Source organism: Homo sapiens, chromosome 5, assembly GCF_000001405.40.
Source record: "Homo sapiens chromosome 5, GRCh38.p14 Primary Assembly".
NCBI lineage: Eukaryota > Metazoa > Chordata > Mammalia > Primates > Hominidae > Homo > Homo sapiens.
The window spans coordinates 97,492,440-97,780,797 of NC_000005.10; the positions used below are offsets into that span (position 1 = coordinate 97,492,440).

The following is a 288,358-nucleotide window of genomic DNA, read 5'->3' on the forward strand; positions in this document are numbered from 1 at the left end:
AAAAGACATGGTTTTGAGATAAGTCAGCTGCTATCTGGAAAAATAATAAAATTGATTCCATACTTCATACCAGAATAAATCATAAATAGATTAAATATTTACATTAAAATATGATACTCTAAAAATGCATGAAGAAATCATGAAGTAAATATGTTTTACTTATTGTAGGAAATTATAGGAAAGGTTATTGTAGGAAAAGTTTCTCTAACAATGTAAAACTCAGAATACCAAAAGAAAATATTGACAAATTCTATCATATACAAATCAAAAATGTCATATGGCAAATCTGACATAAGAAAATGCAAAATACAAATAAGTGTAATACATTATTTGCAAGTCATACTATGAGAAAAGGATTAATTTTCTTAATATTAACAGCCTGAGAAAAATAGATAAGGAAAAACTAATCACTCAACATAAAATTGTACAAAGGGTATGCACTCATAGTTCACAGAAGAAATATAAATGTCTCTTAAAATATAAAAAAAAAATTACCTTATTGCTGATAAGATCAAGGCAATCTAACAAGACTAAAAATAACAGCCTTTCACTTATAAGAAAAGCAAAGGCACAAAATTTGGTAACATACTATGTTGTCAAGGACATGTGAGGAAACAAGTGTTATCACCCATTGCTGTGATAAAACAAAATCGTGTACCTCTCATAGCAGTTTGACATATTTACCAAAATTACTAGTGCATATACCATTTAGTCTAACAGTTTAACATCTGGGAATTGATCTTATACTTCTCCTCTTATATATCTGGAATGATGTACACATAAGTCTATTTATTGTGATAATGAAAGATTATACACAATCTAAATGTTCATCAGTTGTGGATAAGTTTTATAAATCATGATATATATATATATGGAGAGAGAGAGAGAGAGAGAGAGAGACAGAGAGACAGAGAGACAGAGAGAGAGAGTAAAATGCTATGTAGTAATAAAAATAATAAAGTAGCTCTTTGTGTACTATTATGGAAAGACCACTAAGACATAGTAACTAAAAACAGCAAAGGGAAGAACAGTACTATAGTATATTGCCATTTTAGTAATAAAAGGAAAATGTGTGTTTGTATGTGTGTGTCCATGTGTATAAATGCATAAGCTCTCTTACAGAATATTCCTAGTAAAAACCTAAATATACTGTTGCTTGTGAGGATAGGAACTGAACAGATTGGAGATCGAAAGAAATTTTATACTTCATAAATTTTGAACTGTAAAATATGTTTTTTACAAAAACATTAAATTGAAGACACATACACCACAGGCACACTCTCAGACATATAGAAATTCAGTTCATTCAACTTTTAAGACTCTTAACTTTGAATCTAATTCCATATTTATAGCAGATTAGTATTAAGCTTTACATGACTAGGAGATTTACAAAATCCTGTAAAGATAGTTAATCTCTCATTAGAAATAAACATAGAGAATGTATCTGAACAAATCTTTTTACATTCCTACATATGCTAAAACATTTCTAATAAATACCACTGTATTCACTAAACACCAAATTTAAGGACAAGTTTCTTCACTAAGAGAAAGATAAGGGGGATTTTAGTAAAGAAGTTGGAATAAAGAGCTGGACAATAAGGTCAAAGATAACACTTGGAGGAGGGTTACATGTTCAGGTATATCCCAGACCCCCCATGAGTGAGGTAGATTAGGATTCACAAGAGAAGAATTCCATTTCTGGCTTTGCCTTTAACTAACTATCTAATCTTGGGTATTTTGTTTCACCTTTTTAGATCTCAATTTGAAGAAAGGAATATTAGAGATGATCTTAAAGATCCTCTCAATAATTTAATATTTGGTTATTTTTATGTAAATAATTGAAAGTTTTATCACTTTATACAATGCAAGCATTATGCATCTTATATTTTGGTAAGTTTTATAAGATATGATCAATGCCATTAAAAACTATCTTTGTATTAACCTTCCTAATGGAGCATATAATTAACTAATGACAGCCTAATAGTGATACTTTAAAAAAAATATTAAAATAGAAGACATTTGTTTAACATGTAAATGCTATGTGTGTGGCCTAGTGTTTGGCATGTATAGTAACTTCTATGGGTTATAAAGGACATGAATACTAGTTGCTTTAATTTTCTGTCTGAGAGAAGCTTAAATCTGATCTTCCGGGATTTGTTAAAGAGGACGTCAGAGAAATGGTGACACGTGGGTTTTGCAGCATACATAGAAGCATTAAAGAAAGAATTAGAGGCAAGTTTTAAGTAGGCATGGCCAGCAATGTTAAAGAGGCATTGAAAGATCAAACATATGGGGACATGCAGTTAATTTGGAATTTATGAAATATTAAGTGTGACCAAGGAGTGGTAGGAAATGAAACTGGAAAAGTTAAGTAAGGTCAGATAACAAAGAGCATGATTTGCATTCTAACAGGCTTGGATTTATTCTTTTGGCAATGAAAAGCCATTGAAGTTTTTAAAGTAGGTGACTAATAGGTGTTTTAGATAGATTATTCTGAGTATTATTGAGTAATGACTTAGAAAATAGGAGACTGGAGGCACCTGGACAGATTAAGACATTTGGCAATAGTGGGTAGACAAAGGATGATAAATGTTTGAACGAAAATAAAATCAGAATCTTGAAACTGCATGTGAGGGTGTGTGGTTGTTCTGGTGGTGTGAGCTTATTTTATCTAAATTCTGGAGATTAGAGAGAATCCAATGACATCTCAGAAACAATAGCACTTTATTTCATTCTTTCTCGCTCTCTTTTGCACTCTGCCAAAAGTTAAAGCCCTTATTCAAGTATTCCTTTCTGTTTTTATTATTTCCCTTAAAACGTTTCTCAGTATGATTGTCTATACTATTTTAAAAAATTTTACTTTCTGCTAATTATCTAAGAGAAAAATTTAATTTTTCATGTTCTATAGTCTCTAAAACTAGTTGTAGACAGTGTTCTCTTTAACAAATGCAGTTGAAAAAACAAAGTATGGGGAGCAGAACAAGCTGAAGAAGTGGCTGTGGAGATTAGACCTCAGGGTTAAATGGAAGAGTACATTTATTTAGCCTTTAGGAGCCCCATGTGGCTGACCTGGGCACCAGTATTATTCTCCCTGCTTTCTCTTGCCTTGATGACATACAGGAGTAATGCTGATTCCAAAGAAGGAAGAAGGGGTGCTTCTGACCCATATTAAAATGAAAAATTTTAAGCAACATTTTGAATTCTTTTATCAGAACTCTATTTTGTAGGCTTTTTCTTTTTCCAAAAAAATTTCCATCTTAACGAGAATCTGTTAGCTCAGCAACCAGAATGTTAAACAAACTATTTGTCTAAACCTCTAAAACCTATGCAATGGAATTGTGTTGAAATGTTTTCCCAATTAGAAGTTGGTTCTTTAGCTTAATTTCAGGTGCGAGAATCTTTCTCACAGTAAGTGGGACTACAAAAACAGTTTAAGCATTTAAAGTTATTTTAATCAATTCTGGCTTCTAGTACATATTCAACACATTATTTCTTTTTAAGGGAGTTATTAAGTTGGGCTATAAATCTGAAATTTAACTAAGCTTTTTTTTTTTTTTTTCTGCACTTGGTGCCAGAAAAAGTGTTTCTGAATCTTCTTTCTTTGTGCTCCTTCCAGCTACTTGTAAAGGGTCACTGTGTTCCTAAGTTGAATATTTCCTTCCCAATGTTGATGCTCCCCTAAGAGAAAGAACAACAATGTTTGAACTTCAGAGATGGTTTTGCTTCTTGTTTCCCACCCTCTCTTCCCCATCTGTGTAATGTGGTACTTTTTGCTTGATTGACATTAAACAAAAACACACATGATTAACGATCTTTCTCTGTTGCTCATCCTTTGATATTTTGAGTCAGTCAGCAGCATGTTCTTAGTGCATGAAGGTGGCTCATTTGCCCACTGGGATCTTTAGTCAACTGGCACCAATAGAGCTAAACATTTGCATTGAATATCAGCATTATTTTCTCTCAATACCAACGACCACTCATTTAAAAATTAAATTGTTGACCTTATGGGTTAAAAAATAGAATCCAACAAATTACATTCTACAAAAAATTAATTCACCTTGGTTATTTGAGGATTTGTTATACTTCAGGGTCACTGTGGATATCGTTTATACTATTGCTAGATTAGTTATGGGAGACAGCATTGACTTAGCCTATAAGGAAATAGTTATTGTTTTTTAATAGCCTCTGTGGTTGATATATCGTTCATAATTGAGAGTGAAGGTAAGCAAGAACTGCAACTCAAACATGTTTAAAAGTAAGGATTTTAAAAATTTCACTGATAGTCCATTAGTTGAGAAGTTTCTAGATGTGGTGTTATTAGTACTTAAATTATGTCATTTCTAGGTTAATTTTCCTTCTGTGCTGCCCTCAAGGTCAATGTCATATGAGGGTGGGGTCCCTCCTTATAGTGGCAGGATGGCTACCAGTGGTCATTGAGTTTAAATGGTTCCTTGTTAATGTCTAGCAGGAGACATTTCTTTTTCCTAGGAGACTGCAAAACTCTTCACATGTATGCCATTGGCCAAAATTGGTTTAGGACTCTTCATCTCTGAGTCAGAATAATTGATACTGGAAAGTCATCCATTGATTACTTTAGTGGTAGAATCTTCACATAGGAAGGGTAGCTGTGACATCTAAACAGGTGCTCACTACAAGTCTAGGAATAACAAGGAGAACATATATATACAATTAGATGTTTTAGTGTTATAATTTTCTTTAATTACTTTTAGCTTGGCACAGCCTGGAAGAATTCTTCCCTAAATGGTTCCCACTTCTGCCATCATATACAAGAAAATTTATATATTCTGAATAAAATTAAACCCGTATCCTTTGGGATCGGAATATGTAACCTCAGCAGACAACAGCTTAAACTACAAGATCTAGCTGCCCCTCCTCATGTGGTATCGGACTTGATTTCTTTAAGGAAGCCAACAAGTATCTTTACAAAGTCCTGGAATTTCTGGACACTGGTGTGTATGTGTGCACATGTGCATACACACAATACTAATTGAGGGAGAGGGATGTCATTGGCTTCCTGTAATTTTTTATTTGTCACTCTGACATTGACATGTATGTTTTGGGTTTCATATGGTATAATTTCATAACTCTAAAAATATCAGAGTATATTGGACATAATAAGTATGGTTCCAGCTTATTTATCACAATAAACCCATGATAAAATTGATTATGTATAGTTTTTTCCACTGAGTAGAAATCTAAGATTGATTCAGACATGAAATACAGCATTTGTTTATCCAAATAAGCAGGCAATGATTGAGGTCCGATGAAAGAGAGTCCTGTAGGAAAAACTGCATACACATTTCAAATTACTTGATGGAAAAGCCATGTAAAAAAATCACAAAAATAATTTTAATTACTGGAGAACTAGAGAGCATGAATATACTTAAAATTAGATGCTGTGATGATCCTATTTGAACACTGCTATCATCCAAATAAAAATATAACTTTATTATCAGTAATTCCTTTTAGAAATACAAAAACATCTAGTCAAAAAGATGAGCCATTAAGTGTCATGAGCCATTCATACATTTCAAAATCTTAAAATAAATATATGCTAAATGCTTTATTTAACTCATTAAAAATATTCTCCCCCATCTCCATTTCACCTTTGTATAAAGTCCTCCAGAATGGAACGATTCAGTGGTTACTATATATAAAGATTTCAGAGAAATAAATGCAATGCTTAGGAATATTCTTCTGGTGAGATACATAAGGCATACATGAAGAAATAAAATGATTTTGGTAATTATGATTAAAAGTAAATATTTTTTCAAAAAAGTCATACAGATAACAGATTTTATTCAATTAAGGAAGAGCTTAAAAATTTGTTTTAATAGCATGAATTTCATGTTAAGTGTTCATACACACACACAGAAAAAGGATACAAGGAAACTGTTGGAGGTGATGGATATGTTTATTACCTTAAATGTGGTGATGATATCATGGCTATATACATATGTCCAAACCCATTAAATTGTATACATTAACTATGTGCAGTTTTCTCTAAATCAATTATACTTAAAACTGTAAAAAAATACTTTTAAAAAGTGATTTTATATTTATATTTGTGCCAGGCACTATTTTTGGTCCAAAGATAGGACAGATAATGTTCCTCTTATTATGAAGGTAAAATTGTAGTTGGAGGGAGGGACACAGATAATATAACTGTTTATTAAATGGCCAAGATAATTTCATATAGTGATAAATGTAATAAAGCTGAGAACAACCCCCAACTGAAAGCCAGCAAGAAAATGTGGACCTCTGCCTTAAAATTGCAAGAAATTGAATTCTGCCACCATGGTCCTTGAAGCTTGTTCTTTTCCACAGCCTACAGATATGAGCCCAGACTAGCTGACACCTTGACTTTGGCCCTGTATAACCCTATGCAGAGAACGCAGTTCTGGCACACTGGGCCCAGACTTCTGACATAAGGAAACTGTGAGACAATAAATGGATATTGTTTTAAGCTGCTGAGTTTGTGGTAATTTGTTATGACAATGATAGAATATCCTTCAGTGCTAACCAGCTATGAATGCTTTCTGTCTCCTGGGTCAGCCTGCCATATAGGCAAGGACTTCTGCTTTGGTCTTAATAATATATTCTATTCCTATCTGAGTTATCGAAATATTTACCATCCAGGTTGCTGCAGCCACAGCATTGTCACTTCAGAAAAATATTCCCTGATAAACTAAACACTTGAAAATTTAACCATTTCACTCTTTGTAACACTTGCTAGCATGTAGCATTAGCTAGCACCTAGCATTAGCTAGCACCAGTCTATCTCTTCCTATTACATGACAGTGTAATACAAATGCAAGTCAAACTGATCGTCTGGTAAAATGTCAAATCTTGCAAAAAACAAAGATTGAATAAAGTTGGTGGAAGTGATATTGGAGACTTGTCAAATAACAATCTTGCAGAATCAGACCATTTACTAATGAAGAAGGAAGAAATTGGCCAGGATGGTTGTGGGATAGTGTATACACTCTAAGTGACCTTCCCCGCTGCTACTAATGGCTAAACATATGCAGTTAACCAACATTTTCTGTAGTGTGCTTGAATCCTCTGATTCATATGCTAGTATTTTTGCATCCTTTTTGGATTCTATTTTTTTATTTGTGCCCCATCCAATCATCACATCTTCCTAGGAACGGGATTCCGTGAAGCCTAGTCCTTTGGATTCCTGTTTCCACTTTGGCTCAGTAGTGTCTCCACTAATATATTCTGTCAGTTACAGAAGGAAGTTCCTGTTGCCGAATTGGACATCCTTGTAGCAAACATTGCCTGAATCAGGCATGATCTTGCCACACCCCTTAGACAACGCGGCAGTCTCCACTGGCTCTCCTTGTCTGGCCAGCTTCTGTTGCTGGGAAAATTGCCCACGTGTCTTCCCTAGCAAGCCCTGGGCAGCTGAGCTGCACTCAGTTCCAGCTTCCTCTCCCCTTCCCAACTATTCCTGTTACCAAGGTCCTAAGATAGCTTACTAGAAACCAAGACTAAGTGATTATCAATGTGATCTTTTGGAAATGCTTTTAATTTTTCCAGGCCAGATAATTTTTGCTTTGATGTACTTGGAATGTTTTCCAGAGATGCAGGCATTTCCTTTTGTGGCAAAAGCTGAGAGTTGTGTCCTATCTCTTCTATCCTCCCCCTACCCCATCCCCTGCATGAAATAGAGCTACCCCACCCTCAGTAGCACTAGGACATGCGGCCACCCAAAATACATATGTCTAGTCTCCTTTCAGCTTGGTTTGATGATGTGACTAAATTCTAGCCAATAGGAAATAAGGATCTGTTTCACCTTGGAGAAAATGTCCTTAATAGGATAGAGCATGCTCCTATGTCTATTTCTTTTTCTCACTGATTAAAATATAGACATGACAATTGGATCTGGGTCAGCCATCTTGGATCACAAGAGAGAAACAATAGGACAAAAGGAGCTTGGAGTTCCTGATGATTTTGGAACTACTAAAATAGCCCTGGACTTCTTAAGTTTTTATAAGACAGAAATAAATGTCTGTTTTGCTTACACCATGGATATTTTGGGTTTTCTGTCACTCAGTCAAATCTAATCCTAAGTAATATATTCTGTACTGCAAATTCACTTAAGATTTTAGCAAATAAAATGAATAACAAATACAATATATTAACATTTATATTTTAAGAGGAAAAAAGAAACCCATAATGTTGTCATTCTAATAGCTCTATTTTCCAAAAATACCATTGTTGTTTTACTCAGGTATGTATCTTTCTTGGATTCAAGTTTTTTTTAGAAAATTTTATTCTAGCTTTGTAACTAGAAAGGCTATTGTGCATTATTCTATAACTGATTTAGAGCTCCCAAATCCTACTTTCTCTTTGATTTACCTATAGATATCTCTCTCCCTCCCTGCCTCCCTCTCTTCCTTATTTTCTTTTTTTCTTTGTTGGTGCTGCTGCTTTCCTCCTCCTTCTCTTGCTCATTTTACTCCTCTACCTTCTCCTTCTTCTTCATATATTGAGAGAAATGTTTTGGGTCACTTTTAAGATAATCTGTTTTAAAAAAGGAAAATAAACCAGTTTGTGGGTTAATATCTGTGGGACTCAATTTCAGCATTCTTGTACAGTGCTTTAAAGACCCCTTCTCTGCCTTGGCAGAGATCCTGGTCCAAGCATACAATGCATAGCTATTTATAAGTGAAGGGTTGTTGTTACCCTTTCACTCTTTTGAAGGATTAAGTCCTAAGAACCTTAACGGATACTCCCTTTGGGTACAATTATGTTGTTTACTAAACACTTCTTTTTTGTTTCAGCTATACTAGATGGACCTTGAAGAAAGATCTCTGCCATGTGTATTTCTGAGCACCTCAAAGAATAGTTTATTTGTTATTCAAGAAGGCAGATAGGCAAGAGAAGTAGCTTCTGAGCATGGGCCAAACTCTGCTCTGTTGTATATCCTCATCCTTCAACTGCCAAGGCCTAGGGAAGGGATGGCACCACATGGCAGACAGTGTGCTCAGGTCATTTTTAGCACCTTGTCTGAGACTTCAGGGACTGCCAAGAGTAGCATGACTAATACCTCTGTTGGAACAGTGTATTACATAGTGTGTCTATGTGTTTGACGTTGTACTAAAAACACCAGTCAATACAATAGAAAATGTTTTCAACAGTAACTGTAAAAATCACAAAGTGTTCTTCACTTAGATGGTTACTTCTGATATGAACATTTGGTAAATAAAATGAAGACAAAACATTTAATCTAATTCAAAGAAAGACTTTCCACGGAGAAACTTAACTTTGTGAGGCATAGGCTTGTAACTCTCTGATTAATTTCCTTAATCCTGGAAAAGAATTTAGAATACCTTGTTCAGCTATGGTTTGTATGCGTCATAGTACACTCACTCTCACTTATTTTTGCTAGCTCTTTTAGGACAAGTTAAAAGCTTAGTTGATATAGTGAAACAAGTGCATTTTGTGTAGCTGTATGGTTTGGCTGCCAGACAGATGGATGAAAACTTACAATAGATGAGAAAGTTGTTCAATGGGACTAAAACATTACTGTCACAAAGTACAGAAATTCAGATTCAGCTGTCTGCTAGTCTGCCCCCACCTTCAGCCCTGGTTTCTAGTAGAGGGAATAGAAGAAGCGAGGTGAGACTAGTGATTCTGGGTAATCTTTTATCCCTTAAATTCTACGCTGCATGACTCATCAGATAAAATTGCTCCCAAGTATTCCTCCAAAGGTTTACTCAACCCTATTTTCTTCTGAAAGTAGCAAGCTATGGTGGGAAGAGATCGTTGTAGATTTTTTTTTCTCTCACTTTCTTCAAACTTATCAGTGCTGCCACCTGAACCTATAAACCTTGTTCTATAGGAGAGAAATGATATTAAATGCATTTTGGGAACAGATTTAACAATACCCTCATCCTTCTCAGACAAACAGAAAAATTATTGTGTCCCTCTACTTTCTCCAGGAGACTTAAGCTGAGTAAGGGTCTTCAGAACTAAAGAATCTCAGTCCTACTTGAGAGGCTTCATCAAGAAATGGTCATGTACATGTGGGAATAAGCAAGCATCAGAAATAACCAAAGTTAGAAGGTTTCAATGTTTCTTCTCTTCCACTTTGAAGGGTATTCAGTGGTTCTGTGGCTCCAGAAGGACTCAGTTGTGATTTCAGTGGTCATGATGGTGGCAGGCATGAACTAGTATCATGCCATCTGGGAAAATTGTCCTGACTATGTGTTTATATAATTGATGCCCACCTGCCACCAAAACTGTGAGTTCCCAGCAGTCAAGGATAGTGTCTGTCGTATTCACATTGGTAGCTTCAACACCTAGCACTGTCCTGGCACGTAGTAGGATCTGAATGGATTTTTTTGAATGAATGATTTTAATAGCAAACTGCAGGAGGTTCCTTGAACTCCACAGAATAGCCATTTCTAATACAGCTTCAGACAGGAATGTTGAAATAAATGACAACCATAGGATATAGGCAGTTGCACTTTGTCATGAAAATTTTTTTCCACTTGTTTAGGCATAAATTAGATTTTTTTCCTATAAGAAATGATCAGCCAAGGGAAATCACATTAGCAATATTTAGAAAAATAAGACATACTAGACATGGATGGATTCTTTTTAACTTTAAGTATTAAGAATTGCCATTTAACTCAAACATCTGGTAAGATATATCACTATAAATCATTTTTTGAATAACCAAAATCTTGTTTACTTATATTGCCGTTTACTTTAAGGCAGCTATTCCTCTCTATGGGCCCCATAAAGAGCATCAGAATTTTATGGAATTTATGGTCATTGTAAATACTATCATGTAGCTACTACACATCTTAGCTATACTAGTCTTTTTTAAACTAGTAAAAGAAATAAAAGAGGAGAAAACAAAGCAAAATCTGCCTTTCCTGGCATATTCATCTAAAAGAAACCTCAAACTATTATGAATACTTAACAACAGTGTCTGTGTCTGAAACAGCACAAATATTGCTCTCTGATTTTCGAACTCCCTTTGCTGAACAATCTCTAATTTTCTTCCCATCTCTCACAGCTTGCCTAAGAAGTATTTTTGCCTATAATATCATAATCATGCATTAAACAATTCTATGATTGTTGGCAATTAATATGCATGGTCCCCTCCCCCCCCCTTGCCTTCTCTTCCTTCTATTTTTGATACAGAGTCTCGCTCTGTCACCCAGGCTGGAGTGCAATGGTGCGATCTCGCCTCACTGCAACCTCCACCTCCCGGGTTCAAGCGATTCTCCTGCCTCAGCCTCCTGAGTAGCTGAGACTACAGCTGCGTGCCACCATGCCCAACTAATTTTTGTATTTTTAGTAGAGATGGGGTTTCACCATGTTGGTCAGGCTGGTCTTGAACTCCTGACCTCGTGATCTGCCCGCCTCAGCCTCCCAAAGTGCTGGGATTACAGGCGTGAGCCCCTGCACCCAGACTGCATGGTTTATTTTTCAAGAGTGAGAAACCTTCCCTTTTTTTAATCATGTTTTTTTCTTATTCACACATTTTATAAATAAATATTCAAAGACTTCTACATAAAACTTTAAAAAATATAATTGTACCGTACAGTAGTTTCATCTTTAGTGTTATTAATGAAAATCAATATTGGAATATTGGGATCAGAGCAACACAAATGCTTCCTCCATTAGTGACCCGCAATCACTAAAGATTTGATCATCAAAAAGAGGGAAATCCAGGATATCTCTAGAGATGTTTCCTCTTACAATGAGTACTGCTTCATCTCTTCAGTTGTAATTCTATTTAGACTAAACTTAATAAGGCCTTGATGGTACATGTGAAAGATGAAATTATGTAAATACCTTTGTTAGGCCTAGCTGCTCAAGAAAAGCCTTCCAGCTGAGAAATGGGAGGCATACTCTTCCTTTTCCTTAGTGCTCATGGCAAGTCTAAACCAAGTCCAAACCAAAGCTGAAACAGTGGCAACTTGTAGTTTGCATGATTGTTTATTTGTTTTCTAAGTAAGTAGAAGAAATAAGGTATTTTATAATTCAAAAATTTTAAATTTAGTAGGTTTTGAGAAGGAAAACAGTACAATAAAAAAGATAGGGGAAACAAAATATCATAATATCTGTCCTTGGATGCTTAATCGGACCCACAATCCTTTGTGTGGTATTTCTGAAGGAGCCACTAGCAAGCTTATCAGAACACCAAGTTCTGACAAAATGACAGGATCTTGTCACATGTTCCTGATAAGTGTGTGATCTTGGTCTTATTCTCAAGCTGCTGCAGAACTCGACTGCCATTGAAATGTGCAAAAGAAAAATTTCCTGGCATCTTAAAAAAAATGTCGAAGTCAGTTACTCCACAAGTAAGTCTTACCTCATTTATGAAACAACAACAAAAAAATCTAAATTCTGTTGGTTAGCTGTGAGTAGCTTTTTAGGGCTTATTTATTCAGTACATTCATTTCATTGCTTTCACATGTTAATAGCTATTCATTCACTGTTCCCTCTGAATTGCATCTTAACAAGATTATGCTCCTTTTTCTAATTTATTGAACTAGCATGGAATATATTTATATAAAAATTAGCTGCTTAAATACTTCCTTGATGAAAAACATAGCTGTTTTAATTTTATTATGAATTTTAATCAGGAAAAAAATGACCTTTGAAATTTTCTTCTACCTCATTTTATATTTGTGTGTGCTTGTGCTTCTCTCTCTTTATGTAATTAGACATCTTTATAATTTAATTAAATTTTATATAAAAAACATGTGACTGGACAGTAAAAGTTTGTTTTGAAAGAAAAATCTTAAGGAAACAGTTAATAAATTAATATGACTAACAGAAGACGGCTTGTTTTCTTTGAAAATACTAATTCTTCCAGTGCAGTGCATCTATTTCACAATAAAACATATTCTGGTTTTCTTTTGATTTAGAAAAAAAAATCCTCTGAAGCTAATCCAAAAATGCCCTGTTCTCAGTTTCTTTTGATGCAAAGTTCCAAGCCTTTTGGGGATCTACTGTAATTGTTGCCAGTCTAACAAGTGCCTCTTCATACCATACCCAAAATACCAACTCACAAAAATGGTTCTCTGATAAGAGAAACCAAATTTTTGTCTCCTGTTTGAAGATTACAAAAACCTGTATGACTGGAATGAAGCTTTAAATAAACTGGTGGTCCTTAAAGACTTTAATGTATAAAAGAATGTACCACAGAGTATTGTTAAATGTCTATTTTCAAACCCCAGCTTCAAAGAGGCTGATCCAATAGGTGTGAATTAGGGTTTAGGAATAATTTGTAATGAGTAACCTCAAGTGATTATCATGCTGGCTGTCCCAGGACCACACTGAGAATGCAGAGAATACTTATCAAGTTACTAATGCAATTATTCTTTTCAATGTTAAGATGAAAACCAATTAAGGTCATGTCAACTTTATGAAAGAAATTTGCAGGTTAGTGTGTTTGGTTGTGATTTTTCACACTTACTGCTGGCAGTGAGTTGAAGTTAAAAGATAAACTTTTTTTCTTTTGCTTTTTTTTTTTTTTTCTCACTCTGTTGTCCAAGCTGGAGTGCAGTGGCATGATCTCAGCTCACTGCAACCTCTGCCTCCCAGATTCAAGCGATTCTCCTGCCTCAGCCTTCCCAGTAGCTGGGATTACAGACATGCTCCATCATTCCCTGCTAATTTTTGTATTTTCAGTAGAGACAAGGTTTCACCATGTTGGCCAAGCTGGTCTCAAACTCCTGGCCTCAAGTGATCCACCCCACTCGGCCTCCCAAAATGTTGGGATTATAAGTGTGAGCCGGGCCAGGCACAGTGGCTCACGCCTGTAATCCCACACTTTGGGAGGTCGAGGTGGGTGGATCACGAGGTCAGGAGATCGAGACCTTCCTGGCGAGACCTTCCTGGCTTCCCACCTCTATTAAAAATACAAATAATTAGCTGGGGTATGGTGGCGGGCGCCTGTGGTCCCAGCTACTCGGGAGGCTGAGGCAGGAGAATTGCTTGAACCCGGGAGGCAGAGCTTGCAGTGAGCCGAGATCGCGCCACTGTCTCAAAAAATAAAAAATAAAACAAAATAAAATAAGTGTGAGCCACCACGCCCAGCCAAAAGATAAATTTTGGCCCATTTGTAAATTGAATCATTTGTTTTTTTTTTTTTTTTTTGCTATGGAATTGTTTGAGTTTCTTATACGTTCTGGTAGCTAATCACTTGTCAGGTGGACAATTTGCAAATATTTTCTCCCATTCTGTGTATTATCTCTTCACTTTGTTGATTGCTTACTTTTCTGTGCAGAATTGTTTAACTTGATGTAATTCCATTTGTCTATTTTTGCTTTTGTTGCCTGTGCTTTTGATGTCTTATACAAAACAAAAAAAGTCCATAGGGTTTTCCCAATGTTTTCTTCTAGTAGTTTATAGTTTTACATCTTAGATTTAAGTTTTTAACCCATTTTGAATTGATTCTTCTGTATGGTGAGTGATGGGGTCTAGTTTCATTCTTGTACATATAGTCATCTGGTTTTCCCAGCACATTTTATGAAGAAACTATCCTTTCCCCATTGTATGTTCTTTGCCTTTGCTGAAGATGAGCTGGCTGCAAATGCATGGATTTATATCTGGATTCTCCATTCTGTTCCATTGTTCTATATGTCTATTTTTGTGCCAGTACCATGCTGATTTGATTACTATAGCTTTGTAGTGAATTTCGAAATCAGGTAGTTTGATGCCTCCAGTTCTGTTCTTTTTGCTCAGGATTATTTTGGCTTTTTTTGTGGTTTAATACAAACTTTAGTTTATTTTTCTATTTCTGTGAAGAATGTTATTGATATGTTGATAGGGATTGTATTTAATCTGTAAACTACTTTTGACAGTACTACCATTTTAACAATGTTAATTCTTCCAATCCATGAGCATGGAATATCTTTCCATTTTTTGGTGTCCTCTTCTATTACTTTCATCAGTGTTTTATAGTTTTCCTTGTATAGATCTTTCACTTCTTTGGTTAAATTGATTCTCAGGTATTTTGTATCCTTGGTGGCTATTGCAAATGGGATTGCTTTCTTTATTTCTTCTTTAGATTGCCCACTGTTGGCATATATAAATGCTACTGGTTTGGTATGTTGATATTGTATCCTGCAACTTTACTGAATTTATTTTTGGTGACGTCTTTAGGTTTTTCTAAGTATAAGATCATGTTATGTGTGAATCTGAATAGACATTTCTTAAAAGAAGACATACAAATGGCCATTAGGTAAATGGAAAAAATGCTTAACATCAGTAACCAAATGCAAATCAGAATTACAATGAGATATCATCTCACTCCTGTTAAAATGGCCTTTATGAAAACAAAAAAGAAACAAAAAATCTCAGGCAATAACAGACACTGGTGAGGATGTAAAAAAAGAAGAATACTTGTACACTGTTGGTGGGAATCTAAATTAGTACAGCCCCTATGGAGAACAGCATAGAGGTTCCTCAGAAATTGAAAGATAGAACTACCATAAGATCCAGCAATTCCACTACTGGTCATATTGCTTACAAAAGGGAAATCCAGTATATTGAAAAGATATCTGCACTCCATGTTTATTTGAGCACTAACCATAATAGCCAAAAGGTGGAATAAACCTAAGTGCCCATCAGGGAATGAATGGATAAAGAAAATATGGTCTATACATACAATAGAATATTGTTAATCCATTAAAAAAGCATGAAATCCTGTCATATGTTAGCAACATGGATGGAACTGGAGGTCATTATATTAAATGACATAAGTGAAATGCACAAAGTCAAATATTCCATATTCTTATTCATATGTGTGTGTTTAAACTTGTTTCTCATAAACATAGATAATCAATTTGTGGTTGCCAGAGGCCAAGAAGGTAAGGGGGAGGAGGATTTGAAGAAAAGGTGATTAGTGGGTACAAATATGTGGTTTGATGGAAGAAATAAGAATTAGTGTTAGATAGATCAGTAGAGTAACTATAGTTCACAATAATGTATTTACATTTTGAAAGAGCTAAAAGAGAATAATTCAAATGGTTCTAGTATTAAAAAAAAGAAAACTATTTAAGTGGGTAGATATCCCAGGTACACTATTTTGATGTTTACACTTTATATCAATATATTACATTTTCACATGTACTCCCAAACCATGTACATCTATTATGCATCAGTAAACATTTTTTGAAAAAAGATAAGAAAGACAGAAAACATAAATGTGGTCATCTTAAAATGGAGATGCTTGGCTGTGTGTGTGTGTGTGTGTGTGTGTGTGTGTGTCTGTGTGAGTCTAGTAATGGAAACTTCCCTTGGCTTAACTGGTACTCATAAGACAAAGTAATCCATTTTGTTGCTGTTGTTGATTTATCAGAAAATGTAACATCACAGGGATTATGTTTGAAAATTATAGGTAATTTAAGAAACTAATTGGTAACAAACATTTTCCAATTTGCACCACTTTATCATGCAACTATTCTCCTTAACCCCGAAGATAACTTTTCACTTTTCAATGTTTTTACTTTCAGTGAGTTTTTAATGCCTATTCATCACATCATGACCACAGGGTAGAATTACAAGTCATTTTCCAAGAGAAAGAACCATTGGACCTTAGAACAAAAAGGAAACAAAGCATTTAGTTTAATGGCCATGTTTAACATAAGAATCTGATTTGTTAGAGTCCTTAAGTGTCTGTCTAACTTCCCCAGAAAGCTTAGAGCCTGAAGCAAATGTTTATGTGATATTAATTTATTAAGGAGTACAATCTCAGGGAAGCAGGATGTGGGGGAAGGAGAGAGAAGGAGGGAATGTGTTACCCAGCTGCCTACCACTTGGTACAGATTCAGACGATTAGTTGATTTTGCAGGACCATATTCTGAGAGGGCATATGAACAAATGTTTCTCAAATAAGCCTGTCCACAGGTAGGAGAAGAGATGAATTTCTCCACTGCTTTCTACCTCCCATTGGTCATAGTTTTGCTCCACGGATGTCAATTCTCTTGTATTTCCAGGCTACAAACTTCATCACTGACAGAATTCCTGGGGCAATAAGTCAGAGTTCTGTAGTGCAGTCAGGAGACTAACAACTTTGTGCCCTATGAGGTTAGTAGCTCAGTGGAGCTGGATGGAGCTCATGCAGAGTTTTTGGCCATGGCAATGCCTCAGATAAAACAAGTGGCCAAGGGCCTCAGAGATAAGCAAGGCTCTTAGGAGGCAGAAAGGAGGGAGGTTTGATCCAATTAAGTTTCCTGTGGGTATGGCAGAATCAAGGGTAAAACATGCTTATGTGAAATGCATTTTTAAAAATTCTGATCATAATTTTTTAACCATGGCAAACAAGAAAAAGGAAAGCAGATGACTTTTGCATTGATGTTGTTTCCTTCAGAAAAATGTATTTTATGTTCTTAAGAAAAAGAAGCAACTGGCATATGTTTCTGACAATATGGCAGATTAGAATTGAAAAATCTTCTTTGCATAACATACTAGATAAAAAGGTAGCCAACATACCTTTAAATTTGTAGTGAAACAAGTGAAAAAGTAAGGACATTGAACTATATTAAGAATAGGAACTTCTGTTGATCAAAAGGCATTATTAAGAGATTGAAAGTGCAAGATAGAAGGGAAGAAAATCATAAATAACAAAAACTGTTTATATTCAAAGTATATAAAAGGCTCCTGTAAAACAATATACATTTCCAAAAAGTTTAGATGAACCCACTAGTAAAATGGCTTGATTTTTTTCCCCAAAGGTTATTTATGTTCAAATGTTCAATGAGGATGTGAAAATGTTCTCTGCACTAACAGGGACATGTAAATTAAAACTGCAAGGAGATACCAGCACACACTCACCAGACTACCTAAACTTAAAAAGACTGGGAATGGTAAGGATGCTGATGGGTTTAAGGACACTCTACTCCAAATATGGCCCCATGGCATATTGAATATTTTAATCTGAGGAAGTTAGAGAAATGACAAGTGCAGGAAGGAGTTTCTAGTCTTCTCCTGAAGCAGGTCATAAGCCCCTCATGTGAAGGAGTCCCCCACTTTTCCTGCAAAAGCAGCATCCTTATCTCTGAAGACAGATGGATGCCAAGAAGAATCTGAGTGACAAGGTCTTGCTAAGTTTCCCCCAGTCAACTACCCTCAGCTTGTATCCCTTTTTGTCCTATCTCATTTGCCTACAACTCTCTGCTTTTCATTAAACTCAGTATAAAAACACTGAGGTTTAATTGTTTCTTCAGGTCTTCCTTTCATTATGAAAGCTCCCGTGTTGTAAAACATAGATTAAATACATTTTTGTGCTTTTCTCTTGTTAATTTTTTTGTTGTTGTTATAGAGCCCTCAGCAGAGAAATTAGAAGGGTAGAAGAGAATCCTTACCATGTGAAATAACTGGAATTCTACAATTTGCTGGTGGTATATATCAGCACAACTATTATGGAAAACTGTTTGGTAGTATTACCAATGAAGAGGTTCAAAATATGCCACCTCAAAATATATCATTTTGGAAAATGGAATGTTTTGAGCTAAAGGCAATTGAGAACTAGCAGGCCCAGAAAAAGCTTTTAATTTCCTCCTTAACCACTTATAATAGTGTATAAATTTCCACTTTTGTAAAAGAAATTTTCATCAGTAAAAATATCTGTATTAGGAAGACAGTTACTCTCAGAGACAATTTTTATCACCTGAGAGACTCTTCAAGGCATAGCAAGGCAACTTTTATTAACTATACTTTTCCTCCTCTCACACTCCCATAATTTACCTCCTCCCCCATACCCAGAAGCCCCAAATCGCTGTTTCTTTGCATAGCCCAGGACAATATATGTCTCAGTGGAGTCTCAGCAGTCTTAGGCTACTTCAAGTCTCATATATTTTTGTGAAACTTCCATGCATACTTATATTTGTGATAATTTTTTTTCCTTCTGTTATCCTGTGTTATGTCAAATTAACTCTTAAGGCAGCCAGAGAACCTAGAAGGGTAGAAGAAAGCTTTTTTTGTTCCCTACACTGGCCTTAAGAATATGTGTATCCTATGATCCAGAAATTCCATTTCTAGCATACACCTGTGAAAGAAAAATAACTTGGGCCCCTTCAAGCTAGAAACTGCTCAGGGCAAATCTGCCTCCCATTCTATTCAAAGTCATCCCTCTACCCACAGAGACAGATGCATATTCTGATTGCCTCCTTTGGAATGACTTACCAGAAACTCAAAATAATGCAACCATTTCTCTCTCACCTACCTATGGCCTGGAAGTCCCCAGGGGAAGACTTGCTTTGAGTTGTCTCCACCTTTCTGGATGGAAGTACTGTACTTCTTACATATATTGATTGATGTCTCATGTCTCCCTAAAATGTATAAAACCAAGCTATGCCCCGACCACCTTAGGCACATGTTGTCAGCACTTCCTGAGGCTATGTCATGAGCATGTCCTCAACCTTGGTGACCATTAATGTCCTCTAGCTCAGGATTCAGTTCTTTGTGATCTACATTCACTCAAACTGGGAGAGTTCCATTGTCTCCTCAGGTTCACAGTTTTAGCAAAGTCTCTTTCAGATAGCCTCAAGTCAGCTTTACTTTTTATCCACTGTGATGGCTTCCAATTACAACTAGTCTCTCTCTTTTTGGTAGCAGTATTTAAAAACCCTGAAACAGTTTTTTGAACAGAGATTTCCTTCAAAATATGAAAGGCATTAATCTTCTATTTGTTACAACAGTGAAAAATTTTTTCTTTCCAGAAAGGTGTACCTAAAATAACAGATAACAGTCATGATACATCAAGAGATGTATTTCCCCCAAGAGAATGGAAAATACATTCTTAAAAGCATGGTGAATATTAAGGGGGCTTTCATTTTACAAAGGAGAATTTAAATGGTCAAAGGTCTTCTGGGACACATATCTGCCTCATGGGGTTGTTAATATTAGAAATAAGAACAGTGAAGTTCCTGGTGCATAGTGGGTGCTAAGTCATTTATTATTAATTTCAGATTCCTTCCTCCAGGGAACTTTTGTACCAGCTTCTAAAATTATACTTTGGAAGGCAATTAATTTTAGTTTCTTATTTGATTCAGCCTTTAATTCACATTCATTCAATTTTCTTAGTTGTGAAAGCAGTGGAGTAGAAATACCAAATAATTGACTAAAGGAAGACTATTTCTTACATTAGATATATTACTGTACTACATTAGCTCCTGAATTTCTCCATGATTCTGACATTTCACTGAGTTTGGACTGGGAGTTTCACCATGTGGTAAAACTCTCTTCAGAGAGTTCTGGCTTGCGATATTGAAATTTCTGTATGCCCCTCATCTCATGATAAGATCTCTATATAAATGATGGCTTTGTTTAAAACAAAAGTACAACTTCGCTCAAGGTAAGCAGCCCTTGACTCAATTAGAAAAAGATTGAATTGAAAAGCAAAAATGTATTGCTTTTCTTGCCCCTCGTTCCTCCAGCAAAGAAAATCAGAGTTGGGAAATGCTCTAAACTGATTCTGCCTGATGGCTGAGCATGGAGTTTACCTTTGTGAAAAGGGAGAAATCAATAGAGATGACAAGGAAAGTTATACTTTTTAATAGCACTCTGGGGAATGAGAGGTGAGTTTGTGACCATTGGCATCACAGATTTGTGTGACAACCTGATGTTCTGTTTCACGCTTAGAGACCCACCACACAGCCACATTCTCTACACAAACATCCTTCGAAAAAAAATTGTAGAAATATACAGCTAAGAACATGCATATGGTATAGAGCTTAGACCATACTTTAGGATCAATCTGACTTGGCTTTGAATCCTGACTTTGCTACTTCCTAACTGAAGGTGATAAACAGTGATTAGCATTTTCAAAAGCTTGGTGGTGGAAGCCAAGCAAAACTTAAGGTTGAGGAAGAGTTATGGGAGGAAGATTAATATAACAGAGCTTGAGCATGTTTATAACCTGAAGACCAGGAGAATTTAAAGAGGGTGTAGAGGGAGTATTTACTTAAGTTAATGTTTCCTTGTGTGAAAAACCGGCGTAACACAGATCTATTCAAGGTTGATACTGGAATTAAATTATTTTGTATGTATCATATATATGTATACATATTATTTTAATCTGTTTTGTGATACTATAACAAAATACCACAGAGTGGGTAATTTACAAAGAGCAGAAATTTATTTCTGACAGTTCTGGAGGTTTGGAAGTCCAAGATCAAGGTGCTGGCATCTGGTGTCTGTTAAGAGCTGGGTCTCTACTCCCAAGATGGTGTCTTGAATGCCATATCCTCCAGAGCAGGTGAAAACTGTTCCTACATGGCAGAAGAGCAGAAGAGGAGAAACCCACTTCTGCAAGCCCTTCTTATAGTGGCACTCATCCATTAATGAGGGCTCTCCTCATGACATAAACACCTCCCATTAGACTCCACCTCCCAACACTGTTGCTTTGGGGATTAACTTTCTTTTTTTTTTTTTTGATTTATTTATTTATTTATTTATTTATTTATTTATTTATTTATTTTAATTATACTTTAAGTTTTAGGGTACATGTGCACATTGTGCAGGTTAGTTACATATGTATACATGTGCCATGCTGGTGCGCTGCACCCACTAACTCGTCATCTAGCATTAGGTATATCTCCCAGTGCTATCCCTCCCCCCTCCCACCTCCCCACCACAGTCCCCAGAGTGTGATATTCCCCTTCCTGTGTCCATGTGATCTCATTGTTCAATTCCCACCTATGAGTGAGAATATGCGGTGTTTGGTTTTTTGTTCTTGCGATAGTTTACTGAGAATGATGGTTTCCAATTTCATGCATGTCCCTACAAAGGACATGAACTCATCATTTTTTATGGCTGCATAATATTCCATGGTGTATATGTGCCACATTTTCTTAATCCAGTCTATCATTGTTGGACATTTGGGTTGGTTCCAAGTCTTTGCTATTGTGAATAATGCCGCAATAAACATACGTATGCATGTGTCTTTATAGCAGCATGATTTATAGTCATTTGGGTATATACCCAGTAATGGGATGGCTGGGTCAAATGGTATTTCTAGTTCTAGATCCCTGAGGAATCGCCACACTGACTTCCACAATGGTTGAACTAGTTTACAGTCCCACCAACAGTGTAAAAGTATTCCTATTTCTCCACATCCTCTCCAGCACCTGTTGTTTCCTGACTTTTGAATGATTGCCATTCTAACTGGTGTGAGATGATATCTCATAGTGGTTTTGATTTGCATTTCTCTGATGGCCAGTGATGATGAGCATTTTTTCATGTGTTTTTTGGCTGCATAAATGTCTTCTTTTGAGAAGTGTCTGTTCATGTCTTTTGCCCAATTTTGATGGGGTTGTTTGCTCTTTTCTTGTAAATTTGTTTGAGTTCATTGTAGATTCTGGATATTAGCCCTTTGTCAGATGAGTAGGTTGCAAAAATTTTCTCCCATTTTGTAGGTTGCCTGTTCACTCTGATGGTAGTTTCTTTTGCTGTGCAGAAGCTCTTTAGTTTAATTAGATCCCATTTGTCAATTTTGGCTTTTGTTGCCATTGCTTTTGGTGTTTTGGACATGAAGTCCTTGCCCACGCCTATGTCCTGAATGGTAATGCCTAGGTTTTCTTCTAGGGTTTTTATGGTTTTAGGTCTAACGTTTAAGTCTTTAATCCATCTTGAATTGATTTTTGTATAAGTTGTAAGGAAGGGATCCAGTGTCAGCTTTCTACATATGGCTAGCCAGTTTTCCCAGCACCATTTATTAAATAGGGAATCCTTTCCCCATTGCTTGTTTTTCTCAGGTTTGTCAAAGATCAGATAGTTGTAGGTAAGCGGCGTTATTTCTGAGGGCTCTTTTCTGTTCCATTGATCTATATCTCTGTTTTGGTACCAGTACCATGCTGTTTTGGTTACTGTAGCCTTGTAGTATAGTTTGAAGTCAGGTAGTGTGATGCCTCCAGCTTTGTTCTTTTGGCTTAGGATTGGCTTGGTGATGTGGGCTCTTTTTTGGTTCCATATGAACTTTAAAGTAGTTTTTTCCAATTCTGTGAAGAAAGTCATTGGTAGCTTGATGGGGGTGGCACTGAATCTGTAAATTACCTTGGGCAGTATGGCCATTTTCACGATATTGATTCGTCCTACCCATGAGCATGGAATGTTCTTCCATTTGTTTGTATCCTCTTTTATTTCCTTGAGCAGTGGCTTGTAGTTCTCCTTAAAGAGGTCCTTCACATCCCTTGTAAGTTGGATTCCTAGGTATTTTATTCTCTTTGGAGCAATTGTGAATGGGAGTTCACTCATGATTTGGCTCTCTGTTTGTCTGTTGTTGGTGTATAGGAATGCTTGTGATTTTTGTACATTGATTTTGTATCCTGAGACTTTGCTGAAGTTGCTTATCAGCTTCAGGAGATTTTGGGCTGAGACGATGGGGTTTTCTAGATAAACAATCATGTCGTCTGCAAACAGGGACAATTTGACTTCCTCTTTTCCTAATTGAATACCCTTTATTTCCTTCTCCTGCCTGATTGCCCTGGCCAGAACTTCCAACACTATGTTGAATAGGAGCGGTGAGAGAGGGCATCCCTGTCTTGTGCCAGTTTTCAAAGGGAATGCTTCCAGTTTTTGCCCATTCAGTATGATATTGGCTGTGGGTTTGTCATAGATAGCTCTTATTATTTTGAGATATGTCCCATCAATACCTAATTTATTGAGAGTTTTTAGCATGAAGGGTTGTTGAATTTTGTCAAAAGCTTTTTCTGCATCTATTGAGATAATCATGTGGTTTTTGTCTTTGGCTCTGTTTATATGCTGGATTACATTTATTGATTTGCGTATATTGAACCAGCCTTGCATCCCAGGGATGAAGCCCACTTGATCATGGTGGATAAGCTTTTTGATGTGCTGCTGGATTCATTTTGCCAGTATTTTATTGAGGATTTTTGCATCAATGTTCATCAAGGATATTGGTCTAAAATTCTCTTTTTTGGTTGTGTCTCTGCCAGGCTTTGGTATCAGAATGATGCTGGCCTCATAAAATGAGTTAGGGAGGATTCCCTCTTTTTCTATTGATTGGAATAGTTTCAGAAGGAATGGTACCAGTTCCTCCTTGTACCTCTGGTAGAATTCGGCTGTGAATCCATCTGGTCCTGGAGTCTTTTTGGTTGGTAAACTACTGATTATTGCCACAATTTCAGCTCCTGTTATTGGTCTATTCAGAGATTCAACTTCTTCCTGGTTTAGTCTTGGGAGAGTGTATGTGTCCAGGAATTTATCCATTTCTTCTAGATTTTCTAGTTTATTTGCATAGAGGTGTTTGTAGTATTCTCTGATGGTAGTTTGTATTTCTGTGGGATCGGTGGTGATATCCCCTTTATCATTTTTTATTGTGTCTATTTGATTCTTCTCTCTTTTTTTCTTTATTAGTCTTGCTAGCGGTCTATCAATTTTGTTGATCCTTCCAAAAAACCAGCTCCTGGATTCATTGATTTTTTGAAGGGTTTTTTGTGTCTCTATTTCCTTCAGTTCTGCTCTGATTTTAGTTATTTCTTGCCTTGTGCTAGCTTTTGAATGTGTTTGCTCTTGCTTTTCTAGTTCTGTTAATTGTGATGTTAGGGTGTCAATTTTGGATCTTTCCTGCTTTCTCTTGTGGGCATTTAGTGCTATAAATTTCCCTCTACACACTGCTTTGAATGCGTCCCAGAGATTCTGGTATGTTGTGTCTTTGTTCTCGTTGGTTTCAAAGAACATCTTTATTTCTGCCTTCATTTCGTTATGTACCCAGTAGTCATTCAGGAGCAGGTTGTTCAGTTTCCAGGTAGTTGAGCGGCTTTGAGTGAGATTCTTAATCCTGAGTTCTAGTTTGATTGTACTGTGGTCTGAGAGTTAGTTTGTTATAATTTCTGTTCTTTTACATTTGCTGAAGAGAGCTTTACTTCCAACTGTGTGGTCAATTTTGGAATAGGTGTGGTGTGGTGCTGAAAAAAATGTGTATTCTGTTGATTTGGGGTGGAGAGTTCTGTAGATGTCTATTAGGTCCGCTTGGTGAAGAGCTGAGTTCAATTCCTGGGTATCCTTGTTGACTTTCTGTGTCGTTGATCTGTCTAATGTTGACAGTGGGGTGTTAAAGTCTCCCATTATTAATGTGTGGGAGTCTAAGTCTCTTTGTAGGTCACTCAGGACTTGCTTTATGAATCTGGGTGCTCCTGTATTGGGTCCATATATATTTAGGATAGTTAGCTCCTCTTGTTGAATTGATCCCTTTACCATTATGTAATGGCCTTCTTTGTCTCTTCTGATCTTTGTTGGTTTAAAGTCTGTTTTATCAGAGACTAGGATTGCAACCCCTGCCTTTTTTTGTTTTCCATTTGCTTGGTAGATCTTCCTCCATCCTTTTATTTTGAGCCTATGTGTGTCTCTGCACGTGAGATGGGTTTCCTGAATACAGCACACTGATGGGTCTTGACTCTTTATCCAACTTGCCAGTCTGTGTCTTTTAATTGGAGCATTTAGTCCATTTACATTTAAAGTTAATATTGTTTTGTGTGAATTTGATCCTGTCATTATGATGTTAGCTGGTGATTTTGCTCGTTAGTTGATGCAGTTTCTTCCTAGTCTCGATGGTCTTTACATTTTGGCATGATTTTGCAGCAGCTGGTACCGGTTGTTCCTTTCCATGTTTAGCGCTTCCTTCAGGAGCTCTTTTAGGGCAGGCCTGGTGGTGACAAAATCTCTCAGCATTTGCTTGTCTGTAAAGTATTTTATTTCTCCTTCACTTATGAAGCTTAGTTTGGCTGGATATGAAATTCTGGGTTGAAAATTCTTTTCTTTAAGAATGTTGAATATTGGCCCCCACTCTCTTCTGGCTTGTAGGGTTTCTGCCGAGAGATCCGCTGTTAGTCTGATGGGCTTCCCTTTGAGGGTAACCCGACCTTTCTCTCTGGCTGCCCTTAACATTTTTTCCTTCATTTCAACTTTGGTGAATCTGACAATTATGTGTCTTGGAGTTGCTCTTCTCGAGGAGTATCTTTGTGGCGTTCTCTGTATTTCCTGAATCTGAATGTTGGCCTGCCTTGCTAGATTGGGGAAGTTCTCCTGGATAATATCCTGCAGAGTGTTTTCCAACTTGGTTCCATTCTCCGCATCACTTTCAGGTACACCAATCAGATGTAGATTTGGTCTTTTCACATAGTCCCATATTTCTTGGAGGCTTTGCTCATTTCTTTTTATTCTTTTTTCTCTAAACTTCCCTTCTCACTTCATTTCATTCATTTCATCTTCCATCACTGATACCCTTTCTTCCAGTTGATCGCATCGGCTCCTGAGGCTTCTGCATTCTTCACATAGTTCTCGAGCCTTGGTTTTCAGCTCCATCAGCTCCTTTAAGCACTTCTCTGTATTGGTTATTCTAGTTATACATTCTTCTAAATTTTTTTCAAAGTTTCCAACTTCTTTGCCTTTGGTTTGAATGTCCTCCCGTAGCTCAGGGTAATTTGATTGTCTGAAGCCTTCTTCTCTCAGCTCGTCAAAGTCATTCTCCATCCAGCTTTGTTCCGTTGCTGGTGAGGAACTGCGTTCCTTTGGAGGAGGAGAGGCACTCTGCTTTTTAGAGTTTCCAGTTTTTCTGTTCTGTTTTTTCCCCATCTTTGTGGTTTTATCTACTTTTGGTCTTTGATGATGGTGATGTACAGATGGGTTTTTCGTGTGGATGTCCTTTCTGTTTGTTAGTTTTCCTTCTAACAGACAGGACCCTCAGCTGCAGGTCTGTTGGAATACCCTGCCGTGTGAGGTGTCAGTGTGCCCCTGCTGGGGGGTGCCTCCCAGTTAGGCTGCCCAGGGGTCAGGGGTCAGGGACCCACTTGAGTAGGCAGTCTGCCCGTTCTCAGATCTCCAGCTGCGTGCTGGGAGAACCACTGCTCTCTTCAAAGCTGTCAGACAGGGACATTTAAGTCTGCAGAGGTTACTGCTGTCTTTTTGTTTGTCTGTGCCCTGCCCCCAGAGGTGGAGCCTACAGAGGCAGGCAGGCCTCCTTGAGCTGTGGTGGGCTCCACCCAGTTGGAGCTTTCCGGCTGCTTTGTTTACCTAATCAAGCCTGGGCAATGGCGGGCGCCCCTCCCCCAGCCTCGCTGCAGCCTTGCAGTTTGATCTCAGACTGCTGTGCTAGCAATCAAGGAGACTCCGTGGGGGTAGGACCCTCCGAGCCAGGTGTGGGATATAATCTCGTGGTGCGCCGTTTTTTAAGCCGGTCGGAAAAGCGCAGTATTCGGGTGTGAGTGACCCGATTTTCCAGGTGCCGTCTGTCACCCCTTTCTTTGACTCAGAAAGGGAACTCCCTGACCCCTTGCGCTTCCCAAGTGAGGCAATGCCTCACCCTGCTTCGGCTGGTGCACGGTGCACGCACCCACTGACCTGCGCCCACTTTCTGGCACTCCCTAGTGAGATGAACCCGGTACCTCAGATGGAAATGCAGAAATCATCCGTCTTCTGTGTCGCTCACGCTGGGAGCTGTAGACGGGAGCTGTTCCTATTCGGCCATCTTGGCTCCTCCCCACTCATACTTTCTTTCTAATCTGTGCCTCTAATCGGAGAATATTGGCGATATGACATGCCACAGTTATTTGTGACAAGAAGCCATGGATCCTTTCATTCTCTGCCCCTCCACCCATATCTATTGATCTATCTATCTATTGATCTGTCATCTATCTATTCATCCATTCATCTATATTCTTGTTATTATCTTACAGACAGGAGCCTTAAAGAAACGACTTGATCATTATTCCAGGTTAAAAAAATGAGCCACAATTCCCCTGGTCATGAAGTTATAATTCTAGCCTCTTCTCTATTAAATTGCTCTCAGGTAATAATTTAGAGAGTAATTGGCACAAACCTTACAAATAGTTTTCTATTTTTAACTCTATCCCCCTTGTGGTACCTGGGTAGACTTTGTGCTCATTAGTCTTTGGCTCCTACTGATCTTGTGCTGTGTTGGCAGTCATGTGATAGACCTCTGCACACGATGCTGGGGGGAAATCTAGCCTTTATTTCTGCAGCCTAATGACAGTGAGAGCCAAGAGATGAGTACATTTGAGGAGTCAAAATGCTTCTGTGTCAGAACTTTATGGCAAGAGAAAGAAAGTTGGGACACTGGTTATTTTCTGGGACATCAGCTACTGATTTATGAACTTGATGGGACCTCCCTACTTATTACTTTACAATGAAATGAAGGTTATTTTAAATGTTGATTGTTAGGTTGTAATGTCCCTCCCCCCACCCCGTTTTCATTAGAAATGTCATTTACAGATTGTTACTTGACACACAGTAAAATGTGTGGAGTTTTTGAGCAGTTAAAAAAGAGGATTGCACCACAGGGGCCACTGTAAGATTTGTAACAGAGCTCTGCCGAAGGTATTTTACTCCTTGATTTCAGCAATGATAAACCTAGGTTTATTTTTGTTTGTTTGTTTTTTTAGAAGAATAAATCATGAAAAAAAGGAAAAGGAGTAGTACTGGTGTGACCTTAAGTCAACTAAAAGTAAGCTACTGGTATCAGGAAGAAAGAGAAAAGATGTAGGAAAGCCTAATGAACTGCTGATGTGAGACCTGAAGAGTCAAAAAACAGGTCTAAGGCTAATGATGTGGTGAGGATGGAGAGATTAGGAACCCTGAGCAGGTCTCAGGACACATGATGGATCCAAGGAAAGTGTTTATTTGCCAACCTGTGGGAAAGGTATGGAAGCCATTTAAAGATTGGTATTTTCTGAAATAAATTTCTACTAGCAGTCTGCAGATGAAAAGACCTATTATATTGTCGTCAACCCATTAAATTTTATCCTAGGCCCTGTTTGTAAGAGTCCTTGAAAAGAGAAGCATCAGTTTTCCAATATGAAGTAAATGGAGGTAAGATGAACTTACCTACCCTCTTCCTTACTCTCCAAACAGTCGTCAAGCTCATGCAGTAAGTATCTGGATGGAGGTTACAACTACGACAGCATCTCAAAGAGAAAGCATTGTGCAGTGGTAGGTTATGGGTTTGGATTTGGTGTAAACTGGAGCCAGGTTTGAATTCTGGGTCTGTAACTTGCAAACTGCTCTTTGAGCTTCAGATTCCTTATGGCTGAAATGGGGTTAACAATATTGACCTCACATTATTGTGAAGATTAAATATTAAATGAACTCATGCATTTAAAACATTGAGTAAAATGCTAAATCTAGAGAAGGTACTCAGAGGTTGCATTTACTGTTATTTACTTCATCAGTGTCAAGTCATGTGTTCAACAATCAGAAGCGTAACTCAGAATCTCCTGGAAAGTGGAACAGACATTTATATTTTGATTCTAGAGATTCTGATGCACGCAAGGGCTAAGAACATTGGCCTTGGGGTCTGTGACTTGCTGCAATTTCCTTGGACCTGGGCTATACCCAACTGTGGAAACACAAGGTGATAGGAAGCCCTTGGGATGCTGCATTGGGTGATGGGGAGCTCCCTGATGCCTCTCTGCATGGCTGGTGTGAAGTCATGAAGATAACAGAAAAATCTATGTTCTCCCCTCTAAAAAATTTACCCCTCAAATGCAGAATAATACTGCTTTTTGGGTATCTATTTCTAAAGATTTCCCCTAATATTTGCCTTAAAGTTGTATCTTCTCTAAGAGTATTGTTGCCCTGGGCCCCTATGTCATCTCTGTCTTTGTCCCAATACAGAATTTTTTTTTTTTTTTTTTTTTTTTTTTAGATGGAGTTTTGCTCTTGTCACCCAGGCTGGAGTGCAATGACGTGATCTCGGCTCACTGCAACCTCCACCTCCTGGGTTCAAGTGATTCTCCTGCCTCAGCCTCCCGAGTAGCTGGGATTACAGGCACCCACCATCATGCCCAGCTAATTTTTGTATTTTTAGTAGAGACAGGGTTTTGCCATGTTGGCCAGGCTGGTCTCGAACTCCTGACCTCAAGTTATCCACCCACCTCGGCCTCCTAAAGTGCTGGGATTACAGGCATGAGCCACTGCTTGGAACTCTGAGGGTTAACCTATTAAGCCAGTTCAGGACAGTAACTGAATCTAAAATTTCAAAAAAAGCTCTTAGAATTTCATGCCTCTTCTATCAAAGGCATCGAATATTATATGATTTATGCCCATGAGTGATGGTTTGTGTTTTCATTTACAAACTGCCAACATAACCACCCATCTCCAAAGCTTTTGTCTGTTTTAAGCTGACAGAAATAAATTAAGATTGCCGAAGTGGCAGTGGGAATGGAAAGGAGAGGATGGATTCATGACCTATTTAGAGGGTACAATTGACAGGTTTTACTGGAAAGGAGAGTGAGTATTGAGCTTAACACTCAAATTTCAAAATTGTGCAACTAGATGGATAATGGTCATAATTCACTAAAATAGGACACAGGGCCAGGAGCAGATTTTGGGTTGCATTATTTAAATTCAGATAAGTTTTGTTAAGTATAAAGTGCCAAATGGGATGACTGGTAATAATTGTACACATGGTTTGGGGCTAAAAAATCAAGCCTAGATTCATGGTCTAGAAAACTTGGATTAATCATATCAAGAGGATTTGGCAATGTGCAATTAATTGTATATATTTAACTGCTAGAACATGTTGTTATAATATTAGATACATTGTGTGTATTTTTTCTTAATTTTTTAAAAAATTTAATTTTTAATTGTTATGGTACATAGTAGGTATATATACTTATGAGTACATGAGGTATTTTGATAAAGGCATACACTATATAATAATCACATCAGGGTAAATGGGGTATACATCTCCTCAAGCATTAACCATTTTGTTGTGTTACAAATATTTAAATTTTACTCTTAGCTATTATAAATATACAATACATTATTGTTGACTATAATCACCCTATTGTGCTATCAAGTATTAGATCTTATTTGTTCTATCTAAATATACTTTCATACCTATCATCCCCATTTTTCCCCTCCCCCTACACACCACTCTTTCCAGCCTCTGATAACTATCATTGTTCTCTCTATCTCCATCTGTACATTTTAAAACACTTTTAGCTCCCACAAATGTGAGAACATGCAAAGTTTATCTTTATTTTTTGCCTGAAAGCTCCAATTTTATTTATTTATTTTTTAATGTGTAATGTATTTTATTTTTTTTAATTTTTATTTTTATTATTTTTATTTTTTTATTTTATTTATTATTATTATACTTTAAGTTTTAGGGTACATGTGCACAATGTGAAGGTTAGTTACATATGTATACATGTGCCATGCTGGTGCGCTGCACCCACTAACTCGTCATCTAGCATTAGGTATATCTCCCAATGCTATCCCTCCCTCCTCCCCCCACCCCACAACAGTCCCCAGAGTGTGATGTTCCCCTTCCTGTGTCCACGTGTTCTCATTGTTCAATTCCCACCTGTGAGTGAGAATATGCGGTGTTTGGTTTTTTGTTCTTGCGATAGTTTACTGAGAATGATGATTTCCAATTTCATCCATGTCCCTACAAAGGACATGAACTCATCATTTTTTATGGCTGCATAGTATTCCATGGTGCATATGTGCCACATTTTCTTAATCCAGTCTATCATTGTTGGACATTTGGGTTGGTTCCAAGTCTTTGCTGTAGTGAATAATGCCTCAATAAACATACCTGTGCATGTGTCTTTATAGCAGCATGATTTATAGTCCTTTGGGTATATACCCAGTAATGGGATGGCTGGGTCAAATGGTATTTCTAGTTCTAGATCCCTGAGGAATCGCCACACTGACTTCCACAATGGTTGAACTAGTTTACAGTCCCACCAACAGTGTAAAAGTGTTCCTATTTCTCCACATCCTCTCCAGCACCTGTTGTTTCCTGACTTTTGAATGATTGCCATTCTAACTGGTGTGAGATGGTATCTCATTGTGGTTTTGATTTGCATTTCTCTGATGGCCTGTAATGGTGAGCATTTTTTCATGTGTTTTTTGGCTGCATAAATGTCTTCTTTTGAGAAGTGTCTGTTCATGTCCTTCACCCACTTTTTGATGGGGTTGTTTGTTTTTTTCTTGTAAATTTGTTTGAGTTCATTGTAGATTCTGGATATTAGCCCTTTGTCAGATGAGTAGGTTGCAAAAATTTTCTCCCATTTCGTAGGTTGCCTGTTCACTCTGATGGTAGTTTCTTTTGCTGTGCAGAAGCTCTTGAGTTTAATTAGATCCCATTTGTCAATTTTGGCTTTTGTTGCCATTGCTTTTGGTGTTTTAGACATGAAGTCCTTGCCCATGCCTATGTCCTGAATGGTAATGCGTAGGTTTTCTTCTAGGGTTTTTATGGTTTTAGGTCTAACGTTTAAGTCTTTAATCCATCTTGAATTAATTTTTGTATAAGGTGTAAGGAAGGGATCCAGTTTCAGCTTTCTACATATGGCTAGCCAGTTTTCCCAGCACCATTTATTAAATAGGGAATCCTTTCCCCATTGCTTGTTTTTCTCAGGTTTGTCAAAGATCAGATAGTTGTAGATATGCGGCATTATTTCTGAGGGCTCTGTTCTGTTCCATTGATCTATATCTGTGTTTTGATACCAGTACCATGCTGTTTTGGTTACTGTAGCCTTGTAGTATAGTTTGAAGTCAGGTAGTGTGATGCCTCCAGCTTTGTTCTTTTGGCTTAGGATTGGCTTGGTGATGTGGGCTCTTTTTTGGTTCCATATGAACTTTAAAGTAGTTTTTTCCAATTCTGTGAAGAAAGTCATTGGTAGCTTGATGGGGATGGCACTGAATCTGTAAATTACCTTGGGCAGTATGGCCATTTTCACGACATTGATTCTTCCTACCCATGAGCATGGAATGTTCTTCCATTTGTTTGTATCCTCTTTTATTTCCTTGAGCAGTGGTTTGTGTTGTCCTTGAAGAGGTCCTTCATGTCCCTTGTAATTTGGATTCCTAGGTATTTTATTCTCTTTGAAGCAATTGTGAATGGGAGTTCACTCATGATTTGGCTCTCTGTTTGTCTGTTGTTGGTGTATAAGAATGCTTGTGATTTTTGCACATTAATTTTATATCCTGAGACTTTGCTGAAGTTGCTTATCAGCTTAAGGAGATTTTGGGCTGAGACAGTGGGGTTTTCTAGATATACAATCATGTCGAAAAAGACAGTTTTCTATTAAGAAAAGCTGGTTTATGAATTCTGTATCTCTGTACTGACCTAACTTCAACTAAACCACAAAATAGCATTTGAGTTTTTATTCCCACTCTGTTACAGTGGCAAAACAAAGCATGAATTTTTAGAAAACTGCACAAGCATGAAATCTAGAAATAGAGCACACATTTATCATACCTTGGTAGAAAATATATTTTCTAAAGTGTGTTTAAATAATATCATACTCTCCCAAATCTCTGATCTTTATACTTTTCCTTTAACTCCTTTGTCCTCCAGAATACAGCTCATGGAAGGTCAGAATGTATAAGAATGTGTTTATTGGATACCTTCAAAGTCACTAAGGTACCTTCTTTTGTCCCTAACAAATGCTAATGGTATTGACATTCAGTTTTCTTAGTGTTATCTTCTTCCTTAGGCAATTTGCTGTGTCATCTCATTATATTCATGGCTTGAAAGAGGAACCTAGTTCTAAAGCTTGAAGTGGTTTATTGACCCTAAAAGATGAGGTAATTCACTGTGCAACATAATTCAAGCCTTTAAGATCAACTACTCATTTCTCACGCAATAATCAGGAAGAGAAGTCTCAAAATTCAAAATATCGTTGCTTAAGCATGGTCACAATCATTTATTCAGATCAAAATCCAATCCTTAAAATTTACTCTGAGTCACTCTCATGATATATCTCCTTAAGTAACAGTAAGATTCCTCCATTTGTATAACATTAGTAATTATTACTAATTGTCCTAATAATGCTATCTACATCTGGTTAATTCCTATCATTGTACCTCCTACAATGTGATTAATGTCAGGAGTGGGGAATTTTATGTATTAAATTTCTTCTTAAAGGTTACACCCTGGAAATGTGAGGGAAAGTATTTGTGGCAATGGGATGTCACCCAACTATAAGGTTAACAAAGAATGACCAAACAATAAAATTAATCATACGTTTTCTAAATCACCAAGAGTAAACCAAATTATAATTCTGTTTTAGAAACATGAGAATGAATATTTATGGTACAGACAGGCAGCTCTTAGATGGAATATTGAATCTTTTTCTTAAAGCTATTTGGAGGAGATCGTCAGAAAACGTGTGATTACTTTTTCTTTATATGATCTTGGCCCACAAATAGTCTTTCCACAAATATTTTTTGGGATAGAGACAGTTTTGTGCTTCAGAAGCTAATAAAAATAACTTTGTTATTTTTTTTACTACCTGACGGTCACCATTTTAGGAAATTTACTAGTATTATCTTATTTTGTTCTTATAGCAGATACTATTTACTATCCACATTTTATTGATAAGGAAACTGACAAAGAGCTTAAATAAGTTGCTCAACATCATGCAGGTAAGAAGTGATAGAGCTGGGATTTGGTTTCCGTGTCTTACTCTATTCTAAACCATGCCATTTAATACAGATCATTATTTGTAGATGTGTATTTTTAAAAAGGCCACTGTTAGCTTGAACAGCCCATTCACTGTACATTTTTAAAACAATAGCTGTACACCATTAGAGCTGTGCAATTCTAATTCATTAATTTTACAGATGAGAAAGTTGATACTCGTAAGGGTAAGGTATGTATGCAAATGTCCAACATCAGGCCACCCGTTGGTGTAAAAGGTGGCTTAAAATCTAGTATTCTCACTCCTGACTGGGTCCTCTTCCCACTGACCACACTGTCACCAATATACCCTCTTCAAGTAAATCTTTATTAAGATAAAGATTGCAAGTTTGTAGTACTTATTAATAATATATATCTTTTGTATAAAAATCATCTCCAAGCATAATGTCACCTAATGTCTTATAGCATATTTTATAATGCAACACACACACACACACACACACACACACACACACACACGGGTTTTTTTTTTCCCCTGATTTTTAGTTTTTCTCAGTAGAACATAAGAAAAATCCTTCTTATGTCCTTCAGGAGTGAAGGCAATAATCACTCTTGTTCAAAAGGTCATATTTATATTATTTTAGATATCATTGCATCTTTTTTATAATGTTAGCATGTTTCAGTTTTTGAAGCCTTGAAGCCAGTGTGTGTGTGTGCGTGCGCGCGTATGTTGCATTATTGGGGATTGGGACACATGGTACAGTGAAAAATATAGCCACAGAAATAACTGGCTTGGAGAGCTCCTGTATCAACCTTTAGGTTAAAACTACCTGGGTAATGTCCGGGTGCAGTAGCTCACGCCTGTAATCCCAGCACTTTGGGAGGCCTAGGCGGGTGGATCACGAAGTCAGGAGATGGAGACCATCCTAGCTAACACAGTGAAACCCTGTCTCTATTAAAAATACAAAAAATTAGCCGGGCGTGGCGGTGTGTGTTTGTAGCCCCAGCCACTCTGGAGGCTGAGGCAGGAGAGTGGCCTGAACCCGGGAGGCGGAGCTTGCAGTGAGCCGAGATGGCGCCACTGCATTCCAGCCTGGGCGACAGAGCAAGACTCCATCTCAAAAAAAAAAACAAAAACAAAAACAAACAAACAAACCTACCCGCGTAAGAAAGGGCCACTTACATCACAAAGCATTCTTCAAAGAAAATGTTAATACGTAAAATCCTGATATGAGGTGAATTTTCATTAAATTGTTTTAATTTTTAATCCAATCGAATTCACAATGATGGTACTTTATGGTGCATATACAATACTTACGTGCCATCTTTTATTCATGCAGTACTAAGTATTATGTTCAGGGAGTTATTTAAAACAAGAGAGAAAATAGAAGATTCAGCCTTTTTCCTATGGGTTATAATCTAGTAGAGAGTTAGACAAGACAAAACTAGTGGAACTAGAGAATGGTTCAATGCTTTAAGGGAAAAAATGCAAAAACAAATTCCTGTAGCAGTTGACAGGAAGGAATGGCATTTGCTAAAATATATTAAGTGCTTACAGTGTGCTTGGGTCTTCAAGAGGGTCCACTGAATCCTGCCCTGATCCTACCCTGAGCTCAGACTAGATTCAGAAATAGAAAAGAGTAGCAGATGCCTGCCAAAATAGCATTGCTTTAAATGACAAAGACTAAATTGTGGAAGTTATCCTAACATGAGAGGGGTCTTCTACTCTCCTCCAGCTAAAACCCAACTCCCAAGAAGAAAAGCAGAGGAGGTGAGTTGTGCTGTTTGTTCTTCCTAAATTCACCAATGAGATTAAAGCACTCTCTTCTGGTAAAAAAAAGAAAAAAGAGAGAGAGAGAATATGAATTACATAAAGCAAAATACTAATCCCGGTTCTGTAATAAAATGGGCATGGAAAGCTAAAGCAATTAAAGGGCATCATCAGCAGCAGCATTATCATTAACATCAGCATCATCATCTTGGAACTCTTAGACAATAAAGCCTATTCTAGGGTGGCATGCATGACATGGGCTTTTGTTTAGTTAAAAAAAGATGTCACACAATCTTCAGCATATATCCCTTTTCAAGTTCCTGTATTGGTCATCCTGGCTCCCCAACATTTGATCTCTTGTTTATTGTTCTGACTGAACACCCTAAGTCCTCCCTCTGAAACATAATATTTTTTTCTATCTGGGAGAGGACACTTAAAAGAATAAGTCAGTGCCTTACTGTGCTCATACTAACAGATGTTAGAAAGTAGCTCAAGCTGGGAGAACGAGCCCCTAACCAGCTGTTTCATAGCCTGTAATTACAGCCTTAATAAATGAATCATTTCCTTCAGCTGGCACTAGTTGGGATCTACGCGTAACATTTTGTGTGTTAGCTGTTCTGGAAGCATTTCACTGCTTGCTGATGCTTTAGCACGGAGGTCTGTGAAATCAGGTATCTAACAAAAATCACCCTGATAGTATATAAAGTATAGGCAAATTTAGTGACTGGTGGTGGGCTCATATGAGAAAGAGAACTTATCAAGTCCTTGGTAATGTAATTGGCTTAACTTATTAGACTGTAGGTTAGAATATAAAAATCAAACTATAAAATTAATCTGCTGTACAGTGTGCTAATTAACCAGCTGGGTCAGCTTTGATAGTCTTAATTTTACAGATTTCCTTGAGGACATAATCTAGTTTGGTGACTCAGAGCTGTATCTCCCTCCTGCTAGGACTTAATAGTAATGGCTCCTGTTTTTTTTTTCCTCAGGATGTCAGAGACTTCATCTTTATTTCTTTTGTTAGATTATATCCTTTTCACATCGAAATCGCACTGGGGACATTGATATTAGACATTGCATTATAAAAGTCCAGATTTTCCTATGTCTGTCTGCACAGTTTTTTCTCTGGGGTGATTAATGGTCATATTTCAGAACAATGAATCGTATTTCAGAACAATCATCCCAGAGTGAAATAGAGGAGACAGAAATAAAATAGCAACAAGGGGTAGATTGAAGGTAAGAATGTGGGCTTGGTGCAAAGACAAAGATGAAGTGGGAAATCAATCAGCTGCGAGCTTCTTCAAAATAAAGCAATGTGGGATGTGAAGAAGGGGAATGAGCAATAAAAATCAGTTCTCTTCCAAGCCTTAAGCTTACAAAGCAATCCAGCTAGGGAGACAAATAAAACAATACAAGCAAAAACATGTCTTAGAATAACATTTTTGAGGATGAAGATAATATATGCTTGATATGGGGCATTCATAAAATATAAAGAAAAAAATTACCTGGAGATCACCATTGTGAATATTTCTATGTATTTTCTTACAGCTTTTATTCTTCTCTAAATTTTCTTTTCTACTCATCTGCAATCATTTTTTGTGTGTAATTTTGTATTCTCCTTTTTCAGCATTATGTCATAAACATTTTCTGAAGTCAACATTCCGAAAACATAGGTATGACTTTTATTGCTGTTTTTTTATCAACAAAATTTACACACATAGAAAAATTTAGAAAATAAAGAAAATAAAAGCTACTGATGCTATTGATGATATAAATGCACATACATTTATGTGAATTCTGTAATCTATGTATAACATGTATGTGATCACATTATCTTTATTATTTTGTGATATGCTTTTTGATACTTAGCAATATAGTGTGGATATCTATCATTTATCTGCCCCGTCTTTCAAATGTATATACAAGCATTATTTTTAATAAATACATAGTGGTATTCTATAATTGATTTAATCTATCATATAATATTGACTTTCATATTGCTTCCAAATTTTACTTTTACATGTAATTATGCAATTAGTCTATACAAATATTTTGCCATTTTTTACTGATTTTTTAAAAAATACATTTTTAGAATCCATAAATTCATACCAATTAACAGACTTCCTGCTAATCCTTGTTGCATATAATAGTAATGGGTAATTCCCTTAATCATATTCAATTTACTAGGCAGATGATATCTTTAATGTTTATTTTTATTAATATTGATATTTAAAATTTTTATTTTTAATATAGTTTGATTTAATATCTTTGATTTTATTATAGTTATTACATATTTGTATATTAATATTTCTTTTGTAAATGGCCTAATTTTTAATTTCTCACTTGTATACAAGGAGATAATTCACATTTTTATTATTTATAATTGTTATTTTGTTGACTGCATGATATCATATATATTTAGCATGATGAATATAAAAGAGACTTTTTCTGTTGCATCTATATTTTGGCTACAGCTTCAAAGCTGAGAATGATATGGATACGTATCCTCACGATTTTAATGGAGGAACTAGACACAGCCTATACACCCTTCAGGATCTGAGTGTTTCAGAGACCCATTCATCACCATTAACAACACCCAGAGATTCATTTTTGATTTACTAAGATGGAATACTTAGAGAGGAATTTGCAAAGAGAAAACTGTTATTTCTCCTTCTCTTCCAATCCTCAAGCAAAATGAAGGCAATTCCAAGAGTTCTTGACTGCACCTTTGAAGTTGTGGAGCACAGCTAATGGAAAAGGCTGGAGGCAGGAGCAGGCTGGAGCAACCACAGAGGCAGAGCCAAGAGATGGGGCAGTAGGAGAATGTGGTTAATGTGTCTGGAGTGGGGCGAGGTGATTTGGAAGGTTTCTCTAGAGGCAAATGGTAGACAGCCATGTCATCTTGTGTGATCTCCCCATGGTGGCAAGTCAATTTTCCAGTTGTTCACGCCCCAAATCTTGGAGTCACTCTTGACTCCATATCTCTTCTGTAGACTACATCTAATTTTGCTCCCAATCACCTCTTTCGGGGTTGCTATTGTAATCCAAGTCTCCATCATTTCCAGTTCAAACTGAAATTGTTGTATGTTTGCCACTTCCTCCCCTGATTAGTTTCAACATAGCACTCAGAGTAGTTCTTGTAATGTTTAACTTGAATTATATCACAGCTCTGTTCAGAACTCTATTTCCTGTGGCTTCATGTCTTAAAGTAAAAGCAAAAGTCTTAAAATTGGCATATAAGGTTCTATGTTATCTGTCTCCCCATACATATATTTGTTCCTTTCTGAGCTAATTTCCTAGCACTTTTCCTCTTCTCATTTGGCTACACACAGGGCACTGCTCATTCAGCCTTCAGCTTGCCAAATGTGCACACACCCCAGGGCCTTTTCACTTACTATCTCCTCTGCCTGGAACATGTGTCCCCAGATATGCATATACTTACTCCTCTACTATATTCAGGTAGCATCTCTTAGGCCAGCTTTTTAGAAAGTCTTTCCCTTGCCATCCTTGATATTAGCATTTCCTTCAGTCACCTGATATCCCCAAATTCCATTGTATTTTTCTATCAGGCACTTGTCATGTGACATATTTTTATATGCTTATTGCTTTATTGTTTTAGTCTAACGTTAGAATGTGAGCTCTTGGAGAAAAAGGAGTTTGTCCATCTTGTTTTCTTTGTCCTATCACCACAGCCTACTATAGAGCAGATCACAGAGGAAGTATTCAATAGATATGTGTTGAATAAATGATAGATGCTTCTGATTTAGAAGCAATAATTTTTCCTCAAGTATGCTTCTTTTTCTCTTCTTTGTTATGTTAGTTTTATTTAATACTCATGGCTAGGTGCGGTGGCTCATGCCTGTAATCCCAGCACTTTGGGAGGCTGAGGTGGGCAGATCGCCTGAGGTCAGTAGTTTGAGACCAGCCTAGCAATCATGGCTAAACTCCATCTCTACTAAAAATACAAAAATTAGCCGGGCATGGTGACAGGTGCCTGTAATCCTAGCTACTCAGGAGGTTGAGCAGGAGAATCGCTTGAACCCAGGAGGCAGAGGTTGCAGTGAGCATTGCATTCCAGCCTGGGTGACAAGAGCGAGGCTGTCTCAAAAAAAAAAAAAGACTCATAAATTCCCATTTAAAGAAACATACTGATAATAGTTGTTTAGTCTTCTCATGGCTAGACTAACTGGTATATCTGTAGCACTTTGACATATGGGATGTGTGTTTAGTAACCTCCCATTTAATGCTTTAGTTAATACTGTAATACATAATTTTGTACTCTTCTACATTGTACTTTTGTTATTTAAAAAGCTTTCTTGTAAGCAAGTGTCTTCATTTGCTATTGCATCTGTAACAAATTACCATAAATGTAACACACCACAAATTCATTATTGTACAGTATTGGTCAGATGTCTGACACTGGTTTCCATGGGCTGGAGTTACGGTGGTGGCAGGGTTGGTTCCTTCTGGAGGCTCTGGGGTAGAATCTGTTTTCTTGCTTTTCCAACATCTAGTGACCACCTACCTTCCATGGTTCATGGCCCCCTCCTTCATCTTCAGATCTGGCAGTGTGGCACCTGTGACCTAGCCAGAAAAAGTTACCCACTTTTAAGGATTTCATATGATTAGACTGGGTTCACCTGGATTATCTCTCCATCTCAAGTTCCTGAAGCCTAATCACATCTGCAAAGTCCCTTTTGCTATGCAAGGTAAGATATTCACATATTCTGAGGCCCAGGGTGTGACTGTCTTGGGGATTAGGGACCTTAATTGGCCTGCTACAGAAGAAAAGAAAACATTGCTATCTCTCATGCTTGTTCCTGCTGACCTCTAAGACTAATATCTTATTTCTCTCTTTTTCAGAACAGCTTTCTTAAAAAAAAGATCACTATCTGTTCCCTCCATTATTCATTTCACTCTCACTTTTTGATCTCTTGTAGTTAATATAACTTCAAATTCCACAAACATTTTGAAAATATTCTCTCCAAGCCTGACACTGACCTCCTAATCACCAAAATGTGCTGATCTTTTGCCTCTGTGTATTAAAATAGGTCTGAGAAACTAGTAGGCAGCTACACAGTTCCCATAACAACTGGGAACGATGGAGCCTGATGGCTCAGGCCAGCCTACAGAACCCAGATGCCACTCCCTGTCGTGTAGAACTTGCCCCCTGGCCCAGTAATGACCCACTCTTGCCCTCATGTAGAAATGTGGCTCGCTTTTCAGCTCATTCATTTCTCTTCCATGTGTTTCCATTTCTCTTCCATGGAACATTGTTCCATGTGTTCTCTTCCATTCATTTCTCTTCCATAAAACTCTCTAGCTTTACACTCTTTCTCCAGAAGTTTAGCTTTTCTTGTCATGTTCTTTTTGTAACACCCACCCGTCTTTCTCACTGCATTAACATAAAAATCTCAGCTCCTTGGTCTTTCTGTTTTCTAAACAAGGTTTTTGATGTCTAAACCAGGTGCCCCTTTTCTGTGGGGAATAATTCTGAGAAAAACAGCCTTTTCTAAAGTAACTTAAGTGCCTCCCTTGTTACTTGGTCACTCTCTTTATTCAATCTTGCCCTCCTTGAGGGCAGCACTGAACAGAACCATAGCTTTAGGGCACTGCTCTGAAAAGACTTGTTATTGGGCCCTGAGTGAGGGTGACCTCTGGTGGACACAACTGATTCTTTTTTCTCATCATGTGTTATTGCTGCTATTGCTATGTTTGTTTAAATTGTGGTTAACCATTTTTAAGTGTACAGCTCAGAAGTGTACAGTCACATTGTTGTGCAATCAATCTCCATAACTCATTTCATTTTGCTAAAGTAAAACTATAATCCAGTAGTAACTGTCCATCTCCCCCAGGCCCTGGCAACTTCCATTTTACTTTCTGTCTTTATGAAACTGACTATGCTAGGAACTGCATGTAAGTGGATCACATGGTGTTTATCCTTTTGTGACCAGCTTATTTCACTTAGCTTAATGTCTTCAACATTCATCCATACTGTAGCATGTGTCATAATTTACTTTCTTTTAAAGGCTGAATGGTATTCCATTGTATGCAGAATACCATATTTTGCTAATCTATTCATCTGTTGATGGACTCACGTTGCTCTCACATTTTGGTTATTGTGAATAATATTGCTGTAAACATGGATGTACAAATAGCTCTGGACACTCTGCTTTCAATTCTTTTTACTATAGACCCAGAAGTGGAATTGCTGGATCATCTGGTAATTCTATTTTTTAAAAACTTTTTTTACTGATACACAATGAATATACATATTTTCATGGTACATGTCATAATTTGATACATTAATATAATGTATAAAGATCAAATCAGGGTAATCGAGATAATAATCACCTTAAATATTTATGTCTGTGGTGGGAACATTTGAGTTATTCTCTTCCAGCTGTTTTGAAAGGTACAATAGATTAATGTTAATTAATGTTAACGAGTCACCCTACTCATGTCTCAAATACTAGGTCTTATTTCTTCTAACTGTATCTTCTAACTGTATATTGGTTCCCATTAATCAATCTCTCTTTATCTGACCCTCTGCCTTTCCCACCTTTCTGGTTTTCTAGTAACCACCAATCTACTCTCTGTCTTCGTGAGAAGTCCTAACCACAGATAATTCTATGTTTATTTTTGGGAGGACTGCCGTACTGTTTTCCACAGCAGCTACACCATCTTACATTGGCATCAACAGTGCACAGGAGTTTTGATTTCTTTAACACTTATTTTCTGTTTTTATTTTAATACACCTAATAAGTTTGAGGTGGTATCTCATAGTTTTGTTGTTGCTGTGTTTTTCCCACTGTTTATTAATCATACACCATGTGTCAAGAGCTTTTAACACTCTTGGCAATCCTATGAAGTAGGCATTACTTTTCCAACTCACTGTTGAGGAAATGAAGGCTCAAAGAAATGAAGTGAGGTATTAAGTAGTAGAACTGGGTCAAATCTAGGTCTGTTTATCTGAGGTGCATACTTTGAAAGGTGATGCTCCCTCATATTCAGTGTACCTGGTTTGTTTTAGGTTTCTATCATACTCAATTGTAAAATTTTTGAAATAATCTTTTTTTCTCTTCCCGTCACTAGGAACTCTATCTATTGCTCGCAGAGCTAGAAAAATGATAAGGAGATTAACTGCCCAGCATTTTGTGGACCAACATCTCTGGGCTTTATTGTTCCTCTTCTTCACTAGTTGAGCACATATTTCTTGAGTGTCTATGTAACATACTATATTTGGCCCTGAGAACACAGCAGAATAGGCAAGCTAGATCTCTCTCAAAGCACATAGGGGCTTTTAATCTTGATGATGACTTGTTGATCTATCTCATGATGCCGTGCAAAGAAGTCATTTGGTCAGAAACCACTGAGGATTCTTTAATAGGGATCTTTGAATGCCATAGCGGGATGGGTGAAAAGCAGGGTGTTGTACAGGTTGAAGGTAGTTGGCAACATCTGAGGCTCATTAGAGGAACAACTTCCAGATCCCTATGTCCTACTGCCCACTTGGCCACCTTTTAAATTCTACATTCTTTTTCCTCTAGGGTCTCCTTATTTTCAAGATTCCAGTAATCACCTTTGTGCATGAGTCTTTACCTCCACCTCTCTTTGATATCTCCTCCATTCCTGGGGGCCTGTACACATGTTACCCACGTGACATTTTCTCTTGAATGTCATGTTGTACCTTCAAATTTTGCATTCAATTTTCAAATTCAATTTCAAATGTCCCTTCAAGTTGCAAATGGGCTCATACTTCTGATATCTCTTTTCTATTAGTGTTACTTTATATTCACTTGGGCTTCAAACTTTAAAGTCATTTCTAATCTGTCTTAAGTCAACCAACTACTCAGTATTAGTAATTTGTCCTTGTTGACATTCTTTTCGTATTGAACCCAACTAACCAAAGAGCAGAAGGAACACACCTGTTGTCAATAAAACTAGAATTATTTAACTTGCTGTGGCAAAGAACATACTTTAGGAAAATCTCACAAGTGTTTCAGTGAGGTAATTTGGGATGGTCTTCTAACTGGGTTTGAGTTTGTATGGATGATTTTGAGGAAGGCTTAGGGAAGTGAAGGCTATTTTTTGAATCAGGGACATTCAGTGATTGAAGGTCAATAATTTTTATCTAAAAGGTGAGAGAATTAAAAAATGCTGGAGTTATTGATAAAACAAACAAACAAACAAAAACTCCAGGAAACACTCAGAGAAAGATGATATGAATCAGAGAAAGGTAAATTTAGCATTTTGTGGTCAGACAGTGGCCTTGCCTATGTCTTTCTCTGAACATGGTAATGGAGTAGACTGAGAATTTTCTATTTCCGATTATGAACATCACAATCTGGTTTCATTTTCCCAACAGGGATTTACTTTTCTTTCTTCCCTCACCTTCCATCCACATCTGAACTTATCCCCTCCTGTTTGAACAATTGGAGGAGCCATTTTACTTTCCTGTGCCTCTCTCGCTCTGCCCACTCTACTCTGTTCTTCACATCATTGCTGAGTCAAAAAACATGACTTTAAGCTTGTTACTCTTCTGCACAAAAGACTTCTTTGGGTTTCTATTGCTTATAGAAAAAGTCCACAGTCATTATTTTGATACTCAAGGAAGTACACACTCTATTTCCAATCACCCTTTTCAGAACTCCTTCTCAGGCCTCCCTTACTTTTTAGTCTAATTTGAATATAATATTTGCTTTCTAGTTTTTATGCCAGTGAATGCTTGATGTGCTGTTAATATATATATATATTTTATATTACATATATAATACATTATTATATAAAAAATACGGATTTTTTGGGGGGGTCTAGAACAGACTTGCTGAATGTGAACCTTCAAGTGGGAGTGTAGGTAACAGAGATTTTATTTTCATTTTGTTTCTCTCTCTCTCTTTATTTATTTATTTATTTATTTATATTTTTTGAGATAGGGTCTCACTCTGTTGCCCAGGATAGAGTGCATTGGGGTGATCAGGGCTCACAGCTGCTTTGACCTCTCAGGTTCAAGTGATCCTCCCACCTCAGCCTCCTCAGTAGCTGGGACTACAGTCACATGCCACCATGCCTGGCTAATTTTTTATTTTTATTTTTATTTTTTGTTGAGACAGGGTTTCCCTATGTTGTTCAGGCTGCTCTTGAACTCCTGTTCTCAAGCAGTACTCCTGCTTTGGCCTCGCAAATTGTTGGGAATAATAGGCATGAGCCATTGAACCGGCTGCGATTTCATTTTCTTAAGGTGATTGTGCTGCAGATTGCTTATGCACCACATTTTGGAGTGCATTATTTTATGGCATTATTCATGCTGTTCCCTCTCTCTGGAAGATGCTTCAATTACTTGAGTTGTCCACCCTTTAAGTCCAGTTGAGAAATCTGTCCCTAACTGCCTAAGCTTAGAGTCCCTCTGAATCTGACCTGTTATAGTATTCATTACATGTATCATGTTACTCCTTTGCTATCTTACCCATTAGAGCTTCTAAGTGCTTTGAAGGCAAGAGCCTTGCCTGTATTTCTTTCTAACTCTCATTGTCCAAGGGCAGTCTTTTATAAACAGTAGGTGTTCAGTAAATAACCACAAAAAATAGCAACATGGTTCACTGATACTCATTAAATTTGAATATAAAAAATAATTTCAATCAGCGGAATGGATGTTCCCTAATACTGATCTCCACTGCAAATTAATAATTTCTATATAATGTTTAGTCAATTATTAAGGTCCTAATTTTAATTTTAAAAATTGAGCCACATTGAGAATTTTAAAAAATCATTTTGTAGTAATTTTTTTTGAGACTTCTTATATTTGCGTTTTAATATACATGTTTTCAGACAGAGAGAGGGAGAGAGAGAAAGAGCTTACCTTTAATCTGTGTGCATTTTTATTATAAAAATTGAAACTCAGGAGATAAGGAACCTCATTTTATTGGAAAGGTATGCAAAATTTACAAACTTTTCACACAGCTTCTCCAAGAAATCTTATTATGTTTTGGGATTTCAGCCTGGTTGATTTAAAGAGTGGTGTTTCTAAAGATTCTTATCACACTCCTTACACTCTCAGTTCAATCTTAGCAACTTGGATATAGAAAAATGGTTTTCCTTTCCCCTGGAAGGAGTGGTCTCTAAACACAACTGACTTTGAGGCAATTATTTCCTTTTCCTTGAAGTGTAGATATAGTCTCTGCTACTACACAGAGTAAAGTGTAAAAATTTAATCACCCACAAGCCTTCTTTCTTATTTCCATGCCTATGAATCTATATAACAAAAAATACCTTACAGAAAACACATAAAACTTTCACTGTGGTCATGAATTGCTCCAAACTGCTCCTCAGTCTGTGAATCTCAATGAGGCTGTAGAATTGGGTCTCTTGAAGGAGTACAAGCAGTTCAGTTGGTTACTCTTCAGTCTTGAGCGCCATCTGCACTGTTGGAGGCTTTGTGTTCACGACCTTATTCACAGGCATCACTTAGACTCTATTGTCTAAGGCATGGAGGGCTGACAGGGTGTGATGCAGCCATTTCCTGATTTGCACATTTAGACTGAGTGTTCAAAGCCACAGAGCATTGTCTTTGTTGATACACTCAGCCCTACATTCTGTTAGGTGTTTTTGCTGGTTTTGAGAAGAGAGTTCTTCAACATGCTCTTTTCTATCAGAGAGTAAATAGACTGCATGTTACCTGTGGCCACAAGGTGCAGAGACTGGGGTTAGAGTTCAGTGGTAGAGCATTTGACTGCTTACGGTGCAGAGAGACAAGCAGTCCCCAGCACGTATGAAGTGCTGGAGCGTCCTCACTCTGCTGTCTCATGACTGTGTGCTCGCACAAGCCAGCACATCTAGTGGCACCTGGTTATTGCCCTAAGACCTCCTTTCCTCTCTTCATTGATTATCTGTAAAACATGTAATAGATGAATGAAAAAATAAACACTTGGATATAAAAGATATGTTTGTTTCCATGATCAAATAGTTTGTGTATAATTCAATCAGTGACTTTTTGACCCCCCAATTAAACAACATGTAGTACAAGAAAATAAAGGAACCCTTTCATGTTGAAGGTGAACTTGTGAAAAGAGAAGAAAAAGAGGAGGTATTGATAAAGCACAAAGACCATGAAGGGCATTAGTGTCCTTACTCAACCTTAACAGGGACTAAGGTCTGAGAAAAGTCAAACACAGATGTTCCATCCTATAAGGGACATTACAGATATCTAGTCTGATTCTCAACCCTGGTTGCATATTAAAATTGTGTAAGAAATGTGGGTATTAACTGGTTATTGAAATACAACAGGTACACACCATGAGTGTACGGCTCAATCATTGTATTAGTCTGTTCTCACACTGCTAATAACAATATACCCAAGACTGGGTAATTTATAAAGGAAAGAGGTTTAATGGACTCACAGTTCCACATGGCTGGAGAGGCCTCACAGCCATGGTAGAAGGCAAAGGAGGAGCGAAGTCACATCTTGCATGCCGGCAGGCAAGAGAGAGCATATACAGGGGAGCTCCTCTTTATAAAACCATCAGATCTCATGAGATTTATTCACTATCATGAGAATAGCACAGGAAAGACCTGGCTCCGTGATTCGGTTACCTTGTGGGTGCCTCCCACAACACATGGGAATTATGGGAGCTACAATTCAGGATGAGATTTGGGTGGGGACACAGCCAAACCATATCAATTATTAAAAACCACAATTTCTTTTGCACCAACTTAATAATTTTCACGAGGTAAATATGCCCCTGTAACTACCATCAGATTGAGAAATAGAACATTTCTAGCCACAGAAGCCCCCATATTTTTCCTCGTCATTATCTTCCCCACAGAAGTAACTGTTGTCCTGACTAAATACTATAAATTATTTTTGCTTATTTTTGAAATTTATATACATGGAATAATAGAGTATTATGTTCTTCTGTGTCAGGCCTTTTTCCTTTTCTGCCCAAAACAATGTTTGTGAAATTCTGCAAATATCAATAGTTCATTCCTGGAAAACATTCTCATTGTTGTCCACTACCTAATTTATGAATATGCCACCATTTATTTACCTATTCTACTGTTAATGGACATGTGTTGACTGCAGTTTGGGACTACTGCAAACAGGGCTGCCATCAATATTACTTTATAAATATTTTGGTGAATATATGTAAATATTTTGTGGGGCGTATACTCAGGAATAGAATCATTGGACCATGATATATGTGTATGTTCAGTTTGGTGTGCACGGCTACTTATTTTCCAAAGCGATCATACCAATCTACACTCAAATTCTAATTGCTACATATTCTTACCTACCTAGAAACTTTAAAAAATACCCAAACTCAAGCTCCATTCAGGCTCTACCCCAGAACAATTAAATAATAATTTTTGGGGGAAGTGTGTCCGGAATTGGTCGGTTCTTGGTCTCACTGACTTCAAGAATGAAGCCACGGACCCTCGTGGTGAGTGCTACAGTTCTTAAAGGCAGCGTGTCTGGAGTTTGTTTCTTCTGATGTTCCAATGTGTTCGGAGTTTCTTCCTTCTGGTGGGGTCGTGGTCTCGCTGGCTCAGGAGTGAAGCTGCGGACCTTCGCGGTGAGTGTTACAGCTCTTAAGGCAGCGCGTCTGGAGTTGTTCATTCCTCCCGGTGGGTTCGTGGTCTCGTTGGCTTCATGAGTGAAGCTGCAGAGCTTCGCCGTGAGTGTTGCAGCTCATAAAGGCAGTGTGGACCCAAAGAGTGAGCAGCAGCAAGATTGATTGCGAAGAGCAAAAGAACAAAGCTTCCACACTGTGGAAGAGGACCCCAGCGGGTTGCCACTGCTGGCTCCAGCAGCCTGCACTTATTCTCTTATCTGGCCCCACCTACATCCTGCTGATTGGTCCATTTTACAGAGAGCCCGGTGGTCTGTTTTGACAGGGCGCTGATTGGTGCTTACAATCCCTGAGCTAGACACAAAGGTTCTCCACATCCCCACTAGATTAGCTAGATACAGAGTGTGGACACAAAGGTTCTCCAAGTCCCCACCACAGTAGCTAGATACAGAGTGTCGATTGGTGCATTCACAAACCCTGAGCTAGACACAGGATGCTGATTGGTGTGTTTACAAACCTTGAGCTAGATACAGAGTGCTGACTGGTGTATTTACAATCCCCTAGCTAGAGATAAAGGTTCTCCACGTCCCCACCAGACTCAGGAGCCCAGCTGGCTTCACCCAGTGGATCCTGCACCAGGGCCGCAGGTGGAGCTGCCTGCCAGTTCCGCGCCTTGCGCCTGCACTCCTCAGCCCTTGGGTGGTCGATGGGACTGGGCGCCATGGAGCACAGGGTGGTGCTTGTTGGGGAGGCTCCGGCCGCACAGGAGCCCACGGGGTGGGGAGTGTGGGGCTCAGGCATGGCGGGCTGCAGGTCCCAAGCCCTGCCCCCGCGGTGAGGCAGCTAAGGCCTGGGGAGAAATCCAGCGCAGTGCCGGTGGGCCGGCACTGCCGGGGGACCTGGCACACCCTCCACAGCTGCTGGCCTGGGTGCTAAGCCCCTCAGTGCCCAGGGCGGCGGGGCCAGCCGGCTGCTCCGAGTGTGGGGCCACCAAGCCCACATCCACCCGGAACTCCTGCTGGCCCACAAGCGCCATGTGCAGCCCCGGTTCCCACCCATGCCTCTCCCTCCACCCCTCCCCGCAGGCTGAGGGAGCTGGCCCCAGCCTTGGTCATCCCAGGAAGGGGCTCCCACAGTTCAGCAGGGAGCTGAAGGGCTCCTCAAGGGCGGCCAGAGTGGGCGCCAAGGCCGAGGAGGCGCCGAGAGCGAGCGAGGGCTGTGAGGGCTGTCGGGACGCTGTCACCTCTCAGAAGGACCAAGAACTGACATTTAAAAAAACTCCCTACATGGTACTAATGTGCATCGGGGAAGAGAACTGAAAATTGTAATTATTCAGGTGAAGTAACTGGGGTATGAAGAGATGAAATGCTTTGCCCAAGCCAACCCAACAGTGAAAGGACCAAGGCTAGATGCCAAGTCTGACTCCTGCCCCATGGTTTTTCTTCCTAGCTGGTCTGATTTGTATGTACTTCCTTAGTATGCCATGCTCATATAGTGAAAATGAACTTTGGCTTCACCTATACTTTTAGAGCACTTTTTTTTTGTTTACAAAGCAGTTTTTTTTAGGCTTTGAAGGGTAGGTAGAGCAGGTATGCAGGACTGGCTACATCATTTGTGAGATCTAGTGCAAAATGAAAATGCAAGATTCCTTGTTCAAATATGATTAAGAATTTCAAGACCATAACAGCAGACATTAAACCAAGCATGGAGCTCTTCTAAGAGTGGGGTCATGTCTGATTGCACAGGTAGCACGTTCGTAAAACTGTCCCCATAGGTGTTATTACAGTATTTGAAAGTTACAGATGAAGAAGTAAGGTTTGGTGACTTGGTAAGTGGTTCAGTTCAGAGTTGAGACTGGTCCGATAATAACTGCTTTGGCTTTCTGGCATAAATGATGGATATGTTTCTCTTTTCTAGGATTTAAAAAAAAAGAAAAAAAAATGATGTAGATTAATTGCAAAATGCATACAGAGGGAGAAATTTTGAAATAAAAAGGAAGGAGGGATCATTTGGCAAAAGGAGTAAAGAACACATTTTGGGAAAGTGAGATACAACTAACTGCTGTTAAAACTGACACGGGCTCCTTGCCTACTCACTCTTTCTGGACATTTATGTTCTTTTCTCCTGAGACATTTGGCTGATAAACTCCATCCAGATGTTTGGACCCTCCCAGTAGATACCTTCGTAAGCCTAGTGTTGGGAACGGTCAAAAAAACAGATGGAAAAATATACTTCCTGGAGTCAAAATATTTAATAAAACATGGAAACATAATGAAACTCTCAAATAGGCATGAAGTTGGAAACAGAACTGTAAGAAGTAACTCTCAATTGTACGTGTGTGTGACAAAGTAAGAATAATAAAAATCTACCCTAAATATCTCCAATTAATTTGTTTCTCCCCATGCTATCCCCACAATATTCTTACAAGCCTATGACAAACTTCATAAACTAGAGATAGTTTGTAATCAAGGAGCTACATTATCAGATATCTATTTCCATGAGGGGAGGTAATTTCTGATCAATTCTGGTACTTTTGAAGTTTCTTTTTGCCTCTTTTTAGTTGTTTGGGGATATTTGTGAATGGCAAATAGTAATATGTAACTAACACTTCTTTCCTTAACTTGGTCTTTTTTTCTTACGAGTGGCTTCAGTTGAATTAGTTTGTCTTCTGAAGATGTGCAAAGGCATTTCTGACTTTGGCCTCTCTCGTACACCAGACCCTTGTAGCTCTTCCATCCCACGAGAGTGAAGACTCTGGACACAGAACTTAGAACTTGAGCCCAAGCCACCAGATACTTGAGTTAAGGGGTCTGGTGGGCCTTTAAAACAATCACGTACCCTTCTTTGCTTTCATTTTCTTTGTCTATAAAGTGGGGATGTTATGGACTATGTCCTCTCTACCATCCCAAATTCCTATGTTGAAGACCTAATCCCTAGTACCTCACAATGTTGCTGTTTTTGGGGATAGGGGCTTTAAAAATATAATTAAGATTAAGTGGGGTTGTTAAGGTGGGACCTACTCCAATATGACTGGTTTCCTTATATGAAGAGGAGATTAGGACACACATAGTCACAGAGGGAAGACCATGTGAAGACAGAGGAAAAAGACATAAATCTATACACCCAGGAGAAAAACCTCAGAAAAAAGATTAACCCTATTGACACCTTGATCTTGGACTTTCAGCCTTTACAACTGTGAGGAAATACATTTCTGTTGTTTAAGCCACCCAATCTTTGGTACTTTGTTATTGCAGCCAGAGCTGAGACAGAGGGTGATCTAATAACACTCACTTCCAAGATCGTTTCGTGGAATAAATGAAATCAGCATGTTGATTAACTGTCAAGTGTTGAGTAGGCGTTACTTACTGCTATAAACCACTAACTTTTGCTTTTCTTTGTTGTGCACATGGTTTACCTGTCCCTTTATTTTCTTCCTTTTCCCACTCTCCATTTCTGCCTTTAACATACAGCATGTCTCCTTAAGAAAACATAATTTAATTCAAAAAGTGAAAGAGCCACACCACTAAGTGTTTCTCCCTCCGTGTTTATTTGTTTATATTTTAAATCTAAACAAGAAGCCTCATGTGTCCTTTTCTTTGTTGAGAGGTCAAATCCCAAATACACACCCAGATGTAAATGTGCTCCCGCGGTCTAGTGTCTCACCTCTGAGTCGCATCTGTTTTTCCACACTCCCCACTCTCGCCATTCATACTAAACAGAAACAGGAGAAGGAGGACAGATGAATAATTCCAGGGGTAATCCCCCAGCAGCCATTTTCTCTTTTGCTGAAGGACTATTTTTCTTGTTATCTAACTATAAATGCCCACATTTTATCCAATTAACTGTGCTAATATTACCCTGAGAATAGTTAGTATTTATAGAGCAGATCCCCCTAGAAGCTCAAAGTTCTATATAAATATTGTCTCATTAGAAACTCATATATCCCCACAAATTAGGTTGGTGGATACTGTGATTCCTCTGATGTGCAGATGGAGAAACGGAGGGTGGGTGACTTTTACAAATTCAGAGATGCTGGGAGGGAAATATGGAAAAGCAGCACCTTCTCAGATTTAGCGATAAAGCCTCAGGCCAGCTCCCCAGATTTTCACAGGCTGAAAGGCATTCAGTACAAAGCCATCTGACTGTGTTTTGATGAGGACTTAGAACATTATAAACATCATTATCCTTGCTTTTCCCTGGAGACTAGGGCACAGAGTTTTAACTGATGAGGGCTGAAAAGTACCTGTAAAGTCTTGAAAGTAGGATTTAGATGTTTTGTTTTTTTCCTGGTAGCTAGCTGTTGATTACTACTGGTTTCTTCAGCTCACTTTTGATATTCTCACTTCTGAATCAATCTCATCAGTAATCCCTATAGCAGTACCCTACAACAGCAAGGTCCCATCCTATAAGAGTAAGTCTGCCCACAATCTTTCAATATGCTTTTTTTTTTTTTTTTTTTTTTAGTCTAGTCAGCAAACTCCTAATTCAAGAGTGTACTCCCATATCTATCTTTCATTCTTTTAGTGCCTTTGTCTTCCTTTGTCTTTATTTTCTCCTCTGAAAGTCCTGCTTGGGTTAGTTACATGGCTGCAAAAGCTAATAAATAGGCTTATCAAATGACAGATAATTGCTAATAAAAATCACCTAATAAAATATACATTATTAATAACATAGAATGCCAGTGTGACTGTGCCACAAAGCAGTGAAAAATAGAGACCAAGTATAAAGGGGCTGTCAAGGTTAAGATTGCTTCTGCCTCAGCACCTAATTGGTTAATGGAAGCAGCAGAGGAGAGTATGCAAAAGCATCCAAGGCTGAAGATAAGCCAGAGGGGAACTGAGACACTGCAGATGGATTTCCTGCTTATGGGTCAGGGCTGAATTGAAATTGTGACTGCAGGACTGACAGATTTTTATTATAATAGTCATCTCCTTCTAAAATCTGGTGAGCAGCTTCCCTGCCGACTCAATAATGCCTATTGCTGAACATCTGCAGTTACACAAAGGACTATTACTGTTGGCTGAAAGCTTTCTTATAGAGGATACTTCTTTAGAAAAGGAAGTAGCAGTCTTTACCTGCAGTTGGGTGGGGATACACTACAGATATTTAATTCAGCATTTTCATAGCACAGCATATTCATGTGTAACTTGCTTAATTATTTCTTGAATGGCTTTGAGATTTGTATTTCTGAGGTCTTTGTTCTGTAGAACATTCGAACACTTCTCTCTCTGTCTTTCTTATACATGAAGTCATTCTTTTGTCCTATTATCAACTCAAGATTGTAAAAGTGTCATTTCCTTTCAGAAAGTTCTTTTTTACAATCAAGATTATTAACTTCATATATTAATGCTTTTTAAAAAGGATAAAAGTTTTATTTTCTAACAAGTAATACTGCACTTTTTCAAGAGATGTGCTATAAAGAAACTTGTTAGGGAAAGATTGCAAAGAATACACACATTTAAATTGAGCAAATGCTAGCCTTTCACATAATGAGAGAGAGATCCCACCTGCAACTAGCTTTTAAAAGACATAGTGCAGAAACTACACCATTATGATTCCAAGAAAATTTTCATAGGAAAAATAAATATCCATAAATCTCAAAATTTATTTCATAGATTTCATGCTAAAAGCACAATTATAGGTATCTCTAGAGGCTAAAATATTTTAAAGGCTACAAATCCCTAGTTATTCTGTTCTCTGGTGCTTGTTTAATTTTTTCAAAGACATTATCTCCTGTCAGGTAATGAGATCTCTCCTCCTAGTTAATCTTTTTTCTCTTTCCATGGAATAAATTGGTATTTTTGCATGGTTGGCAGGAATAGGGCAGTGGCAGGTTTGAGAAAAATCCAGATAAGAAATCTGATGCCACCAGTGTTACGTGCCTCTTGGTAGATCAACCAAAATAGCCAAGCAGATGAGGCCCTTTGATTGGCCTACCTGGGTGGCATGCCCACCACAGGTTCCAGAGGAACCGGTCCATCTAGTTGGGTTCTGCTGGCAAACCTGTCAGGAGAGAGGGGTCAGAAATTTGGGGCTTGGGGGTGTGAAGGATGTTCAGTGATCATTTGTGACTCTCATGGGTGTTCTGGCCTTCTCAAATGTCAGTGTTCCTATGACCTAACAGCTCATCCTTTTAGGGCCCTTACTATATGCTAAGCGTTGTTCTAAGTACTTCATGTATGTGTTCTCTTTAAATCTAATGATAAGAATGGGTTCTCATTTTTCACTCTCACTATATATACACACACACATAAACACATCTGCATAGGTGTTATGCATATATGTTGTGTCTCTGTGTGTGTTAGCTACTGATTTTTTTTAATCAGTGAGATTTACATCCCATCTTCTTTGGCAGCCCTTTTCTGTGAAACCACACAGTGCTTGCTCTTGAAATGTCATGACATGTTAGGGACTCACCAGGCCATGTCTGTTTACAGTCATGTTACGTTTTGTGCTTGTCACATTACTGCATCTTAAACTATTTGAAGGTGGAGATAATTTCTTACACATTTTGTTGTGTCACATGGTTCACACAGCCTGGCACAGAGCACAGGCTCATCTCTTTGCTGAGGAATTAGAACCCGACTGCAGCTTTGAACAGAGTGGGATTGTGGTTGGCAGAGTTCAATGGATTTATTTATCTTCAAGATCATATTTTATATTTTGCTCTGTCAAATCAGGATATCTTCTCAAGGTGAAAATTCCAATAACAACTGAATATATAAATATGGCTAGAAACTGGAAAATGAGATGTTGTAGATAATTAGACATTTATTCAGGGAGAAAATGGCTGCACTGATTTTTCCCCTGGTAATTGGCTTTACTTTTCTTTATAATTAAAAACTAACATATTGCTTTTGTAAAAATATGACCTATTTCCTTTACTTGTAACTTTAAAAAGTGAATTCTACCAATTTGAGTGTAATCATTACTGACTCATAAATCACTTGAGAAAAACAGACTTTGAACATTTCCTGTTTTGCAAATGAGGAAACTGAAACCCAGGCATGTTAAGTGGTTGGGCCAAAGTCACACATTACATTACTAGCAGAGACACTTTGACTTAGAATATATATTTTATCCAATAAATATTCAGGGTCTAGTAGATACCTTGCTGCTGGTAGGAACCCAATAAATATTGGTTGGGAGAATAGATTATTCTGACTGGGTACTGACCAATCAGAACAGAAGTTGCCCTTAACAACTAGTGTGGCCATAGTGGTGCATATTGACAAAGTGTCGGCCCTTTGGAAAGCCAAAGGAGGCTAACCACTGTGCCTGCACCAAGTAGGCAGATGGTCAGAGCTGAGGGTTCATTTACTTCATCCCTTTGTTTTTCTAGATGTGTCCCAAGCCACACATTCAAATCAAGAAGTGGAAGTCAGCTTGTGGGTTCCTGGTGGATAGTGCTTTCCACCACATCAATTCTAAATGTGTGGATAGAAATGACATGAGGTTATAGTAGAAAGACAGTAATTTGGTTCTTGGTAACTAAATAGTTCTGTAATGAGGCAGGGGCAAGTTAACCCTTAAGGAGAATGATTAGAAGTGTTTAGCTTCATTTAGGAGACAAGAGTGAAGCTGAAACTCAAATGAGAAAGTAAGAAGTCAAGAAACTATAGATATCATGAAAGTCTATGAGTAAAATGCATCATTGAAAGTGATAGATAAGAGAATCATTAAAAGATTTCCTGGAGAAGGTTGCTTGGGGTTCAAGGTAGGAGAAACAGAAGGGAGCAGAAGATTATAGTTGTAATTGACTCACCAACCCATATCTTCAATCATATTCTTTGGTTTCAACATTCTAATACCTCTATAGAATTCCAGTTCACTGATGCCTAAAGTAGCAGTGTCCTTGGCAATGATTTAAAAGACATCCTGTGAAGAAAAGCATGCTACTAGTTTAACTTTTTTTTCTTAGTTTTGAAAAATAGAATGAGGATTGACCACTCCTACTCAATTATGAACCAGGGTAGTGCTTCTAGAGAGTCAGTTTTATCCTCATTTATCATAGCAAAAAGTCAATAAATGATATATGACAGTTAATAAATCTGGAAATAATGCATAAGATTTTCTTTTAAAATTTAAAGATTATCAACATTACAACTGAAACGGGAACAATTAGCAGAATTAAAGCGTTTCTCTTTTGCCAGAACAAATAGGGGACAGAAAAAATGTTACAAATAGTTATTAATTGCTTTTCAAAATAAACCTTTCTGTACTAAGTTGTTTTTCGTTTGTTTGTTTTGAGCCCAGGTACACACTACTTTAATAAACTTTATAATATGAAAAGGAAGATAATTTTTCCAAATTGTTTTCTTTTGGTGAGGGGGAAGCGCAGGGAGGATTCTCTGTTAGGAGCCAGAAACGTGGATGAAACAGAGGGTTTCTTCAAAGGACGAGTCCGTAACCAATCTTTTAAAAATGAATGGCAGGGATTCAATCTATCAAATTAAGATACATTTGGCTACTTTCCCAATGCCTTTTCTTTCCCTCTAGAGCTACTTAGTGAGTCATCCCTACAACAGGTATTTAGTAAACATGATGAGGGAAAAATTCCTTAATGTTCCCCAAAGCCAAATTCAAATCTTTTTCAGTTACAAATTTAGGCTATTTTGCTCCTCTTTTAATTGGTATAAATAATGGCTCAGCTAAATTTTGAGTGTTCTTAATAGTATGTTGAATAAGCACAGTGATATAATGCAAATCTAAAAATCCATTGGATCTTCCTAAGAAAAAAACTGCTACTGATATTTCTTCCTTTTTAAAAATCTACACTATTAGGCACCCTGAGTGTATCTGCCAGTTTGCCTGAGTTGTAAATCATATGAATTTGTGTACCTGTTACCTGTTGACCACCCAGGATACAATAATACTATTGATTATCCACACTTTCACATCTGGCCAATTATTACTGAAATGATCAGATCTGAAATCTGAGTTATATGCCACTAAGTCATAAACCACAGAAACAGCTGAGTGAAAGACCAAAACTACAGCTGAGTGAAAGGTTGGGTGGCTCTGCACAGGAAGATGGGATGCTGGATTTCTTTTGCTCCATCACTCCTGAGAACCTAGAGGAGAAACACCTCTATTGTGAATCCCTTAATTGCCTGTATCCCAAGAAGCCCAGCTGTGGTTTGACATTCACTCTCTGTTAGTGGAAGGCAGTGTGACTCAGACAAAGGATAAAGCTGACAGCCTCACTCTGAAGCATATGAATATTTAAAGCACTGTTAGCATTGCATGTGACTGGTAAATAGTTATTTGTCATACTTACACTGAATGAATTTTGCATTTATTTTGCTTTTGTCTTTTGAACGTCCAAATAAACAAATGAGGCTTCTTTAAACCCACAAGCATGCCATTTCCATGAAAAAACTCTCTGTACCTTGTTTTAGTCAATTGCCACGGATTAATAATTTATACTCAAAAAGGATTGCCTGTGAATTCTTAATTTCTAATGACTTATTATAGTTTCCAGGTGCATGAACTGGATTTATAATTACCAAGTCTTCTATTTCCTAATTGTAGGGCCTTTTACAGGTAACTTACCCTTATTGAATCTTTATTTCCTCAGCTCTAACATGAGGGCTTGAGTCAAATCAGAGTGCGTGTCTTATGTGACTAGCCCTTCATGACCAAGTCAGGACTGAACACCTTATAATAATTAGTTTTTCAATGTTAGACAGCAGGTGATTTTTCCCCATAATAATTCATGTTTTTTATTTTTTCAAAATGAATGATAAAAGATCTAGTGATAGTGGGAGCAATGATCATTTGAAGGCAGGAAGTAGCTGCAGTGTTTAGGTGAGGCTTATGCTCTCTACCTTGCCACAGTCTTGCAGTTTCTATCACGTCCCTAACAATGAGAATGAATGGCAATTGCCATTTATACAGCGCTTGCTCTACTATGCTTTTCTAATCCTGGACTGCTTTGATTGTTTATATTTCTTGTCTGGTCTTTGGGAGCATGTGTTTGCAACCTCTGGACCCTAAATTCTAAAAAGTCTGTGATTCACTATTTTATTTTTAAAGAAATGTCAAGAATAATTTTGCTGTACAGCAAGATATTTTGTTAAGTCTTAAGCTGTTTTTTACATTCCTAAAATATATGTTTGGTGGCCACATATGAAGCAGGCTGGCATTTTGCTGACTGAGAGCTGGAGTCCACCCAGGTCCTATAGGCTGCCCATGGTTCCTTGTTGTATGGATTTCTCCAATACAGCTGTTTAACTCATCATATCAGCAAGGAGAGTCTCTCCCTTCAGACTGTTAAGACAGAGTCTTATAAAATATAAACTACTCATGGGAGTGACATGTCGTCACCTTTGCCATATTCTATTGATTAGGAGCAGGCTGGACACGGTGGCTGATGCCTATAATTCCAGCACTTTGGGAGGCTGAGGCAGGCAGATCACTTGAGGTCAGGAGTTTGAGACCAACCTGGCCAACATGGTGAAACCCTGTCTCTAATAAAAATACAAAAATTAGCTGGGGGTGGTGGCATACGCCTGTAATCCCAGCTACTCTGGAGGCTGAAGCAGGAGAATCACTTGAGCCTGAGAGGTGGCAGTGAGCTGAGATCATGCCACTGCACTCCAGCCTGGGCCACAGAGTGGAACTGAGACTTCGTCTCCAAAAAAGAAAAAAAGAAAACAACAACAAAAAAAGCAACTCGCAGGTCACAGGTCCTATTTGCACTCAGTGGGAGGGGATTGGACACAAAGGTATGAACAAGAGATGGGAATCATTGGAGGTCACTCTAGCGTCTGTTTGCCACATACGGTAAAATATTCTTTACTTCAATAAATATTTATTTAGCAATTACCATATATAGCATTTATTCACTCAATGTAAAGGAAAGAAAACCATAGTGATAAATACTTTCAAAAATGCTAAATTGAGTAAGATGCAATTCCTACCTTCTAGGGGCTTACAGTTTAATGTAAAAGTCTGATACATGAATTTATCATTCCATTTACTCTAAAAGGCATTTAAAATATGTTCAGAATGTGCTTCTGAGAATCTTCAGGTTAAAATGTGTGTATTGGAGTATATTTGCTTAAGACAGTGGACAAGCCAGGTGTGGATGAGTGCCCCTGAGTCCCAGATCTCATTAGCACCCAAAGAGAGTTTGAGATGGGACGCTGAGGCAGGAGGATCACTTGAGTGCAGGGGTTCCAGGCTGTAGTGCACCAGGATCTCACCTGTGAATAGCCACTGCACTCCAGCCTGAGTAACATAAAGAGAGCTCATCTCTAAGAAGAAAAAAGACAGTGGATTAAAATTTGGGCAAATTATTTAAAATATGACTCCTGTGGACGATGGCTGCCACTCTCCACTTAACTTTGCTAGCATAAGTATGACATAAAATTAACAACTTAACTGCCAGGTACAGAACAGGTGATCAATATGTGCTTTTTTTTTTTTAAATCTTTGATTATCTTCTCTTTTATGGGATGGGGTGATTATTAATGGAGAAAGGATAGTACAGATACAGCATCAGATCTGTAAATGCGTTAACATCACACTGAGTTTCTTGTGGTGAATTGTCTATAGAAAAGGTATTAAATCACATATCAAAAATAAGACATGTATTATTATCTTACTGAAGCTCATCATTGCCTAATACACATTTTATCCTGTCCCTATCCCACATCTCTCAGGGAAAAAAAAAATGATTTCACATTCCAAATGCTAACACAAATTTCTACAAATCAGATTTCAATCAATGAATTTATTTGCAACAACCAAAAGATGCAAACACATGAAACACATGGGATTATTGATATAAAGTGTCTGTTTAATGTGAGTGATACCATAACTCTCAGTGGGCACTAATGAGATCTGTGATTACTACAGAGGCAGCATGTGGCCTTTAATTAGGGAGAAAAAGTGATTTTCACTGTTTCATTATGACATTTTTAGCAGGAAGAAAAATAGAGCACTGTTGACATTGTGCTTAAAATTATCCACTGACATTTGTCCTGTAAACTCTCTCTAAAACAAATTCCTATATATTCTATGTTACCCTCAATATGTGTATATGTGTAAATAGTGATATTTACACATACACATATGAGACACTATTCCCTTATTTGTTGAAAACAAAGTTGTAGCATATGCTGTTTTTTGTTTCTCAGAAAGAAAAATGTGACCATGTTTATTTCTTTAAATTCATATTTTGCGAATTAGACATTCCAATTTAAATTATCTGGTCAAATCAACTTTCAACATGCATTCTTGCTAGCCTATTTTTGACATCCAAGGTGCTGCTCATTTTTTATCTGATTCTTGAAATTAAAAAAGAAAAATGTTCAATTTGGCATATTTTTCTCTTTTTTATTGCTGATCAGCAGGATATTTAGACTTGATAACGAAATGGGCTTTATCTCCATTTTACAGGGAAAAACAAGACTTAGGATATTAAAAGTATTGCCTAGTACCTCCTGGTGACTTAGCACTTGGGATGAATAAAAAGAAGAAGCATGAATATAAATGTGTTGATTATGACAGTGAAGGAATCAGAAGTTTCCATTTCATTACATCAGATATTGTATATGTGGATACAGTAGATGGGTACATATTATAGATCCACATCTTGTATTTGCAGCTGGTAGAATGCTGTATGTAAATAAGGCCATGCATATGCAGTGCATTCCAAATCATCTCGGAGCTAACTGCCTGGTTTGTGAATTTCTTCAAGTTCAGATTTTTCCTCTAGTCATTTCATCAGGTATAGGACTCCATCAAGCAATTACTTCATTTGCAAATATCTCTTTATTTAAAATGTCCCATTCATCTTTATTGGACCTACATTGTGAAATAATGTATTGTGAAATAATGTTTGTTCCCAAACTACCTTCTGAATATTTTTGCTTTTGTTAGGCCTCAGTGTCAAATCTATTAATGTGATGAATATGAGTGCATTGTAGGTAGCAGTGTTTTAAGCTAAATTTTAAGGATACAGTAAACTTCTGTGGAGAGTTTTGCATGCTGAGTCATTTTCCTCAAACCCCAAAAGGATTTTGATTGTCAGTTTCTTGCCTGATTTATTTCCTAACATGTTACAGAATCAGATTTTAAAAACTGTTATAAAGTTGTATAGGAATGAGGCAGCAACAACTGGAAGGCAGCATTCATAAACTGTGTGTAAGTGAACAGATGCGCCAGCAGCTTGCAATAGGTAAAGTGTCATTTGGGTCAGGGTGGGTTAATTTTTTAAGTGAAAGTGCACTCAGATTCTCTGTTCCATAAGAGATTTGCTTCTGATTGTAATGTCATAATCTGTTTATTGTACAACTCTACACTTTAATTAAGTGAATTAAATTGAATTGCTGGGTTATCATATGAGACCGTGTGCTATATCTGGTGGGGTAAAAACTAACATACAGCACTTACTCTTGTGAAGTTCGTAGTCTGGTGGGGCTTCTTGTCAGACAGGTAAACCAATAAATACACAAACAATAGAAATCTGTAAAAAGTGCTAATTGAGCACTGAGTGTGGAACCTTCAGATAGCCAAGACCTATTTTTTTTTTAAGTCAACTGAGCCAAGCTTTTAGTCTGTGAAGCTACTAAAAGCTTCAGAGAAGCTTCAGAGAAAGGGTAGATTAACACATGAATTATGATAACTGTCTCGGTTCAGGTCCCAAGAAGCAAAGGAAAGGATTCTTGTATAGGCGATTTATTGAGAGTGCCCTGGGAGGAAACTGTCAGGGAAGCAGCCTAGGACAGGGGAAGAAGCCAAGTAAAAATGGGGTCTCAGCTTCGTCCTCCAGGTAGTTCTAGAGTGTGATTAGGACCACAGAATTTTTACCCTTCAGAGTGAGGCAGGCTTCTGTATTCCATATCAGTTCAAACTGGCTCAGGAGGCAGCATTTCTTGGGTGAGCTTTCTCCCATCCCTTAAGACATTATTTTTGGAGAGGTGCAGCTGTGAGCTTTTTGCAGCTCACTCTCCTAGCAACGGGGGTGGATGAGTGCATTGGCCTAGTACAACGATGACTAGTGTTTATTGCATGCTTACTATGCACCCAGCACTCTTATAAGCATTTTACTTAAATAAGATGATTTAATTCTGTGAGCTAAATCATAACATTGCTCCATGTGAAACTGATGAAAACAGAAGCCCAGACAAATTAGTTGAACTAATCAAGGTCACACAGGAGGGAAGTGGCAGAGGCAAGATTTGGACCTGCTTTCTCTGATTTTGAAGACTATTCTGTGCTGGCTCTCTACTACATGGCTGTAGCAAGCAATATTGCTTAAAGTGGACATATAGCACCAGAACTTGGTCATAATTTGTTTCTCATTTGTTTCCATAGAAACGAATGTCTAAGTTGTGATGAATTTGCCAGTTAGCATACAGGAACCAAAATTTAACTGTGGCTTCCCGGAAAACATCCTCCCATTTCCCAACAGAGGTAGCAGCTCCTAGATTTCTACTCCTTTTCCACTTTCTGGGAAAGACCACACTCTTCACATCTCCTGATGCCCAGTTCTCTCTCCAGGCCAACTGTGCTTCCTCATGCTTTCTGTAGTCCAGCCACATAGTCAATTTGTGAATACATCATGCTCCCCCCGCCCCACCCTGCCACAGGACCTTTGCACATGCTATTCCTTCTGGCTGGAGTGTAATTCCTGCTGGCATCCTCTGTTCCACCACTGTGTGCTTAGTTATCTTTTTATGAACCTCCAGGTCTGATTGATCAGGCTTTACTTATTCTACTTCCTGCCCCCTTGTCTAGGCCAGGGTTTTGTTTTGTTTTGTTTTGTTTTTTGTTTTGGTCACTTAATTAGATCCTTTTCCTTCAGAGATCCTCTCTCATTTCACGTTTATACAAACCTTGGTGGGATTACTTAATTAATGTGTGTTGTTTTTCCTGGACTGCAAATTCCTTGAGGACAGGGACTGTGTTTGTTTTACTCACTACTATACCTAACATAGTGCCTACCATATTATGGATTTGCAATAGATATTTGCAATAGATAGATAAATGGATGAATGATGGAAAGAATTGTTTAGTCCACTCCTAGGTTTCTCACTTCAGCCCCCTGACAGGCTTGCCTCTCCTCCGCTGCTTCTTGTGCCCTGCAGTTGGGTTCTTCAAGGGCCTGTGCCCATCCAGTAGGCATGTCTTGCTCCAGGTCTGGAATCTCTTGGTCTGACCCATCTGTGTCAACTGAGGGCTGAGATGCTCTGGAGATTCCTACCCCTCACCTTTTTTCAATGGTACCATTAAATTTTTAATTAGACACATTTGGGGAATAAAGACCCAGTGCGGGCCATCAGCATAATCTCTTACGGAAAGAGTCTTGTGTGAATACACTTGGGGGTTCACAGGACTCTTTAATTTTTCACAAGGTCCCTCTTTGACAATAGTCAGACCCCCTACAACACATCCATTTAGGAGTAAGAATATTTACAATGGTGTTTTAGTAAAACTCCTTAAAATAAAGAAGACAGGTGTTTTAAGGCCTTTAAATAATGCATTGCAATTACCTCTGAATAATTTGTTCTGTTAGTATGTACTTTTATTAGCAAAAAGCTTAAAATAATTCCAGACAGAATTTGTAATAAGCAACTTTCACTAGGAGTCAAAGAAAAAGAACGAATAATAACCAATAATATCTGCAGTAATATCTGCACCTGGGTTTATCTATTATATTCTGAAATTGATTTTTCTGTTGGGACAGAAGCTTCAAAGTAGAAAAGTTGAGATGGATAATAGCTTCAATCTACATTTTCTACGTTATTTTGCTAGCATAAGGAAGGCATACCTTATTGATTTGAAATACTATTTAGGGAGGTTTTATCATAAAATGGATTTGGCTGTATACATTAGCTTATTCATTAATATTTAATAATTATTTACATCAAATTAATTTATCTTATTGCCTATTAATTAAGCAATGAATACTCTTCTTGGATTGTATCCAGATTTTACAAAAGGCAACCTATTCTTAAAGTTTTTTGCAGTGTTCATTATTCTGAGAACAACCTTGTAAGGTTTGGACTTAATAGCCTGGTAGGTCATTTACATCTCTGCCCTGAGCAACTTAACTAAATTTTGAATTGGGGCCAGCTTTAGTAGGGAACACTCCAACTGCTAAAGTGCAGTGAATCACTGAATATAATTGTGGGATAAAAATATGAAGCTCAGACTGTCAAATTGCAATTGGGGACCTATGTATAATGTAATGTCCTGTTTTGGAATTTAAATATTTCAAGATGGAATGTATCACATTTGATATTTATCCTATCTGGTAATTTTTCCCTAAGCTCAACAAGATGCTGCAAAATTTCAGCGCTTTTATATTTCAATAGATTAGTATTATATCTACAGTCTTCATATATAGGTGGAGAGAAAATAAATATCTAAATTTGGAACCCTAGAATAGACGTCTGTCATGGGGCAGCACACATTTCATGGAGTGACTGCTATGGTCCAAGTGTTTGTGTTCCTTCTCAAATTTATATATTGAAATCCTAGCCTCTAGGGTGATGGTATTAAGAAGTGAGGCTTTTTGGGAGGTGATTAGTTCATGAGGATGGAGCCTTCAGGAATGAGATTGGTGCCCTTATGAGAGAGGCCCAAGGGAGCTCATTTGCCCCTTCTACCATGTGAGGACACAGCTAGCGGGTGCCATCTGTGAACCAGTGAGCAGTTCTTCACTAGACAGCAAATCTGCCAGCATCTTGATCTTGGACTTCTCAGTCTCAGGAGCTGGGAAAAATACATTTCTTTAGTTTATAAGCCACCTAGTTTATGGTATGTTTGTTATAGCATCCTGAATTAACTAAGACAGTAACCCAGAACCAGAACCCAAGAATTCACTTCATGACAAGCAAGGTAATTATGTAATTTGTTGATCAAATTAAAATAATTTTGAGAGCAAAGGGTGTTCTTAAAGATCATACTGAGATGAAAACCTGGGACTATTTCAGGCAAATGTGGATAGTCACACTAGGAGTAAATAAATTTAAATCCTCAGCCACTTCTGATTCTATGGCTGTGATACAACATCTATTGAAGACTATAACGTTTTATTTTAGTTCTTGTTCAGGTAATTTTTAAAAAGTATTTTCTTAATACTAAGTCTTTGGAAATATTATTTATAAACACAGACTACATAAACCCATACACATAGACATATTTATTTCTTCATTCAGCCTTTCATTCATTCAAGAAATATTAATTGAGCACCTTTTATATTCTAGATGGTGTACTAGATTTTGGGGTGGTGATAAGAAAACAAGAGCTGGTATTATTGTCTTTATGATTTATGTTGTCTACTGTATGCAGTGGACATTAAGCACAGTTACACAAAACACTGTCAGAACTGTGTTGTGTTACCAAAGAGGTGCATGTGGGCCTAAGGATAATATAAAACAAAAATTTGACTCTGTCGAATAATTCAGAGGAGCATTTCTCAGCAGGTGATAATTGTGCTGAGATGTAAAGGATGAGAAGAGATAAGTAGTCATGATGAGAATGTAGAACAGAGAGAGCAATTTGCTTAGTACCAGACTGATGCCAGCTCCCTTCCAATCCAGATACACCCAAGGAATATTCGCGGGCAGATCTTGGTAACAGATTGGGTTTACATTTTCTTTTTTGTGGTTAACTTTTGATTTCCGAATGTGGTAGGTGGGCTAATAGCATTTGACTGTATGTTGGAGAAGGAAGAGAAGGCTGGAAAGGCTTAAAGAAGAAATTTGTGATGGAGAAAGAGAAGTAGAACAACTCTCGTAGGGCGGAGAACTGCAGGGTTCAAGCAGACATGCTCAAGAGATGATGTGTGGAAAATGTATGATGTGTGGGGATGACTATTTCTCCATAAACCTGGCTGTAAGTGACATGGCTTTTGAAGATGGATTTGCATTTGAGGGAGGCTGAGACTGGCCAGGTGGAGAACAGTGGTGGCCTGAGAAGGCCCTATTTCCTTTTAGCTTGCCACATATGTTCAAGGGAATTTTTTAGTTTTTGTCATGTGTTGTATTCATATAGCTTTTGTAATTCTTACAGTAATTTATCTGCAGTTTCCAGGAAATAAGCTACAGTAATGAAATGTGAGCTAGTTATCTACCTCATTAGGATTATCTATATAAACTTCCTAGCTTAACCACTTGTACTTTGTGTAATGGATTACATTTTCCCTCCCCAGTAAGAGTTCCAATTTTAGGGAAGTTTAAGTTAAAGGGAGCTACCATTTGACCTGCTCATCTGAAAACAAATATTTTTGATGTTGTGGTTGTGTTATTAGGCAGATAATGTGTGCTTGTGTGTATGTGTGTGTGTGTGTGTCTATGCATGAACACAATACGTGCATGCATGTGCAGGAAACTGAGAGCCTAGTTTGACACCAAGTTTTTAAAAATATACATGGGTACGGTAAGATTGACACATGTAAATGAATTTTTAAATAACATGAATGTTATTCAATGAATGTTACCCAAATGTTGATTTGTCCAGAAGTTAAAAGGGTATATACTAGAGAAAATTAAATGTAAAATAATGACTCACCGGGGGGTGGGGATTTTTATTAGATATATATGCTTATAATTGAATATAAAATCAAGAAAGATACCAACTTATATTTAGGCCCCTGCATTTTTTAAGCCATAGCTATATTTTTGCTCAATTGATCCATGTCCAAAGTTTTATGTATTTTCTCTGTCTCAGCGGTTCCCATGACTTCAAAATGCCCTATATACAGTTGAGCCCAGTGTGGAATGATAGTACAGAAAAGAAAATTAGTGACTTCTATCAGAATAAGCCTTGAACGATAGCTCTGAAGCAGAAAGTGTGAGCCCACATCTGAAAGGGAAAAACAAATGGCTATGAATAATGCAGCTATGTAGAAGCAGAGTGGGAAGGCAAAAAAGTTTTCAGGCTTATTTCTGGTTCAATTCAATGACTATCTTTTTATATATCTGCAGTGAATACAGGATTTTCTCATTGGCTAGACTAAAATGCCACAAAATACTAAATTTCATGTTTTCTTCTTTACATGGAGTTTTCATTGCATTCTTCTTTTCCCTAGGATAATAAAACTCTTTATTTCCTAATTGCTCAATGGGGGATCCACATGGCTAGGATAATAATGAGCTGGCATAAAGCCTCGATTTCTGGAAGGCTCTGTGGATTCAGGGAAGTCACAAGGTTTACTAAAGTGAATTCCTTTTTGCTTGCAATTGATCCCCCAGGTAATGTAGACTAAAGAAGAAAGATACAACTTCAGGCATTAATGAAAAGGCCCCATGATCTGGAAAGGAACTTTGTTCAAGTGAGGGCATGTCAGCCACAGAGCTTTAAAAAAATGAATCACAAGATCTGTATGTTTTAGTGAAGTTCCCTGAAATGTCTTGACATGAGCTGGTTGTATCACAGAAAATCACCTTCCATTGACTTTAAGCCAAATCATTTACATTAGAGATTCAGCTGGAAGCCTGCCTAAATGTTTGAGGGATTATTTTTATAAACTCAGAGTAGATAGTGTGAATACTAATTGTCTTCTTAATGAGAGGATAAGCTGCTCAAAAATGACGGTCTCTGTTGATATCCAAAGATGAGCACTCAACATGGCATGGGACTGGTGGCTCCAGTCTTCATAAGGCTGAGCAGGCATTTTAAGAACTGCTATTCACTAAGGTGTGGATGTGGTCTCCCTTCTGATTCCTTTCCAAGATATGGATCATGCAGTATTTTTAAGGCCATAGCTGCAATGTTTGTCCTCAGTCTTTCATTAGCATTATGATTTTTAAAGCTCTGAGAGCCATCAGTAGAAAAGCACTAGCCCCACTGAAGTCATTATGTGCAGAGGAGTTAAAAGATCAATACTGATTACTGAGTTGGTTCTCTGTTGTGCATTTTAAGGATGATCGTGATACTGAAATACTAAGTAGTAGCTTAGAAAGATATAATACTGCATTTGCTGGTGTTATTTTAACATCCAAAAGGCAATTGGTGATCCCTTAGAGTTTTAACGTTAATGAATTTTTAAAGTTTAGAAAAGTAAAACATAACTTGTAGGCAAAAAATAGGCTTACATGGCATTACACATAATACTTCCTCTAAAGTACCTTTCAGTAACATAATAGTGTTTTTAAACCATAATTCCATTTTACTAGATTATTAGATATTAGATTTTTTTAAATTACTGTGTTCCCAGAACATCTTTTTTATCCATTTTGAATGAGTGTTCTGAATGTTGTAATAGCAGAAGCTTGGACTTAGAACAAGAGAGAGAGGGAATAGTTCTTCCCTCACACACCCTGATTCTGGCCTCTCAATATCCCTTGACTTTGTTAGAACACTTATCACAATAAGAATGATAAAGAAGATAATGAGAATATTTAGTTAGATGAAGAGAAGACTTAGGAAGAACGTGAAGACTGTCTTCAAATATTTTCATGTTCCATGGATTTCTTGAATAGATGGATGGAGGGATAAGTGAAAAAATGAATGAATGAATGAATGGATGAATGAATGAATGCAGCTCTTAGTGGAAGGCATAGGGCAGCAGCAGGCAGTGGTTGAAATGCTCTCTACCTTTAGGGGATGGACACAAATGAAAAGACAATGACTATGTAGGGTGGCAAGTAAAAGAGCGAAGAAACTATTTCTGAGTAGCTTCATATGGCAGAACTAAAATGAGTGTCAATTTTTACTTTAAGTAAATTTTATGTCAAATGATTTCATAGGTCTATTACAAAAATATTATTCAATTTAACATGTTTGTTGAAGACCTACTATTTGCAGTCGCCCCAGATAGATATGAAATATGTGCATGGGTGGAGGGACAAGTAGCATAAGGATGATGAGAACACCGTTAGGAACATGCGCTTTGGTAGCCAGTGAGCTTCCACACCTGCAAATGCATTTAGAAGTGCCCCCAGTATGGCGTAGTGCAGGTGTTAGGTCAGTGTGTTCAATTCATTCAACTAGAATAAATTAAACATTTTTTTCCTAAATAGTTTTGATAACTCTCTGATTTATGTGCATATTCTCACTATATGTTTAACTTTTAGTAAGGGTAAATGGTTTTATGAGATATACACTGGTGTTTACTTCCAACCAAAGAAAAAAGAAACAAACCCCTCTTCTTTATTCATGTATAGGTTTATTAGTAAACTTTTCACTTATTTTAATGTCTTTTATAGAGAAGTTGAAGATGGCCTTGAGGGAAAGCCAGCTCCCAGCAGGATCTGAGGTGTTTGCTGAGGAATGGCCATCCTCAAAGTAATGACCTAGCACTAAGCAGTCTGCTATTGGCAAGGTGATTCTAGAGTTATCTTTAGGAATTAGACTTAGCATTGGCTATTTTTATATTTTGGGATATGGGGTTAATTTATATAGAGGTTAAATTACTTCATGACGATTAACAATTTCATGTTATAGAAAGTGTGAAGCTTGCGTTTCTTAAAATAGAAAGCTAGAAACCTCATGGAGGCTCTTTAGAAGAGTTGTGAGTTCTGAAGGGATCAAAGAGAATGGAATTATTGCAATTAAAAAACTAATAGAGAGTGTCACTGTTTTTCTTACCTCCAAACATTACTACTTTTCCTCCTCTATTAAACAGACACCTATTATCTGCTCTGTATTAGGGAATTAAGCTAGGTTCCTGGAAGATAACATTTTTGTGTGTTCTCTTTAAACAATAGTTTTATTATTACTGTTTTATATGTTTAGTGTAGAAAACTGGAAAATATAGAAAAGCATAAAGAAAATAAAAAAGCACCAGTATTGCCACCCTACTCTCATCTATTATTATTGCATTATTATGTAATTTCCTAGCCCAGATTTTCTTAATGGGCCTTCTCTCTTGGAAGAAAAAGAGAGAGAAGGACAGAGGGAAAAGAAGAAAAGAAGGAAGGAAAAGGGATATGGAGAAGGAAGAAGGAAGGGGGAAAGAGAGAAAGAGAGTGGGAGTGAGAGAGAGAGAGAAAGGAGTCCATTCATGCTTTACTCTCCTGCTCCATCAGCAGGGAGATGTAGTGCAGGTGATTGATGCCCCAGGCTGTACAGTAGCCTTCTATTCAACCTGGTACATATGCAGCTGGGCTGTCCCAGCGGGCTGATTTGTACTCCTCCACAGGGAGAGAATACCAGATTGGTCTTTCAGCAAGAAATTCTACTTAAATCTTTTCTCGTATGGGATTTTTTATTATTATATAACCCATAAAAACAAACACAATATAATGGCACAAAGCACTTGCTTTATTGCCAGAAACTGGAGTCTCTCACAGAGTTGCCCTTCAACTGCTGACATCCCTTCAAGGGTTTTCCCTCACATGCTCAAAGAAGGTTCACTTGGCCTTTGCTTGCTGGTTTTCATATGTGCAATCATGATCCTACCTCAGCTGGGACTGACAGTTGGGTGTCAGCCCCAGGCACAGCCTAGATAGGCACAGCCTGGACAGACACAACCATTCTTTTGGAGATGTCTTCAGAAATATAACTGATCTTGGGGTAGAATCTCTGGCTAGTCTATCCTAAGCATGATATAGGCCTTTTCTCTTAATTTCTAACAATAGGTTGGCATCTACATGGTCTGACTTTTTTAGAAGAGATGCTGGAATTTAGGAAATCTCCTCCTATAAACAAAATAAAACAATGTTAAAAAAGTCCAACCAACCAGCCAAACAACCAAGAAACAAACTAAAGAATTGCCTCATTTCTACTTCTGGCCAAGCTAGAGTAATAGATTCTGGATTAACACTCTTTCCTTAAACAGTTAGAATGCTGACAGTAATATGTAAAAGAAAGGTCTTCAGGGCCAGGCATGGTGGCTCACTTCTGTAATCCCAGAACTTTGGGAGGCTGAGGCAGGTGGATCGCCTGAGGTCAGGAGTTTGAGACCAGCCTGGCCAACATGGTGAAACCCCATCTCTGCTAAAAATACAAAAATTAGCTGGGCATGGTGGTGCACACCTGTAATCTCAGCTGCTCCGGAGGCTGAGGCAGGAGAATTGCTTGAGCATGGGAGGCACAGGTTGTAGCGAGCTGACATTGTGCCACTGCACTCCAGCCTGGGCGACAGAGTGAGACTCTGTCTCAAAAAAAAAAAAAAAGGAAAAAAGAAAGGTCTTCAGACATTGAAAAACAAAGTGCACGGGATGAAGTTCCTTAAGAAAAAGAAAACCAATGAGTTAAAACTTACAATTTCTCCTGCTTACTCCTGGGCATGGTTTTAAAGCTGCAGTACAGATAGCGTGGACCCAAAGACAGCCCGACAGTCTTGCTAAATGGAAGAGACAGAGGCCAGAGTTCAGAGAGGCTATCATGGCTACAGTTTGGTGGGTGATGTACTGGAGTAAGGGGAGGATGGAGAATGAATGAGAGAGAGAGAAAGAGAGAGAGAGGGAGGTAAAAAGAAAGGAGAGGGAGAGATACTTTCACATTTTTTGGCTAAATCTGATCTGAGCATGCATGAGAAGACACTACCAGGGGCCAAGAAAAATGTCACCAGAAGAGATGCATGAAACGCTTTCCAGACTCTTTCCAGAGCTTTTACAAGACTGGAATAGTTTATATTTCCACAAATCACAATCGAAAGCTCACAAAATATTCACAGCATTATAGAATCTTCAGAGTGGTTACTAATGGAAGTAAATTAACTTGACTTAAGAATTCTCTTAGCCTATCATGCAAATTTTAAAAGCAAGATTTTAAAGAATACAATTATTACATAAATTAACTATACTCAGAATCAAAGGAATGCAACAAAATCTAGTAAACAACAACGTAACATTCTGTCACCTAATAAAAAATTATCGGGCAAGCAAAGAGGCAAGAAAATATGACCAACAATCAGGAAAAACTCAAATTTAATACAAACAGACCCAGAAATGACAAAGATGATGAAACTCGTAGACAAGAACATTAAAACAGCTATTATAAACAATTTTAATATGTTCCAGAAGGTAGAAGAAAAGATAAAAATGATGAGAGAATTAGAAATTAAAAGAGCTTACGTTGAACTTCAAAGATAACAAATAAAAGATATGAAATAGAAAATGACTGGAACAGATGAACACATTGGACACTGCAGAAGATAAGATCACCAAACTTGAAGACAAAGACATATAATCTATCCAAATTGAATGATACAAAAATAAAAGCAAAAACAGCACCAGTAACTTCAGTTTTTTAAAAATTTGAATATTTTTCTTGTGTGGGTCAGATTTTCCTGCTTCTTTGCATGCCTAATAATTTTTCATTATATAACTGAATTTCAGAATTTTATGTTGTTGGTTGCTGAATGCTGTTGCAATATCAAGTTTCAGCAAATGTGTAATTAGAGCCTCAGAGGAGAGGATATTGTGGTGAAGTCAGAAAAATATTTGAAAAAAAGTGGCTGAAGATTTTACAAATTTTATGGAAGCCATAATTTATGGATCCAAGAGTCTTAAGGACCCCTAAGCAAAATAAAACTAAATAAAATTATAAGACACATCATAGTCAAATTGCTAAAAACCAGATATAAAGAAAAAATCTTAAAAGCATCCAGGAAAAAGAGACAAATGACATACAAAAGAATAAAGACAAAAATTATAGCAAACTTATCATCAGTAACTATGCAAGCCAGAAGATAGTAGAGAGTCATTTTTAAAGTACAGGCATATATCAACCTGTTCTTCCATTGCTATAAAAAATACCTGAGATTGGGTAACTTGAAAAGAAGTTTAACTCGATCATAGTTCTGCAGGCTGCATAAGAAGCATGATGCTTGCATCTGGTCAGCTTCTGGGGAGGCTTCAGGAAACTTATAATCATGGCAGAAGGTGAAGACTGAGCAGGCACATCATATGGTGAAAGCAAGAGCAAGAAAGAGGCGGGGGAAAGTGCCACACACACTTTTAAATGATCCGATCTCATGAGAACTCATTCAGTATCATGAGGACAGTACCATAGTATGGTACTAAATCATTCATGAGAAAGCTGCCCCCATGATCCAAACACCTCCCACCAGGCCCCACCTCCATCACTGGGGATTATATTTCAACAGGAAATTTGAGTGGGGACAACATCCAAACTATTTCAAGGCATACCTCCTTTTATTGTGCTTTACTTTACTGCATTTTGCAGATAGTGCTTTTTTTTTTTTTTTTTTTTTTTTTTTTTTTTTTTTACAAACTGATGGTTTGTGTGGCAACCCTGTGTCAAGCAAGTCTATTGGTACCATTATTTCAATAACGTATGCTCATTTTGTGTCTTTCACATTTTGGAAATTTCTGCAATATTTTCAAAGTTTTTCATTATTATATTTCCTATGGTGATCTGTGATCAGTGATTGTTGATGTTACTATTGTAATTGTTTTGGGGAGCCACAAACTGTGTCCATATGATGATAACTTTAATCCATAAGTGATTTGTGTGTTCTTACTGCTCCACCAATTGGCCATTCCTCCATCTCTTTCTCTAGCCTGAGGCCTTCCTATTCTTTGAGATACAAAAATATTGAAATTAGTCCAACTAATTACCTTATAATGAACTCTAGGTGTTCAAGTAAAAGGAAGAGTTAACACATCTCCTACTTTATCAAAAGCTAGAAATGATTAATCGTAGGTAGGAAGGCATGTTGAAAGTCAAGACAGGTTGAAAGCAAGAGTTCCTGCACCAGCATTAGCCAAGTTGGAAATTCAAAGGAAAAGTTCTTGAAGAAAATTAAAAGTGTTACTTCAGGGAACACACAAATAATAAAAAAGTGAAACAGCCTTATTGCTGATATGGAGAAAGTTTGAGTGATTTTGATAAATGATCAAGCCAGCCACAACATTCCCTTAAACCAAAGCCTAATCCATAGCAAAACCTAAATTTCTTCAATTCTAGAAAGACTGAGAGATATTAGGAAGCTGCAGCAGAAACGTTTGAAGCAAGCAGAGGCTGGTTAATTAAGATTTAGAAAAAAACTGTCTCCATAACATAAAAAGTGCAAAGTGAAGCAGCACATGCTGGTATAGAAGCTGCAGCAAGTTATCTAGATCTAGCTAAGATAATTTATGAAACTGGTGACACTAAACAAGAGATTTTTAATGTAGACAAAATAGCCTTCTATTGGAAGAAAATGCCATGTAGAATTTTTGTAGCTATAGAGGAGATTTCAATGTCTGGCTTCAAAATTTCAAAGTACCGGCAGACTCTTGTTAGGGGTGAATGGAGCTGGTGAGTTAAGTTGAAGGCAGTGCTCATTCCAAAAATCCTAGGGCCTTTGAGACTGATGCTAAATCTTCTCTGCCAGTGCTCTAGAAATGGAACAACAAAGCCTGAATGACAGCATATCTATTTACTGCATGGTTTACTGAATATTTTAAGCCCACTATTGAGACCTACTGCTCAGAAGAAAAAGAGATTTCTTTCAAAATATTACTGCTCATGGACATTGCAGCAAGTCACCCAAGAGCTCTGACAGAGATGTGCAAGAGATTCATGTTGTTTTCATGCCTGATAACACAATATCCATTCTGTAGCCCATGGATTAAGGAGTAATTTTGACTTTCAAGTCTTATTACTTAGGAAGTACATTTTTCTATAGCTGTCACTGCCATAGGTAGTGATTGCTATAATGGAACTGGGCAAAGTAAATTGAAAGCCTTCTGAAAAGGATTCATCTTTCTAGATCCAATTAAGAATATTTGTAATTCATTGATAAATTATCAATATTAACAGCAGTTTGGAAAAAAAGTTATTTCCAAACATCATAAATGGCTGAAGAGTTCAAGGCTTAAGTGAAAGAAGTAATTGCAGATGTGATGGAAATAGCAAGAGAAATAGAATTAGCAGTGAATTTTGAAGAGGTAACTTATCTGCTGCAATCTCATGACAAAACTTTAATGAAAGAGGAGTTGCTTCTTAAGGATGAAGAAGAAAGTGGTTTCTTGAGATGAAATCTACCCCTAGTAATGATGCTCTGATCATTGTTTAAATGACAAAAGGATTTAGAATAGTACATAAACTTAGTTGATAAAATAGTGGCAAGATTTGAATGGATTTACTCCAATTTTGAAAGAAGTTCTACTGTGGGTAAAATGCTATCATACGGCATCATGTACTACAGAGAAATCTTTTGTAAAAGGAAGAGTCTGCCAATGTGCCTAACTTCATTGTTGTCTTATTTTAAGAAATTGCCACAGTCACCCCAACCTTCAGCAAACACCACTCTGAGCAGTTAGCAGCCATCAACATTATGGCAATACCCTACACTGGCAAAATGATTATGACTCATGGAAAGTTCAGATGATCATTAGCATTTTTGAGTAATCAAGTATTTTTAACTAAAAAATGTATTTTTTAGACATAATGCTATTACATACTTAATAGACTACAGTATAGTATAAACATGACTTTTATATGCACTGGGAAACAAAAAATTTGTGTGACTCATTATTGTAACATTTGCTTTGTTGTGGTGGTCTAGAACCAGACTCACATATCTAGAGATATGCCTGTATTGAAAGAAAAATATTCAACAGGGGTTTCTTTATTCAGAAACAAAATTTAATAAGTGAAGACAAAATTAAGACTTAGACAAGCAAAAACTAAAAGATTTCTCACTAGCTGACTTGGGTTCCAAAAGAAAAAAAAAGTTAAGTGGAGTTTTTTAACCAAAAGCAAAATAATACCAGATAGTAATGTGATTCTAAATAATTGAAAGAATAATGCTAGAATGGTGTAGAGAAACATAAAACATATTTTCCCACTTAAAAATTAAAAAAATTATTTAAAGCAAAAATATAAACATGGCATTCTAGCATATGTGGGAGTAAAACATATGACAATAATACCACAAATTTTGGGAGGTAAATGGAAATATGTTGCTGTTGTACTCTTTAAGTGAAATAGTATAGCATTATTTGAAGACTATAATAAGTTAAAACTGTATTTTATAAAGCTTAGACCAATCACCAAAATAACATAAAACTAAAAGGTATACTTAACAAGCCAAGATGGTGCATTAGTCGATTCTCACACTTTTATAAAGATACTACCTGAGACTGGGTAACTATAAAGAAAAGAGGTTTAATTGACTCACAGTTCCACATGGCTGGGAGATCTCAGGAAACTTACAATCATGGTGGAGGTGAAGGGGAAGCAAGCACCTTCTTCACAAGGCAGAAGGAGAGAGAAGAGCATAGAAGGAGTTACCAAACAGTTATAAAATTATCAGAGCTCAAGAGAACTTTCCCACTATCATGAGAACAGCATGGGAGAATCTGCCTCTGTGATCCAACCACCTCCCTCTCTCAACACAGGGGGATTACAGGTCCCTCCTCAACACGTGAGGATTACAATTTGAGATGAGATTTGGGTGAAAACACAGAGCCAAACCATATCACCTTGCTCCTGGCCCCTCCCAGATCTCATGTCTTTTTACACTTAAAAACCAATCGTACCTTCTCAACAGTCCCCCAAAGTCTTAACTCATTTCAGCATTAACTCAAAAGTCCACAGTCCAAACTCTCATCTGAGACAAAGCAAGTCCCTTCTGCCTATGAGTCTGTAAAATAAAAAACAAGCTTGTTACTTCCTAGATATGATGGAGGTACAGGCATTGAGTAAATGCTCTTGGTCCAAATGGGAGAACTTGGCCAAAACAAAGAGGCTACAGGCCCCATGCATGGCCAAACTCCAGCAGGGATATCATTAAATCTTAAAGCTCCAAAATGATCTCCTTTGACCTCATGTCTCATATCCAGGGTACACTGATGTAAAGAGTGGGCTCCCCTAGACTGGCACAGCTCATTCATGGGCTGGCGTTGAGTGCCTGCAGCTTTTCCAGCTGCACAGTGTAAGCTATCAGTGGATGTACCATTGTGGTGTCTGGAGGATGGTGGCCATCTTCTCATAGCTCCACTAGGCAGTGCCCCAGTAAGGACTCTGTGTGGGGACCCCAACCCAATATTTCCCTTCTGCACTGCCCTAGCAGAGGTTCTCCATGAAAGCTCAGCCCTTGCAGCAGACTTCTACCTGAACATCTAGGCATTTCCATACATCCTCTGAAATCTAGGTAGAGGTTTCCAAACCTCAATTCTTGACTTCTGTGTACCTGCAGGCCCAACATCACATGAAAGCCACCAAGTTGTGGGGCTTGCACCCTCTGAAGCAATAGCCTGAGCTGTATCTTGACACCTTTTAGCCATGGCTAGAGCTGGAGCAGCTGGGATGCAGGGTACCAAGTCCCAAGGCTGCACACAGCAGTGGGGCCCTAGGTCCAGCCCATGAAACCATTTTTTCCTCCTAGGCCTCTGGGCCTGTGATGGAAGGGGCTGCTGCCAAGATCTTTGACATGCCGTGGAGATGTTTTCTCATTGTCTTGGTGATTAACATGCAACTAGTCATTACTTATGCAAATTTCTGCAACCAGCTTGAATTTCTCCCCAGAAAATGGGTTTTTCTTCTCTGTCACATTATCAGGTTGCAAATTTTCAAAATTTGTATGCGCTGCTTCCCTTTTAAACATAAGTTCCAATTTCAGTTCATCTCTTTCAAGTTCAAAGTTCCACAGATCTCTAGGGCAGGAGCACAATGCCACCAGTCTCTTTGCTAAAGCATAGTTAGAGTGACCTTTACTCTAGTTCCCAAGAAGTTTCTCATCTCTATCTGGGAACACCTCAGCCTGGACTTCATTGTCCATATTACTATGAGAATTTTGGTCAAAACCATTCAACAAGCCTCTAGGGAGTTCCAAACTTTCTAACATCTTCCTGTCTTCTTCTGAGCTGTCTAAACTATTCCAACCTCTTCCCATTACCCAGTTCTAAAGTCACTTCCACATTTTCGGGTTATCTTTATAGTAGTACCCAACTCTACTGGTACCAATTTACCATATTAGTCTGTTCTCACACTGCTAAACACATACTACCTGAGACTGGGTAGCTATAAAGACAGGAGTTTTAATTGACTCACAGTTCCGCATGGCTAGGGAGGCCTCTTGAAACTTGAAATCATGGTGGAAGGTGGAAGGGAAGCCAGAACCTTCTTCACAAGGTCACAAGAGAGAGAAGAGTGAAGGAGGAACTTCCAAACACTTAAAAGATTATCAGATCTTGTGAGAACTGACTCACTATCACAAGAACAGCATGGGGGACACCACTGCCAGGACCCACTCACCTCCCTCCTTCCATATGTGGAGATTGCAGGTTTCTTCCCCAACACATGGAGGATTTAATTCGAGATGAGATTTGGGTGGAGACACAGCCAAACCATATCAGCTGGAAATAAATTAATCTAAATGAAGGCAAGAAAATGGGAAAAAGTAACAAAGAGCATATTGGACAAATAGAAAAAATATCAAGAAATTAGAATTACACCCAATTATACTGATAATTACATTAAATATAAATGGCTAATTCTATTTCCTATCTATAAATTCAAGGGAGTTGTACCCCCTTTAACCTTGTTGTTAAACAATTTTTTTCTTCTCTCTTTTCATTCCAGTTTCAACCATCCTAATCTTTGTGAACAAAATGAGAATGCTTCTTACTGATTAAAGAAAGTGTTACATGAAAGAATAATGAAAAAGAAGAAAAATAAAGAAGTAGTATACCTAGTACATAATGGTAGGGAAGTAAAATAAAATGTATAAGGTCTCAGTCCCATCATAATCATCATCCTTGACTGAGTTGCTTCTTTGTTATGCTTCTAGTTTAGCTTTTCATGACAGAGACCAATTTACCACTCTACTTTTCTCTGAGTACCTCCGGCAGCTCTCTGGGTATTTCTGTCTTCTACTGCAAACAAACCCAGGACCCTGAAGAAGGGTAATTATTTTTCTTTAGTCCTTGCCCAATTTAAGGACTGTTATCATATCTTCCTAACTGTGCCAGAATTTACCTCTGCAGGATTATTGACAGAATGTACATTACATTGAGAAGAAATCCATCTCAAGCTATTTCAATTATCTTTTCCTGTCTAATAAACCAACACAAAACCTAGTAACTTAAAACTTGGGAAATATATTATTTTCCACAATTCCTTGTCAGGGTGGTCTTTCTGCTTGCTGTGTCTGGGATCATTCAAGTGGCTTATAATTTGGCTGGATGCTGGGCTCAGCTGAGACAACTGCAGTGGCTGGCATCTCTTTTTGTGTGACCTTTCTTCTTCAACAAGGCTAGACAGGACTTCTTCAGTGGAGACCACAGTGTCTTAAGAGACATTGCATCTCAAAGTCATGTCTTCCCTGGTGGTCTAGTGGCTAGGATTTGGTGCTCTCAAAGCACAATGTTTGTCGTCATCCTGTTGGCCAAAGAAAATAACATGGCCAAATCCAGTGTCAACATGGGACAACAAAACATTGTGGATACTGGGAAGTATCACTCATTGGTGCTATTAGTGTAGCCATCTACCACAGAGTCTTTCCTGGAGCCTAAGATGAAGGACAAAATCTGTCTTAGGGCTTCTCCATTACAGGTCTCAATGTTCTGCAAATAACTTCTCAAAGAAGAAAACCCACCATTGTTTAAGAGCACTAACTAAGAGACAACAGTCCAAATGCATACTTAAAAAAAAAAACATTTTTCTTAGTAGACATAATCTCCAGGTTTCCTCCTGTGCCCAATAATACACTTTTGAAATTTCATGGACAGTATTTTAATCTCTTGGAGCCTTTAGAAAATTTCAAATAGTCTTGAGAAAATTTCAATTACAGAAGAAACTATTCACTCTAAATTTATAGAACTAATAACATAGGGGCATTCTTCATCACATCAAAAGGAAAAAAAAATCTTCCTCTAGGTAAATTTAAATATATCCCCCTTTTGATAGCAGAAAAACTACTTGTAAATTTTAAGTGGTTGCTATTCCTATTTGTCTCAATGATTGAAAAAATTACCTTAAAGTCCAAACTCTCCCAGGTAATTTCATTATACTTCTCATAGAACTATAGTATCTAGCTTCTTATGAGAACTTTTTTTTTCTGATGTTTCCACTTTTCTTTCTCTAAAGTAAAAATGTTGACAGCAAGCATAGATCCGTGGTGATCTCTAGAACAGTTAAATCTTGTTCTTATCCTCCTTATGTTCACACAGGCAAAAGTTTAAAACGACAGATTAAATTTGTAGTGTCCCTGTGAAATCGTTTAGTTCAGTCCCCATTTTACAGATGGAAAAACCTGAGACTTGTAGCATGTACGTTGACTGGCTTGATGAAACAAAAGCAAATTGGTTGAAGAACCACATCTAAATCTGCTGTTTTCCTAGTCCCACCAAACTGCTTATTTTCAGTGTATTGTTTTTAATTTTAAACAGGACAAAAAATTTAACTTAGAGTGGTTAAAAATAAATAAATACAAGGCCAAGAAGAGTTCACATTCCCTAGTCCTTTACAGTCCAATACGGAATATTGAACCAGAAGTCAAGAAGAAAACCTGTGTAGTTCCATTCAAAGTCAGTGTGTGAACTAGAGCCACCCTTTTTTTCAGTTTTAAAATTGGGGCGGGGAGGGGGGTGTCTAACTAGATCATATCTAAGCTTCTTTACATTTCAAACTTCTGTGATTTAGAGTAAGTTTAGAAAACAACATGCTTATGTGATTAAAATCACAATAAATGCCATTACTAAGTGCTAATCCTCATTCATATTGCCTTGTAGTTCTCACCTAGAATTTATTTAATAATGTAAGAATTCTTAACCTGAAATAGGAGTTAGAAATTCCTGAAAAAGTCATAAAGGACTAGGGAATGTGAACTCTTCTTGGCCCTGTATTTATTTATTTTTAATCATTCTAAGTCAAATTGTTTGTATTGTTTAAAATTAAAACAATATGCTGAAAATACACTGAAGTATTGCAGGTGACCTATTTCAGCTTACCTAATTAATTTGACACCCAACCCAGAGATTATCATGGATCTTGAAAAATCTTCAAATGGTTTCTTGTAAAAAAAACAAAACAAAACCCAAATAACCAAAAAACAAAAGAATAAGGCAGCAAATGCACCTTGAATGAACATATTAATATTATATTAGTAATGTCTTTGTTTCCCTAAGTAGTTTTGAATATACCATCTAAGAATATAAGTCATAAGGGAACAAGATGCTTGTTTCCCAAAGGTGGTAACCAATTTTTTAGCCATTTTGATAGAAAGAAATAACAGCTATTTTATTCCTTTCTTTAAGAATAGATTTTTGTATTCTTTAAAGAACCAGAACAGTTTTTAGTATTTTTTTTTTTTTACTGAATGGAATATTTGTATTTTCTTATTTTTTTAACTAAAGAAATTTATAGTTTAGGAATTAGGCATGAGATAAGATTTGTAATAATTTTTTAACTAGTCTGACAAGTCAACACTTCTATATCCTGGTTTCCCTATGTCCTTTGTAAACTTTATGCAGATATTTTAGTATGAATTTGTTTTCCAACATTAATCTCAGCAACCTTCGAGGATCTTTTTCCTAAAGATTCTAAAAAATACTGTAAAGCAGCAATGCCTATCTAATGGTCTACTCTGTGAGCCTTGGACTTGTAAGAGCCTTGTAAGAAGTTGCAGATGAAGCAGATGTCCAGGGGAAAACTCCAGAATTAGAATGACTATTAAAATTACTGGCTAAAAGCCATCAGTACTCAGGGATGAACATTACTACCTTTGGCAGGAAAATAAATTGTTCATTCTATGTACGGTTAGAAACTGGTCCTCTGACGGTATCTGTCTTTCGGTGGAGAATGCTTGAAGTTCCTCTCAAGGATGCTACTTTGTTATTCTGGCTCCACATGCTGTTCATTAGCATGTAAATTGTTCATGGTTTTTTTTTTGAACTAGAGATCAACACATACTGTATCTATCTTGCTTTTGTAATTAAACTTCCATTAAATAGGAAAAAGCTCAAAGAATTTGATAGCAGAATAACACATGGTGAAGGTAAATGTCTATTTTTCATTTTCAGTATTTCAATTATGAAAAACAAATTTAAAATGCTGGTGGGTAAGCCTTCTAATTCTGTTACACATGGATAATGTCTAAATCCTTCAAAATGTAGAAACATTGAGTTGGACTTGACATAGAAAAATTGAGTAACCAAGAGAAGTGATTAAGAGCTCAGGCTGTGGAATCAGGTGGCATTCATTTGGATTTTGATTCTGTCATTTATGGGTTGATTGAACTTGGGAAAATCTCGGTATCTCTGTGCACTGTTTTCTCCTTGCATATTAGAGATAATTGATAGTGCCTGTCTCATTAGGCTGTTTTGAGAATTAATGTGAAGTACTTAGAATAATATCTGGTGTGTAATAGATGGTAGTGTGCTGGTAAAATATTCACAAATTGCTCTCCAAACAGAAGATCTGATTTTAAGTGCTTGCCAATTTCTGTAGTGTAAATACTTTCATGATGGAGTAAACACCCACAAGATGACATCACTGCATGTTCAATTCGAGAGAGATATGAATAATTGTTGTTAGTAGCTTTTATGAGCCAGTTGTAGCACACTATTGGTAGTAAACATTAAACAAATTTTAATTATTGTTGTTGCATTCATATTAAAATAAGGGAAAACACTTAAGGACTTTTAAATCATTAATCAGATATTCTATATATTATGGTAATATTTTGATGGCGTATTAAACTTAAAATTTAAGACATTAAAGTCCATTGTATGATATACATTTGCTCTAATTTCTTTTCCTAGCTGTTGAGACCCAGTCGCCAATGGTTGACGTGGGTCACTTTCTTGAGCTTACTAGAAGTGGTTAAGGGAAGATTTTCAGACAACAATTGCGACTCATTATCACTTCTCAAATAGTCCTTTAATGGCTTTTGTTTGAACTATGGAGAGGTTGGACATCCCTGTTAAGCCATTGTAAGTGACAAGACTGGCATTACCAGGCCAGGACAACTGCAGCCTGAGTGGCTCTATGGACTGAATTGGGTCCCCCTCAGATTCATATGCTGAAGCCCTAAATTCCAATGTGATGGTAGTTAAAGCTGGGGTCTTTGAGAGGTAATTAGGTTTAGATGAGGTCATGAGGGTTGGGTCCTCATTATGGGATTACTACCCATAAAAGAAGAGACCAGAGCATGCTCGCTTGCTTTGTCTCTCTATCTCTCTCTCTCCCTCTCCCTCTCCCTCCCTTCCTCCCTCCCATGTGAAGACACAGCAAGAAGGTGGCTATTGGCAAGCCAGGAAGAGCATCCTCTCCAGAAACTGAATTAGTCAGCACCCAGTATGTGACATTTTTTATAGCAGCCTAAGCTAAGACATATCTCCACTTTAAATTCTGCATTTTTAATTTATTAATTTGGAAGATACTCCTTAATTTGCATTACTGTGTGATTGTAACATTCACATTTCACAACATTTAGTTTACATTTTTGAATGCGAAGTTGGTTTTTCATGGAGTTTTGCTTTTTGTTTGTAGTCCCATTTTTATTAGGCACAATCAATTTTGAAAAGAGAAAAAAAGATAAATTAAAGGAGCAGCTTTTAAGATAATGCCGTCCAGATGAGGCAACGGCCTGTCACTAATTAGGCGGTGAGCTCTCAATAGGCTTCCTCTATTCAGCCTCTATGCAAGCATCTTTCTTTCTACTAAACTATCTCAAGCAATGTATAGCTCAGGAGGTCTTCCTTCTAGGACTGTCTTTTAAGCTTGAAGTATCAGCATCCGTGACAAGCAAGAGAAGGAGACTGAAAGCTTTGATTTGTCAAGTAGTAGTAAGTTTTTTAAGCCTATAAAATGCAGCCTCATTGGTACATTTGGTCAGAATAGGAATTTACATAAAGAGGGTTCAAAAGGTGCACAGGAAAATTTAACTTGGGTGTTAAAAAGAAATTATCTTTGTGCTAAGAGTTGACAACACATTCTATAAATTAATAACAAAGCCCCATGCTAGAACGTACCAATTTTTCTTCAGAATAGTTAGAACAAACAATTTATCTGGAGACTCAAATTGTAAATGTGAAAGTACACAACTGACACCTTTTTGGAGTTTAGATACACACAGCTGGCTATGACGTTACTATCTTGGCTTGCCTCCTAGCTGGAATTAGGAGCTGTATATTGTTCAGGTTGGACTTTCATTATTTTAAAATGAAATTTATAGTTCAATTAAGTAAAAAGGGTCTAATTAGTAGATTTGGGAGGATGATTTTAAGGATTTTTGGAGAAGCAGCTAGTTTGCTTTCACAAATCAGTCACACTATATTTTCAGAAACCTACATGAAGTTTTTTTGTTTTTTAAAGATATTTTTACCCAGCTGTGGCTAGAGGGGCTAGAACACAGCTATCCCAAATTTTATTTTTCAGATGTTGCTAATAGTATTAGTAGCAATTCTGGAGGTGCTATTATGTGCCAAGCACCAGTCAAAACTACTCATCCTTACAACAACCTTCTCAGTTAGATGATGATTATTCTAAATTTACCCATGTGAAAATTTAGGTAAAAAAAATGTCTATTAACTTGCCAATGATTACAGTTGCTGATCAGGAAACCTACTTTTCAAAAGTCAGTCTCTGCTTCTGCAGCCCACTTTCCTTCCTCTATTATCACACTGCCTCCAGTAAAACACTGAAAAACAAGGCTTCTTTTAGAACCTGTTTTCAAATATTTTTAAGTTGTAAATTTTTATTCTGAATCTCTGGCTTTTTCAAGAAGAATGTCTATTCTTCAGATGCTCTCATCATTCTCTGTTACTGCACTTAGAAAAACATTTTCTCTCAAAGAGCGAAGATGGCAGATTTGGAGTCAAGAAGAGAAAACATAAATTTAGAAACTTAAAAATTGGGAAAAATGCCCCTGTTATCACAAAAGTACTCAAATCTCTTCTAATGTGATCCTCCAAGGAAGGGTAACTACTTTTCATGGACATTTGGGCTCCATGAAAAACAATTTATAAAGCCAAGATGTTTCATTTCCTTTAAGTCAGCTACAAGTTCAAGCAAATATGAAAGAAATACTATGTTTGGTATTTTGGCTCTTTTCATGATTGTTTCAATATTATTTGGAAAAATTAAAGATTTTGAAAATAATTAGTCACCAATAAGAAATCAGCTTTTCTATCTTGGAAAAAGGTAACCTTAAAAAGGATACATTGTTGCAACTCACAGTGGTTCTCATTGTGTACTTCTGAGGTCAGTCAGCTCAAATACCTAACCCAAAAGAGCTATTATAGTTCGTAGAATTTGATTCCTTTGATTTAAAACAAACTCTTCTTACTTTATCTACCACTAAGAATGGGAGGATAAAAAAGCAATTAAATCATGGTATAGCATCTTATTACTATAGATTTATATTTTATACTTATTGAAATAGTTCTTTCAACATACTAAACATGGGTTTTTACCATATGTTATTCTTCCGAATAAATGTAGAAGAGATATACATAAAATATATTATGCAAGGAATTCCTACATTACTTCACATGTACAGTCTGCTCTTCCATGTCACTTTTTGACCTAGTCATAGATGTTCGTCTTTCTACAAAATATTATCCTTTCTTTCCACCATGAACATGTGTGTTCCAACATGTCCTAAAAAGCCCTTTACTCTTTCTCTGGGATTCCTTGCCCAGCTGTTGATACCCGTTCCCCAAGTGTTGATGTGGTCACTTTCTTGAGCTTTCTAGGGGTGGTTAAAGGAAGGTTTTCCAACAACAATCATGACTCGTCACTTCTCAAATGGTCCTTTAATCGCTATTGTCTGAACTATGGAAAGGTTGGGCATCCCTGTTAAGCCATTGTAAGTAACAAGCTTGGCATTACCAGGCCAGGACATCTGCAGCATGAGTGGTGCTGGCTGTCAGGGGTTGTAAGGTGTCCTGATTGTGACAAATACCGCAATCCCAGAAATGTTAAAATGTAAAAAGTGTGTCTTTAGAATCAGCGAGATTTACTAATAAGTGATGCAAAAATGGAATTGGAAAAGTTAGCTTTTCATAGATAATTATGGCAAATGCTAGCTGAAAATGTTTGTTGTCTATAAAAATATTGTCCTAATGTGTCCGGAATTGGTGGGTTCTTGGTCTCACTGACTTCAAGAATGAAGCCGTGGACCCTTGCGGTGAGTGTTACACCTCTTAAGGTGGCGCATCTGGAGTTTGTTCCTTCTGATGTTCGGATGTGTTTGGAGTTTCTTCCTTCTGGTGGGTTCGTGGTCTCGCTGGCTCAGGAGTGAAGCTGCAGACCTTCACAGTGAGTGTTACAGCTCTTAAGGCGGGGCGTTTGGAGTTGTTCCTTCCTTCCGGTGGGCTGGTGGTCTCGCTGGCTTCAGGAGTGAAGCTGCAGACCTTCACGGTGAGTGTTGCAGCTCATAAAAGCAGTGTGGACCCAAAAAGTGACCAGTAGCAAGATTTATTGCAAAGAGCGAAAGAACAAAGCTTCTACAGTGTGGAAGGGGACCGGAACCCGTTGCCACTGCTGGCTCTGGCAGCCTGCTTTTATTCTCTTATCTGGCCCCACCCACATCCTGCTGATTGGTAGAGCCGAGTGGTCTGTTTTGACAGGGCACTGATTGGTGCGTTTACAATCCCTGAGCTAGACACAAAGGTTCTCCACCTCCCCACCAGATTAGTTAGATACAGAGTATCCACACAAAGGTTCTCCAAGGCCCCACCAGAGTAGCTAGATACAGAGTGTTGATTGGTGCATTCACAATCCCTGAGCTAGACACAGGGTGCTGATTGGTGTGTTTACAAACCTTGAGCTAGATACAGAGTGCCGATTGGTGTATTTACAATCCCTGAGCTAGACATAAAGGTTCTCCACGTCCCCACCAGACTCAGGAGCCTAGCTGGCTTCACCCAGTGGATCCCGCACCGGGGCTGCAGGTGGAGCTGCCTGCCAGTCCCGTGCGGTGCGCCTGCACTCCTCAGCCCTTGGGTGGTCGATGGGACTGGGTGCCGTGGAGCAGGGGGTGGCGCTACTCGGGGAGGCTCGGGCTGCTCAGGAGCCCATGGAGTGGGTGGGAGGCTCAGGCATGGCGGGCTGCAGGTCCCGAGCCCTGCCCCTCGGGAAGGCAGCTAAGGCCTTGTGAGAAATCGAACGCAGCGCCGGTGTACTGGCACTGCTGGGGGACCCAGTACACCCTACGCAGCTGCTGGCCCGGGTGCTAAGTCCCTCATTGCCCAGGCCGGCAGGGCCGGCCAGCTGCTCTGAGTGTGGGGCCGCCAAGCCCACGCCCACCCGGAACTCCAGCTGGCCCGCAAGCACCGCGCACAGCCCCGGTTCCCGCTCGCGCCTCTCCCTCCACACCTCCCTGCAAGCTGAGGGAGCCGGCTCCGGCCTTGGCCAGCCCAGAAAGGGGCTCCCACGGTGCAGCAGTGGGCTGAAGGGCTCCTCAAGTGCCGCCAAAGTGGGAGCCCAGGCAGAGGAGGCACCGAGAGTGAGCGAGGGCTCTGAGGACCGCCAGCATGCTGTCACCTTTCACTAAAGCCAATGAGAATATACCTTTTACTAGCTGTCATCCACCACAAAACTAAATTGATTGCCACATAGATATGGTAATATTTTTGAAGGTTTTACAAAGAGATCATATCCTGAAAGTTCATCTTTAGTCCTAATGGACTCAGCTTTTAGCATACTAAATAATCTCTGAATACAGGGAAATTACAACATATGTTATGGATGACTTATTGTCACTGTCCTTTCCACATTCCAATGAACAAACTTTAAAAAGGTGATTTTAGCTTAGGGAAAGAAAAGGTACACTTATGAGGAAAGATTTATCCCTTCTCATGAGGCAGACAGAGATCAGTAACGAAGTCTGAGAAACCTTTGAAACGATGCCATCAGAAACACCATCTGATGCATTATTTTGCATTACTCTTTTTTCCTTATGTTCTAGACAGAAAGTATGCTCCCCAAACTATCATGTTTTCAGTTGCCAAGTGGTTTGCTAATTGGTGCCCAAAAGGAGTAAAGCTAATATAAGGTGTGGGAGCAAAAGACCAATATGTGCAAACTGGACAGAATACAAGAGGGGCTAGAAAAATTGAGTGGTCACATGGATTAAATTATAATCAGTATTTGTTGGTTATTATTTATCATGAAAAGGAGTAGTTTGATGAACAATTATGAGAATAAATATCAATTTATTTTACTTTGTATTATTATGAACACAATTTGAGCTATTTAAATTTACTTTATCACTTCAGATGTATTTGCCACATGTTTGAGTGTAGGATACAAGTTAAAAAATGAGAATATATTATTGCACAAAACAATTTTTTTCACCTGTAAAATCCTTTAATTTGTTTTTACTAGTAGAAAAAAATCAGAGAAAATAATGACTAATCAGTTTTATATTATCTGATAAAAGAGTCTCCAAATAATTTTAAGATAATAAATCATTATTAGTTTCAGGACAAATTTATATATTTGTAAATCATTGGGGAGATCATGATGTTGAGGAAGTAAAACACAGCAACAGAATACTTAGCACACCTTCATGAGAAAGTGATTGATTTAACCCTCCTTTTTCATTGCTAAGAACTGATGGCTTTGTAGGACAAAAGAAATCTTTCTTTTATTAAAGGTTTATGGCTGAGGTCCCTATAATAAAGGAGAGATTAGTAAGATAAAAGCATATAAATGTATTTAATACAAGTTTTTATATGACAAACAGCCTTCATAAGGAAATGAAGACCCAAAGAAATGGGTAAACTTGTGTATTTTTATGCTTAGGTTTGATAAAGAGTGGAAGATTGTGGAGAAATATGAAGGAAGGACCAAAGGAGGTGATCTAACGGTAATAAACTGGGAGAAATCTAGCAAGGTCTATTTATTCAGGTTCTTATCTGTGTCCCTGTGACTTCAGAGGTAGGATGTTCCTTCGTCTCAGTATAGGGAGGGCACTTCTGCAATGAAGGTCTTCTGACCTGCTTCAGGGGAGAAGGGTGGGAGAAGGCCAGAGAGTGACCTTCCAAAGTTTTATGACCTGCTTCAGTGGAAAAGAGTGAGAGGAAGATGAGAGTGACCTTCTTGCTTCTGCTATTTTCTCCAATGCCAAGGTGCTATATTTTTGGGTAATATGTCTTGAAACCCAGCCTAGCAGCTTCTTATCTTTTCCTGAACAGTTTAAAAAGCAAACAGGAAAGCTAAATCTGTTGTGGCATGTGTTGAATAATGAGACCAGGGACAAGTAAGTGAGTCTCTACTCTGGGGGTTCCCTGAATAAGGAGGATGAATAGAAAATCCTGGAAAGAACACACCTGAATAAGGAGGATGAATAGAAAATCCTGGAAAGAACATCCCCGAAAAAGGAAGATGAATAGAAAATCCTGGAAAGAACACCCCTCAATAAGGAGGATGAACAGAAAATCATGGACAGAACATCCTGAAAAAATAAGCAAACACATATCTTGGCAAGACTATTCCAAAGGTGTTGTGAACCAAATGGGCAGGTGAGCAGGGGCATGTGCTAGCAGTGGGCAAACATCAAAAGGCCGTTAATCTTGGGTCCACTTTCCTTGGTTATCCTCAGATGATGATTTGAGCTAACTCAGTTGCTCTGCTGCTTCAGGAGTACTTTTTTTTTTAGGCTACAAAATATAGCTCTCTATTTAATTCCAAATCATACTTTAGGAGAGCAAATTTGAAAAGCATTTTTGCAAGAGACAGGACAGGCGATACATAGTAAGTTCTATATAACAATTCATAAATTTCAAAGCTAAAAATGTGGAACAGGACACTGTAGGATTTTTCAGGTTCTGATAAATTATCTCAACCTTGTGTTTCAGAGCAAGATTTTTTCAAGTCTGGTCAAAAAATACTGGAAGCGGTACTTCTGAGATGTACCACTAAGTGTGCTTTATAAATACAGTGATTTTTATAAATTACAGTGGTTTAAAAATCCAGCTAATTTTGGATGCTTTTTCAGAGCAGTATAAACACTCAAAATATCTAACTGATATTTTTCCTTCCTAACAATGGATCCAATGGCAGACTGAATGAATATATCCTCAGATTTATTTTTCTTTTAAAAAGAATCTCATTATTCATACTTTATATATATATATGTGTGTGTGTGTGTATATACATATGTATATATACATATATAAAAACCAGTCACATTATATATAATATGTGTAATAATTATTTTATATATGTATGTATTCCTCCTAGGTATTGACTTCTGAACCTTAGCTAATTTGCAATGATGAATTACATTTTTCTTAGAAGTCAATAGGAATTCCTGAGCATAAATGCTAAATTTTCATGTTTTGCCCACAGCTATAAAATGTATAAAATGTAATTTAAAACTCAATTTTGTATGGCTTTATGTTGTGTCCTTAGAATAAGCGTAGATTTTTGAAAATTTCTATTATTATAAAACATAAAGAAAGTAGGTATATGGAATGATAGGTAATTCTGCAGAAGAGATTAACCAATAAATAAGGTGCCAACTTTTCCTTTCCAGGGATAATAGTGTTATTCACTCTTTGTTTAGTTAAAATGTTTTAAATAAATGTGTATCCCTATTGGAGTCCTGAAAGACCTGAGCTTAATTTGAGCCTATCCATCTAACACTTCATTACCTAATGTCCAGTTTTGCTATCAATTTATTCTGTTCCAGTGTTGCCTTCCTTGGAAAATCAGGAGCTTCCCGAGTATACGAAGTTGGTCTTACATTACTATTTTACTTTCATAGCACTTAACATTGAATCTTGGATATAGAATATGCTTAGTAGTTTTTCTGTGAGTTGGTGTAATTCCATCTTGAATTCTTCACAAAGTATTCTGTACAGTGAGTTGTATTTTCTATATTTTGAATATGACCCATGTTTTACACAAAGGGTCCACAAACTATAGCTTAAGCTTGGCTACCCCCTGGTTTTGTAAATAAACTGATTGGAGCACAGCCATACCCATTTATGTATGTGTTGTCTACAACTGCTTCTGTACTACTATGGCAGAGCTGAGCAGTTCCACCAAGCCGAAGTATTTACTATCTAGCACTTGTAGAATTACAGAATTGCTGACCCCTGTGCTAGATGCTTATCTTTGATGAAAAATATAAATACTTAGGGTCTGAATCATTTAGTTTTTTATCTTCCCTAAAAGTAAGTTAGATGATGATATTTCTGGAAGCTGAACATTTTAATGACAAATTTCCAGTAAGCATAAGTATCAAAAAGAAAAAAAAAATGGAGAATGTGTGCTGTTTCTTGCTACAACTACTGTATTTCTGGTTGAAGGTAGAACTCACCCCCAAAATGCAATTTGCTTTCTTTGCCAGGATAAACCTTCATTAAAGCCAAAATTCAGTTTAAATTAAAAGATTGAAACAGTCACATTATATTAGAGAAAATCTACAGCTACCTTAAAATAGCATTGAATGGGCTGGTTGTTGTAAGCTGCTCTCTGAGGCTGCCAGTCTACTAAAGTGTATTCATAAAACACACTAAGCTGGCCGAAATAGTGATTTTCTTAGTGATCTTAAGAACACAGTTATTTCATTGTTATGTTGATTTTACAAAAGAATGTTCATGGTGAAAAGATAAAGAGCATCCCCTTCTTTGGTACTTTAAGATAATGATTATTTTATAAAAAATTAACAAACCTCTTTGTTATCGTTTCAGATGGAAATAATGATGTGTAATTCATCTTTGCAGCTTAGCTAGGGTTCTATTTAATGTCATTTTTGGACCCAGGAGAAACACCATTAAGCAGTTAAAATAAGAAATTATTTTATTTGAATATTTTTAAAAGCAATAAATCAATTTGATGCTCAGTGGGTATCGACATATCAATATTTAGTTTCATTTTTAGACTACTTTTTGGTGTGTTTTATACCATAATGGTTGTCAGTAGGTGTTTAGATGAGGAAATATGCTTTTCTTGTATGATTGAGAAGACAAAAATGAATTTCTACTTATTGATTTACAGACATGGGTCTTGCTATGTTGCTCAGGTTGCAGTGCAGTGACTATTTACAAGTGCAGTCATTGCCCACTCAAACCTCAAACTCCTGGGCACAAGCAATCCTCCTGCCTTGGCCTCCTGAGCAACTGAGACTACCGGTACATGCCACCATACCTAGCTTAGGGTTTATCTTTATTATAATAGCTAACAATTAGATAATAGTGCTAAGGTTGGATAATTAAAGGATATATCAACATTTCATGATGCACTAAGAAAGAATAACTGTCACACGTTGGGCATTTATAATATGTTGGCATTGTACTAAGCACCTTCTATGGATTATTTCTGGTATAACAACACTTGGATATAGTGATTAATACCCCCATTCTACAGATGAAATTTAAAGATGCTAAGTAGTTTGCTAAAATTCATGCAACTAGCAAGTTACAGAGCTGGACCAGGTACCTCTGCCTGACCATATGGTGTTAGTTACTTATTTCCGTAGCTTTATGCAGGCGTAGAGTATGAGAGAATTCCTTCCTATTGTTAAATGGGTCTGGGAAGAGTCACATCCTGGGAGAAAGTAGTAGAATAGCAATACTAAGAGGAGAGTTGGTGGAGCAGGTGGTTATAGTACTTCGAGTTCTCATTCTAGCAGCTAACTTCTATTGAGAATCTTCTATTGTCTGCATATTTACATTTCACATTTATCTCATACATTGATTTTTTAATAATTATTTGAGGTGTGCACCATTATTTACCCCATTCTATAGATAAGGATCCTGAGAGCTTATCTAAAGAAGTTAAGTACCTCACACAAGGTCCAACAGCTATTATAATTGGCATAGACAGTATTAACACCGGCATCTTCCTGTTGCCAATTTTTTGGCATGTAACCATTATGTTCTGTGACTTCCTGAAATTCAAGAATGTAAATTAGAAATCTATAAAGACCATGTGCACGAGGTTTAAGTTGGGTGAGATTTCATGTAATCTCAGTAGCATATAGAATTTGGAGATTCATTTTTTAGGTAGACGTAGGAGAAGGGTTAGCTAAATTCTTCTTTGGTATATATGCAAGTAGGCAGAAAAAGATCATGATATTTTTGAAAAATATTTATATGAATACTTCAGTTGGTGGCATCATCTTTGTGTGCTAGCTTCATGGAAGAGTTATGATTATCACTCAGGCCAGCTTCTCATCCTTGACACTCAGGCTCACTGCTTAATTCAGAGAAAATTTTATCTTATAAGAGACTAAGAAATCTTTATCTTATTCATTAAAATATTTTATAAAGCACAGTATGTACTCATTATAAAATTTAGATCAAGGAAACAAATAAAATCACCAACACTTAAATTCCCAATTAACCAGTGATACCCAAGAATAACATCTTGTTCTTTATAGACATTTTCCTATGCATATTTTCCAAAGTGTGTGCATGCTTCTCTCTCTCTCTCAATTTCTCTCTCTCTCTCTCTCTCTCTCTCTGTGTGTGTGTGTGTGTGTGTGTGTGTGTGTTAAGATAAAATTTGACAATATTAACAGAGGCTTACTAGTGTTGTCTGCAGTCTTCTTCCTTTCAGCTATGCAACCAAGAATGGCCTTAATTGCCTCAAAAGAGATTTATTTGCCCTAGGGGAGGTATTACCAACTAGAATGTAGAAGAACAAAGAAGTTGGTTTACTGTAAGACAAGGTAATTTTTAATTTAAAAAAGTAGAATATTTGAGAGGAAGATACTTTTTAGTGAAAAAGTTAAATGTTGTATACCAAGGAAAAAGCCCATAATTTCTTCGTGTATTCCATACATAATAGAACTTAGAAGAAAGCCTGATAATTTAAGAACAATGTCCTGTTCCACAGGAGATGAAGGCATCAGCTGTAGGAAGAAGCAGAGATGATGATGGCTCCCTGAGTAGAGACCCAGCAACCCACCATTCAAGCTGAGTACTGTGGGGGAAGGTACCCAGAATGAAAGGGTTGGGGAGAGATCCCAAAATGACAGAGAAACCATTCTCTAGCTTTCCTTTGTGAAACTAGTGAAACCTGAAAGTCTTGCGCAGAATCTGAATCTCTGCATCCAATGTGGTAATTAGTAGCAATGGTTTAAGAGGTGTCTTATCAGTGGACCTGAAAGCTACAAGAGCCCTTTGCTCTTCCCCCTTGATGTGGGAGGGAGTCCAAGAGTATCATGTGTCTCCAAGAGGGATTTGGATATGGCTGGGATCCACAAGGCAATCCTGGGTAAGCCTCCTGCTAAGAAGGAGGCGGAAGGAGAATAGCCTACATAGACTTGGCACGTAAAAGCAAACAGTGATGAGGCAAGGAAATGTGATTACTGGAGTCTGGTGTAGATATTAGTGCATGTCAGTAGAAGCCAGCCTGGACAAATACCCTTCCACATGGCCCAGACACCTCCCTCTAATGCCAGGATGACATAGAAGAGCCCCAAGAACTTAGGTCAGTCATCGGAAGAAGAAAAGGTAAAGAGGGAATGTGGATTAGCAGGATGAGGAAAGGCTAGATTTTAGAATTCTCAAGTAATTGAATATGTACCCCTCAGTAAATGAATTTTAAGTTTGAAATAACTGAGTTTAACATGAATTGGCAAATTTAATTTTTCCACTAGAGAGGAAATAAGAAATTTAAAAATTTATATTTTCACATAATCTTAGCTTTTGACTCTGAAATTTGTAACTACTATGTAATCAATCTTACATGAAAGGAATCTTACATGAAAAGCTTTGTTCTTTTTTCTTTGTTTTAATCAAACAATATGTAGTAGCTATTTCTTTATGAGAGGACCTATAGATGTTCAACATCCTTCTTAATGAGTGTGCAGTACTCATTGTATATTTGTCTAAAAAGTCTCCAAGGTAGAACATTTGATTTGTTCGTATGCATCATTTACCCTTAATACAATTCCAAGAATTCTCCTTGCAGTTGCAAAGAGGGTAGTTTTTATAATTATTTAGTTAGACTATAATTTTCTACATTTGTTTTACTTTAAATAGGCTAAATTTTTATAGTTTGAGAAACCTTTCACAGATTGAATGTTATGACTAGAACTTTTCTTATTGTTTAACCATAATATCTGAATATTTTTCATGTATTTTATTTTAGTAGATATTCATTTTAGCAGATGCCAAATAGGTTCACCTATGTTATTTTCCCCATAGTTCCCTATTTTCTAAAACAAAACATAATGAGAAATGGAATTCTGCTGTGTAACTCTGTTATAAGCCCTCAAAGAAAAATTCTTATTCCTTTAATTTATATTATCTTATTTTAGTATTGTTATTATATTAGTTAGTACAAATAAGACTTACCTAGAATTTAAAACATGTAAGGAAAACAAGAAATGTTTTATACATGATATGAACAGAGTATGATTGTGCTAACTTAGAGAAAAGAGGCTGCAGTGCTTGTACAGATAATTCACATATTAAAGTTTGGCAGATTTCATAAAATAGGAACATGGTATATATTATTACATATAATATATTTTACTTTATATGAATCTCAATGTTATATAATATGTAATGTTATATACTATTACTTTTTAATTTTATTTTTAATTGACATATAATAATTATATATATTTATGAGACACAATGTGATGTTTAGATATAATTAATTTCTTTGTGGTAAGAACATTGAAGATCTCTTTTAGGTATTTTGAAATATACAATACATTCATATTAACAATAGTCACCTTGCCAAGCAATATAACACCAGAACTTATTTCATCTATTTAATTATAACTTTGTACCCGTTGATCAACATCTTGCTTTCCCTATTTACCCACCCCCTAGCCTCTGGGTAACCACTACTCTATTCTCTACTTTTATCAGTTTTTAGATTTTACATATAACTGAGACCATATATTTGTCTCTCTGTGCCTGGCTTATTTTACTTAACATAATATCCTCTAGTTTCATCCACTTTGTCAAAATGACAGAATTTCCTATTTTGTTAAGGCTGAATAATATTTCATTGTGTATATATACCAAATATTTTAAATTCATTTATCCATTGATGGACATAGCTTGTTTCCATATCTCAGCTATTGTGAATAATGAGGCAATGAACATGGCAATGAAGATGTCTCCTTTGGCATACTGATTTTAATTCTTTTGGGTTATACCCAGTAGTGGGATTAGTGAATTATATGATAATTCTTTTTTTTTGAGGAGCCTCCATACTGTTTTCTAAAGTGGCTGTGCTAATTTACAGTGCCACCAACAGTATATGAATTTCCTTTCCTCCATATTCTTGCCAACACTTATCTTTCATCTTTCTGATTATGGCCAATTTAACAGGTGTAAGGTGATGCTCATTGTGGTTTTAATTTGCGTTTCTCAGGTGATTAAAGATGTTGAGCGCTTAAAAATATATCTGTTGGCCATTTCTGTGTCTTCTGTGAGAAACATCTATTCAAGTCCTTTGCCCATTTTAAAATAAGGTTATTTATTTTCTTGTTATTCAATAGTTTGAGTTCCTTGTATATTTTAGATATTAGCCCCTTATCCAGTGTATTACTTGCAAATATTTTCTCTCCATCTGTGTCTTGTCTTTTCATGCTACTGTTTTCCTTACTATGCAGAAGCTTTTGAGTTTGATGCAATCCCATTTGTCTACTTTTGCTTTGGTTTCCTGTGCTTTTGGGTTCATATCTAAGAAATCTCTCCCCAGATTAATGTCATGAGACTTTTCCCACTATGTTTCTGTCCAGTAGTTTTGTAGTTTCAGATCTTATGTTTAAGTCTTTAATTCATTTTGAACAGATTCTTGTTTAAGGACTGAGATAAGGTTCATTTTCATTGTTTTGTTTATGGATATCCAGTTTTCCCAATATCATTTATTGATGAGACTGTTCTCTCCCTATTGTGTGTTCTTGGTAGCTTTGTTGAAAATCAATTGACAATAGATGTATGAGTTTATTTCTAGACATTATATCTCATTCCACTGACTGATATATGTTTTTATGCCAGTACCATGTGTATTTATTATTATAGCTTTGTAATATATTTTGAAATCCAGTAGTGTGATGCCTCCAGCCTTGTTCTTTTTAGTCAAGATGACTTTGAATATTTGGGGTCTTTTGTGGTTCCATAGGAAGTTTAGAATTAAAAATTTCTGTAAAGAATGCTATTAGAATTTTGATAAGGATTGCATGGAAGCTGTAGGTTGCTTTGGGAAGTATGAACATTTTAACAATATTAATTCTTCCAATCCATGAACATAAAATATCTTTGCATGTATTTGTGTCCTCTTCAATTTCTCTCATTGCTGTTTTATAATTTTCAGTACACAGATCTTTCTTCTCTTTGGTTAAATTTACTCCTAAGTATTTTTATGCTCTTGTAAATGAGGTTGTTTTCTTAATTTCTTTTTAAGACAGCTTGTTGTTAGTATGTAGAAATGCCACTATTTTTTGTAAGTTGATTTTGTATCCTGCAACATTACTGTGTTCCTTTATTAGTTCTAACTGTTTTTTGGTTGAATCTTTTGGATTTTCAATATATAAGGTCATATTGTCAGCAACAGTAATAATTTCACTTCTTCATTTCCTATTTGGATGCCTTTTGTTTGTTTCTCTTACCTAATTGCTCTGGCTGGCACCTCCAGTACTGTGATGAACAGAAGTGGTGAACATGGGCATCCTTGTCATGTTCCTGATCTTAGAAAAAAAGCCATTAACTTTTCATCATTGAGTATAATGTTAGTTGTGGACTTGTCATATATGACCTTAATTGTGTTGAGGAACTTTCTTTTATACCAAATTTGTTGAGAAAGTTTATTATAATATGATGTTAAATTAAAAAAATGCTTTTCCTTCACCTATTGAGATGATCATATTGTTTTTGTCCATTCTATTAATATGGTGAAACACATTTATTGATTTGCATATGTTGAAGCAACCTTGCATTCCAGGGATAAATCCCACTTGATCATGATAAATGATCCTTTTATGATACTGTTGAATACAGTTTGCTAGTATTTTGTCGAGGATTTTTGCTTCTATGTTCTTCAGTGATACTGACCTGTGACTTTCTTTTCCTGTAATGTCTTTGTCTAGCTTTGGTATTAGGGTAATTTTGGCCTTGTAAGATGAGGTTGGAATTATCTCCTCATCTTTAATATTTCAGAGCAGTTCGAGAAGGATTAGTATTGTTTTTTCTTTAAATGTTGGCTAGAATTCAGCTGTGAAGCCATCACATTCTAAGCTTTTCTTTGATCAGAGACTTTTAATTACCAGTTTAATTTCCTCACTTTTTATTGGTCTGTTCAGATCTCCAATTTCTTCTTCATTTGGTCTTAATAGGCTATATGTTTTTAGGAATTTATCCATTTCTCTGAGTTGTCCAATTTGTTAGTTTATAATTGTTCATAATAATTTCAAATGATTCTTTATATTTCTGTGATGTCAGTTATAATGTCTCCTCTTTCATTTCTCATTATATGTATTTGAATCTTCTCTCTTTTTTCTTAGTCTAGCTAAAGGTTTTTCAATTTAGTTTATCTTTTCAAAAGATAAACTCTTAGTTTTATTAATCTTTTGTATTGTTTTACCAGTCACTATTACATTTACTTATGTTCTGATCCTTGGGGCCTAGTTTGTTTCCATTTTTCCTTGATGAATAACATTAGGTTTTTTATTAAATATCTTCTTTTTTTTTGATGTAGGTGTTTATTGCTATAAATTTGCCTCTTAGCAGTGCTTTCACTGCATCTCATAAGTTTTGGTATGTTATATTTCCATTTTCATTTGTCTAAGATATTTTTAAATTTTCCTTTAATTATTTCTTCTTTGAACCAACAGTTGTTCAGGAGACTATTGTTTAATATTCACGTTTATTGTTTATTCATCAGTTCCCCTCTTATTGATTTCTAGTTTTATACTACTATTGTCAGAAAAAAAATACTTGAAATGATTGCAATATAAAATTTGTTCAGACTTGTTTTGTGGCTTCACATATGATCTAACCTGGAGAATGTTCTGTGTGTACTTGAGAAGAATGTGAATTCTGTTGCTGTTGGGTAGAATGTTCTGTATATGTCCATTAGGTCCATTTGATCTAAAATGTAGTTTAATTCAAATGGGTGCTTATTGATTTTTTGCCTGGATGATCTTTTCAATGTTGAAAGCAAGGTACTAGCATACTCTACTATTACTGTGTTACAGTATGTATCTTCCTTCAGATCTCTTAATGTTTGCTTTATATTTAGGTGATTTGATGCTTGGCACATATATATATTTATATATAATATAATATAATATATAATTTATATATAAAATATAATATATATTATATATAAATATATATATTTACAATTCTTATATCTTCTTGATGGATTGACCCATTTATCACTGTTTAATAATCTTTGTCTCTTTTTACACTTTTGTCCTAAAATCTATTTTGTCTCAATTAAGTATAGTTACCTTTGCACTCTTGCTCTCTTTTTGTTTCCATTTCATGAAATGCCTTTTTCAATCCTTTCTCTTTCAATCTATGAGAATTCTTAAGGTGATGTGAGTCTCTTTTAAGAGCATATAGAGTCATGCATTGGAGATACTGAGGATTTTGATCAGACCATTGCAATAAGGTGAATGTTGCAATAAAGTAAGTCACAAAATATTTTTGTTTCCCAGTACATATCAAAATTATGTTTATACTATACTGCAGTGTAGTAAGTGTGCAATAGCACTATGTGTAAAAAAGTACATATATTAACTAAAAATACTTTATTGCTAAAAATTGCTAACAATGACCTGAGCCTTCAGTGAGTCATAATCGTTTCACTGGTGGAGAGTGATGCCTCAATATTGATGACAGCTGACTGATCAGGTTGGTGGTTGCTGAAGGTTAGGGTGGCCATAGCAATTTCTTAAAGTAAGACAACAATAAAATTTGCTGCATGGATTTACTCTTCTCTTCACAAAAAATTTTCCTGTAATGTGCAATGCTGTTTGATAGTATTTTACCCACCATAGAACTTTTTGCAAAATTGGAGTCAATTCTCCCAAACTCTGCCACTGCTTTATCAACGAAGTTGATGTACATTCTAAATCATTTGTTTTCATTTTGACAATGTTAACAGCATCTTAACAAAGAGTAGATTTCATGAAGAAACCACATTCTTTGCTCATACATAAGAAGCAGTTTCTAATCTGTTCAAGTTTTATCATGATACTGCAGCAATTTATTTACATATTCAGTCTTCACTGCTAATTCTAGTTCTCTTGCTATTTCCACAACTCATGCAGTTACTTCCTCCACTGGAGTCTGGAACCCCTCAAAGTCATTCAGTGATGTTTGGAAATTTTTTCCAAACCTTTTCCCAAATTCTGTTAATGTTGATATTTCACCCTTCTTCCATTAATCAAGAATATTTTTAATGACATATAGAATGGTGAATCTTTTTCCAGAAAACTTTCAATTTACTTTACTTGCATCCATCAGGGCAGTTACTATCTATGGCAGCTATAGTCTTATAAGCTGTATTTCTTAAATAACAAGACTTGAAGGTCAAAATAATAAGGCTTGAAAGTTAGGCTTGATAGAAGTCTTCTGTCTTGATTCACAGGCAACAGAATGGATGTTGTGTTAGGAGACATGAAAACAACATTAATATCCTTATACATCTCCATCTGGGTGACCAGGTGCATTGTCAATGAGCAGTAATATTTTAAATGAAATAGTTTTCACCTTGAGCAGGTCTCAAGAATGTGCTTAAAGTATTTAGTAAACCATGCTATAAATAAAAGTGCTGTCATCTAGGCTTGGTTCTTCCATTTCTGGAGGACTGACAGAGTAGATTTGGCATAATTCTTAAGGGCCTTAGGATTTTTGGAATGGTCAGTGAACATCGGCTTTAATTTAAAGTCACCAGCTGCAATAGCTCCTCACAAGAGAGTCAGCCTGTCCTTTGAAACTGTGAAAACAGGCTGACTTCTCTTCTCTAACTATAAAAATCCTATATGTCATTTTCTTCCAATATAAGGCTGTTTATCTACCTAGACCTTGAAAATTTGTTGTTTAGTGTAGTCACCTTTATCAATGACATTAACTAGATTTTGTGGATAACTTGCTGCAGCTTCTATATCAGCACTTGCTGCTTCACCTTGCACTTTTATGTTATGGACATGGCTTCTTTCCATAAACCTCATGAACCAGCCTCTGCTAGTTTCAAACTTTTTCTTGCATCTTCCTCACCTCTCTCAGCCTTCATGTAATTAAATAGAGTTAAAGCCTTGCTCTAGATTAAGCTTTGGTTTAAAAGAATGTTGTGACTGGTTTGATCTTCCATATACACTACTATAATTTTCTTCATATCAGCAAAAAGACTGTTTTGCTTTCTTATCATTAATGTGTTCACTCACATAGCATTTTTAATTTTCTTCAAAAACTTTTTATTTCCTTTCACAACTTGGCTATCCATTTGGTGTGAGGGGCCTGGCTTTGGCCTGTCTTGGCTTTTGATATGCTATCTTTAGTAAGGTTATTTCTAGCTTTTGATTTAAAGTGAGAGATGTGTGACTCTTCACTTGAGCACCTAGAGGTTATTATAGAGTTTTTATTTGCCTTAATCTCAATATTGTTGTGTCTCAGGGAATAGGGAAGTCCCAGGAGGGGGAGGGGCAGGTCATGGCCAGTTAGTGGAGCAGTCAGAATACACACCACACTTATCGATTAAGTTTACTATCTTGTATGGTCATGGTTTGTGGCACCTCAAAACAATTACAATAGTAACATCAAAATCACTGATCAGAGATCACCATAACAGATATAATAAAATGAAAAGTTTGAAATATAGCAAACATTACGAAATATGACAGAGACATGAAGTGAGCAAATGCTGTTGGAATATTGGTATTAATAGACTTATTTGATGCAGGGTTGCCACAAACATTCAATTAAAAAAAATAGAACCCCCAAAACTTACAATGTATTAGAAGCAAAATAAAGTGATATGCAATAAAATGAGGTAAGATTTTAGCTGGGTGTTGGTTTTGTGTGTGTGTGTGTGTGTGTGTGTGTGTGTGACAGAGTTTCGCTCTTGTTGCCCAGGCTGGAGTGCAATGGTGCGATCTCAGCTCACTGCACCCTCCACCTCCTGGGTTCAAGTGATTCTCCTGCCTCAGCCTCCCTAGTAGCTGGGATCATGGGCTTGTGCCACCATGCCTGGCTAATTTTGTATTTTTCGTAGAGACAGGGTTTCTCCATGTTGGTCAGGCTGGTCTCGAACTCCTGACCTCAGGTGATCTGCCTGCCTCGGCCTCCTAAAATGCTGGGATTACTGGGGTGAGCCACTGTGCCCAGCCGGGTCTTGTTTTTTATCCATTCAGACACTCTGCCTTTTTGTTAGCAAATGTAATCCATTTACATTTAAAGTAATTACTGATAAGCATGGACTTATTAGTGCTTGTTATTTATTTTGGTCATTGTGTAAATCCATTCTGTCTTCCTTTCTTTGTGGTTTGATGGCTTTCCATCGTGATAGACTTTGGATTTTTATTTTTAAAGAAAAATTAAATTTTTTTTATATTTTCATTTTCTAAAAACATTTTATTTATTTATTTTTAATTTTACTTAAAGTTCTGGGATACATGTGCAGAATGTGCAGGTTTGTTACATAGGTATACATGTGCCGTGGTGATTTGCTGCACCTATGGACCCGTCATCTAGGTTTTAAGCTCCGCATTCATTAGGTATTTGTCCTAAATCTCTCCCTCCCCTTGCTCTGCACCCCACAACAGGACCCAGTGTGTGTTGTTCCCCTCCCTGTGTCCAGGTGTTCTCATTGTTCAATTCCCACTTATGAGTGAGAACATGCGATGTTTGGTTTTCTGTTCCTGTGTTTGCTAAGGATGATAGCTTCTAGCTTCATCCATGTCCCGGCAAAGGACATTATCTCATTCTTTTTTATGGCTTCATAGTATTCCATTGTGTATATGTGCCACATTTTATTTATCCAGTCTATCATTGATGGCCATTTGGCTTGGTTGTAATCTATCACATAATCAGAACCAATGATAAAAACCACATGATTATCTCAATAGATGGAGAAAAGACCTTCGATAAAATTCAACAGCCCCTTATGTTAAAAACTCTCAATAAAGTACATATTGATGGAACATATCTCAAAATAATAAGAGCTATTTATGACAGACCCATAGCCAATATCATACTGAATAGGCAAAAGCTGGAAGCATTCCCTTTGAAAACTGGCACAAGACAAGGATGCCCTCTCTCACCACTCCTATTCAACATAATATTGGAAGTTCCTGCCAGGGCAATCAGGCAAGAGAAAGAAATAAAGTGTAGTCAAATAGGAAGAGAGGAAGTCAAATTGTATCCTGTTGCAGACAACATGATTCTATATTTAGAAAACCCCATTTTCTCAGCCCAAAAACTCCTTAAGCGATAAGCAACTTCAGCAAATTCTCAGGATACAAAATCAATGTGCAAAAATCACAAGCATTTCTATACACCATCAATAGACAAGCAGAGAGCCAAATCATAAATGAACTCCCATTCACAATTGCTGCAAAGAGAATAAAATACGTAGGAATACAGCTTACAAGAGATGTGAAGGACCTCTTCAAGGAGAACTACAAACCACTGCTCAAGGAAATAAGAGAGGACCCAAACAAATGAACAAATATTCCACGCTCATGTATAGGAAGAATCAGTATCGTGAAAATGGCCATATTGCCCAGACTAATTTATAGATTCAGTGCTATTCCCATCAAACTACCATTGATATTCTTCACAGAATTAGAAAAAAAAACTACTTTAAATTTCATATGGAACCAAAAACAGCCCATAGAGCCAAGACAATCCTAAGTAAAAAGAAAAAAGCTGGACACATCATGCTACCCAAAGGCAAACTATGATACTGGTACAAAACAGACATATAGACCAATGAACAGAGACTTCAGAAATAACACCACACCTCTACAACCATCTGATTTTTGAACAATCTGACAAAAAGAAGCAATGGGAAAAGGATTCCCTGTTCAATAAATGGTGCTAGGAAAACTGGCTAGTCATATGGAGAAAACTGAAACTGGACCCCTTCCTTACACCTTATACAAAAATTAAATCAAGATGGATTAAAAACTTAAATGTAAAACCCAAAACCATAAAAACCCTAGAAGAAAACCTAGGCAATACCATTCAAGACATAGGCATGAGCAAAGATTTAATGATGAAAACACCAAAAGCAATTGCAACAAAAGCCAAAATTGACAAATGGGATCTAATTAAACTAGAGAGCTTCTGCACAGCAGAAGAAACTATCATCAGAGTGAACAGGCAACCTACAGAATGGGAGAAAATTTTTGCAGTCTATCCATCTGACAAAGGGCTAATATCCAGAATCTATAAGGTACTTAAAAAATTTACGAGAAAAAAAAAGCAACCCCATCAAAAAGTGGGCGAAGGGTATGAACAGCCACTTGTCAAAAAAAGACATTCATGTGGCCAAGAAACATGAAAAAAAGTTCATAATCTCTGATCATTAGAGAAATGCAAATGAAAACCACAATGATATGCCATCTCATGCCAGTCAGAATGGTGATTATTAAAAAGTCAGGAAACAACAGATGCTGGTGAGGCTGTGGAGAAACAGGAACACTTTTATACTGTTGGTGGGAATGTAAATTAGTTCTACCATTGTGGAAGACAGTGTAGCAATTCCTTGAGGATCTAGAACCAGAAATACCATTTGACCCAGCAATACCAGTACTGGGTATATACCCAAAGGAATATAAATCATTCTACTACAGAGACACATGCACACATATATTTATTGCAGCACAATTTACAATAGACTTTGGATTTTTTAAAAAATATTTTGTTTTTATTATAGGCTTTTTATTTGTGGTTACCCCGAGGCTTACATAGAACATCTTACATGTATAATAGGCTATTTCCAGTTGATAACAAAAAATTTTTATCACATATACAAACTTTACACTTTTATTTCCCCTCCTGCCACATTTTATATTTTTGATTTCATACTTTATATCTTTTTATAATTTGTATCTCTTAATTTATTTTGGCCTTGGATGTTTTTAATTATTTTCACTTTTGACCTTTATCCTAGAAGTACAATTTATTTAGCCACTGTCATTACAATATTAGAGTGTTTCAGATTTGACAATGTATTTACTTTTACCAGTGCGTTTTATATTATACTTTTGTATATTTTCATTTTACTAATTATCATCCTCTTTCTCAGCTTGAAGAACCCCTTTAATCATTTTTTTTGTAAGGCAGGTCTAGTAGTGATAAATTCTGTCAACTTTTGTTTGTCTGAAAATGTTTTGATCACCCCTTTGTAAAAGACAGTACTGTTAGGTATAGTATTCTTGGTTGGCAGGTCTTTTTGTTTCCTTTTAAAATTTTGAATATATCATCCTACACCCTTCTGACTTGTAGTGTTTCTGCTGAGAGAGCCATTGATAATTTTATGGAGTTCAACACTCTCTCTTTGACTTTACCTTTTCATAATTTGATGATGTGTCTTGGTGTGAGTATTTTTGAATTTATCTTATTTGAGGTACTTTGAACTTCCTACTTTTGGCTTTCTGTTTTATTCCCCAGACTTGAGAAGTCTTTTGTCATTATTTCTTTGAATATGGTTTCTGTTCCTTTTTGCTCTCTCTTCTTCTGGCACATTAGTATTGCATGAGTTGTTCCTGTTGATGGCATTTTATGATTCTTAAGCTATCTTCACTCTTTTTCAATCTTTTTTCTTTTTGCTCTTCAGATTGGGTGATATCCTGTGAGCTGCCTTTCAGTTCACTCATTCTTTCTTCTGCTTGATCTAGCCTGCTCTTGAACACCTCTATTGAATTTTTCAGTTCAGTTATAGTATTCTTCAGATCTATGATTTATGTTTGATACTTTTTAATACTTTCTATCCCTTGTTGAAATTGTCACTTTATTCTTACATTACTCTCTTGACCTTGGTGAGCATTTTTATGACTGTTATGTTGAATTCCCTGTTGTGTAAATCACATGTCTCCACTTCACATAGGTCTGTTTTGGAAATTGATCTTGTTCTTTTGTTTTGAATATATTTTCTTCTTTCTTCATTGTTCTTGTCTCTCTGTATTGTTTTCTGTGCAGTAGAAATGATGACTACATCTACCAGACTTGTCAGACTGGCCTCATGTAGGAGAAGGATCTCACCACTCTATCTGACCAAAGATTTTAAGCTGCCTTTTACACTGGGTTTGTCCAGACTTGCTTATTTGTTTTTGGCAGCCCCCAAAGCTTAGGAGGTGTCACATCCTCTCAGTACCCTTAGACTGAAAATATAGGAGCCAGACACTCTAGATATAGCTGAAAAAGTAGAAGTGTTGGCTGTATGTTTTTGTTTCTTCTCTCCTCATCATGAAGCTGAGCATGGGTATATTTTCCACTCTCTCCTGTACGTACATTCAGTAGATGTACTATACATATATTCAGGCTGCAATTTCTGGTCCTGAGGAGGTAGTTGCTGGAAAGGGACTCATTGTGCATCTACCTCTTTGTTTTCTGTGGTCTAGGTCATTCAGAAATGCAAAACCCCATTGACTCCCAGAGGTACTTTGTTAAGGAGACAGTCCCTTGGGTGGGAGCTATAGAAGTTGTGGCACTCAGTGCATGACCAAACTCCTTCCAGGAAAAAATGGGTAGGCTTGGATTTATCACTAGGGTGAGCTGGAGAGGAGGCTCATGAAGTGCCCTACTCTGGCTGCCGAAGTATTATTGTTTGTCTGCACAACTAACTTCCTGATGTAAGTTTGTTAGAAGCCAAGCTGTCAAGTAGCCACTGGAAGTGTGTGCTGTAAGCTTCTTTTGGAGAGAAAATGGGAGCTGCATGACACCCCTTCATGTTTCTGGACTGCTCCAAGGGCTTGTAGTGGCTGAAAATATTTTCGCTCCTTGAAGACCACCTCTTTGTTTTGTGATCTATGGAGGCTTACATGTGCCTAGTCCTTTCTGCTCTGAGAACCAGGTGGTTTAGGATTGAGTCTTTGAAGAGGTAGCTGTAAATGTTGGGACACTCAATATGTGGCATAAATTTCTTCCAGGGAAAAACAGAGAGCTGCATTTTTTTTTTGAAGCCCATTTTCTGGACTGCTCCCAGGAGTTGAAGCCCCTGGAAGTGCTTGCATGCCTATATAAAACTTCTATTTAGGCTGGGCATGGTAACACATGCCTGTAATCCCAGCACTTTGGGAGGCTGAGGCGGGTAGATCACAAGGTCAGGAGTTCGAGACTAGCCTGGCCAATATGGTGAAACTTCATCTCTACTAAAAATATAAAAATTAGCTGGATACACACCTGTAGTCCCAGCTACTCAGGAGGCTGAGGCAGAAGAATCGCTTGAACCTGGGAGGCGGAGGTTGCAGTGAGCCGAGATTGCACCACTCTACTTCAGCCTGGGTGACAGAGCAAGACTTTGTCTCAAAAAACAAACAAACAAACAAACAAAAAAACCAAACTTGTACTTTATTCTGTGGTCTATAAAGATTTGCATATACTTTGTCCCCACTGCTCCCAGAGCTGTGAGGTTTAGGATGCAGTCCTTTGAGTGGAAGTGGGAAAAGTTGGAGTGCTTGATGTGTGGACAAATGCCTTCCAGGAGTTTAATGGACTTGGCATTATCCCTTGGGTGAGTCATGAGAGGATGCTCCAGGAGTGCTGGTTTGCTTCTCAGGGTGCTGGCTGGGTTAACATTTGTCTTCCCCTTTAACTCCCTGGCACAAGTTAGTAGGAAACCAGGCTACCAAGTAGCCATGGAAGAGCATATTATAAACCCCTCCTGGAAAGGCCCCTCCTTTGCACTGCAACCAGGAGATGAAGCTCCTTATAGCACTTAGTCACTTATATCAAATTGCCACTTTTTTTTTTCCTGTGATCTATAGAGTCTTGCATATGTCTAATCCCCTCTCTTTCCACATTTGGTGAAGTAACAGCCAAATTATGAGGAACCTTACAGTTAGGAACCTTAGAGTTAGGGCACTATCTATCAGGCCCAAGCCCTCTTCTTCACAGAGAGAACCTGGGTGTTGGGAATTCCTTTCTCAATTGTATGTTGCGGTGCCAAGGACAGGGTCCATGCCTGTGTGTGCCTCAGATATTCCTAACCATTTGATGTGGATGTTGTCTCAGTTGCCTTGTAGGCAGGAGTCTCTCAGCTAGTCTTTGACTTTCTCTTAGAGGGAATTTATCTGTGAATAGATGCTTATTTGCTGAATTTGTGGGTGTAAAGTCAGGAGCTTTCTATTCTGTCATGTTGCTGATGTCATCTCCATTTTTTTTAATGTGAAGCTTAACATTTCAAAATACCTTCTTTTTTCTTCAAGCAAGGAATTAAGATTCAGTTGGTTAATAGATAATCAGGCATGCTTTCTTATATCTTTGGAAAAAAGTTGCTTTTGAAATAAATCTTTAATTCTTCTCAGAGACTTTAGAAGAATATTTTAAGAAGTTTGGTATAGGTAATCTGATCCCTGATTATATTTTACTATTGTCTTGTGGCAGCTACCAATCTTCTATTTTCTTAGCCACTAAAACACTGGGAGGCCCAGTTTGACCTCTTACTTTTGCAAAGCTAAGCATCATGTTAAGAATAACTTTCAGTTATCAAAGTAGAAGGGACAGCATGAGGTAAGAAAGGTAAGAGTGACAGCGTGAGGGAAACACAGAGGAAAAAGGAACCTTGAAAAAATATTGACCTTATAGGCGTGTGAATCATTCTAGGTTAGTTAAAAAGAAATAACGTTTTCTACAAGTGTTCAGAGACCATGAAATGTGGGTTAGTAAGAGGGGCAGAAAAGAGGAATTCTGTGTAGAGGGAATGGTGCCAACAAATACAAATGTATGGAAGTACAGGAAGTGTAGAAGGAAGAGTCTGCTCTGAGAGGAGTGTTGAGTGCTTGAGGAGGAGTAGCAGGAGCTAAGGCTGAGAAGAAGCTGGAATCTGAGTGAGGATAGTCTTGAATTACAGATGAATGAGTGTAAACCTGCACTCTTCAATATGGTAGCTACTAGTAACAATAAGATATGCTGAGAGTGTAAATACCATATTTTGAAGATTTAGTGTGAAAAAATGTAAAATATCTTTTTTTGTATAAATGACATGTTAAAAATAATATTGGGATGCAGTTAAATAAAATGTGTTAACTATATATTATTTCATAGGTATTATTAAGACAAAGTTCCCTTGTTTCTCTTTTGTTTTTTTTTAATGTGGCTACTAAAAAATTTAAAATTACACATGTGGCTCTCATTGTAGTTATATTAAACGGTGCCAGTCTAGACTTTACCTGAAAACAATAGCTGTTTTGGAGGTAGAGGAGATGGTGGTGAAGGTTTGGAAATACTATGTTTTGGATAACATTGACTCAGCAACACTGAAAGGTAGAGTAGGGAGTAGAATGTGTAAAATTGGAACTTGGAGAACAGAAACTAGAGACATATAGCTCACAGAGGTACCCACATAGAAATGCTTATGAAGCTGAACTGTGAAGGAATAAATGTGAATGGCATCTTTCAGGGAGGAACTGTGTGCAGAGGAGAGCTAAGAGAGCTAGAAGTAGATGACCAACTTCAGCTATGTTAGGATGAGGATAACTTTTACCTTTAAATTTTAAAAGACTTTGAGGTAGAATTTCTAGAAAAGGAATTGGCAGAAAGGAGACAAAACAAGTCACCACCAATGACTCTTTGCCTTATTGAATGAATGCTTCCTTGCTGTGGAGCAATTACAAGGGTGAATGCAGAATGCTGAGTGGCCCAGTACCTTCCTTCCTTCATATGTGCTGCTATGATCTGAATGCCCACCCTAAATTAATATGTTAAAATCTTCACCCCCAAGGTAATGGGGAGGTGGGACCTTTCCAAGGTGATTAGGTCATAAAGACAGAACCCTCATGAATGGAATTAGTGCTCTTATAAAAGGGACCAAAGGGAGCTGCCCACCTATTCTTCCACATGAGGACACAGTGAGAAGGAACTGCCTATGAGGAAGCAGGTCCTCTCCAGACACCAAATTCTGCTGATGCTTTGATCTTGGAATTCCTACTCTCCAGAACTGTAAGAAATAGCTTTCTGTTGTTTATAAACCACCCAGTGTATGGTATTTTGTTATAGTAGCCCCAATGAACTGACATGTGCACGTTGTAAAGAATTTAATGCATAGGTAATAAATGAAAGACACCTTGGTAGCTGGAAGATTAGAGACAAAAAGTGTAAAATAACTCAATTAGAAGGTACAAACTTGAAGGGATTCTCTATGGCCTGCCATGCTTAAATGTTCTTCATGTGGCAGTAATATGAGGTATTTTAAAAAGTGAATTAGTTGCTGTCATAATTGCCCCTTTTCTCAAAATGGAGGCAATTCTGGGATGCAAATTAAATCCTGACAAGCTGTGAAATCTCTACCTCAAGGGTAAATTTGCTAGGAATGGCATTTTTTTTATTCATTCATTAGTGGGCTGACTCAGGTTGATTCCTTAACTTTGCTACTGTGCATAGTGCTGCAATGAATATGAGAATGCAGAAATTTCTTTAACAAACTGATTTCAAATCCTTTGGGTAAACAACTAGGATTGCTGGATCATATGTTAATTCTATTTTTTCTCTTTCAATTATGATTTTATTAGACACTTTTTCTTCTTTCCTTAGTGTAGCTAAATGTTTGTCAATTTTGTTTACTTTTTAAAAAAGAAAAAACTACAGGCCAATAACCCTGGTAAACATAGATGCAAAACTCCTGAACAATGTACTAGCAAACTGAATGCAGAAGCACATCAAAAGGTTAATTCACCATGATCAAGTTGGCTTTATTCCTAGGATGCAGGTTGGTTCAGCATACACAAATCAATAAATGTGATTCACCACATAAACAGGATTAAAAACAGAAATCATGTGATCATCTCAATAGATGGTAGAAAAACTTTAGATAAAATCCAATGTCCTTTCATGATAAAAAACCCTCAAGAAACTACGCATTGAAAGAACATACCCCAAAATAATAAGAGCCATCTATTACAAACCCACAGACAACATCATACTGAATGAGAAAAAGCTGGAAGTATTCCCCTTGAGAACTGGAACAAGACAAGGATGCCAACTCTCAGCACTCCTATTCAGCATAGAATGGGTAATCCTAGCCAAAGCAATCAGGCAAGAGAAATAAATAAAAGGCATTCAAATAACAAAAGAAGAAATTGAACTACTTCTCTTTGCAAATAATTTGATCTTATAGCTAGGCAACACTAAATACACCACCAAAAAGCTCCTGAAACTGATAAGTAACTTCTGTAAAGTTTCAGGATAATCAATGTACAAAAATCAGTAGCATTTCTATACACAAATATTGTTCACGCTGACAGCCCAATCAAGAATGCAATTTCATTTACAGTAGCCACACATGAAAAATACCTAGGAACACATCTAACCAAAGAGGTAACAGATCTCTACATAGAGAACTACCAAACACTGCTAAAAGAAATCACAGAAAACACAAACACATTGAAAAACCTTCCATGTCTTTGGATAGGAATAATCAATATTGTTAAGATGGCCATACTGTCAAAAGCAATCTACAGATTCAGTACTATTCCTATCCAGTTACTAATGCCATTTCTCACAGAATTAGAAAAGACTATTCTAAACCTCATATAGAATGAAAAGAAAAGCCCAAAATAGCCAAAGCCATCCTGAGCAAAAAGAAGAAAGCCTGAGGCATCACATTACCTGACTTCTAACCACATTACAAGTCTACAGTAACCAAAACAGTACGGTACTCATGTAAAAACAGACTTGTAGATCAATGGAACAGAAAAGAGAATGCAGAACTAAAGCTACACACCTACAGTCATCTGATCTTTGACAAAATCAACAAAAAATAAGCAAGAGCAAAGTTATCCCTATTCAGCAAATGGTGCTGGGATAACTGGTTATCCATATGCCGAAGAATCAAATTGGATCCTTACCTATTACTATAATAAAAGTTAACTAAAATAGACTAAATACTTAAATTTAAGACCCCAAATTATAAAAGTCAAAGAAGAAAACCTAGAAAATGCCCTTCTTGACATCAGCCTTTACAAAGAATTGATGGCTATGTCCTTATAAGCAATTGTAATAAAAACAAAAATTGACAAGTGGGAACTACTTAAACTAAAGAGAGTCTGCATAGCAAAAGAAATGATCAACATAGTAAACAGACAACCTACAGATTGGGAGAAAATATTCACAAACTATGAATCTGACAAATTTCTAGTCTCCAGAATCTACAAAGAACTCAAAGAAATCAACAAGCAGGAACCAAGTAACCCGGTTAAAAAGTGGGCAAAGTACATGAACAAACACTTCTCAAAAGAATACCTACAAGCAGCCAACAAACATATGAGAAAAGGCTCATCATTACTAATCATCAGAAAAACGCAAATAGAAACCACAGTAAGGTACGATCTTGCACTAGTCAGAATGGCTATTAAAAAGTCAAAAAATAACAGATGTTGGTGAGGCTGCAGAGAAAAGGGAATGCCTATACACTGCTCGTGGCAATGTAAATAGTTCAGCCACTGTGGGAAGGAGTTTGGAGATTTTTCAAAGGACTAAAAAGGAAGCTATCATTCAACCCAGTAATCCTATTACTGTGTATATACCCAAGGAAAAAGAAATCATTCTACCAAAAAGACATATGCACCTGTAGTTTTATTGCAACAATACTCCCAATAGCAAATACATGGAATCAAGGTATTTGCTACTGATTCCATGAGCACCATTGATTAGGTGCTCATCAATAGTGGATTGAATAAAGAAAAATGTGATATATATGTGTGTGTGTGTGTGTGTGTGTGCGTGTGTGTGTGTGTGTGTGTGTGTGTGTGTGTGTGTGTGTGTGATGGAATACTATGCAGCCTTTAAAAGGATAAAATAATTTCCTTTGCAGCAACATAGATGCAGCTGAAGGCCATTATTCTAAGTGAAATAACACAGAGACAGGAAATTAAGTACCGTATGTTCTCATTTATAAGTAAGTACTAAGCATTGGGTGTATATGGACATAAGGATTGCAAAAATAGACACTGGGGACTACAAGAAGGAAGAGGGAAGGAGGAGGCACCAGTGTTGAAACTAACTGTTGGGTACTATGTTCACTACCTTGGCGATGAGCTCAACTGTAAGCCAAGCCTCAGCATCACACAATATACTGAAGTAACAAACCTGCACAAGTACCCCCTGAATCTAAAATAAAAGTTGAAAAAAAAGTCTTGTGATGACATTGGCCCACCTAGTAATCTGAGATAATTTCCCTGTTTTAAAATCTTTAATTTAATCACATTTGAAAAATTCCTTCTGCTATGTAAGGCAACATACTCAGAGGTTACAGAGACTAAGATATGGACATCTTTGGAGAACTATTAGTAAGTCTACTTCATCTACCATAAGTAAAACCTTTGAGCTGGTAAAGAGAGGAAAGCTAACAGAACTTTGAGAGTGTGGTGTTGGAGTAAGTCTCCAGGAAAACTCTCTACTTCCCATTTCAAGTTATAAAAATATCTAGGCAATTTGGGGCACCTGAGAATAGAGAACATATGTTCTCATTTCTTGAGTGGAGCCCAAGAAAGCAAACAAGATTTGCTTGATATAATACCAGTGAAGTTTAAAGAGGAAGTTGACATTTTAGGCATAGCTGCATGAGCAATACTACCACACTGGATTCTCCAATATCTTTAGGATGACAGAGGAGAGCACCTGGGACTTATTTGTGACACAGATTAGTGCCTAAAGGTGGCTGTGAAAGGGTGAACTAATCCAAATGGTTCTCATGAGCAAAGTATAGAGAACAGAATACTGAGACCACTGTGTGCCAGTGGGAGGTATGACCACTGTGAGGGACAGACAGAATGATATTCATCCATGGCTGTCATTGTGGGCAAATGATGATGATCCTTTCAATGTTACCCATCAGTGCCATGATGTTACATAAATTATCTAGTTGATTGATGCCTCTCTAGAAGAAAGGGAAAGAAAAAACTTGAATTGACTCAATAGACACTTAAAATGGTTAAGTTTATTTGGAATTAAATCTCCTGCCATTAGGCAGAATAGAGGCTCAAAATAAAAATTAAAGTGTATTACTTTATAAAGTTACTTTTTGGTGTTCATACAATTGAGTTTTATGGTCTAAACACTTTATACACCTTTGAGAACTATTCACAGTTTATAACCTTATAGAGGTTTTAGGAAAAATTGCCAGATCAACAAAGCTTCATTTGTTCTGATTCATCATTCCCATATTCTGTCTACTTCCTGTCCCTTTGTTAAACTTCTCTAGAAGGCCCGTTGATTAGTGCTTATTAAAAATTTAGGATTCTAGCACCTGGCTCAAGCAATAAGATATTTATCGACTTACATTACTAAAAAATCCTGTGGGAATGTGGGCTTTAGGGTTGGTTTGATGCAAACATTAATAAACATTAATGACTTGAATGGTGTCATTGAGGTGGCAGACCCATGTCCCTGTGGCTCTCAGTGATGACTTCCTCCATGTATTCATCTCATCCTCAGGGTGGCTCATCTCATGATTGAAAGAAGGCTGCCAGCTATAGCATCCACAGCCTCTAGTTATTTTCATTTACACCTGGAGTAAGATAGGGATTTTCTTTTCTTAACTGTGAAATAAAAAAATCTTGAGTCTTTTTATGAGTAGAATAATTTGGTTACATGCCCACTCCTGAACCGTTCACTAAATCAATGGAATACCATGTTCTGATTAGCTTAGGCCTTAGGTATGTGATCTCACCTAAATTTAAAAATGACCCAAATGGCTTCAATCCATCAGAGTCCAACTTTAGAGCTGGAGTGGGCTCAGTCTCTTCCATGCCACCTAGTTGTTATGCAAAGAGGAAAGGAAGAGATGCTTTTCTTAGAGTTGTCCTTACCAGTAAGTACCCTCTCTCTTCCCCTCATTAAATTATCATATTATTTTATATAATCTCCTAAAGATTCCCAAGGCATCAATTTTGTTAATTTGATAAACTAAGCTGTGTCATTGAGGTTACTCATAAGAGAATATGTGACTTTCTGTAGCAATGGACTACTTTTATTGTACTATAAAATTAAAATAATTTCAGACGTAGCAGATAAGACCAACTCCATGGAAGATAAGCAAAGAGCATCTTTGAGTTGCCACAAATTAAGCAGTTCTGACAAATGACTGAATTTTTTAAAAAGGGTTGCCTTTTTAAAGGGTGGCGAAAAAGTGGCTGTATCAGTCAATTAAGGACTGTTCCTGGCTCTGATTAAGGCACTTTTGAACAAGATAAGTCATTGATGAACTAGAATAAAATGACTCATATCTTTGTGTATTGAGAGACTCTTAACATGCACATTATTGATCCTGGGGAGTGATTTGACTCTGTATTTGACAGTCAAATTGAGGGCCTCTATTTTGCAAGCCTATTTGACACAATAGGCTGTAATGCGTCTTTTAGGATTCTTTGGGCCCAAACTACCCATAAAATTATTCATTGTAATGGCTCCTTTGGAGCAGTGACAGGACTTGATATAAACGTTTGTTAAGAACAGTTGGATTCGCTGATTATATCTCCAATGATGGAAAATAGAAGCTTAAGTGAGGGCAAGGATTTTGGAGACAAGGAATTGTTTTATCAGCTGATGACAAGACTACAAGTAAGGAAAGAGCCAATGGGAGTTGTCGATTCAGAGTACATGCTATTCTTAGAGACTGAGGGATTTTATGCATATGGATTTTATTAGGCATAATGTGTATAATGTTTTACACAGATTGTAAATGGTACTTTCAATGTAAAAGTATATTGAAAATATAATGCACAAAATAATATGAATATTTTTGTTTTCTGTATCAGGTATACAAATACCAAGTAAATATTTGTTAGAGGAATATGTAAAGTAGACATATTATTTTACTTGCTAATTTTCATGAACTTTTTGAGCTAATTGGTTATTCTGAAATATGTTCTAATTTCTTCCTAGGGGGCACAAAAGTGCAGTTTACTAAATTCTATTTCTATGCTTATTTAGGCAGTTTGTATTTAACTTGTTTTCTGAGTAGTAATAAGGAATAAGCTTTTTCAAGAAAATACAGTTTGCATTTAAGAACATAATAAAAATTTACTGATTTGTTTGGCAACCATATGCTTGGAATGAGCATAATTAAGGGCATCTGAACTCAAGAAGATCCAGTATTGCATTTGGGATTGAGTTACACTAATGATGCTACAGTATGTTTTTGGAGCTAATCTACCATCTGCCTATCCTGATAAAAAACTGTGTCAGACAGAATTATATACAGATGGAACTTTGAAAAAACGGATGGCCTTTTGTCATTAACAGTTACCTTGTGAAAGAACAGACAGGTGCACAGCTGAAGTACTAAAAACTTTTTAATAGCAGACCCAGACTGCTTTTGCTCTTCATAGGATTTTAGAACTATTAGTGTTAATCAGGTCAACTTTCTTATTACACACAAGAAAGCTCAGGCAGGTGAGGGGAATTATTCTTGGGCTCACAGTTGTTAAATGGTAAAATTGGTCTCTTTGACAGTTGGATTCATTTTGGCATTTTCTCTGTAGTATTGAAGCTAGAGCTTGGGTCAGTATTTGGGGTTTATAGCCCTCTAGCATAGTCCTACTGTTTTTGGATAAATTTGCATTTTGTTGTAAGAGCAATGGGGAATCTTTGAAGAATTTTAAATAAAAGAGTTATAATTTGGTTTTAATTACATTTTAAGAAAACACAATTCTTGTTACCATGTGAGCAGAGGAAGGAATTGACAAAATCAAGAGTGAAAGTGAGAAGACAAGTTAGGAGGCTTCTGCAACAGTTAAATGAAAAGTATTGAGATCTAGGGTGTAAATGATGGCAGAGGAATGGAGATATTGACACATTGAGAATATTTAAAGATGGAATAAAATGTCTTTTAGGAGAAATATAGGGAAAACTGGCAATGACTCCAAGATTTCTGGTTTTAGTAATGGAATAGATATAGTGGGATGGTAGTGTAATTTACAGGTCTGAGGGAGATTGGGTGGGGTAGTAGGTTTTGAGAGGTATTTTTGGAGAGGAATGAAGATCCACATTAACACTACACAATCAAGTTTGATTTGGATGCTCTTTCTTTATAATTCCATGGTAACCATTTCAAATAGCCCATGCAATGTTCATATAGGAAGATATATGTATATGTATGTGCATATATATATATATATATATATTCATTTACGAGAGAATTCTAGTTTTGTTTGTGGCAGCAACTTGATTTCTCTGCCTTTCAAGCATGGGAGGTGATAATCACGGCAAAGGTAATAAATCTGTCCAATGAGTTAAGAGTACTGTTGTGTGAGGTTCTAAGAAACTTCTTAAAAGGGAGATACATTCAGATAGCACATGCTCCATTTTTTTTTCTTTTTTTTTGCATTTTTCTCTACTTTCTGCCTAAAATGCAGATACAATAGCTGGAACTGTGGCCACCATATTGCCACCAACCACGAAAGACTAAAAACAATCATGTAGACCTTGGTCTTGACATAGTTTAGTTGCTGCAGTAGCCCTAGATTAACTTCCTCTATAATATTAAAATAAAATTAAGTTTATTTTGTTAAACCACTATTTTCTGGATTTTCTGTTGCACATGGTCAGATCTGAACTCTAACTGATACCATTCATCACATCCTTGATGCAGTTTGTGTTGGTTTCCTGTCTTCCTTACTAGATAATAAGTTCCTTGAGTTCAGGGTCATTGCTTTATCTTTCTTTGTATTCATGACACTGAACACAGGATTAACATATGATAGGAACCATAAAGCTTAGTCAAAGTAACTTGATAAATAATTAGATCATCAACATAGGTAAGATGAATAAGACATGGAGTAGAGATAAGCCTAGAATGCTTGGACTCATTTATTAATACTTTGTGTAGCCCCATCTTGTGATGAGAAACTTCTTAGTATAACATTCTCCCTTTACCTAGAGTTAATGTCAAAAGAAATCTCAATGCACCAGAGCATTTTTTCTATAAATATTATTTTACAAGATAAGTCATTCCAAAATGTCTAAAACTTATGTACACTTAACACTATTCAAACACTTTCCTGTTATGTATCACATTTGACCCTCATTGTAAACAGTTTCATTTTACTAATAAGGAAAATAAGGTCTAAAACTCATAAGTGACACAAACAAAGTCATAATAAATGTTGATAGATAGCAGAGGTGCAACAAAAATCCAAAAGCTCTTGAAACCTATACCAATCTTACTTTAATACATCTCACTGAATACTTTCTAAATCGTTAAAGATATAATACCATATAATATGTAGTGGAACATGGTGTAAAATGTGAAAATTATGCATGATACAAATAAGCATGATATAATGCAAATGTTTAAGATATGGAGAAATGCGAAATTATACATATTTTATCTTATTTTTTTTGATATAATCATAACTGAATAATGCTCAGTTGAATAGATGTTCAAATATAATCATGTACTTGGATAAATATGGGGCTTAATTATAATTCTATGGGTTCTTTCCAGATATGCCCTGTCTAGTTTAAATTCTTTTGAAATCAGCATACGTTATCTCCTGAGAATGCTGGGAGTTAAAAGTATTTTCTTTAGTGTAGAAAATAAGTAAAACTTCTCTAAAAATAGTTTATTATTATAACTGGTAGATGTTTAATGCTCTTTAAATACAGTCTTTTTAGCTGTAGACATGTTTCATTGTTTCTTGAGATGTTTTACAAGCAGGGCAAGGATCATTTGCATCAGTTGTTATGAACCCTATAACTCTTTTCCAATTGTGTAATTGTGAAAATTTCAAATCTGTTAGAGTTTTAAAACACAAATATTTGTTTAAAAAAAGTGTATACATTTAAAAAATCCCAGTCATTTTAATGTCTTTAATTGGCTTAGATAATGTTAAATTTGTTAATTACTTAATTTCATCTGGAGTCGTTAAAGAACATTATCTAACTTGTCGTGGATGTGATTTTTCAATTTCCGAAGTCATAGTCATGTGGATTAAAATAAACCAAGATTACCAATATAATGACCTTGCTAATTAGGTACAAATATAATACTGTAAAAAAGGAGAATACAGTAATAAAATCTATTTTGAATATACTTCATTTATTAGAGGTAATTGTTAGTTTAGGCCTAGAATTCTTCTTAAAGTACTAAAATTATTTTAGAAATTTTAATTATGTTTTTAAATTCAGATGTTTATTTATTAAGAATAAATCACTTCCCCAAATTTCTTTGAGAATTTAGAATAACATTTCCTCATTTCTCATAAAGTATGTGTGCAATATACACAGATCAGTATTTATGCAAATGCAAATAAAGTTTACTAATTTTGTAAATACTTAAAAATGTCTAGTGATGTTTACCCAAAATAGTTTTTGTTTAAAGTTAATGTTTTAGGTTAAATGGAATAATAACATGCAGCCAGATACATTAGTAAAGTTAGAATGAGTAAAAAAAAACCCCGTAAACCGTTGTGGTGATTTTTATGTGATTTTTAATTGCTTACATATTTACTTATTTATATGGCAATTATATTCAACAAGATAAGACATTTATTAAATAATTACTATATACCAGGCATTGGGAATAGACATAAAGATTACAATTATATATTGAATGCTTACTACATGCCACACGTTGTCCTAAAATTTTACATAGGTTCTCTCAATAATCTCGTGCAAAATTTATTTTTATCCCAATGTTAAAATAAGAAAACTATGGGTAAAATTATTGAATAACAAATACTAGACTTTGTAAATCATTTATATATTAGCTACCAGAAACATATCTATCATAAACCAAAGTGTTTCTAAGTTTTATACCATCCCACACTAAAAGAAAGTCACCTTGGAAAAATGGTTAAATCCAGGGCCAAGGCAAAGAAAATGCAAGAGGAGCCTAAAACAACCTGAAGTAAGATCAAGAACCAGAATTAAGGAAGTGCTCAGAAGTGGATAGAATTTATGTCAAAAAGAACAGAAAGCTTAATGAAGGCCCCATTGATCGAACATGGCACAATTTAAGCATGAAGATAAAAAAATTATTGGATTAATCTCATTAAATTAAAAATATAATTTAGAAGTCTATATTGCTAATAAAAATGAATAAATTAATAAACGATCAAGGAAAGCAACACTCTTCTTTATAGGAGAATGCTAATTAGTAAATATAAAAAGAATGATCAAGTAGAAAAATCACAATTTGTCAACAATTGCAGTTATAATTGATTGAGGCAGAAATTCTCAATGGTTAATAAAATCATCCAGTAAAATTCGTTGAGGAACAGGATAATTACATAATGTCAACATTTTCCCTATATTATTGCTTATTAATTACAAAAGGAAATAAGCTACCTTTACAGTGGAGAAATATGACAGAAAGGTGACCAAAGTTAACATTACCACTAATGGGATGTAGTAGACACTGTGAGATGCCACCTAAGTCCTGTTTCAGGACTAAAAGATGTATTCTCACAGTGAAGGTCTTTTAGTCAGACAGCCTGCAGCTGTGAGTTCTCCTTGGAATTGCCTTGATTGAAGAGGTCATTTCACTCGAGAGCATACCCTCTTTCCATTGTGGCCCCCATCCAACAATTGGATGAAATAGGTGCCTAAAGGCCTAGAACACTTAACTCAATGCTAGATAAGTCTAAAGGGCCATTGTAGTCTTATTCCTTCCTGGGGGATCAGCGGAGGCTTTTTTTGAGACTACAACACAGCCCACCTTCTCTGTACAAAATCCATTTTCCTTTCTGCCTTTTCCCAGCTGGTAATCTCAAGAGCAGTTCTTGATAAATCCTTCATACTAGCCTTTCTATCAGAGCCTGCTTCTTGGCAAATTAACATGTCATGACAATCAAACTGATGTCACATGCCTCTGGGTATGCTACTCTCAGAAAGACACCATCAATTTTGTAATATTCCTGGCAAAAATGCAAAAACTGAATCTAACTATTAGAAAGCATTTGGACAGTCCCAAAGTTAGGTATCCTACAAACAACTCTTCTGCATTCTTTGAAATATTTGTTTTATTTTGCTTATCTATATTTTCTATTTTTCCTATGCTGATCATTAATTATGAAGCCCACAAAATAGAGGAAATGCTATTTCTATTAATAGCCTAAATAGGTGAAGTGAAGATAGGTAAGTTACATGCTGATGGCAAATAGCATATATATCTTGCATACTGCAAGATTCTCTGCTTTAAGGGACAGGTTTTATAGAAAATAATTGTTTAGGTAGTTTGCATGAGTGGTAGATTTTAAAGTATTAATTGAGCAACTAAATAAGTAAACTCAAAATTTTATCCAAGAAACTTCATAATTTAAAGAAAGTAATAATTTTTCCTTCCTTAAGAATAGAGAGGGAAACAGTATTTTTATTTTCTGAATGGTAAGAAAGCAGAATGGCAGGAGCAGAATGAATGATGGAATGGAAAAGTAAGCTAAGTAGAAAGTCATATTGGAATGAGGACTTGAAGAAATGAATAATAAATGAGGAAATGAGAAAACAGAAATGTTTTCCTTTCTGTAATATATTGTAGCTCAAATATGATGAATTTGAAACTATCCAGAAACCGCCTTGATTATGGAGCAAAGACAAGTTTGACGTTGGCCTCCAAGAAATATAATTGTATTCATGTTCCTAGTCAGCATGTGAAAACATATCCTTCCCTTTATTGTAACTAGAATATACTACATGGAAAGGGGACCAGGTGTTCTAATCAGATATTTGGATTTGCTCTGTGTGTGTGTGTGTGTGTGTGTGTGTGTGTGTGTGTGAGAGAGAGAGAGACAGAGAGACAGAGAGAGAGAGAGAGAGAGAGAGAGAGAGAGAGAGAGAAATCCTTAGTTAACCAGGTGACTAAAACTCCAGAACTGCCGGAAAAGAAAACCTCCTTAACAATTTGTAACATAGATATTCTTCCTAAAGCATAATCTGAGCAAATAAATCAGTAGCAGGTGGAGACTGAGACCCTTACACAAGAAAGTGACATAGTGACAGAGGTTCATGTTGGATAAAAACAATATAGAACAATAGAGAATGATCAGGAGAATTTGAACAAAATATGGAAATGAAAAATCAAGAAAAGACAAGAACAGAGGCCATTCTTTTTTTCAGGTCTATATTTTCATCAGGTGTATGTACTGAGGCAACTGGTAGTTTGTATCAAAATTCCACCGAATATGATTTATAATACGTTGTATAAAAGAACTTCCCTTGAATCATTTCAGATGAACAAATGCTCTATGTTCCATTTCTGACACCTAATGGTGATGCCCACAGACTGTTGATCAATAGCAGCAAATACAATATTTTCTGGTAAGTTGGGCTCTTCTACTCCCATCAGTTGAGCTCCAAGCTTATCAAGATTCCTTGTGTTTATCAAATGTGTTTATAAAAGTCAAGCTTCAAAAAGAATTACTTTAGGGCCCTGGTGTGGTGGCTCATGCCTCTAATCCCAGCACTTTGGGAGGCCGAGGTAGGCGATCACAAGGTCAGGAGTTCGAGACCAGTGAAACCAACATGGTGAAACCCATCTCTACTAAAAATACAAAAATTAGCCAGGTGTGGTGGCACGCACCTGTAATCCCAGCTACTCGGGAGGCTGAGGCAGGAGAATCGCTTGAAACCAGAAGGCGGAGGTTGCAGTGAGCTGAGATCACACCACTGCACTCTAGCCTGGGCGAAAGAGTGAAACTCTGTCTCAAAAAAAAAGAATGACTTTATTTGATGAAATGTAAGTGTGAATAATGAGTTGTAGTTGTTATGAATATCAGTGGAATGTGTTGAGAAGACTAATAAAATTGAATTGAGCTGCCAAAAATAAATTTGGGCAAGATAACTATAGAAATGGCAAGAAATCATTAATAAAATGACTCTGCATTCAAATTACATTGCGAGTGTCTTTAAGTTTTCATTTCACATTAACATGAACAGAAATTGGAAAGTGTAAGACATTCATTATTGCTGTGGTTTTATACAAGATGAATAATCTGAGGCTTCCAACAGTGGGCTAATTCCCAGAAAAGGCTTTCACCTAACATAAATGATTAGCAAATGAAGTTATGTTATTATATTTTAAGTTGTAATAAATTGATGTATCTTATCATTTAAAAATAATTACTTCCTCCTTAATAGAATGTTTCTATTACATAATCAACTGTCAGATTACATTGATAGAGGGGCTGCATCTCTAAGGTAACCATAGTTATAATTCCTGTTCACAATGTAGTCTCAATTTTTTAAACAAATGTTTTCATTGTTACTATGAATTTAAAAATTAAGAATTATTTAAAATTATTTCAAATGTTGATAAAATATATTTGGACTTTATGGAACCTATTGACAAGAATAGTTAAACATCTGTACCTGGACAGGAGAACCTGTTGAAGAGTACCTATTAGAATAGTTGGTCTCAGCTTATTTCTAGGTCTTATTGAGCTATAAATAAATACTTGACCCAATGGCAACCATATACTCTTTTATTTATTTATTTGTTTAGTTATTATTATTATTACACTTTAAGTTTTAGGGTACGTGTGCACAACGTGCAGGTTTGTTACATATGTATACATGTGCCATGTTGGTGTGCTGCACCCATTAACTTGTCACTTAGCATTAGGCATACTTCCTAATGCTATCCCTCCCCCCTCTCCCCACCCCACAACAGTCCCCGGTGTGTGATGTTCCCCTTCCTGTGTCCATGTGTTCTCATTGTTCAATTCCCACCTATGAGTGAGAACATGCGGTGTTTGGTTTTTTGTCCTTGCAATAGTTTACTGAGAATGATAGTTTCCAGCTTCATCATGTCCCTACGAAGGACATGAACTCATCATTTTTTATAGCTGCATAGTATTCCATGGTGTATATGTGCCACATTTTCTTAATCCAGTCTATCATTGTTGGACATTTGGGTTGCATGGGCAAGGACTTCATGTCTAAAACACCAAAAGCAATGGCAACAAAAGACAAAATTGACAAATGGGATCTAATTAAACTAAAGAGCTTCTGCACAGCAAAAGAAACCACCGTCAGAGTGAACAGGCAACCTACAGAATGGGAGAAAATTTTTGCAACCTACTCATCTGACAAAGGGCTAATATCCAGAATCTACAATGAACTCAAACAAATTTACAAGAAAAAAACAACCCCATCAAAAAGTGGGTGAAGGATATGAACAGACACTTCTCAAAAGAAGACATTTATGCAGCCAAAAAACACATGAGAAAATGCTCATCATCACTGGCCATCAGAGAAATGCAAATCAAAACCACAATGAGATACCATCTCACACCAGTTAGAATGGCAATCATTCAAAAGTCAGGAAACAACAGGTGCTGGAGAGGATGTGGAGAAATAGTCCCACTGTTGGTGGGACTGTAAACTAGTTCAACCATTGTGGAAGTCAGTGTGGCGATTCCTCAGGGATCTAGAACTAGAAATACCATTTGACCCAGCCATCCCATTACTGTGTATATACCCAAGGGACTATAAATCATGCTGCTATAAAGACACATGCACACGTATGTTTATTGTGGCACTATTCACAATAGCAAAGACTTGGCAACCATATGCTCTTAACAAAGGGGAGAGAAGCAGCCTATGAGCTGTCCTGAGAATTCCATTCAATAGCAGTGCTCCATAATGTGTGGGTTACATATTCCCCACATGCTAGCCACTAGGGATTACTTTTAATTTCATATCTTTAGAAAATTCTGAAGTCTACGTCAAACATATAATTAAAATCCAGATACCCTCTCAATATTTCTAAGTGTTTTTGTTATGTTACTCTTGTCCCTACTAATAGCAATTTAATGATCCCTGCTCAATTCTTGAGCTTGTCTCCTTGTCTTGCTTCCTATAGTTGTTGTCAGGGTGTTTGCTTGTCCGTCAGTGCCTTTGTGCAAATTAGAGTGAAGCTGAGCAGGGAGCATAGCTGGTTGCTCAGAATTCAGGCTGGATTTCAGCTCTCATTAATTATCTTACCTGGGCACTTTTGTTCAGCAGAGCAAACTGCACCACTATAGGCGGCAATCATTTTTCCACAATACCCCCTTTATGTATTCCTACAAGCAATACTGAAACAATTTTTTTTTCTTTTCAACTTTTATTTTAGGTTCAGGGGGTACACGAGCAGGTTTGCTACATGGGTAAATTCTGCCACTGGGGTTTGGTGTACAAATGATTTTGTCATACAGGTAATGAGCATAGTACCTGGTTGTAAGCATAGTACCTGGTAGTGGTTTTCAGCCCCTTACCCTCTTCCCATCCCCCTCATCAAGTAGGCCCTAGTGTCTATTGTTCTCATCTTCCTGTCTATGTGTACTCAATGTTTAGCTTCCACTGGTCAGTGAGAACATGTGGTATTTAGTTTTCTGTTTTTTCGTTAATTAGCTTAGGATAATGTCCTCCAGCTGCATCCATGTTGCTACAAAGGACATGGTTTTGTTTTTTTTATAGCTGCATAGTATTCCATAGTGTAAATGTACAACATTGTTTTTACTAAGTCCACTGTTGATGGATATCTAGGTTGATTCCATGTCTTTACTATTGTGTATAGTGCTGCAATAAACATATGCGTGCATGTGTAGAATTATTTCTGGTAGAATGATTTATATTCCTTTGGTTATATACCCAGTAATGGGATTGCTGTGTCAAATGGTTAGTTATGTTTTAAGTTCTTTGAGAACTCATCAAACTGCATTCCACAGTGGCTGAAATAATTTAAATTCCCACCAGCATAAGCATTCCCTTTTCTTTGCAACCTTGCCAACATCTGTTATTTTTTTACTTTTTAGTAATAGCCATTCTGACTGGTATGAGATGGTATCTCAGTGTGGTTTTGATTTGCATTTATCCGATGATTAGTAGTGTTGAGCATTTTTCATAAGCTTATTGGTCACATGATGTCTTCTTCTGAGAAGTGTCTGTTCATATCCTTTCCCCATTTTTAAATGGGGTTGCTTTTCACTTGTTGATTTAAGTTCCTGATAAATCCTGGATATTAGACCCTTGTTGCATGCGTAGTTTGTGAGTAATTTTTTCCATTCTGTAGGTTGTCTGTTTACTCTGCTGATAGTTTCATCTGCTGTGCAGAAGTTCTTTTGTTTAATTAGATCCCACTTGTCTATTTTTGTTTTTGTTGCAATTGCTTTTGGAGAGTTCATCATGATATTATTGCCAAGGCTGATGTTGAGAATGGTATTTCCTAGCTTCTCTTCTAGGATTTTTGTAGTTTTAGGTCTTGCATTAAAATTTTGGATCCATCTTGAATTGAGTTTTGTATACGATGAAGTGAAGTGGTCCAGTTTTAATCTTCTGCATATGGCTAGCCAGTTATTGCAAAACCATTTATTTAATAAAGAGTCCTTTCCCCATTGATTATTATTGTCAGCTTTGTCAAACATCAAATGATGGAAGGTGTGCAGCTTTATTTCTGGGTTCTCTAACCTGTTCCTTTGATCTATGTGTCTTTTTTTTTGGTACCAGTACCATGCTGTTTTGTTTACTGTAGCCTTGTAATATTGTTTGAAGTTGGGTAGTGTAATGCCTCTGGCTTTGTTTTTTTGTTTGCTGGGTTTTTTTTTTTTTTTTTTGCTTAGGATTGCTGTGGCTATTCAGAATCTTTTTGGATTCCATATGAATTTTAGAACAGTTTTTTTCTAACTCTGTAAAAAATGACATTAGTAGTTGGATAGGCATAGGATTGAATCTGTAAATTGCTTTGAGCAGTATAGCCATTTTAACAATATAGATTGTTTCTATCCATGAGCATGGAATGTTTTTCCATTTGTTTGTGTTGTCTGTGATTTCTTTCAGCAGTGTTTTGTAAATTCTCATAGTAGAGATCTTTCACTTCTTGGGTTAACTGTATTCCTAAGTGTTTTATTCTTTTTTGGCTATTGTGAACGGGGTTGTGTTCTTGATTTGGCTCTCAGCTTGTATATTATTAGTGTATAGAAATGCTCATAATTTTTGTATTTAGTACATTGATTTTCTATCCTGAAACTTTATAAAAGTTTTTTATAAGTTCTGGGAGCCTTTGGGCACAGACTATGGGGTTCTCTAGGTATAGAATCATATCATATATGAAGAAAGATAGTTTGACTTCTTCTTTTCCTATTTGGATGCCTTTTATTTCTTTATCTTGCCTGGCTTTTTTGTAGGGGGTAGTAATTCCAGTACTATTTTGAATAGGAGTAGTGAGAGTGGGAATCCTTGTCTTGTTCCAGTTCTCAAGAATAATGCTTCTAGCTTTTGTCCATTCAGTGTGATGTTGGCTGTGTGTTTGTCATAGATAACTCTTATTATTTTGAGGTGTGTTCTTCAATGCCTAGTTTGTCGAGGGTTTTTAACAAGAGTGAATGTTGAGTTTGATCAAAAGCCTTTTCTGTGTCTATCGAGATGTTTAGTTCTGTTTATACAATAAATCACATTTATTAATTTGTGTATGTTCAACTCAACCAAACTTGCATCCTAGGAAATAAGCCTACTTGATCATTGTGGATTAGCTTTTTGATGTGCTGCTGAATTCAGTTTGGCAATATTTTGTTGAAGATCTTTGTGTCTATGTTCATTAAGAACATAGATACAGGTTCCCTGTTTTTTGTTGAGGTTTTCTTTTTTTATTGTTTCTCTGCCAGGTTTTGGTACTAGAATGATGCTGGCCTCATAGCATGAGTTAGGGAGGAGTTCCTCCTCCTCAACTGTTTGTGATAATTTCAGTAGGATTGTTTCTTCTTTGTACAACTGGTATAGTTCAACTGTGAATCCATGGGGTCTGGGGCTTTTCCTAGTTGGTAGTTTTTCTTTTTTTTTTTAAACTGATAACAATTTCATAACCATTATTAGTCAGTTCAGGATTTAAATTTCTTCCTAGTTCAATCTTAAGAGGTGTATATTTCCAGGAAGTTATGTGTTTTCTCTAGGTTTTCTAGTTTGTGTGCTTAGAAGTGTTTATAATAATCTCTAGGGCTTCATATTAGTCTCTAGGGCTTTTTGTAGTTCTATTGGATCAGTGGTAATGTCACCTTTGTCATTTCCAATTATGTTTATTTGGATTTTTTTCTTTTGTTCTTTATTAATCACACTAATGGTGTGTCAATCTTGTTTATTATTTAGAAAAACCAATGTTTGGTTTTGTTGATGTTTTATATGGATTTTCATGTCTTAATTTTGTTCAATTCGGCTCTGATTTTGATTATTTTTCTTCTGCTGGCTTTGCAGTTGGTTCGTTCTTGTTTTTCTAGTTCTTTTAGGGATGATGTTATGTTGTTAATTTGAGATGTTTCTAATTTCTTGGTGTAGGCATTTAGCATTATAAAGTTCACTCTCAACATTGCTTTAGGTGCGTCCCAGAGGTTTTGGTATGTTGTATCTTTTTCTTCACTAGTTTCAATAAACTTTTTGATTTCTGCTTTGATTTCATTCTTTACCCAAAAGTCATTCAGGAATAGATTGCTTAATTTTTATGCAATTGTATGGTTTTGGGAGTTTTACTTGACATTGATTACTATGTTTATTATGCTGTGCTTTGAGAATGAAGTTGGTATGATTTTGGTGTTTAGATTTGTTGAGAATTGCTTTATAACCAAGCATGTGGTCAATCTCAGAGTATGTGCCATGTGCAGAAGGAGAATGTACATTCTGTTTTTTGTTGGATGAAGTATTCTGCAGATTTTTGTTAGGTCCATTTGGTCAAGTGTCAAGGTTAGGTCCTGAATATCATGTGTTAGATTTCTGCCTTGATGAGCTGTCAAATAATGTCATTGGGGTGTTAAAGTCTCAAACCATTATTGTGTGGTTATCTAAGTCTCTTCATAGGTCTCTAAGAAATTGTTTTATAAATCTGGGTGCTCCAATGTTGGGTGCATATATATTTAGGATAGTTAAGTTTTTTTGTTGAGTTGAACCCTTTATCATTATGTAATACCCTTCTTTGTACTTTTTTATTGTTGTGGATTAAAACTCATTTTCTCTGATATGGAAATACCCACCCCTGCTTTTTATTCTGTTTGCTTGATAGATCTTTCTCCATTCCTTCACTTTGAGCCTATGGGTGTCATGCATATGAGATGGGTCTGTTGAAGACAGTATACAGTTAGATCTTGATTTTTTATCCAACTTTCCACTCTGTGTCTTTTAATTAGGGTGTTTATCCCATTAACATTTAAGGTCCATACTGATATGTAAGAATTTGATTCTGTCATTCTGTTATTAGCTGGTTGTTATGTAGACTTGATTGTATAGTTGCTTTATAGTGTCAATGGGCTTATGTACTTAAATGTGCTTTTATGTGGTGGCAGGCATCAGCTTTTTGTTCCCATATATAGTACTCCCTTAAGGATTTATTGTAAGGCAGGTCTCATGGTAATAAATTCCCTTAGCATTTGATTGTCTGAAAAGGATTTTAGTTCTCCTTTGCTTATGAAGCTTAGTTTGGTTGGATATGAAATCCTTGGTTGGAATTTCTTTTCTAGGATACTGAACATAGGCCCCAAATCTCTTCTGGATTGTAAATTTTCTACTGAAAGATCCACTGTTAGCCTGATGGGTTCCCTATGAACATGACCTGCCTCTTCTGTTTAGCTGTCTTTAATATTTTCTTTTGCATTGACCTTGGAGAAGCTGATGACTATGTGTCTTGGATTTGGTCATTTTGTACAGTATCTCACAGGGGTTCTCTGAATTTCCTGAATTTGTATGTCAAAGATTGGGAAAATTTACGTGGACAATATTCTCAAATATGTTTTCCATATTTGCTTCTCCATATTTATTGAATATTGAGAAATAGTTGAGAAGTATTTCTCAATACTTATCCAATTATTTCCATATTTCTTTGCTCTTTTTCATCTTTGTCAGTAATGACAGTGAGCTACAAGTTTGGTATCTTTACGTAATCCCTCATTTCTCAGAGGTTTTGTTCCATTTTTAAGTTCTTTCTTCTTTATTTTTATCTCCCTGCATTGATTTAAATGAGTGGTCTTTGGGCTCTGAGACTCTTTTGTAAGCTTGATGAATTCTGTCATTAATGCTTCCAATTGCATTATGAAATTCCTGTAGTAAATTTTTCATTTTCAGAAGTTCCTTTTAGTTCTTTCTTAAAATGGCTATGTTATCTTTCAACTCTTAGATCATCTTACTGGTTTCCTTTGATTGGGTTTCAACCTTATCCTAAATCTCGTTGAGCTTCCTTGCCAGCAGGATTCTGAATTCTATGTCTGTTATTTCAGCCATTTCAATCTAGTTAAGAACAGTTTCTAGTGAGCAAGTGTAGTCATTTGGAGGTAAGAAGACACTCTGGCTTTTAGTGTTGTGAGAATTCTTATGATGGTTTTTCTCATCTGTGTGGGCTGATTTACCTTTAATCATTGAAGTTGCTGTCCTTTGGATGGAATGTTTTGCTTTTATATTTTTTGGTCCCCTCGACAGTTTAACTGTGGTATAAGTTGGGTTTAGTCATTTGGATTCATTTCTGGATGCTATCAGGGCACCAGTGGTTAGCTCAGTACTCCTGGGCTGCATGCTCTAACCCTCGGGGGCTGGGATCAGGCCTGCAATTTTGATCTCTGGCCCCTTGTGGTCAAACACCTGTTGTGCTGAAAAAGCTGATATATTCCTAGGCTGCTGGCAATGCCGCTTCATCAGGGACTGCCAGCAAAAGCACTCAGGTGGGGTGGGGATGGGGGGCTGCTAGTGAGTGTACAGTGGCAAGGCCTGAAACAGATTTTTTAGAAGTATAACTGTTATTTAAAAGTTCAGTGATAATGGAAGATAATTATAATAATAAAGAATGGAAATGAAGATTTTCTTGCAGTTCCTTAGGTCCCTGCCTTCACCATGATGTTGTCTATCATTTGGTGGCCCCACTTTGATCACAAAATGTAATGCAAGTATTTCTTATAAATTTTATCTTCCTAATTACAAGTGCATAGTGACTATTTGAGTCAATCAGAGTTTTTTAAAAATAGTTTTTGAGAATGTGAATCCCATAAAGAGATACAGACAGATAAATAAGAATCAAAAGTCAAGAGACACTAGACAGAAGCCATGAAGCACTAACAACAGACACACGGAGAAGCTCAGCTGTGACAACAGAGATGTATCAGTATTTTTACTGTGCTCTAGAGTTTCTGTAGCATCCAGAATGCTGCTGTCTGAGGTCTGATGTACCACTGTTGAGGCCATTTGCTAAGACCTGTTACCTCCTCAGGTGCACTTAATAATTAAACCCCACCCCATCAGTTGAAGAAACCAGACAGGGCATGATTTTGTTCAAGCAAGTAAAAAGAGCCTAACAAAACTACGGATTTCACTCATCTTTCAAATTCCTCAGTATTTGACAGATAGCCTAAAATTGATGTGAACTCATAATCTTTACTCCTTTACAAAAATAAAGCTAAGCATTTTCACTCTTCGCTAAGCCCTACTTTGTTCTCCCAAAGCAAACACTTGTACAAAACAAGAGTCTCTGTGTAGAAAAGGATGATGATTGAGGCACTGAATTCACCTTTCTGTTGCATGTGGTAATAGAGCAATTCCTTATTGACTTATATAGCCAACTTTCTGCAAGTAGACTGTAGCTTAATTATGTATAAATGCCCAGTGTGTTCTTTCCAGATTATAAGAACTTCTAGACCTTTCCTCCTCCAACTCTTTGGCAGCCAACCTACAAGTTTAACAGGATAATTGACTCTCCTGAGGGATAGATGCAGGACAAATATATGTGATGGAATGATTCAGTTATCTTAACAGGGCCTCTCTTGAAACAAATTATTTATTTTCTGATCTACAAGAGAAAAATGATAAAGGAAAAAATACTAAACCAAACAGAAATAGCTTCTCCCAAAACCTGGAAAAATTAGACTACACATTTATTATTCTTGGAAACACTTCTGCTCTGTATGTCTCATAGAGATGTTTCTCTTGATTTTTTGCAGCCCTCATACTGTTATACTGGCATTTAGTTTATCTGAGATTGCCTCATTGTAGCCATTTGGAGATTATGCTGTGAGGGAAAAAATTTCAGAATGAACAGTAAAGCATTTATAGGGCAATTGGGGCCATTTTCAACCATAGTGTTGGATTTTGAAAAGCCTTTCATTCTGCTGATGTGAAAATAAAGAGGATAGAGCCAGGTGGAACTGTAAGGTTTCTTTGTTTTTCTTGTTTTCATTCAATAATTTTAAAGAAGGACCAAAAAATTGCCTAGAATCGTGGAGTAACAGCCCTACTGAATCCTCATACTTGCTTTTGCTGAGAAGTTCCTTAGGTCTAATTTTGCCAGCAAATTGGATTGTACTGCTTTTTTATAAACTGACGACCACCGGTAGTTTTTCTTAGGCAAAAATTTGTGTATTGAGACACTTAAGAACACTTAAGATCTTATGAGCTTAAAATTAAATGAAATAATTTGGTCATAGTTAGTAAAGATCAATAAATCATTTAGTTGCCAGACTTACTTCAAGTTAGTTATGGGGAGATAGCTGTTCGGAATTTGGAAGAATTCATTGATATGGTTTAGTGTTTTCCATACTTGCTGTACAACCCACTTCCTGGCAATGTTTCATTTTGCCTTTTATTTCTGAATCAGAAAATATCATTTTAAAGATGAAGTAATCTTGGGACTGGCTTAAAGCTAAAAACATACTACATTGGAGAAAATGGGACTAAGACTCTTTAGAGAGATTTATTTCATACCATTAAATAGTGTCTTTAGAGCACCCGTGAGTATTGCACCAGATGGGAAGATATTACCTTCTTACAGTCCTATGAACGATGCTCATATAGGTAAAACTAATGGGAAGGCATATTCAAACAAAAGCAAACCTTACGGCGTATATATTTTTTTAAAAATAAAAGACTGTATTACTAGAGCTAAATAGGCCTTTTCTTCTATGCCCATAAGAGTGAAATTCCAAGGCCTAATAGAACAATCCTAAGAACAGCAGAGTAAAGACCTTAGGACATCCACATTGAAAAGAACATATTACATGAATCCTCCAAAAGTAATCTAAATATTCTGAAGGAAAATTCATGAATTATGGCATAACCTTTATCTCTATCTGGGACCCTTGAAAGGTCTTAGACCCTGAGACACTGATGCTATGTTTTTGTTGTTGTTGTTTATTTGTTTGTTTGTTTATTTGAGATGGAGTCTCGCTCTGTCGCCCAGGCTGGAGTGCAGTGGCGTCATCTTGGCTCACTGCAAGCTCTGCCTCCTGAGTTCATGCCATTCTCCTGCCTCAGCCTCCTGGGTAGCTGAGACTACAGGCGCCTGCCACCACATCCGGCTAATTTTTTTGTATTTTTAGTAGAGATGGGGTTTCACCGTGTTAGCCAGGATGGTCTCGATCTCCTGACCTCGTGATCTGCTGTCTCGGCCTCCCAAAGTGCTGGGATTGCAGGCGTGAGCCACCGAGCCCGGCTGGCACTGATGCTATGTTTAAGACCAGCACCCAGAGTCTAATATATCCTTCCATAACCAGTAGGCCTGATGCTCCTTGACAACTGACTTGTTGATATAACAGAATTTATGGTGTTTGCCTGGTGATTGCAAGGCACAGGAGAGGAGGGATCTGTTTTGAGTGAATGTTCTGAGCTGTCTAAAGCTTATTCTCTCTGTGTTTCTCTATTCTCCACAGCAAAAATTCTCATTGCCTTCAGAAGTTCTCATGAGGCTAAGAGTTATTGGCCAACATTGGAAGTGAGGGAAGACTTACAATCTTTATTAATTACTGTTCATTTTCGTGAGACTCTAAAATGTCAAAAAAAAATTCAAAACAAGGGTTAATATTTTTTGTTTTGAGGATAATTCAGGGAAATATATAAATATTTATAATCTCAATTTAAAAGCTTCACAATGGAAACAGGCTTTCGAGTTTCAAGAAGGAGAAGGAGAGTACTGAGAACAGGGATGATTTTTAAACTTAGATTCCTACTTTATTAACAGAAGAATACCAATAAGAACATCAGCATGCTTTTAAAATAATTAAAATGTTGATATCTAGGGTATACTAGAGAAATAACAACATGGGAATGGTTTCTACTCTTCCATTTGTCAAATTCTCGTAACACTTTAAAGTAAATGTGGCATATTTACACATATTATTTTATTCTGGAAACCTCATAATTTAGGAACTTTTATTGTACTGAATTTACAGTTGGGGAAATTAAAGCTCGGAGAGTTCAAGTGACTTGCCCAATATTATATAACAGTTAAGCTAAGGCTTTTCTTTTGTACTGGCTTCTATGCAATGGATTTGCAGATGTGATTGCAAAGCAGGATTCTCCCCACATGAAGCTTTCTCCCAACTTGGGCCTCCTCTTGTGGTATAATGGCTAGGATACAAAAATGCATGTGTGCATATAAAATGAGATAATAACAATCTTGTTAATGCAAGAAAGATGGAAGCACTAACTGCCTGAAGCAAACAGGGAAGGCTCTAAAAAAGTAGGAATTTCTCAGCTGGAGCAGTGGGAGGCTGCAGTTCTAAGCAGAGAAATCGCCACATGCAAAAGATAGTGACAAATGAAAGTAAATTAGGTACTCTTGGATGGAGCGGTTTGCCAGAGGTGGAACAATGGGCCTGAGGGGGTGAGGAAAAAGAGGTAGGAGTATCAGAAGTTACCAAGAGATACATCTGGAAAGGTGAGTAGAAACGGACTGGAAAGTGGGAATAAAGAAATAATGTAAACTTAATTCTTGGAATTGGTGCCCAAGCTTAGAATCTGTGCTTTAATTTGACCTGTGGGTTCTGTAAAAACTAATTATATTTAATAGAAGCCCCTTCACTTTTGATGTTGCCTTTAAGTTCCAGCTTCAGAGAGAAATATTATGTTTTATCTAAGCCTTTTAACTAAAAGATGAGTTTGTCAGTCTCAAAGAATTACATGCTTATTTTATTGGAAGATTTTTATGCTTTATTTTACATGACATCAGGAAATATCTGTGGAAATACTCACTTCCAGTTGATCAGAAATGAGAGAAACAAAATAAATAAAATTCAGTTGAAAGAAATACTTATGAAAATGTGCATTTTGGAGTGCTCTTTGTAATCCTGTTAAGTGAATGTCATGTCAGGCAAGCTTCTGCAGCCTTCATTCATCTGGCAGATATCTGAATGGCAGCCAGCAGGCTGCAGCCACATTACCCGTGTCTCACTGTCTTTCCTTCCAGATGTTGTCTCTTACCCCTGGTTTTACAGAAACAAGGAGTGTCAGGAAAAAATTGAAAAAGAAAAAAAATTCAAACAACTTGCTTGTCTTCACAAAATTAACTCTGCTGCCTTGCTACTGTCAGGCAAATCTCTTGATCCTCTTTATACCTCTACAGTCTTCAGCTCTTTCCTTTTTCTTACACCAAATCATCATATAACCGAGTCTCAGGTACATGAGGATTATTTAAACTTTCATTTATTGGGCTCTCAGAATTCACAGTGTCATAGAAACTAGAATCAATAAGTACTATGCAAATGTGTAAGATGTAATTCTTTTCTATAATAATAAACATCTGGCTGGTGAGAGGTGAGAAGAGCCTTGTTGTAAGTGAAATTGAGACTGGACTACTCATGAGAAGAGCATAAAAGGGATTAATAAATCCTAAAATTCCAATGAGAAAGCACAGACCTCATTTGGCTTATGTAGAGAGGTCCCAAATCCCATGCTGGAGGTGTATATAATGATAGGTTATTAAATTGCTGGGCTAGCTCCATCCTCCCTTTCTATAGGGACTGAGGCCATCAATTACTATGCAGAAAATGTGCATCCATTGTGACATGAGATGATCAGCAGGGAGGCAATGCAGCAGGCACTTTCTCTTTAGTGAAATATATTCAGAGAAAACATGTTCCTGGAGCTCTGTTCAGCAAGCAGATTAAGAATTTAATACAATTTTCTAAGTGAGAAGTCCTCAGATGCTGTCTCATTGCCCTTCTGTCTTTCTGGTTTAAATTAAACAGGATGTGTATCTTGTTAGTGAAGGAAAACTGAAAATGGTCTGCAAGATGAATTGGAGAATACAAAAATCCAGCAAAAGCAATAGCAATACAATTGTTCGAGCACATGCCTGCGGACAGTTCACGGCTTAGCTGACACTCAAATTGTCTTTTGAAAGTTGATAAACTTCAGATCACATGTCAAGAAGATAATTTGCAGTATTAAAAAAATAGATAGCCCTTCCTGACTCTTAAAAGTGTGGTTTAGTGCTTTCCAAATTTTTTCACATTGTGAATTGTACCTCTTTTCTTGCCGCCTCCACTTTCTGGCATGGCAGGCAGATTTCAGATCTCTCCTCACTGGAAATGCCAGATCATAGCGCTATGGCAACCAGCACTGTCGCGAGATCCTTCCAAGGATGCCACCCCCACAAATTCTTCTAACCCATGACTATTTCTCATAATTTCCTGCTCCTCCAAAGGGCAGGGCAGATGGCCAGGCCCCAGAGCACACAATGCTGACAGTTGTTCCAGCTCTAAGGCTGTCAGAAGGGCCCACTCTAGATGTCCACAGACATTTTGGATTCAGATCCTATCACTCTTAAATATGGAAGTTTGCAAACTTGTGCTTTTTTTTTTTAGTCAGTCATCTCTATATTTTCCATAAGTGATATTAATAAATTTCCAAAATAATGTATTACAACCATTGATATTTAAATATAAATTCTATTTCCTCACTTCAAATCCTTAGGATACAACGTTCTTCAGGTTAATTGATTTCAATCTCTGTCTTCTTTTACACACACACACACACACACACACACACACTATATATATATATATATATATATTAAAATGCTCTCAGGAAAGCAAAAGAGGAAATTTTCCATCAAACACATGTAAGGCTTCAAGGAAACCTTGAAGTTGGAATTTTGATGTTATCTCTGCATTGTTTCCATTTAGGAACTTCAGTGATTTAATTTAATTAATTTATTTATTTTTGAGATGGAGTCTCACACTGTTGCATGGGCTGGAGTGCAGTGGCGCAATCTCAGCTGACTGCAACCTCCGCCTCCCAGGTTCAAGTGATTCTCCTGCCTCAGCCTCCCGAGTAGCTGGGATTACAGGCATGTGCCACCATACCCGGCTATTTTTTTTGTATTTTCAGTAGAGATGGGGTTTCACTATGTTGTCCAGGCTGGTCTTGAACTCCTGACCTTGTGATCCGCCCACCTTGGCCTCCCAAAGTGCTGGGATTGCAGGTGTGAGCCACAGCGCCCAGCCCAGTGATTTTATTTTTATGGATAAAAATGTAATTGATTTGTTGGCTTGTTTTAATTTGGAATCTTTCTTAGGAGATTTAGTAGGTACAACATTTGCATTTATTTATTTCTTCATGTATTGGATAAATATTTATTGAATTTATGTGTCAGGCACTTTGTAGGCACTGAAGGTACATCCATAAACAGTATTTACAATGACTTCTTCTCTCATTTACTCACAATCTGGAGGAAAGCTGTAGAAAGTCTAAAAGCTTGATTATTTTTAGTGGCCAGGAGAACTGGGTTCTAGTGTTGCTACTTATATCAATCATTATGTGGTTTCGACCTAGACATAGACTTCCGTAGACTACTTTTCTTGTTTGGAAAATAAAAAAGAAAGGCTGGTTGTAAGTTTTTGTGTTTTGTTTTTCACCAGCATAGCAATAATGAAAATGGTAGCTCTAGCCTCTTTAGCCTCAAAAAGAACATGGAATATGTGAACCTAGTAATTTTGTCTATGGTAATTTATTCACTCCTGCATTTAATAAGTGTGCAGCGCATGTCTTCTTTGTGAGTAGAGACTGTGCTTAGTGAGTCAGGAATAAACAGATAGAGGAGACAGGTTTCACTTCTCATGATCTACTGGGGAGGCCTTCATTAAAGTAACTAGTGGAACTCCAGTGGAATAAATGCTGTGATTACTAGCAGTCTGAAGAAGGTACAGTGGGGGACAGGCCAGAGTATAATTGATTCTGCCCTTGGGATTTAGGTAAGGCTGGCAATGGGGGAGACATTTGACCTGGGTCTCTAGGGAATGGAAAGGTGGAACTGGTGAGAACGAGAAGAGAAAATGATGAGTGCATGTATGGAGATGTGACATGGCACTGTGTGTGGTAAAAGGCAAAGAAAGTAAAAAGTACTTTTAAGATAAGACTTAGGGGTCAGTCTTCAAGATGAGTGAGAGGAGATAAGAAAGGAGAACAAATACAGACTAGATAGTGAAGAACCTTAAATGCTTCACTAGGAAATTTTAACTTTATTAAGACAATAAGCTTGAACTGAATGTTTTTCTGGGTCCAGGTCAATGGCATTAATTTGTCTTGTTTTCAATGTTAGCTACTATGTAGAATACTTAAGAGTATCCTTGGCACAAGACAGGGATGCCCTCTCTCACCACTCCTATTCAACATAGTGTTGGAAGTTCTGGCCAGGGCAATCAGGCAGGAGAAGGAAATAAAGGGTATTCAATTAGGAAAAGAGGAAGTCAAATTGTCCCTGTTTGCAGATGACATGATTGTATATCTAGAAAACCCCATTGTCTCAGCCCAAAATCTCCTTAAGCTGATAAGCAACTTTAGCAAAGTCTCAGGATACAAAATCAATGTACAAAAATCACAAGCATTCTTATACACCAACAACAGACAAACAGAGAGCCAAATCATGAGTGAACTCCCATTCACAATTGCTTCAAAGAGAATAAAATACCTAGGAATCCAACTTACAAGGGATGTGAAGGACCTCTTCAAGCAGAACTACAAACCACTGCTCAATGAAATAAAAGAGGATACAAACAAATGGAAGAACATTCCATGCTCATGGGTAGGAAGAATCAATATCGTGAAAATGGCCATACTGCCCAAGGTAATTTACAGATTCGATGCCATCCCCATCAAGCTACCAATGACTTTCTTCACAGAATTGGAAAAAACTACTTTAAAGTTCATATGGAACCAAAAAAGAGCCCGCACCGCCAAGTCAATCCTAAGCCAAAAGAACAAAGCTGGAGGCATCACACTACCTGACTTCAAACTATACTACAAGGCTACAGTAACCAAAACAGCATGGTACTGGTACCAAAACAGAGATATAGATCAATGGAACAGAACAGAGCCCTCAGAAATAACGCCACATATCTACAACTATCTGATCTTTGACAAACCTGAGAAAAACAAGCAATGGGGAAAGGATTCCCTATTTAATAAATGGTGCTGGGAAAACTGGCTAGCCATATGTAGAAAGCTGAAACTGGATCCCTTCCTTACACCTTATACAAAAATCAATTCAAGATGGATTAAAGACTTAAACGTTAGACCTAAAACCATAAAAACCCTAGAAGAAAACCTACGCATTACCATTCAGGACATAGGCATGGGCAAGGACTTCATGTCTAAAACACCAAAAGCAATGGCAACAAAAGACAAAATTGACAAATGGGATCTAATTAAACTCAAGAGCTTCTGCACAGCAAAAGAAACTACCATCAGAGTGAACAGGCAACCTACAAAATGGGAGAAAATTTTTGCAACCTACTCATCTGACAAAGGGCTAATATCCAGAATCTACAATGAACTCAAACAAATTTACAAGAAAAAAACAAACAACCCCATCAAAAAGTGGGCAAAGGACATGAACAGACACTTCTCAAAAGAAGACATTTATGCAGCCAAAAAACACATGAAAAAATGCTCATCATCACCGGCCATCAGAGAAATGCAAATCAAAACCACAATGAGATACCATCTCACACCAGTTAGAATGGCAATCATTAAAAAGTCTGGAAACAACAGGTGCTGGAGAGGATGTGGAGAAATAGGAACACTTTTACACTGTTGGTGGGACTGTAAACTAGTTCAACCATTGTGGAAGTCAGTGTGGCGATTCCTCAGGGATCTAGAACTAGAAATACCATTTGACCCAGCCATCCTATTACTGGGTATATACCCAAAGGACTATAAATCATGCTGCTATAAAGACACATGCACACGTATGTTTATTGCGGCACTATTCACAATAGCAAAGACTTGGAACCAAGCCAAATGTCCAACAATGATAGACTGGATTAAGAAAATGTGGCACACATACACCATGGAATACTATGCAGCCATAGAAAATGATGAGTTCACCTCCTTTGTAGGGACATGGATGAAATTGGAAATCATCATTCTCAGTAAACTATCGCAAGAACAAAAAACCAAACACCGCATATTCTCATTCATAGGTGGGAATTGAACAATGAGATCACATGGACTCAGGAAGGGGAATATCACACTCTGGGGACTGTGGTGGGGTGTGGGGAGGGGGGAGGGATAGCATTGGGAGATATACCTAATGCTAGATGACCAGTTAGTGGGTGCAGCGCACCAGCATGGCACATGTATACATATGTAACTAACCTGCACTATGTGCACATGTACCCTAAAACTTAAAGTATAATAAAAAAAAAAAAACCAACACAGTATGTTAATATTGCAGTATAAACATTGCATGCATGAATAAGTAGGTCTAAATTCAAGAAGTGCAATGATCCCCATGCTCCAAATTCATTAAAATATGACTTCTGTAGGCAGGAAAATGCAACCTTCTTATATAATTTTTACATCTGTTACAGGTATCCAGAGTATGCAATATTATCTGCAAATTTATAGAGGGAAAGTCTGTGGAAATTTACAGTTCATATTTAAGTATTCATTGAACATGCTAAAAGTAATTATATTTTGTTTCTTAATAGCTTTATTGAGTTCTAATTGTAATATAATAAAACACATGTTTAAAATCTACAATTTGATAAATTTTGATGTACATATACACCTGTGATATTGACATTACACTCAAGATATTGAACCTATTTATCACTCCAGAAAGTTTCCTCATGTCTCTTTTGTAATCCCTACCTTTGATTCCCTACCCATGTCTCCCTTCAGGTAACCACTGATTTACTTTCTGTTATTAGAGATTAGTTTGAATATTTCACAATTTTAAATAATAAAAAATATACTATTTTGAAAAAAAAATAAAAGAGTATCCTAAATAGGCTGTACCTTTTGTTCATCTGGGAATTGGGAACCTTCCAGAGAGAAGACAGTATGGACTTTTCTTTTACTCTTTATTTTTATGTGTTCCAGATTCTCTAGGGTTTTAGCATTGGGAAGAGGAGTTTGATAAAATGGGTGCAGAAGTTTCTTCCTAAGCTGATGTTCTTATAATTTTCCCCACTCTGTAACCTTTGGTGAGACTGACATTAGATCTCTGGTTCTCTTGTGGACCCACTTGTGTTCTTCAGATCCCCTATATCAGGCAACTGATGATCCACATGTACCACCTGTGCAGTCTTCTAGCTTGGGTGACATGCTCTCTTGGTGGTACATTTCGTGAAGGTCCTACAGTATCCCACTGCTGGCAAGCTTCACTTAGAAGACTTCCTTCTTGAGTCTGGCATGGCAGTTCAAATTAGTCTGGCATGGAGGTTCATGCCTGTAATCCCAGTGCTTTGGGAGGCTGAGGTGGAAGAATCACTTGAGGCTGGGAACTTGTGACCATCCTGGGCAACATAGTGAGACCCTGTCTATAAAAAAGTTATTTATTTATTTATTTATTAGCTGGGCATGGTGGCATGCACCTGAAGTCTCAGCTACTCAGGGGGCTAAGGCAGGGAATTGCTTGAGCCCAGGAGTTCCAGGCTACGGTGAACTATACTTACACCACTGCACTTCAGCCTGGGTGACAGAGTGAAACTGTCTCAAAAAAGACTCAAATTTGTTGTTTTCTGTGGTATCCACTTTATCTTCAGGAAATGTGTGCATCTTTGCCACACCAGGAGAACTTGTCCCTACTGCCCTTTCTTCCCGTCCTAAAAATTTGGAGTGATCCAGACATTCTCCTGTAGCCAGAATTATTCATGAAATAAATGTTTTCTTGGTTTGGTTTTTTTTTTTTTTTTTGAGTCAGAGTTTCACTCAGTCGCCCAGGCTGAAGGGCAGTGGCATGATCTTGGCTCACTGCAACCTCCACCTCCTGGATTCAAGCAATTCTTCTGCCTCAGCCTGCCAAGTATCTGGGACTACAGCTGTGCACCACCACACCTGGTTAATTTTTATATGTTTTGTAAAAACGGGGTTTTACCATGTTGGCCAGGCTGGTCTGGAACTCCTGACCTCAGGTGATCCACCTGCCTCGGCCTCCCAAAATAAATGTATTCTTGCCTCTTGGTTCTAATATATCCCCAGACTCTGGAGGAAACATGACTCTTTCTCCTATGCTAGTTGGATTGAGCCTAGTGATTGTCACAGTTGAGGAAGTGTCCACCAGGGGACTGAGACACCTATTTATTCATATGGGTGCCTCTAAAATCCATAGTGTTTTTTCTTGGTGTCACTCCTTTCATTTGTGGGTAAAAGAGTTAAAAAGCAACCAGTGCACGGAAACTTGAGAGAACAAGACATGGCACTTCTTTAAAAAAAAATGTTAATTTTTGTTTTAGAGATGGAGCTTTGCTTGGTCACCCAAGCCAGAGTTCAGTGGTGTGATCTGTGCAGCCTCAAGAAATCCTCCTGCCTCAGCCTCCCAAGTAGCCGGGACTACAGGTGTGCATCACCATACCTGGCTAACATGACACTTCTTTTAAATAATCCCCTGGATGAAAGTGAAAGTGGAGAACAAGTCTGGCCACTTCATAGCAATCTGTTGAAGAGATGGGGTTAGTATCTGGTGGTTTCTTGTGGTCTCCCTTTAGAACGTAGAAACATCTTTTATTGCTTTCAGTTTTGAAACTTTGGCTGAAATGTGAGAAACAAGGAAAATGCCCCATTCTGAATTCTGTGACAAATGCTTTTTGTATTTTCTTAGTGTATTTTTTTCTTCCTTAATGGTTTATAATGTTCACTTTGACAATTCTAGCCCCTCTTGCTGGGATAATGGGAACTAATGAAAAGCTAGATTTATAAAGTAGAGCCACATCCCATTGAGAGCCAACAGTGATAGAGGCAATAGTAATCAAAGTAGAAACTCTGAAAGGATAAGGCCACTCAGGGGTATTAGATGGAGATACGCCTGCATCCACTTTTCCCTATTTAGTGTTGTACCAAGAGCTTTTCTGTTGAAGAGTTGGACTGTTTTATCAAAAGGGGTCCTGACTTGGAAAACACTCCCTTATAATGCCAATCAAGTCATTTCCATGCTATATATCTTCCTTTTTGTTATGATATATATTCTAATCATCACAGTTGTATAGAATCAAAGTACTGAAACCTTATTTATTATATTATTTCCTAAGTTAATGACTTCTAATAATGACTTGTTACATTCTGGTTTAATCAAGCAATAAGACAACAGTTCAACCACCTGCTGGTCCTTTGTTGGTGATAAAGGGATGACCAGCAACCATGTTGTCTTCACCAATTGATAATTCCACTTTGGACAGTTTTGTTTGTGAAGCATTGTGATGCTGTTATATTTATTGAGCCACTGATGAGAATCTCTCTCACTATCTGGTTTCTGAGTGTTTGCGTAGTAGAACAACATATATATGGTGTTGTGATAGGGGCAGCAGCAGGAGACAATGAGGAAGACAAAGAGAAGGGCTGAGAGAGTAAATCTCATTAAGGTTAATAATTCAAGTATAATTGTACCTAAATGACCTTTGGAAATGATTTGACATCTTATATGTTAACTTCAAAAGTAAAAGACTTGGGATTGAGGTTGTGGTGAGTACTCACTGAAGCCACCATTCTCTACTCTGAGTCACGCCAGCCTTTCTCGTCCTTTGTGAAATTTTTTATGAATTGTGAGGTCTTCTTTTGAAGCCTTCAACATTGCAATGGATTCTAAGTTATCACATTTAAGATGCGAAAGTAGAGATGAGGCATAGTGTACATTGCAGTGCCAGATGTGCACAGAAATCAGTTTGTTTATACAAATAGTTAAGCATGGAAACACTAGATGAGTTGCATGCATTTGTTTGTCCTTGGCTTTACTGAGGCTCTGGCTCCAACTTTAATCTTTTTTTCCTGTAGATGATACTCATCTTACTTACAGTATTTACCGAAATGTAAGGTATTTTTCAGAATAAGTCCCTTAAATCATAAGTGATGTGTACCAGATGTGGTTTAATTCTAAAGTAAATTAGGTGTGGCTTCTTGGTTAGAAAATAAATCTTTTTATCTCTCTTCTTCCTCTCATTTCTTCCTTATCCTGTGTGGCAACCAGGTATACTTGAAGGACTAGGAATTTTGAAGACAAATAGACCTGGATTCCAGTTCTGACCATGCCATTTAATTTTTGGTCATCTTAATATGTTACTTGACATCTTTGAATCCCTGTGTTTTTATCTGTAAAATGGAAAACATACTAATAGCTACCACTTAGTTATTGTGGGCTATGAACACATCTATTATCTAAATCTCACAGAAATCTCCTACATGGTCAGTGCTATTATCTTCATGTTATGGAGGAGGAAACAGGGACTAATAGAAACTAAGGAAATTTCAAAGTCACACTGCTTGTAAATGGAAGAGCTATGGTTTGAACTCATGTCTGTCTCTTGTCAAAGCCCTTGACTCCATTATACTTCATAACCCAAATGCCTCTTATAAGGAGAAGAATAACTTCTATTAATGTATCTTTGATGGAGTACTTTAAAATAAGATTGTATTAGACCATTCTCACATTTCTATAAAGAAATTCCTGAGACTGGGTAATGTATAAAGAAAGGAGATTTAATTGGCTCATTATTCTGCAGGCTTTAGAGTAAGCATGATCCTGGCATCTGCTCAGCTTCTAGGGAGGACTCAAGGAGCTTTTACTCATGGCAGAAGGCAAAGCAGGAGTAGGTACTTCACATGGTGAAAGAAGTATCAGGGTTGGGGTGGGGGAAATGCCACACACTTTTCAATGACCAGATCTCATGAGAACTCACTCACTATCATGAAGACAGCACCAAACCTTGAGGGACCCGTGCTTATGATTCAAACACCTCTTACCAGGCCCCACCTTCAGCACTGGGGATTACAATTCAACATGAGATTTGGGTAGGGACATAAATATCTAAACTATATCAAAGATATTTTAGTTAGAGCCCCATTAGTGAAAAGTGAAGCCCAATTCAAAGTGGCTAAAACAAATAGGGAGAATGATGGCTGAGAAATGGGGTAGTTGCATGCCTGGATAAGTGCGTTACTTTGGTCAGGGTAAGGAACTTGTATGACATTAACTACTCACCATTAGTCTCTTATCTTTGCTGGTCTGTAGGCAAAGGCATTTTTGGGATTCTTCATGTGGTAAGAAACATGGATGTTAGTATCAGTGGGAATATGTCTTTGCAACCCTTCATCAAGAAGAATGTCTTCAATAAAACTTTGAAACCTAGGGAAGAACTCTAATTGGCCTGCTTCAGATCACATGCTCAGGTTTTGTCCCAATCACTAGGACCGAGTGCCGTGGCCCAAGGTTTAGTAAGGTTTTGCCAAGGCTGGGTTATTTGTTTATAGTTAGAGAAATGGATTCTACTTTCAGGAGGAGAAAGAGGAAGCAGCATTGTATAACTAGGCAGTAGCAACTGTAGAATATTTAAATAAATCACAGTGATATTCTACACAGTTACAGATGATTTAGGTAAACTTTTCAATTTTTCTTTCTAAAATCTAAGGATTTTGCCGTCTTTTTCTTTTTAAATCATTGACTGTGTTTTTAATGTAAATAGATCACAGGAGGAAATCTCTTTTATTTTATAGTCATAATCTTAGGGCATTTTATTCACTTTATATTAAACAATTCATCTGTTAATTTGTATAACTGGAAATGTCCCTGCGAAATGTCTTTTCTATTTTGGCCACAGTGGAAAGAGCACTTACACACATGGTGCAGTCATTCTAAATGTTCAAAACAGAAGGGTGTTATGGGGGCTAGTGATGTTTTCTTCCTGTTATAATGTCATATATTTAATGGGCAGAGAGTGGAAGATGCTGGCAAGCTACTCAAACAGTCTCATTGTGTTATACCTGGGAGAGTTTATCAAAACTATATAATTTATTGAAGTAGATATATTTACAACAGTACAAAATACATCAAACAGCAAATGAGTCTGGTATGCCTGACTAGTAAGGTGAACAAAAATCAATATTTAAAATGAGAAAATGAAAACATTCTATCTTCATATTAACAGTCTTAAGGAAGAAACAGCTGTTACATTAGTTATCACCTTGTAGAACCAATACAGGATTGTAATTTAATTTCTTGGACCCATAGTTGCTTGGCTGCAGCATTACCACATGATTTAAACCCTGCAAAGTTTGGCTTTACCACTAACTGCAGGTGCAAATTTTTACACTAAGCCTCTATTCTTTTTCGAATTGAGATTCTTCCCAACTAAAGATTATTTTCAGGCAGTTGATTTTAAAACACAGACCTTCTTAGCAAACTCTGCTTCTTGTTTTCTGGACTTCCAAGTGTAGAGCTTTGAAATGTACTAAGTGTCTTAGACCATAATATTAGCATATGTCAAGAGTCTCCATTTTTATTATCATTCTATATTATTCTTTATTATGTGTGTTTGCTCTTCCAAGCAATAATAGTCTAGTGCAATGACACTAAGATGACTTTTAGTTTTGCACAGGCAACAACAAGATCTTAGAAAATATTGCAAAGTGGACAAAGTATATGGTACACACACACACACGTACACCAATTACTTTATGGTGGTGTTTTTTTGGTCAGTAAAATGCTGTCCAAAAATGCTTTCCAGTTTATTCATGACACCCACCTTTATTTTAGATCAAGTTCTTAGATTACTGTCTGCACCCAAGAATCATGCAGTCTAATGGAAAAACCTCCAGCATTCTTGCCTACGAGGATCCTCACCACTACACAGTATCAACTGTGGATATCCTCCTGTAACATTTTCTACTCTCTAAAATCTCTTACCCTCTATCTCTAACTCTTTATTAACAGCAAGACTCTCCTACATGAAGCTAAGAGTCACTCCACATAAGTTAAGGATTCATTCAGTCACTTAAATATATGTATTGGGGGTACATTTGTGGGAAAAGACAGATGAGGTTGCTGAAACCTTAGAACCTGATTTTTAGTGGAAAAAGGCAGGAACGAGATGACAAATAAGCAAACAAACAAATAAATAATTCTAAGAGCTGTAGGTTCTATGAAAAACAATGGATATGTTTAATATCCCCGGAGAGCATTTGCATTTTAAAGCAGTTGCTTGCTAAATTAATTGATTCTGGAGTACTTGGAGTTTATGTGGGGATTGCTGCCTAACATCCCCTTTCACCAAATCCTCTGCTTGCCACTACATTTTGTTTATAGCACTCAGAAATGTCTTTGTAATCTAGCTTGTAAAAGGAAATATGTGGTTTATTTTACTAAAAGGCAAGATAGAAACAGAACCACAAGTAAAAAGGGAGCAAGCAGCTGTGGGTGTCTAACGTGTTTTATAGCAACCTTTTCTCCCATGTACCTTTTAAATGTAGCCAGAAGAAACAGAGAAGGAAGAGAGGAGAAGGACTCACTGTGGGAGAGAGGGGTTCTTGCCTGCACCAGCAAAAGTCTCATGTGGGAGTGAAAATGTCTTTAGCCATCTGGGGCCTCCTTGGATACTGGGGTAACAGGTTGATTCTTTGCACAATAATGTTGAAGTCATTTGTGCAGAGCTTCCTTGGCAGCTTTTTCTAATTTTGCCTACTGAACTAGATAGAGCTAAAATAATCAGTGCATATCTGGGCAGCAGCCACATCTTACAAGGGTCATCCATGCTTTCCTGTACTCTAAGTCACTATATTGAAATATGAATTTTATGTAGTATCACAAATAATTTTATTTTGTGTAAAATCCCATTTCTGAACATGTGTTTTAACTTCAGATTATAAGTAGCTGATGATCTCACTGCCATCACTTCATTGGTTTATAGAGAGGAATTAGGCATATTTTTCTATTTGTATACCCCTACACAAACACATATTGCTCCCTACTTTATAATTAAGGCTCATAAACAATATTTCCAAAGCACTCTTTTACCAGAGGGAATATTATTTTGAAGCATCTTTGGTAGTTGAGAAAGGTTACTGGTGAGTGGACATCTCCCCTAGGAAACTTCCCAACTGAAAAAATTAGTTCCAGGGTAGAGATGGTGTGGGAGGTTCAACTAAGTTGTATCTGACTCAAGTAGGGGAGTTCAAGGAAAGATTCATGAAGGGAGTGTGTCTGAGCTGGAAACTGGCCTGACAAAGCAGGCTTTCCAGATGTCAGGAACATCCAGGGCAGAGGTACAGAAAGAACAAAGGATATGATGAGCAATGGCAAGAAGTTTGGTATTACTTCAGCATCAAGTGGATCGAAGAAAATGATGGAAGATGATATAGAAGAGTTAAGCAGGAGTTCAATCATGCAATATCTTTTTTTTTTAAAAAAATTCAACTTTTATTTTATTTTAAATACAGGGGGTACATATGCAGATTTGTTACACAGGAATATTGCATGATGCTGAGGTTTGAAGTGCAGATCCTGTCACTCAAAGTGTGAGCATAGTACCTGATACATAGCTTTTTTTTTTTTCTGTCTTTGGATAGAGCAGTATTTTTTTTTCTTTTATTATTATACTTTAAGTTTTAGGGTACATGTGCACATTGTGCAGGTTAGTTACATATGTATACATGTGCCACGCTGGTGCGCTGCACCCACTAACTCGTCATCTAGCATTAGGTATATCTCCCAGTGCTATCCCTCCCCCCTCCCCACACCCCACAACAGTCCCCAGAGTGTGATGTTCCCCTTCCTGTGTCCATGTGATCTCATTGTTCAATTCCCACCTATGAGTGAGAATATGCGGTGTTTGGTTTTTTGTTCTTGCGATAGTTTACTGAGAATGATGATTTCCAATTTCATCCATGTCCCTACAAAGGACATGAACTCATCATTTTTTATGGCTGCATAGTATTCCATGGTGTATATGTGCCACATTTTCTTAATCCAGTCTATCATTGTTGGACATTTGGCTTGGTTCCAAGTCTTTGCTATTGTGAATAGTGCCGCAATAAACATACGTGTGCATGTGTCTTTATAGCAGCATGATTTATAATCCTTTGGGTATATACCCAGTTATAGGATGGCTGGGTCAAATGGTATTTCTAGTTCTAGATCCCTGAGGAATCGCCACACTGACTTCCACAATGGTTGAACTAGTTTACAGTCCCACCAACAGTGTAAAAGTGTTCCTATTTCTCCACATCCTCTCCAGCACCTGTTGTTTCCTGACTTTTGAATGATTGCCATTCTAACTGGTGTGAGATGGTATCTCATTGTGGTTTTGATTTGCATTTCTCTGATGGCCAGTGATGATGAGCATTTTTTCATGTGTTTTTTGGCTGCATAAATGTCTTCTTTTGAGAAGTGTCTGTTCATGTCCTTTGCCCACTTTTTGATGGGGTTGTTTGTTTTTTTCTTGTAAATTTGTTTGAGTTCATTGTAGATTCTGGATATTAACCCTTTGTCAGATGAGTAGGTTGCAAAAATTTTCTCCCATTTTGTAGGTTGCCTGTTCACTCTGATGGTAGTTTCTTTTGCTGTGCAGAAGCTCTTGAGTTTAATTAGATCCCATTTGTCAATTTTGTCTTTTGTTGCCATTGCTTTTGGTGTTTTAGACATGAAGTCCTTGCCCATGCCTATGTCCTGAATGGTAATGCGTAGGTTTTCTTCTAGGGTTTTTATGGTTTTAGGTCTAACGTTTAAGTCTTTAATCCATCTTGAATTAATTTTTGTATAAGGTGTAAGGAAGGGATCCAGTTTCAGCTTTCTACATATGGCTAGCCAGTTTTCCCAGCACCATTTATTAAATAGGGAATCCTTTCCCCATTGCTTGTTTTTCTCAGGTTTGTCAAAGATCAGATAGTTGTAGATACGCGGCGTTATTTCTGAGGGCTGTGTTCTGTTCCATTGATCTATATCTCTGTTTTGGTACCAGTACCATGCTGTTTTGGTTACTGTAGCCTTGTAGTATAGTTTGAAGTCAGGTAGCATGATACCTCCAGCTTTGTTCTTTTGGCTTAGGATTGACTTGGCAATGCTTTTTAACCCACATCCACCTCCCTATACCCTCTAGTAGTCCATAGTGTCTATTCATTTATATTTATGTCCAAGTGTGCTCAGTATGTATCTCCCACTTATAAGTGAAATCATGTAATCTTTGGTTTTCTGTTCCTGTGTTAATTTGCTCAGGATTATGGTCTCCAGCTTCATCTACTTTGCTGCAAAGGACATGATTTCTTTTTGTTGTGGCTGTGTAGTATTCCATGGTGCATATGCACCACATTTTCCTTATCCATTCTACCATTGATGGGCACCTGGGTTGATTCCATGTTTCTGCTATTGTGAACAGAGCAGTGATGAATATATGAGTGCATATGTCTTTTTGGTAGGATGACTTACTTTCTTTGGGGTATATACCTGGTAATGAGACAGCTGGGTCAAACTGTAGCTCTGTTTTAAGTTATTTAAGATATCTCCAGACTGCCTTCCACAGTGGATGGACTAATTTACATTTCCACCAACAGTGCGTAAGTGTTCCATTTTCTTTACAGCCTAGCCAGTATCTTGTTTTTTGACTTTTTATTAATAGTCATTCTGACTGGTGTTAGATGGTATCTCATTATGATTCTGATTTGCACTTCTCTGATGATTACTGATGCTGGGCATTTTTTCATATGCTTATTGGCCACTTGTATGTTTTTATTTGAAAAATGTCTGTTCATGTATTTGCCCATTTTTAAATAGAGTTAAGCCACAGTAACCAAAACAGCTTGGTACTGGTACAAAAATAGACACATAGACCAATGAAACAGAATAGGGAAGTCAGAAATAAAACCACACACCTACAACCCTCTGACCTTCAACAAGACCAATAAAAACAAGCAATGGGGGAAGGGCTCCCTGTTCAATAAATGTTGCTGGAATAACTTGCTAGCCATGTGTAGAAGATTGAAACTGACCTCTACCTTTCACCATATACAAAATTAACTCAAAATGGATTGAAGATTTAAATGTAAGACCTCAAACTACAAAAATCCTGGAATAAAACTTAAGAAATACTCTTCCTAACATTGAACTTGGCAAAGAATTTTTGAATACGTCCCCAAAAGCAATTGCAACTAAAACAAAAATAGACAAATGGGACCTAAGTAAACTAACAAGCCCTATGCAGCAAAATAAACTATCAACAGAGCAAACAGACAACATACACAGTGGGAGATATTCACAAACTATGCATCTGACAAAGGCCTAATATCCAAATATGTAGGGAACTTAAATCAACATGCAGTATCTTCTGTGTCCTTATATGTTATGCTAGGAGACTTTTACTGTTGGTATGTAAACAACTGGAGGGCTTTAATCAGGGAAGTTGCATGGTAAGTTCTGCTTTTCAGAAAGATTGCTCACCTTTATAGGTATGTGGAGATTTGAGGCAAATCTGATTGGAATCAGAAAACTATTTAGATAGTCATTGCAATTATCTGTGCAGAGATGATATGTGCTTGAAATGGGGCAGTGGTAGTTGAAATGGAGATGAGGGATGCAGATGAAGAACATGTGGAAAGTAATTTCAGAAGGATTTGTCTCTTGGATGCAATTAATATACATTAGGAGAGAATGTGGAAAGGGTAGGAAATATCAAGGATAACCTACAGATTGAGCCAAAGAGAATTCAGGTGGAGGTAAACAATTTTGGGAAAGAGGTAGGTTCAGTTTTAGGCATAACAAGTTAGAGGATATCTAACTAGAAATGTTTAACGAAAAGTTGCATATGTGAGTCTGATGCTTGGAAGAGATCTGTGTTGAAAAGACAGGCTTGGAATGCAACAGTATACAGTGGTACTAAAACAATGAGAGTAGAGAAGTTGCTATTGTCCAGAAAGAGAATGGAGGAAAACCCCAGGGGAGAGATATATAGATACAGAGACTGAGATAAAGGTAGATAGAGACAGAGATAGAGATAAAGATGACAGAGAGATAAAGAGAGAGAAAACACCAGGAAACAGTATCAAAGAGATAACACTTAGGAGAGATCCAGGAAAGATGGTGTGATCAACAGTGTTAATTGCATCTACCATACCCTAGAAAGTAAGTATTTATTTGATTCTGTGTGGTCCTTGATGACTTCGGCAAGAGAAATTTGAGTAGAATGTTGGCGGTAGATGCTGGATTGCTGTGTGTTGAGTGGTCTTTAAGGAAGTGGAGTTAGAAAACAGAATTTACCACTCTGTGAAGTTTGGGTGCTTAGAAAGAAGAAAGGCTGGCAGTGTCCAATCTAGCTCCATGTGGATTGGAAGAGGCTTGGACATGTTTTTAGGCTAGAAGAAGTGACAATGAGGAGAATAATTTAGAGATAAAGGATTTCAAGACAAAAATTAATGACAAGCAAGAGGAGATCAATTGAAGCACAGATGGAGTGTTGACTTTGCATAATATGAGGATGTTTCTCTTTAAGGCTACAAAATTGATAAGTTGGTAGTTGTGACTATGGACATCATAGGAATTAATAGTGACATAACAGAGATTTTACCAGATTACCTTAATAGGATGCAAGATTATATTTTGTCAGTGTACAGAGCAAGGGTTGATTATGGGGTTTAATGGGGATGGAAGGGATTTGAGATAATGACTGAAGATATTAGAAGAGAGCTGATTTTACTGTGGTTGGAGAATGAGTTTGTACTGACACAAATATGTACTGTTGCATGATTTTCTCAAGTACTTAACCTCTTGGTGTGAGAACAGAGAGGGATGTTTGAAGCATTGGTTCAGGGTTAGGGTTTTACCAGGTAGGAAAATGGAGGAAAAAAGAATTATGAATTAAATGAGACTAGTAATAGTGTGGTATGGCTCAGGAAATTTATCTCTAGTGTCCATGCAGGGTAAAGAAAGATAAAAAGCAAATGGTTTATAAATGGAGGATTCAATGTCTTGAATTCCTTTCTGAAGTTAAACACCAGATGCGGTGGAAGAAAAGACTTGAGAGGGCTAAAGAATAGGACACTGACCAGAGTTTGGAGTAGTTGATAAAACGTTGAATTGACCAGGGTTATGAATTAATCCTCTGTGTAGCTCTGGGAATGGGTAACAGAAACAGATTTGAAAAGGACAAGAATTTTGTGGAGGAATGGATATAGGAGTATAGAAAGTAGAGCGTTGAGAAGCTAGGACTATAAAAACGGAAAGAAACTCCACAGATAATGGTGTCAAGAGTCAAAAGTAGGATCAATAGTTGTGAAAGCATAAGGATATATACAGCACAGTGAAGAGGGAGGTAGGGAGTTGGAGGGTAGCCTTATGTTGACAACTGGTAGTAGAAATGAGAGTCATGCTTATTTATTACTAACCTTGAATATCAAAAGTCTGGCAAAAATAATTCTGAGACCAGAAAACTTGAAGATCCAAAGAAATATTGTGCTATTCTCTAAGAGTTAGTGAGGGCTCTGTTCTTGGCTGTAGGTAATGAAGGTTCATTCCTGCTTGGCTTTTCTGCATTACATGGGTTGGCTTTTTGCATCCAGGCTCAGGCTTCCTGACTCTCAGGATTCACAGAAAGCTATATATGAATCCTAGCCTTAAAATCTCTAAAACTGAATCAATCTTTTATTGAGTGTAGTTTTGGGAAGAAGGAAACAACTATCTTCCCTATCCTGTTACTTTTTCTCTATTCTGTTTAGTCTTAGGCAGAGACTTTTTGACTCTTTGAATTAGTTTTCTTCTTTAATGGAAATTCTTCTTTCTATTGGTATTCATTTACATTCAAGAAGATAAATTACAGTGGAAATATATAACTTTAAAAAGCATTTCACAAAGATTGCTAATGGGTATTAGATATCTTTCTTGTAAAGAATTGCTTTCTTCTGTTCCATTTGGAAACCACACCATGGTTAATATGAAAGTGATTTCATCTGTGATATTGACCTACATAATTGTTGATGCCTACAGAGAAGTGCTCATGTCAGACCCTTCAAGTTTACATGCCAATCTCATGGTCTTCTGCTCTGACCTAAAGTAAAACACTTAATTACTGTACATTTCAATTTGCCAGCTGTAAGTGTGGGGCTATCTTGCTTAGCAAATAGAAAACCAAAGGAGAATGTAGAGGATTGCTTGAATGTTTGCTTACTACTGACATTAATGACTCTGGATGACTCAATTACACTCACAGAGACTCAGTTTCTTCATTAAAAAACAGTATCCTCTCCCACAAGAAAATCATAGGGTTTTGAGAGCATAACAATATGTGTAAGACATTTGAATTGTGCCGACATGATGGCCAACATATTTCCAAGGAATAAGTTTACGGATAAGGTTATCAACAGAAAGTGTCAATGTGAAAACTGAATCCATCCGTCTCTTTTTTCAATTTTACTATTCAGTTTGTAACCTTGTTTCATGTATTTGATTATGTACGTATAACATAATTAAAATCTAGAATCAGGGCAGAGCCATTGCAAATGAACAGTATTTTTTTCATATTTATTTTACAGGAATTTAATTATGTTATAGAGTTTGTCTCAGTTAGGATTCTGTATTTGCTTAATATCTATTGAGTATGAACCATGCCCCAAGGAATGTGCTAGGCCCTGAAGAATCAAAGATAATAGAATGATATGATCTCTGATCTGTATAAGTGCATTGTCTAGTGATATCAGTTCATGATTTCATGTATTTTGGTATGAATATTATAAAATGTTCATGAAATATTTTGAAACATTTTGTGAATTCTAACAACCTGTAGATGTTTTGAACTTTTAAAAATATATATAATTTATTTTTTAGAGCAGTTTTAGGTTCACAGCAATATTGAGTGGAAAGTACAGTAATTTCCTGTAATCTCCTGTACCCATACATGCACAGCCTCCCCTACTATCAACATCTTACATCAGGCACATTTTTTAAAACCTATGAACCAACATTGATACATCATTATCACCCAAAGTCCACAGTTTGCAATAGGGTCCATTCTTTGTGTTACATATATACATCATTATAGAATCATACGGAATATTTTCACTGCCGTAAGAATCTTCTGTGCCCCTTCTGCTTTTCCCTCCCTCCACCCCAACCTTTGGCAACCAGTGATCTTTTTACTATTTCCATAGTTTTGCTTTTTCTAGAATGTCATATAATTGGAATCATATGTGTGTAGTCTTTCTGGATTGGCTTCTCTTGCTTAGTAATGTGCTTTTAAGGTTCCTCCTTTTTTGTGGCTAGATAGCTTCTTTCTTTTTATTGTTTAATTATATTTTTTCTGGATATACCACAGTTTATTTATCTATTCACCTACTGAAGAACATTTTATTTGCTTTCAAGTTTTGGCAGTTATGAATAAAGCTATTGTAAACATTCATGTTCGGGTATATTTGTAGACATAAGTTTTTAAATCATTTGGTTAAATACCAAGGCACATGATTGCTTGATTATGCAATAAGATTTAGATTTGTAAAAAACACGAAAATTGTGTTCTGAAGTCACTGTATGATTTTTCATTACTACTACTCATGAGAGTTCCTGTTGCTCCACATCCTAACCAGCATTTGATGTTGTCAGTGTTTTGGATTTTAGCTATTCTAATAGGTGTGTAGTGGTGTCTCATTATTTTAATCCTTTTAGACTTTTGACTGATGTCTTCCCACCGAATATTATGGTGTGCCATGTGCTGTGGAAAAATTTGAAAGATTAGTGGATGAACAATTAATAATGGAATAGGGAGAGGAAGAAAGGCCAGGCCAGTTTAGGCAAAGGAAGCTTTTGTGAAAAGCCTTATGAGTGAAAGATAATATGATAAATAGCAAATAGTTGGGGATGTGGTATAGAATAGTTTAGGAGGAGTATCAGGAGGTGAGGACATACATTTAAATAGAAGCTAGATTTTGAGAATATGAGTTAGGTTGGATTTTATTTTTATAAATGATAAAAAAATTTAAATAATCTTAAATACAGCAACCAAATAGTTTCAACTAGACAAACTTGATTAATTCACATATATACATGCATTTTTCAAAATCACATTAAAAAACCCAAACATATGAAGAAAACTTTTTAAAGAAATGCATTTTGGAGTATTTAGGGATTTGCTTAAAAGTACTTTAGTAATAAGACATTTAAAAATAAAAGAAGGGTAGGCAAACATGACAAAATGTTGATAATTATAGAATTAGAGCAATGGGCACATGAATGTTTGTCTTACTATTCTCTCTACTTTTGTGTATGTTTGAGAGTTTTTCTAATTTATATATTTTTTAAAATTACAAATAGTAGACTAGGATTGGAAATATTTATAAGCGATGAAGTGACATGATTAAATTTACATATAAGTAAAGACATTGATGTGGCAGAATTGACAATGTGAAGGAAGGTGGCTATGACTGGTTAGGAGTATATTGCAATACTACAGGTAAGAAATGATATGGATACCTTAATTGATAAATCATAAGTATAGTGATGTTATTTAAAACTACAACATTTACAACATCCTCCAGAGTAACTGAGTGGAGCGAAAATAAAAGACAATCAAGGACTGAACTCTAAAAGACAACAATATTTGAGCACTGAAGAGATGAAGAAAAGCCATTAAAGAACTTGAAATGGCTGGGCACGGTGGCTCACGCCTGTAATCCCAGCACTCTGGGAGGTTGAGGCGGGCGGATCACGAGGTTAAGAGATTGCGACCATCCTGGCCAACATGGTGAAACCCCGTCTCTACTAAAAATACAACAAAATTAGCTGGGCGTGGTGGTATGTGCCTGTAGTCCCAGCTACTTTGGAGGCCAAGGCAGGAGAATCGCTTGATCCTGGGAGGCAGAGGTTGCAGTGAGCCAAGATTGCACCACTGCACTCCAGCCTGGCAACAGAGCAAGATCGTGTCTCAAAAAAGAAAGAAAAAAACAAAACAAAACAAAACTTGAAATGGAATGGCTAAAGAGGTGGGAGGAGAATCAGGGAGCGGTGAAGCTGTTATTGAATGAAAATACGTATTACATTTGTAAATCTAATCAAATTTCACAAATTATGTACTGTTGCTCCAGGCTCTAAGTGTTTGCTGTAGGTTTTAGATAATGTCCTATGGAATCATAAACAGTCATAAATAGTTAAATAGTTTTTCTCAGTATTGATAGTTCTTTATTGTTGAGAATAATTGTCTGGCTGTCATAGCCATATTATTCTTCCATATAAAAAATTTTAATTTGTTTATTTGTAGGGTAGAAATGGGTTTTTTGAAGCCATGATTCAATAAAGAAAATAAATTTCAGATTGAAACATAGAGGCCTAGACTTTATATCACATTTGGAACCCTTATTATTTAGTTATAAATAGCCCATAGTTGAAACATGTTTTTGAATCAAAGGTAATTAAATAAGATAAATAAGATTATTTGCCTAGTATTCTGATTATCAGATCAATCAAATTTGTTTTCCTCATTGCTGATAACAGAATATAATTTGGTCAGGCTGAAAACTAGAAAACCCATAACCATGAATGCTGCAGTTAATCTCAAATGGAAGTCTCCTTTAGTAATAATATTAACAGTTATTATTTATTAAATGCATTCTGGATATTTGTCACCAGGCCAAGCACCACTCACAATTCATCTTGTTTAATCCTCATAGTTTTATTTTTTATTTTTTAAAATTATATGGGTATATATGAAGTATATATATTTATGGGGTACATGAGAGATTTTGATACAGGCATGCAATGTGAAATAAGCACATCATGAAGAATAGGGTATCTATCCCCTCAAGCATTTATCCTTTGAGTTACAAGACTTTGTAATATTTATACCCAACTGGTGGGTGAAGATGTTGAAATTCAGTGAGATTAAATAATTTGCTCGACATCACACAGCTAGCAAGTGGCTGAGCAGAAGTTTTGTCCCAGGAGGCATGAATTTGGAGCTTACACACATGACATCTTGTAATACACTTTGTTACTTGATCTCCTTGGACCAGACGTTCAGGATTCTCCATCACAGGAGTTGATATCTGTAACTTAAAATGTCCAATCATGCAGCATAAAACGAGAGAGCATAAGAATAGACTTCCCCAGATGCCATAAAGGTTATTTTTACTTTTAGAACCTCTGGGGACTGATGCTATAGTTAGGTTTTCATTTAATATTCACAAATTGAAAGTAATGTATTTTTCACAAATATTTTGGGGCTATAGTGCAAATTTCATAACTTATGGGAAAATAAGAACCATTATGGGCATATTATAAAGCAAATTATTTGAAATTGAAGTTAAAATGACCCATACTGGAGAATATGTTCTATATTTTTAATAGCATAGAAAAAATTAACGAGTTAGATGTTCGTGAATCTTCGGGACAGGTTGGCATCCTCCCAAGAGTTTTAAAGGAACCCAAGGATGAAATTATGGAAACCATAGCTAAAATGTGTAGTAACAGTTCATTTCACCTGAATATTGGCAAGCTGTTAATATAATTTCTCTCTATAGCAAAGACTAGTGAAGAGACCAAGGAAACCTGGACACACAACTACCAGATCTCACCTCTATGTTGCTAAGGGTTCAGATCAGCATGTGGTGTTAGAACTTGTCAATTTCACTGCCCCCATTTGAGAAGTTTAAAAATGCCTCCAGGCTCACACCCACCTCACAGGGCCTCCTAAAACATAGGTCATTGTGCTCTGTGCCAGGTGACCCTGCTAGGCTAATCATGACTGACTGGTTCAGAAATGAGGCCTGAGGAAACAGACACCAGGAGAAAGCTAGAGCCTCAGGAAAAACAATGAGGAAATCAGTGAGCACTAGCAGAAGAATTATAGAATCAAACCTCTTCCCAGTTTCTACCGAATATGGATTTATACTTTTTCTACATAGATTACACATATTCACTTATAATTCCTTCATTCAATATAGAAGACACCAGAGAGAGATATGAGAAAGAGAGAGAGAGAATCTGCAAGAAACCCACTTAAGCTTTAAAGACACACATAGGCTGAAAATGAAAAGAAGGAAGAAATTATTCCATGCAAATGGTAACCAAAAGAAAGCAGACATGCCTATACTTCAAGTAAAAAACTGTTGTAAGAGACAAGGTAATTATTTAATGATAAAGGGGCCAATTCACAATGGGGACATAAACATGGTAAATATATATGCACCCAATTTTGGAGTACCCAAATACATAAAGCAAATAAACTTTCCATTCAATGGCATCGAAATACACATTTTTCTCCAGTGCACATGGAATATTCTCTAGGATAGAGCAAATGTTAGGCCACAAGACAAGTCTTAATACATTTAAGAAAACTGAAATCATATTAACGGATATGAAGGGAGAAATAGATAGCAATACAATAATAGCAGGGGACTTCAATACCCAACTTTCTTTTTGTATGCTATATGTGTGTGTGTGTATATATATATATCTTCACATTTTATTCATATAGCTGTATTTTTCTTTAAAATAGACTTTTATTTTAGGTTCAGGGTACATGCATAGGTATAAATGTTACCTATATAACATTTGTGATATAGGTAACCTCATGTCATGAGGGTTTGTTGTACAGATGATTTCATCACTCAAGTATTAAGCCTAGTACCCATTAGTTATTTTTCCTGAACCTCTCCCTCCACCCACCCTCCACCATCAGGTAGGCCATAATGTCTATTGTTTCTCTCTTTTGTGTCCATGTGTTCTCATCATTTAGATCTCTCTTATAAGTGAGAACATGTGGTATTTGGTTTTCTGTTCCTGAGGTAGTTTGTTAAGGATAATGGCCTCCAGCTCCATCCATATTCTCGCAAAGCACATAATCTTGTTCTTTTTTTGTTTTTTACAACTGCATAGTATTCCATGGTGTATATGTGCCAGATTTTCTTTATCCAGTCTGCTCTTGATGGGCATTTAGGTTGATTCCATGTCTTTCCTATTGTGAATAGTGATGCAATGAACATAAGCCTACACATGTCCTTTGGATAGAATGATTTATGTTACTTTGGATATATACCCAGCAATGTGATTCCTGGGTCAAATGGTAGTTCTTTTTCTTTTAGCTCTTTAAGGAATCATCACACTGCTTTCCACAATGGTCGAATTAATTTACATTCCCATCAACAGCATAGAAGTAAGTGTTCCCTTTTCTCTGCAACCTTGCTAGATCTGTTATTTTTTGACTTTTTAATAATCACAATTCTGAGTTGTGTGAGATGGTATATAATTGTGGTTTTGATTTGCATTTCTCTAATGATTAGTGATGCTGAGCATTTTTTCATATGATTGTTGGTCACAGGTATGTCTTCTTTTAGAAGTATCTGTTTATGTTCTTTGCCTACTTTTTAATGGGGTTGTTTGTTTTTATCTTGTAAATTTGTTTAAGTTCCTTATCTTAGAACTTTATCAGATGCATAGTTTGCAAAAATTTTCTCTCATTCTCTAGTTTGCCTGTTTACTCATGATAGTTTCTTTTCCTGTGCAGAAGCTCTTTAGTTTAATTAGATCTCATTTGTCAATTTTGGCTTTCATTGCAATTGCTTTTGGTGTCTTCGTCATGAAATCTTCTCTTATATCCAGAGTGGTATTGCCTATGTTTTCTTCCATGGTTTTTACAATTTTGGGTTTTACATTTAAGTCATTAATCCAACTTGAATTGATTTTTGTATGTGATGTAAGGAAGGGATCCAGTTTCAATCTTCTGAATATGGCCAGTCAGTTATCCTAGCATCATTTATTTAATAGGGAGTCTTTTCTCCATTACTTGTTTTTGTCAGCTTTGTCGAATACTAGATGGTTGTAGGTGTATGGCCTTATTTCTGGGCTCTCTATTCTTTTTTTTTTTTTGAGATGGAGTCTTGCTCTGTCACTCAGGCTGGAGTGCAGTGACACGATCTCGGCTCACTGCAAGCTCCACCTCCCGGGTTCACGCCATCCTCCTGCCTCAGCCTCCAGAGTAGCTGGGACTACAGGCGCCCACCACCACGCCTGGCTGATTTTTTGTACTTTAGTAGAGATGGGGTTTCACCATGGTCTGGATCACCTGACCTCGTGATCCGCCCGCCACGGCCTCCCAAAGTGCTGGGATTACAGGTGTGAGCCACCGCGCCCGGCCTGGGCTCTCTATTCTGTTCCATTGGTCTGTGCATCTGTTTTTGTACCAGTATCCTGCAATTTTGGAAATCTCCCACTTACAACAATTGATAGATTAGCCAGACAGAAAATTAATAAGTAAATATTGGATTTGAATTACATTTTTAACCAAATGGACCCAACAGCTATGCATAGAACTTTCCATCCAACAGCAGCAGAATACACATTTGTCTCCAGTGCACATGGAATATTCTCTAGGATAGAGCATATGTTAGGCCACAAGGCAAGTCTTAATACATTTAACAAGACCAAAAAAGAAGGAGATTTTGCCATTTGTCACAACATGGATGAGCCTGAAGGACATTTTGCTTTATGAAATAGGCCAGACACACACACAAAAATATTTAATAATCTAATTTATATGTGGAATATAAAAAGTAATCCAAATTTACAGAGAAGGAGAACAAAACAGTGGTTAAGGAGAAGGGTAATGGAGAGATGTGTGTCAGAGGATACAAATTAACAGAACTATAGAATAAAATTGTGCTGTATATGAGATTGATGCTAAATGAGTAGATTTTAGCTGCTCTTGCCACACAAAAATAGGTAGCTGTGGTACAACGGATGTTAGTTTTATTCACTATAGTAACCTTTTTAGTATATATGTATCCCATAGCATCATGTTGTATACCCCAAATGTACACAATACTTTTTATTTTTAAAGAGAGAGAAAGATCTTTGTCTTGCTCATATCCCTTCTAAATGTAAATATTGTCTTATTTATCTCTTTTGTCCCCCTAAATCCTCCTCTTTTTCAGAACCAGTCCAGCTCCACTTTTCAATGAGGTTTGGGACAATGGATCCCACTTTTTGATATATAAAAATCATCTCAAATTTGACTTGTCCCAAACTATCTCCTAATCCCTCTCCCCCAAGAAAGTGTTTCTTCCGTGGTCTTTCCACCTAGGTTGATGGCAACTTCATTTTATTTTTCCATGCCCCAAATCTTGAAGATCAACCTTGGTGGTTCTCTTCTTCTTACATCCCATATCCAATAAATCATTAGCTCTTTCTTCAAAATATATCCAGGATAAAGCTATGCTATATTTGGAATGTTTATGTCCCTCACAAATTCTTATGTTGAAATGTTAACCATCAAGGTGATGACATTAGGAGGTGGAGCCTTTGGGAAGTAATTAGGCCATGAGTGGAGTTCTTATGAATGAGATGAGTGCCCTTATAAATGAGACCTGAGAGAGATGCCTTGTCCCTTCTGCCACGTGAGGTTGTATCCAAAAGACGGCTGTCTAGGAAATGAGCCCTCACCTGACACTGAATCTATCAATGCCGTGAACTTGGAGTTCGCAGTCTCCACAACTGTGAAAATAAGTTTCTGTTATTTATAAGCTACCTAGTTTGTAGTATTTTTATTATAGCAGCCCGAACAGACTAAGACAAGCTACTTCTCACCACCTCCACTCCCATCATCCTGATCAAGGCCTCCATAACCGCTTACCTGGAATATTGCAATAACTTCCTAACTGGTGTCCCTCCTTTTGCCCTTGCTCACTTCAGCAGTCAATGTGGCCCAGTTGAAATGTGAGACAGAGTTGTCAGATCCTGTCACTTTTCTGCTCAGTACTATCCAGTCATTTCCTAGTCAGACAAAAGTTGAAGTCCTAAAAACTGTCTATGAGGCTGTGCACTATTTACTCCTCATCTCCACCATTTATCTTTCTTATGTTAATCCATTCTCTCTTCCTTGATTCTTTTCTGTAGCCACACTGATTTTTTTTTTTTTCTATTCTGTGTATGTGCCAGTCATGTTGTCTCTATCAGGGACTTTGTTTCACTCCAGGATTAAGTCCTTTGGGTCCTTTTCTAAGCCCCTCCTTCAAAAGTCCTTTCCCATCACTCCATCTGACAATGCAATATACGCTCATCCTCCTACCCCTGTGCTCTGTATCCCCCTTACCTACTGCATTCTTTTTATCTGTAGCACTTTTACTCTGTATTTTACTCAGTATCTCTAAGTAGTGGAATCATGAGCGACTTAAATTTTTTATAATTTCTGCATTTTTTCAGTATTGAACAGTGAGCATATTCAGAGGAAGGAGGAATATTGTGGGCTGATGGAGCCAAGAAAGGCCTAGCAGAAGAGGACTGAATTTGCATCCCACAAGGTTGGTAGGCTGGCTAGAAGAGGAGAGACAGCATTCTAGGTCTTAATAAAACATGCACAGAAGGAAGAGGGTACCATGTGCATGGCATGTTTCAGAGGCAGAGAGGAAAGCAGCCAGGCTAGTCTTTTCCTTTATCACCAAAATGTGGAATGTGCAACTGGGAGCAGATAATACAGGGCCCAGGAGTGTGATTTTAGTCAGGTGTGTTTTTTTCTAATGGAAGACATCAGTGGCAGAATTATTCTACTAAATTCTTCTAGTCTTTTATTTTTGTCATTTCCAAGTAATCCTTAGTGTCCTAGGATTTGTGCACATCTTTCAGCACTTTAATGTTCCTAATGACACTCATTTTATGTTATAGTGGAAAAATTTAAGTTTCAATAAGTGCCATAATTATGTCTCTACCAAGATATAATTTTCTAGCCATTCCCAATGGATCTTTTTCTTCCAATATTTTTAAATGGAAAGAGGAAAAATTAATTCAAGAATTATCAATCTGGAAATCAAACTTGCACACTTAGAAATACAAAGAATAAAATCAGGTGCAGTGGCTCACACCTGTAATCCCTGCATTTTGGGAGGCCAAGGCAGGAGATTATGTGAGGCCAGGAGTTCAAGATCAGCTTGGACAATCTAGTAAGTCCCCATTTCTACACCCCCCCAACACACACACACACACACACACACACACACACACACACACACACACACAGCTGGGCATAATGGTACATGCCTGTAGTCCAGTCTATTCCGGAGGCTGAGGCAGGAGGATCACTTGAACCCAGGAGTTCTAGGTTTCAGTGAGCCATTATTGTGCCACTGCACTCCAGCCTAGGTGACAGAGCAACATCCTGTCTCAAAAACAAACAAACAAACAAACAACAACAAGAAAATACAAAGAATATTCACATTTTTGTTTTGTTTTGTTAAGGTGAAAGAGTGTCAAAGGATTTCGATTATAAATGGTTTTTTATATTTCTTTTTCTCAGTCTCATCTCTATCACTTATGTAACTGTGTATAGGAGATACCATCTTGAGAAAAAATTCATCATCCTGTATGAATGTGTCTCTCCAATGTGTGGAACATGGCTATGATTTCAGCATTTGGCTGTCAGTGAAGGGCAACTCAGCACTTAATATTGAAAGGAAGGAAGCTGAGACATAAATACCTAATGTTCTTACTTAAAATCTGCCCTACCCACACAGAGCTGAGACCTTTCCTGGAAAGGGAAACCAGGCATGATATAAAGCATGTTTAACAGTGTTCAGTTTGTGTCAGTGGGCAAATAGTGTGGTTGGAGAAAACACTATTTTGCACAATTTACATGGTAGAATGTACAAAGCATTTTCAAAGTCAGATTTGCAAGTTATTGGGTATATAGTTGTAGGCTTAGAAAAACAGGATGCTAGCACAAATCCAAACAATACAGAATAAGACTAAGTGAGGTAGGGCTTGCGGGTCTTTTTTCTCTTATTGAAGGGTCAACCTATTCATAATGTTTCTAATGATTTTCTGTAAGTACCTTCATACAGACAGCTAAGCAATTTTCTAATTCAAGATGTATACTTCTGCCCTTTGGATTTCTGGAATAGAATATCAACTAAATGTGAATTTAATGGACTAATTTGCATTTCTGGGAGATTCTTTTTTAATATAACAGAGAACAGAAACATGGGTATTATAAGCCAAGCACTTTAATGTAAGGTGATGGAGTCACAAATTAAAAGTAAAACATTCAGTGGAAATATAAACAAACAAACAAATAAAGAAAACAAGAAAAAAGCAACTTATAGGAATAATTGTTTTATAATATTTATTTTTTAATAGTCTGGAATTGTGTGTGTATATGAGTGGTGGGTGAAATTGAAGAGTCGAACAGGGGCTGACCTCATAGTCAGGTCCAATAAGTCAGAGAAATAACCAGGTACAATTTGGTACTTATAGTTTCTCTGACTCATTCTGCAATAACAGGAAAAACTACCACTGGAAGTGGCAATGACATCAGTAAGATTTATTACTCTAGATTTATCAGTTTCTACTTTGGAGAATACACAGTAGAATTTTTGTTACCTACTTTCTGTCCCCTCCTTCCTCTCCAGGCCCTCATCCTTTACTATAACCCCCTAACTACCTCTTTCAACTGAATTTCCATCCATTCAAATTATATTCTCCATTTCCACTTTATTCTAGTTTGTAATTCCTCAACTCTCTTGAGCCTGCTTCCTCACTTTAATTTAGCAATCTTACTTTAGACTGTACCCTCAACTTGGACTGATAGTTAGATTCTAATTGCAATGTTTCTGATTCTGCCAAATCTTGCCTCCTGACATAGTTTTTTAAGAGTTGGCAATCTGCCCCTGAGTTGCACCAAGCGTGGCATGACCCTGACATAGTTTGTCAGCAGCAGTTGCCTGTGTTAACTGCCTGACAGAAACTTCATTATTCTCAATAGAGAATACTCAATAGGTAATGACGGTCACCAACAGTCCATACACAATGAAGAAACGTGACACACAGGTTTAATTTCTCCAGAAAACAGTTGCAAGAATATGCTTTTAAGTGTGTTGGTCAATATTTTGAAATACAGATCACATTAACTTTTGCTAGTGTTTCTCATTACCTTATGGTCATTTCCGCATTTGGGTAGCTAGACTCTGGCAATGATTGCCTTAAGACACAGGTAGTACTGTGGGAAGAAAAGAGTCAATTTTTTATTTTGAGTTTCAGAATATGTTTTTTGTGTTTTGTGGCTCATGGCACATTACGTGTTTTTTGGCTCATGGCAGAAATAAATATTTGAATTTTAAAAGCCTAAGCTATCTACTGAAAATGATAGCGAGCCAGGCTCACAATCTTCATTAAATAAAGACTCTTTGGACTGGGGAAGGGACAAGAAAGTAAAAGAAAATATTTAATCTGAGAGGATCCACAAACCCCTGTCTCCTCCACACTTCTCATCAGTATCTTCTTTGGGGAGATAAAAACCCTAGAGAAGTTTGGACACCTGAGACCAGAAAGGTTCCATAGCTTCCTTACTTGGGCGGAACTTACTAACCAAATACAACCAACAGTGCTCTAGTAGGATGACTGTATCATTTAATCATTAAAACGAGGGCATTTTCCAGCACTTTGGGAGGCCGAGACGGGCGGATCATGAGGTCAGGAGATCAAGACCATCCTGGCTAACACAGTGAAACCCCGTCTCTACTAAAAATACAAAAAATTAGCCGGGTGTGGTAGCGGGCGCCTGTAGTCCCAGCTACTAGGGAGGCTGAGGCAGGAGAATGGCATGAACCCGGGAGGCGGAGCTTGCAGTGAGCCAAGATCGTGCCACTGCACTCCGGCCTGGGCAACAGAGCGAGACTGCATCTCAAAACAAACAAACAAAACAAAACAAACAAACAAACAAACAAACAAAAAACACAAGGGCATTTTGAGGGTGAAAATGGTCTGAGCAAGTGTTAAATCTGATGAAATGTCTGGACAATAGATGTCAATCAGGACCATCCCTGGTAAACCAGGATTTACAGTAACCCACTAATGCAATGAGATAGCATAAGAATTGTTTTTGATGTAGACAGAAAGTAGAATAATGGTCACCAAGCGCTTGGAGAAGGAGGTAATGGGGAGTTATTGTTTAATGGATAGAGTTTTAATTTGGAATGATGACAAAATTCTGCAGTTGGATGGTGGTGATGGTTGTACAACAATGTGAATGTACTTAATGCCACTAAATTATACACTTAAACATGATTAAAATAGTAAGTTTTATGTTATATATAATTAACCACATAAAAAAGTTATTTTCAAAAACGTATTGTTTATAATGGGTTGGTAGATTGATGGACCTGAGGAAGCCATGCAGTTTTTTCCTTGCAGTTCAGAGAGTGAAGAATGTTTTCACACAGCTGAGAATGTTGCAGATTTGCCACTGAGAGCTGGGGAACCTTGAGAAGGGTTGAGGAGGAGGCCCTAGGAGAGACACAAGTTAAGGGCAAACACCCTGATGGGAACAAGGTAATCTCAGATGCAGCAGAGGTGGATTAGAAGGAGTAGACGCCTCTTCTCAAAGGCCTTCACACTACGTAGTAAGCTTCTCAAATCTTAGATTCAGTCTCCTAGGAAAAAAGAGATAGGCTGACCTTGAACTTACAAAGATTCACTTTCTTTTATCTGGGGCTTCAAAGCATAGCTTAAGTTTATTTACAGAAAAAATAAATTGAAAATATAATATGTACTTAACATTCTGAGTTTCATAATTATTATGAATAGCATTTCCTTTCTGATAGCTGTAGACCAAACAAAGGCATAAAGATATTTTTGTATTATGGATCTCCTAATCAGATAATGTATTTTCGGTTTAATACATTATGGCTTAGAATAACATTTGCTTAATATTTAAAGTACTATTTAAAATATTTGTATTTAAATATGTAAAATTATTATATTTTCTTAATTTTTTTTAGAGACAGGGTTTGCTCTGTTGCCTAGGCTGGAGTGCAGTGGCACAATCATAGCTCACTGCAGCCTTGAACTCCTGGGCTCAAGCGATTCTCCTACCTCAGCCTCCTGAGTAGCTGGGACTACAGAAGCACATTATCACACTTGGTTATTTGATGTGTGTGTGTGTGAGTGTGTGTGTGTGTGTGTGTGTGTGTGTGTAGATGGGGGTTTTGCTATGTTACCCAGGATGGTCTTGAACTCCTAGTCTCAAGCAATCCTCCCATCTTGGCATCCCAAAATGCTGGGATTACAGGCATGAGCCACTACACCTGGCCTATATTTTCTTTAATGTGCTATTTTGGAAAGTACTTTGATTTATTGTTTATAGTTCTTACTATTTAATGCAGCCAAACATTTTGTTTTCCTAAATGAACACATTTCAAAATACACCATGGTCATCAATAAGAAAATATGGTTTAATTTACATGTTACTTTTCTGAATTATTTCCAGAAATGCCTCTACTGTATAAAGTACAGTAAGGAAGCAGTGGACAACTGAGAATCTAACAGGTGCAGTGGTTCTGGTTAATGTTTTAGGCCAGCAGGAGGTAGATGGAAAACCCAACCATTTTGTTCATGCTGGATTGCAACCAGGATTTCCCTACTATTCCTTCACTCTGATGAGAATGTTAGTTTCTTGAATATTTCCTCCTGTCTGCTAACTTATTTGCTGAAAGGTATATTTAAAAGGAAGTTTTTAAATATGCATTTTAGGTTGGTTTGTTTAACCATGTTAATACAATAAAATGAAATAAAGCATTTCAAGCCATTTTTTAAATGCCACATTTGTAACACGTTACCCTTAGGGCTGGGTTGTATAAATGCAGCTTGGGCTCTCTCTCTTTTTTTTCTTTCTTTCTTTCTTTTTTTTTCGAGACGAAGTCTCGCTCTGTCACCCAGGCTGGAGTGCAGTGGCATGATCTCAGCTCACTGCAACCTCCACCTCCCAGGTTCAAGTGATTCTCCTGTCTCAGCCTCCCTAGTAGCTGGGATTACAGGTGTGTACCATCACGCCCAGCTAATTTTTTGTATTTTAGTAGAGACAGGGTTTCACCATGTTGCCCAGGCTGGTCTCGAACTCCTGAGCTCAAGCAATCCACCCACCTCAGCCTCCCAAAGTGCTAGGATTACAGGCGTGAGCCACCGTGCCCAGCCTAGCTTGGGCTCTCTTGAAAGGACTTTGTAGATAGAGAAGACTATATGTCTATCTTTATGGTGCTATGAAATGGATGTTAGAAAAGAGATTTCAACATTTTTAGCCTTTGTTTTACTTTGTTTTATACTTTTTGACCTCTCTCCCTAGCAAACAGAATCAAATTCTTTTTGTATTAGAATCTTCCTTTTCTACTACTTGCACACACATTGCCATACAGTATTTAAATTAACTCTCACCCATTTGAAATTTGGCTCCTTGATCAGGAAAACATGACTTATTTGCTATTTTAATGAAAGATTATGCAACCTAAAATCTGCATTGTTAAATTGTAGCCTACCTTTGAACCATTGGTCCAAAACTAATGCATGGCCTACCTTGGATTCTAAGGCAATTTTTCAGTCTGGCCTTACTTTTCACATTAAACATAGCATGTTATGCATATTTTCTTGTTTTTCAGGAAGACTGAGCAGGATTATGCCAAACCATGCTATTTAACAGTGTACACTCCATGCTCCAGAAGCAAAAATAATTTTAGAATAAAAGCCTTAAATGCTTTCTTTAAAATGGGATAGAGAATATTCTCCACATTATTCAGCTCTTTCTTTTGGTTAGGGAGAATAATGAGCTATAAGGGCATTTTTTGTTGTCCACCCCATTTTTCTTTCCTCTTTCTTACAGTTCTGTGATTTCCCTTCTTGTGTCTACACATTCCCCAAGACAGTATATGTGAATCCATTCTGAACACTAGGGATGGACTTGCTTCATTTAATGTTAACGCTAATCTTAGGCACTTTAGAAACAGAGATTACTTTAGGAACCCAGGACTAAGCAAATTGTTGATGACATGCCACTAGAAACAGCATTTAATTTACAAACGGACATATGACCAAATTCAGGTCAATGAGAAAAAGTGAACTAGGGACTTTTTGAGGGAAAATGCAATGGACTGAAGAGAATATCCTTGGGCAAGACACCCTTTGTGCCCCTGGAAACAAAGATGAATGCTGGTCAGAGCTAGAACTTCCACTGTCATCAGTAACCCCAAGGATGAACCAAATCAAGAGGATAGTACAGCCAAGTATCACAGAGAAATTGGACATAGACTTTTGGATTATGGTAAACCTGAGCAACCCTACTTGTGGACTTTGAGTTAAATGGTCCAGTACATTATTTCCTTAGTGTTTGAGTAACTTTGCATTAGGTCTTCTGTTATTTATAGCTTACAAGTATGTAACGGATACTCTGCTAATAGGAGAACTTCTGGATGGAAGAAGCTGCTGTTTAATAGCTTACCCCTAATACTACTAAATTAGGGAAGAGTAGCTTAAAACCATGTTCAAAACATGATCTCAGCTTAACCCATTACATTCTCATTAGTGGGGTAGTAAATAGGCATTGAACTGTGTTACCATTATAAAATGAAGAAACTATACATCTCCAACCTTCCATGATCTCTATGGAAGTCTTTTATAAAACTTTGATTTAGAGTCCCAAGTTAGGAAAGTATGTATTAACTCTACTCATACCTCTGTCAATAGTATATATGTGTTGAAAAAATACATTTACTAATCTTATGCAGCATTTTGCAAATAATTCTGTGACTGTTCTGTCGAACCCACATGCTAGACTTACACATCTGGCATCTCACTTTATTTTGGGATAGTAACAACTTCCTAACAAAGTGTTGCTTCTTGCAGAGAAGGGTGCTAACCCTTCAACCTAACTGCGTTATTCAATAGGAGAAAATATTTATCTGCATATTTTTTCTTAGGTATGAATTTTGCATTTCTCTTCCCTATGAATATATTCTTTCTAGGAGACCATGATATTCTGAGCCTATCATAGCGATGTAAGGGGTTGTTACTTAAAAGATGTGTGGTTCCAATTTAATTTATGTGGCCTGGAAAACAGAGGATTTGCATTCAAACTAAAATTTGCCCTTGGGGTGGTCTTTAGAGGTACTGTGAATATATTAGAGATTGCCATTTAACTTCACATTTTCAAGTTAATTGTGTGCAATTAAAATGCTCCTGTTCAATAAAAGGTTTATCAAAAAGCTGTGTCTTTCATGAAGCTGGGAAATAGTACATGTACATCAAGTTAGAGACATAACATGGCTGCTGTTATCAACACATGATTAAATTTCACACACACACAATTGACAAAACTTCTGTCATTCTTTTCGTTTTGGACAATGTATCTTTTTATTTCATAGTCTTTATTTTATTTCTTATATGTTATTTACTTACTTTCACAGCAATTTCTGTCCTGTAGAGACTTACATTTGGGTTCTTTGAAAGAATTAAGCAAACTATGTCAATATAGCAAGCTTAGCAACTCCTTTTCAACTGTGCTTTATTTCCTTTACAGAAATGAGTTTGCTTGTTTTTGTTTTCAATTTAATAAAATGAAATATTAACATGTCAGATTTGTAAGGGATCTTCAATGTCAGTGAGTTCTGTTCTTCACCTCATGTGTAAATTCTCCTTAAAACAAACTCCAAGCCAACAGAAAAGATTTGGAATTTCAACCCTGCTACTTAGTGGCTATCAGTTGGACACACGTGGCTTATTGAAATACAGTTTTCTCATCTATAAAATGTCAGTAATAACATTGACCTCAGATTTGATGTGATAATTATTTGCTTCACAATCCTTTTTACCTATATGTAATTAGCAAATTTGATGAGTGTTTGTTTTATATATTTATGTAAGCAATAAAGCTGATAAAAAGATTTTTGAAAGAAAAAATTGTGGAACACATAACTAAATCCTTTTCTCCAGTTTTTTATTTACTTGTTTGAGATGCTGATCATTTTCTTAATAATTTATTTCTATTTCTTCCATTTATAATGCAAGGATTTATGTAGAAAATGTAGAAAACACAGGCGAGGATAGTGAAGAAAATTTAAATTACAACCAGTTGAAACCTAGGGCAGCTAATATAGATAGATAATTTCCCCACTCTTGGAAAACAAAAAGCCCCCAGTTATTTATTGTATCTGACAAATAAGAGACTAATCATGATAAATTAATGAGTGTGTCTATTATAGTCTAATAATCAGAAATTATGCATTAGTTTGCAGGTGGTTCAAGGCAAATGGGAAGAAAAAGGAGCTGGTTGGTTCCTACGCTGTTCCTCTCTCTAGACATATTATTGTAGGCTTATTGTAGGCTGAGTTAGAAAACAGTGCTCTGCCTGAGCTCCCAACCTCAAGCTTACCACATGGGTGCTTTGATGCCCACCCTCTCTTCCACCATGGCATCAGGGAGGCAGAAGGCCACAGCCATTGAAAATATCCTTTTTTAAAAATTTTATTATTATTATACTTTAAGTTTTAGGGTACATGTGCACAACATGCAGGTTTGTTACATATGTATACATGTGCCATGTTGGTGTGCTGCACCCATTAACTCGTGTTTAGCATGTATCTCCTAATGCTATCCCTCCCCCCTTCCCCCCACCCCACAACAGTCCCTGGTGTGTGATGTTCCTCTTCCTGTGTCCATGTGTTCTCATTGTTCAATTCCCACCTATGAGTGAGAACATGCAGTGTTTCGTTTTTTGTCCTTGCGATAGTTTGCTGAGAATGATGGTTTCCAGTTTCATCCATGTCCCTACAAAGGACATGAATTCATCATTTTTTATGGCTGCATAGTATTCCATGGTGTATATGTGCCACATTTTCTTAATCCAGTCTATCGTTGTTGGACATTTGGGTTGGTTCCAAGTCTTTGCTATTGTGAATAGTGCCGCTATAAACATACGTGTGCCAAGCTTCATTTCTGCTCACAGACTTCCTAACCTATTTTATAGGTATGGGTTATAAAAGCAATTCTCCCATTCCTCTTTTGTCAATCCCACTTGGGTGGCCCAGCCCCTCTCTGTGTATTGAGGGAATGGTTGGTACCTGCTGCCTTTGAGATTCCATGAAAACTGACACAAGAGTCTTGTCTTTACATCCAGTTATAATCGCTCCCTTAGGATACATTATATGAAGTGGATTTCTGCATCTAGGAATGTGACCATTTTAAAACTCTTGACACATGCTAGTAAAGTTCTACTTCCCCAAATAAAAATATTATACCAATTCACACTTTCATCCTTACTACATAATACTGAGAAAAGAAAAATAGGGTAAAGGAGGAGAACAGGACAAGAAGGAAAAAGCAGGGGCCTGAACCTGAGAAGAGAGGAATGGTATAGAGAAATGGGAAGAAGTGCATGCAGGAGATGGGGTAAAATCTCCTGTAACTCAGGTAAATCCATGTCAAGTCAAACTCTAGCATAAATAAATATGATTAATCTCTGCCAAATTATTTCAATGGGCAGTATATTTAATAGCTAGTTATTTCCTGGGTCTAGCCTAGAAAGAGTTATTGAGAGGTAGATTTACATAATCATCCTGGAACTCTTTCCATAGCAAAATGTAGAAAAATTGCAAAATATAGCAGTATTAATTCAGGCCATAACAGTATCTGCAAAGGCAGCACGGTGTGGTAGAAAGAAGATGCATTCTGTCTCCAGATTCTGCAACTTACTAGCTGGTTGATCCTGAGATAGTTGCTCAATGCTAATGGGTCTTAAGCTTCTCAACCCTAGAATTTGAATAATAGTGTCTTTCTTGCTCAGCCCATGTGGTAATTATGAGATGAGATAGGATGAGTTTTGGAATTTGTGAACTGTAAAAATCTTACAACAATCAGATATGTTGCCTTGTCAATGACTTATCAGCACCAAGGCATACTTGGAAGTTTCTAATTGATATTTTTTTAATCTATTTTTTGTCTTGTTGACAGTATCCATGCCATTGTTTTGCCACAAGTGAGATTGTGTATGTCAAGTGTACCTTTCATTTTTCTGGGTGCTTAGAAGCTACTCAGTAAATATTAGTTCTTCGTTTCCTCTCTCCTCCCAGTTCCCCAACTATTTGCTTTTTGGAAATATCTGCTTATTTTACAACCATATTGTCATGACTCATTCTTTTCAAGTAGACAACAGAAAGTATGTGTATGCAGGGAACCTAATGCTCCACATTCTCATATTTATTGCGTTTGATATTATTTGCATGGAAAGCATTTCCTTCCCAGCCTAATTTGGTGAAAATGATGTCAACTGTTTCCCTATTGTTCATCTGAAATCAGCTCCTAGATTTAATGAATTACATATCTTGGCTTTATTTTCTCATTTAATTTAATTTTATTGATGTAAAAACAATAGGAATAACAAAATGCTTCCAGTGTCAATGGTAATTAAAAAAACAAACAGAAAGTTAATAAAATGCATTATTACTTTGGCTAGATCCTTCCTTCTTTATTCGCTTCAGAAAAAACAATCCAATCTTGAGAGAAAATGTAGAATGTGGTTTTGCGCCAGCAGTAATTAGCAGGAACAGCTTGACGAGAAACAGTGATGGAAGAATCAATGACATCAATAAAATAAAACCCAAATAAGGTTTCTGTTTTTCATACTAGGTCTTTACATATCAACTTAACCAAATGATTGAGAAATGACATTCTTAATCCCAAACAGTGTGCCATAAATATATTGTAAACCATTTTGAACTTTTGAAACTATGTCAAGCTTTTCCAGTCTCCTAAGAGAGTATACAACATGGTTTTATAACCAATAATGCCTTCCCATTAAACACTACAGTTGCTTTATCAAATAGAATTTTTAAATGAGGTTTAAAAATTGCAGAAAACCAGGATTAAGTGAAACATTAAAAATGTTACTGATGTTCCACACTCAGATCTTGATTGTAGGCATAATCATGAGAAGGGTAATATTTTTAAATTTTTAATTGGTTTGCTTTAATTTATCAAACTTTCATTTGGCTCGATCTCAATTTCTTCTCTTCCCTCTCTCATGACCATAAATCAAAAGATCCAGGATTTTTTTCCATCAGAATTTGCTGATGCTTTACGTATTGTTAAAAACAAACCCTTCTCGGTGAAACATGGGAACAACATGCCCCACACTTAGACCAGGGTTTTTCCACTTTAGCACTATGGATAGTCCAGATTTGATAACTCTTGGTCGTGGGGAACTCTCTTATGCATTGTATTGAGTTCAGCAGCATTCCTCGGCCTCCCCCCACTAGATTTCAGTAGAACTTCCGAGTTCTGCTTATCAAAAATATATATAGACACTGCCAAATATCTTCCTGGGGGCAAAAAGCACAATTGGTTGAGAATCACTTTCTTAGACTGAGACTTCTATATTTCAGATGAAATACATATAACTAACTTGATACACTAATGTGGCCAAAAAGAAGGAAGTCTAGCAGAGATAGGAAATCAAACCACAGTAGACTATAGTGGTTCTCAATCATGACATGCATTAAAAATACCCGTGAGATTTAAAAATACTGATACACAGACCAATCCCATATTAGTTGACTGATGATCCTTGGATATAAGGACCAAGAATCACTGCCAAATTTACTAAAGTAGGTTACTCTGTGAATTTGATATACTACCTTTAGGGGCAAACACACAAGTTCTCCTTTTTGCAGTGTTACCCATCTTTTAATTTCTGTCGTTTCAGAGTCTGGAGTTGCTTCTGTTGGCCATCAATTTCCTGTGGTGCAGAGGGGCTACAAATATAATACAGATTAAACTCCCTGCAGGAAGTCTCTTATGGATAAGAACAAGTTCAGGTAAAGACAACACAATTCCTTTCACTTGCAACCACTTTCCAGTGTGGAGCCTAGAACTGTAGTTCTCACAGTGAGATTTCTGAGAATCACCAGCACAACCTAGGAACTTGTTAGAAATGCAAAACTTCTGACTACTCTAGAACTACTGAATTAAAATCCCTTGGGGTGTGGCCTAGCAATGTGTGTCTTAGTAAGATGATTCTGAAGTATACTAAAATTTGAGAACCATGAGCTAGAGACATTCTCTGTATTCACTTATGTGTTTTCAGTGTTCTTCCACCTGAAACCACACTTCACAAGACTTAAATCACTGACATACACTTTCATTGACTCTTTTAAATACTGCTGCTTAGGATTCCATTTTCTCAGAGATGTTTGTTGTGGAGTCTATGACATATTTATGCAGGTTATAGTCCTCAGAAAAGGAGAACTGGAGGTAAAGGAGAGGTCGAGGGAAGCAGAGAGCACTAGACACAGACCTGGCCCAAGTGAATGAGCACAGAAAATCTCCAAACTTGCTGCACTATGGGGCCATTCAGATCCCCTACAACAGCTTGGTTTGACTTCCACGGGTAATAATTAGCAGCTAGTGGGCCAGAAGAAAATGACATAATGATAGTTATTGAGAAGAGGAGGCCACATGCAGAAAAAGGAGAACTTGATTTTAGGCAGAGCCACTGAGGATTGAGGAAGGAGAGAAACAAACGCACCTCGTACCTTTCCATATTACCTTTATTGTAAGTGAATTACATTCTCGCATTCTACACCATTACATTCAGTAGTTTTACTGTTACAGGTCAATAATGGAGTTTGGCTTCTATATTACCAAGCGTTACTTGCTAGTTGGTATAATTATCCCTTGGTGGACAAGATTGGGAAACTTACTTTCTAGTGGAAAGTATCAATATAATTTTTATGTGGATACTAGGCTATAGAGGGGCAGTGGTAGAAAATGGGTTTTAATTAGAGGATATTGAAGGAGTCTAGGAGAAAGATTCTGTTGCAGCAGTCCAGGAGAGTAACGGGAGAAAGTGTGATAAAAACGTAATGTTAGCTTTGAGATCTAGTTTTCTTTTCTTTTTTTCTTTTTTAGAGACAGGATCTCATTTTGTTGCCCAGGCTGGAGGGCAGTGACACAATCATAGTTAATTGTAGCCTCAAACTCCTGGGCACAAGCAATCCCCCTGCTTCAGCCTCCAGAGTAGTTGGAACTACAGGCATGTGCCACCATGCCCGGTTAATTTTTTTATTTTTTTTGTAGAGATGGGCTCTTGCTGTGTTGTCCAGGTTGGTCTCAAACTCCTGGCCCAAGTAAGTTGTCCTTCCATCTCAGCCTCCTGAAGTGTTGGGATTACAGGTGTGAGCCACCTTGCCCAACCATAATTGATTTCATTACAAGAGAGGAATCAAGAATGACTCTTGGGTTTTGCTTAATCACCTAGGTGGATGTAAAATAACTGAAACTGAGAAATTTAGTAAGAAAGAGTATTGAAAAGGTTGAGGAATCAAGTTGTTTTGACCATATGAATTCTAAGATTCTTATTATGAAAACAAATAAAGATACTAAGAAAGCAGAATAATAAACAAGTCTAGAGTACAGGAAAAGGGGATCAGCTTTGAAATTTAAATTTGGGAATCCTTTGCATGTAGATTCATAAAGCCCTGAGAATGGATAAAATCATCCCAATGAAAAGAGAGAAGAAAATAGAAGAGATCCCTGAAGTCTGGGGTTTTTCAACTTGGTATTTCTTTAGGCTCAGTAGCCTGTTATTTTTATCATGCTGAATTCTAATTTCCTTGGATTTAATGTTACACTTTATGATGGTCATATATAAGACTTTTTTGTTTTCTTTCTCATAATTTTTAACTGAGCAATTAAATTAAAGCAGCCCACTGACAATAGCTTCTCTGTTACCATTATGGTATTGCAGCTTCCCATTGGGGATGACAGAGCTGGTGCTCAGGTCATCAACATCCTGCTGAACCTATGAGAAAGCATTTGGGACAACTTGACAATGCATGGTGAGTCAGAAAGTTTGCTTTTTGATTCAACTATTTAAAATTCCCTATTATTTTCTTTGTTTTTGGCTGCCTTTTGCTTAATTGTCTTGTCAGCTGTCCTAAGCCTGACAGCCATATGAGGTCAAGCAGAAAAACTGAACTGGGGAAATAATCATAGTTCTTCAATGGATTGTTTCTGAAAACTGAATATGAGGAGAGAATATTCATAGGTATGGCATAACTTCCATTTTGTAGCTGGAAGAAATCATACCCCCAAATTATGACAATTTATAGAATTATGAGTTGAATGTTTGTGTAAGTATATGCCTTCATATTTTTAAACATGTATAGGCTGCATTATTTTCTGCCAATAAATTTTATGGCTTTTATATCAAGTAAAGATATGTTGCTAATATGATCCCTGCAGTTGATAGATAATATAACTTTTTGTGGGCTAGACTAACCATGTGGCTTCCCAGTTGGGCTGTAAAGGAATCAACAGCTAGTTTAGAGTTACTGGGGGCAGCATTTGGAAGATTTAACTTGTCCAGTTTGGGCCACTTATTAATATTACATATTGCTTATCTATCTTTTGCAATTCTTTGGGGTCCCTTCCGTAGACGTGGTGCTCAAGGAAGCTTTGATGGAAGGCTTTCTGTAGACAATTCACTTGGTTCTGACAGGCCAAGAAAGCCTGTCTGGAGCCAAGATAAACCCAAGGCTCATTTCTGCATTTATTTATTAATACAGCAAATATGGTTATTTTTTGGAGATTGTCAGAAAATCAGTTCTACATACTAGATGTGAACTTGCACTCTGATACTAGTTCTGTGTTCATTTGTATTTTCTTTTATTTCTTGGTAAAAGCTCAGAAAACAACTGGATAGAAATGTGATCTTTTGGCATCTTTGAATTCACTCTTACTGAGATATCAGTTTTCCCGTCAAAGGAAAAATTAAGAAAATGAAAACCTATGATTCTGTAATATTGACTTTCTATTGAACTAACAAGTAAATTAGAAAACAGGAAATGAAAGAGATCATGTCTAGCTTAGGGAGGCATCTATCGAAGGCTCAATGTGAAACCCATTTTGCTCTGAGCATATCTAAATGGGTACTACAAGAAATATAAATATTAGCTAGATTGCTGGTATCTTGGTTTCCTTCCATGTAGAATTCTATATAGAATTTCTATCCATTTGATGTAGATGCTGGTTTTTAGAGAGCTGCAGGGGTAAGAGAAGGTAATGTAGATGTTCTCACTTTGTTAACATAAAATTACATAAACCCACACTCACTTGAACTTCTCATAGCACAGTGATTAATTCATCATTTACTGGTTACTCACCGTTTTCTAGCACTGTGCTGTGTTCTGGGTATGAAATTCGAGAGATACGGGCATCCTTTTTAAGGAACACAAAGTTTCTAGCCTTGCTCTAAGATTAAATCTGACTAGATCAATAGAACTCTAGCTCTTGTATTTTCTTGAGTTTTAGAGACTGGAGCTACCAAATTTTGATGGTTAATTTTGTTTGTCGAATTGACTGGGAGATGGGATGCCCAGCTATTTGACTACACATTATTCTGAGTATGTCTGTGAGGGTGTTTCTGGATGAGATTAACATATGATTTGGTAGAATGAGTAAAGCAGATTGTCTCCCATAATGTGAATGGGCATTGTCCAATCCTTTGGAGGCCCAAATAGAACAAAATGTGGGATAAGGGAGAATTTACTCTCTCTACCTGCTTTAGAGATGGAACATTGTTCTCCTGCACTTAACCTGGAACTACACTACTGGCTCCCTGGACTTCCAACTTTCAGACAGCAGATCATGAGACTTCTCAGCCTCCACAATCATGTGTGTCAGTTCCTTATAAATCTTATTTATACACATGTGTGTGCATGTGTATGTGTGTGCATGTGTGTGTGTGTGTATGTGTCTTATTGGTTCTGTTTCAATGGAAAACCCTGACTAATATACCAAAGAATTCCAGGAGAAGATGTACAGAAACAAAGTGTGTCAAAATCCCAGAGGGTTACCCTATAGAAATCTAAGGGACTACTTCTTGTAAAATGTATTAGATACTTCATTACTACTAACTCTGAAAACAACAGTCTGGGTTTACCTTTGAGAATGTGCCTTTGAAAATAAAGTTACAAATATCTAAAACTAAAGTTAAAAAGTGTAGATCAGACAAGCTAAGAATAGGTCTATCTACCACCCAGAAAAACACATGCAAGTTTGCCATACAGTCAAAACTGAATTTTTGATTTATGGGAAGGGGACACAAAACATTTGGAAGGGCCTTTGCCCAATTTGCAATGAGAAAGAAACCAGAACTCTACATCCACGCAGCAAAGAATGGAGCTGGGACACCAATAGCCATTTTTCTTAGCTTCTGACATAAAACCTTTAATTTTTTTATATACCTGGCTATAGTGAGCCAGGGTCAGTCAAAGGTCACTGACAAAGCAGATGCCCAGATTTCCATTTAGTTACACAAAAAAGTAGCTTCTTGATTAAATTTCATGTAATATGCAGCCTACAACACAAAACCCATAAAAGGATCAAGTGAAAAAAAACCCAGAGGATTATTGTGGTCTTTAAAAACAATATTCAGTGAGAACAGCCTACCACAGGTGCACTCAATTGCTGTGCTTTTGTGAGGGATCACTTTATTTTGTAAAGTTTTATGCTCTAAAATTCAAATAAGGTATGGAAAGAAATGATGTGGAGGCATTTTAGCCCAAGGTCTCAGTGTGTATTCATGGTGTACTTAGATATCACGGGCAGTGGAAGCTGATCAGCATTTGTCTAGCAATTTTTTAGTCAGCTCAAAATCAACACAGAAAGTTCTAGATTTTGTAAGGAACATTTTTATGGTCACTTTTTTTTTTGTTAACTAATATATTTATACTTCATGATATGCCTGCAAATAAAGTATATGCCTGAAAAGAGATCCATGATTATAGGGAGAAAGCTCTACTCTCTTTCAGGCTCCCTGCTTTTTTTTTTTAACTTTTAAGTTCAGGGGTACATGTGCAGGTTTGTTATATAGGTAAACTGTCATGGGGCTTTGTTGTACAGGTTATTTGATCACCCAGATATTAAGCTTAGTATGCATTGGTTATTTTTCCTGATCCTTTCTGTCCTCCCACCCTCCACTCTCCAATAGGCCTATGTGTATGTTGTTCCCCTTTATGCGTCCATTTATCTCCCACTTGTAAGTAAGAAATGTGGTATTTTGTTTTCTGTTACTGCATTAGTTTCCTAAGGATAATGGCCTCCAGCTCCATCCATGCCCCTGCAAAGAACATGATCTTGTTCTCTTTTTATGGCTGCATAATATTCCATGGTGTATATGTAACACAATTTCTTTATCCAGTCTATCATTGATGAGCATTTAGGTTGACTTTACATCTTTGCTATTGTGAATAGTGCTGCAATAAACATATGTGTGCATGTGTCTTTATAACAGAATGATTTGTATGCTTTTGGATGTATACTCCGTAATGGGATTGCTGGGTTGAATGGTATTTCCGTCTTTAGGACTTCGAAGAATTACCACACTGTCTTCCACAATGGTTGAACTAATTTACATTCCCACCAATAGTGTATAAGCATTCCTTTTTCTCCACAACCTCACCAATATGTTGTTTTGTGACTTTTTAGTAATAGCCAGTCTGACTGGTGTGATATGGTGTCTTGTTGTGGTTTTGATTTGCATTTCTCTAATGATTACCGATGTTGAGCATTTTTTCATATGCTTGTTGGCTGCATCTATGTCTTCTTTTGAGAAGTGTCTATTCATGTCCTTTTCTCACTTTTTAATGGGGGCTGTTTGTTGTTTTCTTCTTGTAAATTTGTTTTAAGTTTTTTATAGATGCTGGATATTAGACCTTTGTGAGATACATAGTTTGCCAAAATTTTCTCCCATGATGTAGTTGTCTATTTACTCTGTTGATAGTTTCTTTTGCTGTACAGAAACTATTTAGTTTAATTAGATTAACACTATCAATTTTTCTGTTTGTTGCAATTGCTTTTTGGCATCTGCCTCATGCAATCTTTGCCTGTGCCTATGTCCTGAATGGTATTGCCTAGGTGGTCTTCCAGGATTTTTACAGTGTTGAGTTTTACGTTTAAGTCTTTAATCCATCTTGAGTTAATTTTTGTATATGGCATAAGGAATGGGTCCAGTTTCAATCTTCTGCATATGACTAGCCAGTTCTCCAAGCACCATTTATTGAATAGGTTCAAATAACACAATCTGAAATGGCAAGGGGGATCTTACCACTGACCCCACAGAAATACAAATAATCACCAGAAAATATTATGAATACCTCTATGCACATAAACTTGAAAATTTAGAAGAAATGGATGCATTCCTGGACACATGCACCCTCCCATGCCTGAACCAGGAAGAAATTGAATCCCTGAACAGACCAATACCAAGCTCTGAAATTGAGGCAGTAATAAATAGGGTGTCAACCAAAAAGAAAAAGCCCAGAACCAGATGGATTCATACCTGAATTCTACCAGATGAACAAAGAGGAGCTGGTACCATTCCTACTAAAATTATTTCAAAAAAATGAGGAGAAGGGACTCCTCTGTAATTCATTCTATGAGGCCTGCATCATTATAATACCAAAATCAGGCAGAGATAAAACAAAAAAAGAAAACTTCAGGCCAATATCTTTGATGAACATTGATGCAAAAATCCTCAACAAAATACTGGCAAAGCAAATCCAGCAGCATATCAAAAAGTTATCCACCAAAATCAAATAGGCTTTACCCCTGGGATGCAAGGTTGGCTCAACATACACAAATCCATAAATGTGATTCATCACATAAACAGAACTAAAGACAAAAACCACGTGATTATCTCAATATATGAAGAAAAGGCTTTTGATGAAATTAAATATCAATTTATGTTAACAAGTCTCAGTAAACTAAGCACTGCAGGAACGTACCTCAAAATAGTAAGAGCCATATTTGACAAATCCACAGCCCACATCATACTAAAAGAGCAAAAGCTGGAAACATTTTCCTTGAAAACTGGAACACAGCAAAGATGCCCTCTCACCACTCCTATTCAACATAGTATTGGAAGTCCTGCCCAGGACAATCAGCGAGAGAAAGAAATAAAGGACATCCATATAGGAAGAGGGATAGTATAGATATGAGATTATGTCATCTGTTTGCTGATAACACAATCCCTGTTTGTGGATGACATAAGTTTATCTAGAAAACCTTAAAGTCTCAGCTCAAAAGCTTCTTAAGCTGATAATCAGCTTCAGAAATGTCCCAGGAAATAAAATGGATGTGCAAAAATCACTAGAATTTCTTTACACCAAGAACAGTCAAGCTGAGAACCAGATCAGGAACGTACTCCCATTCACAATTTCCACTAAAAGAATAAAATACCTAAAAACACAGCTAACTAGGGAGGTTAAAGATCTCTACAATGAGAACTACAAAACACTGCTGAAAGGAATCAGAGATGTCACAAACAAATTGAAAAACATTCCATGCTCATGAATAGGAGGAATCAATATCATTAAAATGGACATACTGCTCAAAGAAATTTATAGATTCCTACAAATTCCTATACACACTATTTTTATTTAACTACCATTGAGATTCTTCACATAACTAGAAAAAAGCTACTTTAAAATTCATGTGGAACCAAGAAAGAGCCTGAATAGATGAGGTAATCCTAAGCAAAAAGAACAAAACTGGAGGCATCATGCTACATGACTTTGAACTATACTACAGGGTTACAGTAACCAAAACAGTGTGGTACTGGTACAAAAATAGATATATAAACCAATGGAACAGAATAGAAACCCAGAAATAAATGGTCACAATTTTTTCATCCTCATTGGTTAGAAGTTGTGGGTTTTGTTCTGTTCCACGTGTGGACTAAATCTCCTGTTTTTTCTTCATGTATGCATCTCTTTTTTATTACCACTAGAAATAAAACATGGGACCAACATGGGACCAAAATAAAACATGGGACCAACAAACATTACCATTTACCCACTCGCTATTTAAAAAAAGAGAAAGACCAAAAAAAAAAAAAATGCAGTGTTAAAGGACTAGAATCAGTTCCTCACACTTTTTTGAGTCACTTTCTACATGAGTGCTACTGTCCCCAGCCATTTCTTGCTTTTCTTGTGGGTGAATGCTTACCATCATCACTCACCTTGTGGAGTTTCTTGTGAGCAACTGCATCTAAGTAGTTGTGCATAACTGGTCCGAATCTCTTTCTATCAACACATTAACACCGTTATTGTTTAGCCTCTATTTGTCTAGGTTTTCTCAACAGTAATATTGTTGTCATAATGCCTTCTGGTGGTATTGTTATATGAATTGAAATAATACAATAAAAATATCTGATGTTGTGTCTGGCACACAAAAAGTATGCAATACCTAAAAGCACTTTAGTATTTTTTTTTGTTTATTCTACAAATATTCACAAGCACTTTCTATATGGTTGACACTGGCCTAATTCCCAAGGAAATAGAGGTGAAATAGACATCTGATTTCCTGCTAAGGTTAAGTGATATCTACAATGAATTATTAACCTACCTACAAATCTTCATGGACCTCTGATTGCATGAGAAGTAACAGAAAATAAATAAAGTCGTATACAAACAGCTGATACTCACTAGCACCCCCTGTTTGGATTTACTGGCTGTTTATGGCTAGCATTTGTTCTAATTGGTCATTAAAGGATGCAGGGAGTAGTTTAAGTAGAATTTCAGCTTTGGGAGCTGGTGGTGAAGTGGGATGCTTTTTCCCTGAGGTTGTCCTGGGGAGGAAATCCTCCATTTTTGGTTTACAAGACTAGAGTAATAAAGTTATACTACGAGGACATCTTCATTTAGGTAGTTTGTTTTCAATTAAGCTGGTGACTGGTATAAAAATAAGAATAATAGAAAAATATGCAACGAATGCAGTTTGTCTGATGAATGATGAAAGGGTGTTTGATGGGTTGTTCTCCGATTCAAGTAAGTGTGAATAGGTCAGCCACTAAGATTCAGAATAAACACTGACTTAATTGTTGGAATGTCATACTTCGTTGTTTAGATATATGAAGTATTGGGATAATTGCTAGAATGAGGATAGAAAACACAAGGGCTAGTACACCCCCTAGTTTGTTTGGGATAGACTGTAGGGTTGCATAGGCAAATAAAAAGTACCACTCCGGTTTGATATGGGGCAGAGTGCTAAGGGGGTTTGCTGGGGTGTAGATGTCTGGGCCTCCTAGGAAGTCACGTGAGAATAGAACTAGAATTAGCAGGAGCAGGAGAAGTGGAATTAAGCCTAGAATATCTTTAATTGTGTAATTAGGGTGAAATGGGATTTTGTCAGTCTGATGAAATTCCTGAGGGGTTATTAGATCCTGTTTCATGTAGGAATGAGAGGTGGATGGCTACTAGGGCTGTGATAATAAAAGGTAGGATAAAATGGAAAGTGAAGAATCATATAAAGTTGGCTTTATCAACTGAGAATCCACTTCAGATTCATTGTACAAGGTTGGTTCCAATTATGGGGTGGCTGATAGTACATTTGTCAGTACTGTTGAACCTCAGAACGATATTTGGTCTCATGGAAGTATGTAACCTATGAATGCTGTTGCTATAACCGCAAATAGAAGAATAATGCCAATATTTCAAGTTTCTAGGAAGGTGAATGATCTGTAGTATAAGCCTCAGCCTACATGTAGAAATAGGCAGATGAAGAATATTGAAGCCCCACTAGCACGTAGGTAGCGGATAACTCAGCTGTAATTTACATCTCAGCAAATGCGTGTGACTAAGGAGAAGGTAGTTGAAGTATCTAACTTGTAATGTATAGCTAGGAATAACCCTGTACCGATTTGAAGGACCGGGCAAATATCTAGAAGCGAGTTGAAGTTTCACCATGCAGAGATGTCTGATGGTGCAGGTAGGTCAATAAACGAGTGGTTAATCATTTTTATTAAGGGGTGCATCTCATGAGTGTTAGTCATTAGGGTTCTTATAATTGAAGTACAATGATGATTTTTCATGTCATTAGTCATAGTTATATTCCATTTAAGAATTAGAACATATGTTGTATTTTTATTATTACTCTTGTTATAGGCCTTGTGGGGCTCTCTTCAAAGCCTTCTCCTATTTATGGGGGATTGGGGTTAATTATTAGTGGGGGAGGGGGTTGCAGCATTGTATTAAACTTGGTGGGGCTTTTGTAGGTTTAATAGTTTTTTTTAAATTTATTTGGGGGCAATAATGGTCATTTTTGGTTATATGACAGTGACAGCTACTGAGGAATACCCTGAGACCTGAGGGACAAGTGTTGCTCTGTGGGGTGCTTTGCTATTAGGGTTGCTGTTAGAGTTGGTGTTAGTTATGTGAATAATTGATTATGATGACGTGGAAATTGTAATTGATTTTTTTTTAATGAGATACAGAAACAGCTGGATTGGTTACAGATCAGCGTTTGCCTTATTTGAACACAGTTTGAACAGTTGTCTACATTTGATTGGCCAAAACTCGGTGATTGGCACAAATGTAGGCTATGGTCTGGTTATACCTCCACTTGCTTTTTTTTAAAAAATTTTATTATTATTATACTTTAAGTTTTAGGGTACATGTGCACAACGTGCAGGTTTGTTACATATGTATACATATACCATGTTGGTGTGCTGCACCCATTAATTCGTCATTTACATTAGGTATATCTCCCAATGCTATCCCTCCCCCCTCCCCCAACCCCGCAACAGGCCCCAGTGTGTGATGTTCCCCTTCCTGTGTCCAAATGTTCTCATCATTCAATTCCCACCTATGAGTGAGAACATGCAGTGTTTGGTTTTTTGTCCTTGAAATAGTTTGCTGAGAATGATGGTTTCCAGCTTCATCCATGTCCCTACAAAGGACATGAACTCATCATTTTTTATGGCTGCATAGTATTCTATGGTGTATATGTGCCACATTTTCTTAATCCAGTCTATCATTGTTGGACATTTGGGTTGGTTCCAAGTCTTTGTTATTGTGAATAATGTCACAATAAACATACATGTGCATGTGTCTTTATAGCAGCATGATTTATAATCCTTTGGGTATATACCCAGATATGGGATGGCTGGGTCAAATGGTATTTCTAGTTCTAGATCCCTGAGGAATCACCACACTGACTTCCACAATGGTTGAACTAGTTTACAGTCCCACCAACAGTGTAAAAGTGTTCCTATTTCTCCACATCCTCTCCAGCACCTGTTGTTTCCTGACTTCTTAATGATCGCCATTCTAACTGGTGTGAGATGGTATCTCATTGTGGTTTTGATTTGCGTTTCTCTGATGGCCAGTGATGATGAGCATTTTTTCATGTGTCTTTTGGCTGCATAAATGTCTTCTTTTGAGAAGTGTCTGTTCCTATCCTTTGCCCATTTGTTGATGGGGTTGTTTGTTTTTTTCTTGTAGATTTGTTTGAGTTCTTTGTAGATTCTGGATATTAGCCCTTTGTCAGATGAGTAGATTGCAAAAATTGTCTCCCATTCTGTAGGTTGCCTGTTCACTCTGATGGTGGTTTCTTTTGCTGTGCAGAAGCTCTTTAGTTTAATTAGATCCCATTCGTCAATTTTGTCTTTTGTTTCCATTGCTTTTGGTGTTTTAGACATGAAGTCCTTGCCCATGCCTATGTCCTGAATGGTATTGCCTCGGTTTTCTTCTAGGGTTTTTATGGTTTTAGGTCTAACATTTAAGTCTTTAATCCATATTGAATTAATTTTTGTATAAGGTGTAAGGAAGGGATCCAGTTTGAGCTTTCTACATATGGTTAGCCAGTTTTCCCAGCACCATTTATTAAATAGGGAATCCTTTCCCCATTTCTTGTTTTTGTCAGGTTTGTCAAAGATCAGATGGTTGTAGATGTGTGGTATTATTTATGAGGTCTCTGTTCTGTTCCATTGGTCTATATCTCTGTTTTGTTACCCGTACCATGCTATTTTGGTTACTGTAGTCTTGTAGTATAGTTTGAATTCAGGTAGCGTGATGCCTCCAGCTTTGTTCTTTTGTCTTAGGATTGACTTGGTGATGCGGGCTCTTTTTTGGTTCCATATGAACTTTAAAGTTGTTTTTTCCAATTCTGTGAAGAAAGTCATTGGGTGCTTGATGGGGATGGCATTGAAACTATAAATTACCTTGGGCAGTATGGCCATTTTCACAATATTGATTCTTTCTATCCATGAGCATGGAATGTTCTTCCATTTGTTTGTGTTCTCTTTTATTTCCTTGAGCAGTGGTTTGCAGTTCTCCTTAAAGAGGTCCTTCACATCCCTTGTAAGTTGGATTCCTAGGTATTTTATTCTCTTTGAAGCAATTGGGAATGGGATTTCACTCATGATTTGGCTCTCTGTTTGTCTGTTATTGGTGTATAAGAATGCTTGTGATTTTTGCACACTGATTTTGTATCCTGAGACTTTGCTGAAGTTGCTTATCAGCTTAAGGAGATTTTGGGCTGAGACGATGGGGTTTTCTAGATATACAATCATGTCATCTGCAAACAGGGACAATTTGACTTCCTCTTTTCCTAATTGAATACCCTTTATTTCCTTCTCCTGCCTGATTGCCCTGGCCAGAACTTCCAACACTATGTTGAATAGGAGTGGTGAGAGAGGGCATCCCTGTCTTGTGCCAGTTTTCAAAGGGAATGCTTCCAGTTTTTGTCTATTCAGTATGATATTGGCTGTGGGTTTGTCATAAATAGCTCTTATTATTTTGAGATTCATCCCATCAATACCTAATTTATTGAGAGTTTTTAGCATGAAGGGCTGTTGAATTTTGTCAAAGGCCTTTCCTGCATCTGTTGAGATAATCATGTGGTTTTTGTCTTTGGTTCTGTTTATATGCTGGATTACATTTATTGATTTGCATATGTTGAACCAGCCTTGCATCCCAGGGATGAAGCCCACTTGATCATGGTGGATAAGCTTTTTGATGTGCTGCTGGATTCGGTTTGCCAGTATTTTATTGAGGATTTTTGCATCCATGTTCATCAGGGATATTGGTTTAAAATTATCTTTTTTTGTGTTGTCTCTGCCAGGCTTTGGTATCAGGAGGATGATGCCCTCATAAAATGAGTTCGGGAGGATTCGCTCTTTTTCTATTGATTGGAATAGTTTCAGAAGGAATGGTACCAGCTCCTCCTTGTACCTCTGGTAGAATTCAGCTGTTAATCCATCTGGTCCTGGACTTTTTTTGGTTGGTAAGCTATTAATTATTGCCTCAGTTTCAGAGCCTGTTATTGGCCTATTCAGAGATTCAACTTCTTCCTGGTTTATTCTTGGGAGGGTGTATGTGTCAAGGAATTTATCCATTGCTTCTAGATTTTCTAGTTTATTTGCATAGAGGTGTTTATAGTATTCTGTGATGGTAGTTTGTATTTCTGTGGGATCGGCAGTGATATCCCCTTTATCGTTTTTTATTGCGTTTATTTGACTCTTCTCTCTTTTCTTCTTTATTAGTCTTGCTAGAGGTCTATCGATTTTGTTGATCTTTTCAAAAAACCAGCTCCTGGATTCATTGATTTTTGGAAGGGTTTTTGTGTCTCTATCTCCTTCATTTCTGCTCTGATCTTAGTTATTTCTTGCCTTCTGCTAGCTTTTGAATGTGTTTGCTCTTGCTTCTCTAGTTCTTTTAATTGTGATGCTAGGGTGTCAATTTTAGATCTTTCCTGCTCTCTCTTGTGGGCATTTACTGCTACAAATTTCCCTCTACACGCTGCTTTAAATGTGTCCCAGAGATTCTGGTATGTTGTGTCTTTGTTCTTGTTGGTTTCAAAGAACAACTTTATTTCTGCCTTCATTTCATTATGTACCCAGTAGTCATTCAGGAGCAGGTTGTTCAGTTTCCATGTAGTTGAGTGGTTTTGAGTGAGTTTCTTAATCCTGAGTTCTAGTTTGATTGCACTGTGGTCTGAGAGAATTTCTGTTCTTTTACATTTGCTGAGGAGTGCTTTACTTCCAACTATGTGGTCAATTTTGGAATAGGTGTGGTGTGGTGCTGAAAAGAATGTATATTCTGATGATTTGGGGTGGAGAGTTCTATAGATGTCTATTCGGTCTGCTTGGTGCAGAGCTGAGTTCAATTCCTGGGTATCTTTGTTAACTTTCTGTCTCGTTGATCTGTCTAATATTGACAGTGGGGTGTTAAAGTCTCCCATTATTATTGTGTGGGAGTCTAAGTCTCTCTGTAGGTCACTAAGGACTTGCTTTATGAATCTGGGTGCTCCTGTATTGGGTGGATATATATTTGGGATGGTTAGCTCTTCTTGTTGAATTGATTCCTTTACCATTATGTAATGGCCTTCTTTGTCTCTTTTGATCTTTGTTGGTTTAAAGTCTGTTTTATCAGAGTCTAGGATTGCAACCCCTGCCTTTTTTTGTTTTCCATTTGCTTGGTAGATCTTCCTCCATTCCTTTATTTTGAGCCTGTGTGTTTCTCTGCACGTGAGATGGGTTTCCTCAATACAGCGCACTGATGGGTCTTGTCTGTTTATCCAATTTGCCAGTCTGTGTCTTTTAATTGGAGCATTTAGCCCATTTACATTTAAGGTTAATATTGTTATGTGTGAATTTGATCCTGTCATTATGATGTTAGCTGGTTATTTTGCTCGTTAGTTGATGCAGTTTCTTCCTAGCCTTGATGGTCTTTACATTTTGGCATGTTTTTGCAGTGGCTGGTACCGGTTTTTCCTTTCCATGTTTAGTGCTTCCTTCAGGAGCTCTTTTAGGGTAGGCCTGGTGGTGACAAAATCTCTCAACATTTGCTTGTCTGTAAAGTATTTTATTTCTCCTTCACTTATGAAGCTTAGTTTGGCTGGATATGAAATTGTGGGTTGAAGGTTCTTTTCTTTAAGAATGTTGAATATTGGCCCCCACTCTCTTCTGGCTTGTAGCGTTTCTGCCAAGAGATCTGCTGTTAGTCTGATGGGCTTCCCTTTGTGGGTAACCTGACCTTTCTCTCTGGCTGCCCTTAACATTTTTTCCTTCATTTCAACTTTGGTGAATCTGACAATTATGTGTCTTGGAGTTGCTCTTCTCAAGAGGTATCTTTATGGCATTCTCTGTATTTCCTGAGTTTGCATGTTGGCCTGTCTTGCTAGATTGGGGAAGTTCTCCTGGATAATATCCTGCAGAGTGTTTTCCAACTTGGTTCCATTCTCCCTGTCACTTTCAGGTATACCAATCAGACGTAGATTTGGTCTTTTCACATAGTCCCATATTTATTGGCGACTTTGTTCATGTCTTTTTACTCTTTTTTCTCTAAACTTCTCTTTTTGCTTCATTTCATTCATTTGATGGTCAATCACTGATACCGCTTCTTCCAGTTGATCAAATCGGCTACTGAAGCTTTTGCATTTGTCACGTAGCTGTCATGCCATTGTTTTCAGCTCCATCAGGTCATTTAAGGACTTCTCTACATTGATTCTTCTAGTTAGCCATTCTTCTAACCTTTTTTCAAGGTTTTTATCTTGTTTGTGATGGGTTCGAACTTTCTCCTTTAGCTCGGAGAAGTTTGATCGTCTGAAGCCTTCTTCTCTCAACTCATCAAAGTCATTCTCCATCCAGCTTTGTTCCGTTGCTGGTGAGGAGCTGCGTTCCTTTGGACGAGGAGAGGCACTCTGATTTTTTAGAATTTTCAGTTTTTCTGCTCTGTTTTTTCCCCATCTTTGTGGTTTTATCTACCTTTGGTCTTTGATGATGATGACGTACAGATGGGGTTTTGGTGTGGATGTCCTTTCTGTTTGTTAGTTTTTCTTCTAACAGTCAGGACCCTCAGCTGCAGGTCTGTTGGAGTTTGCTGGAGGTCCACTCCAGACCCTGTTTTCCTGGGTATCAGCAGCGGAAGCTGCAGAACAGTGAATATTGCTGAACAGCAAATGTTGCTGCCTGATCGTTCCTCTGGAAGTTTCGTCTCAGAGGAGTACCCGGCTGTGTGGGTTGTCAGTCTACCCCTACTTGGGAGTGCCTCGCAATTAGGCTACTCGGGTGTCAGGGACCCACTTGAGTAGGCAGTCTGTCTGTTCTCAGATCTCCAACTCCGTGCTGGGAGAACCACTACTCTCTTCAAAGCTGTCAGACAGGGACATTTAAGTCTGCAGAGGTTTCTGCTGCCTTTTGTTTGGCTATTGTAATTGATTTTAAGAATATAGAAAACTGGGTGATCTTTGAGGGTGAAGGAATAGGATTACTTTGTGAGGATTCTATGGGTGTAGGTGCCTTATACAGTTATGGATGTTAATTGGTGGTGGTTGCTGGTTGATCTCTGTTAGTATTTTTATTGTGATTGAGATTACGTGAGGGAACAGGGTTAAATAATTAAGAATAGTGTTAGGAGAGAGGGAGTAAGAAAAGAGAAAAAGGAGAGCTTAATTAGGCTTTTCTGGGTAGATACAATGGTGGAGGCTATAATTTGAATTTGGGCAGTATTTTTTGGTATTCTTTTTGTCTAATAAAGTTAGGTCTAGTAGAAGAGAGACTAAGTTTTGACTTGCAAATAAATTTAAGTGTGATGTTGTGCGGTGTATTATGACTGGGTAAAACCCTAATATGTTAGAGAAATTAAATATCTGTGATGCGTACTTGAGTTTGAGGTTGTTAGTCATAAGATTATGTTCTACTGCAAGTAAGAAGCCTGAAATAGTTACTCTGAGGGCTGTGACACTGTGCCTGTGCTGTAACAGTTGTAACTATTTGAATATTATTTCTGGATATAAGTAACATATTTAATGACATAATGCATGAAAAGTCCTTATCATGGTCTCAATCCCAGAATAAGTTTTTAGTAAATGTTAATTTTTGTTATTATAATCACTGTAAAAAAGATAAACTGTACTCAGAAAAAGAGCTTACTGTTTAGTACTGGAGAACAGATATTTGCCAAGTGACCACAATATAAGACAAAAGATGGGGAGGGGTGGAGCCAGGATGTCAAACTAGAAGCAGCTTATGGAGGGGAAACAAAAGAGCAAGTGAAGACTGACACTGTAGGCTGATCATCTGGGAAACCATGTCAGAGTCCAACAAGACAGCAGGAAAACACGAAGAGCAGAGAGGAGCGAAGCTGGGTACCTGTGGGTTTAGGCTCAGTGTAGAGCCAGGAGAACCTCTCCAACATAGGAGAGGGTGAGTGAGTGAGAACACCCAGGGGGATTCATGCTCTCCACAGACACCCGTACAAGACTGGGAATGGATAAATCGCCTTGGTCCCCCTGTACTCCACCCCCCACTGCACATCTATGTAGGGGCAGAGAGTCCCCTGGACATTTTGTGGGGGTAACTCTTATGTCTGAGGGGACCTCTACAAGCCTCAAGCCCCAGAACACACCAGCACTGGTGCCATATCCCCAGTCGAGGCTGCAGCTGTAGTGCCTGGGAACAGTAAGATTGCTCTAGCCACCCCTTGCTGGGCAGGGCTCAGGTCCAGCTTACAGCCCAGCTGTCCTGCTTTGGCCTGAACATGGCTGGCCACTCTACCTACCTTCACCACTGGTAGCCAGGTTGCCAACGCTTGCTAGAGCTTTCAGCCCAGCAATCCCACTTTTATGTGAACTCAACTGGTGGATGCAGCTTCCTGATGTCCCTGTAAAAACACAGATGGCAGGGCACATCTCTAGCATTCTTATACACAAACAACATCCAAGCTGAGAGCCAAATTGGAGGTGTAATCCCATTCACAATTGGGACAAAAAGAGTAAAATACCTAGGAGTACAGCTAACCAGGGACGTTAAAAACCTCTACGATGAGAATTACAAAACACTGCTGAAAGAAATCTGAGATGATACAAACAAATGGAACAACATTTCATACTTATGGATAGAAATAATCAATATTGTTAAAATGGCCATACTTACAGATTTGAAGTAATTTACAGATTCAATGCTATTCCTATCAAATACTAATGACATTCTTCAGAATTGGAAAACAAATATTCATATGCAACCAAAAAAAAAGCTTGAATAGCCAAGGCAATCCTAAGCAAAAATAATAAAGCTGGAGGCATTATGTTACCCAACATCAACTATACTATGCGGCTACAGTAACCCAAACAGCATGGTACTGGGTACAGACACATAGACCAGTGGAACAGAATAAAGAGTTCAGCATTAAGGCCACACATCTACAACCATCTGATCTTCAACAAAGCTGATAAAAACAAGCAATCAGGAAAAGACTCCCTATTCAATAAGCGGTGCTGGGATAACTGGCTAGCCATATGCAGAAGATTTAAACTGGACTCTACCATATATCACATACAAAAATTAACTCAAGATGGATTAAACACTTAAAATGTATAACCCGAAACTAGAAAAACTCTGGAAGATAACCTAGTACATACCATTCTGGACATATGACCTGGCAAAGATTTCATGACAAAGATGCCAAAAGCAATTGAAACAAAAAACATTGACAAATGGGATGTAATTAAACTATGGAGCTCCTGCACAGCCAAAGATTATTAATCAAGTAAGTTAACAGGGTAAAGTTTTTTAAAAAACCCATTAACAGGGTAAACAGACAACCTAGAGCATGGGAGAAATTTTTGTAAGGTATGCATCTGAGAAAGGTCTAATATCCAGAATCTATAAGAAACTTAAACAAATTTACAAGAAAAAAATAACCCCATCAAAGAGTGGGCAAAGGACATGAATGGACACTTTTCAAAAGAAGACATACATGCAGCCAGCAAACATAGAAAAAATGCTCAACATCAGTAATCATGAGAGAAATGCAAAGCAAAACCACACTGAGACGTCATCTCACATCAGTCAGAATTGCTATTATTAAAAAGTAAAAACAACAACAACAACAACAACCAAACAGATCCTGGTGAGGTTGCAGGGAAAAGAGAACACGTTTACACTGTTGCTGAGAGTGTAAATTAATTCAGCCATTGTGGAAAATAGTGTGGTGATTCCTCAAAGAGCTAAAAACAGAATTACTATTAGACCCAGCAATCCCATTATTGGTATATACCCAGAGGAATATAAATCATTCTACCATAAAGACACATGCATGCATATGTTCATTGCAACACTATTTCTAATAGAAAAGACATGGAATCAACCTAAATGTCCATCAATGATAGATTGGATAAAGAAAATGTGATACATATTCACCATGGAATACTATCCAGCCAAAAACAAAACAAAACAAAAACCATTAAGATTATGTCCTTTGCAGCAACATGGATGGAGCTGGAGGCCATTATTTTAAGCAAACTAATGCAGGAACATAAAACCAAATACCACATGTCCTCACTTATAACTGGGAGCTGAACAATGAGAACCATGGATACTAGAAGGGGAATAACTGACACTGGGACCTTCTTCAGGGTGGAGCGTGGGAGAGGTAAGGAGATCAGAAAAAAATAGCTATAGGATGCTATGCTTATTTCCTGGGTGACAAAATTATTTGTACACCAAACCCTCGTGACATGAAGTTTACCTGCATAAGAAACCTGCACATGTACCCGTGAACCTAAAATAAAAGTTAAAAAAGTAGAGTATTACCATTTTGCTAACTGCATGATATATTCATTGGATATATCATTGGATTTAGTTTATCAAATCATTGTCTTAAGTTTTGTCATTTAGATTGCATTCAATTTTTCGCTATTAAAAATAAAATGTTAGTAAACATTAAGAAAAAGATAATAAACACCATGGAAAGTTCTAGAAGATTTTGATGTGGGAGATCTTGTTCCTATGATGAAGACAGAAAAATATAGAGTAATGGGGGTTGAGATAGGAAAAAGTTTTTGACCTGGTGATGTATTGACCTGGTTTGGACACCTGAGGATAAGGAGGAGAGGCTACTAGTTCAGCAAACAGAAACAGAACAGCCTAAGGCAGGAGAATTAGGAAATCATAGGTATAACTATTTGGAAGGGTAGGTAAAGGAACCACAGAGACATTCCATTTAACTGAAAATTTGTAGAATAAAGTCAGGCATATACTATCTGTCAAGGCGAATTAGAGACGTACTCTAAACTTATAGGTGGAAACCTGGAATTTGAATTTGGCTCAGATGATAGATGCAGCATAGCAGTCAGTCAGCTAAAGCTACAGCTGCTCATCTCTTCATAGAACCACGTAAGTCAGCACAATTCAGGGTTCTTAACCTCAGCACTATTAACATCTTGTCTTGACTAGTTCTTTAATATAAGGGCCGTCTTCTTCATTGTAAAACATTTAGTGGTATCCCTGGCTTCTGTTCATGAGATAACATTAGTACTTTTCTTGTGTAACAACTAAAAATACCTTCAGACATTGTCAAATAACCCCTAGGAGGCAAAATTGCCCCCAGTTGAGAAATGCTGGCATAGAGGATAGTGTGGCAGAGGTAATTTTTTTTAACAATGATTGAAGTTGTCTCCTTTTTCTCTTTCCCTCTTCTTAAATAATACAATTTCTAGGCTCTCTTACCTCACAGGGAGGTTTGTGGTAATGTAAGAAACTACATGACAATTTTACTTTCTTAATTTTCTCTCCAAAATCAAGTCCATGAGGAGGTTATGCTGTACATTCTTCAGACAGAGAAGCGAAGGGCTTCTGAAGAAAACCTGAACAGAGAGAGAAGGATTTGCTCCACCTAAAAATAATTTTCCAAAGACAGAAAGAAAAGATAGGTGTCCATGGCATTGTGGAGTAGTGGGGGCTTGTGTCTTGCTCCTCAGAAGAAACCTGGTGAGATGGGACTTTTCTGTGGAGAGTGGCTACATTAGTAGCCTGCTTCTTCAAAATAGATGGTCCACTCAAAAAAGGGGGTGGAAGAAAGATTTATGAAGGAATCATTTACATGGTTGAAGGCAAGACTAAAACAAAACAAAAAAAACAAAACAAAAAAATAAAAACAAGAAGGAAGGATGAAGTGCTCCTGGGAGTAAATGGGGAAGCAAGCCTCAAGCTGAAAGTGGAAGAAATGGGTACCAGGGCCTGTCACTGTAGTTGCAAGTCTATGAGAGGATCACCCAACAGGAGCTTTGCCATTGTTAGAGTAATGCATTCTCTCTCAACACAAAACCTCACAGGAGTTTGCCAGGGGAATAAATACTTCAATGTCTATATTTCCCACTATGCTTATATCTTCTATTAATACTTCCCATTGACTGAACCCAACTGGAAACCAGAGGCAACAGAAGTAGAATGATGTAATATGTAGAGGCTGATGTAGCATGTGTTTCCTTAAATTTCCCTATGGCTAATGATATTGAGCATGTTTTCACGTGCCTATTAGCCATTCATATAACTTCTTTGGATAAATGTCTATACAAATGCTTTGCTCCTTCAAAAGTTGGTTTATTTGTTTTTTTATTGTTGAGTTGTAAAAATTTTTTACATATTCTGGATATAAGACATATGGTTTGCAAGTATTTTTTCCATCTGTAGTTTGTTGCTTCACTTTCTTGGTGGTGTTCTATGATGCACATAAATTGTAAATTTTGATAAATTTCAACTTTTCAATCTTCTCTTTTATCACATATGCTTTTTGAGTCTATTCAAGAGCTCTTTGTCATACCTGGGTCATAACAATTTACTCCTGTAAGAAGAGAAATAAGGCCACAGCTAAGAAAAGAATCCTGAATAATCCCCAGTCCTGGGTCAAGAGTAAGAAAAAACTTAAGTAACTAGGGAAAGAGCAGTCAGTGAGATAAAGCAAAGCAAACTTATCTCAAAGTTTTAGAAGCTAAAAAGGTGGAGTATATAAAAAATATAATGATAATGACCTGTGCTAAGTCTTCAGCAGTTCTTACAAGAAAAAGTCTAGAAAATGGTCATTAGGAGATTGTTGGTTTTAGGAAATACATCCACAAGAATGGTGCAAGTAGAATGTATCTTGTAAAGGGGTTGAGAGATGAGTGGCAATGAGAACATGTGGGGAATATGAAGTCTTTTTTTGTTAAGGTTTCACATAAAATTATACTTTGGAAGAACTAGGTATTTGTTTTTGGAAAGAACTGAGGTATGATGACATTTGCTTGCTGAAATCAAATTCTGAAAACAGATTAAATTAATAGCACAATGACAGTCTATGCGCAGGGCTAAAATTGTAAAAGATGGATCTGAGTAATACAAGGATGCCTGTGAAATGTGGTGAAGCTACCCAAACATCAACTCTATTATGCCCATTTAATCCTAAAACTACTCTTTGGCTGGAAGGTCGGAGAAAAAACAAAGACCAAACAAAACCAAAACTCTTCTGCACTGAAATAAAAATAGTAGTTTTCCTTCTTTGTTTTGTTTGTTTGTTTTGAAAGTAGCTTTCCATTGAGATTGGTGTGAGGTAACATTTTGCAGACGCTCATCACCGTGACAGAAATCTGGTCTAAGTTTTGGAATATTGAAACTAATAAATAGATAAGACTGAAATGTGGTCACTCACCCTGGATAAAGCCCTCTTCTTAGGGAAGATAATGTCCCCTTTGTTGCTATTTTTGCCCCTAGCAAGAGTACCAGTTGTCAGGAGCAAGCCAGGTAGCTGCCATATCATCACTTACAGCATGTGTTTCGTACGAATGAAAACTGATGCTGAGATATAGAGGGAAGCACTGCATCGGAGAGATGTTCATCTCAGGAAAAGCTGCTGTTATCAGACTTTAGTGAAATGCCACCCAATGAGGAGAGCGTAGGTTTTTGTAAAAGAGAGATTTAATTCAAACTTTTAAAAAAGGAAAAAAGAAAAATTCTCTAGTTAAATTTTCATCTTAAAAATCAAACAGAATTCTTCCTCTGATTTTAGCATGGATAACATTTAAATACTCAAATAGTACAAGTTCCTTCTGCTGGTAGCTGTTGCTGTGACTATAAAGTCATGCATGAAAACTGGCTGAGGGTCTGGGACCAGGAGATGTGAGCTAAGAGCTAAGTGGCTGCTTTTCTGGGACTCGTGGGCACAGCCATGAGAGAAGATTAGTAGATTTAAAAGCTGGTTAGAACCTTGTTTCATAAACTACTAAACGTCTACTCATGTTAATCAGGTTGTGTTTCTGGGCAGCTGAAAAGTTAAACAGCTTTTTAGTTTCTTGCCAAGCTTTAATGAGACATGGCAATCCCACAGACCGGTTTCAATGTCCTAGGCATGTTCCAGTTGGGTAATCTGTGGACTCACAGAAGGTAGGAAGACCCTATTTGTAAGTTTAAATGGGTTCCACAAAATATTCCCCAAATGATAGGTGGAAGCTAAACATAGTAAAAAGTTATTAGCAGCTGTGACAAATACAAAGAGAAAAAAACTGACTTTTTAAAAAAATACCATGAGTTATCATGTTTCTTTCCTGACCTGAGCAAAGTTGGGCTTTTCAGAACATGACCTTTTGGGGGTTGTGTGGGGATGTGCTTGGTGTGCAATTTATTTCAGAGATTGAGTTTACATTCTCAGTTAAGGCCTTTAATTTCCTGTGTTTTGTTAGAGGGACAGTGGGGACTTGGGGACTCAGAAGCATATCTCTGGCAATGTGTATATCTAAATACCTGTCAGCAGGCCAATTCCAAGTACCTTCAATCACTCCAGTGCTAGGGGACAGGCCTAAGGTTGGAAACCAGAAGTAATATATTTTGCAATCATTTTAAGTATATATTAGGGAAAAGCGGGTCGGTCATGTTGATTTTTAAAGCTATGGAGACTATGCTTTGCTACCTCTTTGGACTGCTTTATCTTGTCAACCATGATGCAGAAAGATGAAAGTTATTAAGCAGTGGCTGAATGACCATAGGCTAGAACTAGGAGGTGATTTCAGAAGTCTTTGAGATGCCCTTGTCTTCTCCTTCATTTAGTCAAGAAATATTTCTTGAGCATCTACTATGTGCCAGGCCCTGTGTTGGAAAGATACAATGCATTGCAAAAAAGGTCTGCCTCCTGGGTGCTGAGATTCTGTGGAGTGATGGGCATAGAAGAGTAAACAGCCCATGACAATCAAGTAAAATGTGTGCCAGAGCAGGAATACATAGGGGAAACCTGTCCTAGCATGTGGGAGATCAAAAAATGTGTTTTTTTTTGAGAAATTTGCATCTCTATTGATTTTTAAAGGACAACTATAACTAGACAGATGTAAGAAAGGAGGACAGTATGCCAGGTGAAATAAACAGAATATGCAGAGAATTTGGAGACAAGAAAGAGTCAGGTGTGTCTAAGAAATGAGAAGTAGTTTGTCTGAGTCACAGCACAGTGGGTGGCTTGGAAAGAGCACATGAAACAAAGAGGTATGAGTCTGTGACAGTGGGCCAGATGGGCTTTGTGCTGCATATTGAAGAATTTGGACTTTGTCTCCCTCTAAGGAGCAAGTAGGGAGCCATTTTAGAGTAGTCAACAGGAAAATGACATAGTAAAATTATTTGATTGCAGCTAGAACAAATTTAGAAGAGGAGAATCTGGACACGGGGAGAACAGTTTGGAGGTGATACAGTAATAAAGGTGAACAATGACAGTATTTTTGGCTAAAACAAGGTACTGTGACTAGGAGAAGTGGATTAATTCCAGAATTAATAAGCAAGCATGTTTCCCACTCATGGAGGGGGGGGGGATCTGTTTATCATTTTCAACTCCAGATTTCTGAAGAACCTGCCCCTACTATAAGCCTTGCTGCCCATGTGACCCCACCTTCCCCAGAGTTCCCAGCCATACCGGTTTCCTAGTTAGGTAAGATTGACAAGACCAGTGAGATTCTTCTCTCTTTTTTTAGGATCATGAAAATTGAGACAACATAAATTTGGGTCATTGAACATTGGGAATTTGACCTAAAAGTTCATATAACTGTTGATTGGTAAGGAGGAAAAAAAAAATGGATCATTAGAGGGAGGAAAATGGAACAGATTCACAGATTATGACAGAGACAAGAGTGAGTGTATCATTTGAGAGGCTGAAACTGTTGTTTGACTGTGTTTCATATTCTGCTCTTTAATTACCAACACAGTGATATCTCGACAACAACCATACTTTTTTGTACTTGAGGTAGTTAGAATAAGCTTTTGCTTGAGTTACCTTTACCATGCTCCTTTCCCACCCCTCAGCATTATTTTGGGATTCCACTACAAAATTTAGGATTCATGTGGTGCTAATTAGTTGCATGATGGATAGGTTTGAGGCCTCTGAGACTTTAGTTACTCTCTTCCCTGTTTACACCTGCCTCGACTTATGTGTTTGAAAGTAAGGAAATAGTACACCCTTTCTATGATTACAGATTCAGTACTGCAAGTTCCTAGACTTGAGTCAATATGTCTGTCAACTCCCTGAAAATCTATATTTCCACTAACAAAAAGGTTATGAGAGTGACTACAACAGTCCCATCCAACCCATTTGAAGCCTTGTGAAAGGACAGGTTGATGTGTTATTATTAAAAACACATCACATTAATACTGATGATATTGTCTTAGAAAATGCTGCTTTGGTTGTAGAACAGACCATGAGAAGTGATTGTTCCATTTGACAGTAAGCTTAAAAGCATGCGGAGTGCTCAGATTTAATGTTCAAACTCCAGTCTTTTCAGAATAAATAGGCTCCTACAATATGAAGACTCCGAAGCTAGTAAATGGAACTGAAAGCATCTTAGACCTTCTTGTTGACACCACATAGTCATAAACCCTTCAGACTCTGCAAAGAGGTCGTAAAGCAAATTGCTCCTTCACAAGTAAACCGATTAAAGAGAGACAGAGCTTAGACATCTTGGAGCCTAATGAGGACATTTCAGGGAAATGATGCCCCTTTTCTAGAACAAATAATAAATTTTTGTTGTGTGTAAGAAACAGAATGGCTCATATGAATAAGCTGAGGGACATGGTAGGCACTATGTCCTATTTTCAGTAACACTGGGCTGAAAATCAGGAGTCTTGGGATTCCTAATCTAACACTAACTGTGTGACCTTGTGCAAGTAAACTAACCACTCTGCTTGCCTTTTCTTGTCTCTAAATTAGAAAGTCTGTTCAACTGATAGACATTTATTGAGTAAATATTATTAGCCAGTTACTTTCACATTTATCTTACTTTATTCTCACAATAATCTCATGAGGAAGCCATTATTATTCACTCATACTAACAAGAAATCTGATGCTCAAGAGTATTTAAGTGACATGCCTGAGGTAATATAGTTGTTACATGGAAGAGCCAAGATTCACCCCAATTTTCCAAGTCTGGTGTTATTCCTGCTGCAGTTAGCTGCCTCCTTTATGGTTCCACTGTATTTATTAATGTATGTAATTCTATTTATTACTGTTTGCTATTTCATAGGAGTTTTTGTCTGCTTTTCTGAGTGTTTATTTTCCCAATTAAATCGCAAGCTCTTCAAAGGCAAAGATCCTCATGTCTATATCTTTGTACCTGCCTCCTTACACTCCACAATACACAATACTGATCTTCATTCACTTATTCATTCATTGATTCATCATTTAATGAATATGAATCAAGTGCCTACCTATTATGTGACAGTCACTGTTCTGAGTGCTTGGAATACACTAGTGAACAAAATAGGTGATGTTCCTCTGTAGATGAATGGATAGAGGAAACGTGATACATATACAAAATGGAGAACTTTTCAGCCATAAGAAAGATTGAGATTCTATCATTTAGAACAGTATGGATGGAACTGGAGGATATTATTTTAAGTGAAATAAGCCAGGCACAGAAAGACAAACTTTGCATGTTCTCTTCATTTGTGGGAACTAAAAATTAAAACTGAACTCATGGAAACAGAGAGTAAAATCATGGTTACCAGATGCTGGGAAGGATAGTGGGTGAGGGCAAGGAAGAGTGAAGTGGGGATGGTTAATGGGTAGAAAAATATAGTCAAATAGAATAAATAAGATCTAGCATTTGATAGGATGACAGGATAATTATAGTCAGCAATAATTTATTGCATATTTAAAAATAACAAAAGGGTATAATTGGATTATTTGTAACACAAAGAAAGGATTAATTCTTGAGGTGATGGATACCCCATACACCCTGATGTGATTATTATGCCTTGTATAGCTGTATCAGAATATCTGATGTGCCCCATAAATATATACACCTACCATGAACCCACAAAAAATAAAAATACAGAAATATACACTCTTGACCGCATTCAGTTATATTCCAGTGAAATATGTGTATAAATAATAAATAGCATAAATAATGAAATATGTTAGGAGGTGCTAAGTGCAATAAAAAATGTAGAGCAGGTTAACAGGGATTGGGAATGTGGCAAAAGTGTCACTTTGTAATTTGAAATAAAGCCATCAGGGCAAGCTTCATTGACAGCTGCATATTTGTTGTCCAAGTTCACTTAGAAATATCCTCTGACAACTTTAAGACTTGGCTTTGCTTCTGTGCAAGGGGGAGATGGCAACAGGCTTTGGCCTTAACCCAAAATTCACTGACACACGTTTATTTCCCAGAAGAGAACTTTAGATCAATGTCTTCCATATTCATCTACACAAACACCAGTGGTATAAAGTGGAAGTGGCCAAGCCATAAACTGAATTTATGTCATGCCCTCTAATACAGACAACTCGGCATCAGGGCACAAGGCTTTAAGGTAATGCTGACCTTAGCTGGAAAAACATGAGTCTATGAGCCTCACGGATATGTAATCAATACTGAGGTAACTGGCTACAAGAGTTTTTACACATCTGTCAGCTAAATCATAACCCTAAAGGGCAAATTTAGGCTGCTCTAAAGACCATTAGCCGGATTTGTTGTGCTGACTCAAGGAGTTTGGGTTAATAAACCAATGCATGCATTACAAGTAGACATCAATATGAAATTTTTTCACTGGTGACAGTCATAATCCTGTTTCAGTCTGGTTTTCTACTTGATATTCATAGAAAAGTGCTGGAATGGCTGGACTGCCATCAGAGATCATTTAGTTTTCATTTTATGCTTTCTTTGTATTTTTGTTCCCACTAGATTATAATGCTTTTTTCTTTGTGTCCATCTTTCCTCTATTTTCTGCTTGTTATTTCTTATCCTTCCTTTCCTTTTAAAAGTTACAATGTGCTTGGTTTTATTGGCTTTCCTTTTTTCTTAGCTTTCTCTGTTATTCATTTCTCTCTCTGTCTCTCTTTTTCTCCCTTCCTTTTTCCTTTCTTAAATATTCATTGTGCATCTACCATATATGGGGCCAGGCATTATGCTGAGTGTTGCATAATAGTGGTAAAAAACCAGAAGGCCCTCCCTTATAGAACTCATTGTCTACTGCAAGAGATGGCATTATACTTGTAAATTTACAAATAAATCTGCCCTAACACTGGTAAATTTTAAAATGAGAAAAAGAGAATGCTGTAAGGGAGAATAACAGGGGACATTCTGTACATTAAGAAGTAGAGTAAGCCTCACTGGCAAAGGGACATCACACTGAGACTTGAAAGAAGGAAAGGAGCTTCTAAGCCAATAGCAGGGAGGAATCGTCTAGAGACAGGGAACTCCATAAAGAAAAACCTTAGGGATCTCAAGAGCTTGGGGCATGAGGGAATTTTCGAAGGCCTTCATGGCTGAATCATAGCATGGAAGGCAACGCTTGACATAGGGATGCTGGAGATTCCAGAAGCTTCCCCCCTATTCTCCCATCACGCCATGTCCTTTTAGCTTGGATGTGAATAAAGTATTTGTCTGAATGTATCTTTTTTTTAGGTTAATATATGGGCAAAATGAGTACAAAACAGAAAATGATGGAAGTGATAAAAAAGTACAAAAAGCTTTTGATAGGAGAACTAAGTTCAAATGGATGGACACTAAGCAACTCGAAGTGGCTACTTGGCTACTGCGGTTTTCTGTGGCACATGAATTAGGTTACTCAGATACATACTATGTGTGTGATTCACAGTTATAAAGGTTACAGTTTTAAATAGGTTTCACATGTATATGTGGTACGTGTTTATATGCACATCTGTGCACGTGTATAGTATATGCAGGAAGATAATATTTAGGGACAATTCAAAATTAATTTTTTATGCATTAAGAAAACTGATTCTTTTATTCCAGTACTGTTTTAAGTGCCTTTTTCATGCTTTTCCTCTGAAAGTTTTCTTCCTCATCTTTTAAAGAACTATGAGAACAATTTACATATATATGTATGTTTACTTATAGATGAGATGAGATAATAGTTATGTTTTAGTGATTCCATTTTGACTGGCTCATTGTAGGTGAGTGATAGAAATACAAAACATGGCAAAACACAATCCTGTGGTTCTGAGAAATAAAAATATCATGTATCATGAACTAGATCATAACAGAATTCTCTATAGGTACTAGCAGCAAAATGGGTGTGAAACCACGGAAATAAATATGCATTATTTCTAGATGAAACATTTTAGTTAGATGGCTTTACACAACTTGTGAAGACTAATTTTGTCTGTAATATGTTTTAGAGCAGAATATTTTAGAAAATAACCTCGCGCTACACTTTTTTTTGAGACTGAATTTAACTTACTACAGGTTGAGTATTCCTAATCTGAAAATCTGAATTTCAAAGTGTTCCAAAATCTGAAACTTTTGAGCACTGACATGATGCCACAACTGGCAAATTCCACACCTGACCTCATGTGACAGGTTGCAGTCAAAACACAGTCAAAACTTTGTTTCAAGCACAAAATTAATTAAAATATTGTATCAAATTACTTTCAGGCTGTCTGTGTAAGGTGCATGTAAAGTATAATTAAATTTTATGTTTAGTCTTGGATTCCATCCCCACGTTATCTCTTTACATATGTGCAAATATTCCAAAATCCATAATAATCTGAAATCCAAAATGCTTCTGGTCCCAAGCGCTTTGGATAAGGAATACTCAACCTATAAAAGCTAAGGAGAAAAGAAATAATTCTCCATTTACTGACTCGAGTTTTATAAAGTATTAAGAAATCAACAAAAATCCTTTGTAATACAGCAAATGTAACATAAAAAATATGATATGAAGTAGTTTGATTTGATATTTGGATAACAATTATGTGCCATACTTTTGTTTGCTAGCAAAGAAGTGCCTATCAAAGGGCTTAGGGAATCAAAGGATGCAGAGTGGGTCTGGGGGTTGCATGTGATTATTATAATAAACCAGTAAGAGATCATGTAGATCAGAACTAAGGTATTGGCACTAGGAATGAAGATAATATTAAGAAAGGAGGGATTAGTAACTGATTAGATGTGGTGGATTAAGGCCATGAAAAAATTGAGAATAATGTACATCATGCACCACATAAAACTGTTTCCATCAATGATGGACCACATATATGATGGTAGTCCTGTAAGATTGTAATACCGAATTTTTACCGTACCTTTTCTATGTTTAGTTATGTTTAGAACACAAATACTTACTATTGTGTTACAATTGCCTACAGTATTCAGTATAGTAACATGTTCTGTAGGTTTGTAGCCTAGAAGCCATAGGATATAGTGTATAGCCTAGGTGTATAGTAGGCTATTCCATCTAGATTTGTGTAAGTATACTCTGTGAAGTTTACACAACAATGAGATCACCTAACAATGGATTTCTCATAGTATATTTATGTCTTTAAATGACGCATGACTGTATATGATTCTATTTTAAATGATTTATTGGGGCTAGAGGGGTGGAGAAAGATGGCAGAATAGAAGGTTCCACCAATAGTCCTCCCTGCAAGGATGCCAATTTAACAACCATCTACAAGAAAACAGGTACTTTTGTAAGAACCAAAACTCAGGTTAGCACCCACAGTACCTGATTTTTAACTTCATGTGCCTGAAAGAGGAACTGAAGAGATAGGAAAAACAGTCTTGAATCTCTGGTGCAACCCTTCTTCCTCCCCCAGCAGCAACTGAATGGTGTGGAGAGCGCTTCTGCTCCCTGGGAAGAGGGAGAGCCAGCGATTGTGAGACGTTAAACTCAGTGCTGCCCTTGTTACAGCAGAAAGCAAAACCTGACCAAACTCAGTTGATGTCTGCCCACAGAGGGTACATTTGAACCAGCCCTAGATAGAGGGGAATTGCTGATTCCAGTGGTTGGAACCTAAGTTCCCACAAGCTTCACCACCATGAGCTAAAGTGTGCTGGTGCTCCAAATAAACTTGAAAGGCAGTCTAGGCCACAAGGACTGCAACACCTAGGTGAGTCCTGGGGCTGATCTGGACCCAGAGACAGTAGACTAGGGGGATATGCAACCTACCGAGACACCAGTTGGTGTGGTTAAGGGAGTGTTGACATCACACTCCGACTAACACAGGGCTGCACAGCCTGTGGCTCCAAAAGAAACCCCTTCCTTCTGTTTGAGAAGAGAAAATGTACAAGTGGGGAGGACTTTGCATCTTGGATACTAGCTTAACCAAAGTAGGATAGGGCAGTGGTCAAAGCTGTGAGGCCCCTTTCCTGGCCCTTGCTCCCAGACGTTTCTAGATACACCCTGGGCCAGAAGGGAACTGCTGCCTTGAAAGGAAGGACCCAGTCCTGGCAAGATTTATCATCTGCTAACTGAAGAGACCTTGGGCCCTGAATAACCAGCAACAATACTCAGGTACTATGTTGAGTGTGTTGGGTGAGGGATTGCAACTTGCTGGCCTCAAGGTGAGACTCAGCATATTCCCAGATGTTATGGATACAGAGAGAGATTCCTTCTGCTTGACAAAAGTGGAGGTAAAAGTAAAAGAGACGTTGTCTTACACTTTAGGTACCACCTCAGCCACAGGGGGATAGAACACAAGTGGGCTCTTGTGATTCCCAAGTTTGGGACTTGGCTCTTGGGCAGCATTTCTGAACCTGCCCTGGGTCAGAGGGGAGCCCACTTGCTTGAAGGGTGAGTCCCGGGCCAGGCAGTATTTACCACAAAGGATTGAAGAGCCTTTGGGCCTTAAGAGAACATCACCTATGAGTGAGAATATGCAGTGTTTGGTTTTCTGTCCTTGTGATAGTTTGCTGAGAATGATGATTTCCAGCTTCATCCATGTTCCTGCAAAGGACATGAACTCATCCTTTTTTATGGCTGCATAGTATTCCATGGTGTATATGTGCCACATTTTCTTTATCCAGTCTATTGTTGATGGACATTTGGGTTGGTTCCAAGTCTTTGCTATTGTGAATAGTGCCACAATAAACATACGCGTGCATGTGTCTTTATAGTAGAATGACTTATAATCATTTGGGTGTATGCCCAGTAATGGGATTGCTGGGTCAAATGGTATTTCTAGTTCTAGATCCTTGAGGAATTGCCATATTGTCTTCCACAATGGTTGAACTAATTTACAGTCCCACTAATAGCGTAAAAGCGTTTTTATTTCACCACATCCTCTTCAGCATCTGTTGTTTCCTGATTTTTTAATGATCGCCATTCTAACTGGCATGAGATGGTATCTCACTGTGGTTTTGATTTGCATTTCTCTAATGACCAGTGATGATGAGCATTTTTTCATATGTCAGTTGGCTGCATAAATGTCTTCTTTTGAGAAGTGTCTGTTTATATCCTTTGCCTACTTTTTGATGAGTTGTTTGTTTTTTTCTTGTAAATTTGTTTAAGATCTTTGTAGATAATGGATATTAGCCCTTTGTCAGATAGATAGATTGCAAAAATTTTCTCCCATTCTGTAGGTTGCCTGTTCACTCTGATGATAGTTTCTTTTGCTGTTCAGAAGCTGTTTAGTTTAATTAGATCCCATTTGTCAATTTTGGTTTTTGTTGCCGTTGCTTTTGGTGTTTCAGACATGAAGTCTTTGCCCATGCCTATGTCCTGAAGGGTATTGCCCAGGTTTCCTTCTAGGATTTTTATGGTCCTAGGTCTTACGTTTAAGTCTTTGATCCATCTTGAGTTGATTTTTGTATAAGGTGTAAGGAAGGGGTCCAGTTTCAGTTTTCTGCATATGGCTGGCCAGTTTTCCCAACACCATTTATTAAATAGGGAATCTTTTCCCCATCGCTTGTTTTTGTCAGGTTTGTCAAAGATCAGATGGTTGTAGATGTGTGGTGTTATTTCTGAGGGCTCTGTTCTGTTCCATTGGTCTATATGTCTGTTCTGGTACCAGTACCATGCTGTTTTGGTTACTGTAGCCTTGTAGTATAATTTGAAGTCATGTAGCATGATGCCTCCAGCTTTGTTTTTCTTGCCCGGGATTGTCTTGGCTATGTGGGTTCTTTTTTGGTTTCACATGAAGTTTAAAGTTGTTTTTTCCAATTCTGTGAAGAAAGTCATTGGTAGCTTGATGAGGACAGCATTGAATCTATAAATTACTTTGGGCGGTATGGCCATTTTCACGACATTGATTCTTCCTATCCATGAGCATGGAATATTTGTCCATTTGTTTGTGTCCTCTCTTATTTCCTTGAGCAGTGGTTTGTAGTTCTCCTTGAAGAAGTCCTTCACATCCCTTGTAAATTGTATTCTTAGGTATTTTATTCTCATAGTAGCAATTGTGAATGGGAGTTCACTCATGATTTGGCTCTCTGTTCTTGGTGTATAGGAATGCTTGTGATTTTTGCACAATGATTTTGTATCCTGAGCATTTGCGGAAGTTGCTTATCAGCTTAAGGAGATTTGGAGCTGAGACAATGGGCTTTTCTAAGTATACAATCATGTCATCTGCAAACAGAGACAATTTGACTTCCTCTCTTCCTATTTGAATACCCTTTATTTCTTTCTCTTGTCTTATTGTCCTGGCCAAAACTTCCAATACTGTGTTGAATAGGAGTGGTGAGAGAGGGCATCCTTGTCTTGTGCCAGTTTTCAAAGGGAAAGCTTCCAGTTTTTGCCCATTCAGTATGATGTTGGCTGTGGGTTTGTCATAAATAGCTCTTTTTATTTTGAGATATGTTCCATTGATACCTAGTTTATTGAGAGTTTTTAGGGTGAAGGGGTGTGAAATTTTGTTGAAGGCCTTTGCTGCATCTATTGAGATAATCATGTGGTTTTTTGTCATTGGTTCTGTTTATGTGATGGATTACGTTTATTGATTTGCGTATGTTGAACCAGGCTTGCATCCCAGCTATGAAGCCAACTTGATCATGGTGGATAAACTTTTTGATGTGCTGCTGGATTTGGTTTGCCAGTATTCTATTTCAGATTTTCACATTGATGTTCACCAAGGATATTGGCCTGAAATTTTCTTTTTTGTTGTGCCTCTGCCAGGTTTTGGTATCAGGATGATGCTGGTCTCATAAAACGAGTTAGGGAGGATTCCCTCTTTTTCCCTTGTTTTGAATAGTCTCAGAAGGAATGGTACCAGCTCCTCTTTGTACCTCTGGTAGAATTTGGCTGTGAATCCGTCTAGTCCTGGACTTTTTCTGGTTGGTCGGCTATTAATTACTGCCTCAATTTCAGAACTTGTTATTGCTTTATTCAGGGATTCGACTTTTTCCTGGTTTAGACTTGTGAGGTTGTATATGTCCAGGAATTTATCCATTCCTTCTAGATTTTCTTATTTATTTATGTAGAGGTGTTTATAGTATTTTCTGATGATAGTTTGTATTTCTGTGAGATCAGTGGTGATATCCCCTATATCATTTTTTATTGCATCTATTTGATTCTTCTCTCTTTTCTTCTTTATTAGTCTGGCTAGCAGTATATCTATTTTGTTGATCTTTTCAAAAAACGAGCTCCCGGATTCATTGATTTTTTTAAAGGATTTTTTGTGTCTCTATCTCCTTCAGTTCTGCTCTGATCTTAGTTATTTCTTGTCTTCTGCTAGATTTTGAATTTATTTGCTGCTGCTTCTCTAGTTCCTTTAATTTTAATGTTAGGGTGTCAATTTTAGATCTTCCCTGCTTTCTCTTATGGGCATTTAGTGCCATAAATTTCCCTCTACACACTGCTTTAAATGTGTTCCAGAGATTCTGGTACATTGTGTCTTTTCTCTCATTGGTTTCAGCAACATCTTTATTTCTGTCTTCATTTCATTATTTACCCAGTAGTCATTCAGGAGCAGGTTGTTCAGGTTCCATGTAGTTGTGCGGTTTTGAGTGAGTTTCTTAATCCTGAGTTCTAATTTGATTGCACTGTGGTCCAAGAGACTGTTTGTTATGATTTCTCTTCTTTTGCATTTGCTGAGGAATGTTTTACTTCCAATTATGTGGTCAATTTTAGAATAAGTGCAATAAGGTGGTGAGAAGAATGTATATTCTGTTGATTTGGGGTGGAGAGTTCTGTAGATGTCTGTTAGGTCTGCTTGGTCCAGAGCTGAGTTCAAGTCCTATTAATTTTCTGTCTCATTGATCTGTCTAATATTGACAGTGGTGTGTTAAAGTCTCCCATTATTATTGTGTGGGAGTCTAAGTCTCTTTGTAGGTCTCTAAAAACTTGTTTTATGAATCTGGGTGCTCCTGTATTGGGTGCATATATATTTAGGATAGTTAGCTCTTCTAGCTGCATTGATCCCTTTACCATTATGTAATGCCCTTCTTTGTCTCTTTTGATCTTTGTTGGTTTAAAGTCTGTTTGATCAGATATTAGGTTTGCATTTCCTGCTTTTGTTTTGCTTTCCATTTGCTTGGTAAATATTCCTCCATCCCTTTATTTTGAGCCTATGCGTGTCTTTACACGTGAGATGGGTCTCCTGAATACAGCACACTTATGGATCTTGACTCTGTATCTAATTTGCCAGTCTGTGTCTTTTAATTGGGGCATTTATTTCATTTACATTTAAAGTTAATATTGTCATGTGTGAATTTGATCCTGTCATTATGATGCTAGCTGTTTGTTTTGCCCCTTAGTTAGAGCATTTTCTTGATATTGTTGATGTTCTTTATAATTTGGTGTGTTTCTGCAATGGCTGGTACTTGTTGTTCCTTTTCACATTTAGTGCTTCCTTTAGGAGCTCTTTTAAGGCAGACCTGGTGATGACAAAATCACTCAGCATTTGCTTGTCTGTAAAGTATTTTATTTCTCCTTCACTTATGAAGCTTAGTTTGGCTGGATATGAAATTCTGGGTTGAAAATTCTTTTCTTTGTGGTGTTCTCTGTATTTCCTGAATTTGAATGTTGGCCTGCCTTGCTAGGTTGGGGAAGTTTTCCTGGATAATATCCTGAAGAGTGTTTTTCAACTTGGTTCCATTCTCCCTGTCACTTTCAGGTATACCTATCAAATGTAGATTTGGTCTTTTCACATAGTCCTATGTTTCTTGGAGGCTTTGTTCATTCCTTTTAATTCTTTTTTCTCTAATCTTGTCTTCTCTCTTTATTTCATTAAGTTGATCTTCAATGACTGATATCCTTTCTTCTGCTTGATCGATTTGGCTATTGAAACTTGTGTATGCTTCACAAAGTTCTCGTGCTGTGTTTTTCAGCTCCATCAGGTCGTTTATGTTCTTCTCTACACTGGTTATTCTAGTTAACAATTCGTCTAACCATTTTTCAAGGTCCTTACCTTTCTTGCATTGGGTTAGAACATGCTCTTTTAACTTGCAGGAGTTTGTTATTACCCGTCTTCTGACACCTACTTCTGTTAATTCATCAAACTCATTCTCCGTCCAGTTTTGTTCCCTTGCTGGCGATGAGTTGTGATCCTTTGGAGGAGAAGAGGTGTTCTGGTTTTCGGAATTTTCAGCCTTTTTGCACTGGTTTCTCCTCATCTTTGTGGATTTATCTACCTTTGGTCTTTGATGTTGGTGACCTTCGGATGGGGTCTTTGATTGGATGTGCTGTTCCTTTCTGCTTGTTAATTTTCCTTCTGACAGTCAGCCCTTCTGCTGCCCGTCTGCTGGAGTTTGCTGGAGGTCCACTCCTGACACTGTTTGCCTGGGTATCACCAGTGGAGGCTCAGTTGGAAATGCAGAAATCACCTGCCTTCTGCGTTGACCTCGCTGGGAGCTGCAGACTGGAGCTGTTCCTATTCGGCCATCTTGCCAGCAATCCCCTGCATCAGGATCTTTTAATAGAAGAATGGATCAAGCAGAAGGAAGAATCAGTGAGCTTGGAGACAGGCTATTTGAAAATATACTGTCAGAGCAGACAAGAGAAAAAAGAATTAGAAACAATAAAGCATGCCTAGAATATCTAGAAAATAGCCTCAAAAGGGCAAATCTAAGAGCTATTGGCTTTAAAGAGGAGGTAGAGAAAGAAATAGAGATAGAAAGTTTACTCAAAGGAATAATAATAGAGAAGTTTACAAACCTAGAAGAAGATATCAACATCCAAGTACAAGAAGGTAATAGAACACCAAACAATTGACTCAAAGAAGAGTACCTCAAGATGTTTAATAATTGAACTCCCAAAGTTCAAGAATGATGAAAGGATCCTAAAAGTGGAAAGAGAAAAGAAACAAATATCATACAACTGAGATCCAATGTGACTGACAGCAGAATTTTCAGTGGAAACTTCACAGGCCAGGAGAAAGTGGCATGGTTTATTTAAAGAGTGAAAGGAAAATAACTTTTAACCTAGAATAGTATAACTGGTAAAATTATCCTTCAAACATGAAGAAGAAATAAAGACTTTCCCAAACAAGCAAAAGCTGAGAGATTTCATCAACACCAGACTTATCTTACAAGAAATGCTAAAGGGAGTACTTCAGTCAGAAAATAAAGGATGTTAATAAGTAATAGGTAATTACCTGAAGGTACAAAACTCACTAGTAATAGTAACTACAAAGAAAAACACAGAATATTATAATACTGTAACTCTGGTGTGTAAACTACTCATATCTTATGTAGGAAGACTAATGGATGAACCAATAAAAAAATAATAACTAAAGTAACTTTTCAAGATGGAGAGAGTACAATAAGTTATAAATAGTGACAACAAAAAGTCAAAAAGTGGGAGAATTAAGTTAAGGTATAGAGTCTTTATTTGTTTCCTTTTTGCTTCTTTACCTGTTTATTTTTGCAAACGGTGTTGTTATCTGGTTAAAATAATGGGTTATAAGATAGTATTTGCAAGCCTCATGGTAACCTCAAACCAAAGAACATACAATGGTAACAAAAAAAATAAAAAGCAAAAAAACTAAATTATGTCACCAGGTAAAACCACCCTTACTGAAAGAAAGACAGGAAGGAAAGAAAGAAGAAAGAGAATACCATAAAACAACCAGAAAACAATAACAAAATGGCAGGAGTAAGTTCTTACTTATCAATAATAGCATTGAATATAAATGGATAAACTCTCCAATCAAAAGACATAGAGTGGCTGACTGGATAAAAAACAAGATTCATAATGTGTTGCCAACAAAAAACACATGTCACCTATAAAGACACACATAGACTAAAAATAAAGAGATGGAAAAAGACATTCCATGCCAATAGAAACCGTAAAAGTGCAGGAGTAGCTACCTTTGTATCATACAAAGTAAATTTCAAAACAAAAACCATAAGAGCAAAGAATGTCACTATATAGTGATAAACGAGTCAGTTCAGCAAGAGGATATTACAATTGTAAATATATATGTACCCAACACTGGAGCACTCAGATATAGAAAGCGAATATTATTAGAACTAAAAATAGAGGTAGACACCAATAAATAGCAGGAGACTTCAACACCCCACTTTGAGCATTGGACAGATCTTCCAGACAGAAAATAATAAAAAAATCAGATTTACTCTGCACTATAGACCAAATGAATCTCATAGATATTTACAGAACATTTCCTCCAACATCTGCAGAATACGTATATTTTTCCTCAGCACATGGATCATTCTCAAGGATAGAACATATGTTAGGTTACAAAACAAGTCTTGTAACATTCAAAAAAATTGAAATATCTTCTCTGACTGCAATGAAATAAAAGTAGAAATCAATAGCAAGAGGAATTTTGGAAACTATAAATACATGAAAACTAAACAACATGCTCCTGAATGACCAGTGGTCAATGAAGAAATTGAGAAGGAAATTGAAAAGTTTCTTTAAACAAATGATAATGGAACCATAATACACCAAAACCTATGGGATAGGAAAAGCACTACTAAGAGGAATTTGTATAGCTATAGGGCCTATATTAAAAAAAGAAAAGTTTCAAATTAACAACCTAGTGATGAATCTTAAAGAACTAGAAAAGCAAGAGCAACCAAACCCTAAATTACTAGAAAAAATAAATAATAAAGATCATAGCATAAATAAATGAAGTTGAAATGAAAAAAATACAGAAGATTAATAAAACAAAAAGCTGATGCTTTGAAAAGATTAACAAAATTGACAAACCTTTTGCCAAATGGAGAGAAACCCATATAAATAAAATCAGAGATTAAAAAAAAGACATCACAACTGATACCATTGAAATTCAAAGGATCATTCATTAGTGGCTACTCTGAGCAATGCTATGCCAATAAGTTCGAAAATCTAGAAGAAACTGATAAACTCTTAGACATATACAACCTACTAAGATTGAACCAGAAAGACATTAACATGTGAACCACACCCAAACAAGTAACAAGATTGAAGCTGTAATAAAAAGTCTCCAAGTAAAGAAAAACCTGGGACCTGATGGCTTCACTACTGAATTCTATCAAACATATAAAGAATTAGTACTAATCCTACTCAAACTTTTCTGAAAAATAGAGGAAGAGGGAATACTTCCAAACTAATCTACACTGCCAGTATTGCCCTGATACCAAAACCAGACAAGACAGCAACAAAAAAAAAAAAAAAAAAAAAAGAAAGAAAGAAAAGAAAAAGAAAACTACAGGCCAGTATTCCCAATGAATATTGATGCAGAAATTCTCAATAAAATATTAGGATACTGAATTCAACAATACACTGAAAAGGTCATTTATTATGACCAAGTGGGATTTATCCCCAAGATGCAAGGATGGTTCAACATATGCAAATCAGGGTCATATATCATATCAGCAGAATGAAGGACAAAAAGTATATGAACATTTAAATTGATACTGAAGAAGTGTTTGATAAAATTTAACATCCTTCATGATAAAAACCCTCAAAAAACTAGGTATAGAAATAATATACCTCAACATAGTGAAAGCCATATATGACAAACCCACAGCTAGTATCATACTAAATGGTAAAAAAATGAAAGCCTTTCCTTTATGATCTGGAACATGACAAGAATGCCTACTTTCACCACTGTTATTCAACATAGTACTGGAAATTCTAGCTAGAACAATCAGACAAGTAAAAGATATAAAGGGCATCTAAATTGGAAAGGAAAAAGTCAAATTACCCTTGTTTGCAGATGTGATCTTATATTTGAAAAAGCCTAAAGACTTCACAAGAAAACTGTTAGAACTAATAAACAAATTCAGTAAAGTTGCAGGCCACGAAATTTCCATATAAAAATCAGCAGGACTTTTTTTTTATTTTTATTTTTTATTATTATTATTTTTTTTGAGATGGAGTCTCGCTCTGTTGCCCTGGCTGGAGTGCAGTGGCACCATCTCGGCTCACTGCAAGCTCTGCCTCCCGGGTTCATGCCATTCTCCTGCCTCAGCCTCCCAAGTAGCTGGGACTACAGGTGCCCGCCACCATGCAAAATCAGCAGGACTTCTATATGTGAACAATATGAAAAATAAAAATGTAGTCAAATTCACAATAGCCATACATAAAATTAAATACCTAGGAATTAGCCAAAGATATTCCATTTTTGGAATCCTTCCATTTTTGAAGAATCTATATTGTTAAAATGTCCATACTACCCAAAGGAGTCTACAGATATAATGTAATTCTTATGAAAATACGAATGACATTCTTCACAGAAATAGAAAAAACAACCTTAAAATTTATATGGAACCACAAAAGACCCAGAATAACCAAGGCTATTTTATGTAACAAACAAACCAACAAACTAAAACTGGAGGAATCACATTACCTGACTTCAAATTATACTATAGAACTGTAGTATCCAAAGAAGCATGGTACTGACATAAAAACAGACACATAGACCAATGGAACAGAATAAAGAACCCAGAAACAAATACATACACTTACAATGAACTCATTTTTTGCAAAAGTGCTGAGAACGTACATTGGGGAAAAGACAGTCTTTATTAAATGTTGCTTGGAAAACTGGATATCCATATGTAGAAAAATGAAACCAGACCTCTATCTTTCAACATACACAAAAATAAAATGAAAGTGGATTAAAGACATATCCAGGACTTCAAACTATGAAACTACTACAAGAAAACATTGGAAAAACTCTGCGGGACATTGGTCTGGGCAAAGATTTCTTAAATATTACCCCACAAGCACAGGCAACCAAAGTAAAAATGGACGGATGGGATCGTATCAAGTCTAAAAGCTTTTGACAGCAAAGGTAACAATCAACAAAGTGAAGAGACAACCCACAGAATGGGAGAAAATATTTGCAAACTACCCATCTGACAAAGGATTAATAACCAGAATATATAAGGAGCTCAAACAATTCTATAGGAAAATATCCAATAATCAGGTCAAAAATGGGCAAAATATTTGAATAGACATTGCTTAGAAGACATACAAATGGCAAACAAGCATGTGAAAACATACTTAACATCATTGATCATCAGAGAAATGCAAATCAAAACTACAATGAGATATCATCCCATCCCTGTTAAAATGACTTATATCCAAGACAGGCAACAACAAATCCTGGCAAGGGTGTGGAGGAAAGGTAACACTTGTACACTGTTGGTGGGAATATAAATGAATACAATCACTATAGAGAAAACTTTGGAGGTTCCTCAAAAAACTAAAAATAGGGCTACTGTACAATCCAGCAATCCCACTGCTGGGTATATACTCAAAAGAAAGGCAGTAAGAATAGTGAAGAGATATCTGCACTTTTATGTTTCTTGCAGCTCTGTCTACAATAGCCAAGATTTGGAAACAACCTATGTGTTCATTAACAGATGAATAGATAAAGAAAACGTGGTACTTATACACAGTGTAGTACTATTCAGCCATAAAAAAAGAAACAGGTTAGGTCATTTGAAACAACAGGGATGGAACTGGAGGTCATTATGTTAAGCAAAATAAGCCAGGCAGTGAAAGACATACTTCCATATTCTCACTTGTGTAATATAAATGTCAAAACAATTGAATCCATGGAGATAGAGAGTAGAAGGATGGTTACCAGAAGCTGGGAAGGGTAGGTGGGGGGGTAGGGTGGTGAGAATGATTAATGGGTACAAAAAATACAAGTAATGAATAAGACCTAGTATTCGATAACATAACAAGGTGACTCTTGTCAATAACAATTAACTTGTACATTTTAAAGTAACTAAAAGAGTATAACTGGAGTGTTTGTAAAACAAAGGATAAATGCTTGAGGGGATGGATACCCCATCTTCCAAGATTTGATTATTACACATTCCATGTCTGTGTGAAAACATCTCATGTACCCCATAAATATATACCCTTACTGTGTACCTAAAAAACTAAAAATTTTAAAAAGGAATAGTTTATTGGAGAACAGGCAGGAGCAGGTAAAGTTTAATCGAAAGACGGAGTTATGTGGTGAACTTTGTGGGTTTGACTTATTTACTGGACATATAGAGGGAAGACTTCAGCCAGCAGCTTAATGTATATGACTTGTGGTTGCAGAAATGATCTGGGCTCAAGTAATGGATATTGAAATTACATCCCAAAAGTAGATGTTACCTACAGAATCACAGAGTGCCTTTTGGTGTAATGATAAAGCAATGGGCAAAAAATTCTAGTGTAGACTGGATTCCATCAGTTCATAACTATATCATTTAAACATATCATCTGGTTCCTTTGAAAGGACTCTCAGAGTAACTCTCTATTCTCCCTTAAAAAGCTTTGAGAATAAGTTAGTATGAGTGAAATACCTTTAAAAATCATACATATAAGCTTCCTTCCCTCCTTCCTTCTTTCCTTCCTTCCTTCTTTCCTTCCTTCCTTCCTCACTCCCTCCCTTTCTCTCTCCCTTCCTCCATTTCTCTCTCCCTCCCTTTCTCTTTTTTTCCCTTCCACCCTCCTCCCTTCTAATAATCACTTATTCATCTCTTCAGTATTTACAACAATGAATGGATCTTTAGGACTAAGATTAGGGGAGAGTTAGAGACACTGAAAGTTTTGTTGTCTTCCTAAAGCTCTTTGACAAGATTTGCAATGAAAACCAATAAGAACCTTGGTAGTCTGGGAGAGTTTTACTTGTAACAATTTCTTTTTTCCAAATTGGGTTCTCAATCATTCTTGCCTGTGGTCTTAAATATTTTGCTCAATGTAGTGATGTGTTGAAGTGACTTGAAGAACTAAAACTATATTTGGGTTTGGGGTATCTATTCCTCATTGTTCTTTTGTCTCTAAAGGATTTTCATTACTTGCTCTTAGCACTTCATAAATACACAGGCATGTCCTGTCAGGAGACTAGTAGCTGCTGACAAGGGTAGGATTTTCAATTTGGATTGATAATATTCTGTACTGGAATGGTGATATAAGCCAGCAGTATAAGTTATGACCTGCTGAATCAACTGACTCACTTGGGTAGGCACTTATACCCAATATTTGCCTGCTTTGTACAATATCATCATTTTCTTAGAATTTTGAGTCAGTCCATAATATTTATTGAGTGGCTTCTGAGTATAGAATATGAGGCACTGTATCAGGAGTTGTGAAATGCATTCAGAGAATGAGGGACTGTGCACGTGTCATTTGTCACAGATTATATGTGGAAGAAATGTCATCAACCTCCATGATTAGAATAGTCAAGCCATTTGTTTGCCAGTTAAAAAGTCCTGTCCTGGGAAACCTCATAATGCCTGTTTTATACTGAGATGCTTTATGATACATTCCTAATGAAAGAGTTGATATAATCTACACCCCATATCTTCAACACCTTGAACAGAAGATAGAGTGACTTACATCCAATTATCTATTGACTGGTTAATCATCTAGTGTAGCTCAGAATGACCTAAGAATGAACAACAGTGTCCAGTACTGTATACCATATGTCAACTAGTTGAATAAGACTCAAACCCAGAGACTCTAAACAGGCAGTTAGGAAGAGAAGGAATGATAGAGATGAGAAATAGCTCATTAAGGTAGAGTATGAGCAGGGAGCAGTCAATGTCTACTCTGAGAAGGCAACCAAGTATTTTGAGTTTCTCTTTAAACATCAGAACTGCTATTAGATCCCAGGAAATATTACTTTGTGCAGAATTCAGAGGCATTTCCCCTCAGACTCTCAGAGGACTCCCAAGATCCAACTGGGGCAGGATAAAATCCATTTTAGAACATTTATGGCTTCCTCTTTCCTTGGCTTTCCTGCTATCTCAGTGCTTGCTGATATCACCTCCCAGATATACTACTTATTTTAGTTCCTGCTTTGTTCAAACCAATATACTCTTCTCTTGGATTTGTGCTGTACGTTTTTAGGGAATAAGAACTCAGGGACTAGTATAGTATATGGCACAGCCATGCAAGTGGATGTTCGTCCTTCTGCCACCTTATAGCACCAACATTCTTAACAGAAATTTTCTGGGCAGGAAACTGAAGACTTGAAGGCACTTCTAAATGTGGCTTTCATGGCAGATAGTCTCAAATTAGGCCTCTTGAATGTACCAAGAGAATTACCATATGTTAAAGTATTATGATTAGATCAATTCAATCTACTACTAGGTTTAATTATCAAGGTTATAATTTTTATGGAAATAGACAATAATTTTATGGATAAAGTCTTATGTGAGAAAGATTGGTTATCATTTCTGAATTTTACTCTTGACTGGATATTCAACTGCAATTTATTTTCTTTAGAAAAATTCTCATTTCTAGGATGTAAAAAATGTTTCAAATCAGTTATACTGAATACTTTTTCACAAAATAATATTATCAGTTATAAAATATGAAAGCTAATTAGCAAGCATTGTGATTTTATTGATCATGTAACTAAAAATGACAATTTTGTTTATAGTTCTCACATTTACAGGAGGAGTAGCTCTTTCAACCTGTGCTAGACAGAAAAAATCAAAATGTGTTGGTAAGTAGAAGTATTAGTCCATTTTCACTCTGCTGATAAAGAATACCTGAGACTGGATAATTTATAAAGAAAAAGAGGTTTAATGAACTCACAGTTTCACATGGCTGGGGAGGCCTCACAATCATGGCAGAAGGTGAAAGGCACATCTTACATGGCCTCAGGCAAGAGACAATGAGAGACAAGTGAAAGGGGTTTCCCCTTATAATACCATCAGATCTCGAGATACTTATTCACTACCACGAGAACAGTATGGGCGAAACTGCTCCCGTGATTCACTCGTCTCCTACCGGTTCCCTCCCACAACATGTGGGAATTATGGGAGCTACAGTTCAAGATGAGATTTGGGTGGGGACTCAGAGCCAAACCCTATAAACAGACAAACATGAGACTCCAGGGAATGTACATTTATGACAGGCTTGAGAAGTTCTGCAAAGAAAGTTAACTGGGAATGCCAAAGCTGTTTTCAAATAATAAATTGTACAATATTTTAGGCATTTTGTTTCCACATAGTAAATCAATCTCCCTTCCATTTAGGGTCATACACAGTCATGTCTCAATTTGTATAATTTTTAAAATATATGAAATAAATACTCTCAATAACCAAGATATAGATATAGTGACAGATCAAATCACATTCACAGGTTTTCTAATAACAGTTGTTTTTTTGGTTTTGCTTTAATTGTGAATAAAGGCTGGAAATCTTTTGCATTTTCTCATCAATGATAGCTAATGGATCTTTGATCAATTTCAAAATTCAGTATATTAAGAAACAGGGCTGATAAAAATAATATATACTTTTTCCGTACAATTAAAATGTATTTTACAGATTCCAGAGCTGCTTATATGACAGGATGTGTTTTGACTGTCTCTCTGTAGTCTGTATTATTCTGCCTTTTCTTTATCCTTACTCAGGCTGCTGTCATTGGCCTCAGCTCAGTGAGGTATCAGCATTTTTGCTTTCAAAGAGAATATATGGTGCATTCCCCTAAGTTCTTTCTCTACATAGCCAACTACTAGCAGCAAGTGCTTTTAATAGGGGATATGTGTCTTTGTTCCTTTGTGGAGTCACAGGATGTGTATAATGAACTCTGGCATTATGGTGAAGGTACCTCTCACTGTTCTCACATAATAAGTCTACTGTTATCAGTTTAATTGATCCTGCTTTTGTCAGAAGGCAATTTGTGTCATTCTGGCACAAAGGGAGACAACCAATAAAAGGCTGTACACTTTAGGGACAAGTTGTATACTTTTACAGAACTGCTGTCAGGCAGATTTATATCCATTAGCATTATGCAGGGAATGGAAAAAAAAGATAAGGGTTAAAAGAAGTGTTTTCTTAGTGGGCCAATTAGATGAGGGAGTTGGATGTGAAGGGTGAACAAGTCGGACATCTCTGGTACAGGCTACCTACAATGCAATTTAATAGCTGTAGCATGCAGAATATCATTAACTCATGAGTGATGATCAGTGGAAAATTCCCTTTAATGCTTAGAAAGGGTAACGTGGTATTAAAGAGTTTGTTTAACAATGTTTCAAGTATGCACATTGAGCCTAATCTATTATCCTCTTTGATGAGGAGAAAAAAATGTGGCTAATTTTTGTCTTTTTTTTTTTTTGAGACAGAGTCTTGCTCTGTCGCCCAGGCTGGAGTGCAGTGGCGTGATCTTGGCTCACTGCAAGCTCTACCTCCTGGGTTCACACCATTCCCCTGCCTCAGCCTCCCTAGTAGCTGGGACTACAGGTGCCTGCCACATCGCCCGGCTAATTTTTTGTATTTTTAGTAGAGATGGGGTTTCACCATGTTAGCCAGGATGGTCTCGATCTCCTGACCTCATGATCCGCCCCCCTTGGCCTCCCAAAGTGCTGGGATTACAGGCGTGAGCCACCGCGCCTGGCCTAATTTTAGTCTTACATACAATTTAGAGTTGGGTTTTTCTTAAAAAAATAAGGCTTAGGATACTTAAACTTTTTTTGTTTTTCATACTGGTTAATTTAATATATATAAATCATAATGTTTCGTTTCTTAGATAATTATCATTTTGGCCATTAAAGAAAAAAAAAAACACCTCACTGGACAATGAACGACAACCTGGTGGGCCAGAATTAGGTAGAAGAGATGCACGGAGAGTTCCTAGAGTCACAACAACTTGGTGTGTACATGCCACCAAACATGCACACACACAGATACACACATCCATTGAGAATCACTGAGAGCTGTCAGGCTACAAAACAATAGATTTATACGTGCAAAGCTATACGTGAGACGGTAAATACTCTGATGAAAATAAATCACTGCTTTGTAGTTGTTAAATAAACATTTGTTCTACAAAAAAGATACCAGTCTTGTTTGAGACAGTGTTCTGGGATATAAGTTTTGTTTGTTAGCTTTGTCATTTGGATTTGTCTGAGTGTTTTCCAAGAGTTCTTCATCTCTACACACCTCTGTTTATTCTGATTTTGACTTATCTTGACACTTCCAGGTGAGAAGTGTCCCCAATTTATTGCTCTTCTTTGCTGAATAGAGTTAGAGATAGATGATTGTGATAAGTTTGATGGAGCTTGAGACTCCTCATGTTAGAACTAGAATAGTCTAGGATGTTATACCCATCTAAAGAGTGTTCTTAATGTTTTTGTAAATTTCTGATTAATTTCAAACAACACCTGGATTCTCTTCCTTTTTCATCATGTCTCTATATTCTTGGCTCCATTTCACATAGGTTGAGTGCTCATTGTGGATACCCTTTCTGGGTATGCATAAAATATAAACTAGAGCAACTGACCATAAATAACTTAAAATCACTTACTTTAGTGTATTTCTTCCTTCGAGAAATAATGTATGTCATTCAAAATTGGAAATAAAATCAGAGATAAGAAGGAATATTCTCTGGCTTCTTAGTAAAGAAAGGTGAATTTTTAAGACTAAGATTTAAATTTAAAGTATTTATTAATGAAAATATACATGTAAATGTTTCCTTATACAGACTCTTCACCCATCCTAAGCATTTTTTAGTACACACAGAACATCTATGAGTTGTTCTTTCATATTTATCAAGATAATATTAGCTGATAAATAAAATAGACATAAGCTGATGTCTTCATTCCAGTTTATATTTTTGTAGTGGTGCATATTCAGTGAATTCAGCTTTACCCAGCATGAGTATACTTGTGTTGTATAACTAAGCTGTCCTGAATGGAAAGATAATCTGTATTTGTGTGAAAACTTTCTAATATGATAATATTTCCTCTCAATTTTATAACATTTCTAAGAATATCAGCTATGTTTCTAGTAAGAGCCACAAGTATAGAAGGATGGACGACTATTTCCTGTGATATATACACGTTTAGCAGAATGATAGTTCTAATAGTAAATTATGCATTCCTCTCTCTCCTCTAGTGTGTCCAAGTTGCCTTGTGATCTGCCCTCATTTCCAGCAGTTAGACCACAAGGCATCCAATGGATCAAGGCAGTTTTGTTACCGCAGAAAACAGACAATCAGTTTTTTGAAAAATGAGTTACAAACATCATGGTCCAAATATTGTACAAAATATTTAGAAAAATACAAGATAAATAAGAGCCAGGTTTTTCCCTTGCCCCACTGACAATACAAAGAATATTCCAGATTGAGGAGTAGTGGGGAGAAGAGAGAAGGGGAAAAAGAGCTATTAGTCTTTTCTTCTATTCTCCACTATTAACTACAAAGTCCAGGAGAGGTAAAACATCCTCCACCCCTAAATGGGCTTGGTGAACTATGAGAGTGGAGTGATCTTGTGCATTCTTTTTCGGGGAGATCTTAGGAAATGAAAGGCTTCTCAATTTCTCTGCACCAGAGCATATAATACCTACAGAAATGTATGTGTAGGATGTCTAGGAAAATGGGCCTTCAGCATTCCTCCAGAATCTCCATGTTTCACTGCAGTGCTCAGGGAGCAGCAGAAATACTTTTCTGTGTGGCAGAGAGCAGTGTGGCCTCGGCACAGAGAGCCAGTGAAACTGTAGATGCCTTGTTTTCAAGACAAGGTGGATGTGCATGAAGCCAAGACAGAAGACTACCTGGGAACACAAACATACTAGCTGCTTGCAAAGTAATATTACAGAGATGATTTTAAAAATGCCCAGATTTCTATCTATATCATTCATAATATGTCACTATATAAGTCCCAAAGAATGTAGCCACTAACTCAGGGAAAATATGTAGAGAGACACCGAAATGACTGTGATTAAGTTACTGCCAGTTAGTGATTAGAATATAAATTAAACTTAGTTATAAAAAAAGATAAATTTCATGACTATCTTATTTGTTTTTTTTATTATACTTTAAGTTTTAGGGTACATGTGCACAATGTGCAGGTTTGTTACATATGTATACATGTGCCATATTGGTGTGCTGCATCCATTAACTCATCATTTAACACTAGGTATATCTCCTAATGCTATCCCTCCCCTCACCCCACAACAGTCCCTGGTGGGTGATGTTCCCCTTCCTGTGTCCATGTGTTCTCATTGTTCAATTCCGACCTATGAGTGAGAACATGTGGTGTTTGGTTTTGTGTCCTTGTGATAGTTTGCTGAGAATGATGGTTTCCAGCTTTATCCATGTCCCTACAAAGGACATGAACTCATCATTTTTTATGGCTGCATCGTATTCCATGGTGTATATGTGCCACATTTTCTTAATCCAGTCTATCATTGTTAGACATTTGGGTTGGCTGCAAGTCTTTGCTATTGTGAATAGTGCCGCAATAAACATACGTGTGCATGTGTCTTTATAGCAGCATGATTTATAATCCTTTGGGTATATCCCCAGTAATGGGATGGCTGGATCAAATGGTATTTCTAGTTCTAGATCCCTGAGGATTTGCCACACTGTCTTCCACAATGGTTGAACTAGTTTACAGTCCCACCAACAGTGTAAAAGTGTTCCTATTTCTCCACATCCTCTCCAGAACCTGTTGTTTCCTGACTTTTGAATGATCGCCATTCTAACTGGTGTGAGATGGTATCTCATTGTGGTTTTGATTTGCATTTCTCTGATGGCCAATGATGCTGAGAAGTTTTTCACATGTCTGTTGGCTGCATAAATGTCTTCTTTTGAGAAGTGTCTGTTCATATCCTTCGCCCACTTGTTGATGGGGTTGTTTGTTTTTTTCTTGTAAATTTGTTTGAGTTCTTTGTAGATTCTGGATATTAGCCCTTTGTCAGATGAGTAGATTGCAAAAATTGTCTCCCATTCTGTAGGTTGCCTGTTCACTCTGACGGTAGTTTCTTTTGCTGTGCAGAAACTCTTTTAGTTTAAGTAGATCCCATTCGTCAATTTTGGCTTTTGTTGCCATTGCTTTTGGTGTTTTAGACATGAAGTCCTTGCCCATGCCTATGTCCTGAATGGTATTTCCTAGGTTTTCTTCTAGAGTTTTTATGGTTTTAGGTCTAACATTTAAGTCTTTAATCCACCTTGAATTTATTTCTGTATAAGGTGTAAGGAAGGGATCCAGTTTCAGCTTTCTACATATGGTTAGCCAGTTTTCCCAGCACCATTTATTAAATAGGGAATCCTTTCCCCATTGCTTGTTTTTCTCAGGTTTGTCAAAGATCAGATAGTTATAGATGTGTGGCATTATTTCTGAGGGCTCTGTTCTGTTCCATTGGTCTATATCTCTGTTTTGGTACCAGTACCATGCTTTTTTGGTTACTGTAGCCTTGTAGCATAATTTGAAGTCAGGTAGCATGCTGCCTCCAGCTTTGTACTTTCGGCTTAGGATTGACTTGGCGATGCGGGCTCTTTTTTGGTTCCATATGAACTTTAAAGTAGTTTTTTCCAATTCTGTGAAGAAAGTCATTGGTAGCTTGATGGGGATGGCATTGAATCTATGAATTCCCTTGGGCAGTATGGCCATTTTCACGATATTGATTCTTCCTACCCATGAGCATGGAATGTTCTTCCATTTGTTTGTATCCTCTTTTATTTCATTGAGCAGTAGTTTGTAGTTCTCTTTGAAGAGGTCCTTCACATCCCTTGTAAGTTGGATTCTTAGGTATTTTATTCTCTTTGGAGCAATTGTGAATGGGAGTTCACTCATGATTTGGCTCTCTGTTTGTCTGTTATTGGTGTATAAGAATGCTTGTGATTTTTGCACATTGATTTTGTATCCTGAGACTTTGCTGAAGTTGCTTATCAGTTTTAGGAGATTTTGGGCTGAGACGATGGGGTTTTCTAGATATACAATCATGTCATCTGCAAACAGGGACCGTTTGACTTCCTCTTTTCCTAATTGAATGCCCTTTATTTCCTTCTCCTGCCTGATTTCCCTGGCCAGAACTTCCAACACTGTGTTAAATACGACTGGTGAGACAGGGCATCCCTGTCTTGTGCCAGTTTTCAAAGGGAATGCTTCCAGTTTTTGTCCATTCAGTATGATATTGGCTGTGGGTTTGTCATAGATAGCTCTTATTATTTTGAGATACGTCCCATCAATACCCAATTTATTGAGAGTTTTTAGCATGAAGGGCTGTTGAATTTTGTCAAAGGCCTTTTCTGCATCTATTGAGATAATCGTGTGATTTTTGTCTTTGGTTCTGTTTATATGCTGGATTACATTTATTGATTTGCATATGTTGAACCAGCCTTGCATCCCAGGGATGAAGCCCACTTGATCATGGTGGATAAGCTTTTTGATGTGCTGCTGGATTCGGTTTGCCAGTATTTTATTGAGGATTTTTGCATCAATGTTCATCAAGGATATTGGTCTAAAATTCTCTTTTTTGGTTGTGTCTCTGCCCGGCTTTGGTATCAGGAGGATGCTGGCCTCATAAAATGAGCTAGGGAGGATTCCCTCTTTTTCTATTGATTGAAATAGTTTCAGAAGGAATGGTACCAGCTCCTCCTTGTACCTCTGGTAGAATTCAGCTGTTAATCCATCTGGTCCTGGACTCTTTTTGGTTGGTAAGCTATTAATTATTGCCTCAATATCAGAGCCTGTTATTGGTGTATTCAGAGATTCAGCTTCTTCCTGGTTTAGTCTTGGGAGGGTGTATGTGTCGAGGAATTTATCCATTTCTTCTAGATTTTCTAGTTTATTTGCATAGAGGTGTTTATAGTATTCTCTGATGGTAGTTTGTATTGCTGTGGGATTGGCGGTGATATCCCCTTTATCATTTTTTATTGTGTCTATTTGATTCTTCTCTCTTTTCTTCTTTATTAATCTTGCTAGCAGTCTATCAATTTTGTGGATCTTTTCAAAAAACCAGCTCCTGGATTCATTGATTTTTGGAAGGGATTTTTGTATCTCTATCTCCTTCATTTCTGCTCTGATCTTAGTTATTTCTTGCCTTCTGCTAGCTTTTGAATGTGTTTGCTCTTGCTTCCCTAGTTCTTTTAATTCTGATATTAGGGTGTCAATTTTAGATCTTGCCTGCTTTCTCTTGTGGGCATTTAGTGCTATAAATTTCCCTCTTCACACTGCTTTTAATGTGTCCCAGAGATTCTAGTATGTTGTGTCTTTGTTCTCATTGGTTTCAAAGAACATCTTTATTTCTGCCTTCATTTTGTTAGGTACCCAGTAGTCATTCAGGAACAGGTTGTTCAGTTTCCATGTAGTTGAGCAGTTTTGAGTGAGTTTCTTAATCCTGAGTTCTAGTTTGGTTGCACTGTGGTCTGAGAGACAGTTTGTTATAATTTCTGTTGTTTTACATTTGCTAAGGAGTGTTTTACTTCCAACTGTGTGGTCAATTTTGGAATAGGTGTGGTGTGGTGCTGAGAAGAATGTATATTTTGTTGATTTGGGTGGAGAGTTCTGTAGATGTCTATTAGGTCTGCTTGGTGCAGAGCTGAGTTCAATTCCTGGATATCCTTGTTAACTTTCTGTCTCGTTGATCTGTCTAATGTTGACAGTGGGGTGTTAAAGTCTCCCATTATTATTGTGTGGGAGTCTTAAGTCTTTTTGTTGGTCTCTAAGGGCTTGCTTTATGAATCTGGGTGCTCCTGTCTTGGGTGCATATATATTTAGGATAGTTACCTCTTCTTGTTCAATTGATCCCTTTACCATTATGTAATGGCCTTCTTTGTCTCTTTTGATTTTGTTGGTTTAAAGTCTGTTTTATCAGAGACTAGGATGCAACCCCTGACTTTTTTGTTCTCCATTTGCTTGGTAGATCTTCCTCCATCCCTTTATTTTGAGCCTATGTGTGTCTCTGCACAAGAGATGGATTTCCTGAATATAGCACACTGATGGGTCTTGACTCTTTATCCAATTTGCCAGTCTGTGTCTTTTAATTGGAGCATTTAACCCATTTACATTTAAGTTTAATATTGTTATGTGTGAATTTGATCCTGTCATTAGATGTTAGCTGCTTATTTTGCTTGTTAGTTGATGCAGTTTCTTCCTAGCCATGATGGTCTTTACAATTTGGCATGTTTTTGCAGTGGCTGGTACTGGTTGTTCCTTTCCATGTTTAGTGCTTCCTTCGGGAGCTCTTTTAGGGCAGGCCTGGTGGTGACAAAATCTCCCAGTATTTGCTTGTCTGTAAAGTATTTTATTTCTCCTTCACTTATGAAGCTTAGTTTGGCTGGATATGAAATTGTGGGTTGAAAATTCTTTTCTTTAAGAATGTTGAATAGTGGCCTCCACTCTCTTCTGGCTTGTAGAGCTTCTGCCAAGAGATCTGCTGTTAGTCTGATGGGCTTCCCTTTGTGGTAACCCAACCTTTGTCTCTGGCTGTCCTTAACATTTTTTCCTTGATTTCAACTTTGGTGAATCTGACAATTATTTTTCTTGGAGTTGCTCTTCTTGAGGAGTATCTTTGTGGCATTCTCTGTATTTCCTGAATTTGAATGTTGGCCTGCCTTGCTAGGTTGGGGAAGTTCTCCTGGATAATATCCTGCAGAGTGTTTTCCAACTTGGTTCCATTCTCCCTGTCACTTTCAGGTATACCAGTCAGAAGTAGATTTGGTCTTTTCACATAGTCCCATATTTCTTGGAGGCTTTGTTCGTTTCTTTTTTTCTTTTTTCTCTAAACTTCTCTTCTCCCTTTATTTCATTCATCTGATCTTCCATCACTGATACTCTTCCGGTTGATCGAATCGGCTACTGAGGCTTGTGCATTCATCACATAGTTCTCGTGCTGTGGTTTTCAGCTCCATTAGGTCCTTTAAGGACTTCTCTGCGTTGGTTGTTCTAGTTAGCCATTCGTCTAATCTTTTTTCAAGGTTTTTAACTTCTTTGCTATGGGTTCGAACTTCCTCCTTTAGCTCGGAGTAGTTTGATCATCTGAAGCTCTCTTTTCTCAACTTGTCAAAGTCATTCTCCATCCAGCTTTGTTCCATTACTGGTGAGGAGCTGCGTTCCTTTGGACGAGGAGAGGCTCTCTGATTTTTAGAATTTTCAGTTTTTCTATTCTGCTTTTTCCCCATCTTTGTGGTTTTATCTACCTTTGATCTTTGATGATGGTGACGTGCAGATGGGGTTTTGGTGTGGATGTCCTTTCTGTTTGTTAGTTTTCCTTCTAACAGTCAGGACCCTCAGCTGCAGGTCTGTTGGAGTTTGATGGAGGTCCACTCCAGACCCTGTTTTCCTGGGTATCAGCAGTGGAGGCTGCTGAACAGCGAATATTGGTGAACAGCAAATGTTGCTGCCTGATCATTCCTCTGGAAGTTTTGTCTCAGAGGAGTACCTGACTGTGTGAGGTATCAGTCTGCCCCTACTGGGGGGTGCCCAGTTAGGCTACTCGGGGTTCAGGGACCCACTTGAGGAGGCAGTCTGTCCATTCTCAGATCTCAGGCTGCATGCTGGGAGAACCACCACTCTCTTCAAAGCTGTCAGACAGGGACAATTAAGACTGCAGAGGTTTCTCCTGCCTTTTGTTTGGCTATGCCCTGCCCCTAGAGGTGGCGTCTGCAGAGGCAGGCAGGCCTCCTTGAGCTGTGGTGGGCTCCATCCAGTTTGAGCTTCCCAGCCACTTTGTTTACCTACTCAAGCCTAGGCAAAGGCAGGCACCCCTCCCCCCGCCTTGCTGCTGCCTTGCAGTTTGATCTCAGACTGCTGTGCTAGCAATGAGCAAGGCTCCGTGGGCATAGGACCCTCCAAGCCAGGCACGGGATACAATCTCCTGGTGTGCCATTTGCTAAGACCATCGCAAAAGTGCAGTATTAGGGTGGGAGTGACCCAATTTTCCAGTTGTCATCTGTCACCCTTTTCCTTCCCTGACCCCTTGCGCTTCCTGGGTGAGGTGATCCCTCACCCTTCTTCAGCTCATGCTCGGTGCGCTGCAGCCACTGTCCGACAATCCCCAGTGAGATCAACCTGGTACCTCAGTTGGAAATGCATAAATCATTCGTCTTCTGCATCATTCACGCTGAGAGCTGTAGACTGGAGCTGTTCCTATTCGGCCATCGTGGCTCCACCTCCCTCATGAATATCTTATATAGTGGAATGAGATTGGCATTGACCATGTGTATTTTAATATATGTCATATTTTGTGTATGTCATTGGTGTTTTTAGCTCTTGTAATGCATAGTTCTGAATATTTTAAATATCTAACAGTTATAAAGCTATAATTTTCTCTCACACACACACACACACACACACACACACACACACACACCTCACGGTGCCCCTTTTCATTGTGGATGGTGATAGAAGTCACCATAATTCTGGGCAGCTATAGTAGTTTCAACATCATTTCCTCCTATTTAGTATCCATGAGAATTCCAGATATCAAAATTCAAATGTTATACAATTGTAACTGAAACTCTTGAGTGAGATTTTCAGCCATTTTAGTCTTCTCCCAATTGCATTAGACTTTTCTCAAAATTAAATATTTAAGACTTTATTTTTATTCTTGTAAAAGGAGAAATAAACATAATTTTCTAGGAAGCACAAAAAGGACCATGAAATAACTTATTTATCTTTCTCTCCTTTTGTGGTTTCAAGATTCTCAAGGATGAGCAAAGAGTAGAAAATAAAAACACAGCTTCTTATATCTCATTTCTATGAGTCAAATTGCACCAGAAAAACAATCTTGGTATTACTCTTAAAACATATCACTTTTCTTGGGGAACACTCTATGGAAGAATCGATGCTACTTGAAATTCTAAGAATAACTACGAATGATGTGGATGGAAAGGGTCAGGCTCTCTGTTGATTATTCCCCTCAGTCACTCTGGTCATGCCTTTCTTCCCTTGATCATTTCATCACAATGACACTTTACTCTTAAATTTTATGTATTTCAGAAGGAAGCAACTAGTATGCTGAAGGCAAATTTACTTGACTCTTAAAAGTTTGATGAAGCAGCTCTCTACTCACATTATATATTTCAACTTGAATCAAATTTAGGTAAAGTTAACACATTCACTGGGTATTCTTAGGCATAATAAGATGAACATAACTCACTTTAGGGTGGTATTCTATTCAGGTACATGAGTAATGAATAACTTTCTGCTGCTCTAACTTACACAAGCATCAGTTATCTACTGAGTTAGTACTGAGAGATTTATTTTGACAATCTCTGGGGCACGTTATTGAAAATAATCATGATTGATCTGATTATAAATAATTAAAGTATATAAAGCCTAATTTATTTATTAAATTTATTTGGGAAGGCTTTTACTTGTTTGACCTACTATTTCTGTGTTATTTGGTGAGATTATTTTTGCTGCTTTTATTGAAGTAAATAAAGATGCTAAAACAATTTTTAAGACTAAGGTAGAATATTTCATTAACCAATGAAATTCAAACTTGTTCAAATGAAGTTTCCTGAACTCTCCTTCCCACAGTTTCATTTCTGTAGGACTTGGCAGGAGAGGTTCTAGAAATCTGATTTATTGTGCTCTTTCAGAAGATTCTCATGCAGGTATCCCTAGGACAACATTTTGAGAAACAGTGATGTAGAGTCCCTCAATTATTATTTCCCTTCTTCTGTTTACCACCTTAGAATGTGTACAAAATGTAATATATTTATAATTAATTTTTTAAAAAATAAACTTAATCTTTTCATACAGGTTTAGATTTAAAAGACAAAATCAAGCATATAGTACAGAGAGTTCCCATAAACCCTGCACCCCATTTCCCCTATTATTAACACATTAATGATACATTTGTCATAACTATTGAACCAATATGGATATTTTATTATTAAATAAAGCTATATTTTGTTCAGATTTCCTTTTTCTTTGCCTAATGTTCTATTTTGTTCCAGGATCTCACCCACGACACCACATTACAGTTGTCATGTCTCCTTAGGCTCAACTTGGCAGTGACAGTTTCTCAGACTTTCTTTGTTTTTGACAACCTTGATAGTTTGAAGAGTACTAGTTAGATGTCTTGTAGAATGCCCCTTTGGTGAAATTTGTCTGATGTTTTTCTTATGATTAATCTGGGGTTACGGGTTTTTAGGAGGAAGATGACAAAGGTGAAATGCCATTTTCATCACATCATGTAAAGGATACAGACTATGAACATTACTTGTCATTGTTGATGTTAACATTGGTCAATTGTCTGAGGTAGTCTTAGGCAGGTCTCTCCAGATGTAAAGTTGTTCTTTATCCCCAACTGCCTTTCCAAACTCTTAGGAAGAAAGCTCACTTAAGGTACGGGGAGTTATGCTCTAGCTCCTTGAAAGATGCATATCTACATAAATTATTTGAATTCTGCACAGGAAATTTGTCTTTTCTCCTCCATTTATTTAGTCAAGTATTTATTTATACCGGTGTAGAATCATGGATATTTGTTTTATACCTTGAGTCACAATCCAATACTTTTTTTTTTTTTTTTACTTTGTTGCTCAAATTGTTCCAACTTTGACCACTGGAGGCTCTTTCAGTTGACTCTGGTATCTTTTTGACATACCACATTTATTGGATTGGTTTAGGATTTTTTTTTTCCTTTGCTGTTTGTTTGCTTTAACACTTCCTTACTTTCCAGCACTACAAGATGCTCCTGGTTTATCTTGTATATTTCCTGCACAAGTCCTAGAACCAGCCATTTATCCAACAAATCCTGATTCTTTTAATTGAATAGTGGTATGAGAAACCAAGATACAGGTGCTAGGTGCACAATTATATTCTTAAGAAAAAATAATTAGAAATGATGCAAAATGTAACAAGATGAATTGATGATAAGACTAGTCTAAAAGAAAATCTCAAACCTTTTTTCTGAAGACACCTTAAAAATTATTTTGAGAACCTCAAAAAGCTCTTGTTTATGTGGATTATATCAATTTATGTTTGCTGAATTAAAAATTAAAACTGAGACATTTTAAACCTATAATTTTTTTTTGAGAGTCTGTCACCTAGCCTGGAGTACAGTGGCGTGATCTCAGCTCGCTGCAACTTCCGCCTCCTGGGTTCAAGTGATTCTCCTGCCTCAGCCTCCTGAGTAGCTGAGACTATAGGCATGTGCCACCATGCCCGGCTAATTTTTGTATTTTTAGTAGGGATGGGGTTTCACTATGTTGGCCAGGCTGGTCTTGAACTCCTGACCTCAGGTGATCCACCTGCCTCAGCCTCCCAAAGTGCTGGGATTACAGACGGGAGCCACCGTGCCCAGCCTAAACATATAATTTAATAATCATTTGAGTAAAACAATAATAAGTCCAATATTTTTTGATATAATTAACATTGTAATAAAAAATTAAAATTTTAAAATAAAAAATTTCAAGGATAGTGTCATTGCTTTACAGTTTTGCAATTTTTTAAATGTCTGGCCTAATATAAAGTAACTACAGTACTAATTATGCTCTTGCCTTCATCTGCTGCAATTTATTGTTTAAGTTAAAGTGTATCAAGAAAATCTAGCCTCACATAAATATTCAATTGAAAGTGGGAGAACTATTTGAGTAGCCTTTTCAGATTATTTTGGATACATTGTGTAGTCTCTGGAAAAATCTAAAATATATTTATGACAAAATGAGAGTGATATGGAGAAATAATATCTTAGTATTATTATGAATATCATTTTGACCTTGTGTACTCCCTGAAAAGTCTCAGGAGCTCACAGTAGTCTCAGACCACTCTTTGAGAGCTGTTGGTCTTAAATAGACTGTTTCAAAAGCAAAAATAAAATAATCTACAGATTCAAACTTTTACTATTGCTTATTTACTGTTATTTATTTAATCCATAAGATTTTTCACAGGTTGATATTTTTCATTTACTTCATTTAGAGAAAAGGGGTTGGCATAAATCCTGCATGTTTAGTGGTACAATGCTGGATTTACTGTCAGTGTAAAGTCAGGCAAATCAAGTAAAGTTAAATAATTTTCTCTCTTAAGCCTTCTCCATTTCCTTTTCTCCTATTTGCCTGATATAACTTGTTTTACTCTCACATTCCCATTTTGGTTTAGGGCAGCATTGGGGCATGTTTGATGAGGGGTCACTTGGAAGCATTTCTTAATGCTTTGCATTCACCATCAATCAGTTGTGATAAGTGTTCATGTGGGCAATTTATGCTATGAAAACACCTTGTATGGCACTTGAGAGCAAGAGAGGAAAGGTGAGTCTGACAGGAATGAGGAGACAAGAGAGTGAGCCCAACACCAATTTTCTAAATCTGTTGCTCTGCTGGAATGAATGATTGTGAGAGATGATGGATGACTGATATCACTGTTAAGTGTCTTTTATTCCTTAGGATAATTTTGCCAATTTTCCAGTGAACTTAAATGTCCACAGATGTTCTAGATGAAACCTACTGATTCGTAACTCCAAGTCTTTAAGGGCCAAATTGTTGGAGAATGTCAGTGGAAACTGGCAGTTTGACTATAGTTTCTACAAAAGACCATTGAGTGTCCTGAAGATTCTCTTGTAATTTGTCACTGGCACAAATGTCTAGCATAGTAATTTTACTTTTAGTAGATTAGGGATAAGAATGGAATGTTAAATGTTGCTTGTTCAGATCACAGTGGGTGAATGTGTACTACACGTCCTATCTATTTCTGTTGGTACTCTTCAAGGAAAAAATGTTAAATAAGAAGTTACTTCAAAATTCTGCTGTATTTTACATTGGCCAAAATGATTGTCACTATTAAGAAGAATTTTATAGAACATAAAACATAAAAATTTTTAAAGAAGTAATCACCATTTATAGGAAGTGAATATGAGGTGAAAGGAAAAGAATGTGTATTTTTTAGTTAAAATGTGGCTCTGACATTGGCCTGTCTCTCTGGCTTGCAGGCCTCACCCCACCTTTATTTTCACCTCTCCTAAATGCTCTACCAGTCCCTTTAGCAGACTGCTAAATGTTTGCTAGAAAGACAGGCTTGCCTTTGTTTCCACTTCATATCCTCCATTAAGCACATTAAATATTTTAAATACCATTAAATTCTTTAGAGATGCTTCATGTTCAAATTTAAAAATATTTAGAGTTCAAATTTCATGGTTAATTATTTTTCAATAGTCCCCTTTTCTGAAAGGTCTGTGTCAATTCATTCTTTGTCTATCTTTGCTGTCCTTTTAACAAACTGATGACTGCATCTATCTACAACCTTAGTCAGTGTTCCTTAATTTGATTGCATATTAGAACACCTGCAAACTTTAAAAAAAATGTATAGATTCCTGGATTTCACTGAGACCAAATGAATCAGAATTGCTGGCAAGGCTAGGGCATTGGTATTTCTTAGGAATTCTCCAGTGACTCTAATGCACAATTACAGTTTAGAATTACTGGTCTAGGCTATGGATGACAAATACGTTTTCATCTTATCCAACAACACTGTGTTAAGAATGATACCATAGTGGGCCGGGCATGGGTGGCTCACGCCTGTAATCCCAGCATTTTGAGAGGTCGAGGTGGGTGGATCACGAGGTCGGGAAATGGAGACCATCCTGGGTAACACGGTGAAACCCCATCTCTACTAAAAATACAAAAAATTAGCCAGATATGGTGGCGGGCGCCTGTAGTCCCAGCTACTCGGAAGGCTGAGGCAGGAGAATGGCTTGAACCTGGGAGGCAGAGGTTGCAGTGAGCTGAGATCGTGCCACTGCACTCCAGCCTGGGCGACAGAGTGAGACTCCGTCTCAAACAAAACAAAAACAAACAAACAAACAAAAACCAGAATGATATTATAGTCATGTTTGGAATCAAGGTAAGACCATTACAATGCATTCTTGATGTCTACAGTAGTGGCTCAGCTGTCAGGTTCTTGCCATCACTTACCATATCCTTCTGACTTTAAATTTTCTCCCTCATAAGCATTGAGCTCATTCTCTATTTCTCTGGTCTCCATTCATATTGTAGGGCCCACCATCCATACATCATAATGCTGAAAAATTTTATTTCATGTAAATTTTGTTAGTAGTTTTAGTAAAGAGTGGATTCTAAAATTAAATACTAAACACACACACACACACACTCACACACACACACACGGCAGATGACATACATACACATGCTTCACATATTGCCAAAGTCACTGAGCATTTATTATGGCCATAGTAAAAGAATATAGAGGGGTTCTGTAGTGTAGCAGTCATCACACTCATCTCACATAGTAAGAAAATATAGTGAATCATTTTTTTGCTATGACAATTGCTGATATATATTAATAGTCAAATTTTATGAACTGAGAAGTGAGGGGAAAAAAGAATCTTCCTTGTATTTCTGTTTCTACTAGTTCTGCTTACTCTGTGTTGTCTTCTAGTCACTTAATCTGCCTGATCATCAGTTTTATTATGTACTGGAGGTCAGTGTTATGTACTTCATAAGGGTTGTGAGAATATTGTGAAAATCATATAATCTATATTGTATATTTATGAGATTCTTTGTGCAGAATAACTCCTCAGAAAATATAAGCTAATTTTAGTTATTGGCATATGGATAATCTGATTAATCATAGATATTTGCCAATTCAGTTAAACTGCGTGCTATTGTCCATCATACTCCTTAGTTACCATTAAGCAATCATCTAGTGTACAGAATAGAAAACACTCTGGGAAGTGGGAGATAGGATTGTAATATGCTACAGAAACAACCCCACTCCCACCACCACCGGAATTACTGCATAAATTATTCACGGTCATACAGAATGCAAGTGGAAGAATCAAGATTCAGCCCCGAGTTGATCTACCTCCGCTTTAAACCAGAAAATAGATGATACTTCATAATTTTAAAATCTGTTGATTTACATTATCTCATTTGATACTTATAACAACCTCTAAGGTTGGCATTATTAAGCTCATTTCACAGATGTATAAACAGAGGCTCAGAGGAAAAAAATGATTTATCCCACCTGGCTCAGCTAATTTTAATTAAAATAATAATTCCTAAATTCATAGCTGTAGTGTCACAGATTTTTTAAATCTCCACAGCTAGATGATTTCCTTAGATGGTGCTGTTTCAGATTAAATGCATAACAAAGCATTATGTTTATAAAATCAGGATAATGTGTATTTTTTGATTGTTCATAACCTTAGAACAGAAAACTAAGAATTGACAGCATTTATTTAATCTTTGTGGCACAAAACTTTATCTTGAACATTTTGTTATCTGTTTATAGTTTATCTTTGAGAGTGGTAGGATGATGGACATTTTATTTCTAATGGTGATTTAAGTCACCTATCAAACAACAACAACAACATTGGGATGAACAAATATTCTCATTCCAAAGCGGTCTAGTAGAGATAACCTCTTGTGTACAGAGGATGAGAATTTTTCCTCTTTTTAGAGGATGATCATTTCCAGTCATACTTACAATGAAGATTTGTAGTTTTGGGAGATGTTATCATATCCTGTATACTACAGGTGGTAAACATTTAAAGGTCAACATTTCAAAGAAATGTCTAAATTTCCATGCCCAATAGCATTTGCGTATGTTTTCTCATGTCCTTGAATTAGCCATGCATGCAGAAAATGCATGTGCAAACCATATGGCAAGAATTCTATGTCACTTCCAAGAATCTTTTCCTGCAAGGGTCTGGGTTGCACATAAGCAAAATCATAGTTGAAGCCCACAAAGACTTGGAATCACAAATGCAATGCCTGATTAAGTCCAAGCATTCAATTTATTTTTAGAATAAAAGTGTAGACTCTAAATTTAGAAGTGACTCTTTCAGTTAAAACATTAAGCACAGAAGCAGGACCACTAACTCTTTTGTATTAAAAGGATATCCAAGTGCTCTCCCTCTCCAAAACTGTCTTACCAAATAATAAAACTACATCAGAAACAAAGAAACAGTAGGTCAGTTGACCTACCATTTTCTAGTGGAAGTAAGTCAGGAATCACGTTCCACTAGGAAGTGTAGCTCATGGGTCATGTGTTTGATTTTCTTTGCTGGTTACATACTTTCTTCTTTGCCACAGGCTAGCACGCACATTTAGGTTGTCAGCCTGGTTCCTACTGGCATTTGAGTTTATAACTCCTGTGTGTGACCAGGCTCGTTGTCCTTACTCCCTTCTGTCCCTCATGAATTCTGCATCTAAATCAGTTTGGCTCAGGTTTCTGTACCCAGAGTAAGTTCATAAAGCCTTTTGCTATCCTCGATCTTCTACAGACAATATAATGCAGTGTTACATGTGTCCTAAATAACTCACATAATTAATCGAAATAAAGTAACTTTTTCAGTTTAATGTTCTGTCATGTTGCCATTGTCTATCATTGCATTTCATCAATAAGTTTTATATAAAATATAATAGTTGCTGACATTAAGTATTTAATTATTAGCCATTGTGCTTGAGATTAGCAATGGGGTGAATTTTAAATAGAATATTCAAATAGGTCTCACTGGAAAGTTGATACCGGAGCAGTTAACTTGATGAGGAAATTAGCCATGGCTATTTGGAGAAGGGATGTTTTAGAAAGAAGTAACAGCTTAAGATGAAGTCATAAGGGAAAAGCATGCCTGATATAATCAGAGAACAGCAAGAATCCCACTGTGTCTAGAGCAGAGTGAGTGATGAGGAAGGGGACAGACAAAGAGATGAAGATAGAGAGGTGGTAATATGTGTGCAGGTGGCAGATTATGTAGATACTTGAAGGATTTTGGTTTTTACTCTAATGGAAATGAAATTATCAAGTTTTAAGTACAGACTAGATATAAATCGTATTATACTACAAAGATATCATTTTAGCTTCTGTGCTGAGAATAGACTATAGTGCAGCAAGGGCAGTACGGAAGACCAGATAAGAGACTTTTAACAAATAATCCAGGTGAACTCTGGCAATCAGGGAGGTAGTAGTGGAGATTGTGAGAAGTGGTCAGATATTGAATATATTTTGAAACTAGAGTCGACAAATTGATGATACATTGAATTTAACATAGGAAAATAAGGAGACATCAAGCTTACACCAGGGTAACTGGCATAATTAACTGGAAGGTTAGAACTGGCATTAACTGAGATGGGAAAGACAGTGAATAAAATAGCTTTTGGTGGGAGAATTAGGAGATCAGTTTTAGCCATGCTTGGTTTGAAATGTCTTAGATATCGAAGTATAAATGGATGAGCTGACAGTTGAATATACAAGTTTGGAGTTTCAGAAAGAAATGCAGGATGGTGATATATATTATTCATGATTTTTTTTCACATTTTCTTCCATTTTATCTTCCTATGTCTGAATGATTTCCTGAACTATTTCATTCATTAATTCTCTCTTTAGCAATATCTCATCCACACTTGATCAATGTTGAACAATTTTTATTTCAATGACTATATTTTATATTAAGCATTTTTTGTATAGTTTTCACATCTGGCTCTTCTCATTTCAAAATTTTTCTATTATTGTTTTATTGTGTGAATATCTTCATATAGTTGTTTTAGACATGAAATGTATTTATTTTTGGTACCCTTTCAGATTATTCTATTTGCTATAGTCATTTGGATGCAAATGTTTATTTTATAAAATCCAACGCTATATGGTTGGTATTAGGCTTTCTCATATCTTTTATAATTTTTTTATGAATTCATCTTCCCTGGTCATTTTCTTCCTTTAAGAGTCTTTGAATGCTGTGGATTATAAAACTCTCCTCATTAGTTAATATTGGGCATACTTTTAATTGAGCCACAACCTTTTATTCAGCTTTAGTCCAGTTTTTATGTCAAGTTTATGTCAGTTTATTAATCAAGCTTTTCTTCATGCACAAAACATGAATTTAGGTTTTTCCCCATAAGCTGGTAGACTTGAAGTCCTGATCCCTTTAAAGGAATTATGTCTTTACACATCACTTGATTTGCTTCCTAATATGTCTCAGGGTCAGGAAGCAGAGTTTTACAGGATTCTTTTCAGGTTTGGTGTAATATTTTCCTTGCTTATGATTTTTTTTCTTTTTTTTTTGAGACGGAGTCTCACTGTCTTCCAGGGTGGAGTGCAGTGGCGCGATCTCGGCTCACTGAAAGCTCCGCCTCTGGGGTTCACGCCATTCTCCTGCCTCAGCCTCCCAAGTAGCTGGGACTACAGGCGCCCGCCAACATGCCCGGCTAATTTTTTGTATTTTTGGTAGAGACGGGGTTTCACCGTGTTAGCCAGGATGGTCTCGATCTCCTGACCTCCTGATCCACCCGCCTTGGCCTCCCAAAATGCTGGGATTACAGGTGTGAGCCACCGCCATGATTTTTAAAAGAGACTCGGGGCAAGCTCATGCGCTCATTTGCATGGGACTTATAGCCTCTATCTCAGATCACCCACAGAAGTGAAAGTTCCCTAGTGAATAATATGCCCATGTGTGCCAAAGTTCTTTTTGTTACTAAGACGTTGAATATGGAGTATATAATTCATACTTGTTATCTGAGGAAAATACTTAAGGAATAACCACATAAACAAAATAAACCAACAAAATGAATCAGAACAGAATCCTAAAGATAGAATAAGATGAAGAAGAAAGAAATTGGTGGTGAATAATAATGTACACTGTAATATAAATAGATCTATATACATTAATATTGATAGGTTACTTGGAAAATATTAAGAAGATAAAAAGTAAAAACTCTTCGAACAGAAGCAATGGGGAAATAGGACTTTCAGAATGGCTCAGTGAGGAGCTTAGCAAATTCTCTCCATGTAATGCAATGATAAAACTAGACAAAACTGTCAAAAACATCAATTTCTGGAAATTGACTAAGGGAATATAACAAATTGGAAGCATTCATTTGAGAAAAACTACTGAAACATGGTAATAACAGTAGGAATCTGTGACATTTTAACATGAGCTTCTCTCATCCTCCTTTTCTTGACCTCCTAGCTCTATCAAAGCATTATTCAGGATAAATCCAGACTTTTTAATTAAATCCCAAGTGTTAAACAAGAATGTGTATGGGTCAGTGATTTGAACTTGATTTGGGCTGTAAAATTCTCAACAAATCTCTTCTACTTGTACATCATAACATGCTTAAAAAATGGGAGGTAAAAAACTAATATTCAAAATTAAACACCTATTTTGGTGGTACCAGAGAACTAACAATAACTATCAAAACTCCTACTGTCTAAAGATAATTTTGGTATGGTATTTATTTATAGATGTATACATTATTGAAAACTAAAGTATCCCTAAAAGAAAAACCATCATATGGAAGTCTTAATCAATTAGCCAGCAATAATTGAATGTTTACTATTTCTCAGCATTAGTTAGGTATGATAAAGTCTCCAGAAATCTTTGTTACTGGTCCCTAACTTGTAACTGGGTAATTCTTTTACTATATTTACCTGGGCTTACTTGAACAGCTGCACCCATCTAAAAAATTGGCTGGGAGCTAACTTCAGCTGAGAAAACTGAGATGGCTTTGTGTCTTTCCAAATGTGGTCTTTCATCCTCCAGGTGGTTAGACCAGGCTTCCTCACATAAGGCAGCAATGTTTCAAGAGAGGAAGCCCCAATATGCAAATGCTTGATGTTCCATTGGCAAAAGCAAATTCCACGAGGCAGGAGATATCGCAAGCATGTAGTTACAGGAAGGTGTGATTCACTGTATTCCATTTTGGCAGCAATCTTCCACAGTCCAGCTTCTGGCTCTAGTGATTCATGTCTCTTTCATACACAAAACACACTCATCACCTCTGAAACACTGATGGCTTCATCCAGTCGTAGCATCAATTAGGGAGTTTATGATCTAATAAAAAGAATCAGGTTTGGATATGGCTGAGGTATTTTGGGTGGAGCTCTTTTGATATAAATCCTCATTATTTACAAAAACAAGCTATTTGCCCCTCACATACTTAACACACAACAATGAATCAGGGAGCAATGACAGCAATAGACACTCCCATTCAAAAAAAGAAAGGAAGAGAAGACAATGGCAATCATTGGATCATAGCAACTCTAAATGCCAGACAGGCACAAGCCCCACTGATAGCAGGGAATGTTCCTTGATCAGGGCCTAGTTCTGTTCCTGGGAGCTGGGAGTCATTCTCTAAAGCATTGTCTTCTGTGATTATTGGCTTTTACCTCTGAGAATTCAGTTCTGGCCTATGAGATGTCTTTTTTTTTTTTCCAAATAAGAAATGACCTACATTTGCAGCTGAGTAGCTTTATCAGTCTACTAACCCTCAGTAAATTAGGGGAGACAATGGCTCCTTTTCCTTTCAAACTGTCTCTATCTTTTTCAGTACAAACTGATAAATTCTCTTAAAAACTTTGTGATATTTCTGTAAGTCAGATAGAGTTCACTTGATGCCCCCCAAAGCCACATTTACAATTATTTTTAAGGCAGGCCTCTTTCTTTCCCTTAGACTCCATGTATGGCTGCTGTGGGACAAAGCTTATAAGATTCTAAAGAGCCGTTTGTTCTAGATGAAAGGGTCTACTAGGCACCTCCTTCAATTGTCTTGAGGTCTTAACAAAGGGTATTACAGCTGTAACACTGATTTGATAATTATTTTAAAGGCATTTCTTTTTATGAGAATTCTCTGCTGTCTGGAGATTATGTGAAATGTTTTGATTTTTCAACCAAGCAACTCTTAGCTTCTTTACATATTCTTTACATTCCCCTTATAAAGTAAAATCTCCCTTTTAGTGCCTCTTTCTCTTTATTCTATCATATACAGCCAAGGAAGAAAATTGACATTTTTAACTCTGCCTAGAATTCTCCTTAGCTAGATCCACAGATTCATTACTGAACCATTAGGCTTATTCTCTATCTCCAAAGACTGTAGAGAACAGTTTGTCATTGCTTCAATACTACAAAACATCTTTCTAGCCTCTAATAGCAGGTTCCTCTCAACTCCTCTCAACTCACTGCCCAGTCTCAAAACCAATACCACAAATTTTAGGAGAGTGTTTTAGCAACCATCCAATTCTGGTACCATTTTACAAATCAATTGTCTATTGCTGACCTAAAGCAACAACAACAAAAAATCACATTATTTCTTGCAATTCCTTGAGTTAGGTGGGTGGCTCCGCAATGTTATCCTGGGCTGTCTCATGCAGATTCATTCAGCTAGATGGTCTGTTGGGAGCTCAGCTTGACTGAGACATTTGTGATGGCTGCTTTCCTTTCCATGTGGTCTTTGATCTTCTGGAAGTCTAGAATGGTGACAGCAATACTCCTTGAGGACAAGCCCCACTGTGTACATGTTTTTCTCATTCTCCTAAGCAAGTCACATAACCAAGAACATGTGGGAGGGCAACACCAACGATGTGAATGCTGAGAAATGTGATTCATTGGAGCCAATTAACCTAACAATGTGCCACTGAATATGTCATCTTTTAACAAATTAATATCAAAATTCTGTGAAATAGAAATCTTATAATAGGTGATACAAAATTAAATTTAAATTTTCTCAAAAACTAGGTACTGTTTCTTGGTATTACTTACTTCTACAAGGAAATCTTTTTTTGCTGTCAAATTCAATATATTTCCTGTCATAAAGTCTGACAAATCTGGTTTAAGATACTAATCCTTGTTTAACATATGCTGTTTCCAATAGAATACCTTAAAATGGCAAACACATTTCAGTTTACTTTTTAGAATGTTTCTTTCTGTTTCCAAATTTCCTCCTCTAATATTGGTACTTACAAGCTCTGTTAAGAGTATCTAACATACTACTCAGGTGATCGGTGCACTTCGACTTTGTGCCCTGGATTATGTAAGAAGGAAGACAGTTCTTGTAAAAATTCTCTTAATATATTTAATCCTCCTTTTCCTCTTCTGTAGAATGAGGATGATAAGAGTATCTATCTATCTCTTGGGGTTACTGTTAAAGTTAGTGCTTGCAAATGTTTAGCATAGTGCATAGTTCAGAGTAGATGCTTATTAAATGGAAATTATATTAAGAGTTAGCAGAAAGAGGCCTCGTGTTTGGCCTAGTCCAGAGAGCAGCAGGCCTCCAGCCGAGGAGCCGTGGCCACAGTCCAAGGCCAGGACCTGTGTTGGGGACTTCAAGGGTATGCGGTGGTGGAGGTGACAATGGTAAAGGCGGGAGCCCCACAGGGTCCTCAGATTGGGGAACTGCCTCTTGCATCACAAAGCCAGTAGGGACAGAATAGCTTATGGTGCTGGTCCCCACCCACCACTTCAGAGACTTTGAGAGGAAACCAGAGTACCCATAGCTGGAGATGCCTGTCCGACCTCCCTACCCTGGTCCTATGAGAACCATGTGGCTTATCCACGATGGCTGTGGCATCGCCTGTGCCATCATCACCTGGTTTCTGGTCCTCTATGCGGAGTTTGTGGTCCTCTTTTTCATGCTGATTCCATCCGGAGACTATGCTTACAGCACCATCAATGGAATTGTGTTCAACCTGCTGACTTTCTTGGCCCTGGCCTCCCACTGCCAGGCCATGCTGACAGACACCGGAGCAGTGCCCAAATGAAATGCCACAAATAATTCATCCAGAGTTTACAGATGAAGCCCAGGCATGTGGTATACTCGTGTCCCAGTGCTGCAGCCTCAAGCCTGACCCAGCCTGCCGCTGCAGTGTTTGTAAGGGGTGCATTCGTAGGGTGGACCCCCACTGTCCCTGGGTCAACATCTGCATCGAAGAGAACAACCAGAAGTGCTTTGTCCTGCCTATCATGTGCACAGCTCTCATTTCCTTGCCTGCCCTCATCATGGTGGATTACACTTCCTGGATTGTTGTGAAGAAGATTACTCAAATCTCCCGAAGCCTATGAACTGAACAGGGAAGGAATGGCAGATGCCTGTATCTCTCCTCATGAAAAAATGCAGCCCTTTTAAGTCAGTTTGACAGAGTGTAGCTCCTTCTTTCCACCCACCACGGTGGTCTTCCTCATCCCACTGTGCTTTGAGGGGCTGCTCTTCATTTTCACATCAGTGATGTTTGGGACCCAGGTGCACTCCATCTGCATGGAGGAAATGGCTGTAGGACAATTGAAAAAGGAAGAGAGAAGATGGGCTAAGAAACCAAAATGGATGAACATGACATTTACCATGAACAGACATCTGTCTGGCATGACTGTTTTTGGCTACCCCTTCTCTCTAGGCAGATGGAGACTTTTTGCCATGCCAGATCAAGGGAAGGCAGGCCCATACCAGTGTGAAGTCTGAAGGAGTCAGATCAGCATGGCCACTTACACGCAAGCCACACCACAGCACTGCTGTCCCATCTGTTTCCATGAATGTTTAAATCGAAAAAGCAAAAAAACAACTACTCTAAAAGCTTTTTTTTTTAATGTCTCAAGTAAAATGGCACATCATTGCAGAGGAAAAAAAATAAGTCCCCATATTTTATTTTTTAAATATCATCCTGTTGAAGTTTTGGGTGACAAAAGCTGCTCTTTCTTTTCCTTTTAAAATCACTTTTCCGGCCTCTGGTTTCCTCTCTGTGGCCTGTCTGGCATGACCAATGTAGAAGGTGCTGTCTCCGGTCTGTGCCCACTTCTACCAACTGAATGAAGCTTAATGCTGCATGTGGATGGAACAGTCTAGACACCTGGCAGGGGATGCATGGAAATCCAGGAGGGTCCTGACCTCCCACTGCCCAGGAGGCAGTGGCTGGCAGGCACCCCAGTGAGACTTAAAACTTCACCGAAGATGGATGCTTACCTTTTGAGGCCTGAAAAGGTCAGGGTCAGGGCTGGAGCTTTCAGAAGGGACCCTTGGCACAACCGCCTCATCCCAAAGGTGGACATGGTTTGCCTCCTAATTAGGAAATCAATTGCCTGCCCTGTACTTTATGGGCTTGGGGTATGAAGAATAATTTTTTTTGGAGGTGGGGGGGAGATGAAACAGGTTTTATTTGTATTCTGAATCAGCTTTTATATTCCCTCTGATTATTTGGAAGAGTGTGAAGGAAAGACATTTTTCCAATTCAAAATGCCTTATACAGTCAAGAGAGGAAAAAAAATTACATAATTTCAGGCAAGCTGTGTTCCTTTGTTACGTTTACTTCCTCTGTTACCACTCTATCTCCCTCTTTTCCCCAGCATGATGTCAGTTAAGCAGTGTTAATTCTGAGTGCAACAGGTACCAGTGCCCAACACATACAGCCCTACCAGTAACCTCTTTTCCTCATTTGATAAATCTCTAAAGTGGATTCACTTTCTGGTATTTAACACCCATAAATGTGTATGTGCTGGTGTGTTATCTGTATTTTAACCTTTGAGGCTGTTGTCCTGGTATGGAGCTGACCATGATGCTGGGGTGACATCATAGCTCTCAACCTTTCTAAGTTGACAGATGGCCATCCCTTTGGCTGGAATTGGCAGATACATCTAAGCCTATGGCACTGGACAGAATAGGTTTTCCATTTGGAAGGCACTTTCTGTGTGTCTCCTTTGAGGGAGGTGGTGATGGTTGGGAGGGGTGAGGAGGTAGGGAGTGCCCTCCAAGTACAAAAAGAACAAATCTGATTACTGACCAACTGGGAATTCTTACACATTGATTTGTTTTTTACGTGATTGCCACAACTCCCCGTTTTTACCTTTTGCTGGGGGGTGGGTGGTGGATAAGGTTTATTCAATCCTGTCCTGAGTGGGGAGAAAGTTAATCTAGCCATGCGGTTTTTCAGAAAAGTAAGTGGAACAAGCTGCCTCTTTTCAGTTGTCAGTGCTTCCACATGTAAACAAAATGCAATAAAATTTTCCCAAAAATTAAAAGTTAGCATAAAGAGAATGTAATACTGACTGGTAAATACCAACTTTTAGTCTAGAGGAGAGTTGCAAGGGCTTTAGTTGGCTTCTTAGAAGCAGTAGCATTTGATTGAGGTCTTAAACGAACTCTGCAATATAAAGAACATGAAGAAGTCAAAGTCAAGATGTTGATTTTTGATTGAGTCAAGATATATGGTCCTAAATTGGATAGTTTCCTGACATTTGAAAATCTTTTACTATATATGAACTTTTGCTGTTGTGGCACTAACGGAAAATTCATGGATATAGTAGACATTTATCAATTTTCCTGGCCAGCATGAGTTCACATTTCTGCTGTTATTGACATCATGTATTGCTTAAAGTACTATTTCTCTCTTGATCTAGTCTTTATTAGCATTGTCAGTCAAGGCTGAGGATGTTTTCCAAGCTTGGTCAACCTGAATACCTGAGTCAATCTCTTTTTCTTCCCTCCTCTCTGCATGCATTCTCTCTCTCTCTCTTTCTCACTCTCGATTCATTTCTTCTCTTATTTCTTGTCTAAAATTTGATTTTGATTATAGTGAGAAAGAATAGATAATAGTTTGCTTGTTTTTGAACTTTAAATAAGTTTAGGAGCAGCAAGAAAATTATTTTCACAAAGTCATAAATGAATGGATTCCATTTAGGAAAGGACAGATTAAAGGCTTACATAGTACTGATAAATGTTCTGTTTATCTGAGCAGCTGTTATATGGTATTTGCTTCATAATAATTTCTTAAATTATATATTTATGACATGGCTATTTTGCATATATATTTCATGTCATCCTTTTAACATAGGATTGGAACTCCATTTGTTTTTTTCCCGATAACAGCATTTGGAAGAAACTATTCATCACTTTCTGTAATGTAGATCCTGGAGGAGTTCTCCAGAACCTTTTTGGTTTCTCTTCTAAGATCTGTCCTTCTGATTTCCTTAGGTTTGATCATCACATCTATTCTAGTTAATTTATTTTATGTGGTCTAATTTACTCTAAGTGAATTTCTGTTACTTGCAATCTAAAAACTCTAAGTGATTGAATGGATGAGAAAAACTGAATAAAATAATTTGTCTTAACAAACAGCAAATATTTTCCATTCCCAGAAGGGTTTTAAGTTGTGCAAGTCCCCATGAAATTCAGAAGGAGTCCGCTGAAAATTTTAATTTCTAAAACATTTTCTCTAACTTCCCTCACTACAGTGTAGAACTAATTACTTCCTCATCTACGTCTTCGAGAGCTTGAATTCTTTTAGGACTGTGGGCTGCATGAAGATATAGAGGAGAGATTATAATTTTTACAATCACAGATAGGAATGTACTTACATTATATTATTTAATTACCTGTATTTTCTTCTTCCTAGATCGATGCGTCTTTGAGGGCAAAAAGCCTCAACTCATACTTATTTTTGAATATGTAAAAGGTATTTCAGTGTTTGGCATTACTAGCAGATCAATAAGTATATTTTAAATTGATTTGTTGAATTGATATCTTTCCCAGAGTTTCTTGTGAGAGATCAATAGATACTCAGGATGTTTGCTTTGTAAATATTTGTAGAAACAATTCAGTAATAGGTTTTGTAGCCACCCAAGAAATAGTTTATAGCTGACTGATATATTTTTAAATAGGGCAATTAAAATTAGGGGGGTTTGCGTGGCTGAGGTTTCATAATTTATGCCCATATTATCTTTTAGCACTTTCGTTTTTACTTCTGACATAGAATAAAAATTCAACAAGGATAGCTGTGATAAACTCCTTTACATAAGTTTGGAGCCAGTAGGTCAATATTAAGCACCTTAATATTGCATGGCAATAGGTTGCATGGCAAAGTACTGAGATCTGAAACTCTCAAACATTCTATCCTTGGCCAAATAGAGTTTTTTATTACCTATGTCAATGTTCTTATTAATATCCTAATTGCAACTAACCTATAACCCTAGGGTTTCTAAGGAAATCTGTGTCTATGAAATTACTTTGGGCTTGGCTTTGTGAGGGTTGTTAGCAGATGACAAAGTAAGCTTTTCTTTCCTCTTATTGTGTGTATCTACTTTGGTTGCCTAGTGCTCTTTAATGAGTTTGAAAGCAAAATAAAATATTTTTGAGGATCCCTTATGTTTTTCAGGTAGAATTCAATGTCTAATCATGCTTGTCCTAATTTAATTAACACAGTTAGAACATTAAGTTAATGAGGTTAAACCCATGAGTTCAATTGCCAGTTACAATGGACTAGGCAGGAAATCTGGAAAAAAATCAATACTTTAATAGCAAAACACCAGACTTAAAGAAAAATAACACTTAAGTTGGAATTTTATTTCTTCCATGAATTTTCATGTAATCTTGGGCATGTTAATTAACCTTTTGAGGTTAGAGAGTAAAAATCCATTAGTATTGTCCCAGCATGGTGGCTCATGTCTGTAATCCCAGCACTTTCGGAGGCCCAGGTGGGAGGGTCACTGGACCCCAGGAGTTAAAGTCCAGTCTGGACAACATAGCAAGACCCTGTCTTTTAAAAATCCTTTTTAAGTTAGGTGGGCATGGTGGCTTGTGCCTGTAGTCCCAGCTACTTGGGAGGCTGAGGTGGAAGGACTGCTTGAACACAGGCGGATCGAGCCTGCAGTGAACTGTGATCACGCCACTGCACTCCAGCCTGGGTGACAGAGCAAGAACCTGTCTCCAATAAATATTAAATTAAATTAAATTAAAAATAGGGTTACTGCATCTGAATTCTTAGATATGTTGAGAAAATCAACTAATAATATGTATAAAATTAATTTTTAAACTATAAAAAATAATAAACTCATTTAGTGTAAGTTTTATTATCATTATTGGGACATAGATGGAATATTTGGATAGATTATCATAAAATGTGTCACTATTATTATAAAAATCTCTGCATAGTATAGTCTATCTGCCCATTTTATTCATGAATGATAAAACATTCCTAATTTAGTATAAAATTTACTGAGAACTTCCAGAATTTTGAATAAGTAATACTTCTAAATATAGTATCCTATGTATATTATTTATGATCAAGTAGAATACGGCAATCAAACAAGCTCAGAGCCTATTGTTGAATCTAGGCTTAGAGAAATGAATAACAAGTGGGTTTTGTGGCTTATAACTTTGGGCTTTGAGGAAAATATGTATACCAGCTTTTTAATATCTTGATGTTGATCCACCAACATATTTTATTATTTTTTGGAGGAATTTTAATGCAACAGTAAAGTACAAATAATATGACAAGTACATATATTCTAATTATGTATACACAGCTGCTATTATCAATTTTTGAAATTATTACAAGTCAAACACTACCTAGACCAAGAAATAGAACTGCTTGGGACCCCAGAAGCCCCTTTATAATTTCCATTCCATTCTAGATAGTTACAGGATAACTATGTAACTAGATAGTTACATAAAAGCGATGTAGTTTTTATGAGGAGGTATAGAAAGATTCCAAAACTTGCCATAATTGCTGCTGCCATCTTTCCAGATAGCTATTGTCATCTTCTCCAGTAGTCTTTTTTTTCTTTCCTTTCAAAATGAAGCATTGTAGATGTAGCCAATGTCTCATTTTTAATTTACATTTTTTGTTTCATTTCCCTTTCCCTTCTTCCCAGGAAAAACCATCATTTTCAATATTTTTAGTTGTAAAAGTACAGTTAGATAATGTAAAGTGTTGCTATACTTGAGCATTTTAAATTGTATATAATTGGTATATGATACATATGGTTCTGTATTTTGCTTTATTAACTTAAAAATTAGCTTTTGAGATCTAAATTCTCTTTTACAATGTTTAGTATTCCTTCAAATGAAGACATAAGATTTTCTTTGTCTATTCCCCTACTGCACCATGACAAACAATGCTGTGATTAATATTCTCATACTTGTCCTCTTGTGCACATACATAAGAATTTAATGTAAGTACTTAAAAATGGAACTGACGGGTTTGCTTTATGCAATGGTCAATTAATAGTTGCTCCAGCATGACTGTACCAATTTATACTCTTATCAGCAGTTCAAAAGTGTCCATTACTTTATATCCTCACCAAGTGATATTATTCAGCTTTCAAATTTTTGCCAAACTAGGGGATAAAACTTACAGTATTAATTTTAAAATTTTCATTCCTCTGATTGCTCTTGAGACCAAAATTCTCTTTAAAAAGTCTTCTAGAATATCTATGTTTAAAGCAAGAGACAAAAGGATTTTGCTCATGGGACCAAAATTCGCTTTAAAAAATCCTCTAGGCCAGGCGTGGTGGCTCACACCTGTAGTCCCAGCACTTTGGGAGGCCGAGATGGGCGGATCACGAGGTCAGGAGATTGAGACCAGCCTGGCCAACATGGTGAAACTCTGTCTCATTAAAACTACAAAAATTAGCAGGACGTGGTGGCACATGCCTGTAATGCCAACTACTCAGGTGGCTGAGGCAGGAGAATCGCTTGAACCAGGGAGTCGGAGGTTGTGGTGAGCCAAGATGGCGCCACTGCACTCCAGCCTCGCCACAGACTGAGTTTCCGTCTCAAAAAACAAACAAACAAAAAAAAACCCACTATGCATATGTGTTTTGTGTACATATGCATAGTGTTTCTTAATTTGGTCACTCAGCATTCTGTTATTATCTATTCAAATTGCAATGGTATACGGTTCTGTTGCTTCTAAATTATGTACACTATATTCCAGGGAATGATTCCACCACATTTGCTTATAAATTAGCAGAGACGGAAACCAGGATTTTTTTTCCCAATTCCCAGGTAGGTCAATTCTACAGTGATAATCCAATATTCCAATATTTGCACCATCCGGATCTGCTTCTATTGTTGAATTTTTCTCTTGATTAGGGGTGCCATTGTCTTGTCACTTTGCATTTCTAGTAAATTTTTATTGCATACTTAACATGGTATGTAAAAGAACATCAGAGACTTTGGATGGTGTTTCTTCCTTCCAGGGGAAAGAGGGCTTATCTAGTTACTCTGTTTTTTTTGTTTGTTTGTTTTTGTTTTGCTTTGCTTTGTTTTTGTTTTTGTTTTTTTGAGACAGAGTCTCTCTCTGTCACCCAGGCTGCAGTGCAGTGGCGCGATCTTGGGTTACTGCAAACTGTGCCTCCCGGGTTCAAGCAATTCTCCTGTCTCAGCCTCCCGAGTAGCTGGGACTACAGTCACACGCCCCCACGCCTGGCTGATTTTTGTATTTTTAGTAGAGACAGGGTTTTACCATGTTGGTCAGGCTTGTCTCAAACTCCTGACCTTAGATGGTCCACTGCCTCAGTCTCCCAAAGTGCTGGGATTACAGGCGTGAGCCACTGCACCTGGCCTAGTTACTCTGTTTTTATGAGGAGATATCGAAATACTTAAAAATTTGCCGTCGTTGCTGCTTCCATCTTTCCAGATAGCTATTATCATCTTGTCATCTTCTCTATTTGCCTTTTTTCTTTCTGTTCATCTTTCTTTCTTTTCTGTTTATTCTATCTGTTAGCCAGACAAGATAAGGGACTAGTCACTTTAATTCAAAAAGTGCTTTAGATGAGTCAGAGCTGGGTTGTAGTTTAGAGAAACTCAGCGCATCTCTGGTTTGTAGAAAGCACCAAGAGACTGGTAAGACTGCCTCTACGGTTCTGAAAGACTGCAAGATTCAATTATTTTATTTACAGGTTTTGAAATCAGCCTGTTAGTCTCCTACTCCATATAGCATCAGTATCTGCAAATATCTACAGGATACTAACTCAGTGTTGAAAATAGGGCCTCCCTCTTTAATAGGTTTTGTCTCCTAATTACCATGAAACTGTGAAAGATCTAACGATCTCTTTTAGAAGTTTCTGGTCCACGTTCCTAGTCTCCTTTAACATCCCAAACCCCTGCAAATACCCTGTGGGGGAAACAGACATATATCTGGGGTTCTTCTAGATTCTAATATATCATCCTAAGCCAAATAATATCAAAAGCTTTGGTGATTTTTTTTTCCCTAATAAAGCTGCTCTGTCCTCAGTCTACATCCAGATTCACAAATGCCTTAGGGAAGAAAATGAGCTAATCTGAGAAAGGCATTTTCTTTGTTGCTTCTGCAGCAATCCGGTTTTTTCCAAATATTTTTTAAAATTTATTTTTATTATTTCTGGTTATTGCAGCAGTGGTATTTACTTCTCATGGCCTTTCTTATAAGAAAACAGAAATCCCTTGCCATTTTTCCCAATGCAAATACACTCTCCCGTGTGTCATCAGCCTGTTTATTGGGTAGAAATTCTTAATTAGATTCATCAAAATTTTATCTTTTGGTTTATTGTAGTTTTGTTTAAGAAAACCATTTATTCTACACATTTCAGGTTTTTTTTTTTTTAATTTTACATTAAGGTTTTTAACCAGAGTTCACCATTGTAAATGATATTATGAGTTCAGTTTTACTTTTCTTGATATAGTATTCCAGTTTGCCCAACATAATTATAAAATAGTCTATATTCACTCTATTGATTTGTAGGAATACTTTTATCCAGTGCTAAATACCCATACATACATAGATCTATTCAAGGCTTTATATTTGGTTCCATTGATTTATTGATCTATACTTTTATTTCTACTATATGGTTTTAATGCTACTGTTTCAGTTTGTGTCACATCTAGTCTCTTTTTTCCTACTTTTTTTCAGAATTTATCCTTGGATATTCATGAAGGTTTATACTTTCATAGAAATTTTAGAATAAACCTATTAAATTATTTTACAAGACAATTAGAATTATGACTGGAGTAGTTGTATTAATTAATTTGGGGAAAATTCAATTTTTATAATAGTTATTTTTATCCAACACCACAGATTCTCTCCATTGACCTTCCTTTATACCCTTTAGAAAGATTTTAGTATTTTTTACATTGAGATTATCGCTACTTTTAGTGATTGTTACAATTACAATTCTTAGATTCTGTTACTACTAATAAAATCCTAGTTGTATTTTTTATTATATTTTGTAACTGGTTATTTTTGATGTAGAGGAATTCAATTCAGATTTTTTTTTTTTTTTTTTTTTTTTTGAGACGGAGTCTCGCTCTGTCGCCCAGGCTGGAGTGCAGTGGCACGATCTCTGCTCACTGCAAGCTCCACCTCCCGTGTTCACGCCATTCTCCCGCCTCAGCCTCCCGAGTAGCTGGGACCACAGGCACCCGCCACCACGCCCGGCTAATTTTTTTGTATTTTTAGTAGAGACGGTTTTTCACTGTGTTAGTCAGGATGGTCTCCATTTCCCGACCTCGTGATCCACCCACCTCGGCCTCCCAAAGTGCTGGGATTACAAACGAGAGCCACCCCGCCCGGCCTTCAATTCATTTTTTAATATTTATTTTGATTTCAACAAACATGCAAAAATTTCTTATTTTTACTAATGGTGTTTCTATTTATTCTGCTGATTTTTCTATGTATATGAAGTCCTTATACATCTTATTTATTTTAATATACATTTCAAACTCTGATAAATAATACAGGTGATAGTGGATACCCTTGCTAATTTTTTATCATACAGGGCTTTCATATACATCTTCTTAATTAAGTATACATTTTACTGTGCTTCTTGGAATTATAGTATTTTTCGAATTGAGGAGGTTCTCTTTTATTCCTAGTTTGCTGATTTTTGTCCTAAATAAGTGTTGAACTTCGACAGTTGCTTTTTTGTGTGTCTATTGAGATAATGATATAATTTTTATCTTTTGAGTCTATTAATATGCTGAATACTATTAATAAATCTTCTGATGTTGGTTCACAAACTGAGCATGATTTATTGTTTCTAAATGCATTTATTTTAGAATTCTTCCATCTGTATTTAGTGAAATAGTCCTAAAATTGCTTTTGTGTGTTGTCTTTATCTGGTTTTGGATAATTGCACTAGCTTCATTACATCAGCTTGGAATTGTTTATCTTTCACTATATTCTGAAACAACTTTTATTAGATAGGAATTGGCTATCCATTGAATGATTCATAACATCAATAACAACAACAGCAAATATTTATTTGCATCTTTCTTCTACTGGGTTTATATATATAATATATATTTATATATTATATAAAATATATTTATAAATATATAAATATAAAAATATATATTTATAAATATATTAAATTATATATTTATAAATATATAATATATAAATATTATATAAAATATATTTATAAATATATAAATATTATATAAAATATATTTATAAATATATAAATATTATATAAAATATATTTATAAATATATAAATATTATATAAAATATATTTATAAATATATAAATATTATATAAAATATATTTATAAATATATAAATATTATATAAAATATAATATATTTATAAATATATAAATATTATATAAAATATAATATATTTATAAATATATAAATATTATATAAAATATAATATATTTATAAATATATAAATATATAAAATATAATATATTTATAAATATATAAATATTATATAAAATATAATATATTTATAAATATATAAAATTATATATTTATAAATATATAAATATATAATAAATAAATAAATATATTTATATATAAAATATTTATTTGCATTTTTCTTCTACTGGGTTTATATATATATGGTGTATATATATATAAATTTGTTTCTTTCAACAATATACTATGGTAGGTACTATTATTATTCCCATTTTACCATTTAACAGATAAGAAAATTAAAGTACAAAAGGTTAAATAATTTACCTTTTGAGATTTTTAACCTGGGGTGTATGAACAAAGGTTTCCATGGATAGAATTAGGGTATCCAAAAATTTGAATCAGTTAAGGGCACATGTTTATTTCCACTAACTTGAAACTGAATTGTAGCAATTTCCCTAATTATAAATATAGTCAACAAACCACAGTAATATTAACAGTATCTGTTACTTCTTTAACAATAAAATTTTGAGATATAGTTCAAAATAACATTGGTGCTCATCACCTTTTCAAAATTATGATAGATATCAGAGTTACTTATAGATCTTATTTACCATATTAATAAGAAGCAAGATATGCATTATTTTTATTATATACTTAATATTTAATAACTATATTTCACTATAATTATTATCACACTACTGCATAAACTGAGGACTTCTTACATTTATTTGATGCGTATATGAGATGCAGTTCATATGTTTCACCATAAAACAGGTTGAAATTACCAACATCAGATCAAGTTAATTATTAGCTATTTGAATGATAGCATGGGTATAGAACTCACTGGTAAATGATCAAAAACTAGGCTTTTGAATATTTTCATATGTTAAAAATTTCTGATATATTTAAATTCTATTTCTTCTTGAGCCAATTTTGGCATGATATCTTGCTAAAATTTATCAATGTAATCCAAATTTCCTAATTTGCATTTAAATAACTATTTATAATTTTATTTCAATACACTTTTACATCTCTGCTGTATCTGTGGTTATTTATTCATCTTTTGGTCTTTTAAAATGTTTTACTTTGTTACCATTTAAATTTTTGATGATAAAAATAAATAGATTTAAGTTGTGTGTCTTAATGTTTGATATGCATTGTGAAATAATTACCACATTCCAAGTAACTGACATATTTATCACCTCTACAGTCACCATTTTTATACCCTTGGCAAATATCACTCCATTCCTCACTTCTCCGAGCCCCTAGCAACCACCATTTTACTCTCTGCTTCTATGAGTTTATCCATTCTTCTGTCTGATATTACTTATTTGATTATTTCTCTTTTTACTTGTCATCTTGTCAGAGATCTAACACATTAATCTTTTCAAAGATCTTTAGGCTTTGTTAATTTTCTATGATTCTTTTCTACTTTATGTCTTTTTGTTTATTTATTTCAATCTCCTTTAGTCTAATGATTATCATCATTTTTATTTTCAACCATTTGTTGTCAGATAAGTTACAGTAGTTTTAACCCCCTGTAATATTAGATTAAGTAATGTGCTATGCACATTGCAATTCTAATTACACAATTAATTTCTCTGTAAATGCTGCCAAGGACAGGTCTCACTGCTGGGATTTGATTTTGATAGTCTTTTATAATAACAATGTTTGAATCTTGTCAGATATGAACACTTGAGTAAGCCTTTAAAATTTTTTTTAACTCAAGAATTGAAAGTCATGCAAATGAAGAACATGAAAACAATAATAAAAGTTAATAGATTTTTACCAAAATTTGTTAAGAAAAGGTTTCTGGCTACAAGTCTCCTTTTGACTGAACCATCTGGCCTTAATGTCTGACTTCAGAGAGTTACATCATTGACAGGAAGAAACAGGAAATGAATTTGTACAATATCTGTTTTCCTCCTTAGACAAATTTGTCTATTTGAATCCCATCTTTTACAGCTGTTTTCCTCTTTGTTTTCTAAACTTTAACCTTTCCTGGTTCTCATCATTTCTCTAACCTCAGCAACATTGTACGGTGACGTGAAGAACTCCCTGGACTTCTTGGTCTGTTTATTTGACCATGAGTACCTAACCCCAGATATCATGACAGATGCATATACAATATTAGATTCACCCTAAGGTCAGCATATGATCAGCATATATAAAGTATAGTATAGTATAGTACTATATAACTACACTACGTGATGAGAATGCATAATAGTAATGTACATGTTCACTTAAACTTTGCTCTGTTTTTCACTGTGCCAAAAACAATACAAAATTAAACAACAAACCTCTTAATAGTGTTGAAGAAACATTATTTTAGTGTAATTTTCATTACTATTTTAGTGCACTTCTTGTTCAGGCAAAGATATTGTCATATGCTTTGTAAATGTCCATGTTTTTTATACATATTATCAGGCATAGTGTTGCAGATAAAGCTTTGGGTTTGAGAGATGGAGTTAACTTCAGAGCTGCATGTGCATGGCTATCCTGCACTCCTCTTCTACTCATGCTTAAAGATGCCATTTGAGGATGCTATTTTGCTTATACCTGCCTGGCTCTCTCCTTGTTTCTTTAAACTGAAGAGTATATAGCTTTTTTTTTTTCTCTTTTTATAGTGCTTAGTGGTGTTTTCAAATATTTTCCCCAAATCATTTTGGGCATTACTCTTATTTGCCACCTAGATCATAAACTATGTGAAATCTTTACAATGCCCAGGAAAATGCTAGCCAAGAGTGGGTGCTTATACATCCTTGTGGAGTAGTGAAGATGAATTCAAATAAAATAATCTTGGCTGGTATGATAGGAATACGTCAGAATTTCTGTTAGTAAGATTCACCAAACTTTGGACTGCCTGGAGACTTTTCAGTCATTGTATCATTATGAGCTGAGAATGCACTAAGAAAGCAAGAGGTCAGAGCTGAACAGCTGGCTGGCTTATCCCTCAAGGTATAATTGCACTACTCTGTAGCTCCTACATACAGACCTAGAGGAGCCTCTGCATAAACCCACCCAGCATACATGTCTTTTAATTTGTTTTTATAAAAGTTCCTTTTGAGTTTTACTTAGGTAGGGTAGTATTTTGGGGCACTAGTGCCAAAAGTATTTTTTTGCAGTAAAATTTTAAAAGCTACTTTTTGGATACTCTGTAATTCATGAAATAGAAAACAACCCAATTCTCTGGATGGAAAACAAAATTTTGGCAGGTAAAATGTGCCAAAATTAAAGAGTCAAGGCTTTTCCTTCAATTAGCATTCACATTCACCCATAAACTGCTTCTTTTTAAAAGATTATATTTCAATGGACAGATACAAAATGTATACATTTATTGGTATATGTTGTTTTGAAATATGTATATATTGTGGAATGGCTAAAAAGGGCTAATTAACATATTTATTACTTCACATACTTATCATTTTTGTGTTAAAAACACTTAAAATCTACTCTTAGCAGTTTACAAGAATACAATACATTGTTATTAAACTACAGTCACTATGTTGCACAAAAGATCTAAACTGTGTTTAATAGTTTATTCATTCAGTAATCATTTATTTAGGGAGTTCTATTTCAGACACTAAGTTAGACATTGACATCTTGGGCTTTATAGATTAAGGGAATAGCAGAGTTCATAAGGTAGGTACAATAGCCTAGACATAAGAAAAGAGAAGCAAAAATGAATGCATTGGAAAGAATTGGCGATGTTCTTTTTTTCTCATCCCCACATTTCACAAAATAAAGATTGAGGAAAATTGAGAAATTTAATTGAATCCTTCCTAGAATGATCAATCTTGAGCACTTCCAAGAAGATAAGCCATTATAGGTAATATATTTTCTTTTTTTATTTTATATTGCTTGCACTTAAAGAGGACTAGAGAAAGAAGTCCAATGCGCAAGTTTGCAGCAGGGGCTCATTGATGCCACAGAAAGGGAAATGTGTCTTGATATTAATAGTGCTAGCTCCCAAATTAGTGCTTCCCTTGGGGAAGATATTGTGCTTAATCTAAAGAGTTCAGTAGCTAAATAACTCAATGAGATTTTATCTCATATTAGTGGAAACATCAAAAGCAACCTCCAGGCTGGTGGAGCCAATCTTGGATTAAACCACAGAACCCAGAGTTCTTAAGCCCTACTACCCTCTGTTATTGTAATGGACTTCTGTCCATTCTGAAAAGCACTGGCCTACAGAATCTCAGGTTGCAACTTCAGACACAAAGCCATAGATTTCAACATACATGTGGGTTTGGGGTAGAATGAAAACAGACTGAAAAATTCTGCTGTGGCTAGAGGTGAGGTTTCCTAACAAAGGAAGGGGAAGATATGAATATAGAAACTCCTAGAGAAAGGCTCATGGATAAGGAATCCTCAGACCTCAGGATAAAGAGGAGAGATTAAAATCCAGAAAATTTCTATAAAATAACTAACCAGCTCTTTAAAAGCTTTCAATTTGTGATTCTAAGAAGAGTAAAAATTAATAAGAACTTTTCCCTTTCTACTTATAACAGCCATGGGTATTATTTCATATATTTAACATACATATACACTTGTGGCAGTACACTTAATTGTCTTAGGAAAACTGAAGATACTAGTTGACACCTCTAAATGAAGTTCTGCTTTATCCCACCGCCTTCAGGAGAAGAAAATCATCATCCCATTTAGAGGACTTGGCATTTCTTTTGGTAAATGAGCAGTCAGCACTGACAGTGAGAGGAAAAGCACTGATGAAGCTGAGAAGTGATCTTCCTCAACCATTTACTTAATTCTTTCCTGGCAATGTGGCTGGCCTTTGAAATGGGGAGAGGGGGGCCGGGCGCGGTGGCTCACGCCTGTAATCCCAGCACTTTCGGAGGCCGAGGTGGGTGGATCACGAGGTCAGGAGATCGAGACCATCCTGGCTAAAACGGTGAAACCCCGTCTCTACTAAAGATACAAAAAATTAGCCGGGCGTGGTGGTGGGCGCCTGTAGTCCCAGCTGCTCGGGAGGCTGAGGCAGGAGAATGGCGTGAACCCGGGAGGCGGAGCTTGCAGTAAGCCGAGATCACGCCACTGCACTCCAGCCTGGGAGACAGAGCAAGACTCCATCTCAAAAAAAATAAAAATAAAAAAAAAGAAAAAAAAAAGAAATGGGGAGGGGGGGATATCTAGGCTATGAATGAGGAAAATTAATACATTATTATATCACATACTAGATAATTCAGAATCATTGATTAAGAAGGTTTAATTATATAAATTGAGACAGTGGGAGATCTTCAAATAGTATTACAAAGGGCATGATTTTAATAAAGGAAATAGTCTTAAGAACACAGATGGTTAAGTACTGGCATAGGCAATTTTTTTTCTCTGCATGTCATTTAAAAATATAAGTTTTTACCTGTGTGGAATGGTTTATGATTGAACATAAAAACTAGAAATGTGATGGATAAGAAAACTTTTAAGGTTTTATTCTGCTATGTAATCAGATTTTTGTTTTAGGAAGCACATTCTGGTGATAATAGAGTCAGGCGCAGTAATAGCCCAGTAGCAAAATTATATATGGTGCTATAAAGTTATATATGGTGCTATATAAGTTATATATGGCATGATATAAATTAAAATTGTATATCTAAGGACCTAGTAGTGGGAATGGAGAGAATGAACATTTAGCAGGAAAAAGTGATACAATTTAGGAACAAATGGTATATAGGATGGCTCTCAAATTTCTGGCTTCAAAAGCTATATGGGTGATAGTTCCATATAAAAAAACAAAATAAGGAGAGGCAGATTTTAAGAAGACAAATTCTATTTTGGACATACGAAGACTAAGGTGACTAATGACACATTCAAGAAGAAATGTCTAGTAGGTAATGAGTCCAATCGCCCCACATACCACAGAACTCCCTAGATCCACTCCTGCTTGCTTCCATGATATTAGGCAGCTCATCTGGTTGGGGAATATCATGAAGAAAGAAACTCCATGGGTTTTGATCTACTGGCTCTCCATTGTGAGGTTCATTGGTAGAGTGAATGACGGAGGGCAGATTAACCTGAACCTACTTTCATTAGTTCCTCACCCCACAGGCCTTCCAGCTGCCTGATATTTCTCTGCTGACTCCACTATTACTATTGATATCTATGAGTGACAGGATATGCTTGTTTCAAGAGACCTTGAGGTATAAGCAAGAACAGAATTTACATACGCTGTCCCATCCTCTCCTTTCGCAAGTTGGTAAGGCCACTTTGCCAATAGGCTTTTTCCATTATTCTCATCACCCCTGACACCCTGCACACCTATGTACAGACACACACATACAGGTACAGTAGTTCGGGAGTCTTTTGTTTTATTCTTTTTTCATTGGTTTCCCAGGGGCTTTTCATTCTTTTAATGTTAGTTCCTCAGATCCACGTTTCTGCCTTACTTGTGCAGTTTCTCCAGGGCTGATTTTAGAGGAGTGCTAGCTGACCATCTTGTCAGGATCCAAGGGCATTATGAATCAGTAATGTCCATCTCATTTGTAATTCTTCTGAAATAACAGTCACTATGATCTTTTCTGAAGTTCAGCCTTCTTATTATCCTTAACCTTATGCAGTATTTACCCCTCAATGTTAACTTCTCAGCTCTAATTATGTACTGTCTTGGCATTCTAGAAATATCATCTATATTATAATAATACAGATAATATTATATATAATATAGATAATATAATATTATAGATAATATAGATAATATAATATTATATATAATATAGATAATATTATATATAAATAATATTTCTAAAAATATTCGATGCCAGAATTCTTGTTATCATTTGTTGCAAATCAATGACATTTAAATCAAAAGTCCCATATGGACCCAAATATTTCCATTTAAATGAAGAGAAAGGTCAGTTTCTTTCCCTAGTGATCTTTAGTAAGTTGACATTTAAATTGACACCGTGGATACATATTTATTTAAAATATCTTTTAAGATATATGTTTTTATTAGGTCCATTTCAATTTTAGAAGCTTTTCACAGAGTACATTGGGACATGCAATGAAAAGAAGATTCCTAGAGGTCTGGTTTCTATCTATTTTTATCTGTAACGTTAATGAGAAAAACAATATAGAGGCTATATATTGCAAAATTATTTCTCCATTTTTTTCTGTAATATGACACAAAGACAATCTTTGCAATCCTCTCTTCCTTTTTATTCAAACAGCTACATTTTTGTCAATCTCAGCTCTATAAAATTGAACAGAATTGGGTTGCATTTCTGATGTATTCCTGACACTCCTGGGATGTTAGTATACCTCATTCTTATCTGTTAAACAAAAACCCTGGCTTTTGTTTTTTTTCCCCTAATTAGCCAGACCAACTGTATTTTTTTTATTGATACATAACAAGCCATCCCAAATACTTGTGACTTAATAATCATTTATCATATCTCACAAGTCTAAGTGTCAGCTGAGTGTCTTTGCTAATCTGGCCACGATTCATCTTGGTTGAGCTTCTTCATGTATCCGTGGTAACCTGGATGTTCAACTGGAGCCACAGCAGTGACTGCACCATGTGCCATCATCATCTAACAAGCAACTCAGTCTTGTTTGCATGATGGAAGCAAGTTCTGAAGTAAAACCTTGGAAGCATGAATACTTCTTGGGGCTGGGACTCAGAATTTGTACATTTTCACTATTGGCCAAAGAAAATCACAAGGCCAGCCCAAATTCAAAAAGAAGTGAAATAGCATCCTCTTGATTGGAGAAGCCTCAAAATTATGTTAGAAAGGAGCATGACTACTAGGAGGGGAACACTGACACCTGTTTTGCAAACTACTCTAGCTTATTGCCCCTAACAATGGGCAAGAAGAAACTGAATGGTTGTGAAGCCTCACTTTCTAGGTTTTTCCTCTCTGTTCTTCCCTGACCCTTATCCCTATGGACCATTGAATTAAATCATAAGTGAATTAAACGATAATCAGAGAGGTTGCCTTCTAATATAAACATCAGTTATAGGAAACAACTGATGTTCTTGAAGGCAGAGACTGATCTCCTTTTTTTCTTCGTTCTAAGGCGTCTCTCTGGATTGTGTGTAGTGTGGTATACTGGTATAGAAATACAACTTTTTTAAAACAACAAATATCTATTTTGATTGAGTTGGTGTCCATTCTGGTTGGTCAGTATTTATGCCATAGGTAAGCTTGAACATTTTTAATATCATCCCTGACTGTTATATATTTATACTCAGTCATTGATTTAAAAATTAAACAACTCGCTAGGACATATGGAATTCAGCTCAGAACTGAAGCCTCAGATCTAAGGTAAAGATAGTAATCTCACTCCTTTTTGTTACAGCATATACATTGTAGTTATATTCCTAGCAAAAATAAGAATTAAATTCTATATGATGAATATAAAACTCTGGAAATTACATCCAGGAAACTCTGCATCTAGAATTATTTTACAGGAGCAAAACTGTTCGACTCATAATACTGTACATGCCAGACAATTTATATGCATGCATCTAGGCTTGGTATCAAATAAATGAAATCTTTTCCACCTATCCACTGAATTCAATTTAGCAGCAGCAAAATGCTCAGCTACCTATAGTCATCATTTTTAATGGCGTTTTTTGGGAAGTGCTTCATGGTAACTCTCTAAACGTCTCCTTTCCACAACTGATTGGGAAGCCATTATTTTATTTTCGTTAGGAAGTTGAGAGTTGCACACCTTCAGAGGTAATAATTATTGCTTAGTAGAGATATAGAAGACTTTTTCAGTCTCAGTTTTAGTATTGAAGAAACATAAACATGTTTAACTAACAAACAGAAGCTAAAAATGAAGCTACAGTTAATTTTATTCTAGTAAATATTACCTCTAGTTAACTTTCTTTTTCTTTGGAGGCTCTTCCATGTGGGGTTTAAGTAAATAAAAAAAAATGTTTTTTTTTTTTTTAGTATTACCTTAAAATGGTTCATGTGACTATGGTTAATGAATTATATTTGAATTTCAAGGACATACTTGATTTTTCTAGGCCACAGGGGAAGCTCTATTCAAAATATTCAGGTAGGAAGAGTTTTTATGTGGTATTCAGTCTCTTTTTTTCCAAAAATACCCCAACCTTTCCTTCACTTTTCCAACTTCCTCTGATAGTCTTGTAACCACATATTTGTTTTTTTTTTCCCATCTTCCTCCTGTACACACCTGCTCTTAGACAATCACTGGCATGAAGAAGATATGATTAACATGCATTGTAACTGTTTGAGTGGTACATATGTTTTAGTCTGGATTGTGGATCATTATCTAATATCAGAGGTCCTTAACTAATGGCATACTGCCATCATCTGGCCCCCAGATTTGTTTTTAAAACATTTTAAACTAATTGCTAGAATTTAGAAATAAGGAGATTTCACAAGAAACTTCAGATTTCTGTTAGCTCTTGAAAGAACTGAAGATCGAGCAATCCTGGCCTCCGCCTCCCAGATGGTAACAGTAAGGTGAGGCTAGGGTTATCAGGTAAAATACAGAATACTAAGTTAAATTAGAATTTCAGTAAACAAAAAATAATGTTTTAGGACAAGTGTGTTCTGTGTAATATTTGGGGCATACTTATTCTGAAAAACAACCCTTGTTTATCTGAATTTCTAATTTCACTGGGGATCCTGTACCTTTGTTTGTAAACTCTGATAAGCCTATCTGAGGATGAGCAGTGCTTTCTTACCTGAAATCAGGCACAAGCTCTCTAGTTTGCTGCAGACCCAATCAGCCCATTTAATTTCTTTATGTGGCCTGAGTGATCTATAAGCTTTTGAGGTTTTTACCACTGTCTTAAACTAAGGAACTGGGTCTCTAATGGTACTTCTGACTTCAATTCTATAAAACAAATAAGATATTTTAGCCAAAATCATCTTATGAAATTACCTGCCAGAGGTGAGCATCCTTGTGCCCTGGGCTCCTCCACATTTTTTCAAAGGCCTCGGAAGTGTCCACTAGACTGGAGGCTTGGCCTCTGATCTATTCTGACCCTTTTTCAGCCTTTTCAAAATTTATCCTGCCAGGATAAAACAACAGTGAGGATGTCTGGGTTTAGACCAGTGAGAGGCCTTTACATATTGAGATTTCCCTTGAAGCCAACAACTGTGCCTCTGTGACTAAATCCTAAGCCCAAAGGAAAATGTTAGTAGGGAAAAGTGCTTATGGTATTGATTACTAAAATTTCGAGCCAATCTTAACGTTAACAATAGGGGAAAAAGTGAAATAAATTGCAGTATATCTCTCCATTGGGCTAGTTTATCTGTATTAAGCCTGTTTTTGAAATGTTTAAAATAGTATTATGGAAGATGCCAGGAGTTAGTCTCAATGAGAATTTGTAAATAGAGTATTTGCCATAATATATAAAGAACCATATACATGGAATAAAGACTAACTGGGTAGAAGTAAATCAAAATGATAAATTATTGGTAGCCTGTGGTTACCAGAGTTATGGGACGTATTTTCCTCTTTGTCTACTGTTTCTATATTTTCTTTTTCCCCTATTTTTTTTCTAAAATGAGTAGGTATTACATTTATTTCTGTAACCATATTTTGAGTTTCCAGGAATTGTTTGATTTTTAAAATCTCTATACTAAGCTGTTAAAATGGAATCTTCTTGTCTCAATTTTTTTTTGAGGTCTGATGACAATAGAGATCAGAAGCCACAGTGAATTATATGATAGACAACCATGGAGGGTTTTCCAGAAGTAGGTGAATACATATTTATTGGATAATTCTTAAATTCTTTATACACATCTTGGGTGTATAGAGTTGAGTAAAGAGATTTGGAGACAGTTTGTTGAGAGGATGTTCTGGAGAAGTCTCCTCTGTCACCCTGGAAAAGAGGTCAGATATTTCTGCTCATTGCCTTAAGCCTGGTGTATTAGTTAGGGTTCTCTAGAGGGAGAAGACTAATAAGATAGATGTATATATGAAAATGAGTTTATTAAGGAATATTGACTCATACGATCACAAGGTGAAGTCTCACAATAGGCCGTCTGCAAGCTGAGGAGCAAGGAAGCCAGTCTGAGATCAAAACCTTAAAAGTAGGGAAGCCAACAGTGCAGCCTTCAGTTTATGGCCAAAGGCCTGAGAGCCCCTGGCAAGCCACCAGTGTAGGCCCAGGAGTCCAAAAGCTGAAGAACTTGAAGTCCCATGTTTGAGGGCAGGAAGCATCCAGCATGGCAGAAAGATGAAGGCAGGAAGACTCAGCCAGTCTAGTCCTTCCACGTTCTTCTGCCTGCTTTTTTTGTAGCCACACTGGCAGCTGATTAGATGGTGCCCACCCAGATTGAGGTTGGGTTTGCCTTTCCCAGTCCACTGACTAAAATGTTAATCTTTTTCAGCAACACCCTCACAGACACACCAGGAACAATACTTTGCATCCTTCAACCCAATCAAGTTGACACTCAATATTAACCATCACACCTGGTAAGAGAAACTTCAATAAGACCATTCAAAGAGTTGCACATATGTATCTTGCAGTTGGAGGGATACAGGGGTCTGACGTCCAGCTCCCATAAAGGAATATCTAAAAGGCAAGAAGTGGACTGGTTTCCTGCCTCAGTAGTGGGAGAAAGGACAGATGGCTGCATGAGTGACCTGCATTTTCAGAGTTTGGCAGGGTAAAAAGATCAGGAAAGATTTCTGTGGACAGATGAAGTCTACACCTGCCAGGGAAGAAAAAAGGTTGGAGTGATCTTAAATCTTACATAATAGGGCCTCATCGAGACATAAATAAGCCTCAGGACAGAGGTACTATGGCCAAGGATTTCTTGAGCCTGCAGAGAAGAAAAGAGTCAGAAGACTCAGAAAAGATTGAATAATAGGAAATGAGGGGGCAGGGGTCCCAAAGAATCCACAAGAGTGCCTTTGAGAAAAAAAAAAAAAAAAAAAAACAGGCTTTATATATTGGCCAGGTCTAGAGAACACTTGACACCAGCATATGACAGTTCCAGACAAGTCAGAACTTTCCAGTCTCTTCTAATTCTCCTCTCTTTCATTCTCCGACTCTTGAAAGGGTCAGAAACTGGAGTCAGCAAAATAGCATGAGAAAAGGAGATGGGATAGAAAGAAAGTAAATGCTGATCACTTTCCAAGAAGAAGGTGATAACTTTGATTCACATTGCAAGTGTTGAGTATTACATGGGACTGGCCATTTTAAGTACAGAAGTGAGGATATTTTGTAGCCTTAGAATGACCAAAGGTAGAAAACACTGAAGATGGGCTATTCATATTTCCTTAGTTCTCACTATTCCTTTGCATAATGACCAGGTATCTTTCATGTGGATGTACCTACAACTTCTTACCTAAGGGCCTTTTCTGATGTCCATATCCTTCTTCATCTGTGAGCCAGGCAGGCTTGTATTGTTGGGTAGTTGACATGTATTCACCTCTCTCCCATGAGCAGCCCTCAATCAATGACTGACTGATGGGAAATGGTGGAAAAGTATCACAGTTCACTGGCCTGTCAGATGAGTTAACCTCAAGGTACATGCTACACTGTTACTCAGTTTCTGCTAGGATTGAGCCTCACATGCCTTTTGCACTAGGATTGAGCCCTATGTACTCCACATAGCAGCATCCTTTCTTGGCTTTCTTCCCTTTCCTATGTCATTTTTCCACCCTTCTACGAGTGCTTTCTGGTTCACCTCCCAAAAAACTACTTTTATTAAATCTTTGTTTCAGAATCTGCTTGCTGAAAAATCCAAATTGTGATAAGGGGTACCAGAAGTAGTCTTAGCATACAGGTCCTTAGGATAAGATTTTGGAAACCACTGATAGCCAGGTTGTAACAAGTGCCCTATTCCCTGTGGTCTTTGGAGAGGTGATCATTTCTGTCTCACTGTCATATCAAAATTACTAAATCTTTTATTTTAAGGAACTAGGATTGTGTAAATGTAGGAGATGCAGTGATTCATGCAATATCTCCAGTACTTGAATCATGTGGAAACAATAATCATAAGGGTTGAAATATTGTTGGCTATGAATTGCCATTAAAATATTGAAGAAAGAAGATGAAAGTTTCAGTTCATCTGTCAACTCAAAGCATAACTTCCATGATGGTATCTAAAGAGACACTTATTTCATATAGCCAGAGAATGGATTCTGGTATAAATCAGATTCAAGTATTAATAGTAAGAGAAGCATATTAATAAAGGAGGTTGAATTCATAGTGCTGGCAAATTGCATACACTAATATCAGAATCTTGACAGGAAAGTAGTGGAGCCCTGAGTCCTGGGGAAAGAATATTTGGGTGGATGCCCTCGAGAATATTTGGACCCCGAAATTCTACTCAACCCCATGGGCCAAATGACTCCTTTCCCCTTCCCCCTTAGAAAAGAATGGTTGCCCAGCATCTGGATACCCCACAATGACTTCATTCGAGCCCAAGTTTTTACAAGATAATGCTTTTTTTTCATCTAAATCAGCCCTTGAATTTCCTTGTTGCCTCCAAACCAATAACTAGGGTTATAAGGAAAGTATTGGCTTAGCAGGAAAGTAGTGGCCTAAGTAGGGAAGTATTATTCCTGTTACAGAATGAAAGGGACTATTTACCAAAAAAGCTGCAGATCTAAATAACAAGAACTAGAAAATCATGTCTGAGAATAGATATTAAAATTGCTGGATTCCAGGTAAGGCAGAATATAAAATAGGGTAAAGTATGTTGAAATGGGGGCACCTTCTCATGACTTAGGATTCAGAACACAGAGAATTGTAAACTACCTTGTTCCATTTCTGTCAAGCCTCTTTGAAGTTTTGGAAGAGTGGCTCATAGTAATGAGGTAGAACTGTGAGACTTCCTTAGAAAAGTATTGAGAAGAGGTCCAAAGTCTCTGAGAATTGGCATGCTATAATTGTTTAATGATGTTAGAGCAGAGTACACAACAGTTGAATATGTGTTTTGGCAGATCTCAGCTAATATGCTCTTTACTAAAGCAATATGAATACATCAGTGAAGGGAACACATGCATTATTGAGAGGCTAGTAGGGGACTGCTATAAATCTGAGCTCCTGGTGTCAATGCAGATAATAGGAATTCCATATAACAGAAATCAGATGACAGCCAAGAAACTACAATAGAAAGGAGGATGGACAGAATGGCATTTGGGGAACCTTGACTGACAGAAGTGCATGGTTTTGATTAAGATTATAGTGACTATAAGCTTGGGATAGTTAAACAGCAACCATCCCAAGGCAAGGTTGCTTCTTGCCTTATATGACCAGAAAATATCACGAACAAGGAAAAGAGACTTAAACTCATTTGCTATATTGAGTAATTATAATTCTTTACCTAAGTTCCAGACTTGACCCAGTTCTCAAACTCAAAGTGTATTGAATGAAAGGGATACTGTTCCCTTTGGGAAAAGATCCTATTATCTCATAGCATGTCTTAGCAATTAACCCAGTCTTTCTGCAAAGGGACCTCTGTCCATTGATCAGAATAAGTTGACTTTGAGGAAGTAGCAGTACTCATTTTTTTGAGGATTGTTGGATACATGAGTTAGGCTGACATTGATTCATAGGATCCCCAAACATCATTGTGATCCCATACCTTGCTTTAGAATTAGGGCATATGGAGGCCCAGTAATAATGACGTCTTGGTTGCAAGCACATTTCACAAATGCCAAATAGGTTGATGGACCAAACCTCAGGCCATTTCCTTGAACTCTGAGTGCATAATAGGAATGGTTATACTTATCAGCCAGCACAACATTCATGTTGGTTCCATAAACTGTGGAGAGAGTTATCATGGTACAAAAATGAAAGTGGAAGCAACTAACGGTTCGAATACCCTGATTCTGACCAAGATTGTAAATCAAAAATTGAATTTCAGTTCAAAAGGATTTGGTATATAATTAGTGCTCTCTTTAAAACTCAAACAATACAAAGGTTGTGATACCTACCATATCTCCACTAAATTAGCAAGCCAAGCCCCTCTAAAAACAAATGTATGATAATAGATGTTGGCAGAATATCATAAAGGTAACCAAAGGGCTACTTGAGTTGCAGTTGCTGCGGTGGATATGGCATCTCTACTAAAATAGATCACTATACCCCCTAGAACTTAGAATGTGGCTATAGATCTGCTAAGATCATTTTTTCCCCAATCTCTATCAGAAAAAAAGGACTGAAAGCAGTTTGCTTTATCCCATGATAGACAGCTGCACACATTTATGATCTTACCCCAGGGCTAATTTAACTACCAGCTATGCCACAGTATAGACCAAAGAGATATTAATAGACAGGGCTTTTCCTAGACATGTTTCTTTGCTATACTGATGACACATGTTAATTAGACCTCATACCTGTTCTTGAGTTTTTTTCTCTAATTGAACCATATTACGACCCTCCTACTTCAAGCCTTTGTTGTAGATATTGCAGTGTTCTCTCAGAGGAGCCCTCTAACTCTGGTCTTTATCTTCTCCAGTATTTCTTAAAAATGTCCCCCTGGGGGATATTTGGCAATGTTTGGAGACATTTTTGGTTGTTACATTGGCAAGGTGTTACTAGAATTTAGTTGGTAGAGAACAGGGATACTGTTAAATATCCTATAATACAGCAAAAAATTTTCCATCCCAAAGTATCAGTAGTTCCAAGGCTGAGAAACAATGCCTGGCTCAAATCTACTCTTACTGTTGCAATCAAGTGTCAGGGACTGTGAAGAGTGTGAGATTTTACTCCTACTTGCAAACTTATAAGTTAGTTTGCCATGATTTTGGACATTAGCAGAAGACTCTAGAGTCAAGATAAAGGACTTTAATACATATGGTCCAGCAAGCAGCATCAGCATCAGCATATCTGCATCAATTCTGCTTGTTCCAAACCCACCCAGAGTGACAAAATGGGCCTGGGTGAATGCTACCCATGTGCAATGGGCTTGCCTCTCAGTTGAGGAACCCAGAGTTTTCGGAGCAACAGCACATGGTGCATCAGGAAGCAAACAAGCAAGCCCCTCTTGCCCACTATGGTGTGAGCACAGTAGTTAAACTGCAGTTGCCTTGACTTATGTATTTGCTTAGGTGACTAACTATAGAAATTGCTCAATATCTTCTGGAGATGAATCAGCCTTGCAATCAGATACACTTAGCAAGCACATGAAGGGATGCTCAGGGGCCCTGGCAAACCGCCTTTACTCCTGTACAATATAAAGTTCAATCTACTTTGTGCAGCAACACAAGCCGCTAATGACCTGCCTTCTAACTCAACCTCCACTTCTTAACTCAAACTTCAAACCTTGGTAATAATGACTTGCAGCTATATTGTTTTACCCACCTTATGCTTTTTTATTCCCCTTGTTGCTTATCCTTATTCAGATAAATTCAGAACTCAATTCAGGAATCCTCTTCTCCAGGAAGCTTTCCCTGAACTACTTTATTGGGTTAAATAGCTCTCTTTTGACTCTAAAGTACTCAGAATTTACCCATTGAAATCATTTATCATTGGATCTAAACTCTTGGTGGCAGGACCAGGTCATTCGTCTTCCCCTGTACTCCTAGCATTCAACACAGTATCTGCTGCATGGTGAACATGTAAATGTAGTTTCCCTTTATTTTTAAATTTGTTGTTATTGTTATTATTATTAGTAGTACATGCAACTGAATTCATAATATCCTCTTAACCGTACAGGAACTCATTCCCATTCAATTTGATCTGCTTTCTATACACTGTTTACCACTAGTGCACACATACACTATAGGATACATTTTAATAATATTTAGGTGGGACTCACATGGCCCTGAACCCTGAGCTATCTCCCTTCTGCCACCATATATTTGCAAGAGAGCTATGTAAATAATAAAGCAAGCACGTGCACACTTGTGGACACCAGCTGGGCCAAATTCTGACCTAGATTAGACCATGTGAATTGGTGCCTGGCCTTGTTTTCCAAGCTTATACCTGTTTCCTGGGGTATGGAGTGCCCATGGTGGATGCTCAGACACGATTGAGAGTTTCTAGGTCCCTGTTTTACTCCTGTTCTCTTCTTCTCACTGTTTCTGGCAGTTTCTCTCTTGTTACAGTAGAGATATGACAATTATATTAAATTTGTAGCTGCTATTACTAAAGAGTGATGGTGGAACAAATGATTGGAGAGTCATTTTATCAAGAACTTATTTTCTTCTTGCTTTCAAGTTTATGTGTTTATTGTCTACAATTCTTTAAAAATGGCAAAATGGCACATTAATTCACTCTCCTAACTGCCCCATTAATTCACAGTGCCATGCAAACATTGAGAAATTCTAAAATTGCTTTCAGTTTTTAAATCTGAGTTTGACTTAGCAAACATGAAGAATATAGAACCTGAGAAGCTCCTACTAGATTAATGTCTGTTCTGTGGATGTGTAGTAAATACAAATACATAAAAATGACCATAGAATTAATGCAAACTTGTATTCTTTCTTATTTTGGATGCTACATAACTCATATAATGAGAGTGTCACATTACTCTTTTCTCATAATTTTGCTTTATAAAAAGTTCTCCTGAACAAATATTGGTGAATAAAACCATGGGAGGTGGGTTTATGCACATTTTGATTCCACTAAGAAACAGCTTCAAACAGATGTGCACTGTGTACCTTTCAAATTTACATCCCCTCCCCACCATCGTGTCTTTCAACCAGTGAGGATAGCATTATTCAGGGAAATGTAAGTTGATATGCATTCCAGGTCCAGATTTTGTATCTGTTATAAACTGCACTATAGATCATGACTTTGAGGAATAGGACCTAGTTTTAAAAGAGAAAAAAAATTGTAACAAAAATATATGATGGTACATTTTTCTTTTTTTTTCTTTTATTATTATACTTTAAGTTTTAGGATACATGTGCACATTGTGCAGGTTAGTTACATATGTATACATGTGCCATGCTGGTGCGCTGAACCCACCAACTCGTCATCTAGCATTAGGTATATCTCCCAATGCTCTCCCTCCCCCCTCCCCCCACCCCACAACAGTCCCCAGAGTGTGATGTTCCCCTTCCTGTGTCCATGTGATCTCATTGTTCAATTCCCACCTATGAATGAGAATATGTGGTGTTTGGTTTTTTTGTTCTTGCGATAGTTTACTGAGAATGATGATTTCCAATTTCATCCATGTCCCTACAAAGGACGTGAACTCATCATTTTTTATGGCTTCATAGTATTCCATGGTGTATATGTGCCACATTTTCTTAATCCAGTCTATCATTGTTGGACATTTGGGTTGGTTCCAAGTCTTTGCTATTGTGAATAGTACCGCAATAAACATACGTGTGCATGTGTCTTTCTAGCAGAATGATTTATAGTCCTTTGGGTATATACCCAGTAATGGGATGGCTGGGTTAAATGGTATTTCTAGTTCTAGATCCCTGAGGAATCGCCACACTGACTTCCACAATGGTCGAACTAGTTTACAGTCCCACCAACAGTGTAAAAGTGTTCCTATTTCTCCACATCCTCTCCAGCACCTGTTGTTTCCTGACTTTTTAATGATTGCCATTCTATCTGGTGTGAGATGGTATCTCATTGTGGTTTTGATTTGCATTTCTCTGATGGCCAGTGATGGTGAGCATTTTTTCACGTGTTTTTTGGCTGCATAAATGTCTTCTTTTGAGAAGTGTCTGTTCATGTACTTTGCCCACTTTTTGATGGGGTTGTTTTTTTTTTCTTGTAAATTTGTTTGAGTTCATTGTAGATTCTGGATATTAGCCCTTTGTCAGATGAGTAGGTTGCAAAAATTTTCTCCCATTTTGTAGGTTGCCTGTTCACTCTGATGGTAGTTTCTTTTGCTGTACAGAAGCTCTTTAGTTTAATTAGATCCCATTTGTCAATTTTGTCTTTTGTTGCCATTGCTTTTGGTGTTTTAGACATGAAGTCCTTGCCCATGCCTAGGTCCTGAATGGTATTGCCTAGGTTTTCTTCTAGAGTTTTTATGGTTTTAGGTCTAACGTTTAAGTCTTTAATCCATCTTGAATTGATTTTTGTATAAGGTGTAAGGAAGGGATCCAGTTTCAGCTTTCTACATATGGCTAGCCAGTTTTCCCAGCACCATTTATTAAATAGGGAATCCTTTCCCCATTGCTTGTTTTTCTCAGGTTTGTCAAAGATCAGATAGTTGCAGATATGCGGCGTTATTTCTGAGGGCTCTGTTCTGTTCCATTGATCTATATCTCTGTTTTGGTACCAGTACCATGCTGTTTTGGTTACTGCAGCCTTGTAGTATAGTTTGAAGTCAGGTAGCATGATGACTCCAGCTTTGTTCTTTTGGCTTAGGATTGACTTGGCGACGCGGGCTCTTTTTTGGTTCCACATGAACTTTAAAGTAGTTTTTTCCAATTCTGTGAAGAAAGTCACTGGTAGCTTGATGGGGATGGCATTGAATCTGTAAATTACCTTGGGCAGTATGGCCATTTTCACGATATTGATTCTTCCTACCCATGAGCATGGAATGTTCTTCCATTTGTTTGTATCCTCTTTTATTTCCTTGAGCAGTGGTTTGTAGTTCTCCTTGAAGAGGTCCTTCACATCCCTTGTAAGTTGGATTCCTAAGTATTTTATTCTGTTTGAAGCAATTGTGAATGGGAGTTCACTCATGATTTGGCTCTCTGTTTGTTGTTGGTGTATAAGAATGCTTGTGATTTTTGTACATTGATTTTGTATCCTGAGACTTTGCTGAAGTTGCTTATCAGCTTAAGGAGATTTTGGGCTGAGTCAGTGGGGTTTTCTAGATATACAATCATGTCGTCTGCAAACAGGGACAATTTGACTTCCTCTTTTCCTAATTGAATACCCTTTATTTCCTTCTCCTGCCTAATTGCCCTGGCCAGAACTTCCAACACTATGTTGAATAGGAGTGGTGAGAGAGGGCATCCCTGTCTTGTGCCAGTTTTCAAAGGGAATGCTTCCAGTTTTTGCCCATTCAGTATGATATTAGCTGTGGGTTTGTCATAGATAGCTCTTATTATTTTGAGATACGTCCCATCAATACCTAATGTATTGAGAGTTTTTAGCATGAAGGGTTGTTGAATTTTGTCAAAGGCCTTTTCTGCATCTATTGAGATAATCATGTGGTTTTTGTCTTTGGCTGTGTTTATATGCTGGATTACATTTATTGATTTGCGTATATTGAACCAGCCTTGCATCCCAGGGATGAAGCCCACTTGATCATGGTGGATAAGCTTTTTGATGTGATGCTGGATTCGTTTTGCCAGTATTTTATTGAGTATTTTTGCATCAATGTTCATCAAGGATATTGGTCTAAAATTCTCTTTTTTGGTTGTGTCTCTGCCAGGCTTTGGTATCAGAATGATGCTGGCCTCATAAAATGAGTTAGGGAGGATTCCTTCTTTTTCTATTGATTGGAATAGTTTCAGAAGGAATGGTACCAGCTCCTGCTTGTACCTCTGGTAGAATTTGGCTGTGAATCCATCTCTTTTTGGTTGGTAAGCTATTGATTATTGCCACAATTTCAGATCCTGTTATTGGTCTATTCAGAGATTCAACTTCTTACTGGTTTAGTCTTGGGAGAGTGTCCAGGAATTTATCCATTTCTTCCAGATTTTCTAGTTTATTTGCGTAGAGGTGTTTGTAGTATTCTCTGATGGTAGTTTGTATTTCTGTGGGATCGGTGGTGATATCCCCTTTATCATTTTTTATTGCGTCTATTTGATTCTTGTCTCTTTTTTTCTTTATTAGTCTTGCTAGCGGTCTATCAATTTTGTTTATCCTTTCAATGAACCAGTTCCTGGATTCATCAATTTTTTGAAGGGTTTTTTTGTTTCTCTATTTCCTTCAGTTCTGCTCTGATTTTAGTTATTTCTTGCCTTCTGCTAGCTTTTGAATGTGTTTGCTCTTGCTTTTCTAGTTCTTTTAATTGTGATGTTAGGGTGTCAATTTTGGATCTTTCCTGCTTTCTCTTGTGGGCATTTAGTGCTATTAATTTCCCTCTACACACTGCTTTGAATGCATCCCAGAGATTCTGGTATGTTGTGTCTTTATTCTCGTTGGTTTCAAAGAACATATTTCTGCCTTCATTTTGTTATGTACCCAGTAGTCATTCAGGAGCAGGTTGTTCAGTTTCCATGTAGTTGAGCGGTTTTGAGTGAGATTCTTAATCCTGAGTTCTAGTTTGATTGCACTGTGGTCTGAGAGATAGTTTGTTATAGTTACTGTTCTTTTACATTTGCTGAGGAGAGCTTTACTTCCAAGTATGTGGTCAATTTTGGAATAGGTGTGGTGTGGTGCTGAAAAAAATGTATATTCTGTTGATTTGGGGTGGAGAGTTCTGTAGATGTCTATTAGGTCTGCTTTGTGCAGAGCTGTGTTCAATTCCTGGGTATCCTTGTTGACTTTCTGTCTGGTTGATCTGTCTAATGTTGACAGTGGGGTGTTAAAGTCTCCCATTATTAATGTGTGGGAATCTAAGTCCCTTTGTAGGTCACTCAGGACTTGCTTTATGAATCTGTGTGCTCCTGTATTGGGTGCATATATATTTAGGATAGTTAGTTCTTCTTGTTGAATTGATCCTTTTACCATTATGTAATGGCCTTCTTTGTCTCTTTTGATCTTTGTTGGTTTAAAGTCTGTTTTATCAGAGACTAGGATTGCAACCCCTGCCTTTTTTTGTTTTCCATTTGCTTGGTAGATCTTCCTCCATCCCTTTATTTTGAGCCTATATGTGTCTCAGCACGTGAGATGGGTTTCCTGAATACAGCACACTGATGGGTCTTGACTGTTTATCCAATTTGCCAGTCTGTGTCTTTTAATTGGAGCATTTAGTCCATTTACATTTAAAGTTAATATGGTTATGTGTGAATTTGATCCTGTCATTATGATGTTAGCTGGTTATTTTGCTCGTTAGTTGATGCAGTTTATTCCTAGTCTTGATGGTCTTTACATTTTGGCATGATTTTGCAGCGGCTGGTATTGGTTGTTCCTTTCCACGTTTAGCGCTTCCTTCAGGAGCTCTTTTAGGGCAGGCCTGGTGGTGACAAAATCTCTCAGCATTTGCTTGTCTGTAAAGTATTTTATTTCTCCTTCACTTATGAAGCTTAGTTTGGCTGTATATGAAATTGCGGGTTGAAAATTCTTTTCTTTAAGAATGTTGAATATTGGCCCCCACTCTCTTCTCCCTTGTAGACTTTCTGCCAGGAGATCTGCTGTTAGTCTGTTGGGCTTCCCTTTGAGCGTAACCCGATCTTTCTCTCTGGCTGTCCTTAACATTTTTTCCTTCATTTCAACTTTGTTGAATCTGACAATTATGTGTCTTGGAGTTGCTCTTCTCGAGGAGTATCTTTGTGGCGTTCTCTGTGTTTCCTGAATCTGAATGTTGGCCTGCCTGCTAGATTGGGGAAGTTCTCCTGGATAATATCCTGCAGAGTGTTTTCCAACTTGGTTCCATTCTCCCCGTCACTTTCAGGTACACCAATCAGACGTAGATTTGGTCCTTTCACGTAGTCCCATATTTCTTGGAGGCTTTGCTCATTTCTTTTTATTCTTTTTTCTCTAAACTTCCCTTCTCACTTCATTTCATTCATTTCATCTTCCATCACTGATACCCTTTCTTCCAGTTGATCGCATCGGCTCCTGAGGCTTCTGCATTCTTCACGTAGTTCTCAAGCCTTGGTTTTCAGCTCCATCACCTCCTTTAAGCACTTCTCTGTATTGGTATAACTAGAATTAGTTATACATTCTTCTAAATTTTTTTCAAAGTTTTCAACTTCTTTGCCTTTGGTTTGAATGTCCTCCCGTAGCTCGGAGTAATTTGATCGTCTGAAGCCTTCTTCTCTCAGCTTGTCAAAGTCATTCTCCGTCCAGCTTTGTTCCGTTGCTGGTGAGGAACTGCGTTCCTTTGGAGGAGGAGAGGTGCTCTGCTTTTTAGAGTATCCCGTTGTTCTGCTCTGTTGTTTCCCCGTCTTTGTGGTTTTATCTACTTTTGGTCTTTGATGATGGTGATGTACAGATGGGTTTTTGGTGTGGATGTGCTTTCTGTTTTAGTTTTCCTTCTAACAGACAGGACCCTCAGCTGCAGATCTGTTGGAGTACCCGGCTGTGTGAGGTGTCAGTCTGCCCCTGTTGGGGGGTGCCTCCCAGTTAGGCTGCTCAGGCATCAGGGGTCAGGGACCCACTTGAGTAGGCAGTCTGCTCGTTCTGAGATCTCCACCTGCATGCTGGGAGAACCACTGCTCTCTTCAAAGGTGTCAGACAGGGACATTTAAGTCTGCAGAGGTTACTGCTGTCTTTTTGTTTGTCTGTGCCCTGCCCCCAGAGGTGGAGCCTACAGAGGCAGGCAGGCCTCCTTGAGCTGTGGTGGGCTCCCCCCAGTTTGAGCTTCCAGGCTGCTTTGTTTACCTAAGCAAGCCTGGGCAATGGTGGGCGCCCCTCCCCCAGCCTCGCTGCAGCCTTGCAGTTTGATCTCAGACTGCTGTGCTAGCAATCAGTGAGCCTCCGTGGGCGTAGGACCCTCCGAGCCAGGTGCGGAACACAATCTCCTGGTGCGCCGTTTTTTAAGCCCGTCGGAAAAGCGCAGTATTCGGGTGGGAGTGACCCGATCTTCCAGGTGCCATCTGTCACCCCTTTCTTTGACTAGGAAAGGGAACTCCCTGACCCCCCGCACTTCCTGAGTGAGGCAATGCCTCGCCCTGCTTCGGCTCGTGCATGGTGCGCGCACCCACTGACCTGCGCCCACTGTCTGGCACTCCCTAATGAGATGAACCCGGTACCTCAGATGGAAATGCGGAAATCACCCCTCTTCTGCGTGGCTCACGCTGGGAGCTGTAGACCAGGGCTGTTCCTATTCGGCCATCTTGGCTCCTCCCTCCGATTGTATATTTTTATTTTCAAGTTAAATGTTTCTGGAAACTTGGATCCAATATTTGCACACTCTTGGTCTAAAGCTGAGTGGAGATAACACTTCTGTACTCTTGGAAATAGTCAAACTAAACCCTCTACTTAATTCTCATCATCATCAGCTATTCATACAATTACTCTCCTACACTACGTCCTTGTCAACACTCATTAAGACAATGGCAGAAACAGTACACCTATTTAAGCATCTCTGAGGCATTTTCTCAACTTATGTAAGTCCAACAAATTCTATACCCATAGAATCTACTACTTGTCATGTTCTGGTTATCATACTTAATTCCTGTGAGGTCGTGAATAGTATCTCCTTTTTACAAATAAGAAAGTAGATTAAAAGGCTTAAGGCTATGTCCAAAGTAATGCAACTGTTATGTAGCAAGCTCAAATCAGTTCAATTGAGTTACTTTTTTTTTTGGAAAATTTTTTTCTGTGGTAAAATATAAATAACTTAAAAATTATTATTTTAACTTTTTTTAGAGACAATTTCTTGCTGTGTTTCCCAGGTGAGAGTGCAGTAGCTATTCACAAGTGCAATCATAGCACACTGCAGCCTCAAACTCTTGATCTCAAGCAATTCTCCCACCTCAGCCTTCCTAGTCGCTAAAACTACAGGCACTCATCACTGTGCCCAACTTATTTAACCATTTTTAAATGGACAGTCTGTGACATTGAGTACATTCACATCATTCTGCAATATCAACACCATCTATCTCTAGAAGCTTTTCATCTTTTCAGGCTGAAACTCTTTCACTGAGCTCTTAGAAAGAGCCATTGAGGCCATTCACTGTTCCCTTTTAACCATTTTTGCTAATAATTAAAAATGGGTCTCATGACTGCTCAAGAAAGACATTTATTCTCTCTTCTCCTTATCTGACTAAACCCCATGTATTCTTTAACATCCAGTTCAGATGCCACATCTAAGAAAAGTTATTTTACCCACTTTCCAAACTGAGGCTTCCTCAGGCTAGGCTGTACACCTCTTTTTTGTTAGTTTCATCCCTCCTTCCAATTTTTCACCATCATTTTATGTAGTATTCCAATGATCTCTGTGTCTTTGTCTTCCATCAGCCATCACCTTGCCTTTTTTATCTTACTTATTCATTAATTCATTCTTGATACTACAATGTTGAGTCAAAATGGACATTGTCTCTTATGGAGCTTCATTTGCCTGGAATTAATTCAGAGTAATCATTATTACACGAATACTGGTTAGCTCTTAATTTGTAAGATCCTCTGTAAGAGCCTAGACTGTCAAGTTTGGAAAATAGATAATAATCCCAGAAATTACATAAATAGCTATGAATTTTATACTGGGATACTTGTCTGACTAGCCAGATTATTATATGGTTTCTCCTACTTGAAGATAAGTCTGAGAAGATGTGTTTTTAACATAACATATCTTGGAGTTAAAGACAACCAAGGGAAAAGAGATTGGAATGGGTGCTGGGACAACCAAACTATAGTGTCTACCATAATTTCCTAAGGAATATTTACTCTTTTTCCAATTCTTTGTCCTCTTAATTTTTCTTACCTAACTATACCTCTCAAAACAATGCCAAATCTTAGAAAATTAATCTTTATAAGTTGGTTCTTCAAAAGGAAAAACAAGATTGGTAGACTGCTAGTTAGATCCACAAAGAAAAAAAATGAGACAAGATCCAAATAAGCACAATCAGAAATGGTAAAGGTGACATTACAACTGATCCCACAGAAACACAAAAGAATGCTTCTGTGCACACAACTATAAAATCTGTAGGAAATGGGTAAATTCTTGGAAAATACGGTCTCCCAAGATTGAACCAGTAAGAAATTGAAATCCTGAACAGACCAGTATTGAGCTCTGAAATTGAATCAGTAATAAAAATCCTAGCCCCAGACCAGATGAATTCACAGCTGAATTCCACCAGACATGGAAAGAAGAGCTGATATCAATTCTACTAAATTTATTACAAAAAAATAGAGTAGAAGGAACTGCTCCTTAACTGATTCTATGAAGCCAACATCACCCTAATACCAAAATCTGGCAAAGACATAATGAAAAAAATTAAGGTCAATATCCCTGATGAACACAGACACAAAAATTCTCAACAAAATACTAGCAAGCCTAATCCAACAACACATTAAAAAGGTAATTCACCATGATCAGGTAGGCTTAATTCCTGGGATGCAAGGTTAATTCAACATACACAAATCAATAAATGTAATTCACCTCATAAATATAATTGAAAACAAAAACCATATGGTCATCTCAGTAGATTCAGGAAAAGCTTTCAATAAAATCCAACATCCCTTCATAATAAAAACCCTCAAGAAGCTAGGTATTGAAGGAACATACCTCAAAGTATTATAATAAGAGCCATCTATGAAAACCCCATGGCCCACAGCCAACAACATACTTAATTGGCAAAAACCATAAGCATTCCCCCTGAGAATGAGAACAAGACAAAGGTGTAGTACTCCTACTCAACATAGTACCAGATGTCCTATCCAGAGCAATCAGTCAAGAGAAAGAAATAAAAGGCATTTGAACAGGAAAAGAAGTCAAACCTCTTCACTGATGAAATGATTCTATATTTAGATACCCCTACAGAGTCTGCCAAAAGGAACCTAGAATAAACTTCAGTAAAGTTCAGGACACAAAATCAATGTACAAAAATCAGTAGCATTTCTATTCACCAATAATGTTCAAGTTGAGAGTCAAATAAAGAACACAATCTTGTTTATAATAGTCATACCAAAAAATAATGCCAATAAATACCTCTAATCAAGGAGATGAAAGATCTTTAAAATGCGAACCACAGAACACTGCTGAAAGAATTCATACATGACAAAAACAAATGGAAAAAACATTTCATGCTCATGAGTTAGAAGAATCAATATTGTTAAAATGTCCATACTGCCCAAAGCCATTTACAGATCCAATCCTATTCCTATCAAGCTACCAACATCATTTTTCACAGAAATGAAAAAAAAACCATTCTAAATTTTTTATGCAACAAAAAGAGAGCTAGAATAGCCAAAGCAATCCTAAGCAAAAGTAACAGACTAGAGGTACCACATTACCTGACTTCAAACTATACTACAAGGTTAGAGTAACTGAAGCAGCATGGCACTTATACACAAATAGACACAAACACCAATGGAACAGAATAGCAAACTCAGAAATAAAGCCATATGACTACAACCATTTGGTTTTCAATGAAGTCAACAAAAGTAAGCAATGGGAAAAGAACTCCATATTCAATAAATGGTGTTGGCATAGCTGAATAGCCATATGCAGAACAATGAAACTGGACTCTTATCTTTCACCACATAAAAAAATTAACTCAAGATGGATTACATATTTAAATGTAAGACCTTAAACTATAAGAATCCTAGAAGAAAGCCTAGGAGACACCATTCTGAACATGGGCCTTGGGAATAAATTTATGACAAATTATCAAAAGCAATTGCAACAAAAACAAAAATTGACAAGTAGAGCCTAAAAGAGCTACTGCACAGCAAAAGAAACTATCACCAGAGTAAATCGATAGCCTACAAAATGAGAGAAAATAATTGCAAAATATGTGTCTGGCAAAGGTCTAATATACAGAACCTCTAAGGTACTTAAACAATTGAACAGGCAGAATACAACTCCATTAAAAAATGGGCAAAAATTTTGTCCCATTCTGTAGGTTGTCTGTTCACTCTGATGATAGTTTCTTTTGCTGTGCAGAAGCTCTTTAGTTTAATTAGATTCCCCTATTTGTCAATTTTTGGTTCTGTTGCAGTTACTTTTGGTGATTTTGTCATAAAATCTTTGCCCATGCCTATGTCCTGAATGGTATTGCCTAGATTTTCTTCTAAGGTTTTTATAGTTTTGGTTTTACATTAAGTCTTTAATTCATCTTGAGTTAATTTTTGTATAAGATATAAGAAAGGTTCCAGTTTCAATTTTGTGCATATGGCTAACCAGTCCTCCCAGCACCATTTATGAAATAGAGAATCCTTTCCCCATTGCTTGTTTTTGTCAGGTTTGTTGAAGATCAGATGGTTGTAGATGTGCAGTTTTATTTATGAGTTCTCTATTCTATTCCATTGGTCTATGTGCCTGTTTTTGTACCAGTACCATGCTGTTTTGGTTATTGAAGTCTTGTAGTATTGTTTGAAGTCAGGTAGTGTGATGCCACCAGCTTTGTTCTTTTTGCTTAGGATAGCCTTGTCTATACAAGCTCTTTTTTGGTTCCATATTAATTTTAAAATAGTTTTTTTCTAATTCTGAAGAATGCCAATGGTAGTTTAATAGAAATAACATTGAATCTGTCAATTGCTTTGGGCATTATTGCTATTTTCATGATATTGATTCTTCCTGTCCATGAGCATGGAATGTTTTTCCATCTGTTTGTGTCCTCTCTGATTTCCTTGAGCAGTGGTTTGTAGTTCTCCTTGAAGAGGTCCTTCACTTCCCTTGTTAGCTGTATTCCTAGGTATTTTATTTTCTTTGTGGAAATTATGAATGGAAGTTCATTCATGATTTGGCTGTTTGCCTTTCTGTTGTTGGTGTATAGGAATGCTTGTGATTTCTGCACATTGATTTTTTATACTGACATTTGCTGAAGTTGCATATCAGCTTAAGAAGCTTTTGGGCTGAGGCAGTGGGGTTTTCTAGATATACGATTATGTCGTCTGCAAACAAAGACAATTTAACTTTCTTTTTTCTTATTTGAATACGTTTATTTCTGTCTCTTGCCTGATTGTCCTGGCCAGAACTTCCAATACTATGTTGAATAAGAGTAGTGAGAGAAGACCCACAGAATGGGAGAAAATTTTTGCAATCTATCCATCTGACAAAGGTCTAATATCCAGAATCTGCAAGGAACTTAAGTAAATTTACAAGAAAAAAAAACAACCCCATTAAAAATTGGGGAAAGAACATGAACAGACGCTTTGCAAGAGGACATACATGTGGCCAACAAGCATATGAAAAAAAACTCAACATCACTGATTATTAGAGAAATGCATATAAAAATCACAGTGAAGTGCCATCTCATGTGAGTCAGAATGGCAATTATTAAAAAGTCAAGAAACAACAGATGCTGGTGAGGTTGCTGAGCAATAGGGATGCTTTTACACTGTTGATGGGAATGTAACTTAGTTCAACCATTGTGGAAGACAGTGTGGAGATTCCACAAAGATTTAGCACCAGAAATACCATTTGACCCAGCAATCCCATTACTGGATAAATACCCAAAGGAATATAAATCTTTCTATTATAAAGATACATGCATGTGTGTAATAATTGCACCACTATTCACAATAGCAAAGACATGAAATCAACCCAAATACCCATCAATAATAGACTGGATAAAGAAAATGTGGTACATATACACCATGGAATACTATGCAGCCATAAAAAGAAATGAGTTCCTGACCTTTGCAGGGAGATGGATGAAGCTGGAAGCCATTATTCTCGGTAAACTAAGGCAGGAACAGAAAACGAAACACCACATGTTCTCACTTATAAATGGGAGGTGAACAATGAGAACGCATGTACACAAGGTGGGAACAACACACACTGGGGCCTGTCGGGGGAGGGTGGGGCAGGGTAGAGCATGAGGAAAAATACCTAATGCATGCCAGGCTTAATACCTAGGAGATGGGTTGATAGGTGCAGCAGACCACCATTACTCATTTACCTATGTAACAGACCTGCACATTCTGCATATGTACCTTGGAACTTAAAGTAAAATTAAATTAAATTTAAAAAAATAAAGAATGAGCAACGGAAATGAAGACACTTCTCAAAAGAAGACATGCAAGTGGGCAAGAAACATGAAAAAAAGCTCATTACTAATCATTAGAGAAATGAAAATCAAAACCACAATGAGATACCACCTCATACCAGTCATAATGGCTATTACTAAAATGTCAAAAACCAACAGATGCTGGCAAGGCTGTGGAGAAAAGGAAATGCTTACACACTGTTAGTGGGAATGTAAATTAGTTCAGCCACTGGGAAAAGCAATTTGGAGATTTCTCAAGGAACTTAAAAAAGAACTGCCATTTGACCAGGAATCCGATTACCGGGTGTATATCCAAAAGAAAATAAACAACTCTACCAAAAAGACACATACACTTGCAAGTTCATTGCAGCACTATTCACAAGAGTAAAGCTATGGAATCAATATAGGTGCCCATCAACAGTGGATTGGATAAAGAAAATGTGGTGTATACACCATGGGATACTACACGGCTTTATTGTGCCCTTTGCAGCAACATGGATGTAGCTAGAGGCCATTATCCTAAGTGATCTAATGCAGAAACAGAGAAACAAATATTGCATCTTCTCACTTATACGTGGGAGCTAAACAATGGGTACTCCTGATCATAAAAATGGCAACGATAGACAGTAAGAACTACTAGAGGGGGAATGGCAGGAGGGAAACAAAGGTTGAAATTCTGACTTTTGGGTACTATACTCAGCACCTAGGTGATGGCATTAATCATACCCCTAAACCTCAGCATCACACAGTATACCCAGGTAACAAACCTGCACACTTGCCCTCTGAATCTGAAATAAAAGTTGAAATTATTTTAAAAAATGAGCAAAATTAATCTTTTAAACATCACTTTTTCCACTGACCATAGTAAAAAATAGTGCTTCTTAACCTGATATTCAAGAATCTTTACAGCTTGGTCACAAGCTACTTATTCAATTTTAACTCCAAATATTCTTGTATACAAATTATCTACTCCAAATAATATAGGCATGCTACTGTCTCATGTCCTGTGTTTTCCTAATTTTATTCTGTTTTACATGATCTTAACCATATGTAGAATCTCTTTTTGCAGATTTATCTCATACACAAGTTCTATTTTAAATTCTGTCACTCACTCACTTCCTATTCCAGTAGTAATTATTCCTTCTTTTAAACTTCTGTGTGTATTTACTGACTTGCCTTGTGTTTATGCCTTGGTTTTATTAATTACGTTATGTGCCTACATGTAAGTACCCCAACTACACTACAGTTCTGGAAGGACACAATCTAGGTCTTTGCCTTTTCTTGTATTTTATATGCATTTATGTTATGATGCACAGCAGAAGCAAAATATCCATTTGTGGGTTGATAGACTATGTTGAAGTAATTTCAGATGGGAAAAATCTTTCCAGTAGTGCATCAGAGTTTCACAATTTCTAATGTCAAGAAATTACTCTTCAGGTTTGAACAATTTTCTCTTCATGGATTCCCCAAATCGAGATAAACAGCTCCAGTCCACCAGATTATATTAATATTAATATTAATATTAATTTACATCTATGAATGTTTACATTTTCAAGATCTGATTGATTGCATATGAGATCAGCATTTTCTATTTTGAATTTTCTCCCTTATATAGCTTTATTTCCTTAATCATTTGCACATTTGATAGCAAAATTGACTTTTATTACATACAAAATCTTCACAAAACAAAATTTACCCCATGACCTCTTCTTATTGTGATTTAATGGCTTGTATTGCATGAACTGATGTAATTATGTTGGTAAATAACAGAGAAAAATGAATTGTCTGATATCATCATATATACAGTGACCTGGGAGCTGAGAATACATTTTCTAACTTATTTGTATTTTGGGGGATACCACCCAAAGACTCTATTATGATGAATTGAATAACATTGCAATGAAAATGTTTATAGTCTTTTAGAATAACAAGAAAATTTACCGTTAGGTATTTTCAGACTACACAAATTTAATTAGGATGTCTAAGAGCAAGCAGATGATAAAAGGAGCTCCTTACTCATTCATTATCTATTTGCTAGGTTCATTTCAAATACAGCAACTAGTCTCTGGATCGATTACAGGTGTCTGAAAATAAATAAAAAGAGACTATTTCTCTAATATTTATATGTGATGAATTACATCATGAATTAGCACAGTGGGAGTGGTATTAAACAGATATCTAATTTATAAAAGGAGTTATCTTGAAATAATAATTTTCTGAAATAATTTGCTTAACAGTGATATGTTATTACACTCTACTCAACAAACAAAACATAGTCAGCCATATCAAAAAGGTAGCATTTCAATTGAAATATCTGTAATCAATTTAATTCAAATAAAATATTTTTGTTTGCTTTTAATAT

At 37.1% G+C, this 288,358-nt stretch overlaps 1 long non-coding RNA gene and 2 pseudogenes across 1 annotated transcript, besides 3 other annotated features; 2 read left to right on the forward strand and 1 right to left on the reverse strand.

Annotated features, from left to right (window-relative positions):
* Window positions 1-12,256: 12,256 nt before the first annotated feature.
* LINC01340 (long intergenic non-protein coding RNA 1340) lies at window positions 12,257-178,612 on the forward strand. Its single transcript, NR_105028.1, has 4 exons — window positions 12,257-12,353; window positions 28,790-28,851; window positions 176,112-176,223; window positions 178,155-178,612. It is a non-coding gene; the product is annotated as a long intergenic non-protein coding RNA 1340 (long non-coding RNA).
* Window positions 16,336-17,067: an enhancer, noted in NCBI's record as "NANOG hESC enhancer chr5:96844479-96845210 (GRCh37/hg19 assembly coordinates)". NCBI's record gives its function as "activates a minimal SCP1, AML or CMV promoter by ChIP-STARR-seq in naive H9 embryonic stem cells {active_cell/tissue: H9 hESC(naive)}" and the evidence as "EXISTENCE:reporter gene assay evidence [ECO:0000049][PMID:30033119]".
* Window positions 27,204-27,737: an enhancer, noted in NCBI's record as "OCT4-NANOG-H3K27ac-H3K4me1 hESC enhancer chr5:96855347-96855880 (GRCh37/hg19 assembly coordinates)". NCBI's record gives its function as "activates a minimal SCP1, AML or CMV promoter by ChIP-STARR-seq in primed H9 embryonic stem cells {active_cell/tissue: H9 hESC(primed)}" and the evidence as "EXISTENCE:reporter gene assay evidence [ECO:0000049][PMID:30033119]".
* Window positions 143,211-143,280: an enhancer, noted in NCBI's record as "active region_22834". NCBI's record gives its function as "activates an Ori minimal core promoter by ATAC-STARR-seq in GM12878 lymphoblastoid cells {active_cell/tissue: GM12878}" and the evidence as "EXISTENCE:reporter gene assay evidence [ECO:0000049][PMID:35858748]".
* On the reverse strand, window positions 185,108-186,242 carry MTCYBP40 (MT-CYB pseudogene 40; annotated as a pseudogene).
* Window positions 245,280-246,285, forward strand: LOC391813 (zDHHC palmitoyltransferase 3 pseudogene; annotated as a pseudogene).